This window comes from Halichoerus grypus, chromosome 12 (genome assembly GCF_964656455.1).
Source record: "Halichoerus grypus chromosome 12, mHalGry1.hap1.1, whole genome shotgun sequence".
NCBI lineage: Eukaryota > Metazoa > Chordata > Mammalia > Carnivora > Phocidae > Halichoerus > Halichoerus grypus.
The window spans coordinates 4,288,538-4,540,126 of NC_135723.1; the positions used below are offsets into that span (position 1 = coordinate 4,288,538).

The 251,589-nt window shown below is 49.3% G+C and overlaps 3 protein-coding genes and 3 long non-coding RNA genes across 17 annotated transcripts; 2 read left to right on the forward strand and 4 right to left on the reverse strand.

Annotated features, from left to right (window-relative positions):
* Positions 1–11,151: 11,151 nt before the first annotated feature.
* On the reverse strand, positions 11,152–14,150 carry LOC144379643 (uncharacterized). Its single transcript, XR_013442969.1, has 2 exons — positions 13,541–14,150; positions 11,152–11,772 (listed from the first exon to the last, which is right to left on the reverse strand). It is a non-coding gene; the product is annotated as an uncharacterized LOC144379643 (long non-coding RNA).
* A 206-nt stretch (positions 14,151–14,356) lies between these two features.
* IKZF1 (IKAROS family zinc finger 1) lies at positions 14,357–112,200 on the forward strand. 9 transcript variants are annotated; one of them, XM_078059924.1, is made up of 9 exons: positions 14,953–15,266; positions 28,227–28,280; positions 35,530–35,649; positions 76,749–76,808; positions 84,108–84,368; positions 89,811–89,978; positions 94,284–94,409; positions 98,842–98,976; positions 107,758–112,200. In XM_078059924.1, exons 2-9 carry the CDS (start codon positions 28,241–28,243, stop codon positions 108,465–108,467), a joined length of 1,620 nt encoding a protein of 539 aa, XP_077916050.1. In that variant the 5' UTR covers positions 14,953–15,266; positions 28,227–28,240; the 3' UTR covers positions 108,468–112,200. The 9 variants fall into 9 exon arrangements, with proteins under 9 accessions (XP_077916044.1, XP_077916049.1, XP_077916048.1 ...); XM_078059918.1 differs by lacking the exons at positions 14,953–15,266; positions 76,749–76,808 and adding an exon at positions 14,357–14,381; XM_078059919.1 differs by lacking the exon at positions 76,749–76,808 and having other exon boundaries at positions 14,954–15,266; positions 98,842–98,946.
* On the reverse strand, positions 38,752–40,213 carry LOC144379644 (uncharacterized). The gene is made up of 2 exons (XR_013442970.1): positions 39,614–40,213; positions 38,752–39,383 (listed from the first exon to the last, which is right to left on the reverse strand). It is a non-coding gene; the product is annotated as an uncharacterized LOC144379644 (long non-coding RNA).
* A 12,087-nt stretch (positions 112,201–124,287) lies between the features above and the next one.
* LOC144379645 (uncharacterized) lies at positions 124,288–136,220 on the forward strand. The gene is made up of 4 exons (XR_013442971.1): positions 124,288–124,389; positions 128,592–128,707; positions 134,748–134,797; positions 135,717–136,220. It is a non-coding gene; the product is annotated as an uncharacterized LOC144379645 (long non-coding RNA).
* An 8,575-nt stretch (positions 136,221–144,795) lies between these two features.
* FIGNL1 (fidgetin like 1) lies at positions 144,796–149,595 on the reverse strand. 3 transcript variants are annotated; one of them, XM_078059926.1, is made up of 3 exons: positions 149,520–149,595; positions 147,358–147,442; positions 144,796–147,004 (listed from the first exon to the last, which is right to left on the reverse strand). In XM_078059926.1, the coding sequence occupies exon 3, from the start codon at positions 146,990–146,992 to the stop codon at positions 144,962–144,964; it is 2,031 nt and encodes a 676-aa protein (XP_077916052.1). In that variant the 5' UTR covers positions 146,993–147,004; positions 147,358–147,442; positions 149,520–149,595; the 3' UTR covers positions 144,796–144,961. The 3 variants fall into 3 exon arrangements, with proteins under 3 accessions (XP_077916052.1, XP_077916054.1, XP_077916053.1); XM_078059928.1 differs by lacking the exon at positions 149,520–149,595 and adding an exon at positions 149,065–149,233; XM_078059927.1 differs by lacking the exon at positions 149,520–149,595 and adding an exon at positions 148,392–149,050.
* An 8,874-nt stretch (positions 149,596–158,469) lies between these two features.
* Positions 158,470–240,888, reverse strand: DDC (dopa decarboxylase). 2 transcript variants are annotated; one of them, XM_036115232.2, is made up of 16 exons: positions 240,767–240,888; positions 229,731–229,895; positions 221,040–221,251; positions 218,062–218,175; positions 215,678–215,797; positions 209,707–209,841; positions 208,882–209,025; positions 195,415–195,481; positions 190,603–190,697; positions 185,919–185,986; positions 174,837–174,913; positions 170,686–170,705; positions 166,809–166,907; positions 164,606–164,707; positions 160,818–161,047; positions 158,470–158,862 (listed from the first exon to the last, which is right to left on the reverse strand). In XM_036115232.2, exons 3-15 carry the CDS (start codon positions 221,238–221,240, stop codon positions 160,847–160,849), a joined length of 1,443 nt encoding a protein of 480 aa, XP_035971125.1. In that variant the 5' UTR covers positions 221,241–221,251; positions 229,731–229,895; positions 240,767–240,888; the 3' UTR covers positions 158,470–158,862; positions 160,818–160,846. The 2 variants fall into 2 exon arrangements, with proteins under 2 accessions (XP_035971125.1, XP_035971119.1); XM_036115226.2 differs by lacking the exon at positions 229,731–229,895 and having other exon boundaries at positions 240,767–240,880.
* Positions 240,889–251,589: the final 10,701 nt, after the last annotated feature.

Genomic DNA, 251,589 nt, shown 5'->3' on the forward strand with positions numbered 1-251,589 from the left:
TAAGTTAATGGTGCAGCATGTAACCCCTTCCAATTCCTTAAGTATCAGAAAATACAAACCATCAGATCTAATTGCACTGAATAAAATCAATGTCCACTTTCAAAAGTACTTTTTAGTCACTTTCTTTCCAATTCTAGCACATCCTTCATCTTCCCAACATAGAAACCTTTAGTTTTAGCTTACAGGTTTTTTTTTTTTTTAAGAAAACAAATAAAACCTATGAAAAGTTCCCAAATTCTTAATTTTATACTAAATTTCTATTTTCACAAATGGATGAAAAGCATGCATTTTTTAAAACAGCAACAACAAAATAGAAACAGACATTTAATATGAAATTGTTTGGGGGAAAGAAAATAAATTTAAATAATTAATCATGGATTATAAAGCATTCCTCTTATGGATAAATTTGAATATTTCAAAATGCAATGAAAATGACATTAAGATATGACACCAAAGCACAACCAACAAAAGAAATAGGTAAGTTGCATTTCATCAAAATTCAAAATTTGGGGCATCAAGAACACTACACAGAGAGTGAAAAGACAACCACAGAATGGGCCAAAATACTTGCAAATCATGTATCTGAAAAAATTCCGGATACTGGAATATAAAAAGTCTAGTATATACTCAGAATATATAAAGTATCCAGAATATATAAAGAACACTTAAAACTCAACAACAAAAAGACATACAACCCAATTAAAAAAATGAGTAAATGACTTGAATAGACCTTTCTCCAAAGAAGACATCCAAATGGCGAAAAACATATGAAAAGATGCTCAAAATTATTAGTCATCAGGGAAATGCAAATTAAAACCACAATGAGATATCATCGTACAACCCCTAGAATAGTTGTAAGCCAAAAAATGCCAGATAATGAGTATTGGTGAGAATGTGGAGAAATTAGAACACTCATACATTGCTGGTGGGAATTTAAAATGGTGCAGCTGCTATGGAAAATGGGTTAGCAGTTCCTCAATAGATTAAACAAAGAATTACCATATAACTTAGCAATTCCACACTGAGAAATCTACCCAAAAGAATTCAAAGCAGGTGTTCAAATGGAAACTTGTACACAAACATAGAGCTACTATAGCTCTGTTCACATTAGCCAAAAGGTAGATATGACCCAAATGTTCATCAATAGACGAATGGGTAAACAAAATATCCATTTGGTAGAATATTGTTCAGCTATAAAAAAAAAACAACAACAATGAAATACTGATACATACTATAACATGGATGACCATTATGCTCAGAAACATTGTGCTAAGTGAAAGATACCAGGCACACAATGTCTGATTCCCTTTATAAGGAATATCCAGAATAAGCAAATCATTAGAGATAGAAAGCAGAATAGTGATTGTCACTAAGTAGTGGGCTGGGGGAAGGAGCAAATGGGAGCTACAGCTTAATGGGTGTGGGGTTCCATTGGGATGATGAAAATGTTCTGGAAGTAGATGGCGGTGATGGTTGCTCAACAAGGTGAATGTCCTTAATGCCACTGAATTGTACCCTTCAAGTTAGTTACATGGTAAATTTTATGTTTTGTGTACTTTACGACAATAAAAAGGACAAATGCTTCAAAAGCATTATTTAAATTTGCTTCACAGGTCAATTATATTTCAGAAACTAGAGCTTCCATTGTTTGAAAATAGGATCATTCTGTATTTTAAGCTTCTTTACGGGAACAGGGAGTTGCGATGTTCCTCATCTTCAGTCTCATGATATGGAAAAACATTTTGTTTGTTATAGTGGTTGGAGAGTACATCTACCTTGTTTTTCAGTTAATTTAGTCTCCACATATGTGTGGTAAATCTTGGGGCTTGAGACGTGTGATAGATTCTTCATAAATGCTTTGGAGACATATTCATGGGCCTTGCTAAACTCTATAGCTCTGGGTTTTATTTACCAGTGTGCAATAAACCCAGTCTTTCACTTTTCCAATAAAGTTAAAAATTAAGCTTTCAAAATATCTGCATCCAACACTTTTAGATTCATTGCTCTCTTAGATTTAAATGAATTTTCAAAATAGCCTTTCCTTATTATATATTTCTTGCCCCTTCCAAAGACCTGCAAAATGCTTAAAACTATCCTGCAGCTTGAATTGTGACTCAAATGGGCATAGCTGATAACTTTTCATCTCAGAAAATAAACATACATCACCAACTTTTACAGAGCCCAAATACTCATTTTTATGAATATGCCAAATATTGTTTTATCTTGTGTTTTATCTTGTGATGAACATTTAGTTTGTTTTTAATATTTGTTTCTAAAAACTCAATTCTAATGAACAACCATACACCACACACATGCACACACCTAGTCCTTGAGCATGTATTCCTTGAAGTTAAATGGGAAAATTTGCACATTTACTTTGATTTATATCAACATGTAAGGCTTAACAGTTCTCAGAACTGCCCTGTGAATGCTGCTTATGGGTCCCAAGTTCTCTACCCCCTTCATGACCATCCCTCAGGTGTAATAAATAAAAAGTTATATCTCACATTTTATTTTAATTTTCAGTTTGTAACCATTACTGAAGTTGAATACTTTCCTCACATTCAGTGGCCTCTTGTATTTCTTTTGTAAATTGTATAGTGGGGTCCTTTGTGCATTGCCCGTTACTGAGTTATTTCTTTTTAAGTTTTTATAAATTTGTAAAGCTCTTTGTATATGAGCAAATGCAATCCTTCTTTCATGGTCATTGCAAATATTATCTCAAAATATCATTGATATTTAAATGACAGTCTTCATTTTCTTTCTTTCTCAAAAAACACAATCACAGACATTTTTGAATATATATAAAAGCAGAAATAATCATATGACAAATCCCATAGAGCCACCACCCGGAGCCTATAATTATCAAAGATATTGCCAACCTGCTTCCATCTCTCAACGGTTCTTTTTATTTATATCATTGTTTTTGTTGTTGTTTTGCTGGAGTATTTTATCTTTTATTTTTTAAAGATTTATTTATTTATTTTGAGAGAGAAAGGGGGGGGAGGGGCTGGGGGAGGGGCAAACGGGGAGAGGGAGAGAGAGAATCCACAAGCAGAGTCCATGCTGAGCATGGAGCCCAGTGTGGAACTTGATCTCATGACCCTGAAATCATGACCCTGACCTGAGACCAAGGGTTGGATGCTGAATCAACTGAGCCACCCAGGCACCCCTTGCCGGAATATTTTAAAGCAAAGCTCATTTTACCCATAAATACATCTGGATGCATCTCTATTACTGAGGACATTTTGACACAGAACTACATGCTATTTTCCTGACATAACCACCTTTAATGCTAAGAAAATGTCACCTACCATGTAAAACTCCTTTGGATAATATATATCCATTTCAAAATAGACCCCCCTCCCCAGGTCATTTAAGTTAGGCCTTTTTGCCTATTTAACCAGAGATAATTTCATCTATTTACTTTGCATAGCTGCCTAACCACATTTCTATAATTCTTATCAGATTCTCTTTTCCTACAGAAGATCTTTGCCTCACTCAGCTGTTCCCTATGCACGTTTCACATTCTCCTTTCTGAGCATCTGATGGTTGTAGGCCTTTGAACCTAAAGGTGGCTGTGATTCTTACTTTTCACTGTTTCTCCTGAGGAGCAGCTCAATATTTCCAATGTAAGTGACAGTGTGAGCTGAAACCCCAAGGTCTTCCTGTTAATTTTCCATGTTGTAGGCATTTACATAGGCATTTGGGGAAGTCATGGGTTTTTCCCCAAAGCATTTCCCACTTACCACAACCATCTAACTCACAGCAGAGTTCAGGATTTCCCCCAGATCAATACACTTATTTTAGTCTATATTAACTCATCTTCCCTAATTCTCCCTTGATTATGCAGGGAGTAGCCTTTCCCAAGAGCACTGGTCTTCACCAGGCACCCATCTTCTTTTACTCAGAAGGCCTTTCCAAGGACAATCCTGCCACTGGCAAGAAACAGGAGACTTCTCTGTGAGGGCACCACACAGATCAGTCTTCATCTCCAGCACACATCTGTTTTATTCTTGCTTCAGGTTAGGTGAATCCCCACCTTCTTCATCCCATTCACAAAGTCCTGAAGTCATACCATCCAGGTTGGCCAAAGGGGGTTAGTCACCACAGGTTAGTAGGTGATAGAGTTAGTGGTTGTGTGTTTGTGGGTGTTTGAGCCTGTAATAAGTGTGACCACCATCAGCAGAGCTGGCCCTCAGTGCTTGGGGACTTCTGGGATGGCATGGCACTGAAAGATAGAGGTAGGGTCAACTTAGAGACAATGGGCAGTAGCCAGCAAAGCTTTTCCCCAAGGCTGTTTCCAGCTCCCTGCCAGCCCACAGAAACACACTGCCAAAGCCAAAGGCAAGTCATGGGATAGCACTTAGGAGAGGTCATAGAGATGATCTCAGCAACCATTCTCATCTCATAAATAAAGACACCGAAGCTTAGGAGGGTTGTCTGATCAACTTGCCCAACCTTAAAGAGAGATGCATGACCCAATCCAGGTCTCCCAACTCATACTAGTGACATCTTTCATCTACCCAGCCAAACCAAGCCAATCTGTCTGTGGCTAGTGACACTCTGCATCTAACCAACCTCTACCAAAGCTCAGAAGGCCAGTGATGTCTCTCTGAAGCACCTCGTGCTAGGGCAGCTGCAAAAATCACCCCCCTCGGGGTTGACTGCCATTATTAAATTAATTCCAAAGGACTTGGGATATAACCTGCTCAATATGAGGTCTCATCAATTGCAATTCTAGAATTTCTCATCATGAACACCAGGAAGATGGAATTAGATGTGGTCTTGTTGGGTGAGCTAAAGTCTATGGAAACAAAAGAGAACAGTGTGCATATAAGTAGGATGAAAAACAGACTTCAAAAGATAATAGATCACCAACGCTGCTGTCCTCAGGAGGTCCCAATCCAAAGCTTCCATCCCATCCCACCCTTGACCTGCGTTGGTCCTCAGTTCCTAAAGGACGTGGTCTTTTGTCTGTGAAAAGACAACAGGATTGGGTCTTTAAGAGAAGAAATAAATAGTAAGTAGTTCCCCAGGTTTTCTGCAGCTATGTCTCATATTTGACAATCTTACACTCACCGATTTGACAGTCTGCTTTCACTAATCCATATGCATATAAGGTGTATATTACCCCCACGTCTACGAGATTCTCACTTAGCCAACGACATCTGTCTTTGAACTGTCATGAAATGCTAGAATGATTCTTTTTCTTTTGTGGTGTCAATTCCTCTCTCTGTCATTATTAACCTTGTTAAATACCCTCTTCCCTCCCCTTATGAAAGGCATGAACTGAGTGCTAAGTTTGAAATATACCCCCTTAACACATCCAGATGGGGAGAAAAAAAAGCATATCTAGCTATCTACTTAATCAAACATCTACTTTTACTCCATCAACGGGGAGTAGGCCCTTTTGTACATTTAACAAATTCAAGCAATTTAGCAACTGGGTTAAAGTCTATGTAAAGGTACTTCAACAACATGGGGAATACAGACACTGGTCTTCTGTCTCAGAATTGGTTAATGGAAGACGTGAAATCTCAAAACGCGCACAACAGTGGGTTCTTACAGAGCTGCCTAATGCACTGCTGGGAAAACCTTGAAACGTTTTCCATCACGGGGGGGAGGTGGGTTGACAGTTTTTGCCTTTGCTGTCAGTTCCACTGTGGGAGGCTCCTAAATTTATTATACCTAGGAAATGATTCTAGCACAAACCTATCCTGGAAGAAGCAAAGAAGCAAGGCATGCACTGCACTCTTGTACATATGATGTCAGTTATTACTACAAGGCTACGGAGGCTGAGTCTTGGCCACCCCATGGGCAGTGACCGTGGGCACTTCTCTGACTTGATCAAGAGGGGGCCAAGCAACAAATTGGTCCCATTGGCCTTTCCACAACAATTAGCTGATCAAGACTTACCTGAAAAAAAAAAAATTTTTTTTTTCAGAGAGTAAAATAGAACCATCACAGTGAAGCAACAGTGTTTTCCCTTGGCATGGGTATCTCCATAAAACACTATTTTGTTGAGTAATCCAAATGCTCAGTGCCATCTGGTAGAAGATCAGGTGTCAAACATGACTTTGGGTCATCAAGAAACAGCTTTATTTCTTTTTTTCCCCAATCTCCTCACTTTGGGAGGCTCCTATCCCTTAGTGTCCTCACCCACAAAATCAGAACAATAACGTGATCCAGCTTCCTAGGGAGGAGAAGATTGATGAGCGCTTTTTGCTGATTAGCTCAAAAGCCATGCAAATATAAATCACCCAGTACTGCATACGCCGCTGCGCTGGTATCCTGGGCTCCTGGAGCTTTCGTTGAAATCAACAGGAGCTCCAGGAATACATAAGAAAGATGTGCTGGGAGAGATGGGTCCGGGGTATTTTGGTGATGATTACTGAAGCACTGTTGTAGTGGAGTGGCAACTGCTAAGTGTATGATTATCGACCGCTGCATTTGGATCTGCTCTAAGAACTCTGCTCTATCAGGTAGCCTTGCTCAAATGGCATCCATCATGTGGCGCAACACTCTGCCTTGCGGGCTTAATGGCTTTGGGATCCAAAGGGCCAAAAGCTGCCCTGAGAAGCCAAGAAGGGCAGAAGGAGTATGAGCAGACGGAACTGACTTTCCCTTCACCAATTACAATCTAATAATAAGGTAATTAAACTAGCATACAGGTGCTACTGATCTATAATATTGATTGAATGATCAATAAGTGCACATCTGCCCTCTACACTTGGCCAGGGAAGTCAAATTCCTTGGTTCTGCCACCGGGTTAATCACTTGGCTTGTTACCCTTTGATGGTCATAGAACGTGTCCCCAACCATAGCCAACTGTCTCACAAACATACACAAATCCCATATCTCAACTTGTACCAAAGGATGACGTCTTCATTTTGCATATTCTCTTTCCAACATAGGCTTTGCTATCATCCATAAATTAGGACAACATGATTCCTTCTCCCAAAATGCAGGATCATTAGGTACAACATATTGAAACCATGCTGCTTGGCGGAATATGTTCATGAGGTATCATCATAGAAAATAAAGGGATATTATAATGTGAAGGCAACCCTTCGGTTTAATTGCAAAACACTGTTTAAGCTAAAGGAAATTGTGTATTTGAGCTCTGGAGTGGAAATAAAGTTGCCAGTTTCTGAGACGCCTATTATAGAAAAATGAGTTCTTTTTCTTCATTAGAAAAACATATCTGCAAGTAATAAGAATATTATGAGTAAATATTAAAAGAATATATAGCCATTAGGCTGTGAGTAGGTACAGAATGCATTACATCTTTAAATAATTTCTAAATCACCCATTTAGAAAAAAAAAAAACCCAACTCCTGGCCTTACTAAATTATTATCTGTGTTCTTATCCTACAGAGGCACCAACTCCCTCAGGATAACTGCTTCACACAACCAGAACAGGATTAGGGAACCTTCCTTATGAAGCCGAAGGTTTATATTTTTTAATTATTCCTTGCTTCCTTCTGAAAAAAGAACTTGAAAGTCTACAGAAGAGTGTGTGAATGAGGATAGGGTGAGCTACACTGTCAGCTTTTCTACAGACCAAGGAAGGAATGAAATGCAGAACATTCTGTTCTGAACTCATCACTGCCAAGACAGCATTCAATAGGTCAACAAGAAGCCCGACTATGTGCCTGCACTGAGAGCCCCAGACAGAAGGACAGAAAGGGAAGGTGGCTTCTTCCAGCTGTAAGACTAGGAAAACACAGTTCTTTTGCAGATTAGAAAAACAGTATGACAACTCCTCGTCGTATAATTTAAAGGAAATAGTTTCGCCTGAGTTAGAAAAAAGTCAGATGAACCCTTCAAAAGTAGTGCCAATAAATGGAAATATTCACTGAGTGTTCTGGTTCTAGGCATCGGGTAAACAAAACAGACCAAATAAACCCCTCTATCTTCAGAGAGTAAACAAAGTAAATGTTGGAAGATAAGCGTCGGAACATAAGTGTTGTGTAAAAATGTAAAGAAGAGAGATTAGGGGAGGTTTGTGTGGGGGTAGGGGTTGTTGCACTTCTTGGAGGGTGGGCCGTGACTATCCCAGGTAAGAGGGCAGACAGGCAGGTATCCAGAGAAAGGTAGGTGCAGTGAGCTGGCCCCAGTGCTTGAGGAACAGCAAAGCAGAGCCAAGTGGCTGGACCAGTGAGCAAGAGGGACAGTAAGTGGCTGGACAAGAGTGGTAGGGGAGAGAGATGATGGAGGAGGGGAGAATCACTTGCCCTCTGGACTTCAGCTATTGTCCCCAGAGAGCTAGCACGCTATCCAGCGAAGAAGTGCACGATCTGATGAGCCTTTCATCAGGCCCTCCCTGAGTGCTGTGAGGGGCAAGGGCAGGAGTAGAGAGCCATTAGGAGCCCCAACCATCTGCAGACAAAAGGTGACATAGTTTGGACCAGTGTGGTTGCAGTGGAGGCGGGAGGAGGTTGGGTGATGGATGCCTGTTGGAGGCCGAGCCAGCAGAAAGTCCTGATGAAGGGATGGTAGGAGGAAGGGAGCCATCAAGAATGCCTCCACAGCTCCTGGCCTCAGAAATTTCCAGTTGCTATTTGATCCAGTGAAGAAGGCTGTAAGGACACGGGTTTGAGGGGAAAGATCAGGGATGCAGTGTGGGGACATGGTAAATGTAAGACGCCAGCTAGGTGTCCAGGTAAACGTGTCGAGGAGGCAGTAAGATGCATGAGTCTTGATTTCAGGGGAGGGTCGGAACTGCAGCTATCAGTACAGAGATGACATTGAAAACTGTGTCCAGGGAGCTCCCCCATTTTAGGCAGGAGACTGAGAAGCCAATGACATGGGGGAAACCAGGCAAACATGGCTCCCTGAGTATCTACCTCACTGATATCAACAAGTTCAAATGAAATGCTTGTGGAAGTTTGTATAAACTTGAGAGTGCCAGATAGATGCTCGCTTACTGCTCCTGAACCAGCCAGACTTGGCACCAACCAGTCTTAGATAATTCTTCACAGCTCTTCTCATGTAAAGAAACAATCTATTTGCAACCAGATCAAGGTCTGTCCCAAAGCTGAATGTGGGAACATCTTTCAGGTGCTCTGCCTTTTTCCTCACCTGCTTTCCACTGGATGTCACCTTAAGAATCTTCATGGAAATGCGGGGGGGGGGGGGGGGCCTAACACTCATTACCAGGTATTACGATGAAAGATCTACGTTCATGCCCTCAGCCAAACTTCATGCCAACTCCATGCAGCAGGATTTATTTTTCCTGTTGTGGCGAAGAGAATGCGATACTCAAAGAAGTAGGGTGACTCAGGTAAGTTCCTACAGTGACCTGTGCAAGGAGGGGAGAGACGCTGACATTTTTAGGACATTTTCCACTGTAGAGTCCCCCCGCTCAACCCCCTTTCCAAAACTATCCCACTTCCTGTCAAGACTGGACAGGAAAAATTTGTGATTTATTAATACTGGAAAGAGAAAGTTGCTATACCAACACAGAAATAACTAGACTCCATGTCTGTGTATTGTACAGATCAGAAAGTCCACTCGTAAACCTTAATCTTTCCTGGACGTGCCCTTCTGATCCCTTTATCAAGGCTGGTGCTGTCAGGATGGGTGATTTGGCCGTACGGGAAATAAAAAATTGAAAGAGGACTAGAGGGAAAGAAATACTTCCCTCCAATTGGAGAACGATATCTTTAAGGAATTGGTCCTTGGAGGGGCAGGTGTGGGGCATAGCTAAGAAACCTGACCAAGATGTGCATCCCAGCCCAACCACTTAGAAATTGAGTACATCGGGAGTGCCTGGGTGGTTCAATCTGTTGAGTGTCTGACTCTTGATTTCAGCTCAGGTGGTGATCACAGGGTGGTGAGATGGAGCCCCACGTTGGGCTCTGTGCTGGGCATGGAGCCTGCTTGGGATTCTCTCCCCCTCTCCATCTGTCCCTCCCCTTGCTAGAAAGGAGAAAGAAAGAAAGAAAAAGAAGGAAAGAAAGAAGGAAAGAAAGAAAGAAAGAAAGAAAGAAAGAAAGAAAGAAAGAAAGAAAGAAAGAGAGAGAGAGAGAGAGAGAGAGAGAAAGAAAGAAAGAAAGAAAGAAAGAAAGAAAGAAAGAAAGGAAGAAGAAAGGAAGGAAGAAAGAAAGAAGAAGAAAGAAAGAAAGAAGAAGAGAAAAAAAGAAAGGAAGGAAGGAAGGAAGGAAATTGGGTACACCAAAATATTCAGTGCTGACTATGTGTCAGGGATCCATCTAAGTATGCTTACCACACACGAACTCCTTCAGACCGTGAACCCTCCTGAGGGTTGCTGTCGCTATTGCCATTATTCCCATTTTTCAGAAATGGAAACTGAGGTACAGGGATGCCTAGTGACTTCCCAAGCTACCAAATCTAAATGGTTTGTCTGCAGTCTGTCACTTAAACTTTGACCCCAGGTGAGTCACCGTCTCCGAGCTTTGTGTCCTTATGTGGGATGGCGAAGGCCGTGCTGGCCTTGCTGCATTGTTAGGTGGGAAATAACGTCTGGAAATGTCCCTCACATAGCTGGGCTCAGTAGGGAGGTCATTAGAATATTACCTCCAGTCTTTGGTTAACTCCCTTCAGAGGAGAATTTTTCAAGCGCCCCCACCATGCGGGGAAGACAAGCATTTCCTTACACCTCCTCTGTTTCCCTCCTTCCCTCCGTGCATCCACAAAGCCCTTCCCAAATCTGGCAACCACTTAGTGGCTTCACCCTTTTGTGTGTCCACAGGCTTTGTGTTGGAATTTACCATGACGTGTTTTGCATGGAAATGCAATTATTTCTACTTTACTAGGTTGGAGCCCCTTCCTGTAAGATCACATGTTATGCCTTATTGGGACTTCCTGTCTCAAGTACCACCTGCAAGGGGAGGCTCTCACTGAATCCATGCCACCAGAAGGCTTATAACTCCCACAAATCATGTTCAAATCTTGTTCCTATCCGTGGCATCAACTGGAGGATGACCCCCACCTCTCTGCTTGTCTTTATTCTGATCTGTTCAGGTCAGATCAAGATCTACTTTTCCTTTACTCAGCCAAAACATGTTGAAAAACTTTTCATCAGAAAGCTCTCTGGGTAAATCTATCTACTCCAAGTCATTATATCTGATCTGTTTGCTTTTCAGTCTCTTCCAACCAAATGATATTGATAAAAAGTCACCATTTTTGAGACTCTAAGTGTATTCTGACAAAATCCAAGGGGTATAAAGCAAAAGAACCAACATAAAGTGGGAAGAATTTGGTTGTCAGTGGTGCAGACGCTCGATTCAAATCTAGAGGCAGAAACGGGAATGATGAACAGAGCTGTTGAATTTTTGTGGGTTTCAAAACCAGGAGCAACTGAGCCTCCAGATAGGGCCTTGGAAACACTTCAGGAAAGGGAGCATCTTGGGGGTCTCCTTGCAGTTGGCTGGGCATTTCCCACCCAGCGCGCCCGCTGGGCAGTCCTGGCTCCTTGGAACCTCCCCCGCTCCTCCCCTGTGTCCTGTTCCTTCCCTTCCAGATGTAGTGGCAGCCAGCAGCCTGGGCTTAGAAAAAAGCCAAACCTGAGGAGTGAGCTTCCGGCGGGGTGGGGGTGGGGAATGGTCAAGAACCTTGCCCCAGGCCAGCAACCGTTAATTTTCAAAACCAGCAGAAGCAGAAGCTGGAGATCTTGAAAACTGGGGAAAAGAAACCAAAGAAGCACAGTCCTTGTTGCAAAAGTTTCATCCATGTCCTAGTCTTTTTCCTCCTGTTCCTGTTCCTTTTCAGACGAAACTGCATGAGTTCTGTATTCCTTCAACACTGTAGAAAGACAATAGAAAATTTTTTTTTAACAAAAATCTTTTCCTGTTACTTAAAAATCATTCCTGCTGTCTCCCAACTGCGGCTCATTTGTTGCCGTTTAGCAGATATTTTTAAATTGAAGAAAGAAACAGTTTTAATCATAGTAAATTGCATCCATCAGCTCATTTAATTTCCCCTAATCCTATCAGCACCATTGTAAAGTAGGTGTGCTCTGCAGCTGACAAAGCGAGCCCAGAGAGGTTGAGTAACTTTCCAAGACGCACACAGGGAGTAAGAAATGAAACTATGGATCGTGTCCTATCATTTCAACTGTCCTTTTACTCTACAAAACTCAACTCTTCTTTAAAATCTTTTCCAGTCTCTCCCAGAACGAAAGCGCCAATAGCTGCTTCCCTTATTACAGTAAGCTCTGAATAAGTAGCCTGTGATTCATTCTGTAGGGGCTCTTTGTGATTTTGATAATATCTCAAAAGAAGAAAAACTGATAATTTGACAGTTATTGTCTGAATAAATGAGGCCATCCTTCATTAAACACTGTAATATTATTATGTATATATTCTAAAGAAACAAAATGACTTTACACCTATGATTTTTTTTTTTTTTAAGTATCACATGTTTCAATTTCTCCTGATAGATTTTCCCCTCTAATGTGCTTTTATTGTTGACTTAAGCATCCTCTTGGGGCCATGGTGTCCACCCACAGACCCCAGGTTATAGCCTGAGTTCCTTCTGCTCCACTGTTTGGGAGTGGTGGGGGGAGTGGCCCATGAAGACTGTTTTTTCTCAGCTTGCTCCCCATCTCAACAGGACACTGGTAGTGAGCAGGGTTCATAATAAACACTAGTTACCATTCACAGAGTCCTTCTCTTGCAGGGCCTATCGATGGCAAGAGCTTTCATATGTAAAATACACAATCTGTAAACAACCCCATGAGGTAGCTCACGTTATTACCACCAACCTATAGATAGGGAAGTTGAGTCTCAGAGAGGTTTAGGAACTTGGTCAGGACCACACAGCCTAAACTATCTAGGTCCTTTACCTCATATTCCTCTGCCTCAGGAGGAAATGCCTTGGCCTGAAGACTACGTCTGGGTCCTTGATTCCCACTCCTGGGGACCATGGCACAATTTAAAGAGACACATCTGGGGGCTAAGGGTGTGGTGTTCATCCAAGAACCAGAGGTGTCCCATAACCCCTCCACTACAATATTTTTGGCCCCCACGGCCTTGAACCTTGTGTTTATTGCCCCATTTAGTCCTGACAAGGACTTTTTGGATGAATAAAGTAGCACTGGCTTCTTTTGCAGGTAAGGAGAATGAGGCATGGAGAGGTTTAGTATCTTGCCTAAGGTCGTAGAGGCAAGGGGTGGACTAAGGATTGAAGCCATGAACCTTTCACTAGTTCTCTTCCTCTGGGCTCCAAACAGGGAGAGTCAATGGGCTCAGGGCTCAGAACATCAAAATGTCTCTCAGCACGAACCGAGCAGTAGGTGTACAAGTGGTCCAGGAAGAATTTGTCCGGATGCTGCCTGTGGTTCACGGAAGGCAGAAGAGACTTCTCCCAAGGATGGCACCAGGCAAAGCCAGTCCACAAGAGTGCCCGGACGCTGCCACCAGCAGCCTCCTCAGCGGGGCCACAGCCTTCCCCGGTGGCCGTCATTCCCTGCCACGCTCAGGGGCCCGAAATGACATTTTACACACGTTACCTGTCTCCACCTGGGAGGCCTGCACAAGTCTTGAAGGGCAGGGCTGGGGGCCTCACTCACCTCTCCCTCCCTGAACGCCCAAGGCGGATCAGGGCAAATCGACCGAATTCACCATTCTCCCGCTTCTGCTCACACTGAGCACTCTCGCCCGGCTCTGGCTCGGGTGGGGCCTGGCTAATCAGAGTGAGGGGCTCCCGGCAGAGTGTGCAGAGGTGCTCTGTCTGAGCGGCATTCCTCTCTCAGCGGAGACCCACACGGGGAGGGAGGGGTCTGAGGTGCCAAGAGCCGCGGAGCCAGGCCGCAGGACTGCCTTTGCTATCACCTCCTCCCGCAGGCGTCCCTTCACACTCGCGTGTGCACACGGGCCAGATGGAAGGCGCGATCCTAGCTGCTGCCTGAGCAGGTGGGAGGGAAGAGAGACGAGAGGTATTCCATTGGTTGTCTGGGAAAATGAATTGCACCTTCCCCTCACTTGCGGAGGATCAACTTTTCCCACCCCCTCGGGTGGGCACTCGTCACCCGGGGTCGCAGCCAGAACCTGGGAGCCCAGTGGCCCCAGTTCGAGGGAAGTGGAGCTGGGCGGGCAGTGGACGCCCCGAGACACTGGGGAAAGTGCTTCACGATGTCCCGCGTCCCGAGGGTCCCCGCCTCCAGCTGCCCCGCCCGCGCCGGGCCCCCAAGGGTTAAGCGCGGGCCCCGCAGCGCCGCGGCCGATCCCGCCACCGGGGCCGGGGCGCAGAGAGCCGGCCGCCACCTGCCGCGCGGGGCCGCGGCGCGATGCGGCGCCGGAATGAGGAAGCGCGGCGGCGAGGGGAGGGCCCGGGCGCGCTGCGCGCGGGGGTGGCGGCGGCGCGCCGAGCGGGCCCGGCGCGGGCGAGCGGGTGGCAGCCGGCGCCAGCAGGTACGGCCCGCGCCCGCCGCCGCCCCGGCGACCCTGGGGGCCGGGAGCCGGCCTCGCGCCCTGGCAAAGTTTGTGCGCGCGGTCCCGGAGTTGCGGGCAGACGGCACCGCGGGAGGCGGCCAGCCCGCGGCGGGGCGGGGACGGAGGCGGCGCGCCCCGCTCCGCGCCCGGATCCCTGTCCCGCTCCGCGTCCGCCTCCGCGTCCCGCTCCGAGTCCCCCCTCCGCGCCCGGCTCCGAGTCCCGCGCCGCGCCGCGCCCGGCTCCGCTCCCGCTCCGTGTTCCGGGGCGCCGAGCCGGGCGAGGGCAGGGCCGTGCGCGCGGGGCGGGGCGGCTGCGGGCAGGTCGAGCGGCGGCCGGAGGTGCGCACCTCCCCAAAGTTTGCGGAGCGCGGGCGGCGGGCGCGCGCTCGGGCCGCCGCCAATCTGGGCGGCCGCAGGTGGCGAGGCGCCGGCCCGCGGGGCGCGGCGCGGAGGGGGCCCAGGTGCGCGGCCCGTGGGCGGCGCTGTGCGCTCGGGGCAAGCGGCCGGCCGCGAGCGCGAAAGCCGGGTCGGAGCCCGCGGGGGGTGGGGAGGGTGGCGGAGAAATGGGGAACAATGCGAGTGAGCAACTTCAGGAAGTCATTGTGAAAGAAAGCTGGGAAGAGCTCGGCGGCCAAGTTAGCAGGGCATTCTAACAAGTGCATGCGCCGCCCGCGCCCGGGGCGGCGACTGCGGCGACGGTCCCTGGGTCCCCGCGGAGCGCCGCCGAGCCCGGGCGGGACCTTGGAGGTGGCGAGGCGGCCGGCCCCGGGCGAGCCCGGCAGGGCAGAGGGAGCCCCGGCCCCGAGGTTGCTCTTCGCGCCCGAGGATCAGTCTTGGCCCCCAAAGTGCGACGCACAAATCCACGTGAGTGTTTTCAAATTGAATTTCAATAGGAAAACTCCGAGTAGCTGGTGGATGAAAAAAAGAGAGAGAGAGAGAAGGAGAGAATGAGGAGACAAGACAAGGCAGTAAGGTTTGTAACCCCTGGTTTCGCTCAGGTCCGCCTCCCCTTCCTGGGGACGGAGAGAGCCCTGACTTTTGTCAGCCTCTGCCAACTTGTGCTGTGACCACGGGCACAGAGCTAGGCCGGCGGTGGGACGCCTGAGAGCCGCCCCGCTGTTACCAGGAGGAGGACGGTCTAGCTCCGGTTGTATTTAAGCTGATACATGCCTCTAGATCACGGAAGTCAGGCTTTACAAAGTCATTCGTAAAGAGCTTTCTTTTCTTATTTCTGAGGTGAGAGCATTTTGCTTCTACTGTAAAATAATTAGATCGTGTCTGAACTTGCTTTCTGCAAAATGAAGAATTATCCCGGTTTGAAAAGTTAGTAGGACTTCTGCTGGCTGCGATTTTGGCTCTCAGGTTTCGAAACTCCCTGGTAATAAGGCATCGGGTTACTTGCGACTGGATTTGCAATGTATTAAAAAAAAAAAAAATCATCAAGGATCCCAGGTGATTCCTAAGGAATGGGGGGGGGGGAGAAGATGAGATTGTTTTTTCTTCTAATTTGGAGGGACAGCGTATGGCATGTAGAGACCGAGAGACCGGACAAGAACAGCTTTCAAGTGTAGTCCTCCCCCCCTCTGCTCTGGGCTGCACGGGCCCAGAGCTAATTCAAGGCAAGCTTGCCCACTGCTCATTCCCCACCCTGCTCCGGCCCATGCATCTCAGCTCCCAGGTATCTTGTTTTAAACTTGGAGACACAAACTGCTGTTGAAGGAATACCTGCTTGCTAGCCAAATCAACTTCTGTTAAGGGGACAAAATGTATGGAGGTTGAAAATATTTAATCTGGACAATATTTAAACTTTCATAGAAATTGAAATGGTTGCAAGGATTGGCTCACTTGGTTCTGAGTTGAGAGGAGACAGAAAACTGCAGGAAATGGTGGGAGCCTCGTGAATTTGTTTCTTTGTTTGAAGGTGTTTGATGAGGCTCATTGGACCCATCTTTTATATGGAATTTTAAAAGTACCAATTTAAGTATTTTTTTCAGATTCAATGTCAGAATTGTTTCAGTGGCAAATCAGGTTATTTGGTATGTGGCAAAAAAATTAAACAGTGCTAAATATCTGTGACGGGAAGATTACCTGCTTCCATCATAGAATATGCAGAACATGTTAAAAAAATAACTTGTATGCACAGATATAAATAGTGATGTCACATTTTAAAATCCTGCACACTTCTGGGTTGATAGAATGTATCCGATTTCAAAACTTTCCAGGAACATACGTGTTTATACCTTTTTTTATGTGGCAAAAAAAAAAAAAAAAAATGTGCTTCCCTGTCTTGGAGTCCACCAGAGCTGATACCAGAATAGATTATTGAGTTAAATGGTCGTGCTTTCCTCCCCTTTTGTTTCATGGTGATAGTGGAAGGCAGGAGCTCTAGAAACTCCAGCATGCTTGCTTGTTTGTGTAATTCACCAGGGTTTTAATTGAAGGGCTGCATCTTGCAACATTACACATCCTCTGAATTCAGAAGCATGGTAACAAGAGCAGCCCATCAGCTCGGTCTCACAGGGTGAGCTTGTGGGTGTGTAAGAAAAAGTGTGCTTGTGTACCCTTTTGAGAACTTGGTCCGTGGTCTCCTGAGAGAGGATACACGGTGACTGTCTTGGCGCCATTTCCTTTGTTGAAAAATTATAATCCTAGTGAATTTCCTGGCCAAGAGTTCTGAAGCCCCGCGGTGCTGGGGGCCACTGAGTCTTCCTCGCTTGGCTAGAGACTTAAGAGTGTGAGGATGGATGGTGGTTCTTTTGGGGGGATATTTTCCCCCTTGATTTGAATTGGTGTGTTTCGTGTTTGGGTCATATGGTAGCATACTGTCAACTTAAATGTCAAACTTTGCAAATGTGAAGCAACGCTGTCTTCTGTGGGCCCTGTGACAAAACATCCCCGCCCCCACACGTACAGGTGTTCTGGGTATATTTCAAGATTATGTGTGCATGGATAGATATAGAAAATAAAGAAATTCAATGAGTCTGTGCACACACACACACACAGCACGCACACGGCACAGAGAGAGAGGCGTGGGGGCAGGGTGAGAATGAGTCTTCACATCACACAGACCTGACCTGAGTAATAAAGCCCCTCCTTTTAGGTTCTGTGTGTTTGGTTGGTTTTTACCTTTCACTAAAGCAGGATGGATTTTCCTATTTATACTGTTGAGCGTAGAGGTAAATGATGTGAGTACTTTGGGTGTCTGCCTAACACTATTAACCCAGAATCTGTCAAGGATAGCAACATTTCGTGGCATTTGTGTGTGTGTCTTTTTTTCCCCTCCTCTAATCTTTGCAATTATGAAATAAATTCACTATGAAATAAGTACTGGTTTTCGTTGCCTTATTCTGATGGAGATTCCTTCAGGGGATCCCACTCACAGAGAGCAGACCAAGTCCCTTTTAGGTTCTCTGGCAACCCTTGTGATTTGTCAGCCTGACAAGCCTTTTCGGGGACTGTGACTCCTTCTTCTGGCCACAAGATGCTGTACCTCTCGCCCTGGTCGTGAAGGTTTCTCCCTTCCCCGGGTCTGTACGTTGGTGTTTTGGGAGCCCTCAGGCATGTGTGTGTGTAATCGTGCCGTTTCTCAGGTGAAAACAAGAGATGTAAAAGTGACAAGTGACCCATGCTCGCAGGCTTACAAAAGGAGAACGATTGATCTTGTTTACACCTTGAGACAGATCATTGTTTTGCTCACACGGGGCACGGGGCATGTGTGATCTAGATGTTAGGGAGGTTGTACTGCGGAGTAGTGGTGTGATACACACACACACACACACACGGTTCAGATGGGGAGGGAAATAGAAATGGGGCTGGTGCGCCCCCCAGACCAGACTCAGCAGCAGCGACATGACTGGTCTCCCCCGTGGGGCCTTCTGGACACTCCCACCGGTTTCTTCTTGGAGACCCCGAGGTGTTACTGTGGTCTTGGCAGTTCAAGAAACGCCTTCACGCCCGGTCTCTGTCTGCAGCTCCCGTGATACACGCCCCTGTCCTCACATCTTCTGCGCCGTTCCCGTGAGGGCTTTTGTTTGACGTCGTTTTTAAACGTGTGATGCTCTTCTGACAAATATCTCTCGGACGTGACAAAACGTGCAGCGTGAAACCCAGCCAGACAAAGGGCGCTGTGCACGCGTTCCTGAGCGGGGAGGAGGCAAGGCCCCCCTGCTTCCGTGTGTGTGTGTGTGTGTGTGTGTGTGTCGCTGGGGGTCACTCCCGAGAAGGGCCCGCGGGGCACCAGCTGAGGTCTCCCCCACAGGCCGACGGCCTCCTCGCTTCCGTTGGCTCTGTGTCCTGACTGGGATCAACAGGCGGGCCCCACAGGTGCCTCCAGTGACCCGCCTGGCGATAAACTGTTACAAGTGGTGAAAACCCAAAGTCCCAGGCGTGGCGCCCGTTGTCTTCCCCGGCGCAGGCCTGGCCCCGTTTCCCTTCTCCCGCCGCCACGTCGGCCTTTGGGGAACTCGCGATTCCTGTTGACTAAAAGAGCGCCGGCCTCCACCACAAGCCTGTCAAATCAGACGTCCTAATAATCTCTGAACCCGTTTTGGTCGGCACAGGAAGCTCACGCTCCCTTCCTGCCCATGTTTTCCTGAGAGAAAACTATCTTCCCTCCTTTTTTGCATATTTGGCAAATGGTTCCACCTTTCTTTCCGCCCTAGTGGAGTGTGAAGGCGGTGGCGGAGGAGAGGGCCTCCCGGCCTGCCACCCCGGGGCAGCAGGGTCCCTCCTAGGTGGCTGAGTGGAGGGGACTCCACGCGCGGCCCAGGGCCCGAAGACCCCCGTCCTCCAAAGGCGGGACTGGTGTGGGAAGGCAGCACCCCTCGGTCTCGGGGAGGCTCGGGGAGACTGGTGAGTGCCACGCGCTTTCTCTGCTGTGCTTGCATAGACGGGGGCCAGCCGGTGTGGCCTCTCTTCCCGGTGGCCTGCGCCCGGCCCCTGCCCGGCACCCCTCCGCCGTCTGTCTGGGGTGATGGAGAGCATCATTATGCACCATTTGCACGCTCTGCTTTCAGGTTGTCCCGTGCTCCACCTCCTGATGGCTGGTGGCGCGGGGCCACCGCTTAACGAATTGCCTAAAATGGGGCCTAATTAGTGGAAAAGTGCCTTCTTCATATTTCCTCACTCAAGTGTGCAATGATTCATTTTTCTCCGGCAATCAGCTCACTACTGAAGGAAATCTGACTCTCTTCCTGCCGTTTTGGCGCCAAAAGTTAGCAGTCCTGGACAGGGTGCAGGGCTTCCCGGCTGGGGGGTGGGGGGGGCAGTGGGATGGGAAGGGGGCACCCAGCAATGTTCCTCCATCCTCCTTCCCTGCCCTTCCTTCTCCCTCCCTCTGTGTCCCTCTTCCTTCTTTCTTTGGCGGGGAGGGGGGCGGGTGCCGTGGGAGTCTATGGAAACAATGGAGAAAGAGCAGCATAAAGTATTTTTAAGTGCTCTTATGCATCCCGACATAGAGTTTCAGGCTCCATTTTGGAGATCATACTGATACCAGCCCTCTAAAGCGTTTTCTGTTAGTTTGAAACTATTTAAAATGGAACAATATGGCTCAGAGTCCTTTTCTGAAGCTAAGAGTTCCGCTAGGAATATTGATTCGTCCGTTTGGGGTGACTTTTTCTCGTGGAATCCGATTTTCACTGGTCAGCCGGGAGCACATGAAAGAGCACATAAGACCCCTCGTTGGCCCCCAGGGGGAAAATGTTTACTTTAGAATCTTTAGGAGAAATGAAAATGAGGAATTGATCTTTTATGAGCTTGCTTCTGAGACACTCTGAAATGTCCTCCCGTGCTTTTAATGCAAACCGAGAGAGAGAGCCAGCGACCCCCTGGTGCGAGCCCCACTTTCCAGCCTGAAAAAGTGACCTTTTCCTCCTCCTTTGTGGTGAGTTTTGTGGAGGGCGGAAAATTAAAATGATATTCAAAGAGATCCACAGTGAAAACATATTGATAAATTGTGTATCCCACTTCATTAAACCAAAATCACACTGCTAATTATCTGAGGTTGTTAGAGATAAGGCCATTAATTACCATTTAAAAATGGTTTGGAAATTTCTAGTGCTTTTCTGCACGTGTTTTCCTGCTTCTGCCTGGAGTTGTATGTGTTTCCCTGAATTTAAAGAATTTCCAGCTCTGTTTCGAGCAGACCAGGCTCTTGTGAAAGAAATGAAACTTGCTGAACAGCAACAGCAAAATACTTAAAGCGAAGCATTGAAAATAAATAATTTAGGCTCATTTAAGGGCTGCAGGAGAATCGGATGGTAGTGTTTAAAATGAGTTTTCCTCTATTTTGCTGTCTGACGGACAAGAGCATTTCTCTGCCAGGTTACAAATAAAGACAGGCTGATTTTTGTGGCCCTACAAATGAGGAAGTTGTAAGCTTCTGTGAAGTTCTACTGATGACTCCCTCCGCCGCCCACCCCCACTTCCCTGCCGGGTCTGCATGAGGACCCTTATAGGCTAAAGGTTGTAGATTAGAGAATGGGCTCCAAGCATGCTTGGCTGGGGGGGGGGGGGGGGGCGGTGCATAGCCACTAGGATCTTGCATTCATATGGACCTTGTCATTTGTTCTGTGGTGTTGGGCATTTTGTTTTCAGGAGCCCTCCAAGTTGGAGTGATAGCACAGCTGGGACTGAGCTCTCTGTCTATCGCAGAATGAAATGGAAAGCTAGAACTTTTCTTGCTAATTTGCTCCAATTTAAAGAGTCAGCTGAGACTACCAAGTGGTATTCTTTTCTATGATTATTTGGTGTATTGCCAGAGGAATCATTCTTACCAGATAACTTACCGAATGCATTTCTTCTCCCTTTTACTCTTCTCGAAACAGCTTGATTTGACTTCAGTGGGACCATTTGAGGTTGGGTGAACAAGGTGAATTCCAGAGTTCTACAGCTACCAAGAGCTCGGGCTAGGATTCAAAGAACCTGATTTGCGAATCCACATTCCTATGTTCTGTGAACGTAGTTTAAAACTGTGGGCATAGGATTTTTAATCATTTTCATGAGGTTACCTTGTTTCAAGTGATTTGAGTTGATGATCTGTGTTGCCAGTAGAACTAGGGAGCTCAGAACGCACGTCTTGCAGGGAGAATTTCCCGTTGGCCCGGAAGCCATGTGGCCTTCATGTGGGGGGATCCTGTCATCAGGGTGTCTGCAGCCCCCTCTCTAGAGCCAAGATGAGACCTCCCCTCTTACAGGTGCCCCCCCAAACAGCCTTTTCCATTGCAAGGAATAAAAGGTAGATATCTGGGTAACAATGAATCCTGGGACATGTTTGCTCTGGAACACATTTTGTGTGTGTGTGTGTGTGTGTGTGTGTGTGTGTGTGTGTGTATCTGGATTTGTAGATCTTGTCTCACTACTAGCCAGACAACAGAGACTTATCTAAAATGGAAAAAAAACGGGTTATAGTACCTAGGAGAGTGTTATTGGCGGGCGAATTGGCCATGACTTTTCAGTTATTGGAGATAAACGTATTTGTATGGATTTGTGAACAACTGGACATGCTTGTCAAGACTTGGATAATTTTACTTCTTGGGGTCTAAATAAATGAAATCTTTTGCCAAGGAAACTTACACAAGCCCTGCATTAAAAAAACAAAACAAAACAAAACAAAACCCAGTGGCCTTATAGAAGTCCCAGCATTACAAGTGCATTTTTTTTTTTTTTTTGGAATGTTACGGGTATCCAATACAAGTGGATTTGCATGCTCAGTTTTAATTTGGAGCTTTCACATGTCCCCGTGAAAGTATCTGGGGCTAATATGGTAAGTAAAGTCACTGCTAAGAAGGCAGGATAAGATACTGTATCCTTTGTGGGGTTAGCCCATTGCCTTGCTGAGTAAAACACTTAGTGAATATGGTAACTTTGTATTTATCCATTTTTTTTTTTAAGTGAAAACAAAACTTTGAAAAAAAAAATAGGAACCCGAAATTGTGCCTGGGCTCCTGTCTCCTCACTTTATAATAATAAATGACAAAACCATCAGCACTTTTGGGAATATCCATGTCAATCATTATTTGGGGGGCAGTTTTTATATATATTTTTTCAAGACGGTTAAGTCTCATTTTTGTTGCACGGTTGCTGGCCATGCATGAAGGTCTTCTAAAACTGGGAAGAGGGTAGAAGGAAATGATTCTAAACTTAGATTTTTTGACTTAAGTGATGAAGTGAAGTGTAAAAAGCCATTTATATTTGAGGAAGCTGCTTAGGAAGTGGCCCATGATGACAGTCAAAATCAGGAAAAGTCCTATAAACGCGTATGTAAATTTTTGAGTGTGAATGTCTCTGCTAAGTTGCTCTCTCTACAGTCCTTCCTGGTAGTTTGAGAGCCTGTGGTCTAGGGGCAGGGAGCTCTTTACCGGGAAGTCTCTTCCCTGCATAGGAGAAGTGCACAGTGCCAGGACCTTCCCGGGCCCCTGGAAGTCCTGCTCTGGACCTGTGCTGAGGGTAAATGGCTCTAACTCTGCTTTCTCTGTTTAAAAAAAAAAAAAAGTGTCGAATACAGTATCTCCCATCTTTTTTTATACCTCACTTTGAGGCCATTTTGCAATATTCGCGTGTTCTTTCCCTTCTGTATTAAATCTCTCTTTGCTGACACTGTTTTCAAGCAGCACGGTTTTTAGCTGTATTTTGAAAAGGCTTCCTCAGGTCCCCAGACCCTTCCTCTTTTGCATATCAGTTCCTGCCCCTAGGAAAAAAAATTGTGAGGACAGAATTGCACATCTGAGCTAATTTGCCCTCAAAAAGCAGGTTCTCAGTAGAACAAACCACTGGAGGCGTTTTCTGTGGCTCAGTTAAATACGGGGGAGGGGGCGCAGTCTGAAAGCCAAATTGGATTCCCTGCTGTCCTGTTGAAATCTTGTTTTTCATTGTTATTTGCGCCAGCAGTACTCTGTGGAATAATCATGAAAATGTGTAGATTGGCAGCTAATTTTTGAAAAATGAAAAGAATCAGAAATGAAATAAGAGTGCCCAGAAGTTTCTATGTTCTCCCGACCTGTTTTGTCAAGTTGTTAGGAAAACCTATAAGGTCCCCCTCACCAGACACAAAGACCTGGCAGATTGCCTTAGCTTTCTCTTGGAACATTTCTTTTTTTTAAGATACAGTGTAATTCACAGCGATATGATAGATTTGCAAAAATAAAATCTACCAATCTGAAAATGAAAGAGCTCTCTCTGGGCAGGAATAATGGGTTTCACTAAAGAGGTCTGTGACCTAAGGCATTTTAAATAGATTATAGGCTTGGCCCGTGTTTGCCCCGCGTGCCTGCCCCCTTCAAAACAAGCGTCATTGAGTGTGTAAGGAAATAACCCTGAAATGGAACCGCTAGTGCAACTTCGCTCGTCAGGGAGGAAAGAAATCAATAGCATGCATCTTATCAAATAAGGAGAATTTAACTTTATTGGAGAAGTTTTGTGATGAAGGGGGCCTTACGTGTAGAGTATTACAAAGGACACACCCCTCTTCTGTCAGGATACAGGTAACATCCACTCCTTGTCCATTGCCCGTTTGAAATTTGGGACCGCGGCGCTGGGCTGTGAGGTTCGCACAGGCAGGAGTGGTGGAGTGAAGAACGCGTCTCCGTCGAGCCGTTGTGGGTTCAAGTTCACTCTGTTGTTGTCTAGTCGTGCGCCCTTGGGCGGGCTGCTGTATGGTTAGCCTCCATCTTTCTCATGCATCGAATGGAAGTAATACGGATTATGTACAATAATCATAATCACATGGCTTAATTGTGAAGTTTAAAGATACACATTTAGCAAATGAGTCTTGAATACTAGATCCGTGTTAGACGCTGTACCAGGCACTCACATAAGACGGTGGGCGAGGTGGACGACGTGGACAGTCTCATGGTTCTTTGCAGTTAAATGCCGTAGTCAATTGCTTAAGTAAAGCCAGCTAAGACCAGTATCCATTCCTTCGCCATCTTTTTCTGGCACATAAAAAGTACTTAAGAAATGAGATAGCGTTGGGCCCATGTGTCTCAGGGGAGAGGAAAGGCATCGTTTTTAGGTATTTATGTATTTGTTTTGATTGAAGCACAATCGATACGTAACATTGTATTAGTGTCAGGCGTACAGCACGATGATTCAGTATTTGTGTGCGTTGCAAAGTGATCCCCATGATGAGTCTCGGAGCCGTCACCACACAGGGTCACAAAAACATGTGTGCGATGGGTGCTTTTAAGATTTGCTCTGTTAGCAACTTTCAGACAGGCAGGACAGCATCATTACGAGCAGCCTCTGCACAGACATGACTGTGTGTGTGTGTGTGCGCGCACGCGTTATTTAAACCGCAGAGAACTGAGGTCTGTAAAGCTTGTGGAGGTGCTGGGTGCTCCCAGGGAATGGCTCGTTCTGAGTGACCGCCGGCGGTCCTCACGGCCGGCTTGGCCCGCTGTGCGCTTGGCGGTGCTGGGATAGCCGTGACGTCAGGCCGCTCGGAAAGGAATCAAGTTGTGGTTCTTGATGGGTGTCTGGCTTTTCATTTTGACTTCGTTAATTCCGACTCACCTTTTCAGAAGTGTGGGAGAGCGCTGTGAAGAGAGGTGCTCATCTTAGGGCAAAGAGGGGGCCCGTGAAGAGGGGCCGAGGACCGCCACCAGCCCTGCGCACCTGCCAGTGGCCCTCGGGGCTCCCTTTGGCTCTCGGAGCTGTTCTTGGGGCCGCCTGCTCGCTCGCAGGTACAAGGGAGGACGCTCCTGGAGACTTGCCCAGCCCTTGACTCGGGAGCCACAACTGCCCAGGGCGGTTCCTCCCAGGAGACAGCCAGGCCCCAGTCCCTCGTGGGGTGGGTGTGGAAGAAGGAAAGTAGGACAGGGTCGGCGGGGCAATGGGGGGGATGTTTCCAGAGTCTCCCTGTCCCCGAGGGAAGCTCCTCCACAGGGCCGGCACTGGCAATAAGACCCTGTTTCCCTGGCGGGGCCGCTGGAGAAGCACAGGTGTTCCGGGCCAGCTTTGCTCCTGCCTCTCACCTCTTTTGCTCCATCCTCTGTGTGCCCCCCACTTTCTGGAGTCACTGATATGCCAACCCCCTTGAGCTGACACGAGGAAAGTCTTGTTGGAGCAGAAGGACCAGACAGACCCAGAGACAGAGACACAGAGAGGAAGGGAGGAGGGATGAAGGAGACAGAAGGAAAGACAGGAAGACCACTCGAGTGGGAGGTACGGGTGGGCAGCGGCTTGCGACAGCTGGCTGTGCTCCCCTAGGGGGACGGCCAGCGACAGCCACCGTCACGCTGGGCTTCACTTATCTCTGCATCTGTTTCCCCGTGTGCGAGATTTGGAACTGCTTGCTCCAGAGAAACAGTGAGAGCCTTCAGGGCTGTAGGCACCGCCCAGGTGACCGCTGTTTGCTGGTGTTGTGTTTTCTGCCGTCGATCGGTGGAGCTCTGGCCTTCAGTGGTTTGGGTTTCCCGTGTGGGGGAGAAAATCACACTTCACTTCTGTGGAATACTCCTTGCCTCTGGCATCTCCCTTTCCAGGCTTGTGGTCCTGGGTTTTGTTTAGGGGCCGGTTTCCAAAAACAGGTCATGAGTCCACTTGTGTGATGAACTCATCTTTCTGATCATAAACTCCTTGACAGCGGAGACCATATCCAGCCCACACTCTGTTTTCCACTTGGCATTGGACACAGCTTCCATGTAGGGAAAGAGGGCTTAGTAAGCACGGTGTGAGACTGAGCACAGAGCCTGGGTCGTGCACGCGGTAGCCGGGATGGGGGTGGTGTCCCGCTGCCCCTTCTCAGGCCCCCCACAGCTGCCCCTCTGTAACCTCTACACTGGGGTACCGGATAAATCAGTCCTACAGCTGAGAAGTTCATAGCCACTGAAATGAGGACCTTGACGTAGATGTGCAAAATAAAAAGACGTGGCGGATTAAATGAAAAAATAGTTTACAAGAGGCTGTTTGGAATACGTTTAGCGTCCTGTTTTTGTAAAAATCTCTGCGTGTGTGGAAGTTATGGGTCTTTGTAAAAAAAAAAAAAAAAAGTTGTAGAAAACGTATCACCTGCATGGTGAGAAGAATCCAAGTCAACATTCTACAAATTCTGTGTTAGCCCAGGATTGGTTACAGCAAGATTCGAGTTCTGCCATCCGTCTCGCCACTCAACACAGGGACATTTCAAGACAGGTCTGTGATACCACAATAAAACACTGTACCCGCCTTCAGTGAGTAGTGAACCTCACATTCACGCCGTCCAACGATGACAAAGATTTTTCTCATTGGAGTCCATCCTGTCTCTTTATAATTGTTTGGACGGTTTCAGAAGACTCATGGATTTTTTTGCCTTTTGTACGTGGGGGTCTATGAGACATTGGGCATACAGCCAGTTTCGAGCTGGCTCCCGGGGCTGCTTTGTTCGGCTTCGGCCGCCTTGTGGACCCTCAGTCTCGGGGCAGACACACGGGTGGGGCCACGGGCCTTTTTCCCTTCTGTGGTCAGCGGCCGTAGCCCTGCGCCGCACAGCAGCCTGGAAAATTCAGGTCACACTTCAGACCTGTTCAGTGGCTTTCAGAAATAGAAGAAAACCCCTCCCTATCCAGAAGAAGTGACAGTCATTCATGTCTTCTTTGTGACTAGTACTGATACTACAGAAATTGAAGATACGGAGTCCACAGGCACCGTAAAGGCTGTTATATATACGCATGTATTCGCCCCTGCCTGCATAGTTTGGTCCTCTGAACACCCCCTCACCCGTGGCCAGCTCTGCTGCAAACTGGCCTCACAGCTCAGATCCACACACCTGAACCAAAGAGACAGGTGCACCTCCCCCCAACCCCGAAACAGAGGTGACCTGAGTTCGATTCAACAGATGGACTCAGTGTGTTGCTTAGAGAAGGTCTGTCTTGCAGGTTGTCCAGCAGAGCATAAATGAGCAGATTTCGTTGAGGTCACCTGCTGCTGAGGCCACACATTTCCCTGTCCACGGGGCTCCCAGAGGTCATCCTCTAGGGCACCCACGACCTCCGAGGCCAGGCCAGGACCCCGAGTGCCTCCACCGTGCGGTGGCTGGTCCCGCGGGGCAGGACATTCGCTGTCACCACCAAGGGCAGCTCTTCCCAGTGGGCTTTCTGTTTTTAAGCCAATGTGAGGAGCCAAGCCATGTGTCAGCAAGCAGGAAGGTTTGGGTGCTCTCCCGGCCTTGCTTTGCTGCCGTCGTGAGCTTCCCTTCTCCCTGCGTGAGTGCACTAGCGACGTCTGAGGCAGGGTCCCTGAAAGAGTGGGGGACAAAGACGGAAGCGCCCATGTTGCCCATATGCCAGGCTGGAGGTGTATTCATTATTGATGGAGGGAGTGTGAGAGCTGCTCACATATGCAGCCCTGCCTGGGTAAATGAGACATTCTTCAGCAAATTGCTTCGTTTTTTGATTGCTGATTGTACGCGTGTCACCAAGCTGACTCAAGGTTCATCGATGCATGCTCAGTAAATTAGAAAGAACATAACTATGGATCAGCCAAGAGAATGAATTCTGTGCCTACAATGACCCAGGGCCATTTAATTTTCTGCTTAATTTTGTTGCAGTCAGTTTGCATTTTGGGTTATTATGCAGTAGGAAATTAACAATAAATAACAAATTTGGTCCTCCTGTGCTTGTAATGATATTTTTATAAATCTTTGTAATGCTGTTTTTAAAAGGATCAAGGTCTGTGCCAGTCTGATACTCCAGCAAGTATGTGAGGAGGAAAATGCATTATTCTTGGTAGATAACCTTGCCGTTAAATACATAGAACGTCTCTCTCTCTCTCTTTCTTTCTCTCTCTTTCTCTCTCTCATATCTTATTAGTAATTTGCTTTAAACTAAAATCCGTTCCTCTCTTTCTCAGATAACCTGAGGACAATGGACGCTGATGAGGGTCAAGACATGTCCCGAGTTTCAGGTGAGACCCTTGTGGGGTACCTGTATGGGGGGCCCTGTGAAGACCCCTCCCTGGGGTGCCAGGAGTCATGGCGCTCACTGAGTTCCCGAGGGAGGAAGACAGGCTGTCCTGCAAAAGGGAAGACCAAGATGGAATTCGTGTCAATGTTTTATGGCAACTCTTAGAGCTCATCCCAGGTTGAGAACCTGAGCAGAAAAATCTCCAAGCATAAAATAGGTTTTGCTGGGAAATTGGAGAGCACCCCGGAAAAGGTCCAATAAATGTGGATACTCTTGGGGGGGGGAAATGACTGATGGATCTGCTCTGGACCCCAAACAGGTGCCAATGGCGGTGTTTAAGAGGGAGACAGAGGGAAGAAGAGCGAGGGAGGGAGAGCGGGAGAAAGAAATTGAAAAGCATAGTTTTGAGGCACAAGTCAGAATATCTGGTAAGCTCCCCACCCACATACATTTTTTTTCAAGCTGTATTGGACATGGCTCTTGTCATTTTGGGAGACCCAGGAAGTGGAGCCGTGGGTAATGTGACATGAGGCCTAAGGGCGGGTCACAGAGTGTCCCACTAGGTGGGGCTGAGCCCGCCCAGCAATGCCAGCATGGCTCCTGTGTTCCTAAGTGTAGGAAGCCCACCTTCCGTCTGGCCCCGTACCCAGAGGCATCCAGCTGCAGGAGCAACCTCTGGGGCCTGTGGATTTTCATTATTTTACCTTTTAGAGCTTCCCAGGCTCCTGGCCAATCCCGGGTGGGCGTCTGTTGGAGAATGGCCTGGCCTGGTCATCTGGGCCTGGCTGACCTGCCCCCCACCTGTTTCTAAGTTTTTATTGAATTCTGCGCCCCAGTCTAAGTCAGTCCTCACGACAGAGACCGGGCCACACGTGTGGAGCTCACTCACTGGCGAGTGTGCAGGGGAGGAGATTCAAGTTCTTGCCACAATCCCAGACGTCTCCCGCCTCCCCTGGGCCAGCTACTCCGGTCATTCGGCAAGTGTGGACTTGAACTCTCTGGGCTACAAAGAAGGAGTTCGCCCTAGAGCCGTGCCCACAAGCGCGCAGAGCATTCGAGCAGATGCTCACCACAGTATTGACGCCGATGTCCGAAAACCGGGGCATTTCCCTTGTTCATCCTGTCTTCCGAACAAGGATGGCGTGAATACCTTCATAGCGGAACACGTCCAAGACCTACGCCAACGTGCAGGCGGTGTCCGGGAGGGTGTGCAAAGTGTGATCTGTTCTGTAAGATAAACACGCGTCGCACACACACACATGCACATGCACACACACACGTGCACACACACACTTCCCACATGCTTGCACGCGTGCTGAAGAAGACTCTGGAGAGAGATTTACTAACCTAGACTTCCCCTGGGGAGTTTGGTGATGGGAGGGAGGGATGGGCTGTGGAGGACGGGGGGCCTTTCGCTTTACATCTAGTATCTACTGTCTTTGAGTTCTATCTGCATTGGTTTCCCTTGAGCACATTCTTCGGAACCCTGAACCGGAAATACACCAACAACAAAATATGATTTCAATGAAAACAAAAAAAAGAGATTGGCTCTTTGAAGCCTCTCACTGGCCTAGCGGGGGAGGTCTGGTGGCTGTTGGGCAACAGGCCTGCCGGGAGGAGAAGGAGGGGGCGAGGAGGTGTGTGTCTCTCCCTGGGTTAGCGCCCCCCTCCGCTGCCCCGGTTGCAGGCCTTGGCTAGGGGGGATTAGCAGTTCAAAAACACAGGATGTCAACAATTTCCAAACGCCAAGAAACCCTTTCATTGTTTTTGCTGTCTTTTGAGGAGTTTCTGAGGTGACACTTGCAAGAAGCATCTGTCCAACTGTCCTCTCCCGTCCCAGAGCCAGAGCTGAAAGCCCCCTGGCCCAGGCAGGCATCTCCACAATGTTTCTCATGAGCAAGTCTGTGTCCCCATCTCCTATCTTGTTCACCAGCAGAGCAAAAGCCTCCTTTTTTCCCTCATAGTCTTCTTGCCCTTAACATGAGGCTAAACACTCCATTTTCCTGGACACTGGCTTTTGAAAGTGGGGGTTGCGGGGAGCAAGAATGAAGGGAGGCCCGTGGCCCAAGACTGCCTGAAAAAGGAAACTCTTCTGTGGTTGAGAAGATTCAAGACTCGATCTGAAATTTACTTTGTGTATACTTAGCAAAGGAAATGCTGCTTCCAAAACACTAAGAGTGTTGTTGGTCGATGTAACTTGAAGCATTCTAAACAGCGACAGAGCATCTGAAGGGTCCTGCCATTGTTCCTAAAGATTTGAAGGATTCTTCTTCTACTTCTTGCTGCTTCTACAACTAAAACCTAATCACATCCCTTTGTCTTTTCCATTTCTGAAAATTGGGGGTAGTGACAGTTATAGAATAAGGATATACAGGGCGCCTGGGGGGCTCAGTCGGTTAAGCATCTGCCTTCGGCTCAGGTCATGATCTCAGGGTCCTGGGATCGAGCCCCATGTCGGGCTCCCTGCTCGGTGGGGAGTCTGCTTCTCCCTCTCCCTCTGCCCACCCCTGCTCATGCTCTCTCTCTCTCTCTCTCAAATAAATAAATAAAATCTTAAAAAAAAGAATAAGGACATACATTTAGTCAAACAGAAGTTGACATTCTTGATCTGTGGAGGAATATATTACTCAATCCCCCTCTTTCCCCAGAAGATTCTTCACTGTCATGTTCTGCCCACAGGAAAGAAAACAATAAACTTTCTAAGTTGAACCAGGAAGTTGCCACTTTCCTGGGTTCAAAAATGCCCCAGCATGAACAGTTCCATCAGTATCTGTGAAATATTCACTTGAAAAAGAAATAATATCTGACTTTTTTTTTTTTTTCAAATCACCTGATTCTTTCTTTCTGGGGGTTTTTCCTATAGGGCATATCTCATTCATTCTTTGGGTAAAGCTGTGTGTGTGTGTGTGTTTGTCTCTTTCTTCTTTGTCAGTTTTTCCAAAATATTTTTATTCCTGTGTATTATTTTTTGTTTTGGTTTCTAAGGGAAGAGACAGCTCATGGGGGATTGTGAGGCCAGGATCCATCTCCCATCTTTGTCCCCAATTATGGGACCTGACACAGGTTCCCTGCCTCCTGGAAGGACCGCTGTAGTGCCATCTGCAAAAAGAGGGATTTGAGCCAGTTGATATTTAAGGATCATCTGGCTCCTGTGATCCTAAAGGTGTATTGGATGTGTTCTCAATGGTATTTGTAATGTTTGTTGGGACATAGAAACGAGAAGTATGCTCTGTAGACAGACATAGTCTGCTTAGGGAAATGAAGCTCATCTCTATTGAAATAGGAGTGGAAATGTTCATCCTAGGAAATCACACTGATTGAAAGCTTACATTTACCAAACACTGCCCTGAGTGTTGTCTCTTTTCAACTTTAGAAGCACCCAGTGAAGAAGATACAGGTACCATTTTCAATTTGCAGGGAGCTGAGATTTGGGAAACTTCAGGAATGGACCAGAAGTCCCACAGGGAGCCGGACATGGCACTGAGTACAAGTTTTCCCACTCTTCTAGAGTTGGGAGTCTGTACTCTGACTTCTTCTTTACCCCCAGCAATTATGTTCCCCTGGGTAATTGCATATAAAAACACTCATGCACTTGGGAGATGGGGAATCACAGAACTTTGTTGGATGAATTATAATCTACTTGAGAAATTAACTTGCTTGCTTTTGATAAGCTCGTTATACAATTTTCTCATCTAATTTGCCCCAAACACTTCTCATAGGTAATGCTTTATTTGAAGCAAAGGCGAGTAGTAAGATTAAATATAAATTGCTAAGAAGTTTCTTTCAATTTTCTAAATAAGGGAAATTACATTGCACTTCCTAAATTATTCCATGAGAAGTACTTGATCTCTTGCTGTCTACAGCTCCACATGTTGTCTGTCTTTGTACATGAACTTGGGGGGAATGCAGGCACTTGGTGCTCTGCAGACCTCATGCTTTTGTGGTTTGCTGCCTTTTAGAAACAGCCCCATAGGCTTCTTCAGCATATAAGCATTCACACACGTTATTATTTTATCTTCACAGAAGCCCTGTGAGTTAGACCAAAATCACGGTTTTTAGCCTCATTTGTCTGTTGAGGAAACCACCTTCAAGGGGTGACTTCCTCCATGTTTCTGTCCGAACCATATCCCAGGTCAACCATGTGTTAATGTTTGGGACTTAATAACCTTACTTTTGTATCTTTTATGATCTTTCCAAGGTTTTGCATTTTCAGTGGTTCACGGGGCAAATATTTTTAAAATCAACACACAAACAATCTTCGCTTGACAAGGTTTTCACAAAGTGGTACATATTCACCGTAGAAATCTCCAACAGTGAGAGAATCTGGGGCCACGGGGCACAAGGGCTCATGGGAGTGAGTCATGTCTCAGCGCCACCCAGACTTTGGCGGCCTTTAGGCAAATCAGGCCACCTCTGAAAATCTCTCACCGAGTGAAGGTGAGCCAAGGCTGTGCCCTATATCTCATTCTGTTCTCCTCCAGGTCTGACTTTTTACTGGTCACCACTGTAGACACCAGGGACGACTGTTTACTCTCCCTTCGCCCTTTGCGTTTCTCCCACGTAGGGAGCTCCCGTTGATCAGTCTGACCCATGCATCTTGGAATCATCATCCCTACCGCTTTCTTCGTTCCTCTTTCCACCCCCCCCATGCAGGAAGCAGTGGGAGGGCTGAGGCACAGGCTGATGGGTGCTGGAGACCTGGCGTTTCACTCAGTGCAGGAGCCTGACCAGACCCACAGAACCCGTAGCAGCACATCTATCATATAAGCATCCTCAAGAATGTGTGGTTGGCCTTATTCCCTAACACACAGAGCCGTTAAATTACCAAAAGAGTAATCAAGAGTTACTTGGACATGCTTTGGCCCGGTGGAGCAGAGACCACGTTCCTTCACTAGATAAGTCCTGATTCTTTACCCAGGAAGATCATGGAGTACTCCAAAGGGAAGTGTCACAGGGAAGGTAAAATATGCTCATAAAGCTTAGTTGCTCAGCCTCCCACGCCCACCCCATAATAATGACAGCTGGCTGATCACAAAGACACACATGCACGGCACCTCGCTCTATACACCTCGAATCTTTGGGTCAGTTGGCTCATCCAGGGGTCTCCACCATCTGTTCTGGGGAAGGGGGTTCCTCAGGAGGTCTTTGAGAAGGCAGGTGACCTGGGTCTCCAGTCTCCCCTCCTCCCCGCCGTAATATCCCCACTTGACACAGAAGTCTGGTTTTATGTATTGAAGTTCTGTGTAAGGTCAGTCTTCCTCCCCTCCAAAAACAAAAAAAAAAGAAGAAGATTCCTCTGACCACCTCCCTGAAGTCCTCTAAGTTTGAGAACCGTTGCTCTAAGCAGTGGTAAGGAAAACCCAGTTATCAGATGGTCCGTATACCTCCTACATTCTCCCGTTCAGCTTTTCCACATTTGTGGAATCGGTGTACGAGAACACCGAGACTTTTAGCCACTATTACTCCTCACGATTTAGAGCCCTGGAAATATCACTGACCTAACACACATCGACCTGGCTGTCCAAATATACCCAATAATTCTCTTTCTGAAAACCTGCTAGTTGTGGTGATCGCAGCTAAGCTGGGAATACTCCACTGTGATGTCTCCTTCCTGGAGAATGCACCGCTGTCCCCCAAAGCATCGTCTTGGTGCCTGCCTGCGCGATGCCCATTCAGCTGCCTACGCCCGCGAGGTCTCGTCCGCTGCCAGGGACGCTTGCGCTCATCTTGCTCATCCCCCGAAGTGTTGGTATTGCTCTTCCAGATGGTTATTCAAATAGGCGAGCACACTCCCGTCTTCCTGGCCGTGTTTTCTAGGTCCTTCAACACCGTCCTTGCAAAAGTCTGGGCTCGTCTGTGCGGGGATGTCCTCCGCCTGGGAAGCCAGGTCGCCAGCCCAGCCAGCAAGCGTGTGACTCCCGCCTTCCACTTCTGTTAACCTCCTTTAGGGCCAGCATCTGCCCATCTTCTAGAGCAGCTCTGATGGGTTATTTTGCATCAGCTTCAGGCCTTACCATCTGTTCCTTGTATGTGGTTTGTGTCTCCTAACCTAATTTTAGGCGATGTTTAGGTTGGGAGATACAGGTGTTTCAGTTTCAAAGGGGAAAAAAAAAAAAAAAAGCACGTTTTCCACCAGTCCTGGCTTTCCAGTGCTGGATTTCTGGGAGTGGGGTGCGGGTGGGGAGGGGTGGGCTCCCCATTGCTGGAGCCTGTGGGCTGCATGGAATTCTGATGCGGTCACAGTAGATACAGCCATCCTGGAAAACCCTGTTTCATTTGGTAAATCTCACTTTGTGAAGGATAAGCCACTTCGGAGTTGTGTGGATTCTATTTTTGTGTTTCAAAGATAAGAATTCCACAGAAGGAATCCTGGCCCCAGGAGGCCTCGGATTCCCTCTTCCTGCCTTTTGCAAGCTTGCTTCCCCGCCCCGCCACCCCGCCTGGCTGGATCAAACTAGGCTGCTGGGAGAATATTCCCTGGCTCTTTAAAAGCCAGTGAGCAGACCTAGAATGTATAGCTCTGAGCAAGATAACCAGTCTGGTGACCTTAAAAACAAATTAATCTGAAGGTGGAATGAAGCCCACATACAGGAGGGTAAACTGGAGCCACCTTGCAGGAAAAATTATGGGATAATGTGTGGCAAGCCTTACAAACGCAGATGCCTGGGACGCCTGGGTGGCTCAGTTAGTTAAGCGTCTGCCTTCGGCTCAGGTCATGATCTCAGGGTCCTGGGATCAAGTCCTGCATCGGGCTCCCTGCTCGGCGGGGAGTCTGCTTCTCCCCCTGCTTGTGTGCTCGCTCTCTCTCTGACAAATAAATAAAATCTTTAAAAAAAAATGTAGATGCCTTTTGACCCACTCATGAAACTTCTGGAACACTTACTAAGAACACGTGCAAAGGCTCGCTACTAGGCTGTTCGCCACGGTGTTGCTTAATAGGGAAAGAGATTGGAAACAATATAAATTCGAAAATAGAAAAAGGATTTAAATAAATCCTGGTGTAGCCATGCAATGGGGCATCACACAGACGTCATAAACAAAGTTGTGGGAGTTTGGTCACTGGCGTGGAAAAGTGACCACGAGAATGTCTGACGACCACCGTTCAGTTTGATAACAGATCCCCATGTATTACCCGTAACATATAAATACATACGTACGTGTGCAGCATCCTTGCTGGCCACGCTGCAGTGACCTCCACCCTCGGCGGCGACCACAGCCCCAGGAACTCAAGCTGCTGCTTGTCTCCTCAGGGAAGGAAAGCCCTCCAGTGAGCGACACTCCGGATGATGGGGATGAGCCCATGCCGGTCCCCGAAGACCTTTCCACCACGTCTGGCGGACAGCAGAGCTCCAAGAGTGACAGAGGAGTGGGTGAGTCGGCCGTCCGTGTGTCCTGTTGGCGGGCTTTCGCACGCTCTGTTCCCGTAACACCTCAGTTCCTCCATATTCTTCCAAAGTCAGTGGTTGGGCGGTGGGATCATTGTACCTGCTGTTTCCCTTCAACGGCTGTGTTAAGATGCGGCATAAAGATCAGCGGGAGGGGCCCTGGTGTGTGCAGGAGGATAGACCCAAGTCACCGAGGCTGTGACACTCCCACACATGGCAGAGGGGAAGAGCTCCCGGCCTGGGGGCACATCCCTAGCCCGTTTCCTATCCTCTGGGTGCTTCGGGAACATCTGATTTTATGGATGGTAGGTAGTGAAAATTACACATTTGATGTGCTGTGGCAGTAGGGCGAGTTAGTTTGAGCTTTGGTTTAGAAGAAGCCAAATCTGTCCATGTTATGTTGTCCCTCTCAGCTGTGTTTCTCAAATGCCAAATGCAGCTCCAAATACAAAATTCGAGAGAGAGAAATTGTTAAATGTCGAAAATGCCATTTCTCGCACACCTTTTCCATAAAGAGGTAGGTACGTAAGTTTCTGCAGTCTCTCGCTGGTGTTAACGTGCGCACAGGTCATGTTTGCAAAACCTGGTCTCCCTTCTTTATTACGGAGGCCCCAAGAAGTCAGCGAAATAACCGAGGTCACATACAGAGTCAACGTGAGACTCGATTTCCAACTCAAAGACTAGTTTTCACACCTTTATACCATGTTCTCATGAGATAATGAGTCAGCAATTCCTTAGAATACCTATTTTCTCTTTCTTTTTTTTAAAAGTAAAAATAAAAACTGTGATATTGAGATTCACCTATGTGCACAAAAGAATATCACGAAGGGTGAGCAGGTCACACGAGGTGGGATGGATCCCATGTGGGGCGACTCCACAGCTAAGGAGGGCAACGTGTGTAAAGTTCTCAGGGTTATGAAAACCATCATAACTATCTCTCTATAGGACATCCTCATATAGTAACTAAGAAATGTGTTTTGTGTGTTTTCATGTGTCTTAGAAACCAATGAGACTTCGGGTGTAAGGGTTCTTTAAAAAATAGCTATGCAATGAATTCTACCAACAGACAAGGATAGTGGCTAAAGCCATTTGATGCAAATGAACCAAGAAAACAAGTACCTTTATGACTTATTTTCCCCTATTGTAGAGCATGGCTCCTGGATGTGGGAGAGTGGGTGGGAAGCAAAGCATTTCTGGATTTTCCGCTCTGCTCTATATGCATCATCTCGGGGGTTCCCAGAGTTGGGACACAGGAGAGCATACTTGTTTGTCATCGATGCATTTATTTTTAAGATTGCCTGCGTTGGTTGCGAGTGATACTGGCGTATCACATACCATGCCACTACAACGCTTCCATTCAAGACACGTTTACGTGAAGGAGAAAGTCAAATTTCAGTAAAACTATTAAGCCAGTGAGGGTGCACATATATGATAAGGGTTTGCAAAGGTGGCGCATGGATGCCTAATGTCAGGGCGACCCTGCTTTGTCTCCTTTGTCTGTCCTTGAAGCAACCAGTGAGGCGGGTACTGTTCTCTGACCCACCTGGGACACGGGCGGGGGGGAGGGGCTCAGAAGAAATTACGTGGATATGTAGCCACTAAGCATTCAAGTGATCCGAGAGCCCAGACATCAGCGTTAGGACTCTGGGGTCATTGCGGGGGAAACCAGGGAGCGCTCCCCGAAATCCCCAGAGCTGCCCTGCAGCCCGTGAGCCCTGGTTGTGATGGGTGTCCTTTAGAGAACTGAAAGTTGCCTGATTCCTGGAGAGCAGAGGACAGCACGCAGTGCACTTGGTAGAGGTCAATACACGCTCCCTACAGATGCCTTCACAGTATTCTAGATACACCACCCCTGTCAGCTGCCAGGGGCCGGAAGTTCCTGCTGGGACAAGGTCGCCAGGCCCCTGGTGGGCGCTCCTGCCTGCTTCCCAGGCTGGGTCTCTTGGCTGAGGCTTGAGCTCTAGGTGCCAGTGCGTCCAGGGCAGGTGGGCATGGAGCCGGGGGCCGGCCCATGGCTCCCAGCAGCCTCCCGCCGGTGCTCCCTCACAACTGCATGCGACAGGATTTGCATTCCACTTCTCCTTGTAGGATGGAGTTTGTGCCAAATGAATTCCAGAATTGTAAAATTTAAAACACCCGAGAGACCTCTTTGCTGGGTTTGTAAAGAGCCGTTGCCGCGGCCGAAGGGCCACGCGGGGAAAGCCATTTGAAGTGGGTGGCGAGACGCCGTTTCAGGGAGCCAGCACTCCTTTGGAGCGGCCGGGGGCCAAAGGGGCGATGGATCTCTGCCAGGAAGCCCAGAAATGCAAAACCACGTAAGACAGTCAACACGCCAGAGGGGAGGGGTTTGAGGAGCAGGTAGTGAGACGGAGAATCCCGGAAGACCACGTCCAAAGAGCCATCGAGGACCTTACTTGTGCTTCCCGGGGACAAAGTTTTAGAAACCATCCTTTGGGATTTTCGAAGGAAACCAGCTAGCATTAGTGTGCGGTGGTTGGTGGTTGACTGAAGTGAGCGTTAAACCAGTTAGGTGCGCACCCAGCAATGGGAGACGGTGGGCAAAGGCAGGGGAGTCCTCCCACGGGAGGACAGGGAGGTACGTTTGAAGCTACGTGTCCTCAGCTCCGCAGGAAGGAGCCAGAAGAGCAGGGGAGCTGCTTCGGAGGACAGACAACAGGAAACCATGAGCAGCCCCTCCCTGCACCAAAGTAGTCAAGGGGTGGAGAGGGTGGGTGGCGCAGGGGGAGGCGGCGGCGCAGAGAAGACGCATCTCAGACTCCCGAGGGCCACCTCCATCTGAGCCCCACTCCCAGCCGGGCGCCTCCGGCCAGACTTTTACCGCGGAGCCCGTTTCCTCATTTTCGCAACAGCAGTGAAACTCCTCTCAAGGAAGGGCTTCCAGGGTCACGTGAAAACAGACAAACACACTTTGCTGAAGACAAAGCAGCAAAGACATGCAGTGAAAAGGACAGGAAAGGGCAGAAAAAGGAAGCAATTTGTGCACAGCAGGTCTTTTAGAGATACAGGAGATAAGGGGTGAGGGCACCTGTTGGGGCTTTGCTGGAGGGAAGGGAGAGAGAAAACAGGTAATGTTTGGAGCACATTTATTAATGTGGAAGAGCAATTTATTAATAATAATAACAATAATAAAGAAATTGATCCCAGGGATGGGCAAACCACAAGAGAGGAATTAGAATAGAGAGCTCGGGGGGCGCCTGGGTGGCTCAGTCAGTTAAGCGTCTGCCTTCAGGTCAGGTCATGATCCCGGGGTCCTGGGATCGAGCCCTGCATCAGACTCCCTGCTCAGCGGGGAGTCTCCTTCTCCCTCTGCTGTTTCCCCTGCTTGTGCTCTCTCTCTGTCAAATAAATAAATAAAATCTTTAAAAAAGAATAGAGAGCTCAGGGGTGCTGGCCATTGCCAGACCCAACGGGAGGACAAATGGCCAGACGCCAGACAGTGGGAAGTCTTCGGCAATAACAGACCCCTAGCGTGTCTGCTTTAGAAGGAGACAAGGGATGCTTTGGAAAAGCCATGAATCCTTACGACCAGGTGTAGACACATCAAATCTCAACCTTACTCCCCAACACACTGGTGGGGAGCGGTAGAAATGAGCCCCCTGTGATGGGTGGTGGTGTTCATATGGACAGCGAGCCGTTCCCAGGGTGGCCTTCATCCTGTGTTGAGGGGATGCTGGAGGACCGTGTGGAAATATGGTCTCCTGGATTAAGAGAGAAAGAGAGAGATGGGGAAGAGATGTCAGAGCAACCTTGGGTGGCCTCCATTTGATTCTGCGCCTGAGTAAGAGGAAACAGATTGGAAGTACAGTTTGAAGCACTGAAGTTAGAGGAATCAGAGGAGAACTTCCGGGCGGGGAGGAATTCAGTCTACTTAATGGGATGGGAGCTTGTGCTTCTGAAGTGGTCGCTTTAAAAATGAGAGAAATCTCACCTCTCTGAAGTGGTTGTGTATGAAACTGCTGAACGCAGACCGTGTACTCAGTGACCTCTTCAGGCAACCCCGCATTGAGGTGCCCCACCACGGCAGCCGGCCTGGGGAAGTGGAGAATGGCTTGGGGTTTCTTCCGTTGGCCGGCAGCTTTGGAAGGGGTCTCCTGCAGGAGTGATGGCAGGCTTGGCATCCAGGGGAGCAGATGAGCGTTGCATGTGAAGAAACTAAAAGCTTTGTTATTTCCTTCCTTTATTCAGTGGCCCCCCTGTCTTCCTTCTGAGCTCCCTGCAAGTGCAGGTCTCCATGTCCTGACCTTGAGCAGAGGTGCAGCAGTGCTGTGGGACTGATGGGGACATGGCTCCCCCAAGCACAGTCCCCCAAGCACAGCCCGGTTGACCAGCAGGCCAAAGACTGGAGGCTGCCCTGGGGCTGACCAGGGCGTGCTGGAGCGGATACCCGGGATGAGCTTGCACAGCTTTTACTGCAGACTTACTCGTCACTGGGTTGTCACTGGTTGCTCTTCAGTTACCCAGGGCTTGGCTGTGGGATGACAGCATACACATCTACAGGCCCCGCTTGCCTCTGTTCACTCGTGTGACCTACCCCCAGAGCTGGGAGGTGATCACCATGGTTTCGTCTGTGGTTTGTTTTAGGACTTCACGCTCGGAGGTCACGTGTCATGGCGTGGTGTTTGGAGCAAGGCTCTGTGGCCTTCTTGAAGCTAAACTGGCACGACCTTTGGGGCCTTTCTCTTGAATCTTTTGGCCAGGGTTAGAGTCACCCTGGCAGAAATGGAAAGAAAAAAAAAAATCTAGATTTTTGTTTCTACTGTTTTTTTTCTTTCCCTGGAATCCAGGAAAATGATTAAGTACATGAAAACATTAATTTTATTTATTTTTTTAATTTATTCGACCAAAGTAAACATCCCTTTACCACGTCGTGAACTTGAGGACAGATTTGTCAGAAGAGTAACGTATTGTTCATTGGTTATTCTGGGGCCTAATCTCACCTTTACATTCAAGTTTAGGCAGAATCCCAAGATGGCGCAGGGGGTGGACATGTGGCTGAAATGTTTCTCGGCTGCTGGGCAGTGGTGGTGGGAGGGGGGAAGGTGCAGAGAGTTTTTCCCGATGGAAAGAGAAAACAAGCTTTGGTCTAATTGGAGATTGGGCAGCCGGCACTGAGGACGGATGCTAAGCCTGCTTATCTAATCAGCAGTTAGAGGAAGTTGTTTTTATCTGTGAAATGCATCTCTTCTGAACCGATAAACCCCATTTTAGCTAGGAAGAAATATTATCTCCCAGCATCTGAGCATTAGCTGCAGCGAGCTCAAGCACGCTCGGATGGGATGCGCCCTTGTGGAAGCAGGCGCAAAGGGGAAGACTGTTTGCCGGACTTCAGCTGGCTGGCTCTCTTGGGTTTGGGGTTTTTTTGTTTTCCTCGGAGGAACAGCTAAAAGCCAAGTATCCCTCGGATCCTTGTTCCCCTTGCTGTGTCAGTTCCTTGCTCCTCTTCGTGGCTGAGGTGATGTGCAAGAGTGGAGACATTTGTGAAATTCTGCATTACTCATCTTGCGGTTCACCCCATCTTGGAACGCCTCATGGAGAGGGGAGGTGTTGTCGCCAGGACATTTGCAAACCAAGATGATTCCAGTTGGAAAGACTCTCACTTCCTTGCATCTCCCCAAACATGAGACATAGCCTTAAAGCAACGATTTTCCCTGAGACTGGCAGGTTTTGGAAAGAGGGGTTGTTAGGTAGCGCGTGTGTTGCTTCCTATTTAAGGGTAATGTTTGTCCTGTTTCGTTTCAATCATCTCCACTTTGGTTGGCCCGCCGGAGCATGTGGGAGTCTGGGCCCCGCAGGGCGGCATGGCGCGCGGGTTCCCTGAGGGAGAGGCAAGCGGCCGGGCGCTGCCGCACTTCCACCTGGTGCCGGGTTTTGGTGCGGACGGGGGGACCCGACAGCACGGCCTTTGGAACACTCCTTGGAGAAAACCGAAACTGCCGAGTGTGTGTGTGTGTGTGCGCGTGCGTATGCGTGTGGTGTGTGTGTGTGTCTGTGTGTGCGCGCACGCGTGCATATGCGTGTGGTGTGTGTGCGTGCGCACGCGTGCATATGCGTGTGGTGTGTGTGCGCAGTGTGCGTATGCGTGTGGTGTGTGTGCGCGCGCGCACGCGTGCGTATGCGTGTGATGTGTGTGTGTGTGTGCGCGCACGTGCGTATGCGTGTGGTGTGTGTGTCTGTGTGTGTGTGCGCGCACGTGCGTATGCATGTGGTGTGTTTCCGCATGTGCTGCATGTGTATCATCTGTAGTATGTGTCGTAGGAGGGTGTGGTGTGTGTGTGTCTGTTCTGTGTGTGTGTGGTTGTGTGTTTATGTGTGTGATCGTGTGTGGTGTGTGGTTGTGTGGTGCGTGTGTGGTGTGTCTGTTCTGTGGGGTGTGTGTGGTGTGTGTGGTGTGTGTGTGTCTTTATGTGTGTGATCGTGTGTGGTGTGTCTCTTCTGTGTGGTGTGTATGGTGTGTGTGATGTATCTGTGTGTGTAGTGCACGTGGTGTGTGTGTGCTGTGTGTTTATGTGTGTGATCATGTGTGGTGTGTGGTTGTGTGGTATCGTGTGTGGCATACATGTGCGGTGTGTGTCTGTGTGTGATGTATGCATCTGTACATTATATGTAGTGTGTGTTTGTGCGTGTGGTGTGTGTATATCATATGCAGTGTATGTCCATGGTGTGTTTTTGTGGTGTGTGTGTGTGTCTGTTGTGTGTTCACGTGTGTGGTGTGTGTATATTGTGTGTGGTATGTCTGTGTGTGTATGTGTGTAGTGCGTGTGGTGTGTGCTCACGTGTGCAGCGTGTGGTGTGTGTGTGTTCTGTGTGGTGTGTGTGTGTGTGTGTATGTGTGTAGTGCGTGTGGTGTGTGTGTACTGCGTGTGGTGTGTGCTCACGTGTGCAGCGTGTGGTGTGTGTGTTCTGGGTGGTGTGTGTGTGTAGTGCGTGTGGTGTGTGCTCACGTGTGCAGCGTGTGGTGTGTGTGTGTTCTGTGTGGCGTGTGTGTGTGTAGTGCGTGTGGTGTGTGCTCACGCGTGCAGCGTGTGGTGTGTGTGTGTTCTGTGTGGCGTGTGTGTGTGTAGTGCGTGTGGTGTGTGCTCACACATGCAGCGTGTGGTGTGTGTGTGTGTTCTGTGTGGTGTGTGTGTGTGTAGTGCGTGTGGTGTGTGCTCACGCGTGCAGCGTGTGGTGTGTGTGTGTTCTGGGTGGTGTGTGTGTGTGTACTGCGTGTGGTGTGTGCTCACGCGTGCAGCGTGTGGTGTGTGTGTGTTCTGGGTGGTGTGTGTGTGTGTAGTGCTTGTGGTGTGTGCTCACGCGTGCAGTGTGGTGTGTGTGGTATGTCTGTGTGTGTATGTGTGTAGTGCGTGTGGTGTGTGCTCACACATGCAGCATGTGGTGTGTTCTGTGTGGTGTGTGTGTGTGTTCTGTGTGGTATGTCTGTGTGTGTATGTGTGTAGTGCGTGTGGTGTGTGTGTACTGCGTGTGGTGTGTGCTCACGTGTGCAGCGTGTGGTGTGTGTGTTCTGGGTGGTGTGTGTGTGTAGTGCGTGTGGTGTGTGCTCACGTGTGCAGCGTGTGGTGTGTGTGTGTTCTGGGTGGTGTGTGTGTGTGTAGTGCTTGTGGTGTGTGCTCACGCGTGCAGTGTGGTGTGTGTGGTATGTCTGTGTGTGTGTGTGTGTAGTGCGTGTGGTGTGTGCTCACGTGTGCAGCGTGTGGTGTGTGTGTGTGTAGTGCGTGTGGTGTGTGTGTGTGTAGTGCGTGTGGTGTGTGTGTGTTCTGGGTGGTGTGTGTGTGTGTAGTGCGTGTGGTGTGTGTGTGTTCTGTGTGGTGTGTGTGTGTAGTGCGTGTGGTGTGTGCTCACGCGTGCAGCGTGTGGTGTGTGTGTGTTCTGTGTGGTGTGTGTGTGTGTAGTGCGTGTGGTGTGTGCTCACGCGTGCAGCGTGTGGTATGTGTGTGTTCTGTGTGGCGTGTGTGTGTAGTGCGTGTGGTGTGTGCTCACGCGTGCAGCGTGTGGTGTGTGTGTGTTCTGTGTGGCGTGTGTGTGTAGTGCGTGTGGTGTGTGCTCACACATGCAGCGTGTGGTGTGTGTGTGTTCTGTGTGGCGTGTGTGTGGAGTGCGTGTGGTGTGTGCTCACGCGTGCAGCGTGTGGTGTGTGTGTGTTCTGGGTGGTGTGTGTGTGTGTAGTGCGTGTGGTGTGTGTGTGTTCTGTGTGGTGTGTGTGTGTGTAGTGCGTGTGGTGTGTGCTCACGCGTGCAGCGTGTGGTGTGTGTGTTCTGTGTGGTGTGTGTGTGTGTAGTGCATGTGGTGTGTGCTCACGCGTGCAGCGTGTGGTGTGTGTGTGTTCTGTGTGGTGTGTGTGTGTGTAGTGCGTGTGGTGTGTGCTCACGTGTGCAGCGTGTGGTGTGTGTGTGTTCTGGGTGGTGTGTGTGTGTGTAGTGCGTGTGGTGTGTGCTCACACATGCAGCGTGTGGTGTGTGTGTGTTCTGTGTGGCGTGTCTGTGTAGTGCGTGTGGTGTGTGCTCACGCGTGCAGCGTGTGGTGTGTGTGTGTTCTGTGTGGCGTGTGTGTGTGTAGTGCATGTGGTGTGTGCTCACGCGTGCAGCGTGTGGTGTGTGTGTGTTCTGTGTGGCGTGTGTGTGTAGTGCGTGTGGTGTGTGCTCACGCGTGCAGCGTGTGGTGTGTGTGTGTTCTGTGTGGCGTGTGTGTGTGTAGTGCGTGTGGTGTGTGCTCACGCGTGCAGCGTGTGGTGTGTGTGTGTTCTGTGTGGTGTGTGTGTGGAGTGCGTGTGGTGTGTGCTCACGCGTGCAGCGTGTGGTGTGTGTGTGTTCTGTGTGGTGTGTGTGTGGAGTGCGTGTGGTGTGTGCTCACGCGTGCAGCGTGTGGTGTGTGTGTGTTCTGTGTGGCGTGTGTGTGTGTAGTGCGTGTGGTGTGTGCTCACGCATGCAGCATGTGGTGTGTGTGTGTTCTGGGTGGTTTCGGACAAGAGGTCACAACTGTCTCCCTGGAGGAGCATCTCCGGGCTGGGGATGCTGTCCCTGGTTCCGCTCACTTCAAGCTTGCTGGTGGCCCTGGCAGGTGGCTTCCCATCAGTTCTGTCCCCATGTGCTGGCAGGGGTCCCCTGCCCACTGCTGTCCTGTGGAAGCACCGGGCGGGGGTTCCCGTGGAAGACGGTCCTCCACGAGGGCTGACGTGTCCCCAGGAGGACGTGTGCCCCTGACACCTGCTGGCAGGTGACTTCAGGGACAAGCCCTGTTGTGGTGACCGCATGAAAGGCCAGCATCCCTCAGAAATGAGAGAACAACAGAGAGAGCAGGACACGGTCAGTGTGGAAGACCCTCCGAGTCTCAGGAGAGAGCAGGGGACGAGGGAAAGGCCAGCCGGACTGGACGATGTCATTGTGCGCCCCCAGCCCCACCCCATGAAGGCACACCCATCTGGAGGGACTGGTGCACGGCTCTGTTCCGTTCTGTCCCACGAGGGCCAGCGTGTCCTTGCCTGCTTGTGCCTGGACGTCAATGACCACGACGCCCTGGGAGTCCTCGAGGTCAGACCCCGAGCAGGGCCACCACGGAAGGCTTCCCCTGCTGAGCTCACTTGGGGATTTTTGCAGATACCGTTTCTGTTGGCTTAGTGTTTGCTCCAACCTCAGCTTCTCCGACTCTTAGGAATGTCCATTCGAGCACGTTCATATGGATAGAGCCCTTCTTCGTGCCAGGCTGATGCCTTAGTGCCAGATGCACCGGGAGCGGTGGCCCGACGCCCTGCAGTCATGCTCAGCAGAGCTCCCTGACAGGGGTGTGGCAAAGGAAGGGGTGCTCCTCGCTGGGCCGGGCAGAGGGGAGAGGAGAGCTGGGGAGGACTCCCAGGGTTGACATTTGAGCAGGTGGCCAAGGGGAGCCAGGTTGGACTTTAGGAACAGTGGTGGCTGGGTGAAGGGAGGAGAGAGGTACAAAGCGACCTGCTCTGGGGCGTGAGGCGTGGTGCTCAGATGGGAGGCCTCTCGGTGGGCCCGTGGGGAGTGACCCTGCCCGACCTGTGTGCTGGGAAGATCACTGGTGACAGTCATCAGGGTGGCGTGACTTGTGCCCGGGCGCAGGGGCTGTGGCGGGAGGAGCCAGGGCGCTGGGCATGTCTCTCCTCCGTGGCCGCCATATTTGTCTACTTACTCGATGTGGGAACACGTGTGAGGTGGCTCAGCCTCTGCCTTGGTGACGGCAGTGATTCTCCGGAACGGAATGGGCACACAGGGGCCGTTGGGGTGGGCTTGACATCTGTTGGCAATCGGTAGCCGAGGAGCCTTCCGGAAGGCAGGATGGGTGAGAGGTGGAGAGAGAGCTAGTTCTAGCTCTAGGATCCGCGGGAGGGACGGCGGAACACCAAGGGCCTTGGGAAATAAACGTGTATAATTGTCTAGGAGAGAAGGCAAGGAAGGAAGCAGAGAATAAGCTGTTTGACTCGGGTGAAAATTCTAGAAAGAAATATGGCGGAGAGGCCACCATGAGGAGCGATGATAATGAGGGTGAGAAGGGTGAGCAGTGCTGGAGAAGGGAGTCTTTGGGAGGTGGTGGGTCCCCAGAAGCAGCTCAGCAGGGGTGGAGGCCCATGTGAAAATGTCGGGGAGCACCAGGGAGCGGGCGGAGGGTAGGAAGGCAGCCCCGCCTACGGGTTGACTTGTGAGAGGAGAATATGAAAGTGTGTTTGAAGGCCAACAGGAAGGAGCAGGTGAAGAGGATGGATGACATAACTGCCTGAGTGGAGGCCCAGGGGAGGCAGACAAGGCCATCCGGGAGCTGGGCTCGGGCTCCTCCTCGGCCACGTGCAGGCCTGCGGCGTGTCCCCCAGACGTCCTCACGGCCTCCTCCCTCACTGCCCTCAGGGGCCACCCTTGAGCCCACCCTCGATGGCATCGCCGGTCCTTCCCCCGCTGTTGTTCGCAGCAGGGCCTGCCACAATGCACTCCTCTGGGATTTTCTCAGTGTGCAGCCCCAGCACCTGGGCCTTCTGTGCACTGAGTAGGAGTGCAGGGCATGTACCGAATGAGAGCACGGAACGGGTGCAGCGTTGCTCTCTCAGGTAGGACCCCAGAGAGAGGAAGTGAAGGGGAAGGAATCGAAGGCTGGGTCTGAATTTAAGGTTCATCGTGTGGATTATTTTAGGTCACTGTTTCTCAGTGGGCACAGTTGGTATTTGGGGCACAGAAGCCTTCCTTGGCTGACACTGTCCCTCCCACTGGAGGATATTAGCCATGCGTGTCACCCCTCACCCCAAATGTCCCCACACGTTTCCCAGGTGAGCCCCTGGATTGACATCCTGCCGTCGAGCCCAAGCACCTCATCCCCACACGGTCAGCTTTGGGCCGATTCATAGAGTCAGTGGTGTTCTGGAACATGACAGTGGATTTCTTTTAAAAAAGGAATACCTGGGGCGCCTGGGTGGCTCAGTCGTTGAGCATCTGCCTTTGGCTCAGGTCATGATCCCAGGGTCCTGGGATCGAGCCCCGCATCGGGCTCCCTGCTCAGCCGGAAGCCTGCTTCTCCCTCTCCCTCTGCCGCTCCCCTTGCTTGTGTTCCCTCTCTCGCTGTCTGTCTCTCTCTCTGTCAGAAAATAAAATCTTAAAAAAAAAAAAAAAAGGAACACCTGCCAAAAAACTGGGCCACAGAAGGTTGACAAACTCTGATCCTGGCGCTTCCCACCATGTTCGCGTCTCCAAAACTGCACGTTCCCTTTGAAAAGTTGTTTATTTGTACAAGCAGACATGAGTGTTTGTATTTTTTCTGACAACTTAAATTCATTTTATTCTGACAACTTAGATACCAGGCTCACATCGTACCCTATCGATTTACTAAAGGAAATCAAGATCGGTTCTTCTCTACCAGAGTAAACAGTTCAACAGCATTTTCTGTGCTAGGTTATTGGTCCCGATTGCACGTCCTACTCTGTTCCGTCTGTGCTGAAAGCATAGTTAGCTCTGGGTCTAAAACAGCCAACCGACATTTCGTTAACTTTCCTTCTACACGGGGTTTCAGAAAAGAAATGGAAAAAAAAAAAAAAAAGGGGTTTGAGTTGTGGTTGCCAGTTGCCACCTGTCCTATCTGGTTAGGACATTTTCTGATTTGGGAAGTGTAAATATAACCCAGAAAAAAAACAACAAAAAAAAAAAACAAGCTTCCCCTCCTTTTATGCAAAAGCAGCAAGCTTTACGCGCAGAGCAGAGCCCAAATCATTGCCCTGCAAAGTTTCCACAGACCCCATCCAATGAGATGAAAAGGCTCTCTCGCAGTGGGGCTGGCGGCCCCAGGAAGCCGCCTTGCTGCTCCCCGGTGGTTGGGGCCGGGCTACTGTACCCGCCAGATAAGCCGGGCGCTCTTCAAAGTCTTAGCAGGAACTACGTTCGCACATTACCGCAGATCTGCTCAAACCCTTTGCCTGTTGGGATTTGGGGGTGCAGGGGGGTGGCCAGAAACCTGTAGGGAGCTCAGAAAGTGCCTTCCCGTCCATGGCTGGAGCCAGCAGGAATATGCCAACGGGTACAGACTCAGAGAAGCTTCCAGGCTCGCTCGGGACCAGCTGGTGGGAGCTTGAAGCTCCCCAGGGCTGGAAGGATTGACACCACAGAAATTGGCAAATGCTACAATTTAGAGCTTTTTTTTTTTTTTTAGAGCTGGTTTACCGGCACACCCTGGGCTGCCGTACTATTTTCATGGTGTTCACAGGGGCAGGGGACACTTTGGTGGGTGGCTGTGCGGGCGGGAGTAGGTATTTGTAGAGCAGGTTAGGGAGGAGGGGGCCATAAGGGGAAACGCGGTGCGTCCAACCAGAGGGTTGATTCCAGGTGACTCTGCTGTTGAGGTCACAAGCTGGAAACGTCACAGCAGCTGGACTCGCTGTCTTAATAAATAGAATGCTTCTCTGGTTTTCTTGGTGGGGAGGGCAGGCACGGGGCTTTGTGACGGGGGGAGCATGACTAGAAAAGCATTCTGGGTCTTACCGATGAGATGTTATTTTTATGGCTCTGGCTGGTTATTTGGGCTTGAAGAGCCTGGACTTGCAAAGCGACACTTGTGTGCATTCCGTGCATGAATCAGTAACGATGATTTCTCCGGGAAAGCATTAGCCTCCCCATATCCTTCGGAATGTGGGATTGGACTTGGTCTTCTGGAAAAGTTTCTGTGACTGACTTTGTCGGATGAAATACAACGTGCGGTGTGTGTACAGATCTAGGGGATGGCCCCGCCGCTTGTCCCTGTGCGTGCGGTGGCCTCAGTGGGCCTGTTTCTCGGCAAGGGCCTGGCGTCCGGGCAGGCAGCTGGGGACACTATGAGAAGCCACCCCGATGGGCCGCAGGCCGTGGGGGCCCTTTCCACGTGCCTGCCTCGAAGTTCCCGATGCTGGCTGCAACCCCATTAAGCAACGCGCCGTCGTGCGCCCTACTTTGGGGAGCGAGTGAGCTGCAGTGGCCTTCGAGCCACACGTCTTGGGTGTGTCTCTACAAGGCTGCCTGCCGGGAGAGTACTCCCCACGGGGGATGTGGCTGTAGGCTGCCGATTTCCACTGAAATCGCCCGGGCAGGATGCCGGTGAAGCCCGGAACATCCGGTGTCTTTCCCGACCGGGCGGGGGTGACCGACGGGCGGCCTCCAGCCGGCTGCTCGCGGCCATTCCAGAGCGTGTGGCGGAGGTGACCGCTCCGTCCTGCAGAACGTGGGGCTGTCACAGCAGAGGCGAAACCGGGCTGCGATCGGACAAGACCTCTGACGGCAGCCCTGCAGGCAGCTACGTGATGCTTTTTATTGTCCTTCTTGGGACCCGGCGGAATTTTCCTGCTGTCACGGTGTCCACGCCGCTCCGTGGAAGGCGGAGGTAGCCAGAAGTAGAACACATCTCTCTGAGGGCCTCCGCTCCTGCCATCAGCACAAGAGGGACCATTAACTATTACCTGGGGTGGCCAGCACCTCGCTCATCCTGTTGTGTTGCATACAGCTGCATCTGTCGTAGGTGAAATTCGGGTTCGGTAGAGAAGGCTGTGGTTTTGAGTGAAGTGGTTTTATTCCTGAGAAGATAACAGAGTTAATTTGTCATTATAAACACTGCGTTTACTCCAAGTTTCAAAGCAGTACTATTATTACTGATAGACCGAACTTTATTGTTGACTTTGGAGCTGCGAGTGTTAAAAATTCTGTTGCTGGTTTGTGTGTGTCCATTTGTGGGTTTTTTTACAATTGTTTTTAAGTAGGCTCCCCACCCAGCGTGGGGCTCGAACTCACGACCCTGAGATCAAGAGTCACGTGTTCTACTGACTGAGCCAGGCAGGGGCCCCTCAGCAGCTGCTTTTTATTACCGATGGAGTGTGTCCTAAAAACTCATCCTTAAGGTCAGGTGGCCCTGTGCACGCACACCGCACACTCAGGCACACTCTCTAGATGTTACGTGTAGGTCTTTCCAGAAGGGTCCCAGGCAGGCAAGCAGTGGGGGCTCTATGCCTCATGATGCACGGGGCAGCCTTCAGTCCTTGTCTGGGGACAGAGATTTCATAGATGAGTAATAACCAGCATCCCTACAACATATTTGTGAAATGCAGGAAATCAGGGGCGCCTGGGTGGCTCAGTCGTTAAGCGTCTGCCTTGGGCTCAGGTCATGATCCCAGGGTCCTGGGATCAAGCCCCACATCGGGCTCCTTGCTCAGCAGGGAGTCTGCCTCTCCCTCTTCCTCTGTTCCTCCCCCTGCTCGTGTTCTCTCTCTCTCTGACAAATAAATAAAATCTTAAAAAAAAAAAAGAAAAGAAAAGAAAATGCAGGAATCAGATGTTCTAGGTCAGCACTGTCCAATGAAAATAGCATGAGACCCGCATCTGTGATTCTCAGTTTTCCAGTAGACACATTCAAAGAGAGAATTGGCCCAGGCGAGATTAATTTTAATAGGCTTTATTTAACAGGACATACCCTAAATATTATTATTTGAACATGCACTTGATATAAGCAATCGTTAATGAGTACTGTACTCCTTTCTACTTGTAGTCGTTGAAAACCAGTATAGGTTATGTGTACAGCACATCTCAATTCAGAGTGCCCGTGTTTGAAGCCCTCAGAAGCCTCCTTGGCCGGGGGCCACTTGCTGGATGGGGCAGATGCAGAGTTCTGGAGAGGAACCATTTCCCTTGTTACAGAAAACCTTTTCAGATCCACCTCAGCTGAAATTTAGCCAAAAGCTAGTCACTTATCACCTCTCCAAGGTAGTGTTTAAATCCGTTTCCTCTTCAAAACATTTTCTCAGTTGTCCTCACCAATGAAGGTGAAAATTTGCTTCTTTTCGTTCTTCCATTTTTGGCCAGATTTGATCTAGAGAAAAATCTAGGTCCAGCCCAATTTTTAACATCAGTTGGATTTGTTTTACGCAGCTCTGTTTTAACCAGACATCTTGTAGGCATTGGATTAAGCGCAAAATAATGAGAAGGCAATTTATTAATAGTAAAAACTATTATTAATAAGGTAAAATGTAAATATGTAAAAACAAAGCAGTTTTCCAAAGCAGAGTGGCTGAGCTCAGTGCAGAAATACAGTACTTTTAGTTTTGGTTTTCATCCATTCATTCTCTTCTCGTGCACTCTTTATGGTAATTTGGGGGGGGTTGGTAAATCCTCTTGAGTTTTTTGAAACCCAGGCGGATGGTTCTTTATAGACGTGAAGCACATTCCACGAGCACACCACTGAGGACAGGCGCTGAGAGAAGCGGGCTTCAAAGACGGATGCCATCACATCTGTGAAATGGTTTGCAGAAAAATGTGTTGAATGAAGCTTCTCGATAACTTCATAAAACAGTCTGCCGCAACCTGATGAAACAATGCAGCAGAGGTGGTCAAGGAGAGAGGCTTTTTTTTTTCTTTCTTTTTACTAAGGGGAAAGGGAAGCAGCAGTCTGCCTGCTTAGGGCAGCCTGAGAAGACAAGCCTGGTGTCCCGCCTCGGCGCCCGTGTCCCGGGAGCCCGGGCATGGGGCGCTCTGGCGCTCGACCCCACCCAGCTGCATGCAGCCCAGACCCCAGCCTTCCTGTGTGAGGGTGCCGTGTGCTAATGTCTGCCCTTCCTGCACTTCAGGAGACAGCGTGTACTCATGTGGCTTCTGTGTTTCCTGAGCACACCCCGATCCACACACTCAGATTCAGCCCTGTGGCTCTGATTGCGTTATTCCTGTCTTTGGAGGCTTTTTTTTTCTCTTCTGCTGTGCTCCCCTTTCTCTTAATCCTGCTCTTGATACAATTTCATCAGAATTCTAGTACTTGGGTCCAGGGACCAGTGACGGAACCCTTTTGCCCAGGAATAAACCATTGCAAGAGGCTGGAAGCAAGGCTGCCCCCGTACCCTTGGGTCCCGCGCACCTGTGCGGTAGGTCACCTAGAGTCCGAGCCCCACGAGGCTCAAGGTCAGCGGCTCTTGCTTTTCGCTGCTCGTTACATGAATTAGACAGGGACTGCCTGACATCAGTTATTGACAACCAGACCTGCTGCTTTGTCCAAAAGGGTTGAACCAGATGAAGAGCACTGTGCTGGGCAGATTGCAGTCTGTAGGCGTGAACAGCACACCTCCCTTAGCTGAGTGGACATGCGGCATGACGCTGGGCTTCAGGCCAGAGACGGGGCGTGCCCCAGCATCCACCAGCTCCATGCCCAGGCCTCCAACAGCTCCTGCAGACAGAGCCCCAAGTCCACACTGTTGGATATTTGAGGCTGGGTTTCCTTTTTCTTTCAGAAATCATCAAAAGTCTGTTTGGAATCTAGATTTTTGAATACATTATTGAATTAACCTGGGCAATCCTATGGTTTTGTTCCACACAAGGTTTAACTATAAAGTCATGAAAACTGTTTTGGGGGGCTGCCATAAATGTTCACCCTAAAAGAATTCCTCTAGGGGATCCTGGGTGGCTCAGTCATTAAGCGTCTGCCTTCAGCTCAGGTCATGATCCCAGGGTCCTGGGATCGAGCCCCGCATCGGGCTCCCTGCTCGGTGGGAAGCCTGCTTCTCCCTCTCCCACTCCCCCTGCTTGTGTTCCCTCTCTCGCTATGTCTCTCGCTGTCAAACAAATAAATAAAATCTTTAAAAAAAAAAAAAAAAAAAGCAGAATTCCTCTAGAAGATGAGTCGCACTGGTTGTGGAAGGTTTTGAAGCAGAAGGTCTGGGTTAAGTCTGGGCTCTCGGCCACACTGCCTTCGTGTGCAGAGTACACTGGATGAATCCCACGTTTCTCCTAAATGTAGAGTGTATAAAGTGCTACTTTAAAAGTCTGTTAACCTGCCTGACAGGGTTAGAAAGGATGAAATTTGCCCCATGTTTACGGTATGCGTCTCTCAGGGATGGATGGACGGACAGGCCACGCCCTTTGCCGACCCCTGTGTTCCCGTCTCTGTCCCTTCCTTGATGAAGTCATGAGGCCACACTCAGAAGCTCCCTCTCTTTGCACACGGCCAACGCAGAGGGCCTGTTGTCCCCCTCACCTTTACATTGCTTGCCCTCTAGGAAACGTATTTTATAACTTACCAACTATTTACCTAAGTTTCTGTGAGCACACCTAGAATTCTTCCACTGTTTGGACGCGAGCAGTGCAGACAGCGTAGAGATGCCCGTGGTACCCGGCCCAGCATTCAGGTGTGAGCCGCCTCCCCCCGGGGGTGGGGTACGGGTGTTCTGCACCTGCGCCCTGCGTTCAGCTAGACGGCAAGACCCTCACAGGCCAGTCGTGTTTCTCCTTCTGTCGCTTCTCCATCACAGAACACACCATGGGGGAAAGCGGAAACAGAGTGAACGTCCCTCCTTACAGAAACAAGTCAGTTCAGCATGTGGTGAAAAGCCTCTTTATGGTGTCTTTTCATGAGACCGGCTGTGGAAATCGAAAATCATCTCAGGAGGGAGTTGAAGTCAGAACCGACTTTTGAACCCCTCAGGTGAACACAGTTAATGCAGAAGGGAAAGGAGCAGGGCATCACAGCTGAGAGAAAAATAAGATGTGTCATCTAAACATTTAAGTCACAGAGAGATGGGAAAAGATGAGGGAAATGAGTATTTTCAGTTTTGCTGTGTAATTAGGATTTACTTTGCAGTCTAGAGCCTGAGAAGGTCACCCCCTCTGGCCTTCTGCCGACCCTTAAGGGGACACATAATCCGAATTAGCAGCATCCCAGGATATTAGAAGTTATTACTGTGTCCTATATTGAATTATCCTCTTATCAACATGTTCGTAGGTGTGTACTATGAATTTAATTCGTCCCATACAACCTTGACAATTGAAAAGAAATCTGAATGCTTATTGACATGTTGGTCAGCACCCTAGTGTCATCCAAGTGCGATCACTGAACGCATTCCGAGCTGCTAGGCTAGATGTCGTGGGGCATCAGGCTGTAGGAGCATTAGCTCCCTCAAGGAGTTAAATACACTGTCTATACCTGCAGGGAGCTCCAGGTGCCGGACACTGGTAGGTTTGAAGCTAGAAGACAAGCACAGGGGTCGAGGGGCATCAACATCCCAGAAGGCAGGGGAGCAAGCTGGAGGTGAGGTTGGGTAGCTTCGAGCATCAGTTCATGAGACAAATGCTTCCTAAGTACCCACTTTGTCCCAGGCACCCTGCCGGGCACAGGGACAACCAAGACAGAGAAGACTCGGGCTCAAAGAGCTTACCTTCTGTTCCAAAAAGGACGCAGTTGAGCAGAGAGAGAAAAGTAGTAAAAAAAAAAAAAAAAAAAAAGTAAAAAAATATAGAAATAAAACATAGAATAAACTGTCTTCGTGTCTCACAGATAGTTCTGCCTGGTTTTGAACATCTGCTGGTTTAAATGAAAATATTCAGCATGATGCACTCAAGTTCCTGGCTGCTTTTAGCAAATGCACTCACTGCAGTATCATTTCCCTGGTGGAAAGGTGGTTCAGAGCTTCTGTCTGCCTGTGAATGAAACAAGGAAAATGTCGGGGTGTCTGGGTGGCTCAGTCGGTTAAACATCCGACTCTAGAACTCAGCTCAGGTCTTGATCTCAGGGTCGTGAGTTCAAGCCCCACGTTGGGCTCCAGGCTGGGTGTGGAGCCCTCTTAAGACAGCACCAACAAAAATAACAATAACAACAAGGGAAATGTAGGAAAGCTTCTGATGCTAAGCCTCCCTCTGCCCACAACACCCACTGAACCAGCCGCACACAGTTTGATCACCGCCATCCTATTGCTGTGCAGGGAGTCTCCCTCCCATAAGACACTCCCGATGGAAGACCCCTGAGCTACCATGAGCCCCATGCATGTGTCCTTCAGCATAGCTGATGGATAAAGGGCCCATGTGTCTGGGCATCTCCTGGGGACAGCCGGGTCTAGGCTTTGGGAGACACTGATTATGAGCAAAGTCTTGAATCAAATCCACTTGTATTGAGAGCTGTGCGGGCAGCCAGCTGCCCTGTACTTTCCCTAAACTGTGAGAACCCTTCCAGGCCATGAAGACAGCCATGCTAAGCCCTCTGAACATCCGGGGCTGATGAAATCAACACGAGTCTCCATTTGCGTTGCTTCCCCTCACTGGCCCCACCCTCCCGTGGCCATTGTCCCTCCCCAGACCCTGCGTCCGGGGGACCCTGCCGGCCCTGGGCCGGAGCGCGGATGAAAGAGAAAACCCAGTCAGTGCGCCTGGTGAGCTCCCCTTTGTCCAGGTCCACCTTCGCCCTCGGGACGAGATGGAAGATAGCGGGCCAGTGCTGATTCTGTAGTACTGGGGGACTCACCGCTGTTCGTCTATAGAAACGTGGGTATTAAACCCATTTCCCGTGTTTGTGAGCTGTAATATTCTGGTTCTGGAGGGCAGAGCCTTGCCCGGGGCACCAGCTCCCCCCCAGTGCAGCTCGGGCACATGCAGGCCGTTGTGGTCGGTTCGGGCAGCCTCAACCCACGTTAGCTGTCGCTCAGAAGGCGGGCGTCAGTCTTCCCAGAAACACTCATCTCTCCCTCCCCTGTCCCAGTGCGTCTGATACGTGGACCTCAGACGCGGACCTGGCGTGCTTCTCTGCCATGTTTGGTGGCATGTGGCTCACGTCAGCCTGGTGAGATCTCTCTGGAACGGCTGTGTGTCCCAGACATAGGGACGGGGTGAATAAGAGAACTCCTTCCCTTTACGATGCTCATTTGCACAGCAACTCTGTGAGAAGCCCAGCGGAAAACGTCGCCTTTTTTCCTTTCTTTCTAACATTTAGGTAATCCGTTCTTTAAAAAGATGAAGTTGGCACAGGTGGGCTGCTGATCTCAGACTCGTCTGGGACCCCTGGCCTCGCAGTCCCTGAAACACACGTAAAAGGAAGCCGTTTGTGATAGGTTATCAGTGATTCAGGTCAAAGGTCAGAGCTTTTTAAAACATTGACAACTAAGTTTTTGCAAGTTCCTTAAAAGGAGCAAAAGTCACACCTGGGCATCAAAGCAGAAAAATATGTCACCATGCCCGACTGGATGCTCCTTTAATCCTTTGTTCCAGGCGAAGCCAGACTTGCACGTGGCTGTGTCCCTCAGATTGTTAATCGATTTTAATTTTTACTCCTGGAAATGTTATCTTTACACAAATCAGTCTTTAAAGATTTTATTATTTATTTATTTATTTATTTATTTATTTATTTATTTATTTATCAGAGACAGAGAGAGAGAAAGAGCACAAGCAAGGGGAGGGGGAGGAGAGGGAGAAGCAGGCTTCCCGCTGAGCAGGGAACCCGATACGGGACTTGATCCCAGGACCCTGGGATCGTGACATGAGCCGAAGGCAGACGCTTAACCAACTGAGTCCCGCAGGTGCCCCTAAACAAATCAGTCTTTAAACAAAACAAATCTTCAATCCAGAGTTTCCATAGCTCAGTGTAAATGTCCAGTGCTATGTCACAATTTCGTGAATCAGGTTGCAGGTGGCCGGTTATAGATACAGAAAGATTTCTTCGAAAGTTTAAGTGAAAGGGAAATTAGTAGAAAGTGGGCTTTACAACGACAGTGATTCAGTCGTATCAGTCGTATGGTAATCCAGTGTTGTGTCCGACGACGTCGTCCTGCTGTTGTGAATGCATTTTCTTTCCCACTTTGCCAACTCTTGGGGTCAGGAAGGCTCACATTCCAAGATCCACAGAGAGACGGGAGATCCAAGAGCAAAGGAAGGGACACTTTACTGTGAGGAAAGTATGGAGTGTGTTCTTTATTTAGGAAGAACAAAGAAAATCCCAAGATTTTCCTATGATATGCCAGGGGCATTTTCAAGAGAATTCCCATTTCAGAGAGCCATTATCTGTTGATTTCCCATCGGTGGGCCACAGCTTTTGAATTAGTAAACAGGGAAAGAAATTCATTATCTTAGTTTGTCAGGAAAATGAATTCTCCGGAGTTTTCAATGGCTGTTACTGGAAACAACACAGCTGACTTTTCAGAATCCATGAGAAAGAGCATGTGAGTCCCAGCCACAAAAGAAAAAGAATTGCTGAAAAGGGGTTTCATGAGATGCTCTACAAATTGGCTATTAGCAAAATCCTCACCTCAAAAAGAAAAATGAGAGTGGGTTACATACGTTGAGAAACAGTTATTTTTGGCCCATTCTTTGAGGTAAAACACCTCTGTAAAGTGTTGCTTCCTCATGACTGTGGCACCGAGATCAGAACAAGAATGTGGTGGGTTTGAAACCATGGGCGTCACTCATACAAACTACAGAGGCTCGGCCCACTTGAAAACTGAGCCCGGGCACCATTTTGTTTCAGGAATGAGCAAATTGAATGAACCACTGTCCCAGATGTGGTGTGAGGCTGAACACAGACACGGAAAGAAGTACGCAAAAGCAAACAAAACAGACCTGGAGACAGTCAGTACAAAGCTATTCCAACAAGGGAATGGCCCTTTTGTGCAGTGATGGTACCCACCCATGGAACGAAATGCACCAGGTGCATGCGCTACACATGCTAAGAGCGTGTGCTCTTATAACTGATCGGTGGGAGATCGAATACACTGGTTTTGGTGACATGGTTTAACTTAGTCCTCACATCACTCTCTCTTTCTCTCTGCTTTACAGATGAGAAGGGTCCCCATGCCCAGACCGCCTGGAATGGCAGTTGGTTCTGGGTGTCGTTGGGCCTCCATCTTGGGTTCATGGTTGGTTATAAACTTAATGAGGTAATGAACCGATCTCCGAATCACGCAACCCGTATAGACACCAGTTTTCTGATTCTAAATCTCGTGTTCTTTCGACTCGCTCTTGCTACCATTTTTTTTTTTTTATATATTAAGCCTGTGTGTTTATGATCTTTGTTACCATCCCGAGAGTAAGTATTAGCTGGATGATGTAATGAAAAATACTGGTATTCTAAATGGCGTTGGGAAACTGGTAGGAAAATTCGGTTGTGATATCCACGGGCCAGGCTGCCTTCATCTGTGGCGGCACTTGTTGGGCAAGTAGTGAGGAACACAGAGGGCGAGTGACGCATGCCCGGGGCCTTCCTCGGGCAGCGGGATACATGAAATGCTGCAGTGGAGGTATCAAAACCCACAAACAGGCAAGGAGCAAAATCAGTTTTGATGGAATGTATGTAGGATTTCGGAAGACATGACATATATTCTATCCCTTCAAGAATGGGTAGAATTTTTAGAGACGGGTAGGAAAAAGGAGCAGGTTGGGGGGGACACAACCAAGGGCTGAGGAAACACAGTGGGATCTTTGGTTTTCTGCATGAGCCTCAGGGGATTCTGGGAGGAGGGCTGACCGCAGAGAAGGCCTTCAGTAGATGTATTCCCTAGGCAGTCACGGTCATGGAGCCGATGGGGAGTAGGGGGGTCATTGGCATAGCTCTCCCCCCAAAACGAACACCATCTTGGACCATCACTTGCCTTTCATCAAGAAGTCTTATGGCACATGTCACCCCAGCTGAAACCCTGTCACATTTAGGGCATTCATGCTTCTATTTTAAGTCATGTTATAGGATCAGTAAGAGATAAGTTGGGGGCAGATGGGGACCTTCCATGCAAAGGTTGAGTCAAGGCTTGGGAACCAAGACAGTGTGTCTTATTTATTTTACACATTCATATAGAAAGCTGCAGACTTAAAACACTGAGGTTAGGTACAAGAAGCCATGTAAGCAACAAATGAAGTGACCCCCAGGTCAGCTGAGGTGTCTGAGCGGAGGTGTCCCAAGCAGCGGCAGTGTGTGGGGATGCCCCCGGGGGGATCTGCAGGCCTGGGTTTGAATCACCATCGGTGACCATGTGGCCACACACCGATGCTGTCAAGTTAGAGGAGCATGGAGGGAAATCCTGGGGTGCGTGTGGGTCAGGCTTTCTTGATGCGGGGTGCAGCCATGAAGGCTGGTCTGTGTGTCTCAAGAAGGTGGCGAAACCCATCACCCCTGTTGGTGACGGCGCAGGTGCCATGTTTGGGAAGGAGTGACTCCACCAGCAACCCATCCCATGGTCCTTCTCCCCAGTCCCGAGACAGAGTTTGCCCGCAGCGGATTTGGCAGCTGGGTAGATAACCCTCTGACAGCACTTGGAGGCAGGCAGATGGGAGGAGACATTGGTCTGTGCTAGCAGGTTACACCAACGGACTCTGACGAGGGCCTTACATCACACACAGATAACTGCCTCACTCTTAACCGTTAGAAATGTGTCACTGAAGTGTGAAAATATTTACGCTGTTCGATTTCCCATCATTTTCTGGTCTTTCATTCCCTCTTATTTGCATTGGTTACTCATACATGTAGATCTTTGGTGTGATGCGTACAACTGCTCTGTGCGTCGGTCTGTGAGAAGAAATCTGTGGGCACGCTGAGCTCGGGGGTGCCACTTTATCCCTGCGTGCTGGGTTGCGATGGTTAGCTCCAAGGTGGTGGTGTCACAGTGGGTCCTGCCTGCGCCGCTGGGCATCCGCAAACAGACAACAGACTGGGCTTCTGGTTGACCTGCTTGCTGCTGAAGACCTGCTTTTGAAAGTGCTGGTTGTGCTTTCTAGCACAAGGGGCTGGCGTTTTAACACAAAGACTCTTGTTGTTTAATTCATGTCATGTAGCACACCTCTGAACAGAAACAACCAGTTACTAACTTTATTATAGGTTCTGATTTGAGACCATGAAAATATTCACATCACAATTGTTCATTAGGTACTTTCTCTTTTTATTGTAGAAGATACTCAAGCATCTAGCTTTTTGTAGTTTTATGATATGGGAAAGGGGGAGGATTTAACCCTTATATTCACTGGATTTTTAAATTTTAAAAAGCCATTTATCTTGATGAGAAATTGTATGTCTTAATAACCTTGATAAACTAAGTTTTGCATGATTACACCTTAAGGTTGAAACACATTTCATTTCATCATTTCCCAGAAGGGGCAATGAATTCACCCATTTCCTGTTTTTAATCTTAGAATGTTCTGTATTTCCTCCATACCTACTTTCCCGGCAGCAAAACCCTGGAAGCGATCGACACCAAACTCTTTTACCCCTACCTAAGATTTATGCACCTGGCACGTGGTTGCGATCAAAATCTGCAGTTTCTCTACTCAGAAATGGATACGGGAAGCAGAGTTCCCTGTCCCAGTCCCACGGGAAATCGTTCAGTGGGCTGGTCAGTGAGCCCCTCATCTCCTCGGATCTGGACCTGATTCTGGGTCTGCCATGCATGCTCTCTGTTCACGTTCAGAGGAACCTCCACCCACTTTTCCTTCATCTAGTATTTGCAGGGAGGGAGCATTCCTTCACGACTAAAATTTCCAAACTACTCAAACCTACCCTGTTTTATTTTCGGTGTATTTTAACCCTTTTGGATGAGGGATCTTTCTAGAACCCCCTTAACCCCATGTGATTCTTTTAAGAATATCTTGAAATTACTTGAACCTCTTCTTCAGAACTGGGTTTACTATTGTAAATGCAAATTCTAGCATTATGGAGAGGTCATTTGTGTGCACACATTTGGCCAGGTGTAAACCCCGTGAGCAGGCAGGATTGTACTGTCCGTTCATTCGCTCACTCAAGCATTCATTCCTTTCTTCAGCAGACATGTTTCATGCCTCCAGTGTAGTGGGGTCCTGACTTCCAGATTTTCCAAAGCGGTCCACATCGCAAAGAGGTAGTTCTCTTGCGGCCAGAAAGAACAGCGGCATTTGTTGGACGGTAGAGGTCCTGAACTTCACTTCACAAAAAGTCACGTTCGTGTAGAGCTTATCTCTGTTTCCTAGATGACCCTGGCTTTGAACACTCTTATCTGTTTGGATGTTTTGAGTGTCTTTCTCGACTTTCTAAATTGCAACTTCTAATCTGCTTGGTGTTAAGATAATAAAGAATATTTAATCATATTCAACACTGCATAAGGTGAGGGTATAGACGCTCCAGTGAGTGTCAGAGGGACTCACCCATGAGTAAACACGTGAATTTGGTTCAGAGGCTTCTTACTTCTCTTTTTGATGGTTGGCTCAGAGGCTAGTTTTACTTTCTCATTGTTGACCTGTTCTCACCAGTTGGTGCAGATAGATGTCCAACTTCTGAGTAAGTGTAATGTCAACGGGATGAGGTCAGCTAGTGATGCTTTTGATTTCCCCCAGTCTATATTTTTCAGTTTAGCAGCTCTGAATGAGCCAGAGGCATTGCATTTTCAATTTCTTTGATCTTTATACAGATCCTTCCAATTTAAGTTTTTGTGATACTTCCTTCTGTCCCTTAAACCCAGAGCCTCAAGTTGAGATGGGAAAGTCTAATGACAGTTCTGGATCTACTGTGCAAATATGTCTTGTTGTTACTTTATTAGACATTTTTAAAAAGATTTATTTATTTGTTTATTTATTTATTTATTTATTTAGAGATAGGGCATGAATAGGGGAGGGGCAGAGGGAGAGGGAGAGAGAGAATCTCCAGCAGACGCCCCACTGAGCGCGGAGCCTGACGCAGGGCTCAATCCCAGGACCCTGAGACCATGACCTGAGCCGAAGCCAAGAGTCGGACGCTCAGTCGACTGAACCACCCAGGCACCCCTGTTAGACATTTTATTTCACTTGGCCCTCAACCATGATAGACCTTGGAATAATTGATGACCTAAATATGAATATTTTGTCATTGCAGAGGGTAAAAATTCTCTGTGAACTCCACATGCTGTGTATTTTTCCCTCATATAGTTTTAGATTTTTTTTGATACTTGGTGTTCTGAAAATAAGTATTGCCTTTAAATAAGCAAGGATACAGTTTCCCAAATCTCTCTTCCTTGATTAGATCCAGAGCTCTGGTGCGTCACCATGCCTCCCCAGATTGGGCCTGATGCCCGCTTCCCGCCAGCACATGTCTCGTACTTTTTCCCTGTTCCTTGGTGTTGAACTTGAAGTTTCATTTCTGCAGTGTTTGCGCTAAGGCTTGTAAGGGACAAGAGGGAAAGAAGTTTGCCCCTTTCCTACACATGTCAGCCCAGCCATGGCATTAGGGGCTCTCCAAAGTCACCAAAAGGGAGTGACTGGCCATGCGAGCCAGTCCTCGGGTGGGGAGACTGAGGCTGGGGCTGGGAGAGTCGCGAATGCCAACGGCCCCGTAGATGCAGCTTTGGCTCCACGGTAGGTCTTCACCTGTGTCGTTTTTATTAAAGGGCATTTCTTGTTAGTGAACCTCGAAGTCTACTAGCAAGTTACTAAAACTTTCCTCTATTAAATAGTGTCAACAACCCTTTACACGTGCTTCTCCCAGCATCTCTGTTACAAGGTAGGAGATCCGTTTGTGTGGGGAGCAGACTGTCCCAGAGCCGGGATGCAGGAATCATATTGAAACTCAGTGACAGGGTCCAGAGGAGGCAGCATCCCCCGAGTATCTGCCGCGGGTGGCACTGGTTTATGGGTGCTGCCTGTCTTTATCCATAACTCGGGGTTTAAAAACCCCAGGTTTCCCTTCTGTGCGTGCGAGATGCTCCTTGATCAATTCTCCGTCACTTGGAAGAACTGGGTGGTTCTCCCAGTCTGATGGGAGGCCAGACCGAGGGATAGGGGAGAAAGAAAAGGGGGAAACCAATGCAGATGTGCCCCCCAACGCTACGGGGGACCAGGCTTCCATCCCACCCAAGCCACCAGGCAGAATGCAGGACGAGGCAGGCATAGTGCCCCCCACCGGCCAACAGCTGCCCCATGGAGAGTGAGGGTCCTGGTTTGGGGCTGCTCCTGAGCAGCACAGAATTTCCTGAAGCCTCGGATGCCCTGGGCAGAAAGACAGAACAGCAGAGCAGCCGACACGAGGTGTGTGGGGGTGCACCTGCCCGCGGTGGGCTGAAAGGGAGGCTGACAGGCTTCGGGTAGGGTGGTGCCAAGGAGAGGTCTCTGCTACCGTTACTTTTTTTTTAGATAGAGAAAAAACAAAACAAACAAACAAAACAGAAAAAAACAAGAATCAGAGATGAGAAACCAAATTGCCAATCGGAAGGGAAGAAAAGAACTCAGGCATTTTGGGATCACGGGCTGTGTGTCCCCTGCGAGCATGGGTGGTCTTCATTTTTGTAATATTGGGAAGGGTCCACGAGTCAACAGTCAGTGCCCTTGGTTGCAGCCCTGTGCCCACGGGGCGGCTGTCACAGCCTCTGTGGTACCGGTGCTTGGTGAGAGCTTGTTGAGTAGACCCAGGTTTACCTGTGAAGAAGACATCAGGCGTCTTGGTTTTATGTGGCATGCCTGGGTGTCACACTGCAGGGTCCAGGACATCACGCTGGGGTAGGAACAATGTGTGATGCGTAGAAGGTCATCTAGAACACTCACCCAGGAAGCCTGGAGGTGGGCACATGGGGAAGTCCTAAGCTGCCCACACGTCCGAGCTCTGCCCACAGGCTGAAGGTTTACCTCAAGTCTTCTAGGGATGCAGGTTCTCCTGTCTTAAATTCATGGCAACTTTCACACGCTAGCTTGCAGAGCATGAATCGGAAGGACTGCTCCCGGGAAGGTCCCACACACATGCAAAGTTTCAAGAGATATTCAGTAGTTTTCTATAAGAACAGTAATAGTGCCTGGGGTAACCCGCGTTTCTCTTGGAAAATCAGAGGAGGAAAAAGATGCATTCATTTTAAAGCCTGCACCTGGAGGAGCTTCCAGTGTGAACTCAGAAGTCCCGGGACCAGGACAGGCAGGGAGGCCCCCTTGGCTGGGCCCTCCACCCTCCACCACGCGCCTGTGAAAACGGTAGATAAGGATTTTTCTAGGCAACCTCCTCACCCCTCCGGTGGGAATGCCTTTGACTCAGAGCTCTGCTTATCTCCACACACAGAAAATGCCGCAAACGGGTTAATTCACAACTTCTGTCTCATTTTTCCCTAGATTTCAGGTTTTTCCTTGTGGCCTGTTCTCATTTCTTACAATGGTATTTTTTTTGTCCCAAAGGGGATCTGCCTGAATGTACTTATGCTTTCTGTTCAATATTCCTTTTTTTTTTTTTTTTTTTTTGGTCTCAGCTCCAAAATTAAATTTTTGACTATGATGTAAGGAAATTTACCCTGTTTTACTCTTTTTAAATATAAGCGGAAAACGACAGAACGGCGTCCTAGAATTACTAGGAATTTTTACATCTCGGACCATGTAGGACAGACACACAGAGGAGGCTTGCAGCATGTGTCCTCAGGCAGCTGGACTGCAGAGCTGACTGGTCCCTCTCCTCTGGGGCTAAGAACTAGGAGAGCCTTGTCTTTTAGAAGGCTGGTTTAGGTACGGGAAAGGCTTGTGAGTGTGTGTGAGTGTGCATGTGTGTATGAGAGTGTGTGAGGGTGACTGTGTGTCTCTATATATGAGATAGCATGTGTATGAGTGTGTGCGAGTGTGTGTCTATGCGTAAGTGTGTGTGTGTGTCTCTGAGAGTATGTGAGTGTATCTGAGTGTGTATAAGTGTGTGTGTGTGTATGTGTGTGTGTGCGAGTGTGTGTGTGAGACTGTGGGTATCTGTGTATATGTATGTGTATGTGTGATGTGCATGTGTCTGTAGTGAGTGGCTGTGTGTGTGAGAGCTTATATCTGTGCATATGTGTGTAGGTAGATTTCTGTGAAAGTATGTATGCATGTGTGTGTGTGTCTCTGAGTGTGAGTATGTTGTATATGTGAACGTGCCTGGGTGTGAGTCTGTGGGGGTGTGTTTCTGTTGGTGCCTGTGTGTAAGTGTGTATGGGGGGCAGGTCTCTGTGTGTGTGTATATGCATGTGTGAGTGTGGGCATGTGACTGTGTTAGAGTCTGTCTCTGTGTAAAGGTATGTGTGTGTGTGTGTAAATCTGTGAATGTGTTTATGTGTGTGAGAGCATGTGCCTGTATGGGAGTGTGAGTGTGTATATGAGTGTGTGTATGAGTCTCTGTGTATGTCTGTGTACAAGTATTGTGTATATATGAGATATATGTGAGCATGTATTGGTGTGTGCGGGAGTGTGTGTGAGTGTGAGTCTGTGTCTGTGTGTGTCCGTGTGTATGTGAGCATGTATCAGTGTGTGAGTGTGAGTCTGTGTGTGTGTATGTGTGTGTGAGTCTGTGTCTGTGTGAGCAGGTATCGGTGTGTGAGTGTGAGTCTGTGAGTGTGTGTGTCCGTGTGTGTGTGTGTGAGCATGTATCAGTGTGTGAGTCTGTGTCTGTGTGTGTCTGTGTGTGTGAGTATGTATCAGTATGTGAGTGTGAGTCTGTGTGTGTCCGTGTGTGTCTGTGGGGGGGGTGTCTTTGTATGTGTGTGTGTGAGTCTGTGTCTGTGTGAGCATGTATCGGTGTGTGAGTCTGTGTGTGTGTCCGTGTGTGTGTGTGAGCATGTATCAGTGTGTGAGTCTGTGTCTGTGTGTGTCTGTGTGTGTGTGAGTATGTATCAGTATGTGAGTGTGAGTCTGTGTGTGTCCGTGTGTGTCTGTGTGGGGGGGTGTCTTTGTATGTGTGTGTGTGAGTCTGTGTCTGTGTGAGCATGTATCGGTGTGTGAGTCTGTGTGTGTGTCCGTGTGTGTGTGTGAGCATGTATCAGTGTGTGAGTCTGTGTCTGTGTGTGTCTGTGTGTGTGTGAGTATGTATCAGTGTGTGAGTGTGAGTCTGTGTGTGTCCGTGTGTGTCTGTGTGGGGGGGTGTCTTTGTATGTGTGTGTGTGAGTCTGTGTCTGTGTGAGCATGTATCGGTGTGTGAGTCTGTGTGTGTGTCCGTGTGTGTGTGTGAGCATGTATCAGTGTGTGAGTGTGAGTCTGTGTGTGTCCGTGTGTGTCTGTGTGTGAGGGTGTCTTTGTGTGTGTGTCAGTCTGTGTGAGCATGTATCGGTGTGTGCAGGAGCGTGTGTGAGTGTGAGAGTCTGTGAGTGTGTGTGTATCAGTGCATGCGTGTGCACTTGGCCAAGCCACCAAATGCAATTCCCTGCTCTTGCTTCCCTTTCTGTCACTTCTCCATAATTCTCCGCATTTCGGTTGGGCTGGTGTCTGGCAGCAGCTTCCTCTTTCCCTGCATTCCTATATTTCACTCCTCGCCCTGGTTCCTCTTCTGGGCTGTTACAATTCGGGCAGGAGGATGTGGACACCCAGTTACAATATGACACATGCCGCCGTGTCACAATCGTGCTCTGGGCCCTGCCTCCTGGCGGCATCTGGATGGGGCAGCAGGAGGATGAGGGTAGGTGGTGTGGAGCGGGGACAGAATGCAGAAGTTGGGGCCTCTGGAAACCCGAGAGCTGGCGATAGCTGGGATGGTTTTCCTCAGAAGCCTGGAGTTTCCCATCCGCGGCCTGATTCCAGATGGGCATGAGACCCACAGGGCCGCGGGGAGCCGCAGGGGGGTGGCCATCTGCTTTGGGCCTCAGCCCAGGGCTGTGAGCCTCCTCTCCCCCAGACCACTCTGCTGGCCCCCAGCTTTCCTGTTTCTGTCTGTGGGGTGTGGGGAGCATGTCCTCGGCGTCTCCTTGGCCAGAATCCCCCTCCCCGTCCTGACACCTGACCCCCATTCCCACCATGGGACCCTCTGGCCAGGGGCCTCGGACCTCATCCCAGCTTCCAGAGGCCTCTGAGTCCTGCCCCTCATCCCCCTCTGCAGCCCCAGCGTCCGAGCGGCAGGGAGGACCACCCACCACACACACGGCCTCCTCTGTGTTGATCGCCCCAGGGATCTCCCTCTTCCCCACTGCTCATTGTGAAGGCTGCCCTTCGGGGAAGCCAGGCCCTGTGGCACCTGTCCGGCCCCGCTCTCCCCGAGAACGAGGACTTCCTCTCATCCCGCGCTGCCCGGACGCAGGGCTGGGGTTTCGTGTGTGGTGCCTGAAGTATAAACCACTCCTCGAAGGCTGTGTGGTGTGCCTCGGTCAAGGGGCCTCGTTTCGTAAACTGACGAACGGCCAGAATGGGGGGTTGGCAAACGTCGGCTCTGTGTCTCCCACCTGAGACAAAACTCTCATCCCGGTCACCTACGCTTTTTTCGGCTTTCCATTCGGATGGGCATATAGGGCAGCCTTGGAGGGACAAAGATGAGCTATGGGGTGAAGAGCACGGGTTCAAGTCCCTGTTTCGCCCCATCCCAGCAGGTGACCTGGGGCAGCCAGCTGACCTCCCAAAACTTCCTCACCTCCTTTGTCAACTTGGGTCATGGTCACCTCACGGGGCTGCTTCGAGAATGCAAGTGCTGGTGTATGGAAAGCATTTCCCATAGTGGCCGGCACCCAGTAGCTGCTCATGGACGACGTGCAGCCAGCTGCTGGGGCCAGGCGGCCTTAATGTTGACCTTGCTTGTTTGGCATCGGCTGGATTCTAGATGGAGGAAGACATGGGCTGCCCTGGTCCTTCTCCCATGCTTCCCAGTAAACAGCGTTGAATCATAAAACGACAGAGACAGGGGAAAAGGAAGAGAAGAACCTCCCTCATTTCAAAGAAACGGTGCTGAAGTGAAGGACAGGACTTTTTGAGCTTCTCGAATCCTGAAAAGTGCTGACATCTACCAGGAAAAAAAAAGCGTGATATTTGAAGGTTCTTCCCAAGAGATGTGCAGTTTTGACGGAGGTGCTGGGCAGCGGGAGGCTGCTGAGTAATGAGTGAGTCCCACTCGGAGGCTGTGGGGCCGTCAGCAGAGGGGCTGGTACTGCGGGTGGGCACCTCTGCTTGGGGGCTGCCCTGCCCTTCCACCCTCCAGATGTGTGGGGACAGGACGGGCATTGGGTTCCGGTGTCACATGGGAGGGGACTGAGTCCTGCTGAAGCTGTGAGGGTCTCTCAAACCCCAGAGCCTCTCAGAGGGAGAAGGAGGGCGCGGGCAGGTCCTTCCCTAAACCCCCGTTCCATCATCCCATTTGGTGGTCCGAGCCCCATCCCAGAGCTTCCTCGTGAGTGTTGACAAAACACCATATGCTTAGCAGTTATGAAGCCTAGAGAGAAGTTTGGAAATCATGAGAGAGAGATCAAGAAGGGGAAGAAGGAGGGGGGTGTGTTAAGGAATCCCTTAGGAGCATTTCGAGGTGAGCAGTTCGTTAACGCTAGTTACTAAAGAGCTTAAAGTAGCCATATGTCCCCACAGCCTCGGTATCAGCTGGGGACAGGGGAGTCCTGCCATGGGCCACAGTTCCTTCCCCAGAAATCTCTACAGCGATGCTTAGCTTGCCATTTAACGGGAGGGAGCAGGAGCTTTGTGGCTTCCCAGCACAGTGGGGGCCCGAGTCTGAGGCCTGGGCTCCTGTCTGCAGCCCGCTCACTGGGCTGGGGCGGTGAAGGTGCCCCCAGGAATGCGGGGCTCATCTGTGCTCAGAGCTAGGGGACTCCTGTCTCCCCATCCCGCATTGTCTTGAATGTAAAAGTCACTGTGAGTGGCAGGCTCTCTAGCTTCGAGCCTCTTTTCCTGAGCTGCCTTTGTGAAATACGTGTGCAGGAAGAGTGGTCTTTGTGCCATTGACATGTGCACAGGCGTGCACACACACGCATGTGCGCCCCAGCGCCCAGGCCAGATGCACCCACCCCCCCACCCCCGCAGGCTTCAGTCCCGGCCACCGCTCCCACCCTCGGCCCTGTCTTCCTCTGCGCATGACGCAGGTGTCTTGCACTTCCTGCTCTTTCCTGCCCACATCCCCAAACCCCGGCTCACTGGCTGAGCTGGTGCCTGCGAAGTATGCTTTTGGGGCAGAGAACAGGAAGAAACGGGAAAGGCAGGAATGGGGGCCTCGTGGCCCCTGCAGCTTGGGAAAGCATCCGGAGGCCTGCTGAGCGTCCCAGCAGCCTCAGAGGATGAGCAGGGTCAACCTCCCGCAAGGATCGGCGCCCATGTGAAGCCAGAGAGCCCACTCCTGCCCCTCTGGGCTCAGGGCCCCTGGGGCCGGGGCCCGAGCTGTTCTTCCTGACCCTGCTCGGCCTTTGCTGAGTCACCTTTTGCTTGGAATGCTGGCAGGGACCCCTCAGAGCTTCTGGAAGGGAGGGACAGCAGGGGAGCCACCCTCTGTGTGTCCTGGGGGAGATTACTTTATCTGCGGCCTCCCCGAAGCCGGGCCTGGGCTCCTGGAATCTTTGGGGCTTGACACGGTGCCAAGTGTGGGGAAGGGAGGGAATGTGTTTGCCGAGCCTGGACGAGCTGTGTCCGCTCCGCCCTTGAGCCCGGAGGCCGGCGACAGGGTTGGCTTTGTCATTCTCAGCCCTTCCCGGGTTCCCATCAGGAGCCCCGTCCCCTGCGCCCCGCCCCCCATGCGTTCCAGGCCCGCACGGCCCCCACACTCGCAGGTGTAACAACGGCTTGCAAGATCTCCTTTCCTCTTCCGTGCCGCGTTTTGCCACACTCCCTTCCCCCGGGCAGCGAGGGTTCAGCCTGTTTTTTGAGTGCGAATGTGCCCGCGGGAAAACCACATCGGAAACACGTGTGCAGCGACCTCGGCGGGAGCACGTGTGCAAACAGCAGTCGGGGGCCTGGCTTCGCGGCCCACGCGGCGGACGCCTAGGCGGCGGGCGAGCTGCGCGACCCGCGTCCCTTGCTCTCGGGGTTGGGAGTGAGCCCTGCCCTGTGCGCAGGTGGAGCACGGTGCTGTCCCTGTCCTTGCAGGGCCTGCTGTGCATCCACGGCCGCCCGCCGCGGACACACCTGGGCGGCCGCCCCTGCCCATTGGCACAGTCGCTTTGTAGAATGTCCCTCCCTTACTGTGTGGGCCCCTGCGCCCCAGCATGAACGTCCCTCCCTGGGTTGAGATGTGCAATGGAGGAGGACGTTCACGTTGTCGCTTCTGCCCGGGGCCTCATACGGGCTCGTCCTCCCTTGACGCCCGACGGGACCTCGCGTTGTCTTGTCACTGGTTCTCCAGCCAACTTCATTTCCCCAGGCCTGATTCGGGGCCTGAAAATGTTCCTTCTCGCTTTTTAAAGCTTGGATTAAGCTCTGTCGCTCTGTTTTTATTATTTATTTTAGTATTATTTCGCATGTTCTCCCCCGCATGATTTCTTTAGATGTACAGCCGTTGGAGGTGAATTTCTGAAAATCTCACCTTGCTACTTTTGTACACTTGTGATCTTTAGCACAGGCAAATGTTATTTTTAACCCCCCCCCACACACACAGAGGTAATTTTTCATTAAAAAAATGAAAGAGCAAAAAGGACATAACAATCAGAAACTAAGCCTCACCCTGTTCTTTAATCTATGGGATATCTCACCCCCAAGTTGTGATAAATTGTGTCTTGGGGGGTGTTGGTGACAGGAGGCCACAGATGACACCAAATGACCACAAATGACTTTCAAGGATAATCCCATAAATAGAATCATCGTTTTTGAACCTGCTGTTTTCTTACTTGTACCCTTCAGAAGGAAACTCTTCTTCACGTACTGTTCTTCCCTTTCTAAATTACAGGTCTGCGCATCAGAGCTTTTGTTCTGCCCCTTAGTTCACCGTGAGACATGACAGGTGTATTAATAAAACATAAACAAAAATAGGATAGGTGCCCAGCTGTGCTGCATCGAGAGAGAGAGAGAGGTTCAGAACCGGGTTTTCATCTGTTCCCTGGGCTCTCAGTTAGCTTTGCGCCCTGTCTGCTCTGGAAGGCAGATCTGACAGTTGGGAGTTTAAAGTAAAGCAAAGTTGACTTTAGACATCTTTGTCAAGGCCCAGTTCAAGCAACCAAAATTGTCCCACGACCTTGGCAGTTTGCCTGAAACACCATCTGCATAATTCTCAAATGGAGAGGAGCACCAAGCAGGAGTATTCGGGGCCAGAGGGAAGCCTGCCTGGACCCAGGGGGTCATGGTGCCAACAGCAGTTTCCCTGAGGACATGTGTCTTTGCTTGTCACAGCCAGTGATCCCACAAAGCATTCTGTTTTTTCTCCCATTTAGAAAACTCGGTTAATGTTAGTGGGTTGTAGCTGATCCCATAGGGCCTGAAGTCTTCGTTGACAAGATGGGTGTTTATCTGCCTGTGCTTTTCCACTAAGAAAAAAAGCTTCAGCATGCCGAAGGCCTGAGTCTTCACATAAACCTGACGAGGATAGATATGATTATTCTCACTTGGCGGGGCAGGAAACTGAGGCTCAGTGTAGGTGACCCTGGACCGCTCAGTCCACACAGCTGATGGGAGGTAGAGCCGAATGCCAAACACACCTCTGACCCAAAACCTGCTCTGCACCCCACTATCTAGAAGCTGCCCCTGCCTTCCCATAAGGGCACGAGACACAGGCCAGGGCACACATTCAAACTGAAAGCCAGTCCATGTGTGCTCAGTGTATACAAACTGCAGTCAAGTCCAGCCCTGAGCAGAAACCAGCAAGAGCGATTCTCCCTGTTCCTAACTGGCTCCAAATGCACCCAGTTTCTTGGGAGCCTCACTCTCCACCGACGTAGGAAATTAAAGTGCTTTCTGCCGCATATTTTGCAACTTCTCATTGGATGTGAATGAACTTCTGAAAATGTTCAGATCTGATAGTTGTCTTCAGAAAGTAGTAGTAAAGGCTGTTGAGTCAGCAGTTCTATCCTGAACACCTTGCATGTTCTAGGCAATGTGTGGGAGGAGAGGAATGGGGGAAGAGGGAAGCCAATACGTGTAGCCTCTTCATCTGAGCTCAGAACTGGGTTCCGGACCACATCAAGTCCAGAACTGGGCATGTGCCCCAAGGATTCTGGGCTGGAGCTGGCCTGAGAGAGAGCCAGCTTTGAGGTGGGCATCACAAGGATGGGAGGGGAGAGGGGTGACATCCAGCCCTGTGGAGGGTAGGGATGGACAGGGCTCCAGGAGGGGACCACGTTCCTATGGTGGTGGAGGCATAGTTAGGAAATAATGATCTGCACAGCTGAATGAAACTTGCAGGGCATCCACAAGTAAGGTGCAGTTGGTGAGTTTGCTTTTTCTTACATTTTTCCATAAGGCTCATGCACTTGATTATCTGAGCGGCATGGCCTGCTGAGAGAGTTACCGTCCTTAGGGACCAGTCGTGGAGGGACTCAGACCCAGGTCTTGGGATTTGGGGCTCACAGTAACAGTGCCGGCCACTGAGAACTTTGGGAGTGGATGTGGGCTGACGAAGGCAGCCTTTGGCATGACCATCTTAGGGCAGCGGGCAAGATCGACGAAGGGGAGCCCGAAGGCAAGGTCCACAGGATGCATCTCCACCGGCGTGCTGGGCGGGGGGGGCCAGGAAGCACTGGCAGGATGTGGCACAGGCCAAGGCAGCCTCGGCTGGGTGGTGCTGCTGGGAAGTGATGTGACTGGGAAGCAGGAAGCTTGAGAAGCTCTGCAGGATCAGAGGTGGGCTGTGGGAGTCCAGGGTGCAGGGGGGACCCGTGTGCGTTCGAGCTCCGGGAATCCAGATAGGAGTGCCATTGGCACAGCTGGGATGGAGGAAGGATAGCTGGGTCTGCAAAAAGATCTTGAGTTCAGATTTGGGGGAGCTGGGTTGTGACAGAGCCCAGGTGAGTTCCCACAGCCAGGAAGCCTTGGCATACATTCACTGCCTCTTTTTACAAACATTTTGTGCGCCCCTCGGGGCGTGGCATTCGGTTGGGGCCATGCAGGGTGCAGGGCTGAGTGAGACCATAACCTGCATGCCAGGGCCCCCAAAGTCTGGAAAGGAGGTGGGATGAAAAGCTCAGTGTGTCCTGGAAGGAGCAGCTTAGGACCGACTCGGTTTAGGTATGAGACCTCACACCAGCACTCCCCGGCTCTGCGTCTGTGGGTCAGACTTTAAATTTGTCTGTAGTTCAGCCTTCTCTTTAGTAACGCTGGAACATCAGTGCCTCCCTGAAATGAGCCATCAGGAGACATTAGCTAGCACTCTCTTTCCTGGGCAGAACCCGGAGCTCCCCAACGTCGAGGGTGGGCTAAGAACAAATATCCATCCCAGGAATGTGTAGGTATGGAAGAATTCCACGAGAATCCGGATTTGCAGGTTAACTCACTCCGTAGCCGGAGTGCAGCCATGGTGTTTCGGCTCTGGCGAGGGGCACCTGTCCTGTCCGTGGCCTCTCTTTACCATCCCAATCAGGGGACCCTGTCGCTGGTGCACAGGCAGGGTTAGGCTGCCAGTCGTGAAATGCCAGATCTGTAAGCCTTGCAAAGGTCACTGCAGACCGTACTAACTCAAGTTAATAGGACACTAATGATCTGACCATGCCCAACAGGCTAATATGATTTGAAGAATATGTATAAAAGTCAGACCCCAGCGTATTTCTAACTTCTCCTAAATACGAATCTATACATGTTGACTCTCCCCAGAAAATCGTCAGTGTCCTTCTTTGACTTGAAAGTGGAACAGACTTCCTCCTCCTGTTTTGAAAATCTCAGGTCTGTTTTCATGTCTCCCTAAGGTGACAACAGCATGAGAGATTCACATGCATGACCGAATGCAAACTGACAAGTGCGGTTTGTGGGCATTTCATCTGTTTTCCAGAATGTTCGTCAAGGTAGCAGTCTGAATAGAACTTAGAATCTGAGCCATCAACAGCATTTTCTTTGAAAATATTCGCGACAATGTGGCAAATAAAAATTCCTACCAAATGAACTAAATTTGGTCTTGAGAAGAAGAATGCATTTCATGACATTCAGAAAACTTAAGATACATTGAATCTTTTTCTGTCTGTACCCTTCTGAAAACAATGGGCTAAAATTTGGGGTGGGATTTACTAAAGAACAGAACACACGCCTGAAAGCCCCTCAAGGAAGCATCACTTCCCTGCTCCCACAGGTCGGGGTCTAGCCCCAGCGAGAGGAGCTGCTTTGCTTCAAGTCTTAGGCTTACAGGCAGGATTGTGCTAAGGGACAGGGCAGGTCTACACCTGCAAACCTCTCCGCACATGAGTGAGAAGAAGGGTTTTGTGGCCCACCTGAGGGCTCACCAGAAGTATGTGAGCACCGTCAGACCACGTGAGCCCCTGACCAGCTGTCTCAGGGAGAGACAGGGACTTGTGAGACACTGTGCGTGCTCACCCTGTGTCCCAGAGGGCCCAGATGAGCTGGGGTGGGGATAGCTGCATGGAGGGCAGAGCCAATGGGGACATGCTTTCTAAATTGCTGGTGGCCAAATCATTTCATCTTGTGGGGGACTATTGGTAAATGCGCCGTGGCCCCCGTGTGTGGGTGAGCGTGTGTGTGCTTGCACACCTAAGTGTGTATGTGTGTGCGTAGCTGGACTAACACCCCTCCTGACACCTTTCAAGCACCATGATAGGGAAAACAGCTCCTCAAAGGCCCTTCCTGCACGGGAGAATGTGTGTTCGGAACTAACACGTTACACACGAATGTAATGTGTTAGTTAGATATGGTCTCAGATTTGCACCTTTCCATGGTAACCACCAGGAGGACAAACTACAGGACTTCCTTGGAGTCCCAGTCTCCTCCCTGGTAAACTGGTGATAGTTCCTGCCTCGTGGGACCATGGCGAAGACTGAGGCAGCTTATGGAAGGTTCTTTGCAAGTACCTGGCATTTACAAACTCCCTGTGAATGCCTTCCATGAGGGATAGACCAGACAGGAAGGACTGGACAGGGCAGGACAGAACTGGACCGGACAGGACCTGACCGGACAGAACCAGTCAGGACAGGACCAGATAGAATAGGATGGAATAGGACCAGACCAGACAGGACAAGACAGAACCAGACAGACCTGGACAGGACATGACCACAGAACTGGACAGGACAGAAGCAGACAGAACTAGACAGGATAGGACCAGACACGACAGGACAGGACCAGATAGGACAGGACCAGATGAAAGCAGACAGGACAGAAATAGACAGAACTGGACAGGATAGGACCGGACAGGTCAGGATGGCACAGGACTAGACAGAACTGGACAGGACCTGACAGGATAGGATAGGTCCAGAAAGAACCAGACAGGACAGAAGCAGACAAAACTGGACAGAACAGGATAGGGTGAGCTTCACGTTTTCCTGTTGTGCATAATTACCATCCAGAGGAATGCCATGTTCTTCTTCCAAACTGAGAAGTTGGTTGTGCACGAACGTGTGTGGTGCGTGACCAAGAGTGAATTCCTATCGGCTCAGCTTTCTTAGGGGGAAGTAGAACAACTCTATGGCTATAGCTGTGTTTGGTTTTTTAAGCTTTTTGTCCATTTTAGGGAATCAAAGATGAAGGACAAAACTCAAAAAGTTTGAATTACAGTAGGCAAGGAATGGATTCTCTTGAAAACGATGAACATTTAATGTCTAATGAGGTACCGTGATGGTGTTCTGTATTTCAGGGCTTACACTTGGATGACCCAAGCCCTATGCAAGTCTACATTTTCCACCATCAGGCCATTTGTATTTAGCGTACCTTTCAAATCCCTTTGCTCCTGTACCCGTAATTTACTAGTGGCCATGAACACCTCTCGTCACCGTGTTCGTCATGATGCACACAAGCTGTGGCCTGTGGAGCTGAGGGGACACCCAGGGCCATCTGAGCAGCATCTCGGGGTTTGTGGCACTGTCTGATTAAAAATTTAATCGGAGTCTTAGATCATGTATTGTAATGCCCCCATTTTTAAAAGGTAAGACATGCCTTTTCTCCCATCATCTGAGATGGGCGCACTCTCATGCACAGAGAGACTGGGGTTGGAGCTCAGTGCAAAGGTCACTGTAAAATTGGCATCGTTTCGCCAGCCGGCTGCTGACCTTAAGCACAGGTGCACCCGGGTAAGCCGCGCTGACCTGCCTGTTTGATGGGACACGTGATAGGACCGTCTCTGTTAGATTCAGACTGTTTGTTGGGACATAATTAAGGTGGTCACTTCAACGAACAGCTTTGCCCATTATCCCAATATTCTAATAAATACTTCCTGGGAAAACCAGGAGGGTCTGTGGTCAGATAAATTTGGAAGCTAGAACAGTTTCAGCAAGGTTCAGTGGATCTGTTTCCTGCAGCACACCGTGGGGTCTTTCCTCTGCTAATTCAGTGGGTGATCCAACAAGTTTAATTTAGCAGCTGCGCTGTGCTCGCAACTCCAATAGACGTTGGGATGCCACCGTTGGAGAGAAAACTGTGTGTGTGTGTGTGCGCACACGTCTGCATCGTGCTCTGTGTGCGCACGTGGGTGGTACCTACTAAGCCTTCAGACATAGACATATGGTGGGAAGCTCTGACCTATAAAGACAAAAAAAGAACTTGAAGATTTGAGGCACTGATAACATTTATGAAAGCAGCTGATAAGGAATACCCACAGAAATTGATAGCTCTTTTTGAGGTGGGGGAAAACACTAATTTTCCCCACTCAGTGGGTCATGTGAACATTTCTAATTTTCTATGAACACTTTCTAAGAAATGTTGAAAAGGTGAATGAAGAACGTTTGCTATGCATTCAGCCCGGTAAGAAACACACGGCTTTTGTGAAGATACGTGCTCTCCTGGAACAACCTCGCCTCGATGCTCAGATCTGGGGGCCGTGTGTACCACTTCTGCTGAAAAGTTCCTCATGGTTCTAGAATGTGTTCTTGGTTACGACCCCCAAGGTGCTTAGCACAGCAGGGGTAGTAGATAATATGCCAGGAGCTCAGACCTCTGGATGTCACAGTCCTGTTTCTGAGCATCACGGGTTACCTTTCAGTCGCCTGTATGAAGGCTGAGAGTAGCTGATTAGTAGCCAACTAATGATTTTGAGCAGTAATACTTCTTTTTTAAAAACAGTAACCTTTCTTTTAAACATTTACTGTGTCTCATGAACACTATCAAAAGCCAGCTTTCTTTTCTCCTTCTTTATTGCAGTTGTATATGGGGCCGATGGCTTTAGGGATTTTCATGCACTAATTCCCAAATCTTTCTCTCGTAAGTATATGCCTTGCTTCTAGAAAACAGAAACATGTATTCATTTCATACTCAATTTCCATAGCGTAAATGCATGATTCTCCACCACCCACCTTCATACTTGAAAAAATGAGGTAAATATTGCCCATCCTGTTCATCACACATCTACCATCTGGGGTATCACTGATATAATAAAGTGCGTATGTAACATTTCAGACCATTGGAAGATTAGACAGTGGAACATGCCTTTTGGTGGAGTAATAGGGGTAGAAGTAACACTAGCATTGAATTGTTACTCTATTAATGTTGGCGAACAGTTCTGCCATTAATGTGATGAGTATCTCCCTTCGAGTGAGTAGGATGATAAAATGGCCAGACTTCCTGTCACCATGAAACAGACCAACGTGCGTGCATGATGACTTTTACAAATTTGTGGGACAGGAGGAAGAGACAGACTCTCCCTCTGTTGCTCTGCAGTATTAATTTCAGAACCGAGAAGAGAAACATCGCAGGGCTTTGGGACCGTTTGGTGCGGTTCCTCGCTGCCCAAGCAGACACACTGAGTGCTTTGTGTGCTCAGGACAGTCCTGATCTGAGCTGTTAAACCAAAAGCAGATGTTAATTTCATTTTTAGGTATTGAGAGATGATAAACCATAGACAGATCAGGGCAGCACCTTTGAAGGAATATTTTAAGGAATGAAGTGTGCTTTTTAAAATGCTTTAAAATATTTAAAGTAGCACAAATGGTCATCCCCTTAGGACCAAAGCCTTCAGAGGCTGCATTAGTAAATTCTCTCCTGTTGTAAAGCAACCTCAGCAAACGGCGTGCTTGTTAATACTGTAACAGTCATTGATCCAGCACAATCCGAAAGGTGTCAGTAATGGTAAAGGTAAGATTCTGACATCCTAGTCATCAAAACTCTGCTATCTAAAGGATATAGCAACAACCCAGATTGGAAGTTGACTACTTTCCCAGGTTATAAAAGTTGTTGAGATCTTTCTCTTACCAATCTTCCTTTGATTCAACTTGAAAACAATAGCTTGAGATTTATTTCTGGGAGAGATGGATATATGTGTATGTATTTATACGTGTGTGTATATATATATATATATGTATATATATATGTATATAGATGTGTGCACTCCTATGATTATATAAAACGTGGAGGTGCTAGGACAGAGAAGTCAAGTTAATTTTGAGATGAACAGTCACAGTGCTGAAAAGTTGAGAAGTCAAATGCACCGAAGAGTAAGAAAAGATGGTCTGAGATGTTTTCACTAAGTCTGAGGGAGGTCTAGGGGCAAGCATACTGTGATGTGCTCCTATAAAGATCCAGGCTACCTGCAGATTTTATAAGATGGATGATGCATGTTTTGATATGTGCTTGTCTGTGCATTTACGCAAATGATTCACGAGGTACTGGTAACTCTCTCTTTCCTCCCCTCCCCCTCCCATGTCCCCAGACTGTAAATACCCTCCTCCTCCCCCGCACAGATGGCTGATGACCTGGAGGACTTCCCCACCCCAACAGCAACCCAGCTGTTCTGGGCCAACATCGCCACCTGGTGGGCAGGGTGGAGAATTGCCCCACTTGCCTGACCTCACCTCTTTGTTTTCTTTCTTGAAAATTAAAAATACATAACCTGTTTGACCCCCGCTACCTTCTCTATCCCAGTTTGTGTTCCCAGTAACCTGAGGAAAATGTAAATGTGCTTGAAAATCATTCCTTTGTCAGACCCCTCTGTCCCTGACTTAATTTCATTTAAAGGCCTAAAGTAGCAAATAAGGATAAAAATGTGTCTAATCATGCATCTTGACAAGAAAAATACCCCTACATTTTATTGGGGTTTTGGGGGGAGGTTGTTGCTGTTGGCTGCGGAGCCCAGCACGGGTCTTGAACTCACGGCCCTGAGACCATGACCGAAGCCAAAATCAAGAGTCGGACAGCTAATGGACTAAACCACCCAAGCGTCCCAAAACCCCTATGTTTTAAATGATAAAACTTAGAATAAGTGGTTTTATTAGCTTAAAAATGCTTAAAAGTTCTCCCAAATCTCTTTTAGAGCAGCACTAAACATCTACACATTTCCTCTTCATCTCAAATTTTAATTACGCTCATTCAAGGTCTCTTGTAAATATTTTTATTCCCTCTGCATTTTGCTTGCTGGTCACCGGTTGCAGGAATATTTCTGTCTCCCATTTTTTTGTTCATTTAAAAAATGGAGCACTTGAGACTCATGTGGCCTAAACTCAGACTACAGGGACGACTTCAGAATGTCTCCTCCATGGAAAAGCACAGTGTGAGGACCAAACATTTACCTTACCAGTAAATAGAAAAACGCATTCCAGAAGGGCAAGGAAAACAGGGAGGAAACACAACCCATTTGTCAGGTGGGGACTGGCAGGGCACGTTATATCTATGCATTAACACATTTTAATCATTCATGAGTACATGCAGTGCTGGGCAGCATGCAGAGGCCTCCTGGCCCCGCTGACCCTGAGTTCCCTGGATTCTCCAGACTGTTCAGTGCTGAACTTGTGTATGAGCTGAGGTCCACCTTGCCTTAAGGGTCTTGGGTCTCTCTTAGGTCTGCTGTGTTACTAATAACGTAGAAGCCCTCTAAATTATGTAACAATAATATTTTAATTTTTCCTAATGTAAGACAGCATCTGAGAAGGAAAGTAGCTTTGACTCCAGATTTGAAGGCATCCTCTCTTAATATAAGCCATGTTTATTAAATAATAAAATCGGGCCCCTGTCCGTGTGCTCTCGGGAAGAGCTACAGGGTTAGGCCTGAGCCAGAGCGTTCTGGGGTAAAGAAGTGTGTGAGTCTTACCTCATGTTCTATATTTAATCAGTTCAATTCAGTGCCATACTGAGTTAGACATTTTTCTAAGGGAGGGGGCGGGATGGAGTTGCAAAATATTTATAAGTATAATGCCCACATCGACGGAGAGTCTAGTGTTTCATTGACATCACAATGCACCTAAGCAGTTCCAGCTCCAAGAAAACGGGGCGGAGGAGTGGTTTAGGAGTCCGGGGAAGGGACGGCCAGTCAACACGAGCCCCGGTTAGCTCAGAGACATCATCCGAGGGCCAGACTAAAGCACAGTAAACACAAATGAGGGGAGACCCTCTGTTTCATGGAAGTGCCTGGTCGGGTTGACCTGTGTCATTCAAGGGACACCAGTGATGAGGACTCGTCCTGCTCCATTTGACTTTTCTCAAGGGAGTAGGGTAGGAACCTGGCACCCTCCCTTGGCTGGGCTCCAAGCCAACAGGTGGACAGCTTAAATCAATGCCAGTCGTCTGTCCTGCGAACTCTTCGTTAGGTGAAGCAACCACTGGAGACTTTGACTTCTGCGGGGTTGGGAAATTCAAAAATAATGGGCCCACAAACGCAGCAGTCAGACAGGCCTCCCGAGTCCTCCGTCACTCCTGTACATGGAGATGCAGGAGGAGGTGATCCACCCAAGTGTCCCCTCTGCTCCATGAGCTAGAGGCCGCCTGCCCGGCCGCAGAAGGATCCCGCCACCCGGGCGCCCCCTCCGAGCCGCGCTGTGCCCGGGCCGCCCAGGCTGCCCGCTCTCCTGTGGCTTCAGCCTCTTGGCCCCGCGAGCTGTTTCTCCGAGCTGGTCCAGCCCCGTGGACGCCCCCAGTGTGTTCAGCCCCCACAGACTTCCTTCCTTCTGACCCCTTCAGGCTGGGCGTGTCCTTTTAATGGAGGCACACGGCCGGGCCCGGGGCAGGGACTCCAGATCTCACCCCGTGCAGGACCCCGAGGCTACATCTTCTGTTTCTTCTTTTCCAACCGCATCACTAATTGAGCCCAAAGCCCCAAAACCTTTTTCACACTTAGATAAGTGGGGCCGACACCTCCCCCCCTCCTGAGTTTGTGTTTTTATAAAAGGTATTTTTTAACTTAAGGGGACTTGATGTTTATGTCCCTTAGATCACAATTTTGGAGACTGGTGTGTTTGTGACTTATTACAGTAGGTTCGTACCCTGAACCCCTGAAAATAATAACCCTTGGCCTGTGTTCTCCTCGTAGCCAGAGGGGACACGCTGTTTTCAGGGACGCCCTCTTCGGAGGGCAGGAGCCCGTCCGTCTCCTCTGCGTGGCCAGCACCCACTTTGCATTTGTCCACAGAGATAGGAATGCTTTAGGGAGTCTGCTGGAGATTCTCGCTCTCCCTCTGCCCCTCCCACCACTCTCTCTCCAAAAAATAAGTCTTTAAAAAACAGAAAGATAGGAATGCGTTTTGCCCATATTTAGGGAACTGTCACTCGTGCTTGGCTCTGGTGTGCCCATGGGGACAGTGTTGCCCCTGTGATCTCCCGGCCCCTCCCTGTCATCCTTTCTCCCTCGGTCCCTGCAGACCTTTCCTGTCCTAACGTGGCCTGGAATCTGTCCCTGAGAGGCTGCCAAGCTCCCAGCCCTAAAACTCTGCATCTGCCACCTGGCTCCGACCTGGAACGTGGGTGGCGTCTGCTCCCGTCAGTCACGGTCACCCGACCTGGCCCTCCGGTGGCCTGGGGTGTTGTCTGTGCTCTTTCCTTCAGAGACCCGCAGCATTACGGCACCCCGAATTCCAGTCTGTGAGCTTTGCCCCCTCCGGCATGGACCAGCTCGACCTCAACCTGTACCTGGGGTCCACAGAATCGTGGGGTCGCTTCTCACAGGCTCTCATGCCTTTTGAGCCTCCCGTTTTGGTTCTGTTACAGTTCTCGACTATCACATGACGTCATAGTAACGAGAAAGCCGGATTATGATGGGAATCGGGTCTGGTTTGAGGACTTCCGTGCTCCCTAAGGTGACACGTGGGCCGTGCCGCCCCCCAGGCCACCCTCACCTCCTTCCTGCCACACTGCAGGTAGCCTGCTGTCGCCCATGTCACCCGGAAGTTCACCCCGCTGCTTCCCACTCTCCTGCCCATCACCAGGAAGGGCCCACACGTCCCCAACAAGGCAGCCCCACAGCACACCGCAGGGTGACAGCCATACCTGTCTGCCTTAACCACGTGCGACAAGTGATGGTTTCTGGCGAGGGTCAGTTCTCTCCACGTCCCCACACCTCTCCACAGGTGCGCGGACCTACACCCCTTGTCTCCGCGCCACTGGCTGAAGAGGCTGCCACGCCAACAGCCATGTGCCCCGCCGTGCTCTGGAACGCCCCAGTCTCGTTTGAGAAAAAACAAGCCGCCAGTCGGATGGTTACACATAATCCCAGGTGAAGGCGTTCAGGAGTCTTTGAAACTTGACGGTCGTGTTTCCAGAGCATTCTAGCGCAGAGCCCGGGGATAATGAGACCCTAGAGAATGAGCTTGCACCTGGAAAGGTACAGGGCATGACTGGGAATAGGGATTCTAGAGAGCCCCGAGGTCAGAAAGCCTGACGGCACCCGCACCGCCTGGCCTGCCCGTGTCCTGCACTCCCCGTGTCAGTGGGACTTGGTCCCCTTCTCTGGCAGCTGCGAGAGGTCAGCAGGGGGCCTCTCTGGGGCGCTCCAGGGTGTCTGGTCTTCGGAATCTAGTAGGAAAGCACGGGTGGGGACTCCCTCTTTCTGGATGTAACAAAGGGATCGGATGAGAGGAGATACTCCCTCCTGGGCTCTGGCCCGTGTTCCAACTCACTGTCCCATTTATTTATTTATTTTCCTCCCCAGAGACCTAATGGGAAAATCTTGGCGGGTCAGCAGCTAGGAATGTGGGTGCTAGAGCCAGGCTGTGTGACCTTCCCACGTCATTCAACCTCTCTGTGCCTGAGCATCTTCAACTGAGAAATAGGATGACAGCATGACCTCCCTCAGCAGGTCCCTGCGAGAGCTAAATACCTCAGAGCAAATCAAGTGCCATGTGCCTAGAACAGAGTCAGGGTCACAGATGTCATGGGGGTCGGGGGGCCCCTCCACGGACAGCTCTGTGGGGAATGTGCAGGCCCCGTGCTAAGCTGACTCCTCATCGTCTATCACTGAGTCCCCACAGCGCCCCTGGCCGGCCACCGCGGATCCTTCCAGCCTTGACAGATGTGAAAACCAAGGCACAGAGAAGGTGTGTGACTTGCTCCCGAGATCTCAGCGCTCGTAACGAGTGGAGCTGACGTTCCCAGCCATGAATGTCAACTTCAGAGTCTGGGCTCTCGACTTTTATAATCAAAGCGTTACATAAAATGACCCTGGGGGGTTACTAACTAGGTTGATTATTTAAAACCGTGGTCTCAGACAACCCTGTACGTCGGAATCCCCTGGAGGGTCTCATGACAACACGGGCACTGGGTCCACCCCCAGAGCTTCTAGCCCAGCGCATCTGGGGCAGACCGGAGAATTTGCTCTTCTGACAAGTTCTCAGTTGACGATGCTGCTGCTGGTCCAAGGGCAAAGCCTGGAGACCCACTGATTGAAAATGTCGGTCAGAGATTTCATAGTCAGAACTACTATCTATGTCACTGTTTCTTGTACTTGGCAAAATTCGCCTCCCCGCCCTTCTTAATCTCTGAGGCCATGATAGAAGTGATAGCTTTCAGGGTCGTTGTAGTTTGTCCTACTGATTATGGGGTGGGACTCATCAGTTCATCGCCAGGCTGTGTTTCAGAACGATGCACACGGAATGTCTCTGATTTTCTTTGCCAACAAAAATATGCAAATGGCAGAAATAACTGCCCTCAGTGTGACTTTAGCAGAATCAGGAATGCAGAGCGAACAGGAGCCGGTGTATTCCTTAACATCAGCTCTTCGCCCTCACGCGTGGGGCCGGCCCCTCAAGAAGCTAAACGAGATCTGTCACCTCCACAAACTCTGCGCATCCACCCTTCAGCAGCTCGAGACCCTGTAGGAAATCGTGGCTCCACCCCAGGGCTCAGGCTCTGTTACCCTGAGGCACTAAAAAGGAATTAGGAGGATCCTGTACCAAAGAAACAAACAAACAGAACTCCTGCGGAAACCCTTCGGGAGTCCGTGGCCAGAAACGGGAACATGTGCTTTTGCTGAGCTTTGTCCCAGTGTGTATTAACCCATGAAACAGGGAAAGGGCGCCTCACGAGGAGGAGGAGTTTTTCAGGCTTGATGACCCCTTAGCAGGGATGTTGCCCCAGGCGGGAGGCACCACACGTGGTCGGTACTCACCTGCCGGCCCAGCCCCGCTTGGCTCCCTGGCACCTGCCGCCGGAGCCCAGCTCGGGGCCACCGTCCCCGGTGGTACAAGCCGCTGAGAACCTTCTCTGCTTCGATGTGCTATCTTTTTGCTGCTGTGTCGTTTTGGTGGTTTTTTTTTTTTTTTTTTTTGCGATGACACTGAGTGGCCCCTATATTGTGTCTTTCAGCCAGTAATGTTAAAGTAGAGGCTCAGAGTGATGAAGAGAATGCGCGTGCCTGTGAGCTGAATGGGGAAGAATGTGCGGAGGATTTACGAGTGCTTGATGCCGCGGGAGAGAAAATGAATGGCTCCCACAGTGGCCAAGGCAACAGAGCTCTGTCGGGAACCGGAGGCATTCGACTTCCTAACGGCAAACTAAAGTGTGATGTCTGTGGGATAATTTGCATCGGCCCCAATGTGCTCATGGTCCACAAGAGAAGCCACACTGGTAAGGCCTGGCGCAGTTCCTCCTTTGGTGGCCTGGAAAGGTCCGCGGGGTGTAGCGGGATGAGAATAATACCCTGGCTCGCAGCATTGGCTCCAGGTCGTAGCAGGGGGTAGCCTTGTTCTTGCCGATCAGCATCGAGAGGGACTTCTAAACACGCACCAGTTCAAACCTAGACTTAAAGCCGTCAGACAGGGACCGTTCACAGCCTCCCCAGTCCTGCCAAGGGCCCCGGGGCCTCGCCACCCACTAACGAGCGGCGCTGTGCAGCCAAACACAAGACGAAACCAAACCAAAAGAGAGCGATCCGCTGACGTGCACTCCTCCTCCAGGTTTCCCCTGAGAAACCATGAGTAAAATGTGCCTTTTTGAAATCCAGCCTCCCAGAGCTCAGTTTTTAGAAACGTGAGTGAGCAGTGGAAAAGCAGTAAAATCCAGTGTGTCACTGAGTCCAGCTCAGTTTTCAGGCGGCTTCCCCGCCAACAGGTGAGCCTCAGAACAAGACTGCTGATGGCTGCGTAGTTTCCATCTCACACGGGCACAGAATTTCCCACCAGAGCCTCTGCCTGTTGGAGGCTCTGGAAGCCTCAGAGAAGGAGGTAGCCTGTGTCCAGACAGGAAGGGGCGAGAACCGCGTAGCGTCCCAGGGCTGCGTCCAAGCTCACGAGGTGTTCTCACGTCAGGGGTGGGGGGAATAGTTCTGCCCCTCCATGTGCTCGGCCGTGGCAAAGGATCAGCCCCATACTTTCCCAGCAGGACTGTGGGATCACCTCGAATGGCCCCCGACAGTCTTCGAGACATGAATGGGGCCCCATAGTACCTGTTAACCGTACGCAGGAGGTGTCCTCCGAATTGAAGAGAAACCTGACTCTTTTGCCCTAAAGGTGTGCAAAATGCAATAAAGTCACCACCTATAGTTGTCACTGAAAGTTTAAGTGTAAAACGCAGGAACCCCGAGTCGTGGCTGCTAGGGGCTGGTGTCGGTGGGTCACCACGGAACCAGCATCTGCCACCGCCCTCCGCAAGGGGATTTAAAAAAAAAAAAAAACCAGCTGAAATGTTTACTCTGGAGGCACAAAGGATTTTATCAGATAACTTAGGGAAGTAGGAAGAAGGCTTGAAAATCACAGCCTCGTGTGACTCTCACCCAGGGCCAAACAAATCCAGTGATTATCAGAAATTAAGCAGGAATTCAGAAAAATCATTGAGCGAAACAGCTAGCTTGTCAGGACACGCAGGCCTCGGTGGAGTTGTGATTTTTTATGTCTGATTCGGGGCAGTCTCCTAAATGATATCTTCCATTTGCAATGCATCGGGAGAATCCTAAAAACCTGTTTACTTTCGGTAAACATGCGTTTTCAATAAAAACGTAACTTGTAAAATTAGGCAAACTTTGCTTTTCCTAATGCGTCCCTTAATCTTCCAATTATCCCATGAAATAGACCCCTCACATCAAGCCCTAAGTCAAGCTTGCGTGAGAGTAGTCAGGTTCTCCTCTTTTGTAATGACTTGGAAATTAAAGCGAAGGTAAGTTACTTTGTGATAGACACCTAACAGAAGACGCTGGGACCCGTGTTAATACATTCCTGATGGAGGAATAGACCTCACAAATGAATTACTTTCCTTGCTAATTCATGTAAAGCCTGACTGTACTGTGAAAATTAGCTTAAATAAATATTTGATAAATGAATCGAATTCTGGCATACTAAATTGTCAAAACACAATGACTGCCTGCCCCGATAAAAAGAATAATTGCATTTAATGAATAAACCTGCCAAGTATAGATATGCAGAGTAGCCCCCACTGTTTGCTGCCCACTTCTCCCCACAAATCGCGGCTAAGTGCCAAGCACACAGCAACACGCTGATTCTTTCACTTGCAGGACAAGTTTATTCCAGAAATAGGGACATGCAGTCTGTCAATGTTATGGTTCCTGGCCTGGCTTTTATTAAACAAACCAACCAACCCCTGAAACAGTAAACTCGTGGATTGTCTTCCTGATGTGTCCCCACGCGCATAAATGTGTAGGGTCGCAGGTGAAGCCATACGAGGATTGAGTAGGTAGACGATACTAGGGAGGTTTCCATTTCTCTGGGATCTGAGTGGAGTATGTTAGAAAAGGCACGCTTTGCTGACCATCAGTCCCACCCCGAGTTCTCTGAATTTCCAGTGTTTCTAGAGCAGTTTCTTCTCAACCTCGAAGGCCATATAAATCACACCAGGGTTTCCCTCGCTGGTACCCAGCAGCTCCCAGGGGCAGGCTGCCCCCTTGCCTCTGCCCAGAGCCCCACCTGGGGAAGGGGCCGTGGGCGCCACTCGGAACTGTGTATTGATCCCACTACTTCCGTCCCGAGTTTTGCCGCTCAGTTTCTTTTCTTTTTCTTTTTTTTAACTCAAGTGTAATAGCACTGCCGTCCCCAGCAACACCTCGGGGTCGATGTGAGAATCACAGGGGAGAGTGGTACGAAACAGCCACGCAATGCAGGGGGAAACCCCGCTATGCAAATATGCAGCGGTATCGTCCTAAGTGATGGGACTTTGAACTATCAAGATCAAGAAAAGTGTCTGAATTATGGTTATTCTGGACAGTCTCGGGCCTCCCCCTGTTCCATCATCACCAGCATCAGAGTACAATCTGCTCCGACGTACGGTTGCAGTGGGCCCGAGTTCATTTTTGCAGCTCAGGTATATATTCTGTAATCTGCCTTCTTCTGATATCCCCTCTTAAATGTTATGACGGAGACACCCGTGAAGTCTCTGTTTTGTACCCAAATAAGTTCTTCAGAGGGGCTCAGACCTTCTTACGGAGAGTCCCTCGAGTGGGACATCCGTAGACTCTGAGAGTAAAAACTTAATGTTGAATTAGTGATGACGATAAAGCCTTCGTCCCGCCAAGGAAAAGCAATCCAGCCTCGGTGCGCTTGATGTCACTTAGCCACAAGAAGCAAGCTAGGGACCCAGAGGAGGCAAGCGGATGATGCTGAGCCTCAGCAGAAGAGCACAGGTAATGGGGGCTGTGTTCTGTCGTCCCGCAGCGGGCCCGTGCCCCCTGTCCTGCTAACGCCTCCAGAGGGAAACCACCTTGAGCTGAGCCCCGGGTTGTCACTTCGGAGAATGCCGTCTTCGGGAGTCTCCATGTCCCGTGTTACATATTCATGCCAGCACAATCAGAAACAAATAGATTTCCAGGAAAGCTTGCCAGTAGGATTAAGATGCCAGGCACAGCAAGATACACGAGAACCGTTGACTCAAATTAGAAGACAGATTTCACTCTTGAAGCAACGGCCGCCTTTCTTCCCTTCCCGCCCTGTCGAGCGGGTGGGGGGCATGGCTTGCCTGCGAGGTCCCACCTGGGTCCGCTGTTGTTACTTCTTCACGGACAGTGGCTCCAAGGCAGGGTCCGACCTGCGCCCCCCCCGCCCCAGCCCTTTGGGTCCCCAGCGCCTCGTCAGCCTGGAGCTAGCTAGCTTTGGGTCACGCCACAACACCCCTGTGTCACCAGGCGTGTCCTCCACCCTTCCTGTATGCATTTTGGGTGGCGTGAGCTCTCCCAACTGACGACCTTTCCGGAACATCCAGCCGAAGGTCCACTCTGCCAAGATCCATCGCACCCTGCTGATCTCCCTGCACCTGCCCCCAGGGACCAATTACTTCTCTTTTCCCTTGCATCTACTTGGAATTAAAATATGCACATTCACGCACGTGTGTGTGATGAAGGCCCAGAAGTGTTTCTAACAGATAATGATCTCTCGCTACTGGATGGTCCTGGGGGCCGCCCGGCCACCGACTCTTTGAGATTTAGCTCCGGCTGGTCAGGGTCGCTGTCACCTTCCCATCTGCCTGACTCTTTGCCCAGCCACGTCCGACCCAGATGCAGATTTGGGACAATACCGAATACGTCCTGGTTGGTATCAGGATCCTTCCAACTGGCCTGTAATTAAATATCACTCTATCCTTATGGCAGCACATCTGTCCGGCCCACTGAAAAATAAAAGTGATGATAATCACGGCATCCAGGGGCCAGTGTAAACTTCTCCATTTAAGCCGGTGGAGGTTTGACTAGTCCCAGACACACTTCTGCTAGTTGCTTTTACTAAGTGCCGCCTTGTTCACCAAAACCACATTAAGCAATTGAGAAAATTGTTAAATATACATTTTCACACATTCTTTTTTCCTAAGAAAAACCCGTTACCGGGAAGTATGTTGTTTTTGTTTTTGTTTTTGTTTTTGTTTTCATGTATCTCAACACCAGCTATTGTGGGCACAGAGAGCTCTTCTTAAAAAAAGAAAGAAAGGGAAAAAAAAAGCAATTGTTCTCAAAAGAGCTTTAGTGTTTATTGAAACCTGACAAGTGTATCATCCTTTCTACATGAGAGCTAAGTAAAACGGTCACTGATTTGGAGTCCAAGACCCGGGACTGCTCAGTGGCGTATTTCTTTCTCACAGACGCCTGTGCATCCCTTTGTTGGATCCCGAACACACGGGACGGGCGCTGCTGCACCCATCCAGGGCTCCCATGCCTTCTTAGCCACCGCTCCAGCCAGAACACCCCTAAAAGAATTCCTAATAACAGCTACATCGCCTCTCTTAAATGATTTGTACTGAAAACACGACCGATCTTCTGTGGAGATAGGCCAATGATAGCTTTAGTGGTTTCAGGATTTGGGAGAAGGAAAAAGCCAGAAGGCTCCGTGAGCCTCGGGCTGGGACGCCCCACCACGGGGGAGCTGGGACTTCTCTTTGGACCATGTGGAGCATCCTTCACAGTTCCTTAACTTCTCATTTTATTCAATCTTTCTCCTTCTCTCTCTCTCTCTGAGCCTCACACTCTCTTCTGTCTGTCTCCTTCCTGATTTGCCTGCGTAGGGACAGACAGGTAATGGAGAAGAAATTGAAAGGCAAAATACAGGAAAAATGTAAATGAAAAGAAGTTATTATAACTGTTATAATGAAGTGCCTTTCATTTAAATATAAGAATGTAACGCTGAAATGAACTTGTGATCCTGAAATGCATTTTTAATGAGTTTCCTTTTTATTTTGCTGCTTCAGTGGCATATTTTAAAGACCCTTTGAAAAAAGCCACATTAAAAACCCCACCAAATGCCACAACACGCAAAATTGGATATTGGTTTATTCCAAAACTGCTGATCAGGAAGAGTGGCTCTTCATCACAAAATGTTGCAGTCACTTTATTTAAATGAGTTTGAATTTGCATTGTGATGTGCCATTCTGATTTAGGGAAAAAAAATTAGATTTTCAGATCAAATTGACCCAACCAGTGAAGCGTTAAGGAGCTGGCAGGTTTAGTCTGAAAGCCTCATGTTCTATCAAACCTGCAGCCGGTGGAAGTCACCGGGCCCCGTGGGAAACAAGTTCCTCTCCGGGCCCTCCTCTTGTCCCCGCGCCGGGTTCTGTTCTCAGCCATCCCTCTCCTCCTCCTCCCAGGGGAGCGGCCTTTCCAGTGCAACCAGTGCGGGGCCTCCTTCACGCAGAAGGGCAACCTTCTCCGGCACATCAAGCTGCACTCCGGGGAGAAGCCCTTCAAGTGCCACCTTTGCAACTACGCGTGCCGCCGGCGGGACGCCCTCACGGGCCACCTGAGGACGCACTCCGGTAGGTCCTGCGGGCGCAGGTGCCGGGCGCCCCGGCCCGGCTTGCGCGGGCGTGTTGTGTGTGCGCGCATGCGCGGGAGCCCCCCCCACCCGCCCCAAGGGCTGGGCCTGATCCCCAGCACAGCCCCCCTCAATCGGGCCTCCCCACACACCCGCCCGGGACTGTGGCAGCACTGCCCTGGCCCCCCAGTTCGGACTCCCCCGCGGGGCAGAGGATGTGGGTGGGAACGCGCGCGCGCGCGCACACACACACGCGCGCACACACACACGCGCACACACACGCGCGCGCACACACACGCGCACGCACACACACGCGCGCACACACACGCACGCACACACACACACGCACACACACACGCACGCACACACACGCGCGCGCGCACACGCACGCACACACACGCGCGCACACACACGCGCGCACACACACGCGCGCACGCACACACACGCGCACGCACAAGTCCCGCTTTATAGAGACTCGTTCCAGGGAGACCTCGTCTTCCCGGGGTCCTCAGGTAAGTGGGGCCCTTCTGCAGGATTCTTCCCGCTCTCCTTTCACCCGGCGCGCTGCTAACCCCCGGAACATTCCCAGGTGCATTTCCTCACGTTAATGGTCAGGCCGCAAGTATTACTGCTTTAGGCAGGGGACTCCCGGCGCGGTCACTGTCGCTGGCGCTGGCGTAGTTTTTTTGCAAAGCTGAGAGAGAAGGTGAGCAGGGCCTGCCGCCATCCGTCCTGACCGGCGACACGCCTGTGCCCCCGGGGACACGCCCCCCTCTCTGTGCCCCAGCCTAACTCGTGCCCGAATCCAGGCAGGCCTCAGCAGACAGGCCACTTTGGGGCTCTTACCAGATTTTAGCAAACGCACGTCGAATAATCCGGAGACTCGGAGCATGATTACCACAAACGCTTGACAGTTCCCAAAATACTCCCAGCCTGCGAAGCACACATCCACCTTTGGGTTCAGTCTCTGCCTCCTGAGGAATCTTCCTGGCTATCCCATCAAGGGGCCCCATGGTCTTGCAGGTCAGAGGAACAGAGAGGGGCCCTCTGTCCAGCAAGGATACTTCACCCCTGCCCTCCCAGAGCTCATCATCCAGACCGTCGGCTGGTCAGCGACTTCCCTGGAGCGGGGCGCTGTCCGGGGAGGAAGAGACTTCAGACCAGCTCCCCCCGCCCCCCGACATCCCCAGGGCCTCGCTGTCCCCCAGGGGCAGGGATGCTGCGTCCCTGGGAATGCGTGCCTAGCATCAGACTGTCTCCTTCCCAAATGTGATGAGTGTACTTAGTGGCGAGGTTCTAGTGACCTCTCCCTTTGCCTCTTCCTTTGTCACTGAGCATTTACGGAGCACCCAGGGGCCCCTCCCTCTGTGGAGGAGGCTGGTGGGAAGCAGCCAAGCGCCAACATGTTACCAGTGTGCTGACACAGTGTCTGAGGGGCCGGTGGGAGCACCGGGAGGGGACAGTCAGTCTCCAGGGTAGGATGTGAGGCTTCAGGAGAGACTTCCAATAGATGGAGGGGCTTGAGTCCACATCAAAAGGGGGGTTTCTGAGGTTTACCTTCAGCAAAGTTCCACGTGAATGTGTAATCCTGTAGTGACCCCAGAAGGAGGCGTGGTCCGCATTTTAGCCAGTGTTATGGGGAACATAGTCTTTCTCCTGGAGCAGTGCCTGCATGAGGAGGCTAGGGGGTGGTCGCGGGCGCCCTGGGAGTGCCAGCACCCTGTCGGGGTCCAGCCAAGCCATCTCCTGCCCATGCTGATCTCCTTCCTGGTAGTGAACATGGAGGAGACTCCCAAATGCTACCCCTTCCCCACAGGGGCCCATGCTGACGGCTGGGGAGGGTTTTGCTGCAGGGGACAGGTTGAGCAGATGGCTCCCCCAACACGGGAGGATGACAATGAGCATCTTACAGTGTTTACAGTGTGTCAGTAATGAGGAGCACGTGTGTTGCCCCCTAGAAGTGAAGGTGTCTGGGGAACTAAATGCAAGGCTTCAGATATGACCACGATCCCAGTGGTGTGCAGAGCCGAACAGGTGATCTGGGACAAAGGAACTTCACACATATCATTCATGCAGGTCAAGTGGACATCAGCACACTTGACAACAGGACTGCATCGGGGTTGGTAGGAAGCACAACTCCATGCAGGTGGAAAACACAAAGCCTCATCCCTAGGTGACACCAACCACGTCATCGTCAACCCCAGTGACTCTGATTTGCAACAGAAATCCCTCCTGCATATCGGTCCTTAAAACTCAAAGGGATGCCGCTCTCTTTGCTCTCCTACCTATTATGAAGTTTGGAACATCTAATACAGTACTTTTGGTTATTCTGGCCCCATGCCTGCTTATTTCCTTCAAGGTGTGATGATGGTATCCTGCTCCAAGCATGGCCAATGACTTGAGTAATTATATGTAAGAGTGGTAGACTCTGCTATGGATGCAGCGATGAGCAAGTAGCTAACACTGTACCATTGACCCAGGGCTGCTGGTGATTCTGGCATCTAAGAGTGCCATTGACACGCAACTCTTAGAAAATACCCAAATGGGGCCACTCCCCGCATTCCACGAAAGCCATGATCAGCCTCATAGCTTTCCCTGGCCACTGGTGGTGGCCTGAGGTGCCAAAGACCAACACATTCGTAGTGATATAGGCATAGAATGTGTCCCATACTGATAAGAGGAGGGCTCAAGTGGTCTGGCAAGGTAGGGAAGACATCCCCCTTTGTTCCTCACTGCTTTCTTTCGGAGTTGAGAGCTGAGCCAGAGTCTTTCTTTCCTTCAGAATACTGGGCTGTGATGCAAGGTATACTTTAGTTTGGTTTCTTACTGTGAACATATTTCTTATGTTCCAGAGTTAAAAGCAATCATATAGTTAGAAAAATGGATATTCAGACACCATGCCATATGTACATGAATTTGCTTAAGTGATAGCTTTTCTAGGAAAGGACATTGACGGGTTATCTATATCCTATTAATTTCTAAAGGTACCACTCAATAAAATGTGCAATTTTAGGCAACACTGTATATTTCAGTGTTACTTTCCTGACATTAGTGATATAACTTTCTACAGATAAAGACCCATCCCTTTCTTCCTCTGTTAAATGTCCCAGAAGTCAAATTTTGTTTTTTGTCTTAGTCTTCTTAAACCATTGCCTCTATTCACCTAAGGAAGAGACTGAACCAGTACAAGCTTTGGTTAAACCTTTTTACCAAGCATTCCTATTTGGATGGTATTGATTTTTATACCATGCATTCAAATCTGTGAAATCTAACAACATGAGAAGGAAGTCAGAGAAGATTCTGGTCTGAGGATAGAAATTTATATTTGCCATTTAAATAAAGATACTTTACTTATTTCATCTCTTAAGTTGCTGTGTATTAAAGTCTTTAAGCTTAGGCATGATATGAACTTGTTTGTGCTAATCTTCTTTCCCAAAAATACCGCTCAATAAAGTTCGGGAAGAACCAAACCCATCATACAGAACTACACTGCTTAATAGGGTAGCCACTAGCCATATATGGTATTTAAATTGTAAGTCTAGTCAACTGAACTTAAACAAAATCAAAACTTCAGTCCTCGGTGACTCTGGCCATACTTTGAAAGCTCAGTAGCTTTCAAATGGTGGCCGCCATATTGAACAGCACAGTAGCTGTCACATTGGACAGCGAAGACGGAGAACACTTGCATCTTCATAGTAAGTTCTGTTGGTAAGGGCTGATCTCGAAACCACGTCATCCTTAACTTTTTGGGGAGAATGCAGAGCTTTCTCTAAACTAGAATAAGGAAATACATTTTGGAAAGGAATGCTCATTTCATTAATATATATCTATCCACTGTGGTTTCTTAGAGACCTCAAATTATCCAGTTTAGTATCCTGGAATTTAATCCACTTTGGCTGCATTTGGATCTGTCCCCAGTGTCATGCCAGACCTGGCCCACAGTGTAGATGCATTCCTCACGTCTCCGCCCAGTTGTTGGGCATCTACCTGATCACACGGCAGTGGCCCACTTCCTCCAGTTGAAGAAGTGATTGAAGTCCAAGAGAATTTGGTAGTTAGGACTGTGGGCAAATTAAGATGAAACAAAACTCACAGGAGTTCTTGGTACAATCAAAGAAACCCGTGGGCATTAACATTTTTAAATTTAGCAATTTTGACTGAGTCCATAAGGCTTTTAGCTCTCAAGAGTAGAGGGGTATTTTTTTTTTTTTTTTGGATTTTTGATAATAATTGTATTGCATGCATTCCCATTACACATAAGGCCAATATTTAATTGGGGTCTTGAACTCCATTGTGTTTTCTGCAGTTGGTAAACCTCACAAATGTGGATATTGTGGCCGAAGCTATAAACAGCGAAGCTCTTTAGAGGAACATAAAGAGCGTTGTCACAACTACTTGCAAAGCATGGGTCTTCCAGGCACGCTGTACCCAGGTAAGCGCTGGCATTCCCTTCCCAGCCCGTGGGGAAGAAGGGCCCTGGGCACACAGCTCCGGACGCAGAACACGCAGGTGTGCGCACCACACCGCTGGGACGGACGGATGTTTTTGGCCACTAACACGGCACGTTTTCACCCGGAGCTAACTGTGCTTCCCGACTTTTGAAGCTCTCATCTCACCAGAGAGAGCCTGACCTTGAACCCCTCCCTCTTGAAAGCTGGGGAAGCATCTAAGACAATAGTGACCCCTGAAATTTTGGGGGGTTTCCTTGGTTTTTGGTAATTTTTAAAAAAAATTTGGAGTATCGATTGCTTCTTTGTGCTTAGTAATCAAAATAAGATGTGAAGTCTTGTTCGAAAAACTATTTTTTTCATGAAGTTGATCGAATAAAAGCTTTCAGGCTTTGGCACCTGCCTGGAACAGGTGAGCTCCTTGGAAAACCCTGACAGTCCGGAGGATTGCGGCTGTCACAGATTCCGAGGAAAGGCTGCTTTTTTTCTCATGAGCCTTGGCGCTAGCAGCATCCCATCACGAGGCAGCGTTTGACTCTGATCTTAGATAATGTAAAGTGAAGGATGTAAACAGATGGCTGAATTTGCAGGAGGCTGAATTTACTCAGAGGGACGGTGGTGGGATAAAAGGCACCTTTCTAACTTTTTAAGACATAATAAATTTATGAATAGATCAACTGAAGCTAACCTCTTCCAAAACACTGCTTGCTTGGTGCCACCAAGGGAAAGCTCATCATTGGACCCAGGAGCAGAAGTTAAATTAAGAGTTGAAAATTTTCTAAAACCTCATTCAGCTCCCTGAGTTGAATGAATGGCTCATAAAGGAAATCGACCAGGGAACATGAAGATCACTTTTATCATTTTAAATTTTATGTGGTCACTTACTGGATTTTTATTAGGGTGAAATGCACAGAGCAGACAACTTAGGATCTTAACCATTTTTGGTTAAGCGTATGGTTGAGCGGCACCGAGTAAGTTCAAGAGCACTCAGATTAAGGACAGGTGAGAGCAGGAGAGACAAATGGTCAGAAAGGCGTTCTAAGAATCGAATGGTTTTGGCACCCACGGGCAGCGTGTTACATGGCCAGAGCTCCCTGGTTCTAGGGCTGCCTTCCCCACCCATCAGCTGTTGATCTAGGGGCTGACTGTTGATCTCCCTGGGCCTTACTCTTCTCACCTATAAAATCAGGAGATCCCATTACATTTTCAGTTAGCCTTCTCCAAAGTCTGAGGTCTGTTTCTAGAATGGAAAGGTATTGAGGGTTACTAGAAGAGAGGAAATTAAGTAGTAAAACAGTAGTAACAATGTAATAGTCATCAATTTGTGGCCAAACCCCAAGGTGGTGTCTAAAGGATGAGAGGAGGATGATGCTCCTTTAGAATAAAATCTAAACATTCAGACATTGTGTTTTCCTGCCAAAAATAAATTAATGGATCTTGGAAGTAAGCGCCACTATGCCCTGCTTTGCCGAGGAGGAGGGACATGTGAGGAAGCGTATTAGCTCAATAGGTCAAACATACGACCAGTGGGATTAGGTTTTTATGGATATTGTGTGTATCCTTCATATAAATCAGGGCGTGAGCTTTTATGTTTGCGCATTTAATGAAAAACAGATATTTCCAATGTTGAAAAATTGCATATACCAGCTATAAGAACGAATTTGAAATATAAATTTCCAAAATGGACTGATCCATGTTTAAATAAGCCATTTATCTACCCAACAGATATTTGCTGCAATTTATTATCTACAATACTGAGCCCTCTTTGAGCACAGTGATCTGAATTTCCTTTAAAACCATACACATGGAATTTCTAAGACAAAATGAACAAGAGACACAGACAGAGCACATTGGTTTTCTCTGCCATTTTGTTACTGAAGGAACGCGTTAGGAAGTCAGCCCAGGCTGATCCAGGGGAGAGCAGCTTTTGTGTCCCTGAGACCTGGGTTCAGGTTGCATCTCTGAATCTGTTTGTGAATGCAACCCTGGGCTCTCAAGTAGGAGTGATAATTCTGGCCTGGCCAACCTCGCAGAAAGGCTCTGGGAGAAAGAGGAGAGAGCCTTAGGGAGCGTCGACATGCATCACGCACTCATGTGAACATACAAATGTCAGTCACTGAAGTTTTGACACCTGACTGGTCTCCTCTGTTGGCTGTCTATGTCCGTGAGCTTATATGTCCGTGATATATCTTACCCTCTTGCCAGAATCACCTCCGTGTTGAAATGCTAATTTGTTCCCTTCGGTGATCAGATCATTAGGAATACCACAGTGATGTGTCCTTATGTTCCTGTGTTCAGGAGATAAAGAAGGTTTCCTGTGTGCAGTGAAGGAACTCGGGGTGTGGAGGGAATCCATAAAAGCACTTCAGTGCTAGTCCTACAAGCTGACATCTGGGATTCAGAGGGCAGGCAGTGGGCTGCTGGGGTGTGGGTAGGGGTGGCCGCTGGTCCTTGCTCACTTAGCTTTGCTGTGCTAGGTCTGGCCGAACCTGTGCCTTCTTGTGCCCTGTCCTTCCCACGGCGCCCGAGACCAGCCCCTTCGGTGCTCAGATGGACACCCAGACAGCCTCCCCGCTCTTCAATCCCCATAGGTTGGGGCCATTCTTTGGGATTCTGTAAAAACAAAGCCTAGCTTAGCTAGGATGTGGGAAAGTTTAATTTTTCTGAATATAACTTTATTTAGTTAAAGGCTTGTTGGTCCTCTGTTGTAATTTCCCTCATGGAAAAAGTAAGTTTCTCTTGAGCATTTGGAAGATGATCCATCAGGTACACAAATCGTGTTACAAGCTCTTAGGGGAAAATGTATCGAAGAAGGAGTAGCCACTGACCTGGGAGCTTTGGACTCCTTTGTCCCTCACTGTGATGACTCTGAGCATCTCTGCTCTCAGGAAGCCCTGTGGCCTGTTGGGGACGTAACCCCACTTGAAGTGCTGCAGGGGTCCTGGGTGGGGCTTGGCAGAGAAGCAGGGACATGTGAGGAAGCATATGAGCTTGATAGGTCAAATGTACAACCACTGGAATTGGGCTGTGTGGGTTTTGTATGTAGCCTTCATCTAAATCAGGGTGTAGATTATTATGTTTGCCCATCAAATAGCAAACACACATTTCCAATGTTAAAAAACTGCATATACCAGCGATAATAACCAATTTGAAATATATGTTTCCAAAATGGTCTTCATAATATTATGCAATGAAGACCTGAAACACTTAGAAATCATCTTTGCAGGCAATGCTCAGGACATAATGAGGACAGCTGTCTCACCGTGCTGGGGCCAGAAAGCAAAGGTGGGAGGTGGAGAGGGGGAGGGCCAGACACTGCAGGCATGTGTCTTCCCGAATCAAGGCATGGTTTTCACATAAAATGTGTCTGTAAATCATATTGGAATATCGTGACACATATCTAGAAGAACAGAGGAGGGGATTGGCATTTTCAAAAAGGAAGAGTAATGTCTAGTGCTGTATTCACATGCAGCTAATGTGGAGCTCTTTGAAGAATAGACAGAAATCGAGAATAGGAGTGGATAAGCCTACAGGTCCTGTGCTAAATCAGCGTGTCGTATCTGAGAAAGCAGGAGGAGGTATACGGCAGTGGGATTGAGGTGGACCATTCAGAAATGGTGCTGGAAAGATTGAATAGCTATTTGGCATATAATTGACATTTTCAGCTCCTCGTACATTAGGATAAATTGCAGGCACATGAAAGAGTTCTATTTCCAAGCATCCAACATAAAAACTAGAATATGGATGGACTCCACAGGATACAAAGTTGTCTCTTCAATTATGGAAAGAAACAATGTAGAGAAAGACAGGGCTAGAAATACTCCCTACGTCAACACTTACCCCGCAGGGTCTAGGTGTTCTGCAGTTAGAAGGTGTTGATTTTCCAGAGTTTGCTGTGTGTTCGGGGATCAGGGGCTCTGGATTCTTCCCCCCACCCCCGTGTTGTCAGGATTCTCTGTCGCATTTCTGCATCTCACTTCACGGTGCCAGCCGATGGCATCGGACCCTTAGATCATTTCCAGCTCTGACAATTCTTGGATTCTCAGCCAGCTGATGAGTAGTGGATTTGGGAGCCCTTGAAAAGTTAGGAGGACTCATCAGAGGGACACAAGTGCTTAATCACATTCAGCTTCTGGTGACAGTGCTTGTTTTCTTTGGTTGTGGGAGATAACGTGCGGTCCCCAGGTGTCATTAGCAGGTGGCTGTGGGCAGACTCTGTCTGCCTGGCAGAGTTGCCGGGGAGATTAGAAATCATCATCATCACCATCATCATCGTCATCATCATCATCATCCCTCCTACGAAGGGCCTGGCTCTCGTAGGCGCTTAACAAATGTCAAATTTAGCGCGGGACGCGACCAAATTCTTTCAACTGTAAGTGTTTCTAAACTGGCCTCTCTAACTGTCTTTGACTTTAGTCATTAAAGAAGAAGCTAATCAGAGTGGGATGGCAGAAGATCTGTGCAAGATAGGATCAGAGAGATCCCTCGTGCTGGACAGACTAGCAAGTAACGTCGCCAAACGTAAGAGCTCTATGCCTCAGAAATTTGTTGGTAAGAGTCCAATGTTTGCTGTCTCTTAAAAAAACAACTACGCGGGTGCTTTAGACTCGGGTGGCCATTAGCTGAGAGTAGGAGAAAGAAAAAGCATCTCATTTTTTTTAAAAAGCAAACATCGGCAGGCTTACCATGTCTTAAATATTTTGGATTTTGTTCTAATAGACTTCTTGCACATAAGAAGTCTTATCCGGGCAATTTTTCCTAGATGTGGGCTTACAGAGTCCTGGGCACCCAGGAGATCTGCCTGTGGACACCTGTGTGCTTCCAGGGGTGGCCAGGTCAGTGTGCTCAGGGCCGAGAACATGGGCCCAGCCTGGCTGGGGGAGATCCCCACACAGCCGATTCACCTGCTGCCTGAGCACCCCTGCTGAGCTGCAGATGCTCAGAAGTTCATAATGCCCCCTGCATGAGCTACCTTGAATCGCACAGCAACTGGCCCCTGAGAAGTACCCAGGGAAGAGGGAGCACAGCCACGATCGCTGTGCTCACCATGGAATCTCTGCCCGTGCCAGGTGCTTTGAGGGATAAAGGGAAGAGCAAGGTGGCCCTTTCCTCTAGGAGCTCGCGGTCCAGTGTAGATGGTAGACAGATACACCAGCAGCCCTCATCAGGCCACACACTGCAAGTGCAGGAAGAATGATACCTAGTTAGCTCAGTGTAAGAGTGGAAATGCCCTGGGCTTGGGTCCCAACCTGAGGGTGTCAGCACACAGCCACGTGTTAATGCTATCTACCTGGGTGACATTACTTGACCTCTCCAAGACTTGGTTCCATTCTTTATGTACCTCACAGGGCTCTGTGAACATAAATTAACATCAAGGATGTGAGAACGTTTAGAAACCCTTAGTGTAAAGGTCAACTATTATCAATAGGATAACGTGGAAAGAGAACACTGGGGGAAAGGTCATGTGCAGGAAAGAGGACCACGGGGGAGGGTCATGGTCAGGAAAGAGGACCATGGGGGAGGGTCATTGTCAGAAGAGAGGACCATGGGGGAGGGTCATTGTCAGAAGAGAGGACCGTGGGGGAGGGTCATGGTCAGGAAAGATGATGATTAGTGAAAGTTTCATGAAGCTGATAGTGACCTTGACAGGGGACTAGGATTTCAGCACATTATTAATAGTGGAAGAAAGGGACAGGATTCTAAACAGACATAAAAGTACAGGGAAATGGTGACGCCTGTTGTAGGGGATGGGGCGGGGAGGAGACATGTGGGACCTGACCTCGGAGCAGGGAGTGTTCCAGGCTAATTCATGTGCCCTCAGGGAAGCAAGAAAAGTTAAGTCCCAGTAAGCTCTAGCCACAGAATCAATGGCCTTTGAATGCCAAGGTGGGAAATGTCTCCTTACCTCAGGAGGCAGGAAAAAGCACTGGCATATTTTTGATGGGAGCCACCTGTTAAAAAACCAGACCACAGGTACCAGAATTTGACTGGAAAAGGAGAGGGCCAGTGGTGGCGGGGAAGGAGGAGGAAACGGAGCAGAGAGCAGAGGGGTTTGGTGACGGGCGTGGGGGTCAGGGCAGGGACTGGGGGGTGGAAGCCGTGAGTTAGGTGGTGGTGGAGAGGAGGATGCCATTTACAGAAATGGTAAAGCCAGTTTCTGGAAAAAGATAGAGTTCTGGTTTTGATCTGCTCATCTTCAAGGGCTTTCCGGTATAGAGGCCACATGGGAGCCTGGAAAATGTGTGTTGGGAGAGCGTGGGTCTAGAATGGTGCTAATGGTTAATGGGGCCTGGGGTTCCAGAGGACAGATGGGACAGCAGGAAGGGGGGAGGACCAAGGAGAGGCCAAGTTCTTGGGGCTCCAGCCTCCGTCTTGCACTTACGCCTCCATTTGATTAGATTTGAGAAGCTAGCCACAGCCTGGGGTGGGAGAGTTGGGGGAAAGAAGGATCCAGTTTAAAACACTTTTGCAAGCCACTGGCTGGAGACGCCCTGTGGGGAGTCACCCACATAAATGTGCGCTCTTAGACTGTGGGAATGAGGGAGACCCTGCATTTCCTGAGCAGAGTGGGAACAAGGTCCTGAGCACAGAATAGGCTGTTGGGATGGGATTTCAAGTCGCAGTGGTCTAGGTGAGAACACAGCGCTCACAGGCGGTGCGCAGAGGGCGGGGCTCGGGGCGCAGTGGGTGGGGTGCGGTGCACAGTGGGCGGGCTCAGGGCACAGTGGGCGGGGTGCGGTGCACAGTGGGCGGGGCTCAGGGCACAGCGGGCGGGGCTCAGGGCACAGTGGGCGGGGCTCGGGGCGCAGTGGCCAAGGTGCGGTGTGCAGTGGGCGGGGCTCAGGGCACAGTGGGCGGGGTGCGGTGCACAGTGGGCGGGGCTCGGGGCGCAGTGGCCAAGGTGCGGTGCACAGTGGGCGGGGCTCAGGGCACAGTGGGCGGGGTGCGGTGCACAGTGGGCGGGGCTCGGGGCGCAGTGGCCAAGGTGCGGTGCACAGTGGGCGGGGCTCAGGGCACAGTGGGCGGGGTGCGGTGCACAGTGGGCGGGGCTCGGGGCGCAGTGGCCAAGGTGCGGTGCACAGTGGGCGGGCTCAGGGCACAGTGGGCGGGGTGCGGTGCACAGTGGGCGGGGCTCGGGGCGCAGTGGCCAAGGTGCGGTGCGCAGTGGGCAGTGGTCAGCAGGTGGCAGGTGACGCAGAGGACAGTTGCCGGGTAACCAGGAGGGGAGATGGAGCAAAGACCCAATAGCAAGTGTGCCGAGGTTATTAGTGGTCACTGATTTTGGGAAGCTGGGCACAACTTCTCTTTCACGTTGGGAAATTGGACAAGTCCTGCTGAGGACTTTTTTCAATGAAACTTTGCAGCCCATATTAGCTTTTGGAGGCTTCCAACCAAATGAGACTACCTGTGAACCTCTCCTGTAGCCACCTGGGAGGAGGCCACGAGTTAGGTATTGTCTTCAGATTTAGATGCTTCTGTGTTTAAACAAACAAACAAAACAAAACAAAACAAAACACCACACGTCTAATCAAGCCAAGCCAAGGTTAGAAAGAAGTCCCCGGGGGAGAGGGGGGCACAGGAGAAGTGTGATGGGTACAGTAGGATGAGGACAGCGGCATGGAGATTGGAACAAAGGGCTCAGGAACAGCTGTGTATTCTGTTAGGTGTTTTCCCAAGAGTTTGGTGATTGATAAGTTATTTCTAAAACAACGCCTCTTTCTACCCCCAAATGCCTAGCTTGTCCTCACTTCAATGTGATGGGATTTCAGTCAACCACTCCTGACTTGTCACAGCTTCTCCATCGTTAAAATAAAAAAATAAAAAAAAAAAGGAAGGAAGGGAGGGTGGAAAGAAAGAAAGAAGGAGGGAAGGAAGGAAGGAAAGAAGGAAGGAAGGACGGAAGGAAAGAAGGGGAAAAGATGGATCTCTTAAGGTCCCTCTTAACTTCTAGATGCTGACTTTATCCTATATATAAATTCAGAAAGTGTGTAGGAATGCAACTGTTATCAAACATGATCATACACACAGGTGGAGCCGTTGAAAGAGCTCCAGGTCTGCATTCAAGAGACCTGAGTTCAGGTCCAGCTCCAGCTATGATTGGCTGGTGACCTTGAGCACGTCACTGGACTCAGTGTCCCCATCTGTGAAATGGGTGTGATGCCTCCTGCCCTGCATCCTTCCCAGGGCTATTCTGAAGATCAAAAGGGAGAATGGGTGTGGCACTGCTCTCAACTTGAGAAAGCACCTTAAAAATGAAAGGTGACATTATTTTCCTGTGGTATATTACTCAGAATGGCCTATAATTTTGCTTAATTGATACATGGTCTATGATTAAAATTTTTACCTTGCACGTTGGCATGACTGTAAGTAAGTATTGATTCTGCCAGCAACATTCCTCACCAATTATGTCATCAAAGATCTCATCCTCGAGATCATCAGATAGAGGTCAACAGGATCAGTGAAGCCCAACAGAAAGGGGATAATAATGTTACATAGCAACATTACTCATTGTTCTTAGTCTGCTGGGCAATTGCGGGGAGAAAGTGTTGTTTCTTGTTGTTGTTGTTGTTAGAGAGAGAGAAGGGGAGGGGCAGAGGGAGAGGGGGAGAGAGAATCTCAAGCAGACTCCACACTGAGCACAGAGCTGGATGTGGGGCTCGATCTCACAACCCTGAGATCATGACCTGCACTGAAATCAAGAGTTGGATGCTTAACCGACTGAGCCACCCAAGTGCCCTGAGAAAGCTTTTTAAATACAAAAGAGGAGAAAGGAGAAAATAACAATGATTAATATTCCTGCTATCCATTATAATTATCTTGGTGTAGTTTCTTTTTTTTTAAAAGAAAAACACTACTCTGTTGCATTATTAAAATGACACATGGTTAATATAAGGAATTTTAATGGAAAGATGATTGTTTTAGAATTACCCAAAAACCCCAACATCCAGAAATTGCCAATATTAAGAGTAGCTGAGCATTATTCTAAGTATCTTTCTATCCATATATACGTATGTGAGGGGCTAGTATGATGAACAGGTGGATTGACAGACAGGTGTGAAATAAATACTTCTGTAAAGATTCTATCATATTACAGATGCTATTTCAAAATGAAAGTATCACTTTTATAGCTGTCTTAAATTTAAGAGGTGAACAAAAAAACAAGTAAAACTGGAGGCATGGCTGATCTTCAAGTAAATATTTTCTCACAAAAAGATATTATTTTTAAAGGATTTTTCTAAGATTAGAAAGATGTACTGCATTATTTAAAACATGAAGACCTTCAAATCAATGTTTTAATCCATTTGTTTCCATTTAGGCAGTATCTACTGACTTGTAGCTTTGGGAAATAAGGACATGATTTTATTCCCCTGTCTTCCGTTATATTATTTTTACATCGTCCTGCTTCCTAATATTCACATTCTATTTCATAATCTTAATTCTCCCAGAAATCTAGCTACTTATTGTTAACTCTATATTTAAGTAGATTCAAGGCTCAGACTCAGTCCTTTTACTGCTATTTCTATTTATTTTGATTATTCTCTTAACTGATTGGACTTAACATTAAAGGTGCTATAGGGGGCCTCTGGGTGGCTCAGTCAGTTAAGCATCTTCCTTTGGCTCAGGTTATGATCTCAGGGTCCTGGGATCGAGCCCCGTGTTGGGCTCTGCACTCAGCGAGGAGCCTGCTTCTCCCTCTGCCACTCCCCCTGCTTGTGCTCTCTCACTCTCTCTAACAAATAAAGAAATTCTTAAAGAAAAAAAAAAAAAAGGTGCTATAGGTGTTCTAGTTCCACGGTTGTTTTGTGTTCAAGGATGTCTACCTGTTGCCTTTCTATCTTGACAGAGTGTGTGGTGCCATGATGGCATTGCTTGTTGAATGTTGCCATGCAGATGTCTAAGGCCAATCTGATATTTTTTTCTGCAAGGTGATTTCCATTTTCTTCCTGAATGCTTGAAGAGTTCTTTCTGTAACCTTAGAGTTAAATAGCCTCACAGGATGTGTCTTGGTATTTTGTATTCTGAATAAAAATTTCCTGCCATTTTAATTTGGGGAATCCCTTTTTTTCCTCTCTATTTCTGAGAAATTCTCTTCCTTATAGAGACATCTTTGGTTCCATCTTTGTGATCTCTGTCAGGGATACCAGTTGTCCTTGTGTTGGATAGTTTGTCTTCCATATCTGTTAGCATTTCCTTAAGTTAATTTTTTTGTCTTTTTTCACATTCATTCACACTTATTATCTTGTGTTTTTCCTCTATGTCAATCATTTCATTTTTAGTAGCTTATGTTCTATTACTCAATGCTTCTAAATCCATGGATTCATTCTGTAATAAAACTGTTTGGGACCTCATTTTGTTTCCTGAGATCTGACATCTTCTCTCATCGCATTCTGTTGTTTTACCATGCTATCTTTCAGTACTTTTTTTTATGGAGTCCATGTCACAAAGTAATTATGAGATATTTTCTCTATTCCTTGAGTTAAGCTTTTTTCCTAGGATGGGCTCATTGGTCTGTTTTACTTCCTTTCCTCCCTTGTATTGCTAGAAAATATTTTCACCATAATCATGACATTTCTTTTCATCTTGCTATTCTACTTGGGCTGATATAGCCTGATTGACGTTTTGACATTCTTCCCACTGTATGTGAGACTTTTTTTTTTTTTCCCTGTGAGAGCTATCGACTTTTCTAAATCCTGAAAGAATGCCAAGGATGGGGTGGAGGGGGTAGTTCAGGTGAGGCAAAGTGCAGTCTTTGTTAAAAGACTTTCTCTTTGCTCTCTCTCCCATCCTGAGATTTGTTTAAATGTCCTAAACCAGTTATCACTGTACCTGGTTAGAGAGTGCTTCCCAGCCCCACAGGGGGACACCAGGGGCTTCAGGCTGCCCCCCCCCCATAGAGGACCCGACTCCTGTCAGGAGAGCCCACTTCACTGCTCACCTGTCCAGTGCCACCTGGTTCTTGCTAGCAGAGGTTTTCACTGCTTTTTGGTCAGAAGTGGAAGAAGATGCTTATTTGAAATGGTTCTCTACAGATATGAGGATATTAGGGAGAATGCTGAGGATTTTGTTGACTCATACTTAAGGTTTTTTAGAAGTCAGATCAGCAGACACCCTTTTCTGTATGTCTTAGGACAGAATTGTCTTTCCTTGGTCCTTGATTTTTTTTTTTTTTTAACTATTTCATTAGAATGCGTTCTTTTATTTAGTTGATTGCCAAAGTGAATGGTGTGGGTTTTTTTTTTCTCAGTTTGTGGAGTATTAGGGAAGGGAAATTCTGTGGGTAGTTTCAATATGCCACAGTAATCTGCAATATATGGATTTTTTCTTCTGTCCATTTGTTGTTGAGACCAAGTTTTAAAAACAATGGATTTTAATGGTTGCTTGGAAAACCAGAGAATCATGACTTTGAGAAGAAGCAGGATGATGAGATGGGAAAGCACCATTTTTGGTGGGGCTATAAACACTTTGATACATACCTAAATCAGCCTCAGTATCTGTGCCTCATCTTGTCCCTACCAGGGTCCCTACAAACCTTCTGTTCTGGGGTTAGAGCAAAAAAGATATTTAGCACCTCAACACAAAAATGAGGAAAACTATGTGGTGTTAGTAATGCTATTGAATTACTTCTTTGAACTTTTAAGGGAGAGAAACACCACCTCTGTGTTCCCTGCCACCCACCTCATGGAGAGATTCCATCCATATGTTCCGCTTCTGAAGAGGGTGTGACTGGTCACCAGCCAGTTTTCCTTTCTATAATCTGAGGATCACACTGTTCCGCTATCAGGGCATGTGCCCCTCCTGACCACCAGTAGATTAGAATGAATGCAGGCTGAGCCATTTCGTGATAAATCTCCTCTGCAAGCAAGAAATGAGGTCTAAAGATACTTTAGAGTATGATGGGTCTGATCCCTGAACAATTATCAGTGGTCAGAAACATTTTTCTAAAAGAATTAATTCATAAGTTTTGAACTACCAGGGAGTTTGTCCTCCTGTTGCTAAGAGCTAGCAGGAGACCTTGAGGTCAGGTGTCAGTGTGGGGGGTGTGGGGACTCCTTCTCCCCTTGCTTTTCCCTTGCTGCTCCCAGTGTGGGACACAAGCCCCACTCGCCTGGCTGACTCTTCTAGGTCAGAAGCCCGTGTGACACAAGCTTTTCTTCATCAGACTTCACAGCCTGAGACCTGCTGTTTGTGCAGCCCTGTTCATACTGAACCTATAACCAGTATTCCGAGAAGGTGCATCTTGATGCAAATGTTTACTCAGAAGCCAGAGCTGGTCTCAGGGTTCACCATTCCCAGGGAGCAACAAGCTTGCCTACTGCTGCAAACTCTGCTCTTAGACCAGAAGTTTCTTGAGGTGAAGCTCGTGAGCTGAGAGTCCTCAGCAGTGGTTCATTGAGCGCCGTTCAATTTTTGGAAAGATCGGATGAATGGCACACCTTCTCCCCTGAGCTTCCTTGGTTTGCCCCCAGCCTCCCCGCACATACCTCTGTGGCACATGGCCCCTGAGCATCTTTTTACTCTCAGAGCCCAAAGTCAGCTTTCGATAAACCTTCCAGTTGTATCTTTTGATTAAATTTTATTCTGAGTATTAAAGTTCTGAATTTGAAATTCCATCATGTAATACTATTTTTTTTATTTATTTAAGAGAGAGAGAGAGAGGGATTGCATGCAGGGGTGGAGAGGCAGAGGGAAAGGGAGAGGGAGAGAGAGAATCCCAAGCAGGCTCCACACCCACCGTGGAGCTCAATCCCACGACCCTGGGCTCCTGACCTGAGCCAAAATCAAGAGTCAGACGCTCAATGGACTGATCACCCAGGCGCCCCCCATCTAATACTATTTTAAATAAGTATATTGCATACTATCATGAGTAATTGTATACTAATGTACTTTAATTAAGTTTATGAGAAGTTCACTAGTTACTGGAAATCACTTAGAAGGCTCTATTGAAAATACATCATTTAAATATTAATCTTAAATTAAATATAGTAGTGTTCTATTATACCGTCCAGAGGAAAAGACACAGGTGGTGGGTGAGTATTTAGTTGGAAGGTGTGCTGTTTATATTGACCCACCCTGACTCTGGTTCACGGATTCATTTGTCCGGTCAATTCTGTGTAAGTGCAGACTCCGGGCAGGTCCCTGTGCTAGGTGACCATAGGCAGAGATATCTCCACCTTCCCCATTTGGGAGGTGTTTGTGTGGCGTGTCTGCCGGAGCACTGGGACAGCCTGAGGTGGGGATGCCCCCCCCCGCACCCGTGTAGACTTCAGCTGTCGCTGTCATGCGCAGAGCTACTGCGACCTCACTGACTGTCACCTGCCCCCCCCCCCACAGGGGACAAGTGCCTGTCGGACATGCCCTATGACAACAGTGCCAGCTACGAGAAAGAGAATGAGATGATGCAGACCCACGTGATGGACCAAGCCATCAACAATGCCATCAGCTACCTGGGGGCCGAGTCCCTGCGCCCGCTGGTGCAGACGCCCCCCGGCAGCTCGGAGGTGGTGCCCGTCATCAACCCCATGTACCAGCTCCACAAGCCCCACGCGGAGGGGCCCCCGCGGTCCAACCACTCAGCCCAGGACAGCGCCGTGGAGAACCTGCTGCTGCTTTCCAAAGCCAAGTCGGTGTCCTCCGAGCGGGAGGCGTCCCCAAGCAACAGCTGCCAAGACTCGACGGACACGGAGAGCAATAACGAGGAGCAGCGGAGCAGCCTCATCTACCTGACCAACCACATCAACCCGCACGCCCGCAATGGCCTGTCCATCAAGGAGGAGCACCCCGCCTACGACGTGCTGCGGGCGGCCTCCGAGAGCTCCCAGGACGCCTTCCGGGTGATCGGCACGAGCGGGGAGCCCATGAAGGTGTACAAGTGCGAACACTGCCGGGTGCTCTTCCTGGACCACGTCATGTACACCATCCACATGGGCTGCCACGGCTTCCGCGATCCGTTCGAGTGCAACATGTGCGGCTACCACAGCCAGGACCGGTACGAGTTCTCGTCCCACATCACGCGGGGCGAGCACCGCTTCCACATGAGCTAAGCCGGCCGAGCGAGGCACGCGGGGCCCCGGGCCCTCCCCTCCTGCCAGGAGCCCCGGACTGGACCCGAACGTTGTGCTTTGATTTCTAGGTGGTTTTGCGTTTCGTTTGGGTTTGTTTTTTTTTTTTTTTTTTTTTTTTTAAGTCGGTCGTTTGGCTGGGGTTTGATTTGCTTTTGAAAACAAGATTTGTATTGTTAGATGCAGGGTTACATGGGGAGTCCCCCGCCCGCCCCCCCCAAACTGCTATGTTACTAGATGTGCTCAGAGACTGCTCGCCGAAATCCCCGTCCCCTGGTGCTTCCTAGAATTCCCCCCCTCTAAAGAAGTGCTCATTTTCAGAGAAAGTTTCCTGAAAACAGGTCAGAGCCTGGGAAGGAATGAGCTGGTTTCTGGGCTGAGCATCCACCACCCCAGACCCAGTGAGCACAGCCCCTGGGTCAGCCTGGGAGGTGCCCCCCAAACACAGCAGGGCCGAGAAACCCAAGCCACAGCTTCTGACCGCGTGCATCTAGGTCTGGAAGGCTGCAGTTTATAAAAGGTGTGATTATAGATAAGTCACAGCCCGCACTAACAGTACCTTGTTGGAGAAACGGACTCCCCGGGCAAAGGGCGTGGGGAGGGGTCAGAGGACCTGGTGGTCTCCATCTCAGTTTCCAAACCACTGTAGCAGTGCTCAGCCTTCTCCAGCTTGCCGGCAGGTGGAAGGAACCCCCAACTCCACACTCCCGGAGGCCGATCTGGAGACCTCTGTCCTCTGCCTTCTCGAGTCTGTGCCTCTCACGGCCCAGAGTCTGGCACTGCAGTTTTGACATCCATCCTGAAATGCCGACCTTAATTCCTTTGAACCTCTCAAATGGTAACATTCCTCAGAAACCAAGACTTTATTCCAAATTCCACACTCCTTCCTTCCCTGGCTGGTTCCACCGACAGCCAGAAGCCTGTTTCCCCTCAGAGGCCCAACCTAGACCCCATTTCAATGACGTCACTGTTTTGTTTGTTGGTACATTTCGTTCCCCGCCCTCACTCTACATTATTCGTGTCTTAAAATCCATAAAGGAAGCGTGCAGAATGATCAGTCATTTTCAGAGCAAGGAACTATGACGAGCAAAGCCAAGGACCTGTTCCTAGCACGCAGAACCTACCTGCTAGAAACTAAACTTTGCAACAGTCTGAAACTCTCCCCAGAAGGACAGAGCAGCCCCTATGTGCCCACCCATATATAGGAGCCATCCTTTCTCACTGGGGGGGCTTGGAACGTGCAGAGCGACAGCATAACCTGCCAGCGAGGTCTGCCGGGAAAGAGGCAGATGGTGCTGGAAGTAGAACCTTCCTCAGGCACGCTGCCGGGAACCCCCCTGAGATGTTTGGTGACTCCAGGCCCCACTGGAAGGGGTAGCCCTCAAGGTTAATCCTATCATTAAGGATAATAATCCCAACCACCTAGGCAAGGAAGAGCGTACCATTTCCAATGTTTACGTGTTTTTGCCAAAACTGAACCAATGTGAACATGAAAAAAAAAAAAAAACAGAAGAAAAATTGTCCATAAGCACCTCTGCATGCATTCTAAATCTGGGTTTCTTAGTCATGGTGCTCTTGACATTTGGGGCTGGATAATTCTTTGGGGTGGGGGATTCCCCTGCGCCTTGCAGAATATTTAACATCATCCCTGGTCACTACCCAGTAGATGCCAGTAGCAGCCTCATTCGACAACCAAAAATCTCCCCAGCTGTTGCCAAATGTCCCCTGGGGAGCAAGTCACCCCAAGTTGAGAACCACTGCTCAACTTCTAAACCAGTCAAAGGTCCGGGAAGCCTCCCAAAGAGCCAAGGCACTGTCCCCATCGGGAGTCTAGCTCCTGACCCGCATTCCTTTGTCTTCACTGTAAATCCTATAAGTGAATGAGTACTTTTCATTCTTCAGAAGCAAATCTTCTCATGAATTTTGTTGAAAGGACGGAGTCCACACATGTCGTACTTGAGGCGCGGGTTGCTTTGCTTATGGAACGGTATGGTGTTTTGAAACTGGAAACATAGTCACAGTGATTGAGACTCGGGCACACGGATGCACTGAGTCGGGTAGAGACAGATAGGGCGGCTGACAGCAGTAATTCCACACACAGTCACAGAGAAAGCCACGCTTCAGCCATATGAACATGCTCAAGGTGAAAGACTTCAGAGACTTCCAGTTTGCCGGCCAGTTGAACCTGCCCTGTTCTTTTCCATCCATCCCACACAGCCAGTCGGTTGAAAGGAGTTACTTTTCCCCACCCCGTGGCTTCAAACAAAGCTTAACCCAGAACTGTAAATAGTGGCCACAGATGTTCTTTCCTAAAACGCTCCCCATCCCCTCCCCCCCTCCACTGCCTTTTCCAGCCAATGTAACCATCTATTTACACACCTTTTCTTGTGGTTTTATATTGTAACACCATTTTTCTTTGAGATTATTGTGCTTAAGGTAAGGTCCCATAGAATGGCAACAAGTAATTAAATTATGTTAGAAAGGTGGTCCTATTCTGTACCAAAAGCTGTTAACGTTTTCTCTTCTAGCTGGTTAAAGTAGGATTTTGCATGACTTCACCCCCTTTTTGTTCTGTGGTCTGTTCTGTTGTTGGATGGCGTGAGTGTGTGTCTTGGGAACCGCTGTGTCCTGAAGGGTACCTAGGCTTTATGCACTCGTCTTTAAAATGAACACCGGAGACAGGAGGGTCACTAGTCGTGGGTCCATGTGTTGATCGCAGTAAGAAATTGCTGCCCCGCCCCGCCCGACCCCGTCACTGAGCTTCCCTCGACAGAAAGCCTGGACACATGCTCCTTACCTAGGTGCCTTCTGTGACGTGGACCCGAGAGCACGGGCTGTCCTATCGGAAGAATCACTAAAAAGATTTGCACTGTCATTGCTTTGTCACCAAAGGGCGTATCCCAGCACCAGTCACTTCAGAGACCAGCATGTTCCATTTCCAATCGAGAATCCTCCACATAAAGAAATCTTAGAATCTTCATTGAAAAAGGAAGCTACTGTTATGGAGATGTGAGTTTGGGGTTTTTTTTGGGGGGGGGGTGTGTTTCTTTCTATTTTTGTGGGTTTTTTTTTTCTTGTTTTGATTTCCATGTAGCTCTTGTCAGTGTGGTATTCTTGCCAAAACAGAAGTGGGATGAGATGGACTTGCAGAGACAAATCATGAAGCAAATGTATTTCTCTTTACCTGCACTTCTTGAGTTTCAGCAATAAGGAAGGATCAACTCTACTTAAAATCCAGATAGCTTTCATTCAGTTCAGTGTGTTGTGTTGTTGTTTTTTTTTTTTAACTTTAAAATGAACCACAGTCAGATCTATTTAAGGTGTATAGGCATCAGAAGAAAGAAGCACATCCACCCGTGGGTATGGTCGCATTCACTGTGAACAGATGTAACCAGGTATTAATATGCAATATTGTCTCAAATACTTTCTAATACACTTTTTTACAATGTTGTCCGTGGGGATCGTCAAGGTACAATTTGCTTGTATCCCGGTGCAGCTTTAGGTCTTCGTCCGCCATTCTGGAAAATACGTGTACAGGATTGTAAATGAGAAAATGCCCTTGTATTTCCCATCGGCCTTCTCTGGTGATGTTAAATTATTTCTGTTTAGCTGTGAACAAGGGGTAGTGTACCCCTGGAGGAATAGAGGATCCTTTTGTACACATTTGGAAATGCTTCTTCTGTAGTGATAGAACAAATAAATGCAACAAATCCTTTGTCTGTCCCGTCCCGTGAAGTCCGGGGCCCTGCGGCGCAGCCACCTGGTGCAGACTCCTCCCCCCCCCCCCCCAGCGGAGGTGGGCGGGCCTTGGGGGCGGCTGAGCCGCAGTTGGGAACCACGTGAGCGTGGGCATCAGACGTGTTTGTAGCGCTCAGCTAGGCACACTGACCGCCTCCCGTCCCCAGCTGCACTGGGCTTGGGGTGCTGAGTCTCGGCCTTTGACTTCAAAATGTGGATTTGAGGCAGGTAGAGGTGGTGAGCATCGATCAGTGCACCCCATGCTCTTTACAGCCCGCTGCATAATGCCATGGGAGGCGAGTCCATGGCTGGGGGGCGCGGGAGACAGTGGCTGACCACAGTGGCCACCTGTCAGGGTCCTGACCCTGCAAAACTGCACACTTAGGTCAGGGCCGGGCAGTGCCAGACGGCTCATCTCCCTTTTGGAGAGAGAGCCAGACATCAGATGGGTTCAGACCTAGTGAACGAGATGGGGTAACCAGGTCTGTGTGGTGCAACATTTGATCCGAGCAAGGTGAGACTCCAGTTAAATAAACGGTCCTACTCTTTCCCCATCAGCCCCTTCCTGCCATCAATTCCCAAAGGAGACTTTCAAAACCAGCCCTGGACAAGGCAGCATCTTTTGAGGGAGTGTTCAGCCTCCTTAGGTGAGCTCACTGCTGGAGCGTGTTGCTCAGATTGATGTGACCGGATGCCCATTTAGAAATCCGGTCCACCATTTTACAGCTGTCCCTTGTTATTTCACAGGGGTCATAGATCCAGAGAATAACGAACATGTACACTTACTTACAGATAAGCCGAGCCCAGCCTAAGGGGAAAAAAGTCACTCAAAAGGATACGTTTGATGGTGAGAGTGAGGAACGTGTTTGTGTGCATCCTGGCAGCTCACGTCCTTATGAAGCTTAATAAATTAAACTTGACGGAATGGAGAGGAAAGCTGGTGCTGATCCCTCCCAGACATCCCCGCTCTCAGCTGCACACGTTGGAGGCTCATCCTGGAGGCCCAGATGTGGCCAGTAGGTGAGAGGGAGGTTTCAAATCTCGATTCCAAGAGCCACCGGTAGGACGAGAGACTCCATTTCTTGGTTTTCATTATCCTTTATTCTCAGCACATCTTTCTGACACTGAACCTTTAGTGTCCCTGCGCCTTCCCTGGTCCCTGCGCACTGCGAGTCAGCGCTGCCTCCACTCGATGGGCCCAAATGATGAGACCCACTCTGGGAAGGCTGACCCAGAGCGGGTGCCCCCTTTGTGGGGTGGCAGTGAGGTGTGCCTGGTGGGCCCCAGGAGGACAGCACCGGATTCCAGGTGGGATGCAGCAAGGTGCAAAGAGTTGGCAGCGGGTGCAAAGGACCCAGAAGAGGCTGAGTGGAAGTGATGCATTCCTGATGCCCTGCCACTGTTCCCAGCCCACCCGGAGCAGCCTCTGAGCGCCCCCACCCTCTCTATCTCCCCCGGGGAGCCCTAGGGCTGCTCCTGAGGTTTCCTGCATGCATTTTATCATTCCCACTGGAAACTGCTGCTCTTTTTTTTTTTTTTAATATTTTTTATTTATTTATTTGACAGAGAGATAGCACAAGCAGGCAGAGTGGCAGGCAGAGGGAAAAGGAGAAGCAGGCTCTCTGCTGAGCAGGGAGCCCGATGCGGGGCTCGATCCCAGGACCCCGGGATCATGACCTGAGCCAAAGGCAGACGCTTAACCGACTGAGCCGCCCAGGCGCCCCAAGGAAACTGCTGCTCTTGCGCACTTCACTTCTGTTCCCGATATGTGCCGTGAATGTACAGTCACACTATATATATATTTTTAAAGATTTTATTTATTTGAAAGAGAGAGAGAGAGAGAGAGAGCATGAGCGGGGGAGGGGCATAGGAACAAGCAGACTCCTGCTGAGCTGAAGCGGGGCTTGATCCCAGGACTCTGAGATCATGATCTGAGCCCAAGTCAGACACTTAACCAACTGAGCCACCCAGTGCCCCAAAAGTCGCCCTATATTTTAAAAGTTAGTGTGAAATTGGGGGAGCTAAAGATCAGGATTGTGGGTCCAGAAGCCAAAGATCCCCGTTCCCATTGCTAATTAATTAGTCATATTTTCTATCAAAATCGAATGTCTTGGAGGTTTTGTGACTCCTTGGTGGAAGTGTGCGTTGTCATCGAGATCCACACGGATTCTCAAGGAACAGAATCCCTTCAGCACTTTCTAAAAGTCCTGTGCTTTTTTTTTTTTTTTTTTTTTTTTTGTATGGCTTCTCAACTCCAAACAGAGAGCAAGGCACAAGAGGAAAATCAAGGGCACCCAGTGTTTGGTACAAGACTAGGGGTGGGACGGTGAGTTCCTCCCCAGGCCAGGATCTGCTTGATGTCTCTGGGTTTCCTCTGCACCAGAACCTGGAGAAGCAGGAGGTGGCCCAGCCCCACCCACTCAGGGATGCTGCCAAAGCATCACCACTCCCTGCTCTGCTTGCCTCCTGGCAGTCTTACCTGCTTTTCCCCAAACACTCCGCCCCCCAAGCCCTCTACAACAGGAGGAAATGGAGCCCCTTGGCTCTGAGGATAACAGTGCTGCCTCACAGCCAGGCTCCTGTCCTCTCACTGGCCCCTCCTGCCCTGAACCCAAATTCCCAATCCCCAGCTGCCTCAAGGCTTCCTCGCTCACCCACCCCAACCCCACCCTGGTGCCAGGGCTTCCAGAGATCCCCCGTGACCCTAGTTCTCAAATGCAGCTCAGAATCACCTGGGTGGTCGTTAAAAACGCAGTTTCCAGAGACCCGCTGCTGATCATTCCAGAGCTGGGGGTCTGCGTGGAGTCCACCCACCGGGCGTGGGACCAGCTCCCCCAGACCAGAGAAGCTGATTCCCCATCCCGTTTCTCCCCAACACAGTTTACAGCTTAACCCTCTTCCTCTGCCCAAACCTATTTTTTTTTTTGAGTGAGGAAGAACAATTAATAATGACTCTCTCTTCCCCTCTTGAGTCTGAAACAACTCAGAGACAAGAGGATTAGAGAGTGGAAAACCAAAATAAATTGCTGTTACACATAAAACCTAGATTAGAGGACACAGCTTCAAGGCGTGATCACAGTGGTCTTGCAAACTCCCTTGACCTGAATGAGACCAACGTGCTCCCCTGGACTCAGGCAGCATTTAAGTTCATGCACCCCCCGGAAGACTGAGCCCCAGCCCTGTGGGGGATGGGGGATAGGAGACCCAGGAGGAAGCACAGCCCAGCAAAGCCGAAGGAAGCGTGCTCGGTTCCTGCCTCCAGAAGAGTGTGATGAGGTGACCAACCAGGTGACAGGGAGCCACTGGATGTAGTGAGAACCAGGGAGGACCCAGGCGGTCCTTCCCGCAGGGGTCAAGCTGCTGACCTTGGAAGGGAGTCCAGATAAGAGGGAAGCAAAGATGGGAGGGCTTGGATTCTTGCCACTAGAATGTGATTTCCATGAATGGGGTGGTTTGGGATTTTATTTTTTTAAGATTTATTTATTTATTTTAGAGGAGAAAGAGAACACGAGAGAGGGGAGGGGCAGACAGAAAGGGAAAGCGAATCTCAAGCAAACTCTCCACTGAGTGTGGAGCCCGATGAGAGGCTCAATCCCACGACCCCAAGATCATGACTGGAGCCGAAATCAAGAGTCGGACCTAACCCACTGAGCCACCCAGGCGCCCCTGGGTTTGTTTTGTTTTTTTTAATGTACTAACTGCCACATCCTCAGAGTCAACAAGATTACCTGGAAGAGCCTAGGTGCCTGCTCTGATCTGAAAGTTTGTGTCCCCTCAAGTCCATGTGCTGAAATCCCAGCAGAGCCTTCAGGAAAGGGATTAGTGCCCTCATAAAAGGGGCCCCAAAGAGATTCCTGTCCCCATGTGAGGACACAGCGTGAAGCCATCACACAAAAGAGGGCCCTCAGTCTGACCCTGATCTCACACTTGCAGCTTCCAGAACTCTGGGAACTAGTTTCTGTTGTTTCTAATCCCCGCGAGTCTGTGGCTTTTTGTTACTGCGGCCCCTTGGGTGAAGGTGGTTCTCCATGAACATAGGCTACATAATTCCCTATTTAAGATGATTTGATCCATTGCTCATTGAAGGAATAACAGTCTCAGATCCTAGAGGAGCCATTAAGACCACAGAGGGTTTGAAGAGGGGAGCGAGGTTTGGTCTTCTCTAAGCGACCGGATGACAAGAACAGGTGAGCTGTAGGGAGAGGTCCAAGACCTGAGAGTCACCAGGATGTGGATGGCTGGCTGTAAGGAAAGTGACAGATGAGCCACGTGCCTGAAGAGGGAGACCGGGGGGCAGGGCAGTGGCTTTGAAGAGCCCACGAAAGGAAAGCCAGCTGCGTGCAGCACCCCGGATTTTCTCTGTGCAGGAAGAGAGGCCACAACCGGGTCCAAGAAAGCAGTGGAAATGAGGAGGGGCAGAGAAGGAGCCACTGGCTGAGGGTCCAGGACACTCACAGGGACATTCAGGGAGCACCCCCACAGAGGGGTGGCAGAGAAGAAACCAGGAGCCCTGTATACTGCGGGCCTCAGGCCTCAACTTGGACCTGCTGCTTTAAAAATGCCAAGTTCTGGGCAGTATTTTCCCAGGGACACAGGTATAGATATCATGGTGAAGTCCCCTTGCTTTTTTCACTTTTTGGCAAGGCCAAGGACAGGAACAAGGCTGACATCCCTGAGCTCAGTCTCCTGGCTGCCCTCCTCTGGGGCCAGTGGGCGCCCCAGGGAGCAGGACGATGTCCCCTCCCTGCTCAAGAGCCATCCCAAGTGTCCCTCCTCCCCGGCAGTAGGGTGCTGGCCCGCGGAGCAGATGGGCTGTGGCTACCCGGTGAATCGGCACGACGGGAAGCAGATGTAGCCACCAAGGTCCCCGTGCACAACTGGGAACCAGCCGGTTGGGGAGGAAATTTGCATAACAAGGATAATTTGGTACCAAAACTGTCCCCTGAAGTGAACTACATGGATCTCGGTACAGCTAACAAATTTCACTTCTTCTTTCCCATGTTTGTCAAACCAACTAGATGTGACATTGAGCATGTGAATTGTCCCAAGGTGTTCTATGTGTCCCTCCATGGGTCAGCTCCAGGCCTCCCTTCTGCACTGCCCATCCCTGGGCCTCTCACACAGGGGTCCCCTCCCCGGGTGTCCCCGGGCACATGCACCCATGCCTACGCCCAGCAGGGCGGGCCCAGGCTCTCCAGAGGCCTGCTGGCTGCTACGCTGGGGCGGCATCACCTCCGGGCATCTCAGCCCACCCGGCACCTGTGGCAGCTTCCTCATCACATCTCCCTCCCGCTTCCTGTGGGCAAGGGCGGGCCGGGCCCCACAGCAAGGAGGGTCTGTGGTTTTGGGGCCTTCATCTGATTCCCCTTTCAGGGCCTCCTCCCTCTGGGCCCTGCCCCTCCCAAGACCCGCTGTGGCCCCCCCTGCCCACACCCAGATCCTATCCCTGAAAGCGTCAGGATGTCGTTTTAAAACCGCGGTGTGCCACCCAGCGGGAAATCGGTTGCATGTTTATATCCAGTGTGAGTTCGGGAAGTCCGCCACCATGACTGCAACCCTGAGAGGTCAGGGAGGCTGGTCTAGGCTTCAAGTCCACTTTCTCCAGAATGGCATCCAGCCTGACCACCACCTGACCACGTGGTCCCTCCAGCCTCGCCACTGCTGAACTAGTCATGCAACAAGGCTGAGCTCACTGTACTGAGCTGGTTTTTGGAACTTTCTCAAGACCAGGTCTCTGTGTTCCTGGAATCCTTGAATAAGTCCATGCTGGGAGCTCTCAGGATTCTGTGTCTCAAGTGTCCACCTCCTCCATCAGACTGTGAGCCTTTGGAGGGCAGACGTCTTGCCTCCATCATCCCCAAATCTCCAACAGCAAGCAAAGTCAGGCATTCACAGCTCTAGGAATGTTGTGTGGTATGTGAAATGGATCTTCACTTCTACTCCCTGGACTCCTGAGGTCTTATCTTGCCCTAAATGATGACCTGGACCCCACCTCATGACTCTTCCTTCTGAAGCCCCCTCCCATCTTCCCACTTGCTTCAGGGCCAGGGTCACTCTCCCCGGAGACAAGCATGAGGCAATGGGACTCAGGCCCCAGGCTCCCGGGCTCCCTGAGGCTCTCCAGGAGGGTCCTGTCTGCATCCTGGCATTTGGGCCCTCACAGGGATTCCCATCCAGGGGACAGACTGAGTGGTCCTGACGGGAAGCTGCTGATATAGAGCAAGAGGGGCTGAGAGTCAGGGAAGGCAAGCCTGCTGAGGTCCCCTGGACCAAGTGTATCTCAGTCAAATCTTGAGAGACAGAGGTAGAGAGAAGCAGCAGAATCATGCAAAATATCCAGTTAAAACCAGAGGAAAGCAGAAAGAATGGAAGAGAAGGAAGGAAGGAAAGAGGAAGGAAGGAAGGAAGGAAGGGGAAAGGAAGGAAGGAAGCCAATAAATGGAAAGCATAAGAATGTACAGTTGCGTGCCATTGGTCTAAATGCACCAATTAAAGGGACACCTGGGTGGCTCAGTCGGTTAAGCATCTGACTCTTGATTTTGGCTCAGGTCTTGATCTCAGGGTCCTGGGATCAAGCCCTGCCTCAGGCCCCACGCTCAGCAGGGAGTCTGCTTGAGATTCTCCTCCCTCTGCCCCTCCCCCAACATGTGAGCTCTTTCACTCTCTCTCAAAATAAATAAATAAAAGCTTTAAAAAGTAACTAAATGCACCAATTAAAGCACAGAGATTATCAGAGTGGATCCACAAACAAGCCCCAACTATATGTTGTCTGCAAGAAAGCCCCTTTAAATATAAAGACACGTAAGCTAAAAGGAAAGACGTGGAGAAAGACACCATGTTAGCACTAATCCAAAGAAAGCAGGAGTAACATATGAAACTTTCAGACAGAACTGACTTCAGAGCAAGGACACTTATCAGGGACAAAGAGGAGCCTTACCTAATGATAAAGGAGTCTGTTCTCCAAGAAGATGTGACAAGCCTGAATGTGTATGTAGGTGCCTAACGACAGAGCATCAAAATACGTGAAGCCAAACTGATAGAAATGCCAGGGAGAAGAGATGAACCCATGCTTGCGGTCAGAGGCTCTCAGAACCAGACAGATCCAGCAGGCAGAAAATCAGCAAGGACACAGAGAACCTGCAAGACAGAAGAAGTTATTGGGGTGAAGGAAGGTGGCGAGAAAATTCAAGGCAAAGGGACAGTATGTGTACAAGTGCAGAGACTCGAACGTGGAAATGGTGTTTGAGGAAGGCCTTGGTCCAGAGTTTGGCTAAAGTGTCCTGGGATGGCTTTCTGGGCCTGTGGCCTCTGGCTGTCCCCCTGTGGGGTGGGGGATAAGCAGGAGGAGGGGGACCATGTTTAGCCCCAGAAGTGTCCTCTCAGCACCAAAACTAAGCAGGGGCCAGAGAGGGGTGGAAAATAAGCCCTGTTCTTGTCCTGGAGCTGCCGGGCTGCTCGGGAGGAAGGGCAGAGGTGGGTGTGTGCATCAGTTTCAGGTAGTGAAACTAAGGCCAGGGAAGCAGAGTGACTTTTTCAACGTCACAGAGAGTCACCCTTGAGCCATACTTCCTAAAGCTCATTATGCATAATACAAAAAGAAGAATGGGACAGAGTATTTTGGGAAAAAGCACACACTCCTGCCCCTTCTCAGAGAGTAACGCTGTATGGTAGCATTTGAAAGGCTCCAAGAGGGGCGCCTGGGGGGCTCAGTCGGTGAAGCATCTGCCTTCAGCTCAGGTCATGATCCCAGGGTCCTGGGATCGAGTCCCACATCGGGCTCCCTGCTCAGCAGAGAGCCTGCTTCTCCCTCTGCCTGCCCCTCCCCCTGCTCATGCTCACACACTCTCTCTGTCTCAAATAAATAAATAAAATCTTAAAAAAAAAAAAAAAGTGAGGCTCCAAGAAGAATGGAATATAGGTTCTTTAATCCAGATTCCCACAAATGGATTTAACTCCACCAAATCCCCACTGCCCCTTTTTTATCGTTAACGTGCATGTTGCTCGGGGAGGGCATGGTGAACAGCACCTAGCCTGTCCCTGCTCTAGGAGCAGCCCCCCACCCCCAGCCATGCCCCAGCACTGAGGTCTGGACCACTGCTCAGCAAGGCTATTCCTGTGGTGCCAGGCCCTATGCTGGGGGCTCTGTGTGCTTCTCTTACTGCTCCCATCACCCTGCTGGGTGGTCCTTAACATCCTAGGCTGTGGATGAAGACCTAAGCGTGGCTCCATGACTTGGCGGATGTCCCAATCCGGGGGTGAAGCCAGGGTGAGAACACCGGCTCCCGGGCCCAGACGGTGTCCCCCCAGCCCCCCGTGGAACTGATGGGTGCCTTTGCCACAGAAGGGTGCTTGTATGGGTTGTCTCCTGCCTTCTGCAAGTCGGTCTTTCCATGGGAGTAGAATTGTTTCAGGAACATGTCTTTTGCTGCCAACAGGGGTGTAGCTGGGGCATTTGAGAAGTGAATTTGGGGGTGTTGCATTCTCTTTATGGCAAGGAAAAAAGGAGGCAGGACGCTCACATCCTCAGCCTATGCCTCCACTCGGCACTGAGACATAGGACCTGATGTAGGGCCTGGATGATTCAGAACAGGTTGAGGTCCTGTACACCTGGGCTGACATTTGAAATGGAGCAGCACACCATTTCCTGGTTCAGGCTTTGGTGAAAAACAACATTAGACCAACCATAAAACACGTGGGGAAAACAAAAGAAAGAAAGAAATGTGCTGAGTTGGTCTCGGATACCAGGCACGGTGCCCTTGTGATCCTTGCCAGCTCCCATCACACCTCACGTCTCAGACAAGATGCGTCATTTCCCCCAAGTCACACAGCGTTCGCGGACCCCTGATACCCAGGATATCGCAATTTAATAAAAAAATAAAAGCAATACACCAACATGGAGGTAATACAACTTCTTAATAGTATATCTACTACGTCATGTTGCATGTAAGGGAAAAGGAAAGGTATCAGTTATGCTAATAAATTATTATTTGTTTTCCAAACAGTTCCCCATGACTGGTTGCTGTTAGGTATTATTCGCATTTCTGTTTTTCAGTACCTAAACTTTTCGGTTCAGACTCGGTCATATTTTGTATCCATCGCCATACACAGTTAGAATTTCTTTTCTTGTGGCAAGAACTTTTAAGATCTACCCTCTTGGAAACTCTCAGCTATGCAATACAGTGTTAAGTATCGTTACCAAGCTGCGCATGACACCCATGTGACTTATTTATTTCATAACTGGAAGTTTGTACCTTTTGATCCCCTTCACCCATTTTTCCCATGCTACGCCCCCACCTCTGGCAACCAGCAATTATGAGGAAGAGCCCTCAAAATTGTTTCACTTGGGTGATGTAAGTCTTGCTTACAACATTTTATGTTCAGAGGCTAGGGTGGGAGGCAGGCAGAGAGAACAGTTTTGGGAAAAAACATGATAAAGAAACTTGAAAATTTACATCCATGGGGCGTGCCTGAATTTGAATGATGGGATGAAGACATGTGTTGAGAAAGACTAATGATCCAGAAAGAGAATCAGAAGTAGTAGAAAGCTGAGTGGGAAAAAAACTGCACAGGAAAAAAGAAAAAAAGGTGTAGCCTTCCACTCTTCCCTGCTATCCGAGGGGGGAGGAAACCACCATGCCGGAGCCCACAGCGTCCTCCAGCGCCTCCCATGGGGCTCAATGCCAGGCCTTCCTCATGAAGGACGAGAACAGCCCTCCCACTGGGTGGCTGAATGCAGCCCTCCTCCAGCAGACCCAGAGACACCATCACTGAATGAATATTCGATGGGTTGGACACACAGAGCAAGGAATACGGCAGGAGCAATGTGGACAGCAAGCCTGGGACAAAGGTGCCATTATCTCCTATCTTAGAGATCATGGGAAAGAGAGTCCTGGACCTCGCTCGCCTGAGGTCCCCCAGCTGGTGGGAGCCACACGTGTCACCACACCATGGTGACCGGGGCTGGGACTCGTGTACAGAATCATGTGAAGCAAACAGAAGGAGAATAATTCCTCCGCCTTAGGATGACTTGGTCACCGGCAGGCACTCTGGGTGCATGCACACCCCCATTTAGGCGGCATCGAGGGTGTGAAGATAGAGTAGCTGAAAAGGCATGTCTTACAGAAGCGAGGAGCAAATCTGATTTCTTGACTGTTTGCATGGAGGAACAGAGCTTCTTTCCTTGCCTGTAGCACAGAGATTCTGGAGCCTACATCACAGCCCACCTGTGTCGGTCCCCGAACAGCGGTTCGACGTAGAACATCACTGTTCTGTACATGGTTACTTACATTTAAATTCATTGAAATGTAAAGAAATAGAAAATTCAGTGGCACGAGCCACATTCCACGTGCTCGGTAAGCCACACGTAGCCACAGCTACCATATTGGACAGCGCAGATATGGACGCTCTCCACATCGTGGAGTGCTGATGAGCCCCCCAGCATCCAGCCCGGTGCCCAGGAAAGGTCGTACCTGACAAACACTGATTCCCTCCCCAAGTAAACCAGCTTTTCTCCATGAAGCCTGCCCTGGGATACAGAATCCTAAAGGCTCCCTTCAATATCCAAATTATGCAGCAACTTTCATTTCCCCTTTGGAGACCAGGGTTTTCACTCCGCCAGCCAGGGAGATGACATTTGCCTGAGGACATGCGCTTTGTGAAAAACAGGCTCACTGGGGCCTTCACGGTGTTGGCTAAGTGGGGACTGCTCCCCCACCCCGACCAGTGCCTTGGAACCCGGGGACCTGCCTGACTTCCACCCCGTTCCCTGTGCTGCGTCGGAGCCCTGGCTGGCTGTTTCTGTGACCTCCAGTCCCCTTCCTGGAGCAGCAAGCTGCAAAACAGAAACTGAGGAGCCCGTGGTGGGAGGGTGGGATTTCCAGCAAAATAGGGAAGGGCTCGTTATACCCTGCTGGTACATTCTTGCAGGATCATTCTCTTCCCAGGAGAAAAAGAGGAAAAGAAGGCAAATCACTTTCCTCTTGCTTCTGCTTCTCCTAAATAAACTGCTTGCCTAATTTCCTTTGCACTTAGAGAAATGTTCCTTGTGAAAGCCGCTGTTTCCACACATTCACACAGCAGGGCTCCGGGAGGCATTTGCATTTCGGGACCCTCCCCTCACCAGGTCTCCCCCCGCCCCCCCCCCGCCCCTTCCTGGAGCTCCAGCTGTCCTTGCTCCTTGCATCTGGGCTTGAAGACAAGTGCCAGCTCAGATCATCTGCTTCCTCCTTCAGCAGAGTGTGCTGGTCCCTGCTGGACCCCAGGGCCAGGACACAGCTCTGGAAGATTCCACCAGACATCAGGCTACAAAATACAGGGCTGTGTGCGCCAGACAGTTACACACTCAGGGCCACAAGAAGGAAGTCAAGGCCATTCCTAATCCCAGCCTTTGTGTACTGGGCTGGAGTTGGACCTTCTGGTTAATAACTCAGTCTGACCGACCTCCTCTTCGAACCAGAGTGAGATACCATATGAGAAGAAGGTACCTACACAAGGTCAATCAGCCAATTTGTGTGTGCTTGTCTCTGTGCTGAGGACTCGAGAATAGGAATTTCATGGGTAACAGAGATTTCGAAAGCACGCTGGCTGAAAGGAAGCTGGTCGCTCAACTCCCCCAGCCCCACCATTCATCATGTCTGGTTGACCCAGGAAAGAACAGCTTACTGAAAAGGGATTCAGCCACTTCCAACTTATATAGAAAGCAAGCACTGGTGAAGGTTCTGCTGGAAATCTCCTGTGAAAAATGCAGGCCAGAGAGCCTGTTGAAAGTCCGATTAATGGAGCATTTTTTAAGTGCAGTACGTTAAAAAAGATAAAAGTGAAGAAACCCAAAATTTGAGGTTTTAGCACATTAACTACCGGAACATTTTCTAATATCTGAGCTGGAATTCCTTTAAATTGTATCCACATTGAAAGGGATGTGTCCTGTAGCCTCCAGGGCCTTCCGGGAGCCCTGGGGGAAAGGTGGGAGAAGCTCTCCATCTAGTGGTGAACAAATGTGGGCTTGGACACAATCAATGCCTTTGACAACCAACCTTCTGTTTCCAGGAGGACGTGCTGCACCTGGGGGCTAGGGGTGAGCCACTCCACACCCAGCCCAGCTCCCTGACTGCAGGAGGGAGAAGCTGAGCCCTGGGACAGTAAAAACATACCCCAGTCACTCAGCCAGGTAAGGGTGGAAACCGGCTTGCAACCAGGTAAATATCAGAATCATTTGGTTATGAGTTGATTTTCAAATGACCCTTTTAAATCTCATTCAGCCATGATGCCTCCTGAAATCAATCCTTGCATAAACTCTGTTAACACCAAGAGTAGGGATCTCCCTCATCCTCGCTCTGGTCCAGAACCCCGCTAGCCTTGATGGATGCTCTTAATCTGTGTCTACCTGGGGAGCCACCTTGACCTTTGTTGAGCTTTGCCCTGAGCCAGGCAAGGAGCATAAGGAGCTCACTTGCAATAAGAATGTAGCCCAGACATCAGAAAGGATGAATACTCAACTTTCACATCAACATGGATGGGACTGGACGAGATTATGCTAAGTGAAATAAATCAAGCAGAGAAAGTCTATTATCATATGGTTTTACTTATTTGTGGACCATAAGGAATAGCATGGAGGACATTAGGAGAGGGAAGGGAAAAATGAAGGGGGGGAATCAGAGGGGGAGACGAACCATGAGAGACTATGGACTCTGAGAAACAAACTGAGGGTTTTAGTGGGGAGGGGGCGGGGGGATGGGTTAGCCTGAGAATGGGTATTAAAGAGGGCACGTTCTGCAAGGAGCACTGGGTGTTACACGAAAACAATGAATCATGGAACACTACATCAAAACTAATGATGTACTGTATGGTGACTAACATAACATAATAAAATAAAACTAAATTAAAAAAAAAAAGAATGTAGCCCAGACGATGATTCTTCTTACTGCTGGCCCTTTACCCCTTGGCCTCCAGATTCCTGGAGCTGAGATCTCTGATGTCTTGCAGGGGAGGAAACATTTCTCTCTGCCTTCTGAGATTCAGTGGCTGGGTCTGAGGAGTAAAGTGGCAGTAGACAGATCAACAGGAGAAAAGGTTTACGATTTTATTTGGTGTTAGAAGTTTTGTATGGCATGGAAGAAAGAAATAAATGCCTAGGCTTGGAGGCTTTTGTGCTCCTTGGACAAAGGAAGATGAAAGACAAAGAAGAGAGGCTGAACTTGCAGGGGCAGTGATTTGTAAGATGGAAAATATGACGGGAAGCTGGTGGCAGATGAGGACTCTCTGTTTGGGCAAGGGGAAGATGCCTTCAGAGGGAGAATTTATGCTCTGCTCTCAGGAGGATGGGGAAGGGCAGAGAGCTCATCCTGTAACTACTTTTTCTCAATTGCCTTTGGCTCCAAATAATCCTTACCCCAGAGTGGCATATTTGGGGGTGGTGCACTCTGATCTCAGGGACCCTGGTTGTGCCTGCCACCACTCCAGTGTCCACTGACCACAACCAGAGAGGACCCCGTACAGTGTGGGTGAATGAGTGGCCACTGGGGCTAGCCCATCTGGGCTCTTGTTCCGGAATTAGGGTAGCTCGGGCATGTTATTTGCTGTCTACAGGCCTCCATGTGTTCATCTCTGAAGACAGGATGAGAACAGTCCCTGCCTTAAAAGGTTGTTATGAAGACAGCATGGGAAAGGTATGGTGCCCAGCACACAGGAGACACTCAGAGAGGCCAACCATTTTCAACCCCTATTCTGTTTCACACCCTCTGAGATATTTATATCCTGTCATCTAATTATCAAGATTGGCCTAGCACTGGGTCAGCCTCAGCCTTCAGACAGGGAGGTACATGGGCACACCGTGGAGAGTATCGACGTCCTCACTCAACTTTCGTAAGCGTTTTCCACTACTACATCTCTAGGAAGAAAGGCATTAGTCCATTGAAAGCCCTTACTTCCCTCATGACTAATCTCTTGTATTTTTGAATGGCAACTACATTGAAAGGAATCATCCAGTACCACTTCAATTAGTTTGAAGAGTGAAAAATTAAGGTATCTAAATGTCTGTCTGCAGCCAAGATAGATTATCAGGGACCAGATTTACCTTTCCTGTCTGGAAAAACAAACAAACAAACAACAACAACAACAAAAAGGGACTGTGGTCAAAACACAGGAAACAATAGTTTTCAAGAAAATACACATAAAGCCGTGACTATCAGTAATCCCTGCAAGAGGGACAACCAGTGAGTCGAGTCTTATAATTGACTCAACTCACTGGCTGGACAGAGCATCCAGGTAGCAGCACAGATTGGGACACTGGCAGACCCCTGAGTTGAGGGGAGTGGAGTGAAGGGTCCTATGAAGGCAAGGCAGGTACAGGACTCAGGACAGAGTGCCAGACAAGAGAGGGCTGCATAGAGACAGAACTCCCAGAGATCTACAGAGGCTTTCCCTGAATGTTCATCCATGGGAGGAAACCATCTGAAGGTGGAAAAAGAACCATCCAAAAGGATTAGAAGGAGCACTCCCTACCCAATCACACGGGGCTGGGAATAGGCCTTTCCTGCTAGGCAGGGTTTACAAGGAATCAGGGAAGAGTACACAAAATACCCTTGCCTCAGAAGTGAGGAATGATTAACCCTCCACTGATCCCTGTTCCATTCCCACCTGGCAAGTCTTAAAAGCAAGACCTGGAAGAATTGAACTATTTCCAAGTAAATTAAATTAACCTAGAACAAAACTCAAGAATAGTTATAAGAAGAGAAAAATACCCAGCACTCAGCAAAGTAAGATTCTCAATGTCTGGAATCCAATCAAATATTATCAGGGATGGAAAGAAGCAGGAAAACATGATCCATAAAGATCAATGGAAGCTAAGAACTGACATAGGTGTTAGAATAACCAGGTAATACATTACCCATCATTTATTCCATTAATATGTGGAACATATAAGAACACATTATTCCATATGTTCAAAAGATGACAAAGTGACATAGTTGATATAAAAAAATGCAAACAGGTGCACCTGGATTGGCTCAATAGGAAGAGCATGCAACCGACTTTCGATCTTGGAGTCATGAGTTCGAGCCCCACATTGGGTGTAGAGATTACTTAAAATAAAAACTTTAAAAAAAAGTCAACATTAAAAAAATAAAAGATGCAAATAAAAATTCCATAGGTGACAACTATAATGTGTGGGATGACAAAAACTTAGCTAGGATTAAGGGCAGATTACACATTGCCTGAGAAAGGATTAGTGGACTTAACAGTATAGCAATAGAAACTACGCAAAATAAAGTACATAGAAGAAAGAGGGTCCAAACTTCAGCAACTAATTACATGTTCAAGTGAAGTCCTTGAAGAGGGGAATGGGGGAGCCAAAATTTTAGAAAGTGGGAAATATCTCATCAGCTATTATGATTGCTATTATTAAAGTGTAGTGGGATGCCTAGACTGACACTGGTGAGGCAGGAAAACACCAGCAGTGCCTGTCTACTGAGGCAGACCCTTCTTTTGCTCTGTGAGCAGTGGGAGCACCCACCCTATCTGCACCCCGAAATGAGCAGGAGACCAGTCACTCCTCAGCCTTCAGCATGGCCTGGCCAGGGGCCTGGGGGGGGGTGGGGAGCTTGCCCTAAAGGGAGCTGCAGTTGCCTCTGTAGCCAACCCAGGCAGAGGAGGAAGAACTTCTACAGTACAGGGAAGAGTTCTTTGGGGCCAGGAGCAACTAGATCAGGGATCAGGGGAAAGCATCCTGTGCTTTGAGGTCAGCAGTGTCTGCACCATGGAGACAGGTGGGATGTGAGGAGAGGGGGCCATCTGAAGAGCCCCATGGAGCCAGTGGCCAGTGAACTCCAGGAGCACTCACATTGCATATATTGTTCTGCTCCATTACTTCTCTCTGTTGGCCCCACATTTTACACAAAGCCAGGTCAATCTCCGCAGCTGGGTCTTCATGTGCCATGGGGTCCTAGGGTAGAGACCTGAGCCCACACACTAGGTGGGGATTGAGGGCACTACCACTTCCTCAAATTGCCCACCACCCATCTTCAGGGAAAGAGGCTCCAGGCATCAGGCACAACTCCACGCTAACCTGGTCGTGTGGGCTGCCTTCCCCCTGGAGAGAGGCCAGCGTCATTTTCCACTGTATTTAACAGATGATTCCAAAGATTGATGCGAATGAATGCTCTAGGCATGCCTTACATTAGGCCAAATCCTAGGGAATTTCCAACATTGGACCATCTGGTCTACACTCAGAGGGACATTGCAAAGTGGGAGCACGCGAAGTCTTCTGTCCTTGGAGAGCAGGATGGAAAAGCTAAAATCATCTCATGCTTTGTCTTACATTTTATTTTATTTTACCTTATCTAATCTTTGCTCTACAACGTTCTTCTTGTGCAGAGAACCACCCAAGCTTGCAGGTCCATGCTTTCCCAGGGCAGCATTTCAAATCCAGCTGGTCTTCAAGAAAGAAAAACATCCCCATGGTGAATGGCCAGGGATCCAGGTGCTAAAAGGTCGGGATTGCCCAAAGTTCCCCAACACTAATAAAGGAAGAATTACAAATTATCAGTGGTGTAGAAAGAGTGTTCAAAAAATTTTGCCTAGAGAATTGGTGAGTTATTTGAAAAAATCCATATAAATACCATTGTCACCTTTAACAACATTGAGAGGACCCTGCTGCATTTCCCACACCATGTAATATCTCATTTCACATACATGTTACGGCCCCTTCCTCTTTACCCCTCTCAGACTCCGCATTCTCTAGACCAGCACTGTCCCATAGAACTTTCTGTGATGATGAAAATGTTCTACTTCTGCCCTGCCCAGGGTAGAACCCACAGGCATGGTGCTATTCAGCACCTGACATGTGACTACCATAACCAAAGAACCAAATGCTTTATTTCATTTCATCTTATAATTAATTTAAAGCTTTATCACCACACGTGAATGGCGGCTATCTACACCACTGGAAAAAGAGTCCGTTATCCTGTCTCCCAAGCAGATTTCCTACTTGGTACCTACCATGCTTGCTCTACCACGTTAACATTGAGTTTTGGCCAAAAGCTGGTCTGTGCTGGTTTGACTACATGCTTCATCTTAAATGAAACATCCCTACAGAATTTTAAATTTGGAAATTGTAGACAAGGGTTCTTGCCCATCCTGAGAGGTGTGAATCGAGAGCAAATCCATAATTTAGTGGAAAGAACTTTGCCCATACTCATACAAAGTCACACGCCTGGGATGTCCGCCAGCGTTGAGATGACACTTGTTACAGCTTGACCTGAAATAGTGCCTCCCTTCTTCCCTGTACTCTCCATTTTGTATTTTCTCATTGTTGCTTCTGATGCTATTTTTAATGTGCTTAGCATGTCTTGCCCCAAAGGCCCTGGGTCCTGTGTGAAATGTCATTTTACTGTTCTCATTGGTTATCTAGTGCTACATGCAACTGATCCCCAGACCTAGCAGCCTCACACAGGAAACACTTGTTATCCAACAGTTTCTGGGGGTCAGGAATCCAGGTGCAGCTCAGCTGGGTTTTCTGGCTCAAGGTGTCCCACAAGAACACATTCAAGTTTGTTGAGCCAGTGTCTTATGCGAAGGTTCAGCTGGGGGAGGATGCACTTCTAAGCTCATTCACATGCCTGCCGAGATTTCCTCTCAGGAAGTTGGGTGAAGGACTCCAGTTCCTTATGGACCAGAGATCTCCCTCTGTCCTTGCCATGTGGGCCTCTCCATAGGGCAGCTCACAACACGGCCACTGGACACCATCAGAATGAGCAAGTGAGAGAGCAGGGGAAGGAGAATAAACAGGAAACTGCAATCTTTCTGTGAACCAACTGTGGACATGACATCCCATCTCCTTCTAGATTTGGTTCATTAGAACAGTTCACACTCCAGGAAACCATGAACAAAACAAATCAGGATCCTGGTGTCTGTCTACCAGCATCTGCCCTCTGGCCCCAGTGGTTCTATCCTGACACCTGTAAGATACATTCACCTCCCATGTGCCTCATCCCATTCATGCAACAACTCAAGTCCCAAATCTTATCATCTATGTCAAGCCCAGGTTCAGATAAGGCCCTAGAGGATGGTTCATTAAATGCAGTTCCCGGGGCACAACTTCTCTTAATGTGTGGACCAGTGAGGGATCTGCCCCTTCACCTCCCACATAAATGGCAGGATAGGCACAGGACAGCAGCTGAGTGCATTTTCATTCAAATCCAGGAGACACGAGAGGCACGCAGGGTCACTGATCCACAGTGGCTCTGAGATTCTGTCAGGCAAATGTTGGGAGTGTTTTAAGTTTCAAGGCCTGAGAATAAATTCCTCTGGCTCTTGGCTTTACCTTCTGAGCCATCCTTCCTTTTCCATGAATGGTGATGGCAGGTGAGTCGTTTGTTCTTCCTGTTTCTTCCCAGAAGGACTTTGGGAGACTGATATCCACGTTTCAGTTTGAATTTACTATTGTAAATTGCCCTAATGGTTGGAAGTGGGCGAATCTGATGGGAATTCCAGCTGGGAATTTATCCCAGGTGTCCTTAAGGAAAACCAACTCTAGTCTCAAGATGTTTGCGAAGCTAAATTTTCTGAGTTTAAAGACTTTATTTCCAGGGCCCCTGGCTGGCTCAGTCGGTAGAGCATGGGACTCTTGATCCCAGGCTGTGAGTTTGAGTCCCACGTTAGGTGTAGAGATTACTTAAAAATAAAATCTGTAAAAAAGTAATAATAATAAAGACTTTATTTCTCCAAATACTAATCAGGAAGTTTCCTATAATACTTGAAGAAAAATACAGAGAATACAGGGGAAAAGGAAGGGAGTGTGGAAGGAAGAAAAGAAGCAATGTTTTGACATGTCCTTGATAGCTCCAAATACATATTTCTCATTTACTCCTTATCATGATACTTAATGTGGGAAACGTTATCCTCACGAGATAAAACACAGAGAACATTAAAAAAGATGAGGAACACAAAGATTCTTAAATTCTAGCACCTGCAATTTTATTTTATATTTTATTTTATTTTATTAGATTTTATTTATTCACTTAGAGAGACACAGAGAGCACAAGCAGGGGGGAGAGGCAGAGGGAAGGGAGAGTGAAAAGCAGACTCCCCACCAAGCTGGGAGCCTGACGTGGGGCTCGATCCCAGGACCTGGAGATCATGACTTGAGCCGAAGGCAGATGCTTACCCGTCTGAGCCACCCAGATGCCCCGAGCCCCTGCAGTTTTAATTGCTAGAGTTTTATGCTCAACAGAGCCAGTTTTAGTTGTTTTACTTTTTGACCCTGCACCTGTACCTACCTTATGGTTACGTCAGAAAGTGTGTTGGTTTATTTTCTTTTGCAAAATTCAGCTTTGTCTGAACAGTTTCTCCTGTTTCAAGTTGATAGCTAATCTTAGAGCTCGTTTATCTTAAGCTGATAACATCATGTATCAAGTTATCAGGAACCTGTTTCCCTGATATTTTTAAATGTCATATTTTCTCTAGCATATTATAAAGTGTGTACTGTGTTTTATATAAATTAGCACATTGAATCCAAGAAAGGAAATGCTATATGGAATTCCCCATTTCTAGAGTATATATCGTTGACTTGATCCCTCCACTGGAGTAAAGTTTTAGGAGCATCTTAAATAGTAAAACTTTTAGTTCCCCTTCTTAACCTATCTGTTGTGTAGACAGCAAGAAATGCGAGCCTTGCTCATTACTTAATAACATTGCTCAATAAACCAGGAGTTACCAAGTTGGGGGTGTCATGGCCTCTGGGGGTCCTTGGGTTGGGTCCACCACCAACCGCCCTTTGGTCTGGCAGCGATGCCAGGCAGATGGCTCTGTCCTATCTCATTAACCTATTTTTTGCTGAATAGAAATACTGGCCCTCAGAGTCCAAAGAGACACACTTGATCAAAAGAGAATTTGTGAACTCCATTCAGTGGTGCACTTGATCAAAAGAGAATTTGTGAACTCCATTCAGTGGTGAGCAGCTTGATGGCCTAGGGAGTGTGTGACATCCAGGAAGTGTACAATAGATCGTGGGATGGAATTGAAAGAGTCAGAAAGAGCCTTTGAAATTAATTATATAGTGGGAAGTTTTCCCAAAGTACTTAAATGGCTTAGGAGAAACAATTTTTTTCATTTCTATGTATGCAACTGCAGATTGGATATCGTGTGCATTTTCCACTCTAATTTAGACCAGTTGAAAGGAATAAATAATGAAGTACTGACATATTTATTTTGCATCTACTAAGCTTATCCATTAAAATAGATTTATCTGCACCATTTCCCTTAAATTGCAATCATGCCCTAGCTCCACAGCAATTTTCTGTATTTTGTGAAATGATGTCTCCAGAAGCCTATCACACCTTGGGGGTTGTGGTGTTGCACTGGGTCAGAAGCATGTGTGTGGCTGCGCCATTTCTTCCAGATGTGAGAGCTCGACATTATCTGCACCCCAAACTCTGATAAATAGAATTTATCCACTTCTGTGGTCACAGGTGTAATGTTATTCATACATGTTGCTTGCTCCCAGACTTCTGCATAAAATGGGTTTCTGAACATTCAATTTCTTAAAATGCAGATGAAATCTCTATTGGCCTCACAGCTACTTTTTGAAGCAATTTTGACAGCTTTGCTCAATTTGGAGTTGAATGAATGGCTATTTGCTATGGATTCTGATCCTGAAAGGTTTACTTCTAAATACCACCTTATATATGTGCAAAACATCGACGCTCTCAAATGATTTTTTAAAGACTTATTTTCAGTCTGTTCATTATTTTTCAGCCCTGTTTTCCATATGCGATGTGAAATGTTTTCTAAGAGGAATTAATAATCAGGGCTCCTGGGACTCTTTCCTTGTCTCTCCAGTACCTACGAACAAACCCGATGGCAGCTGGAATAATCTTTAAAAAAAAAAAAAAAGCTTTAGTTATTGGACAAATCTATGTTCAGTACTTTAAAAATACTATTTCACTGAGTTTTTAAAAATATGGAAAGTGTAAAACAATCAGAACAACTGTGTTGTGTGTGTCAAGTCAGACCTGGAGACCCTTCACCCCCCAACTTCCACCCCTAGAGGGTGAGCCCCCTTAATTGCTATTTGTCTATCCTGGTGGGGCCTTTTCTCATTCCTGTACTTACACATTATCATGTATGAATTATCGTGAAGTTTGCATGTTTCAGTGACCAACAGTGCATGGAGCAGTCCCCACATCAGTGTATAAACATACAGCTGCTTGAGTCTTTCAGACCCCTACATACAACCCCATGGAGGGGATTTAACGATTCTCCACGGAGGGATATTTAGGCTGGCCACTTTTTTCATACATTAGAAGGTTTCCACGAACTTCTTCACGTAGCATAGATGCCTCCCAGTGGAATCACCGTTTGGTTTGGTCAAACTGCCTCCCAGGAGGGCCAGACTTCTGATTCACCCCCAGCAGTGTGTGGAGTGCCCTGCTCCCCAAACCCTTGTGGTGCTGGGCGCTCATCAGGGTTTTAGAATTTTTGCTAGTGTTTTAATAACTTCTAGCTTTTAGTTTTTCATTTTGATGCTTTGGGCTCAGTATGTAAAGGTTCATGACTGGCATGAAAGCTAGTAAACTTTTATCCACATAAAATGTTTTTCCCGGTCCAGTTGATTGCTTTTTACCCCAAATCTGGGATTAACGGTGTTGCTCCTACTCTCGAACTGTTAGCCCTTGCCGTTTCCATCCCACTCCATCCCTTTCTTTCCAGCATCTCTGTTCCTTCTATAAAGATAACTGAACTTTGCCTTTTTACATAATCTATGAGCCTCTGTTTATTAACTGAGGAGTTTTTCCCATTTATTGTGAACTCCACAATGTTTCATCCTGTTCCTGATCTCATTTCAAGTTTTCTGTTGTTATTAATAAAATAGCCTTTTTTGAAATCTTTTTTTCCTCTTTCATTTGAATTTTACTTTTCTCCCGTGATGTGAAAATTCCACGTCTCATTTCTGACCTACGCCCTGTTTCTACTTTACTAACATTTGCATTCACATTTTGCAGACATAGTTCATGAAACATAATACACATACATACATACATACGTATCACAGATATGCATTTTGTTGTTACCCTAATTTAAATGGGACACATGTATATTTAAAATGTATATATGTATAATTAAATATACATATATTCATATATTACATATTTAGTTAGATGTTTAATCAATGTAGATTGAACACTAATTTTTTATTTATTCTCGAGGACTGATTTCATGAGAAACGGTTGATGATCATGCATTAACATGCAGCCATCTGTCCCAAGTTAAGCAGAATGTAAGGACATGATACAGTAAGTTAAAATGCAATGTTAAACAATACTGTGTGAGTTTCAAACTTCAAGATCAACAATTTTAAAGACATTTTTCTATTTCAAGCATTTCTATTTTCATATACCTTCTCTCTCTCTCTTTTTTTTTTTGCTCCCTCGGTATACAGTAAATACTTCTAAATTACTCACAGATAAAATACTACTTACCTTTTCCTCTGACAATAATTTCTATCATGTAATTCTCACCACATGATTTTAGGTGACAGAGTGAGCTTGGGCTGAAGCAAAATGCCTGACAACAAAGACCAGGTGTGTTTATTTATTTTTTATAAGACTTTTAATTTATTTATTAGAGAGAGCGTGCATGTGGGGTGGTGGGGTGGGGAAGGGGCAGAGAGAGAGGGAGAAGCAGGCTCTGTGCTGAGCAGGGAGCCCGATGCGGGACTCGATCCGGGGACCCTGAGATCATGACGAAGGCAGACGCTTTCCCCTACTGAGCCACCCAGGAGCCTCAACCAGGCGTGTTTAAAAATCAGCATCAAGACTCGCAGCAATGCTCAAGTAGCATGGTTAGGACAGTGTTAGATCAGAAACCAGTTTCCATGAAGCTCACTAATTTTAGAAGCTAGATTCTCAAATGTTCACTCTAAAGGTGTGGAAATGAAATGATTTCCTACTGCAAAAGGCTGCCTGTGTATACGCCACACAGAGTTTTTTTTTTTTTTTTTTTTTTTTTTAAAGATTTTATTTATTATTTATTTGACAGAGAGAGACACAGCAAGAGAGGGAACACAAGCAGGGGGAGTGGGAGAGGGAGAAGCAGGCTTCCCGCGGAGCAGGGAGCCCGATGCGGGGCTCGATCCCAGGACCCTGGGATCATGACCTGAGCCGAAGGCAGACGCTTAACGACTGAGCCACCCAGGTGCCCCCGCCACACAGAGTTTTAAGGGAAACTGCTTAGCTTAATTACAAGTGTAGGCTGATGCTATGACGCTTCGGCTCTGCCCCTCCACGTGGCGGCCACTAGCCACGGGTGACCGGTGAGCACGCGAGTGTGGTCACTTCTGCTGGGAAGTGCGGTGAATGTCCAATACTCACCGGACTTCGGAGACTCAGTATGAGAAAAAAACATGTAAAATATCTCATAAATAATCCTTACCTTGATTGCATGTTGGAACGACATAATTGGGTGTTCACTTCACTTGGTTCTTTTTCATTTTTTTGTAAGGTTGCTACGAGGACATTCACGGTCCCATACGTGGTTGTCATTATGTACATCTATTGGGCAGCTCTGTTCTAGAATTCCTGCACCCACCCGGGAGATGAAAGGCTGGGAAATTGTTGACAGCACCCATGAGTGCTCCAGGCCTGCCTAGATGCGGCAGATTCTCTGAGAACATGGGAGACCAGTCTCCCATCTGTACTGACACAACCGCTACTGCGACGGTTTCCTGGCGAAACGGTGGCTGCCTTCCTTCGGTTTAGTTCTCAGCGAAGGTTCCAGATTCATCAAAAGACCCAGGAATGGAACAAGGGGCGGAGTCTCTGACTCTGGATTCCCTTTGTTCTTGCACTGAACACGGATCCCATCTTCTGAGTGCTTGGGACCTTAGTAGTTTATAACAACTTGCCCTAAAACTCCCTGCTCTCTACACATGTGTTTTTCTAACAGCCTGACTTTTTCTCTCTTTTTTTTTTTAGTCCTCTGATTTGAAAAGTAATATTCCAGTGTCCTGACAATATTATCCTTTTAAGAAAGATATGTGGTCCTACTGTCTTTTTCCACCGTCCTAAAAGCTTAGTGGATGAAGTTCCCGGAGACATCCTCACCCCATGGCCTGCGTGGCTCCCTCCAGCCCCGTGCTGCCACCCCCACCTCCTAGCCCACCATGCCTGTTCCTCAAATCACTCCCCATATGCCTTCCATGGGGTCTGAGTTCAGCCTCAATGTCCCTGGACCCTGGCCCTAAACCCACATACTGTCAATTAACTTTAAAACTTAACCAGAATACATACCCCCCTTCCTCAAACAGAACAAAACACACAATAAAAAATCAGCAGGTGTGTTCTACTTCCATTTCCCCTCACCTGATTGATGAACTCACCTGGCATGTTAGCTCTGGATTATTTTTAACGTCACGCTTTTATTTTTAGGAATCCTTTTTAACAGTTTCATTAAACTTTACAACTCCTTTTTCAAACGTGATCTCGTTGGTTCCCCTGCTCACGGCTGTTGGTTATATCCTATGCATTTCCTTTTGTCAACTTTCCTGTCCTGATTATTTCTTCATTCTGCATAACTCATCCTTGATGGTTTCTTCTCTTCCTGTAAAGAATGTGTGAGTGATAATTTTTTTAAAAATTTATTTGAGACGAGCGAGAGAGAGAGCAGCAGGGGGTGGGAGGGGCGGAGGGAGAAGAAGAGAGCGAGAATCTCCAGCAGAATCTCCAGCAGCTGAGCTTGGAGCCCGACATGGCGCTCGATCTCACGATCCTAAGATCATTATCTGGGTGGATACTTAACCAACTGAGCCAGCCAGGTGCCCCAAGAATGTGGGATAATTTCGGATCTGTTTTGTCTAGATACGACTTTCCTATAGGCCTACATTTAACAGCCGGGGTTTAGAGCAGTAATCTTGAAATCATTTGCCCCCACAACTTTGTGAACGCTGACCTGTGATGTCCTGCAGATCACGGGCTGTCTCGGCCTGCCCAGCCAGGAGCCAGTTCCTATAATAAATCTCCTCTTATGCACTCTGTGTATGCCCTTGGCCTGTGTCTCTGGAGAGCCCTAATACACCAGGAGATTTCTCAGTATTTCTTCTCCATCCTCAATTCCTGCCGGATACTCAATGCACTTTTTGTTTTATGTGAAGTCTCAGATATTTACTCAGGATATCATCTGCTTTTATTAATGTGACTATTGTTTCTCCTCTCCTCTTCCTTTTCTGGAAAATTCCCGTTACACCGAGATAAATTTCCTGGAATCTATCCTTCATACCACTGAACTCGCCCCTTCCTTCTCTTCGTCCTTCTGCTTGATGGTCTGAAATCGTCCCACAGGCCGTTCCTCCATATCACTAGGTTGGCTTCGACCTTTTCCAGTTACATTTCGGTCCTTCCACTAAGATTTTTACTTTGACGGTTAGGACTCTTTCCTGCTTCCTGAGTCCCAATTTCTTGGCTGTGGTGCCCGTGGCCCAGCGGGATACAGGAGAAGTGTGACGGGCCACCTGCGTCACCACGCCGGGGACACTTCTAATGCCGGTCTTGCTGGCAGACTCTCTCCCTTGCTGGCTTTCGGGGAGCAAGGGGCCGCTTGGGAAGGCCTTCATGACAAGGAGTGGCGGGCAGCAGACCCCGAGGTCCGAGGTCCTACCCACTGCCGGCAGCCACGTGAGCCTGGAGGTGGCCCCTCCCCCGGTCGAACCTCAGCTGAGACTCAGCTCTAGCCGACACCTCCAGGGCAGCCGTGGGAGCCCCCAGCACAGAGGCCCGGCCACGCCTGGCCCGCAGACTCTGGGAGATCATTCACGTGATCATAGATCATTCTACACCACTGTGTTTGTGCTGAGATTATTGCCCCAGTGTAGTAACTCCTATCATAGCTGCCGATTTTTATTTTGTGGCTGCTGCGTCTTCTGGGATCAGGAGTTTCAGGACTGTGCTCGGTCTCCTGGACTTACAGGTTTCTCCAAGATGAGCTGTTCTTCTCTGGGCGTCTCCCCAGCTGTTGGGTTTTCTGAGATGTCTGGTGAATCCTGTGTGGTGCCGACGTGAACGAGAAAGTGCCTGGCTGTTAGGAACTCCCTGGTGGGTGTGACAGGGAGGCAGGGAGGTGTTAGGGATAAAAGGGCGGTAAGCATAAATATTCCAGTTAGCGGTATTTGCCAATTAAAAATGGGGTGGTGTGACAGTGATGGGTGGACGCACCCTACTCAGTGGTCAGGGAGGGCCTTTCTGAAGAAACCGGACGTGAGGCAACAAGCACGAGAGGAGATGCAGAACAGATTTCCAAACTCAGGAACGGGGAGTAGAAAGGCCCTCAGTCCCTGCATTCGTGCGCACCTGCTGACGTAGCATGTCACCACAAACTTAGCGAGAACTCACACTTACTGCCTGGCCGTCGGGCAGGTGCACGTCTGGCGAGGTCCGGCTAGGCTCTCTGCCCGGACCCCGCGAGGCTGAAATCAAGGTGCCGGCTTGCCTGGGCTCTCACTGGGGATTTCTGGGGGGAAACCACGTCCAGGTTCATTCAGGTCGTTGGCAGAATTCGGTTCCACGTGGTTCTAAGGCCAGGCTGTCTGCTTCCCTGCTGGCTCGTGGCCCTGCATCCGAACACTGTGATGCCCCGTCGAGTCCTTCCCACGCCTGGCATCTCTGACTTCCACTTCGGCCACAGCCTGCTCTGCTTTCTCTTCTGTAACCACACAGAGAACATCCTCTGCTCTTACGGTCTGATATCGTCATAATCCAGGATAACCTCACCGCCTTGGTCCACAGCTATCCTGCAGCTGTCAAGTCCCTTCCAGAAGTGCCTGGGTTCACGTTTGATCGAATAACCGGAGGACAGGAAGCTTGCAGGAACGTCAGCAGGATCCTGCCCCACCCCCCCCCACACCTCCTGCACGGGGGAAAAAGGTTGCTGCATCTTCGGGGACCAGTGATATGGAGCAAAGTAAGAGTGAAGACAGGTGACATTTTGCTCTAGAAAGGAATTTGGATCTTTGATTTCAGTGGGAATCTGTTAAGGGATTTTTACAGGGGAGTGCATCAGAAACTAACTCATACTTGAAATTTGCCCAGCATGGCGAGTGGGGAACGCTTCTCTAGCAATCCCGTGTCTTACACCGCGCAGGGGGGCCTGGGGAGATGGGACGTGTCAGCCTGGTGTGCGCGTGGTCTCCTGCGTGAGCCTGCACAGTGTATGTGCACATTCATGCATGTGCACGTGTCAGTGGGAGGGAGGGAGGCCGACACCCACAAACTGGGCAAGTAGGTAACAAGTCTCACAGTGTGATGGGGTGAGGAGGCTGGAAGCTCTCACCTGTGATTTTGCCTAATGTGGCCACCGAAGTGACCTGCCACTCCACCCCTCGACTCAGGCCACAGGGCTCACAGGAGGCCACCGAAGTGACCTGCCACTCCACCCCTCGACTCAGGCCACAGGGCTCACAGGAGGCCACCGAAGTGACCTGCCACTCCGCCCCTCGACTCAGGCCACAGGGCCCACAGGAGGCCACCGAAGTGACCTGCCACTCCGCCCCTCGACTCAGGCCGCAGGGCCCACAGGAGGCCACCGAAGTGACCTGCCACTCCGCCCCTCAACTCAGGCCGCAGGGCCCACAGGAGGCCACCGAAGTGACCTGCCACTCCGCCCCTCGACTCAGGCCACAGGGCCCACAGGAGGCAGGCCACTGACCATCGCTCTCTGATTCAGGGAACTCCTCGCCCGTGGCTCCGTGTGAACATGGTGCGGTACAGCTCTGTGCTGGTCTCCGCATCCTCGCCGTGTCCAGCCCCCCGGCCCACAGCTGGTTTTGCCACCTGAGCTCCAGAACCACCAGGGCACCAGGAAGCCAGCCTCAGCTGGTCTCCCACGCCCTTGTTAGATCACTGGTCTCAGCTCAGGGGTCTCGACAACTCAACGCCATTTGCCCCGTAACTGCTAGAAACACCACAGATGTCTTATTTGAAAACGGTGTCTCCCCTCCCCTGCACCCCTGTGATGGAGTCACTCTTACTTTTTATTTCTTCCTTTCAGTGCAGATTCTGCACATGTAAGTGGAAAAGGTTAATGTGTGGCTTAGTCCACTATTGTAAATGAAAAGACCTTTTCTTATTAAGCTGATATTTTGTTCTGGGAGAAAAAGAAGCTGGTGTAGTTTTTTATTTTTTTTCCTAGAAGCAAGTGGGCAGCACATCTTAGATACAAACATAAGGAGCAACTCTGACCCCAAAGGATGGGACCCCAAGTGAATGAGTCCCTCTCTGGGACTGCATGCCTGTCACCCGTCCAGGGCAGACAAGGGGCGACGGGCTCTGCTCTTCGGGATGCTTGCTCTGGCCGTGTCCTAGGAAGAGGAGACTCCTCTATTTTTAGCCTGAGTCTCTAACTTTCTGGGAAGAATGGATGAGGAGAGCTCTAGGATCTTGTCGGGCTGGGCAGGCCCCCTCAGTCATAGGTACCCTGCTGGTTGCCAAGACTCCTGAGCTGGCCAAGCACTCAGGGTCTGGTGCATCCTGAACCACAGCTGAAACGCCACCCTATGTGGAATTCCTAGTTTTTAAAATTTTCCCCCGTTTCTTACATGATTCATATATTCAGTGGTACATTATGCTGACTTACTTTCACCAAAGCTCTCCCTTCATGTCTTCCTAGTTTTTTGGGTTTTTTTTTAGATTTATTTTGCGAGAGAGAGAAAGAGCACGAGTGGGAGGGACAGAGGGAGAGGGAGAGAGAACCTCAAGCAGACTCCGAGCTGAGCATGGAGCCCAACACGGGGCTCGATCTCATGACCCCGAGATCACGTCCTGAGCTGAAACCAAGAGTCGGACGCTTAACTGACTGAGCCACCCAGGCACTCCTTCCCAGTTTCTATCATGAGCCAAATTAGTAACACTGAGACAGGTAACATTTAGAGAACTATGTATTTTTTTGTATTCAGCACAGTGCCAGCACCCAGGGTACTCTGCAAGCACTCGTCAAATTGGTAACTATTTAGTAACTGGTAACAGAATAGCAGATCTGGGCTTGTCTTCAGGATTATCGAATACAACATCCTGACTCTTAGAGCTAAGAAAGCAGTCGCCTGAGGGGGTATTACAAACTGTCCACGATTAGTCACTGCTATTTTATAAAGCCCATTGGTAAGTTTTATTTTGGGACAAGAGTTGAAAGTGGTGACTCATCTATTCTCATAAGATGCCCCCTTCAGCCAGGCACCTGGGGCAAACTTTAAATAGCTGTCCCACACTGGCCTGCTCACCACCAACTCCAGATTTGAGGTCAAGGGCCAGGTATCTGTGAAGTTAAAAAAATTATCTTTAAGAGACACAAACCAAGAAACAGACTCTTGACTCTAGAGAACACACTGCTGGTCACCAGAGGGGAGGTGGGTGGGGGATGGGGAAACAGGTGATGGGGATGAAGGAGGGCACCTGTCGTGATGAGCACTGGGTGATGTAGCGAAGTGTTGAATCACCATATTGTACACCCGAAACTAATATTACACTGCATGTTAACTGACTGGAAGTTTAAAATTTAAATAAAAACTTGAAAAAAAAAAAAAAGTATCCTTATCTGACCTGCCCTTTTGCCACGGACCTGGACAGAATCCTGTCTTCCAATCAGATGTCTGCAGGTGGGTTTTAAAATGTCTCTTAAAAACACTGGGGACCAATAAATGTCCCTTAAAAATTCTGGAAACCAATAAATAAGACTTAAAGAGGAATAAGTGGAAAATCATAATCTGGGATCTATCAAAAAGTTCTTCAGTCTCGAAGAGAAACAAAACTAAAAGATATTTCTTTTAATTAGATTTACTGCATTAAGTTTAGATGACACCGTATCTGTAATCAAAGGCAAATATCACAAATAGTAAGCAGAACAAGCTAGAGTAGACAGCCACGCCAAGCAGCTGAAAAGAAAATGATCCTTCAAGGCAATTAAAGCAGAGTCAAGGCAGACAGAAGGATGCACCATGTTTGAGCCATCACGAGCCAGGCTTTTTACACCTGCATCTTACCCTCACTCCCCAACAAGGCAGGTGCAGACATCCTCCTGTTAGAAGTGAGGCTGAACATGTCCACGGCCCATGGAGTGGGCCCCAAAGCCCAGGCGCAAACTTCACCAGGACGCCGCTCATCAGGGTTCAGTGTGGAGACGGACTTTACAGAGGTTTAGAGTTGAGGAAATGAAGTAGAATTTCAAAATGGGAGGAGACCACAGACTGGAAGACAATTTCCCAAATACACATGAAATGAAATCAGCTGTATGATACATACATTTTAAAAGGACTGATATTAAAGACTCTACTGTTTTCCTGCCAACACTTTTAGGCATGGATACACAAGCGAGCTCGAGCATTGGCACAAGGTGTGTGTGTCTACGAAGTAAACGGATCCCCTGAAGATACGACAGACCAGGTTAGAGCCCACTTCTCCAGTGACACGATGGTGGACACAGAGCAGCCCGAAGAAAACCCTCAGGAGGAGAGAATTTGATCCCAGATTTTCATATCCAATCAGAATGTGGAGATAAAAAGAAATCTCATCTAAGTTTCTGGAAGTTTCCCAGGCAGAGGCCTCAGAAACATACTCCAAGTCACAGAAGGCTGAGAGAAAGAACGCTTCCACGAGGGAGAAGGCAGAAACAACTCCCAAGTGACTCTCCAGCTCAAACTTTCTTTCCAGCTTCAAAATATCTGCTGTTTCCTTCCTTTCAAGATCAGTTTCCCACATGAACAGTGCAGACCTCACCTCGGGAGAAGCGAGCTCACAGAGACACGGGCTCTGCCTGATCCAAGGTGAGCTGGGCCACCCTGGGTATTTCCTCTCGGACAAGGACTAAGCTGAATTCCGCTCAAGGAAAGTGGCCCCGTGGCTGGTGACCAAGGGAGCTGAGCGTCGGGAGCGGCTGCCGAGAAAAACACCGGCGGTAAACAGCGAGACCAAGCTACAGAGCGAAGTAAGACTCGAACACCTCCTGGACAGCTCTGATGATCTATCTGGTCGGCTGCCGTAACTGTAACGCCCAAGGGGGGCGGGGGGCTGGCAGAGAATTAGTAAGTATCAGGGAAGAAAATGTAGAAGTACTGAGGAATCCAAGGTTACTGATAGTGTTTATGCAGAAATGAAACAGGACAAAGTAATGTATGAAATGCTTTACGATTTTAAAAGATTTAACTAAAAACTAGAGATGTCCAAATTCTAACAAAAGGCAATGACGTGTTTCAAAGGGAAGAAGTAGCAGGGCCAAGAATAAAAGTTAAGACAATGGTCTCAACTCACCTATCCAAAGCGTCAAACGCCCGCTCTTCAAGAGCCCGGTCAAGAGAAAACCTGAGAACCTGAATGTCGCCTGAGACCCAGGATTTTGGTCTGCTGTTCACTGCTCTGCCTTCAGCCCCTGAACACCGTCCGGAATCCAGTACTGTTTGAATGAATGAAAGAGGAATGCTAACAAAACCGTGTGATGGCCGCCGGTGACACAGAAAACGGGGACTGTGGCTCAGTGCAGGTGGGAATTCTACATATGCACGACTTTTCCAGCAGACAGTTCAGAACACATGCCAAAGGCCTTATAATTGTGCATCTTTAATGCATTTTACTCAAGAAATGTGTGTTTATTTTTTAAAAAGATCACGAAGGCATTCAATGTGTTTTTGTGTACAATGAACAAAAGGGAAACCACCTAATGTGCTGCCCTATGTGCTGCCCTAAATGCCCCCAAGAGGACTGGCTAAACTACGGTCCATCTGCATGGTGGGATCCTGAGGGAAGATGTGGTAACACAGCACGTTCCCATGGGAAGCGATGGTGACGTAAAGGAAAAAGCAGGCTACAGGGGAGAACGTGGTGCAATCCGTCTGCTGTGCAAAAGGCCTGAAGAAATGACTCTGCGTTCTCCAAAGTGGTGGGCGACAGTGGTTTTTACTCTCTTCTTGCTGTTCGTCTCTCTTCCCCAACTCTTCTACAATGAACACCTGTTACCTTATAAAACACAATGATCCCACTCTAAAAATCTGAAAACACGTATGTTTGAGAGACCAGTGCTACGGGCTGTGAAGTAGTGTCAAATAAAATATTAATTTTAAACATCATCTACCCCCTGGCAAAACAGCATTCTTCATCACTCGATTCTGCGGATATGTGTCTGGTATCAGATTACACCTGGCAACTTCTGAACGCAGAAGTAACAGAAGAAAGCTGTAAGCAGTTACAAACCAGGACAAACCACTGGCACTTTCCTTCTGGCATCTGGGGAGGTGGTAAATCCATTCAATGGCAAGTAAGCTGCCTGAGCATAAACCACGACACTGGCCAATGCTAAGAGTTACGTGGGTCTTCAGAAAAGACCCTTTCTTCAGCGGAAGATGCGTACCGATCAGATGCCAACTCAGACACAAATGAGATTTTTTGGTTTCAGTCTGAGCTCACTAGTCATCCTATTGTACATCTCAAAAACAAAGACCGCTTTGAAACCCGAGAAAAACGTTCACTCACGTTTTGTAGGAACAGGCTCACAATCAGGTAACACCTGGAAGAAAACTCAAGCTTCTGTTAACATAGGCTAAGTCAACCAATTGTAAAATGTAAGCTACTGTTACTCTATTTTATTTGAGCTATAGAATTCAAAATATACACTGTAAAAGTACAATTAATAAATTCCCAGTTTCCCATGCTAAAAAGTGGGAAAGGCTGCATTACAAAGATGCCATCTTTAGATTTCAAGTGTCCCGTGTGTCCCCTTCACTTCCCGCAACCAAAAGTTCTGTTCCAGTTCTCATAAAGCTCTAAATCTTTAGGAGACACGCTAGGCCGCACGGTTCTGAAGGCGTTCTCAAAATCAACATAAGCTATTGGTCGAACTTGATCGGGTGTTACCGTGGCGAGGTCAACAGTTTGTAAACTGCGAATAGGCCCGAGAGACGCCTCTCTGCAAAGCTGTGTCATGTCAGCTCCCGAGAACCCATCGGTCTGCCTTACAACGAGGGCAATTTCCTCCTCACTGAGGCAGCACTGCTCCTTGGACATCAGATTAATCACGATCTGTTTCCTAGCCGCAGCTTCTGGGAGCGGAATATAAAGCCTTTTGACCAACCTTCTCCGGGCAGCCTCATCAATTTCTTGGGGCCGATTGGTTGCTCCCACCACTAGAATCCGATCTTCAGAAGATGTGGTTGCTCCATCTAACTGCACTAGAAATTCCGTTTTTATCCTTCTAGAAGATTCGTGCTCACCATCTCCTCGTTGAGATAACAGGGAATCGATTTCATCAATGAATATCACAGCCGGCTGCTGACACCTTGCCACGGCAAACAATGCACGGACCATTTTCTCCCCCTCACCTACCCACTTAGACGTCAAAGAAGAAGCAGAGATACTGAAGAACGTTGCCCCAGACTGACTAGCAATGCACTTGCCAATTAGAGTTTTACCAGTCCCGGGGGGCCCGAAGAGCAGAATTCCTTTAGGGGGTCCTCGTAAACCCGTAAAGATGTCTGGCCTCATCATGGGCCACACGACTATCTCCTTTATTGTGGCTTTGGCAAATTCTACTCCTGCGATATCGTCCCAGCTTATGGGCGGTCCATGATCCATAATCTCATTCATGATAAGTTCAATCATCTTTGGCTCCAAGTTCTTCAGCCGCTCATCAACTGGATGTGCCGGCTCCGCAGCTCCTGCGCCGTAAGCCTTATACTGCATTCCCCCAATCTGATCTCCCCCATCTGACTTAGGTACAGGAGGAACGAACTTCCCAAATATTCCTCGGGACCTACTAGCTCCCAGAGACTTCTTTACACCACCGTAGGAAGACCCGGATGCACGCTGGGGTTGGTGGTACTTTTTTTGCTGATCTATCCATAATTGTTCCTTTGCAGTTTTAAAACTAGGCAGGCTACTCTCTTCCCTTTGGCCATTATCCTCTGTTTTACTAAAAGCCTTATTCACTATCGGGGCAGAAAGCGCATCAATGGTGCCAGAACCATAAAAAGTTTTTCTCTCCCGTGCATTTTCAAAGCCAGAAGGCAAACAAGACTGATTAGATGAGAACATATTTAGTCCTACGTTGGCCTTTGGAGAGCTGTTATTTTCCTTCTTAACATTTCCAAATAATGGTGTGGCATGGATTTTTGCAGTGGCAAAGTCACCAAACGGTGTTAAGGATGAAGGACAGGTCTTTCTGGTGTTAGTCAGCACAGGTGGCTGGGCATCCTGAGGGCACTTCGAAGGACTGCTCTCTGGGATGTCTTGGGTCCTATTCGAATCAGGAGGTGCGTTAGTTAATGGGCCACCCTCCCCAGAACCCCCACAAACACTAAGTTTAGGAGGATCGAGGACAACGGCCTCTTTATGGATTACTACCGATGCATCAGCAGGTGCCAGCAGAGAGTCTCTGGATTTTTTGCCAGCTTGCATCATCTCCTGTACATTACTCATTTTGAAAACATTATTTATTGACAATCCAGACTGCCACTTGTCACTGTCAGTCTGCTGAGATCTTGCTAAAGTTAAAATGCTTTCTGCGTAGTTATTCAAGCCAGTCTCAACATTGTCAGAATCAATAACTGCAGAATATTTCTCTGCATATTTTCTGAACAGTTTGGTGGCGCAGACTTGGGAGAGCTCAGCGTTGGCCCATGCATACTGAATGCGTAATATCTGTGCTCGGTACGCATCTGCCTTCTGTCCTGGGGTACATATGCCAGATGTAATTGCAAAGTAATTCTTCTGCCATTCACTCAGGTGCACAGACCTGGAGCTGGAGGCCTGCATGCTGGAGGTTCTCTAACAAATGACAAAAATGAAAAACAGTCAGTACCAAGAAGAAAGAAACAAAGATATAATATTGTAAGCATATTTTTTAAATGTCTGCTCATCTGAAGGAAGGTATCCTGCACTGCTCACGTGTAAGAAGAGAACACTTACACAAGAAATAGCTAGGTAAGCACAGATTTCAGGCATTCAAGATAAAGACTTAATAATAATGCTTTGTTATGGGTTAAATGGTTTGAGTTATATCATTTTCCCTGCAAATGGGGAAAACATTGCTAAGGCTTAGATGGAAAGGGTTTCAAATTAATCAGCAAAAGAAAGGCAACACGTTAGAGCAAAGGAACTACAGCCAAAGCAGAACATACCAAGCCCGGGGGTTCAGCTCCGTGTCTAAGAAAAACCAGATGAACAATCTCTGCCAAGCCTCTACCGCTGGGCCCTCAGTTTGATCTGTAAAGTGAGAGAAATCATCACAAGAATCAAGTCAAATAATGAGTATGCAAATATTGTGAAAAGTACCATTCTCATGCCTGTTACACAAATGTACAAACTAAGGCTGGGAGCTCATCGGAGATCACAGAGCCAGCAAGCAACAGGGCCGGGATCCACACTCAGGCGCATTCACACAGGAAATGTGCAAGTCACTGCACATGAGCCGCTCCTTGATGCCGCCCCCGAAGGTCACATCAGCACGGATCAAAGTCCTCAACAACTGCCACATTATCAAATGTTTTTAAGGACTTCCTCATCAATGAGCACCGAAAACAGGATGCCCCAGAATTTCACAATTTTCCAATTTCACGTGAAGTATTAAAAAGTGAAACTGACCTTGTAAATGAAATAGAACAAGTCTGCTAAAGTATAAACACTCTAAGTCTAAACAGTGTGCTAGTAAAGTGCTTTTACTTTAGGATTCTTCTCTCAAGTTATTTTTATAAGCCTCCTTACAGTCAGTTACATTATTTTACCAGGATTATAGGTGACTGTAATCATATTGCTAGATGTGTGGAATTTATCACTCCAGCCACAAGAAAAATGTGTAAGAAAACTTCTAGGTTTCCTAGGAGTATTGCAATAAAGGAGTGTTGTAAAAACCAAGAACTCCTCTATTTTAAATCTACCTCCCAAACTGCCTATAAATAGAGCTTAATAATCTGTAGGTTCTTTTAGTACAAAGGTTAATACAGCTGTGTCTCACTTAAGACCCTACAAATATGAAAGGCCCAGTGAGATTCTAATTTGCTTCTGCAATAAAGCTAAAATTAAACTAGTCAAAGGTAGAACTGACTTCTGACAAGTCCCTCATCTCTCTTTCCACTCGACCATTTTAGCTTTTAAGACTCTTTTAGGCAATGCTGGAAGTGAGGAACTGAGAGGTGACTTGGAAAACATTTATCACCTTTCTTATCAGGAGGAACACCCTCTTCCTCTGCATGGCTTCATCCCCCTTTGTCACCTGCAATCCTGGGATTCCTCCAACAGCTCAGTGCTCTGTCACTGTTCCCAAGACACCCTCCTTTCCTCTCCACCTTCATCCTTTTCTTGGAAATTCACCTCCCAAGTCTACTTCCTGTCGACTCAATCATTTACCCCGCAAATGTGGACAGGGACAGGCAAACACCTGTGTGGCCAGCCCTGGCCGAGGACACAGCCACTGTCCCCATTACCATCAGTCACTTTCACACGGCATTTCTTCCACCTAAAATTTGCGGCTCATTAACACATATGAACTGCATTTCAATCTTTTTTTTTTAATTATTTTGATAATTTTCTGCTTATTGTGAGAATGTGGAATCTAACTGGACAGTTGGCTTCTGCAAGCAGGACCCGTTTTCTATTACATCTATCCTCTCCCAGTATCTAGAACAGGGTATCCGCTGGAATAAAAACTACTAAAATCCTGCCAGACACCGAGCCGGCAGCCCTCTGCAGAACTTCCAACTCCCAGAAGCAGACCGGCCTCAGGACCCGCCCACCAGCCAGGACGGCGAGCACAATTCCTGAAGTTGTGCGTCAGGAGCACAGTTACAGGACTCAGCTCCCAGGGGCTGAAAGTTCTGCAAAGCACTCACCACAGTCCTCAGCACTTAGAAAATCCTAGAACAATCGTTAGGCGTCCCCAGTCCTCGCAAGGACCCCTCCACGGAGGTGGGTGCACCGCCGCCGCAGCAGCCCGCCCCCAGGAGACCACCTCCCCAAACCGGCGGGCGCCGCGGGCACGAGCCCTGCGAGAGCCTGCTCCAAACCGCCCGCCTTCCCTCACCGGGCCCCGGAGACCCCTGCCCGGCCGCCCGGCCCCCCGCGCTGCCTCTGCCCGGGCTCTGCCCGCCCCTGCCCCCGGGCCCTCCGCGACCCCCGCTCCCGCCCGCCCGCTCCGCAGCACCCCTGGCCGGGGCCAGCCTCCTCCACACGCCCCGTCCCCTCTGCGCCCCCCACCCCCGGCCTGGCCCCTGGCCCCCACCCCGACCCCCATCCCCGGCACGGTCCCGGCCCGGGCCCTCCCGCGCTTCCCCGCCTCCCAGCCTACCTGCAGCCTCCGAAAAACGCGGGGCCCGATGTGCGCATGCGCGCTGCTTACGGGCTCGGGCCCGCGCCGTGCGTGCGTGCGTGCGTGGGGCGCGCCGGAGGTGGGGGCCGTGGCCGGTGAGGATCTGGGCAGCGGGGATCAGCCTGGGGCTCGGGAGGTTGATGGCGACGGGAGACGCGGCGAGAACGCGCGGGAATGTTGGCGAGGGTGGGGGCGTGCGTGGGGGCGTGCGGGGGCGCGCGGGGCGGGGCGGGGGCCTGACCAGAGAGGCGGCCGGGGCGCGCGGGACGGCGGGGGCGCGCGGGACGGCGGGGGCGCGCGGGACGGCGGGGGCGCGCGGCAGGTCTCAGTCCGGGCTGGCTGACGGAGGCTGACTGCGGAGGTTCTGAAGCTGGTTAGCAACGAGGAGTTCACGGGAAGTGATGAACATCGTTTCATTGCACCTGTGCCTCCTGTTCGCCGTCCGAAATAAAGACTCGGAGACGCTGAGGGTGGAGCCCAGTTCAGAGGACCCCCGCGGAAGGCGCCTTACCTGCGCCCCCCTGGGCAGCTCAGGGAGCGCGGTGCAGCTGCAGGCCGGGCCAGGCAGGTGGCGGCGCGGTCAGGTGACTTGACGCGGGGGGCGTGGGGGGGGCGGTACCCCCTCCTCGGAGCACGTGGAGGCCGTGCCCCTCTTCCGCCCCGTCTGTTCTCCACGTTAGCGGGCGGTGCTGGGCAAAGCTTACCCACTGGCCAAGGGGACTGAGTAGAGGAGCGTGCAAATCGACACGCATTTTTAAGACAGAAGAAGGGAATCCGAACGGCTGCTCTGCCTGAGTCTGGCAGCTCAGATCTGTCCCTCAGCCGGAACACCCCGCCCCCGCCCTGCGCTCTTTCGGGACACTTTCGTGGAAGGAAGCCTTTGGAAAACACTCCGTTATTGCCTTGGACTTTGAGGACAGTTGCATGCTCAGATTAGTGAGTTGCGTTTTCAGACCAAGAAACAGAATAGCCATCGGCAACGACCTCTGCTGTCCTTAATGTCATCGCGTCACATAACTGGAGACGATTCCGGCTCTGATCACGCGCCCTAAGGATGTCCTGAGGGTCCACATTTCCATTCTGCCATCCCCCCCCCACCCCCCCATCTCCCGTGACTTTTCCCTCCAGGCTTGTCACCTCGCTGTTCCGAGAAGGCCCCCACGATCCAAGGAACGCAGCCTCCCACTGCCCCATTTAAAGCGGGAAGAAGGGGCCAAACTAGGAAAGACCTTTCACCCCTGAATACTTCTCTTTCGGCAAAAGGAAGAAGCGTTTTGTTTTTGTTTTTGTTTTTTCCAGGAAGCCCCAGTAGCCTTCCTCTTCCTCTCCTTGGCTCACTGATCTTGGGTTATCCCATCCTGAGAGCGGAAAATAACAGCACGTGACATTTAAATGCACGGTCTGAAGAAATGGGAGGCAAAAAAAATGTCAAAGACCTTTCTTCTAGCAGCTTTTTAAATGGCCACAAAATAAAAGGGATTGGACAATATATTTTTGTAAATAGGCAATCACAAGGGAAACCGCTCACAATTCATTTCTAGGCTTAAGTAGGAATAACAGACTTTTTATTCTAAAGGTTCATAATTTATTAGCTAATTTTCTAATTATCATAATTACTCAAAATATAGAGAATAAAAATAAAAGAAAATGTAAATGGAAACTGTTATCTCCAGGCTGACTCAGTTGTGCGTTTACTAGCTATTTTTCCACTTGTATATTTAGAAATCGCCATATGCTGTTAGGGTAACTGGCAGTAAATTTAGTAAATTTAAATAAATATTATTAGGGTAATTGGCAATTTTTGGTGACTTTCATCACTAATGTTTTAATGATAGCATTTGGAGAATTCACACAAACCGCCGTCTTACCATCCTAAGAGTCCAGAGCTGTTTTTCAACAAGTGACACGAGCATTGCCATTTCACTTTTGTGCCTTTGATACAAAAGCATTTCCCAATCCAGCAGTTTCCATCTTCCTGCGTTGCTGGCGGAAGTGTAAGTCACTTCCGTACTCTCCCCGAACTGAGCCTCCTCCTCACCTATGTAAGGGGAGTAAACTCCTCTAACTCAGAAGCTCTTCTAAGGATTGCAATTAATACGCGATACCATAAATCCTCAGAACATTGGCTGGCACAATGCAGACATTTAACAGAAGCTGTGAGGTTGTCCGGTACTTACTGCTATATGAACACTATCGTTGGGATTCAAACCCTTACACCGTATCGAGACGTTCGCTCTTTTACAAATGGGATATTTTAGAATACTATCTAACACTTTAGCCTAGTATGGAAGAGTTTGGTACTTAAGCTATGCAGATAAACTTTCCTTCCGAGACCATAGACTATGTTCTTTCTTCTGGGTAGGATTTTTTTTTTTTTTTTTTTTCCCGAAACTGCAGCACCTACAGCAAAGAGAGTGCCAGATCTTTGCGTGAGGGATTCTGGGAGATGGCTGCTCATTTCCATATTCATGACTATTATAAACATGGTCTCAAAAAAATGCCCGCAGTACATTTCAGTGATCTCATTTGTTTTTGAGCAGAGAGAGACTATGGCCCCAAATACTGTGCATCCCTGGGTGCCAGGAAAGTTACTTTCTATAAGTTTAAAAGAGATGTGTTTAGTCAGTGTGTAGGCAGGTGGATGGTTTGAGGACATAAGCAGACAGGACAGGAGTCAGGTGAAACAGCCAAACCCAAGCTCCGTTCCTTCATGGCCGGACTCCTGTTTGTGGCTGGATTCTCATTGACTTTGAAGCTGGCAACCCTCTAGCTCCGTGATAAGGCAGTATTCCTGCCCTCCGTCGGAGAAGCAAGACCTGTGTGCATCTGGACGGAATGCATGCACAGTCCCAGGAAAAGCTTCCATTGGCCGCACTGAACGAATCACAGGGGCCGTGGGGAGGATCCTGTGGCATCACAGAGTAAACAAAAATGGGGCAGGCAGAGCAGTAAGGACAATCTGCTTTGGTCATTTTTCCTAGAACATCACCGCCAACCTGAGTCAGCACTTCTGGCTGCTTCTTGTCTGCTCTATACGGGCTGTGGGTTGAATTGTGTTCCCAAAAGATATACTGAAATCCTAACCTCTGGTATCCGGGAATGAGATGGTGTTTGGATACAGAGTCTTTGCAGATGCAATCGAGTTAAGATGAGGTCATACTGGACCAGGGTGGGCCTTAATCCAATGCGACTGATGATTTATAAAGAAGAGAGGTACAGAGGGGAGGCAGAGACTGGAGTAATATGCACTCATAAGCCAGGGAGCATCTGGGGCCACCAGAGCTGGAGTTGCAAGGAGGGACCCTCCCCCGGAGGCTGTGGAGGCAATGTGGCCCTGCGGACACCTTCATTTCGGGATTCTGGCTTCCAGAATAAATTTCTGTTATTTTAAGTCTCCTAGTTTTTGGTGCGTTGTTCCAACAACCCTAGGAAAGTAATAGACTGTATTCTGATGGTCTAGGGGCAGGCTGGTGCAGTAATTAAGAGCATGGCCCATGGACCCAGCTTTTCAGGGTTCAAATCCTAGCCCCACTACACACGAGCTACATCGGGGGTCCTGGAGGGGGGTAAACCCAGTTGATCACTGAAGAACATTTGGATGAGAATGACCCCAGTAAGCACCACCCAAGTGCAGGATTATTATGGTCAGGTAAGCCTTTAGCTCAGCAGGGGTGTGTGTGTGGGGGGGGGTGGCTGGGTAGCGCTTTTTACTCAAGAAGAACCCATCCTGGGGCGGTGCTTCCAATTTCTGTGCTCCCTAACCCTGCTGTTTGATCAATCAGCCCAGCTTCTCTGGTCTTCATAGACCCTTGAATCTCAGATGTAGGAGAGGGCTCAAAGGTGGTCAGGTTTTCTGTCCCCTCGAGTTTCCTTTACCACTTGAACGCCTGCAGGGGAGTCAAACTTACTGCCCGGTGAGAAAGCAGGTCCTGTGTGCTCACAGCCTGTCTTTTGAGTTCTCCACGTTGAAACAAAACCTGCCTGCCTCCGTGTCACTCTTTGGAGGCACAAAGACTCTTCGTGCAAAAGGGAGTGTACATTTATTTTTTTGTTTTGTTTTGTTTTCGTTTGTTTTTTTAAATTTGAACCCATAATTTAAAATCTTTTCTTTTTTAAAAAAATTTTACTACATTATGTTAGTCACCATACAATATATCATTAGTTTTTGATGTGGTGATCCACGATCCATTGTTTTCATATAACACCCAGTGCTCCACGTAGTATGTGCCCTCCTTAATACCCATAACCTGGCTAACCAATCCCCCTTCCCCTCTAAAACCCTGTTTGTTTCTCAGAGTCCATAGTCTCTCATGGTTCATCTCTCCCTCCAATCCCCCCCCCCCATTTTCCCCTTCCTTCTCCTAGTGTCCTCCATGCTATTCCTTATGTTCCACAAATGAGTGAAACCATATGATAATTGACTTTCTCTGCTTGACTTATTTCATTTAGCATAATCTCCTCCAGTCCCATCCATGTTGATGTAAAAGTTGGGTATTCATCCTTTCTGATGGCTGAGTAATATTCCATTGTATATATGGACCACATCTTCTTTATCCATTCATCTGTTGAAGGGCATCTCGGCTCTTTCCACAGTTTGGCTATTGCGGACATTGCTGCTATGAACATTGGGGTGCATATGGCCCTTCTTTTCACTACATCTGTGTCTTTGGGGTAAATACCCAGGAGTGCAATTGCTGGGTCATAGGGTAGCTCTATTTTTAAATTTTTGAGGAACCTCCACACTGTTTTCCAAAGTGGCTGTACCAACTTGGATTCCCACCAACAGTGTAAGAGGGTTCCCCTTTCTCCACAACCTCTCCAACATTTGTTGTTTCTTTCCCTGTCCATTTTGGTCATTCTAACTGGTGTAAGGTGGTATCTCGGTGTGGTTTTGATTTGGATTTCCCTGATGGCTAATGATGATGAACATTTTTTCATGTGTCTGTTAGCCATTTGTATGTCTTCTTCAGAGACGTGTCTTTTCATGTCTTCTGCCCATTTTTTGACTTGATTATTTGTTTTTTGGGTGTTGAGTTTGAGAAGTTCTTTATAGATCTTGGATACCAGCCCTTTATCTGTAGTGTCATTTGCAAATATCTTCTCCCATTCTGTGGGTTGCCTCTTTGTTTTGTTGACTGTTTCCTTTGCTTTGGAGTATACATTTAAAGACAGGAACCAAGTCCTCTCTCTGAGTCTTTCCCCCTGGATAGCCTTCCGTTTATAAACCTCCTCACGTGACTCAGTTTCCCTCTGATGGCACCAGGGGCTATCACCATAAATGGTGAGGTCTGGGGGTCTGCATTTTAGATTTCTTGGACCAACGTGGTCTCGTATAAGTGAGCCCACCCTGTTTCTTCCTCTTCTCTCTTCCCTCGACCATCTGTGTCACATCTCTGCTTACAGCAGAAACACACAAGTTTCTTGAAAATAGTAGCTCCAGATTGACCCAGTTTATGCAAGTGACCTATTCTCACAGTGCTTTCTTAATAATTTGTTTCTATTATTTATGCCAGGTAGAGGTGATAGGAGGCAGCACAGAGGTGCTGAGGAAAAAGATTTTGGTATCGAGTGCAGTAAAAAAGAAAAAGCAAAACAGTTTCTAATATTTGATCCTTGGGGATTTACACAATTCGGAAAAGCAATAAAACAACCGTTAGAGCAAAAGGCCGCCAGGCAATCTCCATTCCTGGTCTCAAACACAGGCTTTCTGAATAAAATATCAGCAGTTTCCAATGTACTGAGTCCAAGGGACTCACGAGTTAGGGGCACAGGGATGAAGTTAGTGGATACTTTAAACCTGCCTTCCCTCTGGGTCTTCTCCCCTTATGATGAGCAAGGGAATGCCCAGTGACATCCCACTTCTCCCGTCTGTCTTGGGTATTTCCACAGGTTCCTTTCAACACTGGCACATAGTCAGCCTGAGTGAGCATCTTTGGTCCCACAAAGTTTTGTTGTTTGTCACATTTTGGAGAAGAGGCATATGATTCCAGGAGATTTTCTTAGTGTAATACAATAAGAACAATATATTCTCGGGTTTTGTCCTTGATACCTGACAGCAGAGCTCCGAAATCCCTGGGAATGTGTGGGTGACAGGAGCCTCTTTTGCTCAAAACAGGGTGACTCTTTGTTGCCCCCTAGATAGAACCAAGATGGGGGCTGGACACCAAGAAGACCAAAGTGTGATTAGAGGGTTGTAACTTTCAGGCCAGCCTCCTGACTTTTGGGGAGTGGAGGGGGGCCAGAGACTGAGCTCATCACCCGTGGCCAGTGATTTAATCAACCATGCCCATGTCATGGATCCACCATAAAAACCCCTAAATGACAGGGTTGGGAGAGTTTCCAAGCTGGGGAACACATGTAGGTACTAGGAGAGTGCACTCAGAGGGTGTGGAAGCTCCATCCGCTTTCCCCATACCTTGCCCTGCACAGCTCTTCTGTTGGCTGTTCCTGAGCCTTACCTTTTATAATAAAGTGGTAAACACAAGTTAAACAGCGTCTTGAGTCTGTGAGCTGTTCTAGCAAGGCACTGAACCTAAGGAGGGGGTCAAGGGAACCCCTGCTTTATAGCCAGTCCGTCAGAAGTACGGGAGGCCCCGGGATTGTGACGGGCATCAGGTGCAGGGCAACTTATGGTTTGGAGCCCTAACTATGGGCTCATATCTAACTCCCGTTAGATGGTGTCAGAGAGTTGGAGAGGTAGCTTTAGAAGAGGTGCTGCTATTTGGTGCCAGGAAGGAAAAATCTCATTTGGTGTCAGAAGTGTTATGTATGACTAAATACAGTTTGGGTATCCGGATCCGGTTGTGTCCACATCCATCGGGAATTTTTCCAACACCAAGCAGGAGGGGCCATTATCAAAGGCCAGGAGGCAATAGGCTTTGCATCGACTTCTGGTGCCAGCAGGGGTCTACGACATGTCGTGACACCAAACGGAATGTATATTTACGTAAAGATGCTATGCGGTGGATCGAAGATTAGGCTGAGTAGTCCAGACCTTCATAAACTATGGGACTATTTGGGGATCGTCAGGTTGGGATCAGGAGCCAAGACTTGACCTGGGAGGTGAAAATGGGTTTTTCCCAGAAGGGAATGAATGGTTTCACTGCCACTTATTCTGAAAAATGGTTCACCCTGAAGAGCAGATGGCATGTTTGGCCACCAGGTGAGTGGGCACAGGGTGTGCATTCTAGTCCCAGGCTGCCTGAGTTCTAGTCCTAGCTCAGTCACCAATTGGCAGCATGACCTGGGACAAGTCACTAAACCTCTTGAAAAACCCTCTTGACAAACCCCATTTTCTCATCTGTAAATTGGGAGTAATAACTGAAAATTTAAAAATAAGTATAAAGTTAATATTTTAAAAATATTGTTAACGGTGCCTCGCATGGATCACATGCTATGAGTGTGTGTGTGTGTGTGTTTAATACACAGGGAAGCAGTGCTTCTTGCTGGGTCTAGGCTGGGTGGTTTGGGGCCTGATGGCTCTGTCCCCGAGATGCCTGGAGAGATCAGGAGGTGGGGTGAACTGCGATGATTTACGGAGAAATGAGCCAGAAGTCAGACAAGCTTTCATCTCTGCTGGGTCTACATCTAAGTGGATGTCTGGGAATCTCCACCAGAAAGACCCAGCCAAGCTCAGAAAGAGGAGCCCCTCAGTCACTCAGCTGGCTTCAGGCCTTCTGTCTGTGCATGGTTCTCAGCAGCATCCTGTTGTCACCTGCCACCCAAGCTCTTGCCTGGGACTCCAGCCTCCGCCATCTTCCCAAAGTAGGCTTATAGATGGGGCTGGGGAGGCAGCTCCACAAAAGCTCAAAAGCTGAGAGCTGGCCTCGGTGACTTTGGTGGCTCATTTTGGAGATCTTGTAGCAAACTTAGTTCAAGAGCACACTCAGGTGCAAACCATCTCATTGTAGAACACAGTCACCTCCGCCTCAACTCAATGATCTGAGTGCTCAACACCCTACAGCTCTTAACGTGTGGTCCCAGTGGCCCCAGTGGCCCATCCCACGTCCTCACACCTTGATGGAAGGCAGGTCTGGTTCACTGATGGGCAGAGAACCAATGATCTTATGTGTAAGATGGGGAACTACATAGCCTCTGATGTATTTCCAGTTTCCTGAAAAACAGACCATTTAATTACATTTAGCTATCAGAGGTCTTTGAAATTCAAATAAACTTATTAATAGTCCGTGGACCTTTTCTGAGAACGCTTTGCTTTCAATAGTTAAATCGTCTCTAAAGGACAAGAACTCATCTTGAGATTAAAATTCAAGTGTTTCTGCCAGTAAAAATGGTTTCAAACAAAGATAGGCTATTAGAGTACGGCTTACTGGTATTTACGTTTACAAGAGCACTCTGGTTGTTTATCAGTCATGAGACCATAGGGCAGATGGACTCATCACTGGTCCTTGGACCAGGAAACCAAGGTCCTAGAAGGTAATCTTTCCCATCATGCCAGTAGAACTTGGTCTGTGATTGTGTCCTGGCTCTGGGTTTATTTCTTCAAGAGTTAGAGTCACTTCTAAGTAAAACTTGTGTGTTGCTAATGCATCTAGAACACTGCCTGATATGCACGAGGTAGTCCATAAACATTTGTTGGAGCAATGACACCATTGAAAAATATCCAAGGATGGGGGCGCCTGGGTGGCTGAGTTGTTAAGTGTCTGCCTTCGGCTCAGATCATGATCTCAGGGTCCTGGGATCGAGCCCCGCATTGGGCTCCCTGTTCAGTGGGGTGCCTGCTTTTCCCTCTGCTGCTCCCCCTACTTGTGCTCCTTCTCTCGCTCTCTCTCTCAAATAAATAAATAAAAATCTTTAAAAAAATATCCAAGGATGCCCTATCTTCGGCTGTTTTGAAAGGTTAAGTGTGCATTACAACAATCAGTTGGGTACAACGCGGAACCAAAGGATGCTTACCAGACACATTCACCACTGCACTTCACATTGTTTATTAAGCATTGAGCCACATGACAGAACAATTTAAAGACCACGGGTATAATCTCAAGTCCCTCGATCCTAGAATATCCTGGAAAATATTTCAGTAAGCCTCTCCCACCACTGATGACTTCAAGAGCATGACAACCTATGATTTCTTAATCAACAAAAGTCACAGTTGAATAATGAATAAAAGCTACATGCACCAGGATTGCAGTAAGTAGTTTCTTCATTGGTAAGGGAGTGAGCAGACATAATCACTAAGCTTCTGGAAGACTTCACAGAAAGAAGCGTGAGGCCTCATGCAGGCTTGGGTCCTCGGGACCAGAATAATGTTTATTGTCTTCTCGTTCCACAGCTCTCAGATGTACTCCTTTTCAACTTTTGATCTCTACAGGGGAAAACATATGCATGAACGTATGGCTACATTCAAAAAAAATTAAAGAATCGGTATTTTGTATACTTCTCGTTAGAATACAGAGAAAGAATATGCTAGTTCTCCAGTGAGCTGGAGGGAACCGTGCATCATAGACGAATAGGAACTGAACCACGAGATCAAGCGGCTGATCTGGCCTCTCTCGGACACATTCTACCAATGTCAGTCATCATCCGTGCCAGTTTCTACCCTCCGTGAAATGGGGATAGTTCCTTCTCTCCGTCGGAATTACAACCACGTGAATTTGATATGATAATCTCAGGCGAGCGCAAGTAAAGCCCGGGTATTCAGATTTTCATTGCTTGAATTAACCTGGCCCCCAAAAGTACATGCGTTATGATTCACTATTATATCCTATATTTTTAAAAAATTTAATCCCATTTGTACCTTTTTTTTAGAGAGAGAGGGAGCACGACCAGGAGGGGCGGGGCAGAGGGAGAGGGAGAGAGAGAATCTTAAGCAGGCTCCACGCCCAGCACAGAGCCCGACACAGGGCTCAACCTCACGACCCTGAGATCACGACCGAACCCCAAATCAAGAGTCAGATGCTTAACCGACTGAGCCACCGAGGCACCCCCCCATTTGTAACCTTTTGAATTGATAATGTGTATGATTTCACAGTCATCATGACTTTTTTTTGTAAAGATTTTATTTATTTAATTGAGAGCGAGAGAGAGAACACGAGCAGGGGGAGGGGCAGAGGGAGAGGGAGAAGCAGACCCCCTGCTGAGCAGGGAGCCTGACACAGGACTCGATCCCAGGACCCTGAGATCATGACCTGAGCCGAAGGCAGATGCTTAAACAACTGAGCCACCCAGGCGCCCCGTTCATCTATCAGAAATGAGACTTTGTTTCTGCTCACATTTCAGAGCTATAGACTCTCTGTTGTTATGGGCACACGGGAATCAGATCCTGATATGATCGATCCTGATGAGATTTGTGCAAACATAGGGCTGTGGAAATGTTAACCAGGAGTGTTTGCCTGAGACGGTTTCATTTTGTATATATCTTACAGCACTTACGCACCCCCCCACACACAGATGTACACATTCTTATCTGAAAGCAATGGAAATATTTGAAACCGTGATCTCTCTCCAGTACCTTCCAGAGATGCTCAAGCTAGACGTCTGGTGTTGCTCTGGGCAGGCTGGGCTCCTTTAAGAGAGGTTCTTGTCATACCAGGAAAAGGATCTGGTATTTCTGGACGGGCTTTGACTGAGAAGTTGCATCTTGGACCTCACAGCTGGGAGCCATATATGAAATGTGATTTTGAACTTTTGATTTTTTGAGCATGGCTTCATGTATTCACAGTGAAAATTAAGAGCGAACAAGATAAAATTGTATGCAATCTATAAAATAAATTATATAATACACTTAGGTTCCACACTCCCCATGGGTTTTAGTAAGTGGGTAATGGGGCAGTGAATATTGAGAGAGAGACAGAGAAACATAAATCATCAGTCATGTCAAACTCCTGTTGTAATGTTTAATTTTCACTTATCTGCTGTTGTCCAGTTTAATATAAATGCTTGTGATACTAGTAAGCAGCGTCTGTAAACACGGAAGAAATCTGAGGGGAAATCAGAGAGATGCAGGATTGATAGTCTCATATAAAAGAATACAAAATGGGGCACCTGGGTGGCTCAGTTGGCTCCGGTCATAATCGGGGGGGGGGGGTCCTGGGATCGAGTCCTGCATCGGGCTCCCTGCTCAGCAGGGAGTCTGCTTCTCCCTCTCCCTCTGCCCCTGCTTGTGCTCTCTCTCTCAAATAAATAAATAAAGTCTTAAAAAAAAAAAAGAATACAAAGTAGAAATGTATCTCTGTTCCTAAAGGATCATTGCAGCGTGGGGGTCCTTCCCCTTCCGGCGGCCCAGCATCATGGAGCAGCGGAGCTCGGGGGACAGCCTACCTGCAGCAGCTTCCCTGCGGCTGGGCCTCCTAGTCCTTCTCGGCTCTCAGCACGTCGGTGGCCAGCTGCTGGATGTGTTCCCAGGACCGCTGCACGTGGGCAGACTCCACGGTGCGGGCGCAGATGGCCAATCGCAGCACGAACTTGTCTCGGAGGTGACAGGGGACCAGGTGGATTTTCTTGACACTGTTGATTCTTTCCAGAAGATCTTCGTTCAGTTTGTTGGAACCCTGCAGAGATGGAGAGAGGGGCCTTGCTCAGGTCCCCGAGGACTCAAACCTCAACTGGTCACCAAGGAAGGGCGGCCTCTGGCAATACCACCACACATCTGCGGGAGAGGCCGCCTTCCCACTAGCCTTTTGTTTATCAGGGTAAGAAATTCACCTCAGTGAGACTTCCGTGTCGGTGAAAGCCTCTAGCCTCTCCTACAAGACAGGTTCTTCAGGGTCGAACTACTGTCAAAAGGTGACCCTTCCACGGGCCAGCCTTTTTAAGAAAAATGGAGTTTCATAGGTACGCGGTCTACACACTGACTAGCTTAAATGGTAGAACTGAGGCTTCAAATGGCACCAGTGAGGGGGTCCCACCAAAACATATAGGAGAAATCTCAGCAACATAGAACACAGAACACAGTCAACTCAGAATCTGGGAAAACTGCAGGTGAATTAGAGGACCAAGGGCCATTGCTGGACTCCCCCCTCTGGAAAGGAGCAGCCCCCCCCTCCTGGGGCAGGCAGCCAGACACTGAAGCCATCGGGGGGGGCATCTCTTCACCTGCTGGTGCCCCTGCCCCCGAAGCCCATCTCCCATTTGTGCATCCTTCTCCCCGGCTCCTGTCACCTTCCTTCTGCTTCCAGGCAGCGCCCCCAGTTCCCTAAGCCCCATCATCAAAGGTAAAAGGGGGATGGAAGTGGGGCCTCACATCCCTGGTCTGTGACCCTCACAGGGCTCTCTGGTTTGCCTTCTCACTCTGTCTTGAGAGTCGAGAATCAGGGAGAACAGTGGGAGAAGAACAGTCCAGTTCTGCCCAGACACCTGCCGGATGCTGGGGACTGGCCTATGGACCCATGCAGACCCTCCCAGCCACAGGCTGCGGGCCTCGTGGGGCTCGGGCTGGCACCCAGTGGACAGGGACTGGGCCAATGGCAGTTCAGAAACCGCTGGCGTGCCAGGTCTAGACAAAGCCTGTCCTATTCGAGGATGAGGTTAGAGAAGGAAGAATGTATGAGACAAAGCAGTGGAATTCTACCAGAAAGACTCAGCACAAGGGCAAACATCTGAAAGGTTGTTTGAAGAAATGAAAACAGAAATTAACAGAAGAAATTTAACAGAAATTAAAAACATATTATTTAGGAAAATGTGATTTTCAAATGGATTAGGCAAGGTAGGTCTTCTATTAAATAGAGGAAGAAGCCAAGCAGAACAGTCTAAGAGAAGAAGGGGGGGAGGGGCGGGAGGGGCAGGAGAGGGAGGGGGAGAAAAAGAAGGGGAGGGAGAGGACAATGAGGGAGAAAGGGGGGCAGGACCAGAAGAAGGAGAGGAGGGGGAGGAGGAGGAAGGGGGAAGAGGAGGGAGAGAGGGAGAGAAAGACGAGGAGGGGGAGGGGAAGGAAGGGGGGAGTGGAGGGGGGAGGACAGGAAGAAGGAGAGAAGAGGAGCCTGGGAGAGGGAAGGGGGAGGGGAGAGAAAGAAGAGGAGGAAGGGGAGGAGGGGAAGAGGAGGGGAAGGGGGAGGACTGGAAGAAAGAGAGAACCGGGAGCAGGGGAAGAAGGGGGAGGGGAAGGGGGGAGGAGCAGGGAGGACAGGAAGAAAGAGAACAGGGGAGCAGGGGGAGGAAGGGCGGAATCACACTTCATTTGAAGCCTCGGATGATGTAGAGGACTTGAAATCCACACTGGAGCAGAATGGCACAGGGAGATAAGGATGAGCCCGTAGACGTGGAGACAGAAACATGAACCACGTGCCTGAACAATACGCTTCCTGATGAAGAAATGGGATCCATGGAACGGAAGGGACAAGCAGATGCACAGAAGGGCACTTCTGTTGGCTGCGAAGCGCCCTGGGCTTCTGGAATTGTGGGGCGGGGGGGGGGGGGGGGGACTTGCCGTGCTGCACAGGAGAAAAGGGGCCAGGACCGCACACAGGTGGGTTTGGGGGCCATGGAGCCGGACAGCGGATCGGGGGCACCGAAGGATGGCGTTGGGGGCCCCGCTCTGGGGAGGTGACAGCTGCCTGACCCTGCGCTTATGCTAAAATCAACACGTGTGCATCGGACCCTTGCAGACCCCACGCTGACACGTGGACTTTTTTCAAGAAATCCCACGCGACACAGCAAATGTATTTTCTCTCCCTTGTGGTTTCCTTCCTAACATTTTCTCTTCTCTGGCTCGCTTTATGGTAAGAACGCAGCGTATAATCCACAGAACATACAAAATATGTGATCCTCCCTCCCCTGTGTTATGGGTAAGGCTTCTGGTCAACAGTAGGCTGTTAGAAGTTCAGTCTGGGGGGAGTCAAACGTTGTATGCAGATTTTCAGCTTTGGGGGGCAGGGGGGTCAGCGCCGCTCACCCCCTAATTGTACTTTAAATGGACAAAGTGTGTGGTGTATGGGTTACATCCCAATAAAACTGAAAATTAAAATAAATGAAAGTCCTATCAGAACAATGGCAGTCAGAACAGAACATAAGGTCTGTTCCGTGGCAAACACATCAAAGCTTGCCGTCAACACCGATGTCATCCGAACTGCAGCCCGTGGCCCCTCTGGGGACCAGCTGGGACACCAGCGCTCTGAGGCTTCCCCCATGCCCTACCAGGACAGAAGGGCCCCCTGTCCTTGCACACGGCCGGGTCCCACCACTGTGCGCTCTGCACAGAGCTCACAGCACCCCTCCCCGAGCCCAGCACGGGCCCACCAGCCCCCCACTATCTCTGTAGAGTCCAGGCTTTCTCGCGACCGGTTCTCATTACCACCTCGGAGCTCCATGAATCAGGGAGGGGAGGATATGGTGAGCGGAGGGCCACATTTTGATGACAGCACCTTGACAATGCAGCGGGGCTCAGCCCTCCTCCTCCTGATGGCCTCCAGGCATGCAAACAAGGAAGCCAATGGAAAAGGTAGATTGCAAAATGCATAGCCAGCTCGAGAGTGGTCAGTGGGAGGCTGCCACCCGGTCTCACTCACACAAAATAGAATAATAAGGCACCTGTGGGTGCAGCACCTTTCAGAGACTTCTCAGAAACGTGGTCATGATTCCCAGCAGAGCTGGCTTGTGCCCTCTGCCCTCTGGGCCAGCTTCCCCTCACACAGTGAACACACTCACCATCAGGCAGCAGAACAACAGAGCGCTGCAGACCAGCGTTTCTCAAAGCCCCATGCACACCCAGCAACCTGGAGGGGCTCCTTAAGATGCCAGGGTCCGCAGGTCTGGGCTGGGGTCCGGAGCTGGTCCAGGGAAGAGCCTGTACCCAGCTGAGTGCTCAGAGCATTCCAGCGGCAGAGATGTGCGGATGGAGAAAGTGGAGAGGACTCTGGGGCCAAGCGTTTACACTAGCGAGAAGTCTCCATCTGATTGAGGGGGGCAGACGGCTCCTGGAGGAGGGTGCCCAGGGCCCCGTGGGCAGTCAGGCTGGGTCAGGGCCAGGAGGCGTGAACTCCAGATGGGAAAATGCATGCTGACTTCTGTGGTCTCCAGGGAGCTAGCAGGCCGGTTTGGAGATGGAGGTGATGAATGATCCTCTCTCCTCTGTCACCGTCAAAGAGAACGAAGACTAAAGTAGATACACATACCTTTAGCCGAAAACAGACCAGGCCCAGAGTGACTTCTGCACAGATTTCAAAGCGGGGATCCTGGAGCACCAAATGCTCAAACTCGTGAGCCAGCCGGACATGCTGGAAAGGGAAAAACATCTGTCTGAGTTTCTCAACACCGCCCGGCTCTGGACTCAGCCACCCAGAAAACCTTCCCAGATGGCACGTCTATGATTCATGTACATGCTCTTAGCCGTTTTCCTCAAGCGTGGATGCCACCCACATGCTAGCTGTTCCCACACAGGCGAGGAAGAAGCTCACTACCATGACAGAAGGATTAGTGTCTTCAGAAAAATACCAACTGGGCGCCTGGGTGGCTCAGTCGTTAAGCGTCTGCCTTTGGCTCAGGTCATGATCCCGGGGTCCTGGGATCGAGCCCCACGTCGGGCTCCCTGCTCAGCTGGAGTCTGTTTCTCCCTCTGCCCCTCCTCCCATTCGTTCTCTCAATATCTCTCTCTCTCTCAAATAAACAAATAAATAATCTTAAAAAAAAAAAAAGAAAGAAAAACACCAACTAACATTTTCTTCTGTTCAGGGGACTCTTAATCCCACCAAAACAATCCGTTAGAATTTCAGAAGGAACACCGTGAGGAGGTATTTAAACATTCGAGTGAAGAGAGAGGGGCCAGCCCCTGCTGAGCGGCCCCTTGTGCTGCGGCCCGGGTGCCCCGCCACCACTCTGTCCCCACGCCACCCGCGGCGCGGGAGACACCACGGTTGTGCCCACTCCGCAGATAGGGAAACTGAGGGGGTGATTCTAACGCAGTGGCCCACCGAAGCTCCAGTTTCTGTGGTGCTCTGGCTAGCTGTCACCCTGAAGCACTTGTCACCAAGACGTGAGAATGACAGTCCCGGCCATGTTCAACAAATGCCTTCCTCTTGCCGAATTCACCCCCTTATTTGACGCCCAGGTGTTCATGGAGCCCCAAAGGGGGTTCAAATAGTATGTGAACTGAGAACAAGCCCGCCACGGTCTGTGCACCCGTTGCTCATTCCCCCCCCGGGCGCGCAGCTCGGTGCTCTCACGACAGTGCTCAGGGACTCAGCAGAAGCACAGCGGCTGAGTGTCCTGGGACGGAAGCCTCCTTCGTCCGGGCGGCTCCCAGGCACAGAATAAACCTGGGGCCACTAGAGGGCACCAAAGACTTTGTGCTGGCAGGTGCGGCCCCCCTCCCCCGCGGGGTCCCAACGAGCTACAGGGGCCTGGGGACAGGCTTTGACCATCCCCTCCCTCCCTGTAAGGCCGGCCCGGAGCCCGCTCATGAAGCCCAAGGACCTCTGTCCATCAAGATGGGGCCATGGCTGAGGAAGGGACACCAGCATGGGAGGAACCAGCTGGAAATCAGCAGCCTTCTGCAGCCAGCTAAATGGGTGGGCTCTGGGGTGCGGTGGGGGGGGGGGGTCCCAGCACATACTCTGGCCTCAGTTTCCTCGACTGTAAAAAAATAAAAGGCAGGGTGATGGGGCTTGAAGTCGACCGGTGGTTCTCACTTTGTAGCGCTCATCACGGCTGCCTGGTTCACTCATTCAGGCAGAGGCTGCTGGGACCCACCCCGAGGGTCCAAGGCCATGCGTGGGCTGCTACTCGGGGGCGCACAGAGGCCATCCATCCCCAGCAGCTCCGAGACTCTCCCGTGCCGACAGTCCTTGGGGCCAAACATCCTGTGTTCTCAGCACTTCTCCACCACTGTGGTCCGGACCGGCTGCAGGTGAGATTTCGCTACAGGATTGGCCGTGGGGAGCGTGCACTTCGCAGTCTCCTGGACCCGACGGCTGTAGGCATCACGGAAGTGTCCAGAAGGTCCGTAATTCTGCACTGACTGTCTTCTAAAAAGCCTAACCTCGGGACGCCTGGGGGCTCAGTCGGTTAAGTGTCTGCCTTCGGCTCGGGTTGTGATCCCGGGGTCCTGGGATCGAGCCCCGCATCGGGCTCCCTGCTCCGCGGGAAGCCTGCTTCTCCCTCTGCCTGCCACTCCCCCTGCTTGTGTTCCCTCTCTCTCTCTCTGACAAATAAATAAAATCCTTAAAAAAAATAAATAAATAATAAAAATAAAAAGCCTAACCTCAGTACCCAAACCAACCTGCATCGGATATTTGCTGCTTCAGACATCTTCCTTCGTTTCTAAACCCCTGCAGACCTCCCAATATTAATTACCCAGATACGTAATGAAAGCACCGTAACCTTGCGGATGTAGGCCTGCAGTCCCTTGACTCCGTACATCCTAAAAACAAACCACATCTTCAAAGAGCGGAATCTCCGGCCCAGTGGCAACTGCCAGTGCTGAAACAGAACAGAAAACTGCATCAGGACGCAAAATACTGAGAGCTGCTTTCCTCTGGCTCCCGGGGCACCTGCTTCTCTGGGAGGCAGCTAATTCCCTGGACGTCCCCTGGCTGGTGCCATGGACCACTGGGGACCGCAGAGCCGACCTGGGGTGAGCAGAGCGTGCAGCCAGAGGCTCTCTTTGCAAAGCTCCGAGACAGATGAGGATGCAACAGGCTGCCCCTGGGGAGGCACTGTGTGCACTGAGCATGTGGAGCTCACCACCCAGCAGGGGCACGGGGGGGGGGGCCCTCGCTCGCTGGTCGCTCCATCTGCAGGAGGCTCGGAAGGAGGAAGCCAAAACCCTCACTTCCTGCTCAGCGTATTCCCTGTGACGTCCTGGCACCCTTTTCCAGAGCAAGAGCGATTCTCTTCCTGGCCACCAGCCACCACAGAATGACCTGCAGGACGGTCACTAGAAAATGCAGCCCCAACAGGTTGGTCCTCAAATAATCTCCCCTTAGCTTGTCCTCAGTTTGCAGCTGGCCAGCACTCTACCATCTCCAGTGGTTGGACACGTAAGCAAGAAGGGACCCAGAGGGGAGGAAGGGCAAGGGGGCCATCTGGGACGATAAAGCGGGGGCACTTCATTGTGGCTTCCCAAAAGCCACATTTTGGCACTTACAAAGAAGATGCTGAGGGCAACTCAGTCTCCCTCTCTGTTCCCTGGACCTTCCCTGCAGGGCAGAGCTTCCAGATGGGCCTGGGGAATGCAGGGCTGCAGGGGGAGGGGGACACAGCCTGGACCCTCCCCCAGGGCATCTGTGATGGGCACAGGGGGGCTCTCGGGGCAGTGCTGCTCCGTAGCCTGGCGGGCAGCTCGGGTTTTAAACCGTGTGCTGGGCACACTCACGGCATGCTGCTTCTGAACCTGGGGCTCCCGGCAAGGGTTTCGCAGAAGGCTCTCAAATTGGAAAGAGAAAAGGGGGCCCAGATATTTACACTCAAAGCCATCCAACATAGTGCCACTGTGTGTGCACCAGGCACGGTGCTCAGTGGGCTCACACATCCTATCACTTTATCTTAGCACCGTGAAGCCAGGGTCTTATGGGAGGAGAGCAGGTGTGCAGAGGCTGGGGAGAAAGGTCCAGTGCCTCAGAATCACCTGCTGACACATGCCGTCTTATTTAGCAGTGCATCTGCAAGCTGTTGGGGGGTCTTCAGTAAGAATGGAACTAACTTGCCTTTTTGGAAAATCAAAAAGAGGATTCTTTACCATCCCCACTAACTAACTAGTAAGCAGTAAAGCGATGGCTTCCTGTCATTGTTGCGCACGGAGGCTGCATTCTAACATCATTCCTCACCAAGCCGATGTCCGGGACATCAAAATGTGATTTTTATCTAACACTGGGACGAATAAGCAGGGTAAACTGCATTTCTACGGTCCCGGAGTAAAAATGCACACAGTGTGCTCATTTGAATATGGCCCTAAAATGCTGTCATGACCTGTTCTGAGCCTGGGGCAGGACTGGGGTAGATGCCCCCAGAGCAGAAATTCCCTGTGCACTCAGCCTGGAAGTTCAGAGGGGACAGGACTCTGTGTTGTTTGCCATTTTATTCCCAGCTCCATGCCCAGCTCAGAGAGGCCATCCTATACTGTTTTAGGGACTATTGCTGACCACTGTGCTTATATAGTCAGGAGGAAAATCCATTCCAGCCTTGTACACGGGTCACCTAAAATGATTCTACAGGTAGAAACCAATTCGAGGTTTCTTGGACACCAAAGGAGCTATTTCTAGGTACTTTTCCCTCCACAATTGAAAATTTTAAAACCCTATCTTCAGTTGTCCCGCTCTTGATAAGCCACTAAAAGGGACCAGAAAATGTACTTTCCCCACCCAAGTGGCATGGGGATTGTGAGGCTCAGACGGGGAGCTTTTGACCTAAGTTCTTGGTTCTCTTTTAGCTAGGTTCAGCAAATTCTTTGACTTCTCTGAACCTCTGTCTCCATGTCTGTGAAATGGGTATAATGATGCCCACTTTGCCCAAGACCAGGTACATTGTAGGCAAATGACGCTACCTTTCCATCTTCGGCTCATGCCGTTCATGAGCAGACACAGTGTAAAATCCCCTGGCCAAGGTGTTCCCAGCCCCCTCCCCTTGGTGCTGAGACTGTTCTCATCCCCATCCCTTGAGGGCTGACAGTCCTGACAAGGGGCTGCTCACCCCTTTCATCCCACACTTCCCGAACGAGCCTGGTAGACGGCCCAGAATCCCGGGGTCTCCTCCGCAGCCTGGAGGCTGTGACCACCTCAGCCTGGGGCTTCCAATGTCTTTGAACAAAATGATGATGATGTCTATGATATTCTTTTTCTTTGTCTGCTGAGCCCAGTACTCCCTCATCAAGGAAGAGCCTGGGCCCCAGGGCATTCGCCCAGAATTCACTCTAAAGGAAGAAACCATAAAAGAGCTCCAAAGGTGTCTATAAGTACATTGAAAAGGAAAGACATCCCAGCTAGGATAGCAGTAAAATTGGTCAGGGGCCCTGTAGGGCTATGGCACAGGGAGAGGGTCAGGTGGGAGGCAGGTGACACTTGCGCTTGTGATGAGGGGATGGAAGGAACAACACTCATAGTGCAAGACTGGTGCCCCAGGCCCTTTGCACGGCCGGGAGCCCAGACACAGGCTCCCACTGACCTGCGTGTTCTTTCCTGGTGGGACTGCCTTGTGTTTGCCCCATGTAACCTCTCCTACTTCTTGGTACGCTAAGGGCTAACTTATGTGCATCAGTTTTTAGAAGACTCTCGGCTCCAAAATAATTTCCCTCATCCTTCTAATTTGATCCTCCATAAATTTCATCTGTTTATTCATTAACTGAAATATCTGCTGAGAACGCTCTATGTGCCTTCCCCTGGCTTTGTTCGGGGGCTCAGCAGCAAAGAACGCACAATTATCCAGGAGGACCTCCTGAGCCAGGTGGACGTCCGTTAGGGTGTTCAAAATCAGCGGGTGGACCCACTGAAAACTGTCCACACGTGACATACAATCCATAAGCTGCCGCCACTTAATGCCTGGGACTTCATTACCACAAGGTATTCGAAATGGCGTAAGGAGAAGCTGAACTACCAGAGGACTAGCTGAGGACTCGGAACATTTTCCCTCAGGCCAGAAAGAGCCATCGGAAAGGAGCGGCATGTTTGAGACCTGTCTCAGAACGGCAGCTCCCAGCGGTGTGCAGAATGCTGATCCTGGCATGTGGGACCATCTGTGCCCTGTCTCCCTTGGTAGCCTGGGGGTCCGGGAGGGAGGAAGGGGGCCTCGCTCATCTGTGAGAAGCTCAGCGCAGCATACGGTTCCCAGCTGACAAAGGAGGCTGGCCATCAGACCACCACTGTGGTCTCTGACCCTGTTCTCCCCGCTGCCCTCAGGAGGCCGGCCCCAGGAGCCCAGCAACAGCACAGAACCGAGGGGCCGTGTGGTCTAAGGATAGTGCCCGTCCTCACGGAGGAAGCTGAGCACAGAAGTTCCTGCCTCCTTCCAAGGGGGCAGGCAAGATCATTTCCTCCTAACCCTAGACCTGGAGTTGGGTGGCTGAGCCGAGCTGTCCGCTGCCTGGCTTGCTTTGCTAGTTAGGACCCAGTGAGATCATGTCCTCTAGCGTGACTCTGAGCCTGAGCGGAATGGGGGTGGGGGTGGGGGGGACAGCAGGAGTGATGGCCCATGACAGCACCCAGCACTGCATTCACATTTTCCATTACCTGAGACCTGGACTCGGCCAGAGAATTCTCCCACTTACCCTATAGTCAGTGATAAGTCCTGGAAAAGAGAAAGAAATAACAAAAAGAAGCCATTAGACACATTGGTTGATTACATGCCTCACCCTTCTCATTTTCAAGATTAAATTTCTTGTGTCCCATCTGTCATCTCCTGCACTGGACGTGAGACCACGGAGGGCCGGGATGGGTGTTCTCTGTGGCACTTCTCATGGTAACAGACCCAAGGGGCTTTCCAGAGGGCAGGGTGCCCAGAACAAATTGGAAATGCTGGATTACGAGTGGATTCCCATTTGCTTCACTTTCTATGCTTCCGTAAGCACAAAAATCTAAGCTTTCTTCTATTGCTCAGTAGTAACTTGGCATTCAGATCATGTAAAGCCTTCATTGTGCACTGATTCGTGCATGGGAAGGTGGATTTCTGATGAACAGAGGGATTAGATCATGAGACAAGAATCAGACTTTTGATGGATGTTCATGTCTGCATTCTCGGATCTTAGTCCAGAGTCTGGCATGGAGCAGATACCGGTGAGGAACCGTTGGATCGATATCACCATCCTGGATTCAAATAGCTTCATAGTGGATACAAAACATGTCTGGTTTGCCTTCAGTCTCCCCTTGTGCCTAAAGCAACAGAGCGAAGGATCTTATGGAGGACAGAACGCTGGACAGAGTCTCACCGATGGAAGTTGCTCCATGGTGATCTTAGGCAAGCAATCAGCTGGGAATTATGAACCTGAGCTGCAGTCCTGTGTTTTGGACATCTGGTCCTCTAGTGTAGGTCCAGACGAGGCACGCCGGGGCTCATCAGTGTCCCCCATTTCCCAAGTAAGAGCAAAGGTGACCTGGCCATAGCAGGCCCGCCCCGTGGGCAGCTGGGACTAGCCGTCCACCTAATGCAATCCACCCCCACCCGCACAGACTGCTCCTCACCCACTCTGCAGAGGGCTCTAACTTACACGTACAAGGAAATCTAAAGTTATTAAACAAATAGCAACAGCAGGGTCACCAGAAATGACCCGACAGGGATGCATAGAGGGGATGCATGGATGCCAAACGCCTATGTGGCATGTAATGAGCACTCAGCAAGAGTCTGTTAAAAACGCAGATGACGTCGTGAGTGAAGATGAATAAATGACCCTCCTGTTTAGTTCACATCCCTGTGCTATGCCCGTAGCCATGAGCCATGTGTGGCCATTTACATTTAATTAAAATGAAATCAACTTAAACACGGAGCTCTTCGGTCAGACTAGCCACATTTCCAGGGCTCAGGAGCCACGTGGAGCTAGTGGGCTACCACACAGAGAGCGCAGAATTAGAGAACCTTTCCTTCATTGTGCAAGTTTTACCGGATGCATGACTAAAGCTTGAAGTAGGTTTCAGATGTAGAAGCTTCTGTGGCTAAACATCACGGTTAGTGAAAGGGGGAGCCTGCTTCTCGGTGACCCTACGTCTTCAAGGACCAGCTGAAGACCCGGTCCAGTTAGGAACTTCGCAGACACGGGTCTGCTGTGAACACAAGGAATGCCCAAGCCCTCCTGCCAACAGCTTGCTACGACCACAGTTGAACTTACGGCGCAGACTTCTTAATAAGTGTTATGTGCCTAGGCGGTCTTTACAACTACATACGAGGTATGTGGGGTGAGCAGCTCCTCCATGCAAACAGCATGCAGTAAACACAATAGAAACAAACAACGCATCAGACAGGACTGGCAAGAAACACCACCATGGGGCGAAAGCACCTGCACTCGGGAGGTGGGCTCATGGGGACTTCCTGACTCACCCTTCCTGCTCCTTGTTTCCAAAGGTACAGTTTTTATAATGAAAGAGTTTATCTGGAAAAGTCTGTGCAATAGGTGCGGCCACTTTTCCCTATCACCAGCATTGAGACAGAATTTTCTGTTATATATAAAAAACACAAATCCCGCTTATTTGGGTCCTGGTTCCTTGTCTCCCCCCAGCTGATAGGTGTCCAGGGAGACGAACGCATAAAAGTGCAAGGCAAACGCAGGGACGTATTGGGACGGCGAGCTCTCCCACATTGCTGCCCCCACTGCGCTGCTGGCCACCATCCCCTGGGCCCAGTGGTGTTCCAGCAGTGGGACGATGGGTCTGAGCCTCCAGGGGGACAGAGGGACAACAGACAAGAAGCCAGTGAGTGAGAGGGCTTCGTGGCCGGACTCGGGATGGGGGCAGGCATCGGCTTCAGTGGAGAGATCTGGGAAGACTTCACTGAGTGGGAGGCTTTTGCCCCAGACCCAGTGATGAGCAGGGGGCATCCTAATGACCCCCAGGCGGGACAGGGGGCTGCAACAGCCTAGCAAGCCGAGTGCCACGACATGAGGGGCCACAGGGCAGTCGTTGAGGAGTCTTCTTTATTACATAGAAAGGATCTTTAAAAAAACCCTGTAGAACACTCTAAACACAGTTTCATTTCAAGGAGCAGAAGGCTTAGTGGCACTAGGGCTGAATCCGTGCGGATAAAAAAATGCCCTTACACCCACTGGCCATAAGAACTTGAAGTTGATTTTTGCTGATCTACTTGTGAAGCACAAAATGCGTCACCATCTTTGCTGACTTATAGAGGTTTGCGGGTTTTGTTTTGTGTTTTTTTTTTTTTTTTTTTGTAGGGGAAAAAACAAATAACTAATATTTTTCATCTCTAAAAGCCATAGCAAATATTTCAATAAGAAACTGCCTTCCTATAAAAGCAACATAAAATAAATTTTTGTATGCCTCGAGTGATAAGCCCTCAGGTGCCCTTCGCTTACACTCATTCCAAGAATCCCTTCATTGTTTAAGGGCAACATTTTGCGTTTTAACTGTCGTGATTGCAAAGATTTTTATTATCTGAACATGAAATACATTGTTTTTTGTAATAGGAGAGCTTAGCAGTCGCTTCAGAATTTCACAGTGTTTCATGCCAATTCCTTTTTTCCAAAGTAGACTTTATTTTTTTAGGGCAGTTTTAGGTCCTGAGCAAATCTGAGCCGGTGTGTGGGGTCTGCAAACATCAATGGGGACGCGTGTCTGCACCATATCTGAGAACAACAACACTTACATAGTTCTAAGTATGTTTTTAGAACTGTAAAAATATACAGCAAATTAAGAAAATTCACAAATAATTGCACCATCCAGCTGTAAGGACTATTCACATTTGGAAAGTTTTCATTGCATGCTTTTCAAAAGAAAAAAAAAATTGGATTGCTGGGATCATTCTTCTAAATATCTGATTCCTATTTCTTTGGTAAGAATCTCAGAGGGGCGCCTGGGTGGCTCAGTTGGTTAAGCATCTGGCTTTAGCTCAGGTCATGATCTCAGGGTCCTGGGATCGAGCCCCACGTCGGGCACCTTGCTCAGTGGGGAGCCTGTTTCTCCCTCTCCCACTGCCCCTCCTCCGTGCTTGTGTTTGCTCTCTCTCTCAAATAAATATATAAAATCTTAAAAAAAAAAAAAAAAAAAAGAATCTCAGAAGAATCTACATTTCCGCCCCCCGCCACCCGCTTGGAGCCTGGCCTGTACTAACAGGATTTGGCGTTTGGCTGTGGCCTAGGACAGTAGCCATACGAAAGGAGCTATTCTGTGTTTTCTAGGAACTGCTCCAGCATCTCTCTGTGCCAGGGAACTTTCTGCTCCTCACCACGCCTCGAGCACCTGGCCGTGTCCTCTCTTGGCCCCGGTCATCGAGAAGCACACAGCCAGAACGCAGGCCTGGGGTGGCTCCGGTCCCGCCAACAGGGACGGGCACAGAGGGCAGGTCTATGGACCCAACAGGTGAGATGCGCATGGACACGCCGATCCTGCCCGGGTGTCACTGGGTTTTCGCTTTGCTCCCCGGGCCCCCAGCCCCACTCCGTGTCCCCCTGGTGGTATTGGTGTGAGCGGATGCACACTCAGACAGACAGTAGGGCAGTCAAGCTTTTAAAGGTCCTACACAGGACATGTCCACACCCGCCCTGAAAGCTGTGCCGTGACCCCCCCAGCCCCGTGGGCCCCTCCCCAGCTCCTGCACTGAGGCAGTCCCCAAGGCCCCATCAGCACCCTTCCCCCCGGGGAAGCGGCTCCCAGGAGCTGGTCCCTGTGGACGCGAACCTTCCTCTCTGGCTCCCAGCAGAAATGCAGCTCTGATGAAAACAAAACCAGAACATTGCAGAAAGCAAGGACCCCGGCGTACCTGAGTCCTGATGGCCGTGCTTCAGGTAGAGAGGGTCCAGTTTAAAGGCTCCTATCAGGTCTGTCCTCTTCTTCACCCTGGTTTGAGAGAACAAATGATGGAGTTTAATGAGGAAGCCCCTCGGATGGGCCCCCGTGGCCCTTCCCTCCGGTCCCTCTTCCAGCTGGCTCAGATCAGACCCACCTGCTCTGAGACCCTTCCCTGGACCCTGCTCCGTCAGCATGTCCCTCATCTGTGTGCCCACCACCCCTCCCCCTGGCCCCACTTCAGCACAGCATTAATCTCCAGGACTCCAAGCACTCAAGGGGGCCGTCTAATAAAAAAACAAATATTTGCTTTTCATCCCTGGTTCCGGGCATACAGCAGCTAAAACCCTTGGAATCCCTGGAGGGGTAAGAATTGCTCTTGTAGGGCCAATGTGACTGGGGGCCCCTGGGGAGCTGCAGGATGGGGGCTGGTTGCCAGGAAAACCAAGTCGATTTGAGGGTGGGACTCTGAGCCCTACCTCCAGTCTCTGGGGAATCAGGGGGAGAGGGAAGGACTGAGATTGAGTTAATGACCAACGGCCAATGATTTAATCAATCATACCTATGTGGTGAAGGACGGTGTTTGCTGAGCACATCAATGTGCTGGGATGGAGCCATGCCCCGGGGAGGACCGCAAAGTTCTGTGTCCTCCACCCACACCCCGTGCCTTGTCCTACCCAGCTCCTCCCTCTGGCTGTTCACTTGTTTCCTTTATAATAAATCAGTAAATGGGGCGCCTGGGTGGTGCAGTTAGTTAAGCGTCTAACTTTTGGTTTCAACTCAGGTCATGATCTCAGGGTCATGAGATCGAGTCCCCCACCAGGCTCCACACTCAGCGACGTGTCTGCTTGTTCTTCTCCCTCTGTTCCTCCCACTCATGCTCTCTCTCTCTTTCTCTCTCTCTCTCTCAAATAAATAAATCTTTTTAAAAAATAAAAAAATAAATCAGTAAATGTAAGAGAGTTGCTTTCCTGAGTGCTATGAGCTATTCTAGCAAATTACCAAATCTGAAGGAGCAGGGGGTTCATGGGAACCCCCCACTCTACAGGAAGTTGGACAGAAGCACGGACACCCTTGGACCCACGACTCGTGAGACGGAGCCCGTCTACCTGTGGGGTTTGCGCTAACTCCGATACTTAGCGTCAGAATGGAATCCCATTATGGGATGCCCAGTTGGTGTCTGCAGAGCTAGTGAACGGATGTCAGAAGAGGAAACCCAGCAGGTGAGCATATATCCCCTCTGTCGGCCCAGGCCTAGCACCTGGCCACTGACAGGCATCACTGGTGTGCGTGGGATGAACAGAAGCTAAAGGGGAGAAGGTGGTCCTACCGCGAGCCGCCCTCAGACTCCGTATGCAGTGATGGTCCGGGATAGCTCAGGTCAAAACTCGCATTTGGGCTGGGATTTGAGGTCTGAGCTTTAGGATAATTGCCTCTCCGCCTCATTTGGCGAGCACGGACAACATCTCAAAGCAATTTGATGGCCAACAGACTATCCTAAGGGCAAACTGGAGAAGAAATGTCAGTCTGACAGTAGCTTAGGCTTGAAAGCAAATACTACGTGAATGAGTCTCTGCAAGATAAAACCAGGGGGAACGAAATAGCATGGCAGGATGTGGCTCACCAGTGAGGGGGCAGGAGAAAGGCCAGATTTATTCAGGAAAAGTAATTCAAGTGCTATTTCTACAAAGGGTTAAAAGACAGACTCTGTCAGTAAGCCATAGTGAGGGGTCTGGTCCACGCTGCGCCTTTGACCTCGGGCAAGAACTTGGATCACACCTGACCTTACGCATGTGAACGCAGGAATTCTGGTGCATCCCGGGTAGCATATGAGGAGGCCCTGTAGGAGACTCCTTGGTCTCCCTGAACTGGGGAGGGCTCTGCACTTAGCCTTAGAGAGGGACAGAAAGACGGAACGGGGTAGAAATACTTCTGGCTCGCAGCAGAACTCCGTCCTTCATAAATGAAGATCATATTCCCCTTCCCAAAGCACGTCTTTGTGATCCAAACATTTATGCAGTGCTAAAGTCCCGCAAGAGGGTACACATTATAATATACCCACCTCACTGTTGAGGAAACAGAGCCCGCACACAGTTAAATCTGTGTGTCCATCCCCTCACCACGCCCCGGAGGAGGCCACGCGGCCACATTTGGCTCTCCCACTCCCACGGAGTTCTACAGAATCTTCCCAACAAATTCCTACATAATCTATGGTATTGTTTTGCAGGTTTCTTTCTTTCTTTCTTTCTTTTTTTTTTGAGATTTATTTATTTATTTTAGAGACACAGAGAGAGAGAGCACCGAGAGGGAGAGAGAGAGAGAGCATGGGAAGGGGCAGAGGGAGAGAGAGAATCCTCAAGCAGACTCCAGGCTCAGCGTGAAGCCCAACACGGGGCTCGATCTCACGACCCTGAGATCATGACCTGAGCCGAAATCAAGAGTCGGATGCTTCACGGACGGAGCCACCCAGGTGCCCCCTGAACGTTTCTAAACATAACAAAAACAGAAGCTGTTTAAAGATAAATGGCATCTTTTTGTGTATTTTCCCCTGACCTGCTTTTCGTCTCCAAACTACACTCCTGAGCTTCCGACCCGATCTTCCGTGTAGATCTTGTTCACTTTGCCACCTCGCTGGACGGCCCCACCAGCAGACCCAAGTCTGTCCACTCTCCTCTTGCTTGTCGCTCATTGTGAGACAGGCCACGCCGCCCCGGAGCCCGACGGTGCACTGGAGGACGGCCCCTTGGACACCCGTGCAGTTACGGAATGGGGACGGGGCAGGAGGGCCAAGGCAGCGTCGGAGGGGTGTCCCTCGAGCCCCTATGGTTCCCCGTCCTGGTCAGCAATCGGTGCGGAGGGACTTCATCTGACGCAACTGACAATGTTCCCAGAGGGACTTTAATGCGCATTTCTGATTGCTAATGATGTGGAGTGACATTGCATTTGTCCAGCGCCCCCTGCTGTTTCCTTCGGTGAAAAAATTTTTGTTCATTTTGTATGAGCTCTGGTATCCTGCCCTGGATGGTAGAAGTTACATAACAGCAGTGATGGGAATCCAGGTAACCGCGGGCTGCTTCTAGGCTGTCCCCTCCGGATCTCCGCTCCACTGCCTCCTGCTTGAGCCGTACTCTTCACCTGCACTTCGATGTTGGATGGGGCACAATCCCACCGCGTTGTTCTTCGATTCTTTCCTTGGCTATTCTGGGCCCATGTAAATATTAGGCTCAGCTTCACCAAGGCTCAGCTTCACCAAAATACCCAGCCGGGATATTTAGGGTGATACTGGGCTCTGATGCTCAGTCTCCGTCTCCACGAACACAGCATACCCCTCCATTCAGCGAGCACGGCTGGAATGGCTTCCAAAACATTGTCTGTTTTCCCCTCAAGAATCTGCACAACTTTTTTTTTTTTTTTTAAGATTTTATTTATTTATTTGACAGAGAGAGACACACAGCGAGAGAGGGAACAGAAGCAGGGGGAGTGGGAGAGGGAGAAGCAGGCTTCCCATGAAGCAGGGAGCCCGATGCGGGGCTCGATCCCAGGACCCTGGGATCATGACCTGAGCCGAAGGCAGACGCTTAACGACTGAGCCACCCAGGCGCCCTTCTGCACAACTTTTGATACCTTTATTTGTCATAACCTTATGTCTTACTCTGCTATTGTAAAGGGTATTTCTTTATTTACAATTTACAATACTATAAAATTGTACAAATATTACAAACTGTATAAAATTACAATACTGGGGCGCCTGGGTGGCTCAGTCGTTAAGTGTCTGCCTTCGGCTCAGGTCATGATCCCAGGGTCCTGGGATCGAGCCCCGCATCGGGCTCCCTGCTCCGCGGGAAGCCTGCTTCTCCCTCTCCCACTCCCCCTGCTTGTGTTCCCTCTCTCGATGTGACTCTCTCTGTCAAATAAATAAATAAAATCTTTAAAAAAATAAAATAAAATAAAATTACAATACTGTAAAAAAAATACAGTATTTACAATACTGCATAAAGTTTAAAAATCACATGTGCTGACATGCCTAGGTGGCTCAGTCAGTTAAGCATCCCTCTTGATGTTGGCTCAGGTCATGATCTCGAATCGGGTTCCACCCTGAGCATGGAGTTCGCTTGGGGATTCTCGTTCCCTCTCCTTCTGCCCCTCCCCCCTCTAAAAAAATTACATGTACCATTTATTGTATATGTAAAACCTTAAAAACGCATATCTAGAGGTTTTGTTGTGTTCTTTTAATACTTTCATTAAATTTTCTTTTTATTGCAGACAGTCACATCATCTGAGAATAAGAGTTTTATGGTTTCCATTGTAATCCTTATACTTTTACTTCCTTACGTCTCTTACTCCAGAGGCCAGGAGAGCAAGAACTGAACAGAACATGAATTATAAGAGTCCTTATCCTTCCCTGATCTTAAAGGGAGTGCTTCTAATATGTCACCATTAAGAATAGGCTTACTGTAGTTTTTTGGTAGATATCTTTCATCAGAATAAGAAAGTTCTCTCTGTTCCTATTTTACTAAAATTTTTGTTTGGCGCGGTGTAGAATTTTACCCGATGCTTTTTCTGCATCTACTATGATGATGATTCTCTTCCCCTTGACTCTTCACACAGCAAATGACATTTAAAAACCTTCTAATATTTTTAAAACACCCCGCATACCTGGAATAAACCCATCTGGGGCATGATATACAGTCTTTTTTTCCCTTAAACATCATGGAATTTCATATGCTAATATTTGACTTAGAGATTCCATATTTAAATTTGTGAGCAAAACAAACTTTGTTTTTCTTTCTTGCTTTTCTTTTCTTTCTCCGTAGCTTTTTTTCCCTCAGCTTCTCATCCGGTTTTGGAATCCAAGGTACCCGAACTTCATGACATGAGAGCCGGTGTGTGTCCTCCTTGCTGTTCTCTGTGAAGTACACTCATGCTCAGACTGATAAATGCCTTGACAACTTGGTAGAGTTTGCTGTTGGGGGAATTTGGAACCTCCTATTGAGGGAAAAATTTAACTTTTGGCGAATAATAATTTCATTATACGTATACTGAATATAGCTATATTAAAAAGAGCTCTATATAATCACCTTTAATAGCTGTAAGATTTTTTCAGTTTATTTATTTAGTCTGTTTATTCTGGAGTTAGTTTTGTTGCATGTGGACACTGTTGGGCATGATGTTTGACAGGGTTGTAGAAGGAAGGCTACTTAAACAGACAGATGCGCACGGGCACGCGCACCCCCCTGCACACACGTGTGTGCGGGCACACTCAGAAACGGCCCCACAGCCGTGACTTACCTCATGCAGAATGGGCCTCGTGGTGAGGACAGTGTCTCCCTGACTCCAGACACACTCCTGAGGGACGGTCCTGGGGGCTGAGGGGAGGGGACTCCTGCGTTTGGGGGAATCTACATTGTCTTTCTTTAAGCCTACAACACTGTGTGAGGCTCACAGAATGAGGGCTCGTGTTACGTCCTGGTGCCGGCAACAGAGGAAAGCATTCAGGATGGGAAAGAGCCCTGGGACCGAAGTGCAAAGAAACCAAAAAGATACACAGAAAACTGTGCATTAATGCTTATAAAACAAGTTCTAGCATCCAATCTTGCCATAACAGAGTGATCAACCATCTTCCCAAGAAACTGAACTTCAAAAGAAATCCAGTGTAACAGAAAAGTGCAAAAGCTATAAAACTGCTTGGGATAAAATTTAAATTTTATTTGGAAAAAGGCACCGAGCCTCTTTTTAAAGGTGGAGTAAAACACGCCCTTGGCGTTGTGTGGAATCTGAGGCTTTCTTTGGAGAAAATCTGATGTTAAACAGACACTGAGGTCTGAGCAGAATGGCTCATATTTACAAGATTCAAATGAATAATAAAAAACTTATGAACAGAATAATGAAATCATTATGAAATGTAGTTACTATGCTTATAATGATTGCAAGTTTTTGAAACTCCAATTATCTTGTCCATTTCAATATTTAGAGAAAATAACCAATATGTTTACTTTAAATTACAGACTAACCATTGGTAAAATTTCATTACACAAAAGAGAGACCCTTCTGATTTTAAGGAATACAAAACAGCCAGTGAGAACAAAAAAAAACAACACATTTATATCTTGTTGTATTAGCAAAAATTTAAATACATCTATAAAAAATTCGGAATTTAGGATTATTTGTTTATTTTCAACTCTTAGGGGTCTAAAGGGATGCCTATTCTTTCTGAAACCTGGTTTTTACAAGTGTCTTCTTACCTTTATCCTAATGTGTTGACACCCCATTTTACCGCAATAACCTCCTAGAATAGCAAAACCTAAGTATTTGAGTCCACGGGTATTTGGGACAGTGCAAAGAAGCCTCTGAGTATATTCTCAACCCTCATTCTCTGCGTACTGCCTGGCACAACGTTTCAAGGTATCGCCTTCTCTTACGTTGCCCACGAACACGCAGGGCCCCCCCAAGCCCCCATACCCCGGGAGCTGGAGTGAGCATGCCCGGGGGACCCACAGCTCAGGCGGGCAAACAGAGGAGGGAGGCTGCAATCCCTCCCTTCCTCTCTAGCCTATTGCTGTCCATGCCCGGGCTCAAATCCAGGATTTTCAGTAGTCAGAAAGTGAAACCAATTGACAGCTTGAACAAAAGTGAAAACACAATGGGGCCTGATTTTGCCTCATTCCCACCAAAAAACAGCTCCCGTTCTCCAATTTCTTCTGCATCCATCCAGAACAATTCTAATGGGCTCCATGCTTTTTCTTGTGTATGTGTTTATAAAATGCGTATCGATTTTCGTGCATGTATTCTTTTTTTTTTTTTTTTAAGATTCTATTTACTTATTTGAGAGAGAGAGAGCCAGGGGGAGCGGCAGGCTGAGGGAGAAGCAGACTCCCCAATGAGCAAAGAGCCTGCTGTGGGGCTGGATCCCAGGACCCCAGGTTGAAGGCAGATGTTTCACCGACTGAGCCACCCAGGCACCCTCATGCATGTATTCTTAATTTGCATCCTGTGAGATTCATAATTCTCTATCTGATTCTTTTTACTCAGTATTAAGGGTTTTTTTTGTGTGTGTGTTGTTGTTTTAGAGAGAGAGAGAGTGAGAGCACGATTCAGGGGGAGGGGCAGAGGGAGGGGGAGAAGGAGAATCCTAAGCAGGTCCATGCCCAGCACGGAGCCCAAAGCGGGGCTCGATCCCATAACCCTGAGGTCATGACCTGAGCCAAAATCAAGAGTCGGATGCCCAACTGACTGAGCCACTCAGGCGCCCCTACTCAGCATTAGCTTTTAAAACTTCACCACATTGCCATTAAACATTTGTGGCTCTGGCCTGGAGAGCTGTGTGCCCGTAAGCAGAACCCGTTGCTTCATCCATAAAATAGGGATGACCATTCCTGCACCAGCTCAGCTGCCATGCAGGTATAATCCTTAAAGTGTGTGTGCTCCAGGAGCCTGGCGCTCACCTGTGCACAAGACCAGGCTGGCCCCAGTACTGAGTGCGGAGGCCAGAGGGGCTGTGCCGGGCGGGAAGACACATGTCCCACCCAGGCCTGCTCAGTCCCACACCGTTGACCTACAGAAACGGTGCTGTAAGGGCTCGCATTACTTAGTGAGACATTAAAGAGCTGCATGTATCTGTAAAAACACCCATTTTAAATGTGGAGAGCTGATTTAAAACAAATTAATTCCATGTGGACCACCTGAACGATTTTCAGCAGCTCCCACCTGCGTTCACCGTTGCGCACACATCTGTCTCAGGGCCTTTGCATGGATGGTCCCCCCCACACACACACACCAACCCCAGCCCAGGTATGTGACTGCTTGGTCTACCACCTCACATGGCCTTTTGTCAAATGCCCTGTCACCAAATAGGCTTTCTGTGACCTTTCCGTCTGCAGCAACCAGGCAGTGAATGAATGGGACCATGGAGGCGTCTCCCCGACATAGTCCCCCTACCTTCCAGCTCCTGGCCACCCCCCCCCCCACCAAGCTTCTCACCTGAACCTCTGCCCTCTCTCTTCCCAAGCCCTTCCCCTGCTGGACCTCAATCTACATTGGTCTATATTTGATTTTATTTAGTTTTTTGTTTTGCTTTGGCTCTATGTCATTTACTGGAAACTCTGTCCCGAGGCTGGGACCCCTAGAGCCCAGGGACAATACCACTCTGGTCTCAGCTCCATGGTGCTCAAAATTAAATGCTTTCCAACGAAATCATGACCTTTCCTCTTCCTTGGTGTTCTTGGTTTGGACGGGGCTGCCCCCAACCTGGATGCTGTCCTGCCCACACCTCCACTGTGCCGTCCCTGGTGGGGGGCGGATGGCTGTGGGGAAGCGCCCTCTGCAAGCAAGACGATGTTAAACATCATCCCTGCCAAAAGGAGAGAGCAACTTCTTTGTAGGAAACAACAACAACAACGAAGACACAAAAAACAAAAAAAAAAACAACAGGGAGGGGGGCTTGGGTATAGTGAGATCAAAATAAAACCTAAGTTTGATAAGAATCAAATAAGCTAATCAGGAAGTACTAGCATAATCTAGGTTGTACGTAGGGTTTAAAATAAGCTGACCCGGTTTAAATCCCCTAAATGTCAGCCTTATGGTTTTATCTCGTAATTTCTTGGGAGCACCATTATGCACTGAATTGTGTCCCCTTCCCAAAATTCATAGGCTGGAGCCCTAACCCCCAGGACCTCAGAATGTGACTGCATGTGGACACGGGGTCTTTAAAGAGGCAAAATGATTTAAAAGGAGGTGAATGCCTGGGCCCTGATCCAATGTGACCGGCGTGTGACCAGTGTCCTTACAAGAAGAGGACCCACACAGCCGTCCGCACACCACGCAGAGGCGTCCGCAGAAACCAGCACTGCCCGCACCTTGGTCTCTGGCGTCCAGCCTCCAGAATCATGAGGAAATAAGTCTCTCTCTTTGTCCCAGAGGCCCTAGCCCAGCACCTGAAGAAGCTGACAGAAACCGTTTTCATGTTGAAATGCAAACCCTTCAACACCAGATGCCGTCAACCAATATTCTGTGTTTACAAAATCGCGGGATGAACCCTGGGGTTTGGGGGAGGATGGATTTCCCCACATGCGTGAAATCACCTCGAAATCTTGGACAGCTATTCTGTCCAGGACCCCAGCAGCTCAGGACCCAGAAAGCATATCCTCTATCCCAATTCAAACTTTGACTCATGCCTTCGGCCTTTCGAATCCACAGGTGGGCAGGCAGCCCCTCAAGCACTGACTCCCCGTCTTCCCCCCGGTCGCAATGACTCCCCATCTTCCCCCTGGTCCCCCATACTGATTGCCCTTCTCTAGGGGCAAAATTGCAAACACCGGGGTTTGCCCTGACATTTAACATGGAATTTTATTCAGCACGGAATAAGCCTCACCTCTGTTCTTCTCCCATGACATGGCCCCACCCCTGTCTCCCTGCGTCTCTCCCACAGGTCACCTCCACGGCAGCCCCGGTCACACCGCGCCCTGTGACGGCTCGGACCCTTCTCCCCCACGCCACGTCCTCTCTCGTCCTTAACCGATGCACTGGCTTTTTGGACCCAAGAACAGGAGGCCACGTTTTTGTATTCATCCTTATCATATCTCAATGTCTGATCACAGATTGTGGCCCCAAATGCTTGACCCTGAGACCGAGACCTGAGCTGAGATCAAGAGTCAAGACGCTTAACTGAGTGAGCCCCCCAGACGCCCCTAAACATCTATGTGTGATAGGATTATTTTGCCCAGGTAAGGAGTGAAATGTCTGGGCGCACCATGAGCCCCTCTGGCCACCACCGCCCAGCAGCCCTCCTGGTCCCCATCACTTCACCCCCGACAACCCTCCAGGCTGTTTGGGTGGCTTTCTTGGCCTGACACCTCACTGGCCGCTAAGGACCCTGTGGGCTCCCCCAGCAGCTCACACTGAGGCCACTACCCTTCCCCAAACAGAGGCGGCAGAGCCCCTTCTAGGCTCTGCACCAGCTCCGTGCCCAGGACCCACGATCTGGCCAAATACACCAGCAGAACAGAATTATATTTCAGTCTCAGTTAAAGCTCAAAAAAAGGGGCTTTCTGACACCCTGCTTGAGTTATTCTTCAAGCGTTCCACCTTAAATAAAATAGACAAACGTAGCCACGAGAATACAAAAGAACACTGACGTTGATAAAGGCTATAGCTTGTACAGATCCTTACTAGTACTTCGGACAGAGCTCAGTCTGGAATGCTCATATCCACAGGGGCTTGAAAATCACATACCAAAGTTTGGGTCAAAGGCTGACAAAAAAAGAACTGATCTGAACTTATTTTTTAGTAAAGCACTGAAAATGTGATTTTATCTTTGGACAAAATAGTTAAAGAGAGCCCGGATGACTCAGTAAACCGGGAGAACAGACTTTGGGTGGGGTGGGTGAGAACTGCTTTCTTCACCCCTCCAAGGTGAAAAACCATTCATTCAATTACACACCGAACGATTTTGCACAAAATTCATGCAAAGCGCCCCGGTCTTAAGGTTGATTAACCTCTTTCTTCCTGTAATGAATGTAGCAGAACCAATTTCCACTCTTCCCACACCACTCCCAGCATCCACGCGATGGAATATCATCCACTTAAATTTCTGAATTCTTTTTCTTGCCCTAAATATAAACCAATGTAATTATGGCTCTGCTATTAAGAATTTTCAGGAACTTTGTGGGAAATAGGATTACTCTTATTTTTCCTTAGCAAATGCTTTTAAGCCCTGAGGGTTAGATGCATTAAACACCTAAGAATGGAAACATAGAAACCACCGAATTAGAAAGATGCCTGCAATTTCCTTGCGTTGTTTTTGCTAATGCTAGCGAGCTTTCTGTATTACCCTTGGCTTCTTGTGCAGCCACGTTGCCATACCGTGTTCTGGTCCACAGGGTACTACCAGGGTACGATCTAGCAAGAATCCCACCCATGGCTCAGAAGGGAGGCAAGCAGTACGCAGGGGACGTCCGCGTCCTCCAGCGATGGCATCCTCCCCTGCCGGGCTTCTTCTCTAGAAAGCCACTCTTGTCAACTGCAGTGGGGGCACGGACATCCAGCCATCGGGGAAACTCACCACATGGCAGAGCAGTCAAAATTCACCAACAGCCATTTGTGGGGATTGAAGTTAAATGAATCTGCAAACTGCCAAGGAACAGTAATGACAAGAAGAAGACATTTCAGTTACGAGTGTCTAGTTGTAAAATGAGACTCCACACACAATAGTTAACAACTTGTTTTCTCAAGTGCAAGACCACGTGGAGGGGACGTCACTGAGGCCGTGGGGCTTGGGGCGCAAGGGCAGTTGGGAAGGTCCGGGCTCTGAAACTCCCTTGGGCAGCCACCTGACCTCTGTACCTCTTTGTACTCATTTTCAAGGGAGAAGAACGCGTCGTAGTTCACGAACACATGGAGCTGATAACAGCTGATTCTGGGCTGAAGCACAAAGCAAGGGTTTGATCCCAGCTCAACAGCTTACTCAGTGTGGACCAGAATGGGAATGGCTGCTTTAGGGAGAAATCCTGGTATCACAGCCAGGAACCCCTCAGCCCAGCTCCTGACACGGAGTACACTCTCCAGGTGGAAGGCTCTGCCGTGACTATTGCTGATGTGAGGTGGTTAAGATTTGCAGGTGGTAAGCCAGCCGGGGGTGGGGGGGGTGGTTCCAGGGACCACAGTGATGGCTACTGAGTCCCAGGAGCTTGTGCTGAGGAGGGAAGATCTGACCAGAGAGCAGTCGTCAGGATGCAATGTGAAAACAAGCACTGGGTCACTGCTCAGAGGAGGAGGTTGACTCTCTGGGTCGGGCTGGGGTGCCTGCAGAGGGGCACCCCGCAGAAATTGAGCATGCAGGCCCCCTGGCCCCCTGGTGGTCCTTGGGATGCAATGCCAGGCCCCTAGGAGACATCCAGAAAGTTCGTCTGAAGAGTGGAATGAAGAATCTCGTTTTTTTTACAATGGAAAGAGGCATAGGCTTTGGACAAAGAGCCCCAGATTTTGGCCTTAGGGCTCCCACTGCCTGGCTGCGGGCCCTCAGTGGGATGATTCTATGAATTTATAAATGAGGGACTGGAATGAGCTAATCTAGAACCTTCCTGTTAACACTCCCTTTTATTTCTGGGTTAATCCTTATTTTGGTGTAGGGCTATCACATTCAAAGCAAGGGGATACATTTTGAGGACCTTGGATAATTCAAAACATGCGGAACCCCAACATGCAATTCAAGGGCGACCCCAAGAGAAGACAAAGAGAGTTGTTGTCCCCCCCTGAGGAGATGCCTGCTCCCAGCAGCAACAGGGACACGGCTCACGGTTCTGGGGGCTCTCCTGCTCTGAAGCCACGTGAGCCCCTACTCATTTTTTTTATTACTTTATTTTTTTATTATGTTATGATAATCCTCATACATTACATCATTAGTTTTTGATGTAGTGTTCCATGATTCATTGTTTGCATATAACACCCAGTGCTCCATGCAGAACGTGCCCTCTTTAATACCCATCACCGGGCTAACCTACCTTCCCACCCCTCTCCCCTCTAGAACCCACCCCTACTCATTTTTAATTGGGAAAATTCACAGTTCTACCTTTCCTTGTAAAATGAGACGTCATCAATATTTTAGGTCATACACTTTCAAATTTGCATAGTCTGGAGTCGTATAACATGTATCTACCTTTCAAACTCTTAGACTCTTTGGAATAATCCAAATTTGAATTCACGTGTACTGTGGAGGAAATTGTACTGATCTGGCCTATGAAATACTTTCTGCCGGCACCTTCCTCAAAACTCACGAACTAGCAAAGTTCTCAGAATACACGTATCATCCTAAGCAGTGGGAGGGTGAAAACGTCATACTTAACCTACAGTAATTGGGATCACCCCAATTTTCATTTAATGGGTTGGCTCTTTTACTAACGCTAGTGCAATAATCAACAACTCTTCCCACATTACCTAAGCGTTTTCTTCTTTATTTTTAAAGATCATATCCAAGTTCATTGCACGCCTATCAGTAACGGGCTCCCTTCCTGGAAGACAATGGGAAGCAACTGCCAAAAACAGGCGTAAGCTCATCGATTTGAGGGGCCGCCATATTTCCAAGCAGAAAATAAGATTTCAACGACTTGAGACCGGCCGAGGAGGGCCCTGGGCATTTTCACTGCGCTATCCTAAGTGGTGCATTCTTGCATTCTTCAAAATGCATGTCCAGGTTTATCCTCCGGATGCTGAACAGGAGCTGCGTCCTGCTGGAGGCCCAGGGGTGCAGCCACGGATGGGCGCCCCACCACCAGCCACCAGGGAGACATCTGCTGGACTGACGGCAACCTCGAGTGTTAACCTGCTCTGGGGGGAGCAGATTCATTTCCTTCCACGTTTCGATAAAAGCAATCTTGAGAAAGAGACGGGAAACGACAACACGTTTCATTTGTCGATAAAAGGAGACAAAAGGTGAAAGAAGAGTTTTGTTTGCCGAGAATTTTATTAGCTCCCTTCCCGGGCGGGGGGGGCGGGTGGTGCTGGCGTGTTTAATCATCTTTCATTACCCAACTGCTGTGTGCTCTTTCCTGCTGGCAGAGAAAAGAGTTCTTATCTCTGGGCTAGGGACGGGGCAGGATATTGCAGCCCCCTTATCAGACCAGCTGAGCAGCAAGGCCCTCGCCCCGCAAGGAACAATGCGGGAGACATGGAAATGACTCAGTGTCAGGCATGAAAATCCTGTCTGCTGCAGATACCATCATGCTCCAGCGCCCAGCGCTGCGGTGGCCTGATAGTCACCCCCTATGAAAGCCGAAACCCCGGGGTCCTGGGATCACGGGGAGGAGGAGAGTAGCAGCGGCAAAAGATTGTGCAATCCTTAACCTGATACTTAGAAAGACCAGATCCTGGGGACAGGCACACAAATCCCCGATGAACGCTTTGCCCTCCATCCCTGAGGTGCAGGGGGAGACCTTCCCAGTCATATGCATCACCTCAGTATAACGTACAATGTATAATGTATAATGACAGGAGTCATCTATATGGTAGAGAGGTTTATTTTTTCATAACACCCACAAACCCGGCTACTGGCAGTGAACTTCACAACGTGGGGTGCTAGCTTGCTTAGCAGAACTTCTCACACACCACCACAACCCCTTCCCTCATATTTACGGGGGACTTTGGAGGCCCCACATATCAGCCCCTCCCCAGCACTGAGCTGAGGTCTGGAGCATATTCGGGGATCCATAAGTGATTATGGAGTGAGTGAGTAAATGAATGCACAGACATGATGGAGATATGAACCCGAATGCTACTTCATTCACCAGCAACCAGGGGGTATTCTTTCCGAAGATGGGAATATTTGTATTCTACACCCGACACCCACTTTTCTGGTATTACGGCATTATGAGGATCCAAATTAGCAATTAGCAAATTAATTGGCAGCATGACAGGAGAGCGGAGAGAGGTTCTCAGGGACAGGCTCTGCAGCCGTGGTGAAAGATAATAAAAGGATCCAACTCATTCACGGGACTCACTGTGTGCCTGATGCTGTTTTTAAGTGCTTTAAACATGATTAACTCCGGATACTTAGAGCAACCCCTCAAAGGAGATACCGTTACTAAATCCACTTTGTGAGGTTTGGAGATGCCACTAACCTACCCCCAGGGACACAGCTAGTCCCTGGGTAGAGCATTCAAACAGTTACTAAATGCCAATGACCATGCCCTTAATCCCTCCCTGCACCTCGTGTGGCCCGGGATCTCATGAAACCCTTGCCTCTGGGCATAAAGTCAGGACCGAGGCTCTTCTGACTCACTATCTCCTTCCCTTGGACTCGCTGCAAAGTCTGTCTCTCTGGACCCTTTATTGTGTCTGCAGCTAAGTTCCTGGCTGGAGGAACATCCTACTTGAGCCTGAAATGACACATCAGGGCACCCCCATAGTGTCCTCTCTCTGCATTAAGTCTGCACCACATTACCCTCTGTGGCCCTGTGGAGAAGCAGAGTATTTGATCGATAGTTTTGATGACTATTTCTCAAAAGCAGCAGGTGTTTCCGTGGGCATTATAGGCCACGGTTTCCAAATTCCGAAAGTGGTATAGGACATTTAAATGCACCCATGGCTGCTCGTTCAATATCTGTTAAAGTAATACCCTGCTCAGGTGCATGGTCAGACCATGCCATCACACTGAACCAGATCAAATAAAATTGCAGGTTGCGTTTATCCATGACCTCTTGATCTGAAAGGCATTAAGATTTTATTTTCTTCCTAAAGATTTCCCCACAGTTTCAGAAGCTAAAATTTATCCTACCATGAGAACTCTGCCCAGGATTCGTGCAGACAGAAAAAGAGCTGCAAACGTCAAGTGTACTTCCAGAAGACAGGTCGTATGACTGGGCAGATTCTCAACCCCCCTTATAAGGAAATCTGATTTCTGATAATCACAGACTTTGTTTGAAAAGAAGTTGCTGAAACAAACCACAGCAGTGACAAATGGAATGCCACAGCCTTGTAAGGAGAAGTCACTGATAACATAACACTTTTTAAACAGTGATCTTATTAAAGAGAGGGGCGCCTTGGTGGCTCAGTGGGTTAAGCGGCCGACTCTGGGTGTCGGCTCAGATCATGATCTCAGGACCGTGAGAGAGAGCCCCATCAGGCTCCACACTCAGCGAGGAGTCTGCTTGTGGATTCTCTCTCCCTCTGCCTCTGCCCCTCCCCCGCCAAAATAAATAAATAATGCATCTATTAAAAAAAAGGATCTTATTAAAGATAAAGAGCACACCCACCTCTACTCCATTCAGAAGATGCCGGAACTCGGGGCAGATGAAGGAGCTACCCGCGTAAGCAGCATCGATGTGCAGCCACATGTCCTCCTTGGTACCTGAAATCCAGAGGTGACTGGTAAGCTCCCCAGTGGATGCCCCGTTCACAGCGGCCTGACAACTGCCTCATCCCATCCAGTGCTCTTACTGCATACTGACCATCAACAGCATTTCTTGGCCCCGTCCCGGACCCTAACAGGCTCCTTGGGTCTGAAGGCAATGAAGCTGAGGGCAGAGGTCATGAGCTGGCCCCAGACCGAGCTAACACAGACCAGGTGCTCAGGGATTGTGCAGAAGATGAGGAAAATGGGATCAGCTGCCCTGCTTGATTCTTGAAGGTCGATGCTCATGCTCTAAGGGGCCATAGTGCACTATCCCTCGGGGCTCCTCACACACACACCTCATTCCAGTTATACCACCTTTCTCGCCCTTCCTCCATCTCACCCACTGGGAATTTGCTCCCGATTCTCCTGGCTAACCCATCCTAATGTCCTTCCCCACAAACTCCTTGGGGAACGGTGGGGTACGCAGCCCCAGGGACCTCTATCCCCCCCGCCCCACACCATCTGGACACGAAGCGTACTCGTTTGTTTCATGCTACCCGCAATCATCCTAAGCTCCTTGGTGAATATGATTTCTGTTTTCCAACCTTGCCAGAATCGCCTGGCAGGAAGGGACCACATCTTCCTCACCAGGTGGAAGAGGGTACTGATTAAATGCGCTCCCTCGGTTGAGACTATCTGGGTTCATCCCCTGCCTCCAAGCACCCAGCAGATGTATGGCCTTATGTCCCTTCAAGCTCATTCTTCCTCACAGGAAAATGGACATAAAAAGAGCACCTGGAACCTAAGGGAGACAAGACCAGGTCCAAGGTTTGTGAGAAATATGTGCGAGCATCGTGATGAGTCCCTCCCTGTGTTCTGGGCACTTAGCCCATCATCCAATCCATAACCACGAAAGGCTGGGGCATCTTGATGGGGAGCAGATGTCCTGTCCTACCCGAACTGGGTCAGGGAAGCACCTGGAGGGCTCAGTCAGCCCCTGGCACGTGCATTTGTGACAACTGACAGATGCAAGCTTCACCTTTCCGCGTGTGATGCTCGCTAATCACACAGGATGCCGTGAGGAGTGACGAGTCATTCTGAGCTCTGCCGATAAAAGCTCTAAGAGGCTTTTCAAAGCCTTGATTCTGTTTGAACTTCAGGATTGGAGGGATCAAAGCTCTCGGTTGGATCCAGACCAAATGTCTTCTGAGCACATGCAATACGGCCCCAGAGGGTCAGGGTGTGGTTGGGGTCTGAGCACCCGGAAGCGTGTTTCATGGGCAGACGCTGTGTGGGCACCGCAGGGCCCCACACGATGCAGCTGGGAGCTGGCGAGAGCACAGGGCCTATGGGAGACGTGGGGTTTCTGCTTCGAGACCACAGCTCACCCACGCGTGTCCCTGCCCGTGGTCCTACCCCTGTAGAGCTCTCCTGCTCAAGCTCCAGATGCTGTGCGGCAGGTAGAAACCTCAGGTGCACTTCGAGGACAGACAGCAAACCGCAGGTGCAGGCTGTCCTCTCCATGGGGCCGCCGGTCAGGAAACTTCGTTTTCTGTTAGAGGCACATTGGGGGAGTCTGGGGCTCCAATGTCTCTGTCCGGTTCAGAACTGTCGAGGGAAGGGGTGAGGCAGAGCAGGACCCCGGGGGGCCTGCACAGGCAGACGAGTCAGGAAGGACGCAAGCCATGAAGGCAGGAGCAAGGGGAGCAGGTTCCAGAAGCAGCAGACAGGGCTCTCTTTTCCTCACTCAGCCATCATCCTTGTGAGAGGAATGTTTGCTACAACCCATCCCGGAATGTATGGGAAACCCGGAGAGGGGCAGTGGGGAGGAAAGACAGGGAGGGGGTACCCGGGAGGGAAGGGAAGGAGATGCACCAGGGGAAGGTGTGCAGTGGGGACTTAACTTTACTCCAGAAGAGCACTGACCTTTGCCCTCAGCTCCAGGGAGGTGACCTCTAGCCCCTGGAGTGCCCTGCCTGATAGGAGTCCTTTCTTGCCTGGGTCTTTGACCCCCAGATGGTGCATCGGTATGACTTATGATGGCAGCTTTGGGCCATATTCGTTCTGACTTCTGCAGGAACTAGGGACGGGAGGGATTAGCTGGACCCTCCCAGAGGAACTGGAGACCGTAGGAGAGCCAGGTGGGCGGCGTGTGACTGAGCCCCAAACTCTGGTGCTATAGGCTCGGTGAGCTTAAGTGGCAGGGGGTGTCCCACTCTGTGTGTGTTGTCATCATAATTCGGGGGGAGCTAGCCATCCACACGATTTCGAGGGAGGAGACAAGAGTTTGGTCCCTTCCCACATTCGGCCCGCACCTCTCCTCCCTGCAACAAACCATACCCATGAGAGCCTTTCAGGGAGTTCTCTAAGTCTTTCTGACGGATTATTGAACCTGAGGGTGGTTTTGAAAGGTGTTGGAAGTGAGGGCAGTCTTTGAGGGGCTGGGATCCCTCTGTCCTTCCTGTGTCATCAGGCGTACCCCCCCCCACCATCCCAGTGCCGCTGGGCAGGGCTTTGGCTGCCCTGTGAACCCTGCTCCCCTTCTGCTCTCCCCGGGACCCCACCCCCGCTCCCCACTGTCACACCTCCCACCCGTCACCTTCAACTCCCTGCTTTCTGCATCTCCTCCTCTCCCCAGTAAAAAACCTGCTGGACACCTCCACTGATCCAGCCAAGGGGACCACGTGAGACCAAGTCTCTCTCTGGCGAGTCATTTTAAAAGGAACCAAGAAGAAAACATCTTTCCTAAAGCAGAGGTTTGGGGAAAACGATCTTCTGACACATACCGTCTTTGTCAAATCACGGTGGATGAATAACCGACTGAATTGTTCTGGTGGTTTATTCCAATCATACCACAGAACGAGGCTAGCCCGGGATCCCAGAGCAGCCCTGGGTGAATGCTAAGTATCTGGTGACAGTCAGGGGGATGGTGTCAGAGGAGGGCGAGGAAACAGAAAGGTGCTGGTATTACTGACACTCAGTAACAGCGTCATCAGTGGTAAATTGTCAAAATTACCCTCGCGTATGCGCTGTGGCAGTGAGGAGCAGGGCCTGGCCCTGGCACGACCCCCCGATCCGGGGAGCAGAGGATGCTCCAGGACCGCCGGACAGCCTGAGCTGGGCTCCCGATTCCCCAGGGCGCTGTGAGCACCAGCTGCCTCCCCTGGGCCGTCAGCTGCCTGGGCCGCATGGGCTCTGCCCTGCCGAGGAGCTCCGGCCCCGTAAATCCGAGAGTCCTGGGCATGAGCTCTGCCAGCCCCCGCCAGGGACATCCAGTTCCCAGCCTGACATCTGAGCCAGAGGGGCGCCCAGCGGGCTCGGCCTGGCACACCAGGGTCCGCAGCTCACGGGGCCAACGCCATGGCCGCAGGCCTGAGCCAGTCGGTTGCGTCCCTTGTCCCAGCCCTGGACTCTGTACCACTGACCTCAGCCCACTGCTCACAGAAACGTCTGCCGCCGGACACACGTTGCGCAGGGAAACCCTTGTGAACGGGCACATCCACGCCCACAGCCCCTGGGCACGGCCGGTCCCTGGCACGCCTGCCTCCACCCTGGGTCTCCACGATTTCTGTGCAGGAACTCACCCTCTAAAGAGCCCTGTGAGGGAAGGACTGACATTCGACCACTGCACCTGACAGATGGGGACGCGAAGCTTGGGACGGGAGGGCCCACAGCCTGAAGTGGCGAGGCTTGGCCGCTGCACGGGTGGGCTGTGACCAGATTGGGCCCGGCCACACTGCCCGGGTGTGCGCACAGGTGGGTCCCCGTTAGGAGAGGCGGGGGTAACGCACACGGGCCAGGGAGGGGAGCGGCACCCACAGGTGGCGTGCTGTCCAGCACAAGCCACAGAGATGTGATCTGAGGGCCTGAACAGCCTCCATGGGACCCCAGACCGCCCCGATGAGCAGCCCCGCGCTCCTGGGGCAGTGGGTATGCCCCGAGGACAGGGGAAGGGGGTCAGGAAGCCGTGCCCCTGCCCAAGAGAAGTCTCCGTCACAGAAACCCCTGCTGGGTGTCCAGAGCCACGTGTTGAAGGGGTAACTTCAGAAACACAGTCCTTACTCGCGTTCCACCTTTGGGATTCTCTGACTCCTCATTCCCCCGGGAGACCACCCCTGTGCTGTGAGGGAGGCTGGAGGGGGAGAGCGGCCCCGAAAAGCACAGCAAGCAGGTTTTTCTCCGGAGAAATCCAGGGTTTGGATCTGCTTAATCACATTAGGTAATTTGCGTTCAGTCATTCCAGAAACGCTGAAGACAGGTCAGGCTTCATTCAAAGATGGGTAACTGTCACGTCCTGCAGATGCACGAGCCTCGTGGGGCTTGCTCGAAGAGTTTGACTTTGTTCTCTCAGGTGGGGTGACGGAGCCCCGCAGTCTTGTGGCCCCGCTGCACGGCACACAAGAGGTTTTTCTTACCGATGGCATGTTGGTTCAGCCAAGCTCAGCTCTGGTCCAATTAGGCCACGTTTCTCAGTTTGTGGATTTCAAGCTAATGAGATTTATGCTATTGCAAATAGAAGAAGAGTCTAGCAAACCATCGAAATATGAAGTTATTATTATGTGAACATCCCATTATATTATGTTTTATGCCATCTAAATATATTATGATATTATAATATAAACTTGACCTATATTATTAATATTATGAAGAAGGAGAGCCCAAAGAAGAAGGTCCACTAAAGTCTTCATATACCGAGAGCACTTTCCAGAAGAAAATCCGATCAGATACTCACAGATAGGACCCACTTCTAGGAGATTGTCAAATGAGCAGCAGGACGTGGTCCCCAGCGTAGCCACCACCTGGGGAGCAAAAAGCAGACCTCTTTTAGGCCCCCATGTTTTGGTCACTATTGTAACCTCCGCACGCACAACGGCTGCCCCCGGTCGAGCCCAGAGCCTCAGAGGTGGTGCTCGATCAGCGTCTGCTAGCCGGAGACCTGAGTCTGTGGATGCAGATGCAGTCTTTGCATGGAAGCTTCGAGAGAAACATCCGCCCACAGAAAACCAGGCAGTGAGGTTGGAAACAGCACTTGCACAAGACTGACCCCCCGTGTGCCGAGGGGCAGGGAGGATGCCTTGCTCTCATCTGCTGCCCTTTCCTCCGAGCAGCACAGCTCCCAAGGGAACTTCAGTCCTCGAGAGATGAAGATTTGCTCCAAGGAGATTCATGAGAAAGCCCTATGGACACTGGAAACGATTTTTAGAGGTGCGTTTCCAGACAGCATTGAGCACGCTTGGTCACACAAGTGGGAAACGTGGCCCGGGTTTCTGGGCCCCTCCTGCTCCCGGGGCACTTGGTAAGATGGTGACAGCATGGGTACCATGTGACTGGTGTCATCCCCACACACGGGGCTGTCTCTCCCCCTGGACCCCTGAAGCTCTTGAAACCAGGCTCCGCATCGTATTTCTTCGTGTTGCTGGGAATGTGCACTTTGCCCCACATGGAATGGGTGCTGAGACCCATTTGCTAAATTCAGACTCCCTCCAAGTGATCAAAAAGTGGATTATGTTTACAAAACCAAAGAGCCTAATTGATTTACGATGCCAGCACCCTCTGGATAATGACATTTCTCCCTCAATGTGACAAGAGTGTGAATTTTCATTCCGTCTGGGTGGAAAATTCGATTCAGTTCTTTATGGAGCCCCCACGAAGGCCCCGGCAGCGCTACGTGCCCTGAGAACAGAGATGAAGAAGAAAAGGTCAGGGACCCACGCAGTCTAGTAAACTCGAAAACCTGGTGGGAGGACCACCTGCGTTTGACCGGAGACCCCAGTGCACCTCTCAGACAAAGTCAAAGCGCTCTTGCCAGGGCGGCATCGTGCCTGCCCCATGGAGGGCTCAGCTGACAAGCCCTGGCTCTCTGCTCACACAGTCACCTGGGCGAGACAGCAGCTTCCCCGGGGACCGGCGTTGTCCCCCGCCCAGGAGCAGGGAGTGATTCCAAAGCAGGTCCTGGCCAGACTCTGGCAGGACTCCCTGTAGCAATGGGGTGTGCCCAGGGGAGTTGGGCCCCCGAGGGGGCAGGAGCAGAGTGTTTGAAATTACTATTTTTTTTACTATTTTCTTTTTTTTCTTTTTTTTTTTTTTACTATTTTTACTTCTTTATATTTTTAAACTATTTCTAAGTACTTTTTAAACTATTTTTTTACTATTTCTAACTATTTTTACTATTTTTTTACTATTTTTCTACTATTTTACTATTATTTTTTAATATTTTTACTTTTTATTCAAGTACTATTTTTTTACTTTTTTTTTTTTTTAAAGATTTTATTTATTTGACAGAGAGAGAGATAGCGAGAGCAGGAACACAAGCAGGGGGAGTGGGAGAGGGAGAAGCAGGCTTCCCGCTGAGCAGGGAGCCCGATGCGGGACTCGATCCCGGAACCCCGGGATCATGACCCGAGCCGAAGGCAGACACTTAACGACTGAGCCACCCAGGCGCCCCTATTTTTTTACTACTTTTTATTATTATTTTTACTATTTTTCTATTTTTTTACTATTTCTCTATTTTTTTACTATTTTTTATGATTTTTTACTTTTCTCTATTTTTTAAAACTATTTTCTAAGTACATTTTTTACTATTTTTACTATTTTTCTACTATTTTACTATTTTTTTACTTTTTTTACTATTTTTATTTTTTCTACTTTTAAAACTATTTTCTAAGTACTTTTTTACCATTTTTTAACTATTTTTACTATTTTTTACTATTTTTCTACTATTTTGTTATTTTTTAATATTTTTTTACTTTTTATTCAAGTACTATTTTTGTACTATTTTTTACTATTATTTTTACTATTTTTCTATTTTTTACTATTTCTCTTTTTTTACTATTTTCTTTTTTCTATTTTTTTTACTATTTTTTATGATTTTTACTTTTCTCTATTTTTTAAACTATTTTCTAAGTGCTTTTTTTACTATTCTTTTACTATTTTTCTACTATTTTACTATTTTTTTTACTATTTTTTACTTTTTATTCAAGTATTTTTTTAATTATTATTTTTACTATTTTTCTATTTTTTTTTTTTTTTTTACTATTTTTTTTACTATTATTCAGGTACAGCGAAGCCACCAGATTGGGAGCTTACTGCCATTGGAAAGACAGCTTGTCTTACTGGCTGTTCCCAAGAGGAGGGGGCATGCTATGCCATGGGGGGGCCACACGGGGAAGCACCGGGACCAGTCAGGAGGCCGAGGGAGGCAGCCAGCAAAGGCCAGAGCCTTTACGGTGGTTTCCACGGGAAACAGCCGGTGCTGCAGGGCGAGCAGGCTGAGGGTTGGCTGGTTTGAATAATTTCAATGGGCTTTGGGGCAGAGGGGGCTGTCCCTAGTGTCCCTGGCTGTGAGGTGATGAGGGCAGGGGCTATTGGCCTGGAGTGCAGGAGCCCCATAGAGGAGGTGGTTTGGGGTGTAGGCTCTGGATTGGCTGGTTTGGGGAAAGATAACCCTTTACCGACTCTTGAATCAGCTGCTCCTGGGAGGAGCGGTCCCTCCAGGGTCAGCGAGGTCGCCAAGATGTCAAACATACAGAAAACAGAGACACAGAAACACAAACACATGATGAATACAACCACATGAAAGTCACATAGCACTTGGGGCATAAACCCCTGGGTTGGAGGTTAGCAGCTAGCCGGGCTTCTGTTTTCCCACTTACGGCACAAATGCCCAGCCTACTAGGTCCCACCGGGTCTAGATGCTCCATACCTCAGCGTCCTCGATGCTCTTAGCCCCCTGCCCCCCCACCCCGCTGTGCATGCCTCCCCCTCGCCAGCCTCACACACGCTCCGCATTGGTTCATTCTGACAAGATGACTCACTATGGACTCCAAGTGAGTATGCGATTTTTCTTTGGTACTTGCAATTTCTTCCTGATTTATAACTGAATAGTAACATGCTTCATCGAAGGCACTTGGCTTGGTAGGTAGAGCCTGAGACTCTTAGAAAGCTTTTCCTAAGTCATTAAAAGAATAGCAAAAAAGGATATAAAAAAACTACAGAATGCCTCAACCATCTTAATATTGGCTTATAGTTTATTTTCTCAATTTTAAGAATCTCTTAGGAATGACCTATGTATTATTCAGCAATTCCTTCAATTTCCTCTGATTTTCCTCCAATTCTAATTGAAATAAAGGTAATAATGTGTTTTAAAGATGACACATATATTAAATATCCTCTTGTTGAAATTATTTTCTACCTATGAATGTGTGCACAGGAGAGTATCTAGGGTGATGTTCACCAAATATTAATATGGCTCATCTCTTAAGATGAGATTTTTGGATCTCATCATATAAACCTCCATTCTCGATGTTTTCATATTGAGCACGGAGCATTTCTGTAAAAACTAAAATCTTGCCTCGTCGTCCTGGGCGCAGGCTCAGTGGAGAGCAGAGCAGGTGATGTGTTCTGAGCACGGACCATTCCCCAGGCCCGGGGCTTTGCAGACTGTTCAGCTGCCACAACAGCCCGACAAGCTGGATATTCTTATGATCCGGACTTTGCAGCTGACTTGAGTGAGACCCTGCAGGTGGGTCAAGGACACACGGGGACAGGGCCGGGGAGCAGACCATCATGTGAACCCCGGTGTGATGAACTCTTGTCTTGCTAGTTGAGGAAAGAACCCAGGGCCCTGGGCCAGGCCAGTGGCCGCTCTGGCTGGCAGGGAGGACATGCCCGCCTGGCCCTGCGCGCTGTGTTGTAGACGGCGGCAGTCAGCTTGTTCTAATTCTCAGAAGCCTCTTTCAAGCCCAGCACCTGCTCTACTCCGGGGTCTGATTACCCCGGCTCAGCTCATTGACGCTAACCTGATTTGGGCTGGGCTGCAGGGCCCTAATCACATTTGTGCAGGGGGAGGGAGGGCAGGAACGGTGCCGGCGCCCCGTCCTCGAGAGCCTGCAGGGCGTCTGCGGCCCAGGCACACATCCCCTTTGCCCTTCTGGAAGCAGAGCTGCCCCCCCACCCCCGCTTTCCTTGCCACGGCTCTGATGAACACCTTGCGGGCACTTCCCTCTGCCTGTGGCCTGACCCGATCAGGTTGGCTCTCGGGGCGGCCAGCCACCACGGGGAGGAAAGAGGAGCTATCAGAAGCCCCACGCAAGTCCAGGGAGGGGCCAAGATTCACCTTTCCTGGTTCAAACTTGCCAAAATGGGCCCCTCGCTCTCTGCAGAGGGCCTTGAATTTTGAGATGTCTGTAACCCCTTTATGAGTATAATAAAGGCTATGGGTCCACATCTCGGAATTATGCATGCAGGTATTATGCAGAACTATAACCACTAGATACATACTTTTAGGGGAACGAGTGGGCAGTACGTCCAAGTTCAAGCTGCTGCCCTTCTAGGTCTGAGCCCGGCCTCCCTCTCGGGCTTGAGAGGCCCCTGGCTGAGGGACTCGTGTAAGATAACAAACCTATTGCATGTCCTCGAACCTCCTGTGACCTCTCACATCTCTGTACCTTTGTCACACTCTGTTCTTCAACCAGAAAGGCGCTGAGCCCATGAGCACTGCCCGCGTGTCCTCTGGGACACAGCTCAGTGTTACCTCTTAGCCAAAGCCTTCACTGATCCCCTGCAGCGTGTTAATCACACCCTCTGCCCTGCACGGGCATAGTGCTCACCAAATAGTGCGAAGACCCGGAAACACGTGTCGTCCCACCAGGAACCATCCCGTGAGGAAAGGGACGGAGCCCTCACAGGTCCCCGGGGGCCTTCCTCGTGCTCTGACACAGGGGATTAGCCCACGCCCGTGGCTTCTATCAGAATGTCACACATGCCCTCAAACATTTGCTGCAATCTTGGTCTTTAGGACGACATTCCCATAGCGGCATATCCATTGGGTGCCCAATCTTCCAAAATAAAAAAAGTGGTTTGTTCCTCCTGGTGGTGAGTGGTCTTCTCATCAATACGTGCAACTGTCCTTTTTACTGAGCACGTGAACACACTTCGGGCTCATCTCTGCACACCCAGCATTATAGCTACTGGCCTTGCTTCCCTTTCCCCCCTACACATGAATCCATTCCCACATTCCTCATTCCCACAGGAGCCCGGGGGAATCCGGATTCCACCACTGGCCACCCTAGGAAATCGACTCCTACCGAAGTCCCAAATTGCCCCCCCTTGGCAAAACACACAAGGCCTGTCCGGATCCTGAGATCACGGGGCATGTCCGGCCTTCAGGTCGTGTCCCTCCTGGCTGTGTGGCCCCCAGCTTTCTGGTGTGGCTCCCCTGTGACCCCCCATCACCTTCCTCTCTCTCCACACAGCTTTATCTGTTGGTGCTCTCTCCTGGGGCCTCTTTCCCCCCAAGCAGACCATAGGGGGCTGCATGTGTATTCCTAGCGACGTCGGGACCACCCAAACTCAGATGGGACCCACACCTGTGTCTGGTTCAGACCTCCCCTCCCAGGTGAACTCAGCTGTCTTGGGGGGCATCCCTATTTAGATGTGTAAACCTTCAACTCCTGCAAAAATGAGCTCAGCACCGTCTCCCCCACGCCATGCTGCTCCCGTTTCTGGGCTCTCTGGCTCTCCGAGCTTGGGGGTGGACTGGGGATCATCCGAGTTTGGGAAGTCCTCCTGCACTTGTCCCTCACTTGCTGCTTTGTTGGCCCCCAGTTCCTTAGCGAATGCCTCCTAAATCCAGTCCCTTCTTTCCATACCCATTGCCATCATCATCCTCCACCAATCGCCAGAATATTTCATTTCCTGCTTCTTGTCTTGCCTCCCACTCACCTGTCGGCCACACTAACCACCTGCCAGTTATTATTAACATTAATCACGTTTTTCTGCCCCGACACATGTGATGAATAACTTTTACATCCCAAATACACTCCTGTGGGCCAAGCCAGATTTCGATGGAACTCCATTTTTCAGATAAGGAATGTTCTACAGTAAGTCACGATTGCTGCCCGTGTGGGTGGTTACTTGCTAATGATCACTTGCCATGGTTGAAGGATGAGTAAGACAGGACGTGAGAAGGACAGCAGCTCCACCACCCCGCCACAGTGAAGCCACTCGAGTGCGCCCTGTTATTTTTATAGGGTAACTTTGAATTGATGCACAATGAAGACAGTCACCCAGTTTTAGGCCTGTATTATAATGGACAGATCACCAGAGGCGTGCTTTGCCACCGGGCTTCACAGCCCCACCCTGTGCCCCTCGGCCGCCAGAGGGCTGTTTGAAAATACAAATCAGATCATGTCTCTCTTCCATTTAAAACTCCCTTACTGACTGCAAATTGCTCTCAGGAAGAAGCGCATCTTCCTCATGCTGGTCTCTGCATGATCTCCTCACCACGACCTCCACCTCCGACATCCCTCCATTCACTCACGCTCCGGGCACTCTCGAAGCTTCTAGGACTTCCCATTTGCTCTCTCCCTGCCCTTCCGTGGACAGCAGTGCAACATGGCACGTGCAGCAGAAGCTTTGGGATCCCATCATGGTGCACCTGCCAGCTTCATGGCCCTAGCAAGTTCTGAGCCTCTTAGCACTTCAGGTTCCTGGGATACCATCCATTTTCATTGCTATTTCCTTCCCCCTGGAGTGCTTTGCCCAAAGGGCCCCGCTACCCCCTCCCTCGGCCTGCATCCCTTACTCTTTCCAGATTGTGGATCCTGCAGCAACTCTTCCCTGATGCCCGCGTTCCGGTCGTGGGAACTGCTGGTTGCTTGTATCATAGATCACGCTGCACCTGCTGTATGCGACCGTTCGCTTCGTGTCTCTATCTAACCAATAAGACCCTGGAGGGCCCACTGGCCCTGCATGCAGTAGGTGCTCGATAAATGTTTGCCAAGTGAATGAATGACTAAGCGAATGAACCTGCAACTGTTGCATAGCCCATCATGATAAGTTTGGAAATATAACAAGTGGAGGTATCTGGCACCTGCTGCTGAGCCCACGAATTTGTCCACCATTTGCATGAGAGCCCACTAACAAGGATTATAAAATGTAGTCAGGGTAGATGCCTCCCAATAACATATATAAAACGTCCCGACAAAGCCTTTGGCCACTCTGAAATGCCCGCCAATGCTGCTTCATTTCAAAGTTCTCGCTAACTGGCAGGCACAGAGCCATCGTGAAATGCTTTGCTGCCTTCTGAAATCCCACCACCAAATCATGAACGCATGCTTTGATCGTCCTTCCTTTGTGTAGAAGTGTGAATATGTGATGAATATGTATGTGTTTTCAATACGACATTCTATAAAAAATACTTAAAGACAATAAAATTTATCTTCTAAGGATTCCTGAGGGAAGACCACAAAAGTTTACACTTTGTAAAATAATACAGAAAGAAGAGATGAAATTCGATCTCTCCCCCCATCCCTAAAACTCTCTACATCATTGTATTACTTAATACATACATTTGGATTTCCATCTCAAAGATGAAGGGAAAAAAACACTAAGAGACATTAGAGCTTTGACTTTGGTAAGGAGACATCTTGGTGAGGACGATCAGATCTTTCAGTAAACCCTTGTTTTTCAGTATTGCGGTTATAAGACACACAGAACTAATTGATTATGAAGCTGCGTACATATTTAACTTTAATTAAAATATAAATTCTAATGTAAATGACGTCTTACATTCTAATGAAGGAGCACATAAATGGGCAAAAGGGATAATAAATAATAGTAAATAATAAATAATACATCCTTCTCCCTCTTACCAGTATCACTACCATTAGCAAATGGTGTTGGAACAACTGGACATTCACATAAGAAAAAAAACAACAAAAAACAAAAAACTGAATCTGGACACAGACCTTACACCCTTCACAACAATTAGCTCAAAGTGGATCATAGACCTAAATGTAAAATGTAAAACTATAAAACTCCTAAAAGATAACACAAGAGAAAATCTATATCCTCTTGGGTGTGGGGATGAGTTTGTAGCTACAACACCAAAGGCATGATCCATGAATGAACAAAATTGATAAGATGGACTTGAGTAAAATTAAAAACTCCTGCTCTATGAAAGACATTTCAGAGAATGAAAAGTTACCCACTGAGAGAATATATTTGCAAAATGCAACTCTTGACAAAGGACTGATATCCAAAATTATAAAAAGAAGTCCCCAAACCCAACAGTAATAGAATACACAATCCAACTAAAACATGGGCAAAAGGTCTGAAGCTCACCAAAGAAGATATCCAAATGTCAAATAAGCCTATGACAACACCTTCAACAGCATACATCATTAGGGGATCTCAAATGAAAGCAACATTTAGATACCACCATACATCCATTTGAATGGCTAAAATCAAAAACACTGACAACACCAAATGCTGGTGAAGATGTGGGAAAACAGGAACTCTGTGATTCATAGCTCTTAGAAATGCAAAATGGTACCGCTGCTTTGAAAGAGAACCTGGCAGTTTCTCCTAACAATAAACTCTCTCTTGCCATATGCTCTAGCAATTACATGTGTTCCTGTTTATTTACCCAAACAAAGTGAAAAGTTACGTCCACACAAAAATCTGCACGAGTGTTCATAGCACTTTTTAAATAATTGCCAAAACTTAGAAACAACCAAGATGTCTGCGATATTGTGATTTATAAGGAGAAATACATATTTGGTCTTTGTCCCCATTTCTGACACAGAGCTCCTAAAACCCTTGGAATTTCCTAAGCACTGAAGGCCGCAAAGGTATCTTCTGTCATGTTAATGCGGTGACTTTTGGAAAGCTGCTCCGTTGCCTATGGATGCTGGCTAGCTGCCAAGAGAACCAATCCTGTTATTAGAGTATTGGAACTAGTAAGCCCTACCCCTGACCTCCAGGGAGGGGAGGGGGCTGAAGATTGAGTTCAATCACCAGTGACCAATGATTCAATCAATTGTGCCTATGTAATGAAGCCTCCATAAAAACCCCAAAGGGGGTTTGGAGAGCTTCAAGGCTGGTGAACAAGTGGAGATTTGGAGAGAATGGCACCAGGAGAGGGCATGGAAGCTCCATACCCCTTCCCCAGACCTTGCCTCAGGCATCTCTTCCATCTGGTTGTTTCTGAGTTATATCCTTTTATAACAAACCAGTGATTTAGCAAGTCAAATGTGTATCTGAGTTCTGTGAGCTGCTCTAACACAGGAATCAAACCCAAGGACGGGGCTCCCTGGAATTTCTGATCTATAGCCGTTGATCACGTGACAACCTGGAGTGACAAGTGGCAGCTGAAGTGGGGCAGTCTTGTAGGACTGAGCCTTCACCTGCGGGGTCTAATGCTGTCTCCTGGTAAACAGTATCAGAACTGAGTTAATTGCTTGGTGGTGCTGGAAAACCCCTGACTCAGAAATGGGTGCATCTTAATGTCCTTTGATAGGTACATCCAGACAATGGAATGCTATTCAGTGATTTTTTTTTTTTTTAAGAGAACTATAGGGGCACCTGGGTAGCTTGGTTGAGCGTCTGACTCTTGGTTTTGGCTCAGGTCATGATCTCAGGGTCGTGAGACTGAGCCCCTCATCTGGCTCCACATTCAGCGGGAAGTCTGCTTGAGTTTCTCTCTCTCCCTCTCCCTCTGCCCCTCCCTCCACTCATTCTCTCTCTCTCTCTCAAATAAATAAATAAATCTTAAAAAAAAAAAAAAGAACTTCCCCAACTGACGATTTCCCCAAAGAAATGACAAATCACAGATTCTGGAAGTTCTGTGAAACCCAAGGAGAATCAGCACAAAGGAACAATAGGTTTGCATCCTACTAAAACCGCCTAGACACAAAGACAAAAAGCAAATGCTACAAGCCGCCAGAGGGAAAAAGTCATGTTTCCACACTACATGCCTAAAAGCCACTCTGAGACTGACAGCCGACATCCAATGGGCTCATGTATTTAATCTGCCAAAAGAAAAGACCGTCCACCCTGGAACTCCAGACCCAGCAAAAATATCATTCGAAAGCGAAGGCAAAGTAAAGACATTTTCAGAAAAATAAGAACGGAGGCAATTGTATCAAAGTGCAAAATTCTCAAGACAGTTTTTCAGACAGAAAAAAAAAATGATCCCAGATGAAAGTAAGAAAATGCAGGAAAGAAAGATCAGTGGAAAGAGAAATATGAGATTTATATAAATAAATATCGGCTATATAAAATAACGATGTCTCATGGGATTTTAAATATACGTAGAATTAAAATATATAACAATAATAGCACAAAGGGGGAGGGGAGGCGTAATAATAAAATAAGATAAAGCTCGTAAGCTAAAAATGAAGAAAATGGAATAACATAAAACATTTGATAGTCTAAGACAAGAAAGCCTAGAAAAACCATCATATGAGAGGCAGACCAGATGGAAAACAAATAGTAAGATTGTAGAAATGCATTTAAATGTATCAATAATTTCCTTAGGTAAATGGAGAAAATTAAGAAAAACTGTCATGTTGGATTTATAAACAGATGAAAAGACAAAAACAATAACCCAGCAACAAGGGCCTACTGCCTATAAGAGACACAAGTATGAGAACAGAAAGGTACACAGGAAAGGAAACAATGTATCCTGGGACCACGGACTAACCAATGGAAACCAGATGTCATTGCAGGGACGTCAGTTCAAGCAGAAGACTAAGGGCGCATCTCTCAAGGATACATGGGTCATTCTGCAGGAAGTTTGGACAATTCTAGATGTGAGCGTGGCTGACTACTAAAACCTTAAACTACGTAAGAGAAACCTAGCCGGCCACAAAAGAAGTCATGGGTATGTCTACACCCACAGCTGGGATGCTCGCATGCCTCTCTCAAGAGCCGATTTGCACGGCCTTGGTTATTAGAAGATGGAAACTGATTTGTGTTCTTGCTTTGCTGTGATTGAATGGGGAACCAACTGTTTTTGTATTTTGTCTGTTTTCCCACTGGAATGTTGCCTATTTGCTTATTGAGATGTGAGCCTCCTCTAAGATTTACTTTATAATATACATTCTATTTTCCTGCCAACATTTGTCTTTTTATTTTGTTTATGAGTTTTGTGGTTTTTTTTTTTTTTTAAAGATTTTATTTATTTGTCAGAGAGCGAGCGCGCACAAGCAGGGGGAGTGGCAGACAGAGGGAGAGGGAGAAGGAGACTCTCCGCTGAGCAAGGAGACCAACTCAGGACTCGATCCCAGGACCCTAGGATTATGACCTGAGCCAAAGGCAGACAAGTAACCTACTGAGCCACCCAGGTGTCCCATGAGTTTTGTAGGTTTTATGAAATGAAATCTTCTCATCATTTTATGTGGTCTATTCCATTGCTTTCATTCTTCAAATCTGCAAGAGTGGGTCTTAATATATTTATTTTTCCTTAGGCGGGATATTCTAATGAGTCTTAGAAGATTGCTGGTATAGCTTCAAAAATATTTACCTCGTTTAAATAGAATCCTTTCAAACTATCCTGAAATTGTATGTGGGAATTTTAAAGGTAGTCTTTCTAACAAGAATGATCTCCCTTCCAAATCTTTGACAAATATTTATTGAGCGTCTGCTAAGTGTCAGGGGCAGGTTCCAGGAGCTGGGATAATGCGTTGATTACACGGACCCTCCCTTCACATAGTTTGCAGTACGGTGGGAAGAAGGAGGCAGTAAACAAATACACAGATAACTACGGGTGTCATGCAACACAGGGAAATGAAGCAGGACAGGGTGACTCAGATGACCTCTGGGCCAGCCTTGATCGCAGGCAGACACCTGCCTTGGCCATCAGCTCCTCCCACGAGCTACATCTGAATCTTCTCCATCCTCTACAGTGTAATTATTGGTAGATGATCTGGATTCCCCCTGGGAACTCCATAAATCAGGATCAAATTTTGTATCAAACCATACCCTCCATGCCTTCCCCCGTCACAAGTTAGATTTTCAATGAGGGGTAGTTCATTTGCATTGATAGGAACAATTTTTTTGGAGAAAAAAAAAGCTTGTCTCGAAGATTAAACCTTAAATTAAAAAAATAGTGGGCATGAGTAACACGTGGCCCATAAAAGTCTACCAAACCTAGATTGCTCTAACAGCTAGGAAACGCTCAGACACTGAGGACTGTTCAGGAGGCACATGAGCATCTTGAAATTGTTATGTAAAGCTTCCGTTTCTTTTTAAGATTTTTTTTTTTTTTAAAGATTTTATTTATTTATTTGAGACAGAGAGAATGAGAGAGAGAGAGAGCACATGAGAGGGGGGAGGGGCAGAGGGAGAAGCAGACCCCCTGCCGAGCAGGGAGCCCGATGCGGGACTCGATCCCGGGACTCCAGGATCATGACCTGAGCCGAAGGCAGTCGCTTAACCAACTGAGCCACCCAGGCGCCCTCTTTTTAAGATTTATTTATTTTTTTATTTGGGGGGGGCAGGGCAGAGGGAGAGGGAATCTCAAGCAGACTCCACGCCCAGTGCGGAGCCCAATTCTGAGTTCGATCCTAGGACCCTGAGATCATGACTTGAGCCAAAATCAAGAGTCGGACGCTTAACCCACGGAACCACCCAGGCGCCCCGGCTATGAAAAGCTTCTAAGGCCTGGCTCCCTCTCCAGAAATTCTGGTAAAAGTAACTGGGGCAGGGCCTGGGCATCAATATATTTTCAACACTCCCCAGGTATGTCTGGTGTGCAGCCAGGTTGAACACCATGAGGCTAGTGCCAAGATCACTGTTAATTGTCATGACACACGACATTGCATCCTACAGTGGCCTCATGGGGTGTGAGAACTCCCATGTCTAACCGCTCTAGTTGCAACACCAAGTATTTCCTCCCCACTGGAAAATGCCCATTTGTGCACAAGATGGGCAGAAACCTGGTGCTATTTGTCTAGTTAGATATTTTACCGATAATTGCTTGCAACACATCTCTTGCAAATGACGCATCTTGGTATCTGCTAAGAATACTGATCTAGGCGGTGAGGCCTTCTGGGTTTTATTTTTAATTTGGTTCACTGGTCCATCATCCATTCCTCATGACAGAGCATCTACATTGGCACAGAGGGCAGTCAAGGGACGATCACCTGGTGTCACTTTTAACAGGAGCAGAAATAAGACGTCTTGGCTTATCAGGATCCCCCGGGCCGGGTGCCCTGCTTCCTTCTTTCTGGGATTAGGCAGGCGGACGGAAAATTAAATGGAGTGTTGCTCCAGCCTCCCTCAAGGAGTGGTCACACGGCCACACAAGTACCGCAGAGCCTGTGACCAGCACGGCACGCAGGGCCCTGCCCCAGGCCCAGGCAGGGCTCGGAGACTCCCAGGGGCCCATACCCAACATGCCTGGTCGACTTACGAAGAAAGGAATCAGGCCCTCTGCTTTGTCTCTCTCCAGGGCCTCCTGCAGGGCAGAAGCACGCATGGCAAACTTGCCATCTGAAGGGATGGCTTTTATTTTCACTCCTCCGATTAATCCGGCTCTTTCCACTGAGGAGTGCGCCTGGAAGGAAGGCATCGGAGTTAGATTCTTGCATGCATGTGCGTGCCGTGTGCAGTGGCCGTGAGCCCCCCGCTCTGCAGAGAGCTCCCCGTGCTGCAGGCCCTCTGCGTCCCCCCTGCACCTCATTCCCGGTGTTGTCTCGGGTTCTGTGGAATCTCGCTTTTCAGATTAGTGAGCAAGCAGTGAGCAGAGTGAGCACACCCAGGTTCTTATCTGGGGGTTCCTCTCACCATGGGGCCTTAGGCCGCTTGGGGGCCACGCTCAGCACATGGTTTCTGGAGAAAAGGAGCCAAGGACACGGCACCATTGTGGGATGGTGGATCCACTGTGTCTCGGGGCCTCCCAGGAAGGCCAGCTCTTACTGAAGGTGCCCCTCCTGCCCTGTGGCTCCCACCATCACTGTCTCCTCTTCGACTCTGTCCTGGGGTCTGGATCCCGCTGTGGCTCCCAATGGCCGACAGGAGGTGCAGGATTCCAAGCTCCCCAGGCGCTCCCCCCATGACCCTGGCGGGTTACCCCCCTGGACCTGCATGAACTCACATGCACACTGACAGAATACCAAACACCCACGTCCAAGCACGGCTGTGGAAATGTCTGAAACGCCGCATGGTTTTGTTTGGATTGGATTGGACACAAAACAAGGATTCAGATCATAGAGGCTCAGTGGGGCTTTGCACTCACCTGATCCGATGAGTAGGCCACTAGCTTTTCCATGATGGCGCCCTGCGTCAGCCCTGGGGAGGCGGCCTGGAGGTGGCGCACCACCTTGGTCCGAGCGGCCAGCAAAGCCACCAGAGTGGCCTCGCTGGCACTTCCCTGGATCGAAGAAAAGGTCGCGATGAGCTTCAAGAGGCAGCAAAGGAATCAATGTTGAAACTGTTGGGAGGCATTAGCGTCCCTATTTTTCTTAAAAGAGGAATCTGAAGCTGCAAAGCTGATTGCCCTGCGCGTAGGAAGTGGATTCCGCCTCACTATGCCTGCCCCTGTAATTTGCGAAATAACCGTGTTTTTTAATTCTGTCATCATCAGGTGGGAAATGGATGCCCAGCAAGAGAGGGACTAACTTGGTCCAGGTGAGCAGCTAGCAAGTGGCAGGGGTAGCAGGGAGTCCCAGCTGCCTTCCAGGCGGCGGGGGGGGGGGGGGTCCCCACATGTATGGCCATGTCCCCCCTTCCCACTGCTCATGATCACCACCGCTCACGATCACCGCATCTTAAGTAAATCCTAGAAGAAACCCAGGAGCGGGACAGTATTAACATTAGAAAGGAAAAAAATAAAAGAAGGTAGATTTTGGTCGAGTATGAGAGATTTGTAAGATTTTAGGGTTTTTGCAGAGAAATATACAAGAAAATCATTAGCTCAACCTCCCCCGTTAACATTTCATCTTCCTTTCCCTTCAGCGATCCTGATTTCCTCTTCTGTTTTACCATTTCGATGCTTTTACTCATTCTTTTAAGCCAACACATATCCTACAGGGAGGCGGGTGAAGTTTGAACATAAATACATTGACTTGGGAGTTTTGTAGCTCAAATGCATGGACTCAAGTATACACGATACGATCTTCTTAATTTGGCCTGTGAGGTGGGTTTTGCACTTCTTCAGGCCATCTTGTCTTGAGCAATCACTGTAGAAGTGGTATTAGAACAAAGGTTCTGGACGTGGGCTTGGTGACCGCGCGGGGCTGTCTGGGGCCTCACAGATTGTTGCAATCAGCCTTGTCCGCTGGGAAGGGTGGGCTTCCTGCCGCGAACAGACACGGTTGCATGCGCTCATATAGCAAAGTGAAGAAACAGGGCTGGCAAGGCTAAATGGGCCATCACAGGGAATCCAAGCTCCCTGAGGGCAGGCACTGGACCTCCCACTCCAGTGGCCTGGGCTTCCTCCTGTGCCCCACAGTGTGTGTGTCCTGGATCCACTGGATCCTTCTCATCGGAAGTGAACCAGGAGAAGCTTCCCGAAAGACACAGCTTCTGAGTGCTGGAATCATCTGCCTTGTTCGGTCCCCAACACCCACGTGGGATTGCAGCCCCCTCCCTACCTCCCACCCTCTGCCTGTGGCCTTGACCCCCAAAGATCTGTTCTCCCCTGAACCACTTGCTAAGGAAAGGCTTTGAATCGCCATGCTAATTCATTATGGGGTTTGCCTCTCCGCTCTGTCCATGTGCTGAGACAAAGCTCCCCTCCTTCACGCAGCCAAAAGTGACTGAACCCATACAATACCCAACGAAAGAATGAAATCCTCAGTGGAGTCTCCAGAGCTCAGGGGCTCCCGGGCAGCCCACAGGCTCCGGCCCTGAAGTCAGAATTCAGGCAGATTTCCGGCCCTTTGTGGAAAGCTGAGCTGAGCTTTGCCCGGGAGAGAGGAGCAGGGGGTCTGTTCTGGAACTGAGGCTGTGTAATGACATCTTAGCTTTACTGCAGCAGGGACAAAGGTTGCCATGGCAAGCTGGCTATGAAGCAGAAGGAAATGCTGGTGACAAGTGACTCAGGGGCCAGAACCGCCCTTTCCTCCTCTGGGTGTTTCAAGTGTTACCACACACGTGGCGAGCAATTGGCTTTTCTTCCACAAGAGCTTTCAAACCCAATTAAGAGACCATTTTCCGGCCCGGTTTGTCCAGCTCAGAGGATGACTTGCCATTTGACTCTGTTGCCCGTCACCGTGCTGACGTCTAGAAGCTGGGACTATGGCCTGGAGGGGCGCAGCGTCCCTCCACAGCTCTGGCCCCGCGGCGGTCACCAGGCCATGGTGCTGTCTGGGTCTCACAGATTGCAGACAATCAGCCTTGTCAGCTGGGCAGGGTGGGCTTCCTGCCGCAGACAGACACGGTTGCATGCGCTCATACAGCAACACGGAGGGACCTGGGCTCGAAGGAGGATTTGACCCCAGGGGCCAAGAGATGCCAGGATGATTCCCAACCGATGCTGGGGCGGCCGGTGTCTCTGTAAAATGGGATTGTCTTTAAAGTAAGGATAATTGCAAGATGAACCTCTGGATACTCTAACCCAAACCAAGAGTCACAGATGAGCTGGTGGAATTCGTCCTTGCCTTGCCTCTAGTTAGCTTGTGCTCTTGGGCACGATACGCTCCCTTTCTTGGCTCCAGGTTCCTCAGCGATAAGAAAAGTCATTGATAATGCAGTCAACCCTCATAACTATTTGCAGGTTGAAAGAGGATCGCATGAAGCACTAGGAATAAGCCTAGCCCAGAGAGGGCATTCAGTAAAAAGTCACTGTTGGTATAAAGGGCACGCCTGAGATTATGGGGTATTTGTAAGATTTTTGAGAAGCATCAAATTAGAAGAATCATCTCGGCCGGCTGAAAAGAGCCGAATGCGAAATTGTTTTAGTCATAAGATCCAATGACCCAGAAACACTCTTTTTATTTTTGTGAGGTTTTTTTTTTTTGACTTTTTGTGGAGCATGAACGGTGGATATGGTCTTAATTCAGAGAGCCTCAGCAGGAAGGCGATAATTTCCTTAGAAGATCGTTGCACTTGCCCTAAATGGTATCCTCTGAGATGTTATTTATAAAGGGGAAAATCTGATACAATGTATGTCATGTATTATTTACATAAACTGTGATGCATCGTAGAAAATAATGCAATAATATCCTCAAAGGATGGGAAATGCTCCCAACAAAATAGTGGGTAAAATACCATCCAGAAAATATTGTATTATCCCAATCTTGTATATACACACACACACACACACACACATGCAAGGACTGAAATAATACCAGAAGTCTGCCCCCAAACGGTCCTGTATCTTTTCCATTTTTACTGTCAAGGTCTGCTTTTCTCTATCTTTTTTTTTTTTTTTCTGTCAGAGAGAGCGAGAGCACAAGCAGGGGGAACAGGAGATGGAGAAGCAGACTCCCTGTTGAGCAGGGAGCCCGTTTCGGGGCTCCATCCCAGGACCCTGGGATCATGACCTGAGCCCAAGGCAGACACTTAACCGACTGATGGCCCCAGGAGCCCCATGGGTCTGGTTTTCATGAATGGAAAGGGGACGACACTTTTGTAAAGAGGAATAGCAGAACCAAAGTGGATCTTGAAGGGATAAACGGGCAATGTGGAAAATGGAAACTGGTGTGGAGAAAACAATGAGCAATTCCCTCCAAAATAGAGAGGAGAAAATGACCAAAAAAGGAAAATAACCTAAGAAAGCTGGAAATGACAGGAGAGGTGGCCGCCTTGTGGAAAATGGAAGGTCCTGGAAAACCCACAAAGGGCTTTTGGGAGGGCGGCCCACAGTGACAGGTGCAGCAGAAGCAAGACTTCCCCGGGGGGGAAGAAGGAGCTGAGTCTGGATTAATAGGGCTCACCCAACAGGGGGGCGGAAGGGGGTGGGGGGCGCTCAGAGTGAATGGGACAGACGAGAAAAGTGGATCTGGGCACACTGTGTGGAATTACAAAGGAAAAGTAAAGTCTGCCGCCAGCATCCAGGTGGCCGGGAGTGTGAGCTCTCCCCAGACCTGGAACTGAGTCAAGTAGGATTCAAAGCCAAAGTCCCCTCCCCGAAACTCTGCTCTCCTTCTGCCCCGCTGCGGCCGCCTGCTCTTCTGTCAGTACCCGGACTCTGCCCTTCCTTAGAGGAGGGACCGCTGTGGTGGCCTCTGGAGAACCAGGTCGGCTGTTCTGGAGTTTGCAGAGCCGCCAACCTCTTCCAAGGTGAGGAGCAGGGGAGGGGCGCAGCCTCCCTCCCTGAGGCCAGCAGGTACATGACAGCCTCGCCCTGGGTCCAGGGAGCTGAAATAGTTTGCCCTTGTGAGGAAATCCTTGTTCTACTGTGTTCACGTTTAAGGCTGGCTCACGGCCTCAAATCGAAACCTGCTCAGAATCAGTGTCGGAGGATGGAAGTTTCGAGAACCAGAGACGGGGAGGCAGGAGAGGACAGAGGGAAGGGCTCTCAGCCTGGCCACGGTGGCCGCAAAGAAGTCAGCCAGCAGTCCCAGTGCGTGGCTCTTCGGAGTGACCTGAGCTGGGCCCAGGAATGCCCCTTCCTGAGCCAAGGCCTGTCGAGTCCAAGCTCGAGGGGTCGGGTCTGGGACTCCCTCCGTGACTCTGACGCAAAGTGCGTGCAGTTGGCCGAATAAGGCCTCCCAAAGATGTCCAGGTCTTAATCCCAAAGCTGTGAGTGTTTACGTGGAGACAGGGATCTTGCCGATGGGATTAAGAGCCGTGACACAGGATTATCTTGGATTATTTGAGGGGGCTCTTGAAAGTGGAGAACCTTCCTCATCTGTAGTCAGAGGGAGACGTGACTGAGAAAGAGGGGTCAGAGAGATGGAACACTGTGGGCTTTGGAGATGGAGAAGGGGCCATGGCCCAGCCCTGTGGGAAGCTTCCAGAAACTAGAAAAGGCAAGGCAAGATGCTTGCCTGGAGCTTCCCGGGTGTCAGACGCCTGAGCTACAGAATTGTAAGATGATAGGTTTGTGCTGTTTGTTTGTTTTTCTGATTTTATTTATTTATTTGTCAGAGAAAGAGAGAGAGAGAGAGCACAAGCAGGGGGAAGGGCAGAGGCAGAGGGAGAGGCAGGCTCCCAGCTGAGCAGGGAGCCCGATGCGGGGCTCGATCCCAGGACCCTGGGATCATGACCTGAGCTGAAGGCAGAGGCTTAACGACTGAGCCACCCAGGCGCCCCAGGTTTGTGCTGTTTTAAGCCACCAAAATTTGCAGCAACAGCAACAGAAAACGGACACACGGAAGTGAGAAGCCCTGGTCTGGGTGAGCAGCAGGCCAGCCCCGGGCAGTGGGGGCTTGCGTCCTACCTGACTTTGGCCACACCAGCCGGGTGATGGCACACAGTCCGGACTCAGCACTTTCACTGGCCCACGGGCAGATTAACAGTTGCTTTAACTGAGTCCCGGAGCCTTTAAATCCAACGGTGCTTTCTCAATTTCAGAGTCCTATACTTGACACCAGAAGAATGATGTCAAGGAGGGGGGTGGGTTCAACAGAGCCCATCGTGCATGCTGGGAAATAGAAAGAGCACAAAGCCCACATCGCCTTGGTGCATTTGTCCGGAGGCTCCCGGTGGGAAGTGACTGTCCCTGACGATGCCTGGGACATCATTGCTGTCAACAACACACATCCAAAGAGGAGAATGAATGACACGGTGCGTAGAAAAGGCAGCAACGTCAAGTGACCTTGGTTCTCATTGACATAGAACTTTCTAGAAGCTGTGGAAGGACTCCGTCACAGGTGCGCTCCCTGCTCGAAGGACAGTGATCAGGGTGGTGGCAGTCACGGCTCTGCAGTCAGACAGATGTAGGCTCAGAGCCCAGCTCAGAACTGATCAGCGGGGGGGGGCTAGGGGGGCTGGTGGGCCAGTCACCCCACGGCTCTGCGCCTCAGTGCCCTTGCCTGTCAAATGGTGTTAAAATGGCCCCTAATTCCTAGTCTGTTGTAGAATTAAACGAATTAATGCCTGCAAAGTGCTCAGGCGCCACTTTGATCTATGGAGCTTGGGGGAGGGAGGGACAGACAGCGCCAGGACCCAAATCCAGATCCAGAGGCTTCCTGACTGCTTGTTCCCCAGAAGGACACACAGGAAGCTCAAGCACCTCTTTTTTTTCCACCTGCCGCTATGGCCCTGGGACGTCACCCTCAGCGTTCCGGGAAGCTGAACACCCCTCCCCTGCTGCTTACCTGGATCACTCCGCCCCCTTCTCCCACTTGCCCCGCCAAAAATGCCTCTGGCAGCTTCAGCATCTTCCCCAGCCAGTCCATCATCACGGTCTCCAGCTCTGTGCACGCCGGACTCGCGGCCTAGCGGGGAGGGAAGCCCGGAATCAGCCACCTGCCGGCTTGTCATGGACGGGTACGCTCTGTCACTTAGGATCTCAGCATCAGTTTCATAAAAAGGCTTAAACATTTGCCAAAGGCCCATCCCTGGGTAGGGTTAATGTGATGGCATGCTCTCCCACCCGGGGGTCCCAGGGAGAAGCATCAGCTGAGACTTGTCCTCCCCCCACTCCCCTCTTACCCACCAACTGGGCACAGCCGCAGGACCCCTCGCTCTGGAAGCTCTGAAGCAATAGGGGGGCCCACTCTGGGCACGTGCCGTGCGGAGCGCTTAGCACACACACCATCCCTCTTCTTTCTCGCCCTCAAAGAACTGAGGGAACCACAGTCCCCAGATCCCAGATCTGCCCCAGGAGGGACGGTGACTTCCCCATCCCCCATCTCTAGAGGCTGGTGTCAAAACAAGGGCCGGGTCTTGCAGGACTTGGGGAGCAGCAGGAGGGTTTACTCTTCCACTGAACCTCAGATTAAAACCTCCCAGTCCCGGAGGCTGTTCAAACGCCTGAAATGAGCTGAAAGGAGTTTCAGACCTGTGCCCTTTGACCAGGACTCGTGGGAGAATGGCTGGGATGGAAGGCACAGCCCAGAATGACCCCAGTGCGCTGGGCTGCGCTCCACCACATGCAGCCCCATCTAGCCACATCCGTGTATATACAGAAGGATCTAGAAAGACACACTGGTGGAGTCTCCTATATAGTCACAAGTGAGAGCAGCAGTGAGACTGGACGCAGTCCGGGAGGTAGGTTCCAGGTGGCCCGAATCCCCTGGGAACCCCCGGGCAGGTCGCTGACCTCGCCTTTTATGGGCTCGAGATGGTGCTCTGCAATCTTGGACGCTCCTCTGTCATTGCACAGGGGCGAGGACAGGTTGGCTTGGTCCCCACCCAAGGATGCACACCAGCCCATGATGCATGGCTGGTAAGAACGAGCAGAATGTTCTCCCTGCTAGTCTGCCCTGGGGGAGGGTCCTACCCCATCCTAGCCAAGACCAGCTCCAGGCGTGGGAACTGCACTCACTATTAGGAACCCATGTCTTGGCCAGCACAGCCGAGGGGCAGGGAGGCAGCCCTCCCAGGCTCCAGAGAAATCAGAGCGTCCGCAGAAAGAACAGACATCATGGGATAGATGCCGAGTCACCCCGAAGGGACAGGATGGCTCTGGACTAGCCGAGCTAGCTCATGAAAGAAAGTGTCCTTCAGAAAGGGGTGCTCAGCAAAGACAAAGGGAGGAGGTGACCGAGGCCACCCTGTCCGTGCTCATGCTGCTCTCAGCACCTGGCAGAGAGCAGTTCAGAGAGCCACGGCAGGGAGCCTGGGATGACCCCCCCAACCCTTCCCGGGAGGCTGACTCCGTCCCCCAGCAACTCCGGACAGACAGACAGACAGATGGAAGTCTCAGTCTAAAGAGCAAGCGAGGCAGGTTGGGGGGAGCAGGGAGATGCTGGGTCCCGCCGCTCGGCACTAAGCATTCATAAACCAACACCGCCTTCACCTGCCTTGGGTCCTTGGGCAGCACGAGTCAGCACCCATGAGTCCACTCAGCTCCAAGGCACGAGCCAGGTGGCACTTTGGACCCAGGAGGCCCTGGGATCCCCGATGCTGTTGGCAGGCCATCGCTCTACTTCTGAGTGCTCTGCGTGTAGGGAGGAGGGAATCCCTCCAGTAGCACTGGGCCTGGGAGCAGGGAGCCACACAGAGGAGCCAAGCCTGGCCGCTCCTCTGGTATTTTATCCCCAGATGAGGTGGCGCCAGGACGTCTGGCATGGGGGGCAGGAGTTGGCCCCATTTCCAGAGCCGCCTGCCCCGCATCACTCCATGCGGGTGATGGGCGGGGGCCTCGCCAGGCTGCGGACGGATGGAATGAGCCCCGGGCAGCTGCAGAGTATATAGAAATCCTCTGGAATGCTCGGGAGGAATGCAGATGCCCAGGCATGGGCTGCAGAAACTCCAGGGCCTTGGCTGTGATTTTAATTCATACCAAGTACCTCTAAAAAGAAGAAGTGCTGCTATGCAGAACTGGGCTATTTTCCAGAAAGGAGACTTTATCTCGTTCTATCTCCCTGAATTCCAAGTTCCCTTACGAGGCACTCTCTCCAAGGCTGAGTCCTTCTCCCTTCCCTTCCCACAGGTGCCACTGCCACCTGCTCAGGTCCTGCGGGCACAGGAGCCCTGTCCCCACGGCAGCATCTCCCACCATTGCCAGGATCCCCCAGGGTCGCCCCGAGCTCACCCAGGAGAAGCCGATGCAGCCGATGGCCCCACACAGTATGTCTGCAAGCAGGGCTGGGTACGAGTTGGCCGTGGGGAAGTAGGCGAAGAAGTAGGGGTTGTGCCAATGGGTCACCTGTGTGGAGACATTGGGGTGTGAGGGAGCCCAGCCCCACGGGGGGAGGACCCAGGTCCCCTCTGTTTGCCCACACGGCAGGTGAGGTCTTGAAAAAGCAACACTGTATCTTATATCCTGGTTAGGTGCACTTGGCAGACAAAGAGCAACAACAGAGGCCCCATCTCCCTGGTTAGAAGCCTCGTTTTCCTAAAACTGCTCTAAAAAAGTAAAATCCATATTAGAAAAAAAAAACCAAACCCGATTTCACAGATTCGTCAGCTGGTCTTCCTGCCACCAACTCAATCTCCTATGCAAGTCACCCCTCCAGCAACCCTAGCTCCATCACCCCCCACATCCCTCCTCTCTTCTGTCCCCAGCCTTGCTGTCGGGGAGCCCAGGCTGGGGCAGCAGTGGGGCCACACCAGGGGGTCAGGGGGCAGGGAGCAGATGTGCAAAGACATGCCCGGTTAGGGAGGCAGGGGCCCAGCAAGCCCGCTGGGAATGGGCATGAAAGCAGGACTGGCTGGGAACATCTCAGAGTCTGGGAAGAAGATGGGGGAGGGGAGAAAATGGGGGGAGGAGGGGCTGTTGACCAGCCTGTCAGGAGGGAACAGAATAAATAAAGCATTTAAGACACCCTCCTCGGGGCGCCTGGGTGGCTCAGTCATTAAGCGTCAGCCTTCGGCTCAGGTCATGATCCCAGGGTCCCGGGATCAAGCCCCGTATCGGGCTCCCTGCTCAGCAGGGAGCCTGCTTCTCCCTCTCCCGCTCCCCCTGCTTGTGTTCCCTCTCTCCCTGTGTCTCTCTCTGTCAAATAAATAAATAAAATATTAAAAAAAGAAAAAAAAAAGACACCCTCCGCCCCTGGGCAGTGGAGGTATTCTTGCCAACACGCCTCATTTTCATGGTCTGGAGAAAAATGCGAATACATCTTTAATAAACTAGTTACAAACTGTCCATTGGGCCCCGTGTGGCACAAAAGACCACCCTGGTTGTGAAGGTAGCCGACTGGGAGCTCTCTGAGAACTGGGAGCGGTCCTGGGGACTTAAGACCAGTCCTGCTCTCGCCACGGTCACCCCCCACCCCAGGTTGAGGGCGGGGAGCCAGCATGGATGCTCCTGGAGCACTGAGCAGGGGAGGGATGGACACGTACTACAGAAACCCAGGGAGGACCAGGGGATTCGGTCTGGGGTGGGGGCAGGGGTGGCCAGGAGCTTGTGGGGACCAAGAAGGAGGGAGCAATGGTCTGGAGAGAGCTAGAAGCTCAGCACAGTCCCAGCCTGGGGGGCTCAGGCAAGAGAGGCTGCTGGTGGAGCTGAAAGGGGTATAGGGAATGGCAGGTCCAGTGTCTAGGGCCTACGAGATACTTTTAGGGGCCCAGAAAATATTTTAATTTCTTTGAAGAATCAGAAGGAAGAAGTAAACATTCAGGTCCAGGGAAAAAAAGTAATCTAATGCTAATACATTCATGTCCACGTCAGTGCCTTTGCAAATTATAAATTCCCATAGTTCTAAGGAGGAAGGGGCCCACAGGCCCCAAAGGCCCCTCACTGTGTCCCCTCCCTGCTTGCCCTGACACCTGGCGAAGGACAGGAGTGATTCTCCACTGGGGATCCCTGCACCTTTGCTTTCACGCTCAACTGATGCTCACACCGCACTCGAGATGGATATTCCTGCACTCACTCCGCATACCTGCAGACAGGAGCCCCGAGAGCTCATCTACTGTCCCTTGCAGCCCACCCAGGGACCCAGGGACCCAGGACCGTGCACATCCCAGGGACCCAGGACCGTGCACATCCCAGCGCAGCTCTGCACACTGAATGCCCCCTTCTCACACCGCCAGAAAACTCCAAATTCTATTGTCTCCCACATCCCCCGTTATGGAGGGCATGTTTGTGCTCCCCAAATTCCTATGTTGAAGCCCTAACCCACACTGTAATGACATTAGGAGTGGGGTGTGAGGGATGCCCAGAGGTGGCCATCCACAAGCCAGGCTGAGAATCCTTATCAGGAACCAAATCTGCTGGCACCTTGATCTCACACTCCCAATCTCGGGACTATGAGAAGCAAATAAATGTCTGTGGTCTGAGCCACCCAGGCCCAGAATGCTTTACCACCCCCTCTGCCTGACATTTAACCACACCTCGCCTGGAAGGGCTTAGTGCCTTAGTGCGGAGCGACTCAGTGTGTTTGCACAACCTCAAAGGCGAGAACAAGAATCCCCCACTTCGCTCCAAGCCCAAATGTCAAGGGAAACCCCTGGGAGGTGGAAAGTGAGCAGCAGGTCTGAAAGAGGCATTCTGGTCTGGAGGAACAGCCCTACCCCGGCTCGGTGGCCCCGTGACTCAGTGGCTTCAGATAAAGAGGTCTGCCTCCATGGACAGAATCTGCACAGAAGCAGGGTCACACACCCCTCATTCTCAAGTAAAATAAATAATTTCTTCCGGGCATGCAATTTGCCTTGCTAAACACAAGAATGTTAGAAATGTGCTTGCTTTATTTTGAGCAAGGAACTTACTTGAAACAAACCACCAGGGGTCTATGTCCCCCAAAGGTCCTATGAGGGCTCACGCATGTACCAGGGGCTCAGGGTGGGGCCTGACCTGGGGATCTATGGAGGAAAGCATACTCATTGCCCTAGGAGTCCACACAATCTGGGGTGCAGTCCTGGCCCCATCACTTACTAGCTGTGTGACCTCAGGCTGAACACCTAACCTCTCTGGGCCTCTGTTGGCTCCGTTGGCTCACCAGCAAGGTGGCCGTGAGGACCTATGCCTAGCATAGGACTCCACCTAGCATAACACGTGTGACCTGCCCAATTCCCAGTAGGTGCCACCTTAATGCTAACCCTTCTGTTTCGCAGCCTTGGGTCCAGACTTACCCCTGGCATGATTATCTTCTCAACATCGTTGAGGATGTCCTCAAATGTGTCTGGCTCCTCGGGGGCAGTGGTGGGGATCAGGGGCCGCAGGTAGCCGGGCTCCACATCGGGGTAGACCTGGCGCCCCTCGATGCCTTCCAAGTAGTCAGCCACAAAATCCACCATCTCCTTCCCTCTCCTTCGGAATTCACTGGAGTTCATGGTGGCAGAACCTTCACAGTGCGAGAAAATAAATCAGTTAGCAAATATGACAACCTCTAAACTGGACTGGGGCAGTTACCAGCGAACTGACTGCTGGGGCCACCTGGGCGGTGACGGAAATACCCAGATCCCAGGTCGGGAGCACCTCCCTCCATGTCTGGATGGATGGAAGCACCACTGGTTTTGAACACGTAAGTCCCACGCTCATCCTACCATTGGCCAACACTCTCGTCTTACCACCTGCATCAGTGAATGGGGCTAGAAGCACACACTTCTTGTCCTGGTCCATCCCAACCCTCATGACAAACACGGACCAAGTCCTGCCTTGCCCCTCACTAGCTGCTGGACAGAGACAGGCAAGCATAACTCTCTGAGCCTCTGTGCCCACAGGAGAGCTGAAGGTGACAAAGCCGATTCCTCAGGAAAGTGTGGAGGTGAACTCACATGGTGAGTGTCAAGCACTCAGTCAGTCCAGAGCCCGGTGTGCGTAACCTCCCGCCAGCTTGTGTCTGCTTCCTTTCGATTCCATCCCAGCTGGGACCACACCCCTGCGTGCAACCTGCGTCCCAGACCCAGCGCTTTCCTTCCTCATGACATCAGGAAGATGCAGGTGATTCTGGTTACTCGGGGCAGTTAGGGTCCATAAAGTCTCCTTGGACACCACAGCATTCCCCAGGGGAAATGCAGGGTAAGGATCCTGAATCTCTGGTCACAGATAGGTCAACCAATCAGTACACAATATTGTTGTAATTTTTTAAAGATGCTTTATTTGATATTCATAATTAAGTTTGGACTCATGGCCAACTGCACGATAACTCATGCCAGGAAGCTTCTCCAACACACAGCCTGAGGTCACACAGCTAGTAAATGATGGGGCCAGGACTGTACCCCAGATTGTGTGGACTCCTAGGGCAATGAGTATGCTTTCCTCCAACACATCATGCTTTGTGCATGGAGGACCCGTACAGTGTGCTTCAGATTTTATTTTATTTATGGTCAGGAAAGCGCCACGAGTATGGATTTCGGGATCACAAACGAATTTTAGCAGGTAGGTGAATTTGCACGTAGGAGATCTGTGAATAAGAAGAACTGGCTGTATTTTTGAAACAGGGAACTGGGACAATGCAAAGAAAGGTATTCATCTGGAATCCCACCACTCAGAATTCTGATGCATGTCCTTCCAGAATGCTTCCTGTATTTGTAAGGGACCACTGGGTGCTAAGCAAGGGGTGCATTTTTGAATTCTTCCCACAGTTCAAAGCTTCATAATTCACGATTGACTTTTCCATGGGGATACGTGCTGGGTGGGGGGTGATTCTACACTTTCTGTATGTAACACAGGTGATGAATTTGGTGTCGGAATGCCAGCACATCTTCCATTGATTCCCATTGTCCGTGCTGGGTTTCTGTGGAGTTTTTTCAACCATATTTATGAGGTAAAAGGTATTAAAGAGGAATGGTTCACCAGACACTTGTTAAACACAACAAGAAGATTTTATTCAAGACTATTGCAACAGGGGAGGGAGACTGACTTTAGCTCCCAATGCAACAGGGGAAGGTGGGGATTCATAGGCAACAGGTAGGGTAGGGAGTAGATGGAACATGACTCAGAGCAACTTGGTTGGGGGTCCAGGGTAGGGAAAGAAGAGCTCGACTGGATATCAAGGGTAGGGCCTTCCCTGATGAGCTGGCTGGCAGGATTCTTCGCCAAACCCGGGCTCAGCATGCCAAATTGAGTGTGAATGAAGATGGCTCACAGAAGCAGGACTGAAGTTTGCCCGAGGAGGGCGTCTTGGCAGAGGTGAGCCAGTCTGAGGATGCCTTTCCAGGCCTCGGTGCTCTCTCCAGTCTCCAGGATGCTTTCCTCAGAGCGCTCCCTGGTACATGAGTTAGATGTTTCCAGGTTGCTTCAAGATCGATTGGTAGAGCAAACCCTCAACTCCGTGTTATTGTCTGGGGATACATTTTGCATCTAGTGAATGCATGAGTCACAGCAACTGGGACATAAAGTACTCTAAGTTGCAGCAACAGTGAATGCTAAAAACCTGTGATCGCTGGAGTCCCCATTTGTGCTTATAAGCTCAGGGCCAAGGAGTGCTCTGCTTCTCATCCAGGATATCACAGCCAGACTTTCCAAAGGCTCTTAGCGCAAAGCCCCAAAGCTTTATCGGCATAACTTCTGGTTTATAATTCCCTGGGCCTGCAGGCTTTGAAACTGATTTTTCATTCAGAGTGACTGATTATTTCGAATTTTGCACAGATAGTAAACCTTGCTTATTAAAACCCCCAAATCAAAGTATTTCAAGTTGACATGATTCAAATGCAACTAAAACTGTATGGATTTGCAGGTCTTTTTTTGCTAGCTTGCTTTTCACTAAGCAATTTTACGTGCATGTCCCACGTTAATAAATACTTTTCCAGCATGTTCTTTCTCACAGTTGTTCGTATTTCACAGCTTACACGTGCTGTATTCACAGTACGCTTCAATCGTTGAACATTCCAAAGTGCTCTCCCAGAGGGAGTGTGTAACAATGCTCCGTTTGCCATGCTGTCACCAACACTGGGTTTGAGCAATCTCATTTTAAGCTTTACCGGCCTCACAGGTATCGATGATCCTGTTTTACTTGGTTTAATGAGGTTCGACGGGTTTCTCTTGCTTCTTTGCCATGTGGATTTCTTTTATGAAGTGCTTGTCCACTGCTTATTTAATTGTGAAAACTCTACTGTAACAGGTTCGCCCTTATGTCTGTGGTATATTTTGCAGACATTTTCTTCATTTTTTACTTGACCTAATTTTGCTGATAATTTTCTTCTGACCTATAAGAATTTCAATTTTTATGTAATCGAGTCTCATGATCTTTTCCTTTATGATTTGTACCAGGGGAATGACTATTAAAAATGCCCTGTGGGTGGGATGCTGGGCTGGCAGTCAGTTGAGCGTCCGCTTCTTGGTTTCGGCTCAGGTCATGATCTTGGGGTTCTGAGATCGAGCCCCACGTGGGGCTCCATGTTCAGCACAGAGTCTGCTGTGTTTCTGTCTCCCTTTCCCTCTGCCCCTCCCCCCTGCATTCTCTTTCTAAAATAAATAAATAAATCTTCAAAAAAATGCCCTGTGGAGTAAATATTCGGGCGATCTCTATGTGCCCTGCTGTGGATTAGCACAGGGAACTCGCAGAAGATCCAGCATGAGGAGCTGGGCACAATTAAGAAACACGCTTTGGTTCCCAGAGAATCAGCTGCTCCTTTCCAGCAGGAACAACACAGCACGGATGGTCAACACCGACGCCTCAGGAAAAATGGCCAGACACGCACACCAACTCACCCTCCGAAGAAATATTCCCAAATCGTAAGATGAGACTGGCTCATTATGTTCTAGCTGTTCTGCCATTAATTTGCCTATTATTTCCCACAAAGGCCTTTCCAGAAGGCTCTTAAGGCCGAAGCCTCAGAGAATCTCATGCTTCATTTTGTAGCTGTTTGATATCTCATGCCCCTAAGCTGGGCAAATATTGGCTGGAAGATGTAGACAGTGATAAAGTGGGTGACTGATGCCTCCCCAGGCCCTCCGAAGAGCTTCTGTGGACATAATCTGATCACCGGGCGGCCCAGTCCCAGTGATCGATGTGCAACCGTTGTCATGTTGCATGGGTGCAGGGACCCCAGCTCGTCCCTGGACTTCTGCACCCCGTGCATCCCCCGGCTTCCCAGTCAGTGCAGGGCAGGGCACAGCTCTGGCCCCACAAGCTCAGGCAGGTCTGAATTCCCCTGCACCCCCTCGTCCCTCCTGCCTGGCCCAGGGCTTATTTGGTTATGTGATTTATCATTCCACTGATATTCTCTGCCAACTGGGGCTTCCCCAAGCTGAGTCCTCAACTGTTGATTTTTGCTTTCTCAGGACCAAGCACTGACCCGGGGCCACACTGAGCACCTCGAATGCTTGCTGACTGAGAGGGATGAATGATTGAATATATGAATGGACAAACGGAACATCTGGTCCTGTAAACATTTCATTTCTGAAATATGCCCTGTTATACCCTACTCTTTACCTTTAAGACAGCCATAACCACGAGCCCATCACATATCTGCCACAGGAAAAGCCACAAGAGACAATGGTCCCAGGATGCCTGTGTGGCTCAGTCGGTGAAGCATCTGCCTTCAGCTCAGGTCATGATCTCAAGGTCCTGGGATCGAGCCCCACATTGGGCTCCCTGCTCAGCAGGGAGCCTGCTTCTCCCTCTCCCTCTGCCCCTCCTACCCTGCTCATGCTCGCTCTCTGTCTCTCTGTCTCTCAAATAAAGAAAAATATTTTTTAAAAAAGAGATAATGGTCCCTATGGAACCCTGACCCACCCTCGCCGGGGCCCCTCATGTCCCGTTCATGCTGAGCCTCTGGCCCTCCAGCCTCACTAACAACGCAGTTTGCCCAGCCTAGCCCTCAGTGTTCACCTTGGACTTGAGCTTCCCTGTCCTCTGGCTCCAGCAGTACCCCCAGAGTCTGGACCAACCTTGGCCACAGTGGTTTGGCCAGAACCCAAGCCAGGCCTCACACGGTGTCTCACAGGTCATGGGCGTCATGTAGCTGAGCGCCCATGGGACCTCAGTAATGACAGAGCTGAACTGGCTGGACGAACCAAGTCCACAGTTTGGGCGTCGGGGGGCGGGGGTGGGGAGTCAGTCCCTCTGGGAGGGCGAGGGACCCACTGCAAGGCGGTGCTCTGTCCCTGTCTATGGTTCTGCCTGCCAGGGCTCGGCAGCCATGGTCTTGTTCAAACTCTGGGACACTGGACACTGCAGCCTTTCCTGGCCTTCCTCTTCTAACTTGATAAAAAGAAAAGTGCTTACATTTTTTAATACACTATTCCAGGTAAAATGAACCATAATTAGGATTCAAAACACGCTTCTCCCCCCCGGGGACTGAGGCCTTGTCTCTTTCCCTCCAGCACATCAGTCTCAATCTAGGCACAAAAGTAATTGGACCAATTTTCCCCTGAATCACCTGGTTTCTTGATGAGCATTTTCTCTGTGGGTGCAGAAGCATAAATAACCCCAGCCCAAGAAATGCTTCTAACCCAGACCATGAGGAAGCTTCTGGCAATGAGAGCCTTCTAACAATAAGGGTGGCCAGGTCTCAGCTTGCCTTGAAAGAAATCCCCTACGCTCTTCCATAATGCGTAAGACTCTAGTTAACAAGTCATTCAGGAGCTGTGCGTCATTTAAATTAGCATTTTGTTCAGTGACTGTATAGTGTGTGAAGAATCTCAACAAGCCCCCAAAAGGCCACAGCCAGGGGCATGGCCATCTCCGGAGTCAGGCACATCCTCGCCCTTTCTGACCCTCTCCCAGCCCCGCACAAAGGCTCCTGGTGAAAAAGCTTACCTCTAAGGACTCTTGGGAGATTACATGGGATAATGAGTTAAGTGCCCCTCAGAGTTGGCATTCAGGTAAAACTTTTTATTAAAACTTGGGGAGGGAGCACCTGGGTGGCTCAGTCATTAAACATCTGTCGTCAGCTCAGGTCATGATCTCTAGGGTCCTGGGATGCAGCCCCCCATCGGGCTCCCTGCTCAGCGGGAAGCCTGTTTTTCCCTCTCCCCTGCTTCTGTTCCCCTCTCACCGTGTCTCTCTCTGTCAAATAAATAAATAAAATCTTCTAAAAAAATTTAAAAAAACTAGGGGAAATGGTGGTGGGATGGGGGCAGCGGGGGGAGGGCAGAGGAGATATATGAGAACTCCCTCCTCAATTTTCTTGCAACCCTGATATTGTTCTAAAAAACAGTCTATTTTTTTTTAATAAAAATAAATGTATTAACTGAGCAAAAGTACCTCATTTTGTGGGGTAGGAGAACCAGCAGCAACAGTTCCTCCCTCTCCTTTGGTGAAACATGATTTCACCTTTTTCTCCATATATGGTTCTCAAGCTCATCTGTTTACAAAATGGAAATCCCACTATACTGCAAATGCAGCTTCTTTTCTTTTTTAAAAAATTCAATTAATTAACATGTAGTGTATTGTTAGCCTCAGAGGTAGAGTTCAGTGATTCATCAGTTGCGTATAACACCCAGCGCTCATTCCATCAAGTGCCCTCCTTAATGCCCACAAGAGGAAATTTGGAAGGAACCCAAATACGTAGAGGTTAAAGAGCATCCTACTAAAGAATGAATGGGTCAACCAGGAAATTAAAGAAGAATTAAAAAAAAAATTTCATGGAAACAAATGAAAACGAAAACACAACAGCTCAGATCCTTTGGGATGCAGCAAAGGCGGTCCTAAGAGGGAGGTATATAGCAATACAGGCCTTTCTTAAGAAGCAAGAAAGGTCTCCAATATACAACCTAACCCTATACCTAAAGGAGCAGAGAAAGAACAGCAAATAAAGCCCAAATCCAGCAGGAGAAGAGAAATAATAAAGATCAGAGCAGAAATCAATGAAATAGAAACCAAAAGAACAGTAGGACATATCAATGAAACTAGGAGCTGGTTCTTTGAAAAAATTAGTAAGATAGATATACCCTGGGCCAGACTTATCAAAAAAAAAAAAAAAAAGAGAGAGAGAGAGAGAGAGAGAGAGAGAAAGGACCCAAATAAAAGCACAAATGAAAGAGGAGAGATCACAACCAACACCAAAGAAATACAAACAATTACAATTATAAGAACATATTATGAGCAACTATATGCCAATGAATTAGGCAATCTGGAAGAAATGGATGCATTCCTAGAAACATATAAACTACCACAACTAAAACAGGAAGAAATAGAAAACCCGAACAGACCCATAACCAGCAAAGAAATTGAAGCACTAATCAAAAATCTCACAGCTTCTTTTCAACCCCTGGCACTCTGGGTTGTGCTCACGGACGCGTCAGATTGCACAATGAGACGTGGGCACGGGACTGGGGCAGGGCTTAGGGCTCAGACCTACTTTCCTACAACTGCTCCTCTTGGAACCCGCGATTCAGAGCCTTTGCTCTACACGCTTAGCCCCACACTCCTCCAGAAAGATGTCTTAACAAGTCAGTCTTGCATTAAGACCTTATGGTAGTAAGGCCCTCTGCACACAAGGTCTAAAAGCTACCAAGAAACTCCATAGACTCACTCATGTGGGAGGAGAAGCAACCACGCTAGAAGGTGTGCCCGGGAGGTGCGGTGCATGCAGGAGAGAGTGTGGACTCTGAATTCAGAGTCCTGGGTTTGCACCTTATCTTCACTGCTTATTAACTTGGTGACATCTGGTAACGGAGGAAGGCCAGTTAACCCCTTGGAGCCCCCATGCCCCATTCCCACCCAGATCGGAGGGATGTGGGGAGCAGATTGTGCTCCCTGAGGTGGGACCCAGGTCATTATGCAAAGTGGAGACCTGGTCAGGCTTGCCCAGGCAGAGCTGACACCGGGAAGAGCCTGGGCCAGTGTCACAACGAAAGCGGACACCTCTGTCCTCCAATCTCCCACCAGCGCCTCCCACTGGCAAAACTTACAGGATCCAGGTGCCTGGGAGCCGGGGTCGGGAGGGAAGGGGCAGGACTAGAGACCCAAGCCCAAGATGGGCTTCCCAACTCATTTAAAGCTTTGTTATGCCTGAGCGATCGCCACCCTAATTTTACAGGTGGGAGATCTGAAATGTTAGGGCCTGGAGATGTCACGACCCTTCCCAGATGTGAAGCAAGTGATGGCAAAGCTTTCCTAGCACTCTGTCCTTCATGCCAAAGCGCCCTTCCCTCTAACTCCGATAATCGAGGCAGGTACCTCATATGACACATGGACCACTGTCTTCCACTCAGTTACCAGTTACTTTCATGTACATTGGGGTGTCCTTGTTGAAATAGGGACTCTCATCGGTCAGCATTTTTATTAGCTCACAGGTGAAGCTCGTGGCTTGTATTCTTATTAATCTTCGTAATAACCTTGTTAGGACCATTACCATCCCCTCGAACAAACGGAAAGGCCCTTGGCACCGAGAGGCTAGGGACACAGCTGGACCCAGCACCCTGGGCCTGGCCCCTCCTGAATGTACTGGACTCAAGCACAGGTTTCGCACATCCCCAACAACCCTGGCCAGGGTGTGGGCTGACAAACCCTGAGAAAGACAGGACTAAATTCAGGAAACCGGTCTCTCCCTGAGCCTCCAGTGGTGAGTTCCCAAATGCCCCCGAGGGATCTCTATGGGGTGTTCGTGCTTGCCAGGCCGAGTGGCGGGTGACATGTTCGTATCATTCCGGTTCCTCTGGAAAGGAAATGACAGCGTGCGAAAGAACGGAAAACTTTACACCTCTTAATTCCATTCGGGAACTGACATCTTTGAGGGACAAATTCAATAGGAAAACACAGCGACGTGCCTCATGACGGCAGCAGCAGACGAGGGACGAGCACACCGAGACGTCTGCCCAGCAGGTGTTAATAAGGTACCCGTGTGCACTCTATGAACATAATGTTGCTTACTATACTTGGGCAAATGGGAAACATAAGTGAAAAAAGAGGTACCAAATAACACACATACCTTGGTGACCACTGGCCAAATTGTCCAAGATCAGGCGTAAATCGGAATAATATCAACAAGTTGGTTGCCGCGGTATTTTTCTTCTGAAATTGCTTAAAGTGTCAATTTCCCGGGCAGTTTCACGTCTCAGGATACGTTCGCAGGGATGCAGGTAGAAGCAGCAATCTGTTCCCATGAGAGTAAAAGAGAAATCATGACACAGATTTCTCTATGGGTCCTGCCCATGAGCATCATCATCCAGGAAAACACTGAGGCTCGGTCTTTGTCCTGGGCGGGGATTTCCTCCTGTTTGCCCTGCACTACCCTGGGGTTCTGTCACCGCCAGATGACCCAGCTGGGTCAGGATTGTGTTCTAACGTGATGATTTCCTAACATCAGTAGCAAAACAAATGTCAGACGCAGACAGCCTTAGAGTCCGGGGGGCCTTCTACCTGCAACATCTCGCTGCCTGGTCTACAGGGGAGGAAGCAGACAGCCTCTCGGAGCAGAGCCGGGACTCAAGCCCTTCTGTCTACTCTGATCCCAGAGGCACGTTCTTCCTCCTCCTCCAGGCTGCTAAGAGGAAGAGCATAGTCCTGTGCAACGGCAGGCTTGGATCCGGTTCTGTTCAGTGTAGCAGGGAACCTCTCTAATGCCAGCCAAGCTGGTCAGACAGGAGGAGGCTTCCTGGGTGTCCAGCACAGACCGGGTAGAACCCCCCTGCCCATCAGCTCATGCCTTTGCAGGTTAATGATTATGCACCCTCTTTTAGAATTCTTGGTATAATGGCCATCTTCCAGGCCGGAGGTGGGGACGTGGAGAGGTCAGGTGGCTTGGCCACAGGCACGTCCAGCAAAGAGCTGGAACCAGCCCATTGTGTTCCCCTTGGTCGTGACCCCCAGCGAAGCAAGAGAGGCCTTGTGAGCTGCCTGGACCCGTATGGCCCCTTGGGGGCGTTTGGGAACTCACCACTGGAGGCTCAGGGAGAGACCGGTTTCCTGAATTTAGTCCTGTCTTTCTCAGGGTTTGTCAGCCCACACCCTGGCCAGGGTTGTTGGGGATGTGCGAAACCTATGCTTGAGTCCAGTACATTCAGGAGGGGCCAGGCTCAGGGTGCTGGGTCCAGCTGTGTCCCTAGCCTCTCGGTGCCAAGGGCCTTTCCGTTTGTTCGAGGGGATGGTAATGGTCCTAACAAGGTTATTACGAAGATTAATAAGAATACAAGCCACGAGCTTCACCTGTGAGCTAATAAAAATGCTGACCGATGAGAGTCCCTATTTCAACAAGGACACCCCAATGTACACGGAAGTAACTGGTAACTGAGTGGAAGACAGTGGCTTTTATCATTTGCTCACATTTTAAATTTAAACTTATTTTAAATTGAAATTTAAAATTTTTAAAATTTTTATCACTTTCATTCATGGTAATTGCTATTCTGACAAGTTTATACAAGAACCATCCAGTAATTCCAATTTTTAATGTCCCCCCATCTGTTTTCCTTTTATTTCATGTTCTTCCAGAAGACACTTTCCTTGCTTGGAAAGCACCTCTCCTCCCCTTTAAAACTCTCACCCCCTTTCTCTTGCTCTCTTGTAGTCATATTAATAGGTCACAAAAGGCCACCATCATCTCTGCCTTTTCCATAGACTCAAGACTATTAAATTATGTTCTAGTTGGTTGCTTTTCTCATAATAGCAGTCACGTCCTCTGGTTAACTCACGTATTGATTTATCATCTATTTCAAATACATGACACCTGCCATCGTGAGTCTGTTTAGTTGGCTTTGGCACACTCTTTGGGGAGTCTCCGTTTTTTTCATAAATCAAGCCAGTGGTAAATATTGACTGTGGACTCTCTCTTACTCCTTGGAGGTGGTTGCTGGCCTGTTCCCAGTGTTGCTAAGAAATCTGTGTTTGAGGCTTCCCCAAGTCAAAGCTCAAGAACACGTTGACCCAGGACTGCCCTATCCTATTGTTCGAAAAACCAGATGCCCAACTTCCAGGCTTGTTGTATGCCGTATCTCAGGAATCCTGCCCGTGAGTATTACTATCGCCGTTTGACCAAGGTTCAGAGGGGCTGGTGCCCCGACCAAGGCTATACAACCGGTAAGGGGAAGCAGTGGGGGCTGGAGTTTCGGATGCTGAAGGCACCCTCCTCCCTTGACAGGCCGGGGGGCCATGCACTCCTGAGCCACCTGCCGCCTCTGCCCACCCAGAGGAGGCTCTGATCTGGGCTGGGGGGGGCAGCACCTGCAATCCAGAGTGTGGTCTGGGTGCTGCCGGTTCACCGCACGGCAGAGCAGGTGCATAGGTGAAAGTTCTGACCTGAGCCCCCACCTGGGCAGAAATGGGCAGAGGCTAGACCAACTCCGCTGTCCTCCGTGGCCCGGAGAAGTGCCTCCCCCACCTCCTCCAGACCCAAGCAAATGCTGAAATAGTCACTCTACACAGGGTAGCGATGTCCTCCCAATCTTCACGTCAGCCTTGCAGGGTAGCAATACTATCCCCGCTCTAGAAATGAGGAAATGGGCTCAGGGAAGCAGGGGGCTGGTCTCAGCGCACTCGGCTACAGGCAGTTTCCCCGGTGGGTTTGTGCACTCGGAAGACCAGACCGGTTCCTCTGAGGCCTTGTGCCTATGCTCTGCTCCCTTATGCCCTGAGCATCCTCCTCCAGAAATGCTGATGAGCACCTTGAGACACTTCAGGACCTCTCTTATGCACAAAGTCTAATTTTCCTGGGGTCTTTCCCCAAACTTGCCGCCAGACTGAGTTTCCAAGGTTACAGGGTAAAACCTTCAGAATGATCCGCATCCTCGAGAGGGGAAAACAGATGTAAATAAATCCCCCAGCTACTTATCTGGATTTGTAAGGGTTTGGCAGGGTTGTTGTTGTTTTTAAGCATTTTCGTCAAATTGGCCGTGCGCAGAAGCGCCCCCACCACGTGTCCAGAAGAAGAGAAAGAGGTTGCGGTAAAGGACACAATTTTCTCCCTTTCAGAACCATCCAGATACTCCTTGTGTTGCCTATGTGTCAGCCACTCCAGGATGTCCTCTGTCTTTGCCCGGGGACTGCACAGGCTGCCCCCCCCCCCCCCCGGCAGAGAGGGTCTGTTTCTCTCCAGCAGCCTGGGAAACCCGAAGAGGCCAGCTTTCATGCTGCAAGGGGCATCTTTGCTTTCGGTTCTGTTTCAGAGGGGAAAATGCTGCCCGTTTAATGAGAAATCAAGTGGGAGCACCCAGGTCTTGGAGCCTTTGAGAGAGAAATAAGATTGGGGGGCGGGGGGAGCCCAGATCACTTGCTTGAACTTCCCTTTGGAAACTGGAGAGAACAATATTCCCCGGGGCAGGGGAAGCACTGAGCAGCATTTCAACCCCCTCCCACATCCCCACCTGCAGGTGACTGGCTTGTTAATACTACAGCTCCCATTATTGACCACCTACTGCGTGCCCCGCCCCTTACAAACATCAGAGCAGGTGTTTACAACCATCTTTCGGGAGGACTGTCAGCTCTCCTGCACGCTGAGGACAGGAGCCCGGGCAGGGGATGTTCTGTGTCCTCCATGCAGCCTGGGTCCACCTGGTTCCCTGCCACCTCCTTTCCCACCCCATCTCCTGGCCTCCGTGGGCTCCACATGCACCAGGAACCAGCCCGGAAGCTCATTTCCACTCGCTTTGTTGTTATCGTGGCTCAGAGAACACGGGCTAAAAAAACCATCCGAAGTTTCTGCTTCTTTCCCTGACCTGTTGCTGAGAGACACACACAAAGGCAGGTGACTTCAGTTGGCACCTATGTCTGTAAAAAGTTCCTATAGTGTGCCCCACCAGGCCACAGCTGGATGCCGAGCCGTCCCAAGCCGGCCAGAGGAAATCCACCCAGCTGAAAGCAACAGGCAAACCTCTGGTCCCCAGACCCCAGGGTCACAGCCATCCAGGAGCTGGACTCTCCAGTGGGGCTGGTCCCCCAGGCTACAAGGACAAAGAGCTGTACTCACAGGCAGCCCCGAGGTGCTTGCTCCCTCTCTCTCTCTCTCTCTTCTCTCTCTTCTCCTCCGTGACAGTTAAAAGGCACAGAGGATGTGATTGTCATTTATATAGACAGAGTGTCCGCCTCCCCAAAGCCAATCAGAGCAGCTTGCTCTGCTTATTTCCCCCGCAGCATCTCCCACCTCCCGCCCTCCGTCTCCCCACCCCGGACTCGAGGGCCGGGTGGGGGCAGAGCAGGACCACGGAGACAGTGGAGACCGCAGGGGCCAAGCCCATCAGTCCAGATCAGACAGCAGCAGAGGCAGGTGAGAATTTGACCCAATTCATGTGATTCAAAATCCCGTTCTTTTAACCCCGAAGCCTACCAGCATTCAAGACACAAATTTCTTTGTTTTTTTCTTTTTGTTTTGTTTTGTTTTTAGAGGAGAACATTTTTAAAAACACCTATTGAAGATAGATTTTCCAATGGTTTATAACCGGTGTGCGGTAATGCACTGGCTTTTTTTTTTTTTTTTAATTGAGGTATAATTGACATAAGATATTATGTTACTTTTAGGCACACGGTATAGCGATCGGACATTTGTAAGTGTGGTGAAAGGATCATCAGCCTGAGTCTACGCACCCCGTGTCACGGCTCCAAGTTGATAGCATATGATCAACTGTACCCCCACGCTGCCCATTACGGCCCCATGACTTCCTTCTTTTATAGCTAGAAGTTGGCACTTCTTGACGCCCTTCGTCCATCCCCCGCCCCCATACCCTCTGGCAACTGCCAATCTGTTCTCTGTATCTAGGGAGTCTGGGTTTTGTTTTATTTGATCTGTGTTGAGATTCCACATATGAGTGAGGTCACATGGTATTTGTCTTTCTCTGACTTATTTCACTTAGCATAATGCCTCAAGGCCCATTGCAAATGGCAAAATTTCTTGGGCTTCCTTTCTCCTTCACTCCCTCAGGCAGGCTGATCAGTGCAGGACGCAGGGCAGGGTTCATTTCTCTTTTAAGGTGTGCACACAGCCCCGGGGCCTTGGAAAGGGGGCCTGGCAGAGCCCACCCAGGTCAGGAGGGGCATGCAGTTTCCTCTGCTCTCACCACACGCATGCACACACACACACACACACACACACACACACACACACACACGCAGCGTGCAGTATGCTGCTGGCCAGGGGCAGAGGCCTTGGAGGGGAGGGGTTGGGCCTACAGCAGGGGGGCAGTGGGGCTGATGGGGAGCTGGTGAGGAGCCCAGCGCCTGGTGCGCGGCTCCCTCCCTCCCTCAGTGGCTGGGTGAGGGCAGGAGGCTGGGATGCTGCTCGTCCCCCAGCCCTGAGAAGGGCTACTGCAGACAAGAGGCAGGCAGGACCAGGCACTCTGCGGAAGACAGACGAACCTAGCCGGGTCTGCGGCAGGTGGCTGGGGTCTGACAAGCACCCCCCCCCCCCCCCGCACACTGCTTGGTAAACCCTGGATGAAGACAGGGAGGCTATGCAGAGAAGGACAGAGGTATGGTGAGGGGCTGACCCCAGCACAGACCTCTGGACAACGGGGTGTGAGAATCAAGTGAAATCCTCCATTCCATAAAGAGTCACTGTAATAATATCTAGCATTTGGGGCCCCTGGGTGGCTCAGTCGGTTAAGCATCTGCCTTCAGCTCAGGTCATGATTTCGGGGTCCTGGAATGGAGCTCAGCAGGGGAGTCTGCTTCTCCCTCTGCCTCTGCCCCTCCCCCCAGCTCATGCTCTTCCTCACCTCTCTCTCTCTCTCAAATAAATAAAATCTTAAAAAAAATACATTTATAAAGGTTTCATTGCAGGCATTTCCACATAAAATCATCCAGTCCCTCCTAACTACTTCATGAAGTAGATATTCTCATCCCCATTGTACAGATGAGGAAGCTGAGGCCCAGGGAGGTTAGGAAATATGGTAAGGTCACACAGCAAGCATTCGTCACCAGCAGGCCAGGCTGCCCTCATGCTGGACACAGCAAATCGGCTTGCTGGGTGGCATTCCAGGAGGGGACGCAGACCATGAAAGAACGAGCAGAGAGAGAAATCCACAGCTGTCCACTGTGCCCAGTGCTGCAAAGCTGGTTAAGAGGACACAGGCCAGGCAGGAGGCCTGAAGCCGGGGACTAAGGCTGTGTTTGGAGAGAAAGCAAAGTCATTGAAAGGTCTGAGGCAACGAACTGCCCTGCCTAACGTAAGTGTTTAAAAGAAGACAGAGCGGGTGCCTGGGTGGCACAGTCAGTTAAGTGTCTGACTCTTGGTTTCAGCTTAGGTCATAATCTCGGGGTTGTGAGATCGAGCCCCTTTTGGGCTCTGCGCTCAGTGGGGAGTCTGCTTGAGATTCTCTTTCTCCCTCTGCCCCTCCCCCACCCCTGCCGCTTTCTCTAAAATAAATAAATTATTTAAAAATAAAAATAAAAAACAAAAAGAAGACACAGCACAGGGTTAAGACCTCAGGCTCCAGAGGCTGGGCTTGCATCGGCCTCCACCGCCCGTGCGGAGTAACGGTGGCCAGCTGGTTTGCCCACCCACAGCGATCATGGCGAGACAGGACTTACATTAGGAACAAGACAATAGGAGTGACTCTAACAAAACCTAACAAAAGACTCGCAGGACCTGGATGAAGAAATTTATAAAAGCTTATGGGAGCCATTAAAGTAGACCTAAATAAATGGGCATAAATTCCTGTTCAATATTGTAAATATTTCCATTTTCCTCAAAGTGATTAGCAGATTCAATACCATTCTCATCTGAATCCCAACACAGATATTTGACTCTAAAATATAAATGCCAAGGCAGAAGTCTAAGAAGAGCAGCATACTCTCGAGAAAGAAGGGTATTACCTGATCTACACTTATCAAGACAGATGAAGCTGTACACAAATGTCATGATTCTGATGCAAGATAGACACCTGACCAGTTAAACAGAATAGAGAGCCTGGAAAAAAATCCCGCAAATATATGGACAATTGACAAATGTGGACTTGCAGATCAATAGAGAAAGAATAGATTATTAAGTGATTGTGGGCAACTGGTCACCTACTTGGGAAAAAAAATGAAGTTAACCCTGTTGCTCAATCCAAATACAAAAATAAATTTCTGATAGATTAAATCCTTCACTGTGAAAGGCAAACTTTTTAGGACAACAGAAGTGCATTTTTATGACGTTGAGCAGGAAGGATTTCTTAAATGATTCACTCAATCAGTTAACCATAAAAGATGGACAAATGTCACTACATTACTATTAAAAATATTTGTTCTCGGGCGCCTGGGTGGTTTAGTTGGTTGAGTGTCCGGCTCTTGGTTTCATTTCATGGGTCGTGAGATCGAGCCCCATGTCTGTTCCACGCTCAGCACAGATTCTGCTTGGGATTCTCTTCTTCCTCCCCCCCACCGCCCGCACCCCCGCCCTGCCATCTCTCTCTCAAATAAATAAATATTTACAAAAAAAAAAAAGATTCCACATGTGCTTGGCACTGTTCTAGGGCCTCCGTGACATTTAACAGGAGCAGTTGTAAACGTCCTCATCTTGTTGACTTTGAAAAGAATGCTTCTAACATTTCACTCTTAGTAACAGGGTTTTGTTGGAAAATCTTTATTAGGAGGTTTCTTCTATTCCCACTTTTATAATAAATTGGTGTTTAATCTTATCAAAGTATTTTCTGCACCAAAAGAGAAGAAAATCAGATAGTTTTCCTCCTCTAAATTGTTAATATGATAAATGTCATTAATACATTTTCTAATTTTCAAATACCCTTTTATTCTTGGGTTAAAACTATGGTGTGTTAAACATTTGCATAGAATTTTTACTTCCTTCCCATGAATAAAACTGTAATTCTTCTTGCTAATATGGCTTTTCTCTAGTTTTAGAGTCAGATTCTATGATCTCATAGACTGGGGATAATCCCTTCTTTTTTAATTCTCTGAAGCAGTTTGTATAATTTGGAAATTTGGAATTACCCAGCCACTGAGAGAGTGTGACAAATCATACATAAAAATCATTTGCCCCTCCTCCCATGTTTGAGGAAATATTTTTTAACAAATCAATTTATTTATTATTCAGGATTATTCAGTAGGATTTCTATTTCTCCTTGCTGTTATTTCAAATGTAAATGTAATTTACAATTTTTACATTTAATGACAAGGGTTTGTCTGTTTTAATAATATACTCATTATCATTTTGCTTGGTTGAATCTATAATGATGTCCCCTTTTCTTTTTAAGATTTATTTTTTAGTTTTATTTTAGAGAGAGAGAGTACATGAGCAGGGGGAGGGGCAGAGGGAGAGGGAGAGAGAGAATCCCAAGCAGACTCCCCACTGAGTGTGCAGCCTGATGTGGGGCTGGATCTCACAACCCTGAGATCATGACCTGAGCTGAAACCAAGAGTTTGGACACTGAACCGACTGAGTCACCCAGGCGCCCCTCTAATGATGTCCCCTTTTCTTACGATATTATTTATTTATTTTCCTCTCTTCTCGTCTTTAGTTGGTATTGAAATCAAGACCTGAGCTGAGATCAAGAGTCGGATGCTCAACCAACTGAGCCACCCAGATGCTCCAGAACTATTTCTCTTTTATTACTTTTAAAAAAGAAAAACTTTCGGCTTTGTTGATCTGCCTTCATCTACCTTTATTTTCTTTTTCATTAATTTTTCCTCTTAATCTTTATGATTGCCTATGTTCAATTATCCTCATTCTGTTATTTTTCTAGCACCTTTAGTTGAGTGATGGTCTCAATTTCTGTCCTTTTTCAATTTCTAATATGAGCCTTTAAACCTACATGCTTTCTTCTATGTACTGCTTCCAATACGTATCTCAAGCTTAAAATAAGCATTTATTTCTGAGTATTATTTCATTTCCATTATATTTTTTCCCTGATGTGTCAGTTACGTGGTAGCTCTTCAAAAAAAAAAAAAAAGAAAACTCCAGACATATATAGCAATTTTTACTTTTTAAAAAAATCTGAACTGAACTGAATTGAACTGAACTGAACAGAATTGAATTGAACTGAATGGAATTGAACTGACCTGAATCGGAGTGAGAGAACTTGCTGGTATGATAGCGATTCTCTGACAGGTGTTGAGATTTAGGCGATGGCCTGTTACATCCTCAATTTTTGTCACATCTCACGTGCACTTGAGAAGAAAGCGTATTTTCTAGCTATCTGGTGAGGGGTTCTATTTATGTCCAATACTCCAAGGTGGTCACTTACTGAAATTCCCCAAATCTCATATTTTTGTTCCCTTGATCAATCATCCAGTTTACTATCACCGCTAAGGATGTGTTGAAAATTTCCATTATGATGGTGAGTTTGTTGATCTCTCCCACAGTTGTGCCAAGATTTGCTTAATATATTTAAGGTATATTTATATTCCTCCACTAGGTTTATCCATGTCTAGAGCTGTATCATCTTCTTGGTGGACTGAACCTTTTATCATTTTATGTAGCCATAAACTACTTTAATAGATTACTTGTTAATGACCTTGTTAAATGTGAGTACACTGTTGTTCCTCCTCAATCTTAGCTATGATTGGCATCCTTGAGCCTCTCTCCTGCCGCTGGAGGCTGGGCTGCGGTGAAGCTCAGGGACGGTACCCCATGCAGGTGGCTGTATTTCTTCACATGCTATTTAGTCACTTTTAAAAGTCTGGAAGTCATAATTTAAATTTCAAGCAGCACCAATTTCAACCAGCACGTTCCTGGTTCCAAAATGTCTCTATCCACTCTGTGAGGATGTCCAGAGTGAGAGTTCTAGGGTACCCCTCTAGCCCACATTTCCATGCAGCTGAGCCCTAAGAACAAGTGCAAGGCTAAACCCTGGAATGACTTACCCCAGCAGTAAGAGTGCCACTTGTCACCTCCTGGACCCAACACTCTGGCTCGCTAGGTTGACTGAGAGCAGGGCAGACTGCCTTCAGCGGTTCAGCATGCTCTGGTAAGGGACCCTCAGAACTGGAAGCACTGGGCCCCCAAGGCTGTCCATGGGGAAACATGTCTAGATAATGCCTACTGTGCCCTCAGGCCACCATGGAAGCCCAGGGCCTTCGACCCTGTGTCCAGTCCTGCACTTGCCACCTTCCCGTTGTGCCTTGACATTCCTCACCTCCACACTTCCCATCCGCCTCCTGCCAATAGTCCTGCATCTCTGGTCCTTTCCCTCCAGACCCCACTTCCTGCCCTCTGAGGGGCTCATGTGATTACTCTCATGCCTAGGACATGGTAAGTGCCTTAAAAGTGCAATGCTTTCCGAGAAGGGCAGGAGCCAGGCTGTGCCATAACAACATCCAAGTGCCAATGTCATGGTCACAAGCCAGGAGGCCTTGCACGACTCTCCTCCTCACCTCTCCTGACTCAGTTTCTCATGTGTCCAATGTGGATATGTTAAAGATGAAGAAGGTGAATCCCAGCACACACTAAACACTCAGAAGCATTGTTTTAACTCCAGCCTGATGGATAAGCAATGATCTTCTCAAGAATGGTATCTTCTGATGGGACTGTGATCAGCACGGCAAGTTGGCAGGGAAGACCCTTCAGTTCTCCTCAAATCACACTGCACAGGTAGACTCTGAATTTACATCTGATGCTCCGGATGTTACAGGTAAGGGAAGAGTCACCATTTCTCTATCACCTCTCAAGTGCCACATATTTTCCAGACATTATGAGATTGAATCCTCACAATTACCTGACAGGGTGGCTGCTAGAAAAATCCCCATTGGAGAGAGAAAGAAACAGAGACCCAGAGGAACAAAGGACCCAAGACCACAGTGGAAGCGAGTGGTAAGGATAAGACGTGCCCATGTCTGTCCTGTTTTTGCTTTTGAGTGACAGGCAGGAAATCCTCCCCAGCACCTCCTACCTGGCCACACATGAGCTGCACATGGGACTGTGTGCGTGTGAGCACCTAGGGTCAGTCCTCCTGGCCCCAACAGCCCTAACAGCACTTGACCAATAGTGATGTCCAGTCCTCCGGTGATCTAACATTAAGCAAACATTCAGTACCTTGGGACCGAGAGTCAAGGTTGCAATTTCCAACAATAACCGTCTGATTAAGTATGAAGCCAGGGACTTACTTGCTGGGAATCCTACTTCCTTCTGAGTCTATTTTCCCTCAGGAGACTCGCTGGCTCTGGGGGTTGAGGAAAATGTGGCCAAGCAGTGTTCAGACAGGTCACTCTTGTAGCTTGAGATCCAGATGGCTCCCTGTCCTTGCTTTTCCAGCCTCCTGGGCTGGTTAAACATTAATTTCTGCTGGTGATAAAGGTCAAGGAAATCTGGAGAAACCTACATGGAAAGCTCATTCTTCAAAGCCAGTTCTTTTCATCTACAGTCCCAGCAGCGTGGATCCTTCTTACCACTGGCCAGACACCAGATTCTCACATTTCCCCCAAATAGCCCCGGTTTCATTTTTTCAGCCTCATTAGGTCATCCCATAAATTCCCACCTCGCACCATGGGAAGCCTTCTCTGCAGCCCCCGAACTGAGCCTGCACGCCCTAGCTCTTCCTTCCTCAACTCCTGAAATGATGGTTAAGGGAACAATACTGTGGACGAGTTTTGACAGATTTACAGAAAAAACACAGTTGAGACAATTTTATTGGGACATAAAGCACAGCTGAGAGGGGTCACCAAGAACATGCTAGAGAGGTTTGCTGGGAGTTGGGGGGGGGGCTGGCCTCCTTAGCGCGCCCACAGCTGCTCTGAGCTTGGGGCCCGGCAGGTACAAAGGGCTGAGGGGGCGTGAGGCCGTGTTCAAGCCATTCATGGAAGGACAGGGCACAGATAGGGAGGACAGAATGGCCTTGGCCTGAGGCACTTGTCACAGGCTGGAGGAGAGAAGAGCTCTCTGTGTTCTGCCCCCTCCCCCCTCCCCGGGGGCCTAGAGAGGCTGGAGGTGGGTTGGGGACCCAGGATTCATGGCTAAGAATGGGACCCTGGATGGAAGCAGAGTGACAGTGAGGAGACTCTAAACCTCTACAAGAGCCATTAAAGGAAAGAAAGGAGAAGGAAGAGCAAGTCAGGGCCACATACTAATGTTCCATGTGCCGCCTGACATCAGCTGACCCCAAAGAAGTAATTATCCTCACAGGGCAGGGACAAGGGAAGGGCACTCTATGGGGAACGGCATCTGTGAAGGCAACGAGGCTAGAAAGATCACTGCAAGCCCTGAAAGAAGTCTACCCTCCGTAAGGACTGTACAAAGCAGGGGGTCTTTTGAGCCATGGCTCCTAATTTTTATTTGCTCCAACTGCAGTGCAAGGCACTGAAATGATTTTAGAAAGCCCGACCTGAGCTTCGTGTGTCTTCATTAAGATCACTCTGGCCCTTGGAAAATGGATCAGCGGGTGACAAGAGTAAACTTGTCTCTACTCTCCTGATTTGCAGGAAAGAGCAGAAATCCAAGGAACATGGTAAGAGTTTTGGATGGGCTGGGGGAGGGAAGGGAGTTGTGTGTGCGCGCATGCGTGTGTGCATGCATATGTGTTTGTGTGTGTGTGTGTGCGTGTGCATGTGTGTGCGCGGGTGTCAGGAGGTTGCTGGAAGAGGATGAGCAGGGAATCATGATGACTTAAGGGACATGAGGCCACTGGGGGGCTGGTGATCATCATGGATTGAGAAGAAGAGCTACTTTGGGTCAGGGGATGAAGGAGACTAAGAGCTGGGGAATTAAATTGTAGGTATCACACACACATATCATTTGGTAGAGATGTCCAGTAGACTTTCCCATATAGGAGTCTGCGGCTCACAAAAGAGGTCTGGACAGGAAACAAAGTTACGAGTGTCAAGTGTTTAGATGGTGTGTGAAGCAATAAGACTGGATAAAATCACCCAGAGAGAGTGTTCGAGAGAACGGAGTGCACGAGTGGCCAATTTACAAAAAACAAAGAGACCTGTTAATGCCATTTTGACCAACAATTTCTCTGCCAGTAGACAAAGGTACAAAGGAATTTAAGTGACTCGTGGAAAATTCTTGTTGAGATGGGGTCAGCCCAGGGTCTTAGCTGGATGACATCAGGGCACCCCCTTCCCTGCAGGTGTGTGCCGGCGAACACACACCCCTGGAGGGTTTATTTTGTGCCTTCCTGCTGGCCGACTGGGCCAGCCGACCTGACACCACCTTGGACAGAAATGCCATGGCCACCGCTCTGTTGCCTGAAGTCTTCTTGGGCATAGACCCCTCCTTATTCTTCCTTTTATTTAACCACACAAGTAATAACACTTGAGGACACCCTTGGGACGTAACATCTGTGATCTGCTCTGGAGATGTGACTACCACTCACACCTATCCTCCAACATCTCCTCCCAGGGGGTCCCCCAGCAGAACCCCAGCCTCTAGGACTATAAAAGCCAGTCTTATAGGAGGTGGGCTGCGGAGATCCACTCGCCTTGCAGCCGGCTGCCCAAGACACACTTCTGTCTGGAAGTCTCCTTCTTAGACCATCCCTTGTCAGACTGGACTGGTTTTCCTTCGGTCTCATGGCTCCTTCGGCTTTTGGAGGTCGTCTTGCCTATACTTCCCTTTCATGAAACACCGTTCCTTCCCTTGATCGATACCTTTCTTCAGATGTATGTTTTAGTTGAACCAGTCAGCAGAACATTCTATGTTCTAAGGATGTTCTACTGATCTCCGTGCATGCACGCACATGTCCGTCTCTGGATGCACAAGGCACATTAGCTCTCAGTGAAGAACCCATCTAAGAGTGCTCCCCAAATTGACACCTCTTCCTTGAGGAAACATGATAAAGCTTCTGAAGAGCAAAACGTTCCTCTGTAATTCTACCTGGGAGAGACTGCTGTCAACATGGACCTTCAAGATGTTCCCAGTGCCTGCAATGTGTCAACCATCTGGCAGTAAAACCGTATATCCTACTTGCCATCTGCCTTGCCCCACTTGACAACACACCATAATCATGCTTCATCACAACCAATATTCTTCTCCCAGCTTGACTGTGATTTCTGTTTCTTGATGTTCAGAGTATCCCCCCGGGGGTATTCAAATCTGGCGATCCCAACTTCCCTCCTCTGGGCTCTTCCGTGTTGGGTTTGGTGTCTCCTCCACTCAGGACTGTAGACACATGGGCCCCTATTTCTCTGTAGTATTTTTATACATTTAGATCTTTCACTCTTAGATGTTCACTCCCCCTGGAATTTATATCAGAGTGACGCAGAGACTAGGGTTCTAACGTATCCCCACAACTGGTAAACCAGTTCTCCCAACATTATTTTGGAACAAAAGACCTCTTCTCATCTTGCTGTTTCTTGAGCCTGTGGTTGTTCTACTGAATCGTCCATCCATTTCTATGGCAGTGCTTCATTATGTAAATGTTATCACTTTATTTTTTTTTTTTAAGATTTTATTTATTTGACAGAGAGAGACACAGCGAGAGGGAACACAAGCAGGGGGAGTGGGAGAGGGAGAAGCAGGCTTCCCGCGAAGCAGGGAGCCTGATGCGGGGCTCGATCCCAGGACCCTGGCATCATGACCTGAGCCAAAGTCAGACGCTTAACCGACTGAGCCACCCAGGTGTCCCACATTATCACTTATAAGGAGCTAGGATTCTTGGAAGGGCAAGAGTTCCTGTAGAAGTTTTCTCTTAAAAAAAAAAAAAAAAGAAGAAATCCTTGCTACTTTCACATATTTCTGTTTCAAGAGGAACATTCAAATCATTTGCTGGTACATTAAAAAACCACGGTGAGATTTGGGCTGGAAGAATATTAATGCATAATGTTAAAGGAAGTCCTCCCGTCCAGAATGTTGCTGCCTAACTCGAGTCCTGTGCCCGTTTTTGTCTGGGTTCCCTCCAGAGCTAGTCCTGAGACAAAGATTCAAACACAAGTAGTTTATTTTGTTCGTGACCACAGAACACTCGGAAGGGATGGGGAAGTCAGACGGAGCTGGGAGGAAGCCAGCACAGGGCACATTTTTATGCCAGTCTGCACTGAGGGCACCTGGAGGACACAGGGCTTCAGGACTCCGGGAGCTGGGACAGGACGTTCCCCTGGTGGGGGGTGTTCATTCCCCTGAGTGAACTTAGGCAGAGCCAGCGCAGGTGACCAGGGACAGCCCAAGGCAGAGTCACGGGAGATGGCAGCTGTATGTTCAAGAAATGAGAAATGATGGACAGCCTTTATCTGTCTCAGCAAAGCACTGTGTTTGTACGTCAGCTTTGGAGGCCTGTTGGTATAAGACTGTAAATGTTCGGTGCTCTCCATCATAGCACATGACCTCAATACAGTTTCAAGTTGACGCAGCTCGGAGCTGAAGAACCTGTTCGGGTGTTGTGGTCTGTAGACACCCAGACCTCCCTGGTGGAGTGGGGTCCGCGCGTATGCCGTAAGCCGACTCGGGGAGGCAGCCCCCTCCAGGTGAGTTGCAAGTTGCATCCACACTGCGCAGTTCCCTGAGTTTCAAAGCCACAGCATCTGCTCCGGAGTCAAGTGTCTGGACTTCCGTATCTCTGCTTGGTCGCGACTTGACCCTTGTCGTAGTCCCAGCTGAGGCCCCAGTAAGAACTCCCGAGGAGAGGCTGTACCAGCTCTACCTTCTAAGCCGTTCTGCGTCCACGAAGGTTCACAGAACGTGTGTGCTTTGAGATTGTGGAGCAGAAGCACAGAATGTTTCCCCGACTTGTTAAAAGCAAACATGCATCCCCAGAAAGGTGTCTGTCAAAGGAAGGGTCACCTGGCAAGGGGACATAAACTAACCAGCCGGAGGACACGCCTACCAGGAGGGCCCGGTCCGGTGGCTGATGGGGCACCATCATCATCAAGAGCTGCATAGAGCGGGGACCTCGGCCCCCGAGATTGCCCAGCCAACAGCAAGGGCTGATTCCACCCCAACAAGAACCTCCTAGTACTCAGTTAAGTTCATCCATATTTCTTCACACCAGCCATGTGGCCCACGAGGTGTTTTTCTAACTCCTGCTTCCAGATGGAAGCAGGCATGAACGTCCATGTGGACAACTCTATGGTATTCCTTCGGTGGTTCCACCATGAAGAGCTGAAGAGACACCTTTGCTCTACCGTGTTACCTTTGCCCCTTTGTCAAGGATCAGCTGATCATACTGATGGGGGTCTACTTCTGGCTCTCTGTGGTGTTCCATGGATCTGTTCTTTCACCAATAATACACAGTCTTTTTTTTTTTGAGAGAGAGAGAGCGATCGAGAGCGAGAGTACATGAGCAGGGCGAGGGGCAGAGGGAGAGAGAGAACCTTAAGCAAACCCCTCGCTGAGCGTGGAGCCTGATGCAGGGCTCAATCTCAGGACCCTGAGATCATGACCTGAGCTGAAATCAAGAGTCGGACGCTTAACTGACTGAGTCACCCAGGCACCGCATTAATACCCGGTGTTGGGACGCCCGGGTGGCTCAGTTGGCTAAGCGTCTGCCTTCGGCTCAGGTCATGATCTCAGGGTCCTGGGATCGAGCCCCAGGTCAGGCTCCCTGCTCAGCGGGGAGGCTGCTTCTCCCTCTGCCCTCCCCACCAGTTCTCTCTTGAATCAATAAGTAAAATCTTTAAAAAAATACACAGTCTTGATTCACTGTAGCTTTAGAGTAGGCCTTGGAGTTGGGTGCTGTGAATCCTCCAACTTTGGGCTTCTGCAACTCAGTTTCTCAAAGCACTGTTGGATCATGAAATTGGTTTGGAAGGTGTCGTGACCAGCATTTTAAAAAATGAAGTAGAATGAAAGAGGAAAGAGGGTAATTGCACCTGGTAAGGGAAATACTATTTTCTGAAGCTCTTGTTTCCATTATGCGTGTGTATAATGCGCACGGTGTCACAGGAGAAATGCGTTTCTTACCGTAGGTTGTCACCAAAGCTTCCAAAGCCACTACGGATACTCTCTTTTCAGCGAAATAAAATTGGTCAGGATTTGTAAAATCTAAAACTGAGGATGAAACAATAAGCAAAAAAGCTCGAGAAGGCAACTCTCATGGGCCACCAGCCAGTCCTAGGTTTATTTTTTATCGAATTAAAAAAATGGGAGTCCCATGTTCCCTAGCTATTTGTGGTTCTTCTCCCATGAGTTTCTTGCTTCCATTTGCAGTATGAGTTCCAGCTCGGGAGAGGGGCCTGGCACGCCAGCGGGTCCTGGGTCAGAGGCTGACAGCCGATCAGCCTGAGGGATCTGCTCCTCTCCTTGCAAACTGAGGACGGTCCAGCTACTGTTACAGGCGGCACTTTCTATTGGAACTGGAGCCTCCCCTGGGAGGTGGACAGAGTCGGTGTGGGTGGCCCATCTTCCAGAGGAGGGAGGGATAGCTGAGGCTAGCAGAGGGCAGGACGGGGGGTGGGGTGCGGGTGCCCTGCGGGGTGCTCAGGTTGGCGAGGGGGCAGATGGCCGCCCACAGGCTTGGAGGGAAGCCCCGTCTTTGCCAAGTTAGGCCCCTGCTGGGCTCTGTGGGTGACAGTGTAGATGACAACCTCGCAGAGTGGACTGAGCCCCGTTAGAGAAACCGGGAGAGGGCTCCAGGCCTGGCTGCATGCGACCTGGCTGTGCACACTGAACCAGCCCCAGCCAGCGGCGAGAGTGAGCGGCCTGGCGTGCCCAGCTGGGGGGGATAGCGCAGGGGCCAAAGGCCTCCGGCGCTGCACCTCGGGGCCGAACAGGGCCCATCAGGGGCAGCATGGGCTGCAGGCTGCCTGCGTCCTGCCAGGGCCAGGGCCCCCCTCAACAGCCTTTCCAGTGTGCCAGCCCAGGGCTCCCCGGGGTGCTCCCAGGGGCAGCTTCAAGGACTTCTAATTTAAGCCTCAGCCTTTCCCAACAGCACCACCAATAGCCCTCCATTTAGAAGCTCAGCAAGTCCCCGATGGGTCGGGGAAGGATAACGACAGAGCAGATGCATGCACCACAAATCCCCCGAGCCGCGGTGAGCTGGACATGATCTCGCCTACCTGTGGTGGCCTGGGAGCAAGCACTGTATTGCCACGCCAAAGACTTTAATTCCAGAAGCTTCCGAGGGGCCTGGAGATGTGCGTAGCCTCAAAGCTCCAGAGGTGAGTCTGACGAATGGGTGGGTTGAATTCCAAAGTGTCCCTTTACAGGTGTGTTATATGGTTCCCCAAGTTATGCCGCTGGAACGTGGCAGAGGGCACAGGCCTGTTCTCCCGACAGCCTCTAGAATTCCCCTTCCTGGTGGGAGCCACCCCGAGTCACGCGGGGCCTGGGCCCATGGCACCTCTGTCGTCACTCAACCAGACACCCTGGGAGTGAGGCCAGGAACGCATCCGTACCGAGTCATCCCGAAGGTACCTGTTTGGGAGAGAAGGGTCAGAAAGCAAGTTTGATTCAGGTCGTGGGACCTAATCTTACAGCAGGACTCAGACGGCACTGAGGTAGATCGTCGATGTCCAAATCACCCCAGGAAAAAATCTCAACCAGCTCAGAAATACAGCACGGTCTGATTGTATGTAAAATCGGAAATAGCGCAGTAACACACATTAAGGCCACTTCATTTTTTGCGCGAAATAAAAAATAACGCAAGTGCTCTCCTTTCAATTAAGAAGAGGCCAAGAAGTGCATACTTCTGCAACTGGTTGTCTGGGAGAAGCCCCACGGCGCTCTCCTCACGATGCCTGACTTAGCTCCCGAACAGCATCCTGTCAGGATTGGGTTTGAATTACAGAAAGGCATCGAGAATGATCCCTGCTTCCCGTGTGATTGCTCGTCCAAGACTGTCTCTCAAGAAGCCCTGCATGGCCCGTTCTTACTCCTGCAGGGAAAGAGGGAAGACACCAATGCGGTGTCTGCTTACACTCGGGGGCCTTGTGTGCAAACACACACTTTATATTTCCACACTAAAGCTACCCTCGAGTCTGGGGAGATGATCACTAATGGGACTCATCGGGGCAATAGGAAACAGACCCTTCCCACCTCTGGCTCAGGCCGGGAAATCTGCTCACGGAGCAGGCTGCTATCAGATTGGGAAGCGTCAGGGGGTGGGTGGAGGGCGGGCTGCGCAGACACAGCTCAGTTTTATACACAATACACGCCTCCGATGTGGAACCACTGTCAATCCATTGTAACTGGGAAGCAGGGTCGGCCAGAGCAAGGTGGAGGCAATGGACAGTCCTTCTCTGCTGGCAAAGGGAAGCTCGTGTGTCTTACCTGGGGGCGGGGAGGGGGGGCACAGGTGTGACTTCCGGGGGGGTACCCTTAGTCTTGGGTCTGAGGCTAAGCTTTGCCGATTCGACGCACCAACCAGACACAAGAGACGGACCCTCGTCGATCTCGTCATCCACTTTTGTAGGCTTTCACTCTCAGTCACCCGGACCGGAGCCGTCCAACGGACCTTCCCGCCATGTTGGAAGTGTTCTAGATCCGCACCGTCCATCATGGCGGCCACTGCCCCTTGTGGCTGTTGAGCATTCAGAAATGGGGCTGGTGCAACCTGAACCGAATGTCTCATTTTATTTTTATTAATTGAAATTTAAATTTGAACAGGTGTGTGCGCCTGGTGGTATCGTATTGGACAGCACGCACCCAGAGAAGGCCGTGCTGTCCGTCTGCCTTTGGTCACCTCCACGTTCATCCTTCACACACGGATCCCCCAGCTAGACTCAGAGCCCCCCGAGCACTCTCTGCTGCAGCCCTGGTATGCACCTCGGCCCGTGCGCGTGTTTGAGTACATAGTTACAACAGGGCTTTTATTTTCGGACACGATCTGTCATCACTCTTATTTCAAAGAACAAAATCCCGTAATTGCCCAAAATGACACTGTGGTAAATTGCAATAGAACCACCAAGGGAAAAATGTTCTATCGCCAATTAACGTATCATTTTGGGCGATTTGTCTGGAAGGTGTGTGTGACCAGAGGCAGGGAGAAGAGCTAGTCCCGCTGGTGAGGTCCGGGGGAAGCAGGGACACGGGGCATCCATTCTCTCCATCCTGCTGTCAGTTTATCTGACTAGAAAACCCGGGTCTGACCCACTGTCATGGTCCCACCGCAGCGCTAACAAAGCCACTGGATTTCTCAAATGCAAACTTTTAGGAGTTCCTTGAGGTGTTTGCGAAACCTGAGCGGAGCTCGGACTAGCTCTGACTCACCCTGCGGTGCGGGTGCAGGGAGAAGAGACGGCTGAGGTCACCCTGCAGCGACACGGAGCCACCCGGCCCGCGTGTCACGGGTCAACTCCAGCTAGCGTCTAACCAGTGCAAAGAAAGCGCACTGTTGCTATTCCACGTTATTTCCAAAGGTTTTCAGGGGCGGGCCCGCTGGAGTGTTCCAAAATACAGAAAGACATACGAGCAGTGGAAAATGAAGAACACTGTAGTAATGTTTATTTCTAATTACAAGAAACAGAACATCAGTCCCTCATTTGTACAAAAATACCTGAAAGTTTACATTTAGGTTCACAAGTCGAAGAGCTATGCACAGAAAGGGGCAAAGCACGTGGAATAAAGGTTTCGTCTCGTGATACCTTCTGCATTCCCTGAAACGGTCTACACGTCAGGCCGTGTTACGGTCACCGCGAGCTTGCCTGGTGACATCACGATCCGCCGCGAGCAGGTCCCGCCCCGGACAGGTGCATCAATTGGTCAAACCGTCAGGTATTAAGAGCAGGAAAGAGAAGACAAAACAGCTAGACTGAGGCACATATTTCTCCAAGGTTTAGTGAACAAAACAACGTTCTGGAACTCGAAGACCTAAGGTAACAGAGCTCACCTACTTAAACTCCAAATACCCAAAGCGTTGGGTATTTCCTTCCCAACTAAGTCCAGGCTGCTATGTGGGGGTTTTCCTTTTAGAAAAGAAAATCACAGGCAGAGAGAGAGAGAGAAAGTCAACAGGCTCCAAAACGACCCTGAGCTGTTCCATTTACATTCATGTCATTTAAATACAAAAATAAAAGTTGACCATCCTTCCGCCCCTGGTTGGCCGGGCCGGGCGCCCGCATCCTTGAGGGACTGGCTGCTTCCAGGTGGGATTCCCAGCCACCAGGCACACGGGCTCCCACCCTCCACCCAGCATTTCACCGCGGCCGGGAAGGTACAGAAAACGACGTCGACCCAGCTACGCACAGACCGTGAGTCAGAGTCCAGCTTTCATGCTCCTTGTAAATAAAATGCATGTTTATAAATACGAGATGCTGGGGATGCTAGCTGTCAAGCGGAGAGGGGTGTGAGAGTCTCATCCTACCGGTCTACGCACCGAGAAACACAGAAATCGTAGAATCGCTTTCAGGTTCTACGTCCAACCAGTGAAGAGAAAAATGTCTAACAGTGTAACCGAAGAACTGCTCTGAGGGGGAGCGCCCTGGAAGCTTGCGGCCAGGCAGGACTCAGCTGACTGGTGGCGGTCTGAAAGATCACCTGGCTACAAGAGGAAGAAAACGTGACTGAGCGCGTTTACGGTGAAAAACGTCTTACTAAAAATTCTGCATTTGTGTAAATAGACGTTTCGTGGAAAACAAGCAAAGTGAGGCCTGTAAACTAAAATACAGTGTTTCTACACCCTCGAGGTGCTTAGAGCACGGCGGCGCCACCAAGGCGGGTCCCGGGGGTCCCACCGGGTCACGTGCTTGCCGGGGGGGCCCGGTGGTGCAGCAGAGTCAGGCACTGGGGGGACCAGATCTCCCAAGCCCGTCAGGGGAGACCTTTCTGCTTTGCAGAGACCGCAGGTAAATCCGCGGCCCCTGTCACACCTGGTGACTCAGCTAAGGGGATGGGGCGGAGGGGGTGGTGGGGGGCAGTCCAGCCACTGTGTGACTCAGCCCCCCCCCGCCCCCCCCCCCCAGAGGGGAAGCAGTGTTGCGTTGACCAGACTCTTCAATGCCCACAAGGGCCGTGAGGTACTTCTGAGTGCCAGCCCGCCAAGGGGGGGCCTCCGCCTGGGCCGGCTCATGGGGCTTTTCAGCAGGACGGAGGTCGAGTGAGGACCTTTCCATGCCAGGCT

Bases quoted from the DNA above. Each gene is read 5' to 3' on its own strand.
- IKZF1 (XM_078059924.1), top strand. From the start codon at position 28,241: ATGGACGCTGATGAGGGTCAAGACATGTCCCGAGTTTCAG. The intron at 28,281-35,529 runs GTGAGACCCTTG...TTGTCTCCTCAG, and splicing joins AGACATGTCCCGAGTTTCAG to GGAAGGAAAGCCCTCCAGTG. The intron at 84,369-89,810 runs GTAAGGCCTGGC...TCCTCCTCCCAG, and splicing joins CCACAAGAGAAGCCACACTG to GGGAGCGGCCTTTCCAGTGC.
- FIGNL1 (XM_078059926.1), bottom strand. From the start codon at position 146,992: ATGCAGGCCTCCAGCTCCAGGTCTGTGCACCTGAGTGAATGGCAGAAG.
- DDC (XM_036115232.2), bottom strand. From the start codon at position 221,240: ATGAACTCCAGTGAATTCCGAAGGAGAGGGAAGGAGATGGTGGATTTT. The intron at 218,176-221,039 runs GTAAGTCTGGAC...GTCTCCACACAG, and splicing joins AGAAGATAATCATGCCAGGG to GTGACCCATTGGCACAACCC. The intron at 174,914-185,918 runs GTGAGTTTCCCC...CTCTCAAACCAG, and splicing joins TTTGACTGCTCTGCCATGTG to GGTGAAGAAGAGGACAGACC.